Source organism: Alligator mississippiensis, chromosome 2 (genome assembly GCF_030867095.1).
Source record: "Alligator mississippiensis isolate rAllMis1 chromosome 2, rAllMis1, whole genome shotgun sequence".
In the NCBI taxonomy this organism is placed as follows: Eukaryota; Metazoa; Chordata; order Crocodylia; family Alligatoridae; genus Alligator; species Alligator mississippiensis.
The window spans coordinates 29,038,501-29,326,858 of record NC_081825.1 but is presented as its reverse complement, the minus strand read 5'-3'; the positions used below and the strand labels follow the sequence as shown (position 1 = coordinate 29,326,858).

The window sequence follows — 288,358 nt, the reverse complement described above, 5'->3', positions numbered from 1 at the left end:
CCCTCCACCTATGGGTGCAGGTGGGGTGGGTGGTAGAGGGGCTTTGTGGGGAGGAGGTGCTCGGTGGCTCAGGGGAGAGGGTGTTTGGGGTCTGGTGTGGGGAAGGGAGGGGAAGTCTGTGTTTGTGAAGGGGAATAATGTGCTTTTATGAGAACTGTCTGCTGTGAATGTGATACTGGAGGTGCATGGTGGGGTGGGGGTATGTGGGCAAATGTTCAGGTGGGCTACAGAGGGAAGTGCAGGAGGAGGTGGTTGGCCAGCGCCTCTTGCACCCGGTACCCTGGCCCCCGCTGCCAGGTAAGTGGCTAGCCTGGGGCTTCTGTGGTGGGGCCTGCTACTGTTACTATCACTGCAGCTGGCACTTCCAGTGCCAGGTGTCCTCTGTCTGCTGGGCCTCCTCCACCCAGGCCTAGTGAAACAGTTTCCCCGGGCCTCACAGATGTTACTCAGCATACCGGGATGGTGGCCTCAGTGACCTTGAGCTGGGAGGTTAAGGTGTGCCAGGGTCTCTTCAGAGGGTCATGCAACCAGAGCACGGTGTGGCCCAGCACATCTTGGAAGGCTCTGTACACCTCCAGGACAGCCTCCCTGGTGATTGCCTTGCCCATGCCAAAGGCATGGCTGATGTAGCACAGTCTGGTATGCATGGCCAGCTGGAGCAGGGCAGTGGCCACTGGGTGCCTGTGGGGAGGGGTGGCTGCATGGTGGTGGCCTGCCAAGTCAGGTACAGGCAGAGCTGGTTAAGAAGCTCCGGAACAACTCCAGCCACTGCTCATAGTCCCAGGTGGTCTGGATGATGTGCAGCCACCAGTCTTGACTGGCCTGGATGACCCACAGGAGGAGGGGCTGGAGGCCCAGAAGCATGTGGGTGGCATCCAGGAGCAGGTCATCAGCATCCCTGCCAGGGTCTGGGCAGCAGCATTGCAGGGGCAGGAGACCTGGGATGGCGTCCAAAGCTAGGCCAGGCAACTGTACCACACACGGGGTGCCAGGGCTGAGACTGACCTAGACCAGGTGGCAGTCACTACAGCAGGTTAGCACAGTGAGCAGGAGCCCAGGGTAGTGGATGTTGCTCTTGTGGTCTGGGGGTGGATCAGCCATAGCACGGTGAGCAGAAGCTCTGGCAACAGACCTGCAGCGTGCTGCCACTGCATTCTGCAAGCTGGTCCAGGCCAGCAAGGCAGGTGACCAGGGAGCAGGGCTGCCTTTTAAAGATGGCCACCATCTTCAGGCAGCTGCAGCTGGAGCCTCCAGGTCCTGCAGGGCTGCTGCAGGGGGCAGGTACAGGGCCAGAGAGGGCAGGACCAGCAAATCTTCTCCCACATCCCCGTACGTATAGATGCCTGCCCAGGGTGGGTTTACTTTAGAGTAATGGCCCAACCTAGCACAGGCTGCCAAGCATGGCCAGCTTGAGCAGGGTAATGGCCAGCTGGGTGTCCATGGGGAGCAGCGGCTGCATGGCAATGGCCTGCTGATTCAGGTGCAGGCAGAGCTGGTTAAGGAGCTCCTGGAAGGTGATCTGGGTCATCTGGAATGACTCTAGAGTAAACCCACCCTGCAGTATTTGCATATGTAGACACACCCACTGAGCAGTGCAGAGCTATGGGGTGGGTCACCATACAGCTCAGCAAACATCTTAAGTATCAAGGCAATTATCATCCAACATAAACTTTGCTGGGCTGGCCACATCATCCAGATGTCCAACTCCAGAATCCGGAAGCAAGTTTTATTCTCCCAGCTCAGTTAAGGTATGCACTCAAGAGGATGGCAAAGAAAGTATTTCAAGGATGTCCTCAAGGCCAACTTGAAAAACTGCAACATTGACATCAACTCCTGGGACACTGTCACTCAGGACTGCCCCAAATGAAGGAAGAGTCTGCTGCAAGGATCTCAGTACTTTGAAACCTTATGATGACAACAGGGCTAGGGACAGAAATTACTCACAACCTGGTATATGTGATTTTAGTGCACATCAGCTGCTTTCAAAATGGCCAAAACAGGTTTACGATAAATTTGAATGGATGTAGTATCAGACTTAACTGATTAAGATTAAATCCGTTTATTGAATTTCTGTCCCAGATCCTCATCAAATTCAAGTTACCTCACAGTCCCTCAGCATCCCAGGACCCTTTGCATCTCCCCCTGGCAGGGTGGGTGGGCTAGCCTTAGCCCAAGCTGTCTGCTCCAGCTGAACAAGGGGCCATGCCTTATTGCCCCACAACTTCTGCCCTGGGCTACTGCAGCCATGTGGCTGCATTTCCAGAATCAAAAGTGAACATCTTTTCACTTGCCAGGAGACAGAACAGCAGAAGTGGTAGAAACAGCATGTCATGAACCAAAACAAGAATCTAGAGCTACCCACCCTGCACAGAAACATATGTCTGTGCTGCAGCAAAGTCTTTTGATCCCAGATTGGCCTCATCAGCTATCTTTGGACCCACAGATAAGACAATCCTGGAAGAAAATCATCCTCAACTGTGAGGGATTGCCAACAAAGAATAGGGTTCACATAACAGCACTTTCATATTTGAGCCTTTGGCATTCTGGTCCCAGATGTGGCTAGGAGAAATATATGCACATAACTCATGTGAAAGAATGGTGAGTTGGATTCTGTTTCTCAGCTGGAACCTCATATTTGGAAAGATCACATGCAACAGTCAACTATATTGGCTCTACTTCATTTCTCCCTGGGAGAAGTAAAGCAAATAATTAATCATTTCATTGCTCTAAGTGCCTTATCAGCTTCTCAGATATTCCAGGGGGGGAGGAGTTACTGGCTATTCTTTTACAGAAGGCTTCTAGTATGAGCCATTATACCCAAATTCTCACAGCACCTTTAGTGAAGAGTAGACGTGATCTGCCCTGTCTCTATTGCCTTCTTCAAATTACAAAGTTAAGAAGGTGAACTTCCTACTTACATGCTGCTAACTTCTGACTATATTTAGTGGTACAGATGGCACAAAAGCATTAGTGTGTGGGTGCTGCCCATCCTGGGAGTTCCCAACCTACCAAGAATAATAACTTGTATTTATCGATACATTTCTCAATAACACCTGAGAATGTTATGGAATTATCAGCAATTATAAAACAAATTAGTAATTAAGAATAGGTACATTTCTAATAAACGTATTTCTTTGGCCAAGTCTGATTAAGCATCTTCAGTGACAATAGGAAGTGAATTCCATGAACAAGGCACGTATTCAGAAAACGCCCTGATTTCTACCTCTTGAAGTGTACAAATGGGGCAAAGCAAATTATCATCTATGAAGCCTGACTAATACTTGGTTATGAGCATAACATTTTCAGCAGGACTAAATGGACTAGAGCTATTTAGGACCTGGAATGCATGTGAAGGCTGCTGTAAGTATATAACAAGTCAAAATGAGGATATTAACACAGTTTTTGAACAGTGCCAGAAGTGCTAGAAAAAGATATGAATGGCTTTTTGAACAAAATGCCTTCTAATTGTCAACAAGGGCTTCTGAAAGCAGAGAACTGAAACTATTCATAGGCAAGTATGCATAAGTAGCTTGGCACTGGAATCACTTTGCCCAATTCTGATGTTAGGTTTTTTTTTCACTTCTACTTCCCTACTATGGGGAAGCATAGACACATCATAGCTTCATATTGCCTGCACCATGCAGATCTCTGAAGAAGTGTCCATTTATCACCTATTCGTGAATGAAAGGGAATGGATACCTGACTTCAAAGGAAGTGAGCTGCAAGGGAGTAGTCTAAGGCAATGCAACCTTCTTGAAGATACCTAAGATAAGGGAAACTAAGGGCTTGAAGACAGAAGGTAGTGAATTTTCTTTGAGATTTGGATTTGTATAAATCCCAAGCCTTCAGGTGAAACTGCCCAGACTGATGCATTTCCAAAAGGACTAAGAGGTCATGTGACCCACATTAATAAGATCTGACAAGAGTTTGAACAGATTCACAATCCATGGCCTGGTCTCAGAACATAGTATTAATGCTATCCTGGGCATTTCAGTGACACCCCAGGAGGCAGTGCTACTCTGTTACAAATGCTAGCTTTTCCATTAAATGAAGCATTAACTCCTGGTGCCAATGTTAGGTGACTGATTCTAACATTATGAAAAGTGAAATCTCAAGATGCTCACTGAATAGTAGTGAGGGCTAACCCTGGTATCCTTCCAATAATTCCCGTCTCAGTAGAAAATTATTTCAATGTGCAAAGCTATCTGTAAATCATGCCATACTCCTAAATTTTGTGGGATCTGCGCCTCATATTTTGGAAACCCTGTGTCTTATATTCTGTGAAACCCTGCACCTCAAGCTTTGTTGTTGATTTGCCTCTGCTAGATGTATATGTGTACCTAACCTTTACCGAATCCCCTCTTGCTCCCCTGGTTCCCCTCCCCACCTGGGTACACACAGGACTGTACCCCTATTATCCAGGATCCCCCATACTCTCCTGCACATGTCATACCCCAACCCGGTTCTTCCCTTATTAAATTATATGTGGTTAAGTTCCAACTGGTGTGTCGGCTCTATAGGGAATAGGAGGACAGCTGGTCTCCATAAGTTGCTACACCTCCCATAGTGCACTAGCACCTGCTAAATCCCTTCAGTTGGAGAGGGGGTACCTTGTCTGAGTACCACCTAAGCTACACTTGTCTCTGAGTTCTTACTTCGGGACACTCTGATTAGGCCTACATATGCTATTAAGGCAAAGCAATAAACTCTGGTGCTTATTGCACCAGAGTTTATTGCTCTTGGATGCTGCATTTACACATGCACCTGGGACTGCAGCATGTTGAGCTGGGTTGGAACAGCCCCAGCTGATGGAGGTGGGGGGGAGCAGCTTGCCAGTCTGGGGCTGCTTTGACCCAGCTCAACATGTTGCAAGGGGCTGGATGTGGCACAAGGGTGCCCCAGTTTGGGGCTAGCTGGCAGGCAGTCCCTGGACTCAAGCACTCTTATGCCCCAGCTAGCCGCATCAGCTTGTACATGTGCAGTGCTGCAAAATAAAAAATTCCACAACAGGATAGTACTTATATTTACAGGTACTATCCTTAGGATTTGTACTTACAAGTACTGCCCTGTTGCAGAGTTAATTCATTTCCTGCGACCTAATAGAGCCTGTTTTTAGTGGTGCTGAACAACCATGAACTTAAACTTCACTTGGACATTTTGGAGCTCAGCATCTCTGGAAAAAGAGGTGTTCCAAATCTGAGATTTAACCTGGCTATAACTCAGTTTCTCTGGCTGTAAAATGAGGATGATGATAAAGCTCACCTGATTGACATGAGTAATGCCATGTTTAAAAGGACACATGGTGTCAGTGGTGTAATATATAACCTCACACTTTCCATCATGATTGAGGCTTTGTGAGCCTATACAGCCCATCAAGAACCATTAATAGGAATGTGCAAGGGGTTCATCTGAAGGGGAACAAAACGGAGTCAATCGCCATTATGTGTAAGCGAGCAAATCACATACACAGCTTAGGCTATGAGGAAGTCAAAGGGCATGGCCCCAAACTGCTAGGCTAAGCACAAACTGGAACAATTCTAGTTTAGTAAAAACAGGATACTAGTATAGAAAGAGTGTGGCTATTAATGGATTGATGTATCTGTTACTATGCATATGATGTCATACTTCCTATATCATACTTGCTATATAATCAAGCTGAGCATGAAGTAGAACAACAGACAGTTTCCTCTCGGGGCAGTTGTCTGTTCAGAATGCATTCTTTAATAAATCAAGTCTTTAAACTTATGTTGTTGTTCGTCTGAGCTTCTGCCTAACGAACCCAGGGACAAGTTTTCCCCAACACATCCCTTGAACAGATGGAAATGTTTATACCTTGAAATGGTCTGCAGGTTTACCAGGTGGCCAGCCATTGAGTGAAGAGCAGAAGGACACGGCAGGTGAACTGTAGGGGTGGCACTGAGGTTCCTGAACATTAAGAAACTCCTGAACAGTAAGGAGGAGAAAAAAGAAGTTCTTTAGACTAGTGTACACTAGCCCGGATGGGAAAGGTGCTAAAATATTTGAGAAGGGGGAAAGACATTGGGGAGAGCTAGATGTGTTATACCAAAGGAAGGACTGATACCAGGAAGCATGGAGTAGTCAAGGCATACATGGAGATACTGGGGAGCCAGAATAGTATAAATAAAAACAGCTAGAAAGTATATATATCTTGGGGGCCAGGAGTCTAATACCAGGCCAGAGGGAGGCTAAGGGTATAGCCGCTCAGCAAGGAACCTGTCATTTTTGGATTTGAAGTAAATGGTGAGAGTTAACTCAATATACTGAGGAAGGGAGGGGCAGGGTTTAAGAAATGGCTCATTTTGTAGACACACAATCTGTCAGTACCCACCTATGTAGGGTTGTGCTACTGTCATTTTATTTAAAAAGAGTATAAGAAACAGATAACAGAAGGGAAGTGGTTTTTGGAGGTGCTTGAGACTTTCTGGTGGCTTTTCACTTTAAAGGGGCTTTTGTATCTTGAGAATGAAGGGCAGGTGGGGATATTGGCTACAACTTCCTGATATCATCCTCCACTAAAAAATGATTGTGAGGAAGGAGTTGCTGAATGATGATCTCTAATAAAACAGATGCCTCTCTAATGTAGCTTGAGGGGATCCTCCTCTGAAAATGGTTCATGTGAAAACTAGAGACAAGGAAGTGAAAAGCAACACATTCCTGACAGAAAAGCAGCAAGGCAATTTCCTCTGACTGAGACAGCATACATCAATCCTTGCACTGTGCCCTAGGAGAGAAGAGCATTTTACATGCACAGTTTTGAGTAAAGTGTCTGGGAGTTCCTTCCCCGTGACTGAAGTATTATGCTGTCTCGGTCAGTTAGGAGGCCAAGGGATTGGACCGTGTCAGTTAGTTTTGGGGGGGAAATTGTACTGAGGAAAGAAGATTATGCCAATTGTTTTTAGAAAACAGGCAGATCTTGGGAACTTGGGCTTATGATGACTGGTGTGAAAAAGCAAAGGAAGGGGGAAAGACCAGAGATGGAAGGAAAGAAATAGAGCTGCTTTTATGGTGTTAGTGGTAGTAAGAATACACCCAACAGGCACGTCCAGACTTGCAGGCATGTCAGTTTGTGGCATCACAAACTGCACACGTTGCATATTAAATCATACATGGTGCTGCTAATTTGCAGCACAGGGGGCAACATTTGAAGCACGGGGGCAAAAAGCCTAAAAAAGTGTCACAAAGCACATAAAAATGCTAGGACAAATGCTGAGATGGGGGAGCAGGCAGCCCAGAGCTTTCTGCTCCCCTATCTCTGTGTGCCGTGAAGCCCCTGCTCCGAGGTACAGTGTGCCTCAAGACAGGGGAGCAGGCAGCCATGGGTTCATGCTCCCATCTCTGCTTTCCCTCTGCATCTCTCGCGGAGCCCCTGTGCGTGGAGACAGGGAAGCACCAGCCCAGGGCTGCCTGCTTCCCCATCTCAAGGCACACCATGCCCCAGCCAGCCACCCTGCAGCTGGCTGGGGCACCACGTGCCTCAGTGCAGGGGTTGCCCCATCTCCACGTGCAACAGAGAGGAGGCAGAGTCCCTGTGCTGAGGCCCATAGAGACAGGGAAGCACCAGTCTAGGGCTGCCTGACCCCCAATCTCGAGGTGCCCTGCGATCCACAGCTGGCTGTGGCACAGTGCACCTCGGCATGGGGGCTCCCCTGTCTCCACATGCCGCTCAGCGGCTGGCCAGGGCATGGTGTGCTCAGCCCGGAGGCTGCCTGCCAGCTATCCCCAGGCTGAGGCACCCTGTGCCCCAACCAGCCCCCACTTCCTCAGCACATAGGGACCAACTGGGACTACTATTTCTGCCACTGCTATTTGTGCCGCTCGTCTGGACGCGACCAGAGGGGTAAAAATCCCTAGATGAGGAATATGGGATATTCCAAACCAACAGAAAGTTCTGGGATAAAGAATAGGTTTATTTTAGGGTGGAAATTATTTTTGAGTTCCTTTCTGTTTGCTGCCTTTATTCACTATTACGTCTAATTGGCCACACATTCAAAATAATCTCTAAATTAAAAGCTGCCAATCATACAATATTGGAATTTTAACCCCACCGCAACCTGAAGTTCAATGTTTAAGCTCAAATAAACCACATTTCTAAACTATTTCAATAACATACTTATAGCTACAGAATAGTCAGGGTCTAAAAGGAAGCAAAAAATCTCTGACTGAAGGTTGTACAGTTCACATGTCATTTAAGATTTATCACAAAGTTCTCAAACACTATAAACCTATTACAGGTGCATCTCTTTTAGATCTCTGAACAATACATTATGTGGCCAAAGCTCTCAAATCTTCAGCCACAGAAGCATCTTGGAATTATGGGTTTTAACCTTGCATGATAAACAGATACTCATGTCTTCTAAAGTAGTAGAAGGTAATGCATAACCTCAAAGACTCCTAATTCCCTACATGCTTAAACCTGCATATTTTAGAGAGGTCTCCTGTTTAAAAAATCATTTAGGTCTAGGAACTTTTCAAGAACCATTTAGATTTATTTAAGTGGTAAGTTTTGCTATTAGCCTGGGACACATTGAATTAATTTTCATCTTATTCCTACTACCTTACAAATATCTAGGCTTAACTGAAAAAGCAGATTAAGCAGAGGAACAACTTGGAAGACATTGAGTCTAAATCTATTATATCAAAAAATATTTTAAAAATTATAATGCTTCTCTTGAACACAGGGGGTGTGTCCAGACAAGTGCACACATCCGTTTTCTCGGGGACAAATAGCAGTGGCACATAGTTATACTGCTTCTACTTGTCCCTAGGGAATGCCCATGCCCGCATGCTCTGGCATGCAGCAAGTTGCCTCAGGCTGGCTCTAGCAGTCTTTCCTGGGGTCCTGGGTGACTCCTGGGGCTCCAGTAGTGGTGATCTGGCAGCAGGGAGCCTGCCGGCATCCAGAGCATGGCTCCAGCTTCCCAGGCTCTGGTCTCAGGCAGCACATGCTGCAGCCACATCCACCACCCTGCTTTTTTCAAGTGCAGGTTTTTTGACACCAGGTTTTTCTGGTGTCAAAACTGCCCGTCCTCCCCCCACACCCTGAAGCTACAAATTAGCAGTGCAGAGTACACCTGCATGTGCAGTGTGCAGATACCATAGGTGTGCATTCATCTTGATGCGCCCAGGATGTATAAAGACTATATCTGATTTGGGGGCATATGTAAGCTCCTTTTGGAACAAATTGATTTTTCATATATTTGTATAGTGGCATGTACAATAAGGCTCTTGTCCACGACTTACCTCCTTTGGGCCCCCTAAATCAAAAATATAAATATACTGACCAAAGGAATGAAACAGCAGGATATCTGGAAGATGCTGAGTGTCTGAAAAGTCCTACAGCCATAAATGCATCCTTTTAGTTGATGAACATCTGATTAATTGTACCTTGTACATCATGGGTGCATCTACACATGCTATGAAGGTGACATGATAAACTCTGGCACAGTTTGTGCTGGAGTCAGCTGCTCCCGCATGCAACAGCTACACGTGTCTGGGACTGCAGCACTTTGAGCTGGGGCAGAGCAGCCTTGGGCTGGCAGGGGTCACAGAAGGAATCAGCCGAGGGCTCCGGATGGTACCACTGAGCAGTAGAGAGGCTGAGTGGGGCATGGTGCTAAACAGTGGGGGAAGGCAGCAGAAAGCCCCCACACTTTAGCATCTTAGTGCCCCAGCCAGCCTCTGTCACCATCAACACATGCATATTGGCAGAGTTAAGTACTCTGCCATAAGATCGTACTGTCCCTGACAGTACGATCTTACAGTGGGATTAACTAATTTACTGCACCCTAATACCAGCGCGTGTGTAAATGGTGGCACTTTACTGATGAGCTAATTAGTCCATCCTGCAGTAAAGCATGTGTAGATGTACCCCATGCATTGCAGTTTTAACCCGTCCTGCCAGTTTTTATTTGTGTACTTAATTTTGCACATTGTATGTGCTTTCTCTGAATTCACCAGAACCATCACAGTGCATAAAATTAAAATGCATTAAATCTTTGCAGGATCACAGACTTAAGAAGGATCTGAAGCTGTCTCAGAACTTTAGAAAAAAATTTAGTATCTGTACATATACTGCTTAAAAGTAACAACATACATACAAGATGGGTGTTACTAGGCCCATGCTAGAAACTTTTATCAGTACAGTAATAAGGGGTAGAGGGGTCATTGTTTTTGTTTTGTTTTGCTTTTTCAATTGTTGTTTTTAACAACATTACTATCTAGCAAAAGCCCAGCTATAGAGGCAGTTATGCCAGATAAAATATCTTTTACCAATGTAGCTTGTTTCATTTGGGAAAACATTATATAGTATAATAGCAAACACTGCATCTACTTAGTGAGGGATATTTTTACTATTTTCTTTTCAATTTTGAAATTTGTCAAATAGAAGTGATAGCATGGCTTTTTTTTTTTTACTCCTCCAAACTAATGGTCAGACTTTACATAAAGAATTAATTCTAAATGATTAAACTCTTATTCAGTAAAAGATCCTACAGCAGGCTGATTCTTCCATAGTCTCCAAACAGAATCTCTCTCTAATACATAAGAGTTTAAGGGTCTGATCCTATATCCCAAATGCAGTCAGAATCTAAATAATTTTGAAGACCTGAGCTACCAGTGTTAGCAATGCTGGTAAATTTTGTCCAGAATAGACTAGAGCAAAATTTAAAAAGTGTTTGGTTCTGAAAATGTTTGGTTGTGGCTAAAATCTGTTTCCACTGAAATCAGTGTGTACTTTTAGATTGATTTTAGATGGAGCAGCGTGAAGGAAGAAGCAAGGAGGAAGTCCCGGGGATAGCAAGCACCTCATACTTAAGTGCAGGTGAGAGAAGAAGCCCAGTTAGTGCCAGGAGTGCCCTGCTGTGTTTTTGCAGTGAGTGCTCTTTCCCAAATGGCAACAAGGAAACTTGAAGCAGTACTTCTGGCCCTGAAGAGGGGCAGCCAAGGAAGGACAGTACTGCCCACAGAGGGAGGACACCAGAGGAGTTTCCAGTTTGCACTGGTCTGAGGCAATCTGCAGGGGAAAGGCACAAGACAGCAGGTTTGAGTGGCTGGAGGACCACCAATGAACAGCAGGACCCTCAGAGACAGGATGCTGGTTTGGCCTACAGGGACAAGAACTGAACCCCGGGCCAAAGTATGTACCTGATGAGATGGGTTGATGTGAGGTAGTGAAGCCTGAGCCCACAGTGAGCTGGGGCAGTGGAGCCAGCCAGGTATGGATTGACTTTTTTTTTTACTTGATTGACCCCTTTGATTGTTGCTGAGCTGCCTGATCAAATTGCTTTAAGATGATTTGTCTCTGCAGCCTGAATTGATGAAGGGTGTGGATCCTGAATGAACAAAGTGATTTGAGTCCCCTAATGAACTGATGGAAAGGGGATAAACCCTGAATGAAGGATCTGATATAAGTTGATGGGCTTCTGAGACTATTAATGAGTTGATGGAAGGGGATGAACGAAGAAGTAATGAATAGATCTAAGAAGATGGATTCATTCACTTGAATTCATTGAAGTGCAGCTTTAATTAATTGATTTCAACTTGAGCCAAGGTGGTGACCCTCAACAAAGGGATTTGAGTGAATTAGTCCAGGGGATCTCAACATATGAACTTGAGTGACCCTTTAGGGAATTGAGCCATTGACAGTCTCCTGATGAATTAGTTAGAAAGGCCTGACTGAGAACACCGTGGTATATGAAGGACTGCTCTACTCATTACAAGGTAGTTTACAGACTGGCTGTGAGCTGTGGTTAAGAGTCCCTATGATGTCTTCTAGGACCATACCATAGTAACTATCTGAATAAGTTTAAAAAAAATCATGACATGAGAAAGATAACACGGGAGAGCAGATGTGGTAGTGCATAATGAATAGGTATTGACAGTCCTTTTTATAAGTATCTAATTTTACATACACATGCCATTATGAGTGTTTAGTTTTTGACTGTAAAGTACCATGGGAGTATATTGTGGCTTATGCTGAAGTATCATGGACTTCTGGCTCCGGCATCCCTTTTTACTTTCAGCACTGAAAAGAATTCTCATTTTATTATGAAGGACACTCGGGGTATGTCTACACAAGATGTTTACTGCAGAGCTGACTAATTAGCTCTGCAGTAAAACGTCACTGTCTACATTTGTGGTGCTATTAGAATGGAGTAAACTAATTAAATCTGCTGTAGGATAGTACTGCCAGATACAAGTACTGCCTAATGGCAGAGTTATTTTTATTCCACCACAATGCACATTTAAACAGTGATGGAGCTGGTTCAGGCATGAGGGTGCTTCAGTGTGGGGGCTGCCTGCTGGCTAACCCCACACTGAAGCACCCTCATGCCCCAGGCAGCCCTTCTGCAGCACGTTGAGCTGAGTCAGAGCAACCCCAGGCTGTCAGGCTGACCCCCCAGGCTCCCTGCCAGCTGGGGCTATTCCACCCCGGTTCAATGTGCTGTGGTCCCAGGTGCACATGCAAAGGCAGTGCCCAGGATCAATACATTCAGATGCAAATTGTACCAGAGTTTATTCAGCCACATTAACTGCACATGTAGATGAACCCTTAGTTATGCAAAGGAATAAGAGCATCATGTAGAGATAATATGAATTGCTTCCAATGAAAATGGAGGCAAGGATGAATTCTGGACCACTAGCTGATTCTCATGGGTCAGTTGGAAAGCACCTTCCCTTCATTAGGAATACATGGACTGAGGGAATGCACCTTCCTCCCTTTCCAGGAATTCATGGACTGAGGGAATGCAGCTAGGTTACATTGCTCAACTAGTCAGGTTATCTAAGCATATGATGGACTTGAAGACCTGTATAAAACAGGCTTGGCATCTCTCAGATGGGGAAACTAAAGAACATTTTGGCAGAGCTTACAAAGGAATAAGCAGCAGCCTGAGAAAAGATCTTGGTAAATATGAAACAGGGTCTAATCAGATTATTTTCTGTTATTTTCCTTCTTAATCTATAGATGTACTCTGACTCTGAATTATAACATTTTAACTAACGAGTAAGTAAATGGAAACTAAGAGAACAGGAAGAAAAGAGCTTATGGTGATGGTTGTTTCCACAGTTCAGTGATCTACCACAGATTCGAGGCAGCATATTTCAGTTGACAGGAATGTGAATGGGAGTTGGGTGACGACCCAAATTCTAAAGCTTAGCCCCCTACTTATCATGTTGACTACTATTGCTTCTTAGTACTCCTTGTTTGTCTGCATCTATTTGATGTCTCTTGTCTTATATACCTAAGGGCAGGAACTGTATTTCTTTTGTTCTGTGTTTGTAAAGAATAAGGCTCAATAGTAAGCATCCTGATCCATATCAAGCTTCAGCTACTTCTCTGCCAGTAGAAGTCCTTGTGTAATCTTCCCACCTGACTTACAGTATATATCCAGAGTGCAAACCATTCAGGAAAGGAACCAGGACTTATTTTGATTTTGCAAAGCATTTGTGTGAATTAATGTTATAAAAAGGTATTTAATAATAGCGTTAAAGTTGTTTAAAAGTACCTTCATGCTCCCAATGCCATGCCAAAGTTTTGACAGCCTGCAGCAGTCTCTAGGAAAGTCTCTCTTCCCCCACTCCCCCCAACTCTAGGGCTCTGTGAACTGACAGTACGCCTGTGCGCTTCAGCCATGAGTTGTGTCCTTTGGCAGATGCACTCACTTGAAACATCTTTATTAAAAAAATGTCATGCTTACCACAACCCCTTTCCACCCCAAAGATTAACACTCCTCATGGAAGAGTTAGGTCATCATCTGATAACAATGAATAAAACATAATATTCACTGGCTGTCATCTTATTAGTATTTCTAAGACAAACACCTCCAAAACTATGTCTTTCTTTCTGGCAACCAGGAAATGAATGTTCTGGTCAGGAAGTTCAACATAAGACTGACAAGCCTCTTTGTTTTAGATTTATCTTTAGTCAGAATATTTGAACTGGCTTAAAAGAAATAAATAGGTGTTGCTAATACTAACACAAAGGAACGGCTATCTATGCCTTTCTGCTAGTTTATTTTTGTATTGTGAAATCCTAAATGGAATTCACTAATAATTTAAAACACACCCTAACCCTCTGACCAGAACAGGGGTGGGCAAAATGCGGCCCACCAGGCCATTCTATTCGGCCAGTGGGACCCCTAAAAAATTTAGAAAAAATGTATCTGCTCCTGGCTGCCTGTCAAAGACAACAGAAGTGAGGGACAGGAGGACCCAGGGGGAACCAGCAACAGGAGGCAGGACCCCAGCCTCACCCTACCCCACCCCCACTCATTTCTCTACTTTCCTGCCCCTGCATTGCTCCAGCACCATGTGGCTCCTGGCTGCATTGTGTCTGTGTGTATGTTCATAGGGCAAGTCCCACATGCACACCCCACCCACCATACACGTACACCCACACCCCACATATCCACCCCCCTTGAACTGCCATACACACAGACTCACACACATTCACACACACACCTATATGCTCCCTCATGCCATACCCACACCCTCTCCCACACCTGACATACCTATACCCCCCCCAATATACAACAGTAAGACTTCATTTTAAGCTATTATATACAAACACCTCTATGTACACTACACAAACGCATGTAAATCAGGGCAAAAATACTTTTTGAAATCTAATTAATGAATGTTTTAGATGTTTGCTTTTCAGAATATAATTTGGTATTTCTCTGGTTCCAAGATGGCAAAACCCCTTGCTGAAAAGAGTAGTTCCAGGGGCAAGAAGAGGGACTTCTGGTGGCAAAGGTCAGGGGCTATGGGGTGGGACTTCCATAAGAGCTCCAGGAGTTGGAAGGCCTGGCTTCCAGGCCCTTCTTAGCCTAAAAGATCCAACAGAGGACTTAAGTGATCTAACTGGTGGTCAACTTCAAAATAACCTAGTGATTGAGTTACTCTCCTCTGAAAAGAGCCTAGAACCTATATTTCCCACTTTCTGAACAAGTGTCCTAACTACTAGACTATTTAAAAGATAAACAACAGTGGCATGAATGTAACATTTTCAAGAAAACAGTAAACCCTGTGTTCTTTCTTCAGTACTTAACTTTAAAATGCCTATGTCCTTTTTTGGACATTTTCATTTGGAGAAAATTCTTTAGAACTTATTTATGTAACTAGAAACTTTGCTGAGGAAGAGTTAATGTGAATATTAAGACATGAAAAAGAACTGATGGTTTCTGTAAATATTAAACACTGTCGTTTGCATAGTAGCAGTTGACAGCATGGAGATAAGGCAGAAATAACTGCAATTAAAAAAGAGGCTAATTCAATATTAAAACCAGGATCCAGAAACTTCAGGGATGTCCATAAATTGTAGCATGCTACTAGCGGTTCCCAATCTGTGGTACAGGTACCACCAGTGGTATGCAGAAAACCTGTAAGTGGTATGTGTTAACAGACTTATTATAATTATATGACAAAAATTTGCTGGTGGTGCTTAAGGTTGTATCATTTTTAATTGGTGGTGCACAAGATGTCAGAGTTTGGGAACTACTGTTAAAACAACCATCATATAGGCTAAGTATAGATGTTCAAAAAGTCTGGGGTGGAAGCACTCTATTGCATCTTACTTAAGGGGCTCTAAATTAGAGCAGGAGTGAACATAACAGACGTCTGCAGTTCAGTGGTGTGTGTGGGGGTGTGGAGCAGAGGGTGGGCTTGGGGCCTGCCTGAACTGGCAGAGGTTAGCAGGACAGGGGTGGTGTTAAAGCGGCCCCTCTTCCCACTCCTGCCCTCCCCCCCCCCCCCCCCACAACCTGTAATTGTCAGAAGGGAGTCTCCCCACAATTTGCTGGCTGGAATCTCGTAGGGAGGGCAGGGCCAGGTTCACACATTAAGGGGTTCCCTTCCCCCTCTCCCTCCCCTTTGCCAGCCACAGCCAGCAGCTGCAGCACAGGGCTGCCAGGTCAGCTTTTTGCTGCGCTGGGAACTGTGTCCAGGGGAAAAAGGAGCCTCTTTGTCTCACAGACTCAGCCTGGAACCCTAGATCCCAGCCAACAAGCTGTGTCGGGGGAGAAGAGGTTTCATGGTGGGGGGGGGGCTCCTTTCTCTCACACCCCCTCCCCACCTGAGCCTCCTGACAAAGGCAGCTGGTAATTGCAGCATGGTGCTGCATGACCAGCTTTTCATCACACCAGGAGCTGGGTCTGGGGAAGAAGTGTTTTATATATACAGTCTGTTCTGTTATGGCTGTAAAGTTTTTTTTCTGCGTGCTTGAAGTTGAGTAAGTGTAACATCTGCATCTAGCTTAAATCATCAGCACAAACTCTCTAGGACCTATCTATGATCGTGAAGGTCAAAATAGCTGCTTATCACTTTCTGAAAGATACCTGGTATCCACAGGGTAGGAAAAGATATTTTTTTTGGACCTATCAGAGTGAGCCTTTCCAGTGACAAACCACTGGGAAACATTGCTTTGTTACATAGGTGCACTATGTGACCATACTTCGTTAACTTTGTCCTATTGCCCTACTTTTTTGTCATAATTATCTGTCTCTTCTCAACTTGGTTATGAATTTCTGTGGATAAGAATTTTGAGTACGTACAGCCATTACATTTAGATCGACCTAATTCTAGTCTATGTTTCTGGTCTATGTTCACACAGGTTAAAGCAAACTGCATAAATGTAGACCAGGTATAGTGAATGGCTATACACACCCTTTGTCTTTCCCTGTATTTGTACATCATGTAGTGCACTGGGGCACCAGACCTGACTGATTCTTTGGCATTACAACAATGTAAATAATAGATACAAATAATAATGATGCATGGGGAAATTAGACATGTCACCTAATGTTACCAGAACTGCTATTAAGATCCCTGGGATTCAAGCCAGAAGAACTGGAAGATGTTGGAAGCAGTATGCACATTAAGAAAGGCATTGATGTATGCTCCACACTATATTCTCAACCAATTAGAGTATCCATTAGCCCTTTTGGCTAGATAGTATTTTCTCAGTGGGAAATGGCTGGAAAGTTGTGAATCTAGGAATGAATCCAAGTAAAGTTCCTGTGGAGGAGGGGACATGAGGGATTTGAAATGATCTCTGACAGTCAAAAAAGCAGAAAGAACCAATCAGGAGTGATTCATTCCTTGACTTCAATTTTATTAGTAACAGCCATGTGATTGGAATTATGAAAGGCAGGGTTTTGCAGACAGTATTTGTTCTTGAAGAGTTATTTGGTTCATACTTTGGCTCCTGTCCTTTATGAGGTAAGAATATTTTGCAGTTAAAAAGAAGTCTCTGAATATAAAGACAAAACAGAGCATTTTCTTTGAAGACAAGTGTGAACTTGAAAACATTTCAATATGCTAGTCTCATAAACTATGCCTGTCCAGAATCTTCCTGCCTCTTTGTGCAGTCATGTTGATTTTTACAATTTAATTTTGCCACTGTGGCATCTTTTTTATCTTAAGAGACCAGAATGCTTAAGATAGGAAGTAAACACAGAAAAAAACTGAGTTTTTTTCACTAATCCTATTCAGCTTTCTTACTCGCCTCTTAGATATTGTCCTCTTGTTACTTGTAACTTTGGAAGTTGCTGTAATTTTTTTAGTTCCTTTTTAAACCTTTATCTTGCTGTCTGGTTTTAGTTTCATCTACCAAATGTTTTAACAAAGTATCACTCATTCTATCACTCATTATTACTTATCATACTCTAAAATCTAGAGTTAAATCGAGCATATTCGTTGCGGGAAGATTCCTCTTGGCAGACCAAGTTATGTTCTGTGCAGCACATTTTGCTTCTCTGTGCAAGTGTGGTAAGAGCCTCTAAAGTTCCCTTCCCAGGCAACTCGTGGAAACTCATTCATGAGAGATTTTCAAGAAGTATTTGTCTGGGATAGCATAGGAAAAACACACTTTGTATTCATGGCAGAAGTTGAACTAGATGACCACTGAGGTTCCTACCCAACCCTGTGATTTTAGTGATTGCTAATCGGCTGCATAAGACACGCCTCCTCACCCATAAGCAATGTGCTGATTTAAATTTGGCTTGCAGTGCTTGCTCTTGGTTGTCTTTCCTAGTGCTCTCTTGAGTGCCATCTGTTCTTCTGCTTGATTGACAGTGAGAGGGTCCCCATTTCTCATCTCTGTGTGCCAGCATACCAGAGGATTTTACTCATACACTACAACTGCCCTGCTATTCACTGATCTACAAAAGGTTTGTCTTGTTTATAAGAAAATTATGACCTGGAGAAGTGTCTGTGCTTATAAAAACCCACTGCTTTTCTCTTGAACTATTCTGTTATCCACGTGTTCTGTAGAGATGCACTGTATTCTACAATACTTTATTTGAGGAACATAAGGACAAATTAACAGTATCACTGGGTGAGTACTCATGTGTTGCCTTGGCAAGCAGCTTCTTTCAAATTTGTGGCTGAATATAGAGTTATTACATAGATCTGCCATGTGCTTAGTGTTTATAAGGGGGGGAAATGTGAAGTAGAAAAGGGCACAAACTCCTTTCCATGATAAACTTAGCCTATATTTTAAAACTATTTTCTCTTCCCCTGCTGTAGACAAAGCATTCAATCATGTCCTAAATGCATGTTTAAATATTCTGAAAACTGGCTCATTTCTTGACACATGATTTTCTTTTGCCTTAGCTGGAAGGCAAGCAAATAAATTAGTAACCATCAGGTTTGTTGGAGAGTTTTTTACAAATTTATTTGTACACGTTATATATAAGTGGTAAGAGATCCCTATGTACTAGCTTTTGTACTATGAAGGTTGCTTATTTGCATTTCAGCCATTTGCTTATAAAGGAAAGATTCTGCTCTACATTAAAAAGCTTTTGGGAGAAAAAGACAATAAAAGTACTAATTTAAAATGACTGCGTCAAGTAATTTAGAGTTAAACTTCCATTTAAACTCTCATGTTTTTGGCAAACATTTTAAAGGATTCTCTTGAATCCTAAAATAGAAGGAAAACAAGAAGGACAAAGTGTAAGCAGAATCTTCTCCAGTCATAAAAACGTGAGTGAAAAGCAAAGAAAATAAACCACTTTAATGGTAGACTGGATTTCCAAAAATAACTTCTTCCTACTAATATGATGTCAAATGATCTGCGTTACATTGCTTCTAGAGTTATTTTGCTTAATACCTAGGACTTTGTGGTACAGTATTTAGGAATTCTTTCTCTCCATGGGCACTGTTACAGGAATTGGTCATTTTCCTAAGATAATTCTAATTAGATGTGGAAACAATAAGTTTGATTTCTAATAGTTGTCAATTGATTTCCAAGAAGGGTAGAGAGACAACTTGATTTCTTGCCTTGTTTCAGAACATTTAATTGCACTTTTATTCCCCAAATTACCTTGGGTATTGGACAGAACTATATCTATTTTATGACACAAAGTTCATTAAAAGAATAATCTTACAGTCAGAGGCTTAGAAAATGCTTGAGTTAAGATTCCCTGTACAGCCTTAATTCATCCCTCTTGAGATCCCAATGCAGGATATCCAGATAGCTCTATATTAAACCTAAAGACTTCAGTTAGATTAAAGAACTGAAATCCTTTGGAGATTAAGATATTCTGTACCTCTGGCACAGACCAGGAGAAACCTAGTGCCCAAAGCCCTTGTGACAACAAGGAGTTGATTTTAATTGAGAGATACCAGGATGATCGTAGGAGGTAAACTGCATGCTTTTTTGCAGAAGAAAGCAACCCCAGCACCCTACTCCAAGAGCTGATCTTCCCAGCAAGTCCTAACTTTTTTTTTTTTTAATTCTCACGACCTCCAGTCTAAATTTCACCAGTCTTCTTGTACCCCTCAAATTTTTTCCGCTTGGTGTGACATTTGTCCCTGATTTTTTTTTCCCTTCATACTGAGTTGCTGAGAGCACATATGGTGATGGACAGATAAAGTTTGCTCAGCGATAATATTTTTTCCTATCCATCTTTTTTGGATATCTGATATGTTCTACTAAAATTTAAAAAGTGGAAGAAGCTTAAGTTTAACAACTGGCATGGAAAACTTCAGATCAAAGGATTAAAGTTTGTAAATAATAATGACCTTTATCCTGGGAAATGTTGGGAAACACTAATAATAGGTCAGGGCATGGACAGATAAAACCATAATAACATTTTTTTAGAGGGCAGGGGACCATGATGCATCTGATCTAGTTTTGTCTATCCATTACTAACCCACACTGAGTGAAGCTAAACTCCAGTAATCTACTTCCTGTGTCGTTCATAGACAAATTACTTCCTTTTAAATACTCTTGCCACAACTGAGGAGCAGACAGATAAAACTAACACCACACCAGCTGTCATGCACACTCATGAGAAGTAAATCCCTTCTCACCTTTAAAATGTTGTAATGTGTCCATGCCCTGAGGCTGGACATGCCCTCGATGCTTAGAAGCATGTCCATGTCCTTGATGCTTATAAGCAGGGATCCTGGTTTTCTCTGATTTAAAAACTGCAAATTCTCTGGTTAAAAACCCAAAATCTATGATAAAAATTAAAGGCCCCTCACAGCCCCTCCCAGTGCTGCTGGTACCCTGCACTCCCCCCAGCAGTGTCAACAGCCCTCCTGATGCCCCTCACAACAGCCCCCCAGACCACAGACATGCAGACACAGATGCTGACACCCATCCCAGCAGGTAAGTGTGTGGGGGGGGGAGGGGCAGGGGAAAGGGAAGGTGCTGGAGGGATAGATCAAGAAGGGGGGAGTGTGCCCCTGTGCCCACTCCCAAGAGCAGGGCTGGGGGGTGAGATCAGGAGTGCCACTTAGTGGGCCACACACATGCCAGCCAGCCTGACGGGAGGTTTGCACACGGAGGCCACCACCACAACTCTACCACTGCGCCCTGTGCTACCATCCCACGGCCACCTGAATGGCTTTGTGGGCAAGTGGCGCAGGGCGCGGAGGCAGCAGTGCGGTGGCAACCACCGTGTGCGGGCCACATATGTGCCACCTGGTTGGGGGGTGAAATGGGGGACTTGCATGCCGCGGTATGCCCCACAACCAGCTGCATGGCTCCACAGCAGTGTGGGGTGGTGGCAGCTATATGCAGGGTTGGGGGAGGGCTTTGTGGATGAGCACTGCCACCACGGAGCCATGCCCTTCACCCTGGATCCTAGAGGTAAGTGGGGCTTGGGGGCTGTGGGGCAGGGCTGGGGAAAATGGTTAGGGGCTGACGGAGTGGGGGGTGCTGCCAGCCCCAGGCGACACATCGCAGCTGGAAGTAGGGCCAGGGGGTGAGGGCAGGGGTGCCACTCTGCGGGGGCCTTTGCATGCAAGTGATACGGGGGAGGCAGTGTGGTGGTGGCCGGGCAGCACGCAACCATCCCCACCACCACCCCGCTCTGCGCTGCTGCCGCCAACCGTACAGCTCCAAGCATGGCTCCACGGCAGCAGCGGGAGGTTGTAGAGGCAGTGGCAGTCACCGCTGGCACGGGCAGCCGCTGCTGCTTGCCTGTGGGGCTGCCCGTGCCAGCAGTGACAGCCACTGTGTACAAAACCTCCCGCTGCCACTGCGGAGCCATGCTCAGAGCTGTGTGGCCAGCAGCAGCAGCACAACACGGGGTGGTGGTGGCCAGGTGGCACACAGCCATTTCCAGCCCCACCACTCCGCGCCGCTGCTGCCAGCCACACAGCTTTGAGCATGGCTCCGTGGCAGCAGTGGGAGGTTTTGGAGGCAGCGACTGTGACCACCATAATGGACCTCCAGATAAGCAGCAGTGCCGCATGCAAGCCCAAGCCCCTGCCCACCCCACTCCCCGCGCCCCCATCCCTCACCCTGGCTGCAGTGTCAGCCACGGAGCTGTGCTCTGGCTGCATGCCAGCCTCCCTCTCCCCCTCCCCTGGGCAGGTGGCTGGGTGACATGTGTGGCCTGCACATGGCGGGCACCACCACACTGCTCCCGGCATCATTTTCCCACAAAGCCCCCACAGAGGGCTGGCCCTGCTCCCAGGTGCAATGTGCCACCTGGGGCCAGGAGCACCCCCAACTATCTTCCCCAGCCTGCCCCACAGCCCCACTTACCTCCATGGCCTGGGGGCGAAGGGCGAGTCTGAACCTGAGCTGGCCTTGGCTGCCTCAGAGGTGCAGGCCCCCCTCGCCCCCCTCTCCCTCCTCCTTCAGTCAGGGCTGGGGGTTTCCTGCCCTTTTTGCAATCGGCTCTTGCAGGCTGGAGCTGTGCCAGCCTGCAGTGCCACATTGGGCAGCAGCAGTAACTGCTGCTCCCATGTGTGGCAGCTCGCCTAGGTGCCTGGCTGCATTTTTATACCTCCACTCAGTGTTGTCCCCAGTTTGTGTGGTCTGTGTAGTTCTCTGTGTGCACACCCACCGTCAGAGTGCTGTCTCTGCTGCTGTTGCTGCAGGCAGCGTGCGTTCCCTGAAGACCTCAGTCTTATAAAAGGTCAGTGTTGAAAGCTCAGTCAGGTTTATCTACAAGATATGGTATTAACATGCCCTCACCGACAGAGTGTTGTCACATGTATGCTTGCAACAAGGTATTAGTGCAGGACTACATCCCCTAGGCCAATACAAGATTACAAGTTTCCCAGGCCAGCTTTTATACAGATCAATCCACATTGCTAAGCAAAACATGTTGATTAAAAGCAGCTGTTTATTACACGTTAGTGGTAGCTCAAATCATCCTGTATCGGGTACCAGGCATGCATCCTGATTTATGTTCTTTTTCTATCTTTATCATAAAAGCATTGCACCATCAGTGCTGATATGCTCTTTGCTACCATACCCTTTCTGGGTAGTGCTGCACATCTTGTATCATTCCACATTATCTCGTGTGTTCTAAATGATCCAGTTATCAGCTTTATCAACTAACCTTGTGATAAATCTGAACAACTTAACTATATGCATGTTGCAGCTGAACCCTGTGTAAGGAGTTCATTTATCTATCACAGCTCTAGTGAAGACTCCAGTGGTCAATGCTTGAACAAAACTCAAGCAGTGCTCCAGTGTGGCCTACAAGATGAAGCACACGGCTTCAAAAGAAGGGGTTTGTAGACTTATGTAGGGAGAAGCTCAACTGTTGAGAAGTTAATGAAGGCACAGCTAGTTTTTTTTCTCAAGCTGCCGAACTGGTCATGGAACCAAAATTCAGCCGTCAGTCCCAAGTGAGGTTCCAGATGTGTGGCCCAGAAGTCCAGCTGTGGTCAAAATACAACTGGTTTCTCCAAAAGATAGCAGGGTGATGGGAACTGACTACAGTGTCCTCCAGGGTAACAGCACCCAGGCAGCTGTCAAGACCCAACTCCCTACCTCAAGAAGAACAGAAGCTGGGGTGTAGGGAAAACTGCAGTTGATGGAACAGCATACTACAGAAGTGCACAGGGCATGAGGACTAAAGGCTCGTAGCCCCTGCTAGCAATATCCCCTCCTCCCCCTCCTTATGTGCATACTTTACTACATTTCCAGGGAAAATGTGGACTTGAAAATGAAAAGCTGATAAACAAAAGGTTTGAGGCAAGTAGAGAAAAAGCACAAGATGCCAACTCTGTAGAGTGCACAAATGCTAAATTACTATCCTGGCTTAAGGAGGATGTAATTGTTGCTTCCTATCCTTCCTTTGTTAAACCATTAATCAGATGCATGCTACAGCTGGGCTCGATCTTGGTCCTCTACTGGGTCCAAAATGCAGAATTTCAGAGTCAAGTCCATGGTACTGATGCAGAGTTACAGACAGACTAGCTAGATACCAAGAGGACACAACGTATTGGGCACTTTCTTCTGCTTCTATTGATTCTGTCTCAGTGTGGCCAAGCCAAAATTAAGGTTTATATGTGCTGTATTACAATTGACTAATGAAAGCTGCCTTTTTTTAGAAAGGCAGCCTGCATCACTGTAATACTTCTGGCTTCACTACTTCCATATAAGGGTAAGTCCCTATCAGGAATGGAGATAACATGGACTCTGATGAAGAGACAGACAGAAGGAGATGTAGTAACCCAAAGGCCCAGTTGCTAAGCTGATGGACTTGTGGAGTCCATCCTTATAAAAAAAAAAAAAGCTATGGTGTTTGACAGCATTGCTACTGAGGGTGCTGAAACTGCTTTTTATAACTCTGGATCTACATGATCAATTATAGAGGACTGTTGGGTTGAAATCAATCTTATGATTGGCCCTCAAATTCCAAGATAACAACTAATTTTTCTCAGCTGATAAAATGTGTGACAACAGAATGTGGGCTTGATTTAAGAATAGCTAATTACCAATTGAAGCTACTTTGACTGAATACATTTAATGATGGTCGGTCCTAAGTGTGGAAAATTATGGGGCTGCTTTTGAAGATTTTGGCCATACCTCAGATTATGTCTTGAGTAGGAAATATTAAAAATAGGATGATCATCTCCTCTTCTTTTTCTCTCTGCAGAAACAAAAAAGAAAATAAAATTGTCAGCATATCAAGGGAATTATTAAAATAAGGAAAATGTCCTTTCTAGTATTATTGATTTTAAAACAACCCTATATGTCAAGTTTTATTTCTCCTGTACAGCCAAACTATTATATAACCTTGTGTCTGACATAATTTTTATTTCCATAGTTAAGTCTACACTACCATAATCCCCCCACCCATCTTGTTCCTTAAAGCAAATATATAAAAAGATGCACTGATCTTTTCCCATCAAGTTCCTTCCCTCCCAGCATTGTTATTTATTAACTCACTTAAGAGCTACAAACCAGCGTGGATTCCAGCACCTCTCCCATGAGAAATGCAGGGCATGCTGCTGTGACCTCACATTTACTGAGATAAATGCATAAAGACTAAGCCAAAACATTTCAATGCATACATCAGCATTTCAAATGGGGGAGAGAATGAAAGTGAGAGAGAACCACACATGAGAAATGCTAGTCCTATTGCTTAATGGACTAATGAACTGTGCTCCTGGAAAGAGCAGTATAAAAATCTTTATCGATTACAACATAATATACTATCAAAGGTTAATCTAAGGTTATCCAAAGTTAAGATTTGATTAATATTATGAATTCAATTCCCCTCCATCAGCAGAAAAAAAATAGAAAAGCATTTAAGTGCATACTAAAATATTTGACATAACTGTGTATAAGTAATTCTTAAGGCCCTAATTCAGTATAGTAATTGTATGTGGCCTTGAGCACCTCCTACAAGGCATAGAGTGCTCTTGATTTCACTGATGCCAGTGGAAGTTGAAGGCATTATTAGCATTTTCTTCAACTGGACAAAGAGTGGCTAATGCACCCCAACTGTGAAATACTTTAAGGGGCCAAGGGCCATGTGCCCCACTGGGTCACACTAGTGCGGGGGGGGGGAGGGGGAGGGAGGGAAGTATCACTAGCAGGGGCCACAAGCCCCGAGTCGCATGCCCTGTGCACTTATGTCCAGGTGGCTGTTTCTTCCCCACCAGTGCATCACACATGTATGTGGGCACTCCTCCACCCTGCTAAACCCACAGGCAGGCACTCGCTCATGTGGCACAGCACCCTGCCTCAGCTTCAGCCTCCTGCAGACTCCCTCATGGCATCATGCAGCGTGGACACTCTGGGATACTGGCTCCCGCAGAACTGTGGGCTGTCTACAGTGTGCCATCCCCTGCTGCCCCACTCCCCGCATTGGCAGCACAATGTGGGAGAGGGAGGGAGAGCTCAGAGACTCCAATTGCTGCTTCCACCAGAGCAGCAGGGCAATGGTGGCTAGGTGGCAGGCCAGGGTCTATATGTTAACCCCTCATAGTCCACATTTGGCCTTTGGCTGCCAGTTGGACAGACCGGCTCTAGCAAATTACTGTGCCCTTCTATATGAGCATTAGAGCTGGGATGAGCCCACGAGACTGTAACCCTGGTTCAGTGTATGTCAGAGGCTAATACTCCATGACACCACCTAATACAGTGAAGGGCCAACCTCTTTGGCAGGCATTTCACAGTTAGCCCCGTTCTCTCCCAGATTGTCACACTGATCCCTTTTACTCTACCCAATCTGCTCCCTGTCCTATGCTCCTTATCCAATTTCCTGGTCTGCTCTCTAATTCCTCCCCTATCTGCACTGTGATGCCTATCTGCCCAAATCTGCCGCATGCCACACAGATCCTGCCATCTACACTGCAGGTTAGCTATCCCCACCCTAATATGGACTGTTCTGCCCCTGTTCTGTGGATTCTGTGGATTGCTCTGTCCCTGATACCACTCTGCTGGCAACTTAGGAGTTATGTATACTATCTGAGAACTGCATTAAAGACCTGAAGTGTTGCACAACATTATACCCTCCAAGGATATAATGTAATTGCCCTCTGTTGGTACATGCTAATAAAAACATCCACGGTATAGTTTTGGTGTGCATTTATCTCTATATTTGGGACACCTTTATTACATCCTTTTGAGATAGAGCAGTCATGCCATGCTTCATTGCAGTACCTTCTTCTGATGATGTGGACATCTTAATGTTCTTGAGTAAATTTAGTTTTCTGTCCTATTCCTTGGACTACTAGCAGAATGAGATAGAATACGGTTTGTAGAAAAAAAAGGCACAAGGTTTATAATTGAATATAATTAAGTTATGGTCATGTGCTCCTAGGGAAGTCGGCACTAAAATTTGTGACAAGATTAAAAAGATGTGGTTAACTGGCTGATTCTCTTATGTTCCAAGAACAGACAGAAGTCTTTTAACCTAAAAATCTTGTCAGAATGACTGCACTGTCATGTAGATATTTAATAATGGCAATTTTGCTACTTTTTAATTACTTGCTTCCTTTACAGAGTATCAGCACTTTATTTCTTGATTTTTGTTTAGCATAATAACTTATACTATGAATCCACTGTAGATGTTCAGGCTTTAAACAAATTCAATATTATGTTCAATAGCGAGTGTGGGACAAAGATTAACTACAGAAGTTTTTATTTAAATATTAAGCCTATGCTTATAAGACCCAGAGAAAGAAGAATATAGAAAAGATGTCACCAGGAGAAGCTAGTATTATTGAGTTTTGAGATTATTTCAAAGGCTTCACAATTATTAACTATACAGTTTTTTAGAAAAATGCCATTTAGACCATATGCTCTAAAATGGCATTGATTCTCAGTAGCATTCAATATTGGAGGGGGGGGTCCCCCTGGTTAATAATGTGGAAATGTTTCTATGACATTTTGTGGCGCACACATGCCAAACTGGCCGCTCTCACGATTGATATCTTTGCTTTATCCTCACTATTGTTAGCTTCCTCCTTTCCCCCTCCTCCTCACCCACAGACACCAACCATCGTACTTTTAGTTTTGCTCTGAAAGAACCAACCCTTAGAGATTAATGGTTCTGCCTCCAAACACCTTCAGTCATTAGCATTTCTGGTGAAACACATTATTTGAAGTAGGGACAAAACTGGAAATATGGCTCAATATTCTTGCCAGATTGAAATTTTGCTTTGAAGCTGAGACAGACTTTTGCCAATCATATACATTGGTATTGTCAATCACGTACAACTCTATGCCAGACCAGACACCCAGAGAAGCTAAAATTCAGGCAATGTGGAGGGCAGCTGGAAAATATTTGATCACGTGGAGCAGAAGAGATAGGAGGTAGCTTTTGACAGGGAGCTGAGAGGTAACCTGTTTGTTCTCCTGAAGTATCAATGTCAAAGGGATAAGTTTTAAATAAACTGGGGAATCACAGGCTGTTAGAGGGCCTTCTGTAGATCCCAAAGAACTGTTTTGTCTGTCTTTGTCTTGCTTCCTAAGAAGTTGTACTGAATTGCTTGGGCAGGAGTAGGGCAGACAGCTTATTTGAAAAAACTGTCCCTAGCAAAAGTTCTCATGTGGCAGTGACAGCAAATGAACACTAGTCTGCTCTGGGTGTAGGGACGCTCCCTGAAACAGAACCACACACTCTTGCTTTGGGCCTTAGATGTGCACAGTGCATTGCTGCATGCTAACACTGCATCTTGCACTGCTGCTTGCACTAAATGGTCTTTTCAATAATCTTGGGATAGCTGTTTGAATAGACAATTTTTTAAGCATGGACAGAAAATCATGTATCATCTGTGTCTGAAGGTAATGGAAACTAAACAATAACAACATTACAGTGGGACCCTGGTGCCTCACTGCAGTTTCTCAGTGCTACTGAGAATAATGAGTAAACAACTTTTCCTGGTGAACTGGGTTTGAATTGGTGAATAAGTCATCCTTGAATACCATATGCCTCTCCTGTTCATGTCCTTTATGGCTTTAGGGCTTGACCCATACTCTGTTTCTCCTCTAGGATGGTTAGCTCCTGTTGGATTTAGCACTGAATTCCCTTGAAATCTTGCAAGAGGAGTTCTGTATTGCTTGTAGAGTTAGGCCATGTATGTAGCTAATGCTGTATAGTTGTCGAGGGTGTGGGGGAGGATGCCTGGCAAGGAGAGTTGTTTGTCTGATACAAATTATAACATGGTTTCTCACTACAAAACAATAATCATATTTGAGTCATATTCCTACCTTGGTTACACCAAATTCACCTCCACAAATTTTGCTCCATGCCAATTCTCAATGAAAACATTTCTCTTGATCACACCACTGTGAAGACAGAAATTAATTTTTTGCTTTAAAAGGAAATAGTGCACTCCTTTCTGACATGCTTTTTTTGCAACTTCAGTACTATTTTGGAATCTTTATGGATAATTGTTCTGTTACGTCATCATTTCTAATATTAAAATATACAAAATCAAATAATATTAGTTACCCTTCTGAGCAAAGGCTGACATTTGTGTGAACATACTGTTAGATCTGGGGAAGAAATTATTTAGTTCAGTATCCAGAGCAAAGCCAATTTATTTTTCATGGAGAATTCAAGTCCTTTTGCTATGGCTACTGTGACAACACAACAGTTTTTTTTTATCTAAGCAGCCTTAGTGGTATATTGATGAAAGTGTTTTGCTAACTCTTCATTATGACTATCAGATATGATCTGAGCTAACATAAGTCTGGGTTTCCTGAACAGAAATCAGGTAAACTTTGCATACTGGCTTCTAGTCTATTCTGTCCATCCAGAAAGAGCACAAAGCAACTTCAGACACTTCCTGAGCCTGAAGAAGTGTGTTTATACCTGAAAGCTTGGAAAGAAGAATTTTCTAACTATTTTAGTTGGTCTAATAAAAGATATCAGGTTTACTCAAAGAACCTTTTCTTTACAATAGGAATTGTAATGGTTACTCCCTTCTTTGAAGTGCTTTTGAGACCTATGGAATACAGAGTTTGTAATATAAGATCTTTGCTCCATCAGTGGAAAGTGGTATGGAAGTCATGGCCACATACTAACTATTAGTGCTTACAGCTCTGGGCCCACTGAATGGCTTGTTAGAAAGTGCTGGATTTATTCAAGCCATTCCTGACAACACTTTGTCACTGGGTATAGTGATGAGTTGACTTATTGTCGTCAGAGTAATTAGGCAAGGCTACATCACATAGTGGACCACCCTAGCAATAGCTATCTAAGCTAATGTATAGTACTCATCCCCTTTCATCCAAGAGTTGAATTCCTGCTGGGACAAGCTTATTTCATTTACTCTTGGCTGCCTGTTTGTAAAGCTTTTCCAAATGTTGGTGTTTTCTGCTGAGCAGTCAACCATAGTGATGAGATGCGACTGATCCCCTGGCTCTGCTAGTATCAAAGCAGAGGACCTGCTAGGAGGGCATCAAAGCAGAGGGGTCAGGACACCACGAGTCAAGAAAATGTTTGGAAATTAGAATTACAGGAAACAACGACAAGGTGTGTGAAGTATTTGGACCCCCTGTTTTCTTCCAAAACCTGTATGAAGAAATCAATAAATACACTGAAGAGAAAAACAGTAATAATTAACAGATTTTGACCGCGAGCCCTTTTAAAATGCAAAGCAGGTGCTTTTTCCGTTAGTCTTTTACTGTAATTCAATATCCATGGAAATCTAAGAAAGTTTCGCTTATTCCATTCATGTCATCGAAACCTACAGAGTGTGACTAAACAATCACTGTAAAACCTTTAAAGCCTTTAAGAAGGTCTTTGCATTTATAGAAACTGGTATGAACATTATATTCAAATTGCAGGATAAATAAAATTCACTCTGGATTTTACTGATTTTTCCAGAAATCAGTTTCTTTCAGAAATGAGGGAAAACATATATATGTGATTTATCACATATTCTCTGTGCTTTACATTTATATAGAAAAGCATGCATATGATCAACACAAAAATGTAACCTTTGTCAACCATAATCACATGCAGATACTCTTACTCTACATAAAGAGGAATCATTTTGTGATCTGAGATACTACTGAGAGATTTGCTGATGGCAAATGCTGAAGTTTAAATGGCATCTTCCAGCAAACGTGACATTGGAATTAATAAATCTATTATATAAAACAGGATTTTCCTTTGGGGTGCCTCCCCTTCCCCTATACAATCTGCCATGCAGTTGTGTTTACATCTTAGGTAATCACACAGCACAGTTCTGCAGGATCTGGTAGATCTAGATTCTGCACTTTGGGTTCCAACCACTTTTAGGGAGCATAGTTTGAAACTGTTTGGGAGACACGTAAAGTGAAAGTGTTGTGCTTGTTTTGTGTGTTCCTTAGCCTTACATTTTCCCCTTTGTTTTAAAAGATATAAATAGCTGAAGCTCCTAGAGTTTAGGATCAGAAGAGACTATTAGATTAAGTAGTCCATACCGTTGTGTAATACACACTGTCAAACCTTAGTTACTCTTGTATTGAAATCAGTGACTTGTAGTTGGCCAAAGCAGAACTTCCAGTATTGATCTGAAAGAGAAAAGATAGAAAGAAATTCTGCATAAATGCTTTAAAACCAATAAATGAATAATATAAAACTTTTTGAATAGATAAGCCAATTCTCATGATCTAGAAAAAAAATCAAACAAAACTTCTATGTTCTAATCTGTTCCTATAACAGAATTCTCTTATTCAAACATCACACAATATTAGCAATTAACCATTATTTAATGTTTATCCTTAGCATCCTGCTGAAGGGTGAGAATAAAGACACTGAGCATCTAGATAGACTCTGCTATGAAGGGTTTTTCTTTGCATGGCTTTCCCCTTAGAATCATAGAACTACAGAAAATTAGGGTTGGAAGGAACCTCGGGAGGTCATCCAATCCAACCCCCGCTTAAAGCTAGAACCTCCCCAACTATAATATACCAGCCAAGGCTTTGTCTAGCCCCATCTTCAAAACCTCCAAAGATGAAGATTCTATAACCTCCCTAGGTAACCCGTTCCAGTGCTTACTACCTTCTTTGTGAGAGAGTTTTTCCTAATATCCAACCTAAATTTCCCTTGCTGCAACTTGAGACTATTTCTCCTTGTTCTGTCATCTGCTACCACTGAGAACAGTCAAGCTCTATCTTCCTTGGATCCCCATTCAGTCTTCTCTTCTTCACACTAAATAACCCCAGTTTCCTCAGCCTCTCCTCATAAGTCATGTCCCCCAGACCCCCAACCATTTTTGTTGCCCTCCACTGGGTTCTCTCCATTTTGTCTACATCCTTTCTGTAGTAGGGGACCCAAAACTGGACACAGTACTCCAGATGTGGTCTGAACAGGGCTGAATAGAGGGAAAGAATCACTTCCCTCGTTCTGTTGGCAACACTCCTACTAATGCAGGAGTATGCTGTTAGCCTTCTTCACAAGGGCACACTGCTGGCTCATATTTAGCTTATTGTCCACTGTAACCCACAGGTACTTTTCTGCAGAGCTGCTACTTAGCCAGTCAGTCTCCAGCCTGTACTGGTACATAGGATTGTTCTGTCCTAAGTGAAGAACTTGGACTCATCCTTATTGGACCTCCAATCCTCTGAATCCTAGCCCTAGTCTCCAGAAGCATATCTACTACTCCCCCCAGCTTGGTGTCATCTGAAAACCTGCTGAGGTATACTACATACCATCTTCTAGATTGCTGATGAAGATACTGAACAAAGTCAGCCCCAGGACCAACCCCTGGGGCACTCCACTTGATACCAGCTGCCAACTAGACATTGAGCTATTGATTGCTACTCTTTGAGCCTGAAGATCTAGTCAATTTTCTATCCACCTTATAGTCCATTCATCCAACCCATATTCCTTAGTTTGCCTGCAAGAATGCTGTGTGAGACCTTATCAAAAGCCTTGCTAAAGTCAAGGTATATCACATCCACTGCTCTCCCTGCATCCACAGAGCCCACCAAGCACTCAGCAAGCCAAACACACAGGCAGCCCTGGCTCACTTTCCTTCCTGCACCAGGATCTGGTGTTTGATGCCTGGCTCTTCTTCCTTTTCTCCTTCTTCCTCTTGTTCCCAGCAAACTCCTTGCCAATTGCTCTGTTTGCTGCCCCCATTAGCAAAGCATCTAAAATGTGTGATAAAGTTCTTTGCAGAACTGGGGACCCAGCACTCAGCAGCTTCTAGGATCAAGCTGTATATTCCCCATCTTGCAACTATTCTACTCCTGTGTGTGCTCTTTTCTACTAAGGGTTGCGTTCAGGATGATTCCTTATAGTAAAGGAACTATGCCTAGAAGCAACTGTTTGCAGAATCAGGCCATCTAAGTTAGACCAAAACTGATTAAAAAAAAATTAACTCTTGCACAAGGAGAAATGTTTTACTCAAAGCAGCAAGGATCCTTATTTCATGTAAGAGTCTCTGTAGCTTTCTCTTTCACTGTTATTATTTTGGTGAAACAATGGGACACAACAAACATAATAATCATCAGTGGTCACAGGAGCCTTCGTGTTTATATGGCTTTAAAATAACAGAATTGACTTCCCAGGTCAGAGTTTTCACAGAATCAGGCACTTTGTGGCATAAATGTGTCGAGCAAAGGAGCCAGATTCTAACTATAACTGGCTGATAGCTCCCATGGTGGATGGCACATGATCCTTAGGAACTACATGATAGGAACAGAAATTGGATAAGCAGCTAAATTGCTGTATTTTATGTTTTATAGTTGTTAGGGGCTGGAAGGGACCCTTCAGATCATTGGGTCCAGCCCCCCAGCACTTGAATAGGATCAGATGACCCCAGCAAGATGGGTGTCAAGATGTTTTTTGAAGATTGCCAGGGTGCATGACTGTACTGCCTCTGGGGGGAGCCTATTCCAAACCCTCAGCACTCAACTTGTAAAGAAGTTTTTCCTTATATCTAGCCTGAAGCGATCTTCAATCAGTTTGTACCCATTATTTCTTGTCCTTCCCTGGGGGACCTTAGTGAATAGATGCACCTCCAAGCCCTGGTGTATGCCCCTGATATACTTACAGCCTGCCACCAATTCCCCTCTGAGTCTTTTCTTCTCCAAACTGAACAGTTCCAAGTATTTTGGCCTTTCCTTGTATGACCTGGTCTCTAGGTCTCTAATCCTGTGTATGGCCCTCATTTGCACTCTCTCGAGTTTCTCCACATCCTTCTTCAAGCGTGGTGCCCAGAAATGGATGCAGTACTCCAGTTGCGGTCTCACCAAGGCTGAGTAGAACAGGAGGATGACATCCTTTGCCTTGCTCAAGATGCCTCTGTAGATGCATGCTAATGTTTGATTAGCTTTGCCAGCTACGGCATTGCATTGGTGGCTCATGTTAATTTTGTTGTCACTCATGACACCCAGGTCTCGTTTAGTTGTGGTGCTGGCAAGCATAGCACTGCCGAGCCTGTAAGTGTGTTGTGGATTATCTCTCCCTAGATGGAGCACTTTACATTTCTCTGTTTTAAATGACATCAGGTTGAGGTCTGCCCACCTCACAAGCCTGTCCAGGTTGGCCTATATTGCCAGCCTGTCTTTGAACATGACCACACTCCCCCATAGTTTCCTGTCATCAGCAAACTTTGCCAGTTCACTTTTAATACCCAAATCCAAATCATTGATGAACATGTTGTAGAGCACTGGTCCAAGTACTGAACCCTGAGAGATGCTACTGGTCACCTTCTGCCATGACAACTCAGTTCCATCAATCAGTACCCTTTGGGTCCTACCACAGAGCCAGTTACCAAGCCACCAGACTGTAAAGTAGTCAAGGCTGCATTTTCCCAATTTAACCATGAGGACATCATGGGAGGCCAGGTCAAAGGCCTTTTTGAAGTCCAAGTATATGACATCAACCTCATTTCCCCTGTCTAGGTGGTGACTTACTTGATCATAGAAGGAAATGAGGTTGATCTGACATGACCTGCCCGTAACGAAGCCCTGTTGGCTATCCTTCAGAATACTGCCTTCAGTTAGCCTGTGTATGATGGATTCTTTGATAATTTTCTCCAGGATTTTACCAGGGATTAAAGTCAAACTGGTTGGCCTGTAATTTCCTGGGTCCTTCCTTCTCCCCTTCTTAAAGGTAGGTTCCACATTGGCCTTTTTTCAGTGGTCTGGGACCTCTCCCGAGTGCCACAAGTCTTCAAATAACTTTGCCATCAGTCACGTGATGATGTTGGCCAGTTCTTTTAGCACTCTCAGGTGTAGTTCATTTGGTCCTGCTGACATGTAGATATTTAGCCTTTGTAGGTGTTCCTTCACAAGATCCGTGCTAACTATAGGAAGGTGGTCACCCCCACCATTATCATCCTGTATTGTGTCAAACAGGCTAACACCCTTAGGCTGATGTAATACCAATGTGAAGTATTCATTCAGGAGTTTGGTTTTGTCCTGAGTATCAGTTTTCAGCCATCCCATTTCATTTATCCGAGGCCTCATGCTTCCCTTGTTCTTTTTTTTACTTCCTACATATCTAAAGAAGGACTTTTTGTTGTCCTGATCTGGTCCCTACGGGTGCGGGCTGTTGCTGAATACTCCTGTTTGGCAGTTATTCCTGACTTCTATCCCTTGTAGTCCTCTCACTTTAATTTCAGGAGATCCATGACTTTCCTGTTGAGCCAAGGAGGTCTCCCAGCTCTTTTGCTGCCTTTCTTGCAAAAGGGAATGGACTTTTTTGAGCTTTTAGGATCACTTCCTTAAGGAGCAACCACTCTTCTTGTATTCCCTTCCTCATTGGACTGTGGTCCTGCAGGGCCTCACCAACCAATCTCCTGAGTTTGTAGAAATCAGCTTTCCTAAAATCAGGGACTTCTACCCTGCTGGCCAATTTCCCTGACTTAAGTGGATGGAAAAAGCAATCATCTCATGGTCGCTGTTGCCCAGTTTCCCTGTGATCCTCAGGTTGCTCACTAGATCATCCCCTTTGGCCAGAACCAAGTCTAGGAGCACCTTGCCCCTGGTTGGCCCGTAGACTTCTTGAGTTAGATAGAGCTCCTCAATACAAGTTAAGAAGTTTTGTGAGCGATGGGGTCTAGCTAAGTGCTAGTGTCATGGTAAACTGGCCATCAATATCTATAATCCATTTCTGTGCAAAGAAAATCTGAGACCAAGGAAAAATCTTCCCCACAAGAGCTTTTTGCACCAAATCTGTCTTCTGTTTAGAGTCAGCAGAGATCCCTCAGATGATAATGTTCTCCCAGGAAATACTTAAGCCTCTTCTAGTTAGACAAAAATAAGTTGTTTGCATCCTTGAAAAACGAACATGGAGGAATAGCTATTGCGACTCTTTGTCCTGTAAGAATTCCCGCAGCTTAATATCTGGTGAATAAAACAGTACTTGGGATTTAGATGTTAAATTGATTTAACTGGAAATGAATACTACTGTTCCTGTCAAAAAAAGCTTGTCACAGTTACTGTAGCCCTCAGGCATATAGTCTCTTTTATCTGCACTAAGAGGTAATGCATTAGGGAATTCTTCTAGCATTGCAGTCATAGCATTATATTGGCAGTTGCTAAGATTTTCCTAGACAATGACACACCACTTTTGCATGTATGGAAAATGGTTAAAACAACAGTAATAGTCAAGGTAGAGAAGAATGATTAACCATCATTGTTTGGAGGAGGAAATGTTCTGAAACATAAGGTATTCTGCAATCTCTTTCAGAGCAGCCAGACAGTTCCTGGATCTGAGAAACATTATTTGGCTGTCATCATTGTTACAACTGCTCAAAAATATCAGTATGAATCAGACATGGTTTTGAAACCATCTGCAATTCCGTTTATTTTCTGATTAGCTTCTTTCTATGTATAATGAATGCAGGAATGTGCTAAACGCAAAAAGCATGGGAAAGCACAAATACTGCTGAAGTTAATCAGTTAAGATTTCCAGGATTGAGTCTATTTGTAATATGACAAGAGACGCAGAAGTAGTGAATACATGGTTCAGTGCTGAATCATGCTGGATTGATGCATGAATGTCTCGGTTATATGCAATTCAGTTGCCTTTTCTACAACTGTATTTTTAAATTATGTTTGCATTTGATTTAATGGATCTTGCATCCACATTATGGCAATTTACAAACAAAATACTATTTCACAAAATATGCTAAACTATGGTTTCAAGGCTTGATGTTCCAGCAAAGTATCAAGAATGTAGTTAGCTTCAGAAATCAATGGGATTCACTGCATAATCAAATTAAACCATGCTTGGTGTTTTGCTGGATCATAACCAGAGTGCTCTATACTTTGCATGACTGATCCCTGAAACCATGACATACCTTTTCTTTTTTTGTAATTTTCAGCAAGCAAACAGTCCTGTTGACCGGGACTAGTACTAGCATGCTTAAATGCTTTGTGGACTCAAAATGAACACTCTTAGCACCTTGGAATATTGATAAATCAGATGCTATGGTTGAGTTTTTCAAAGGGACCTAACTACACAGACAACAACACAATTTTCATGTTGTAAACAAGTACTGGCATGTGGCCACAGATACTTTGCTTTCCAACAGTTTTACTTCTGCTTCTAAAATTTCCTCTGTGTTCCTATAAAAAACAATGGCAAAAACTTTTACTTATTTCAGTTGTGCAGGATCAGCAGTGAAATAGGTAAATAAAGTCTGTTATTTACTTATTACATCCCTTGTTAATTTACTTCTGTGTGCTTCTCTCTAGACCTTGCATATCTTTTGGGTGGCTTAAGTAATTCTCCCCAAGAGTTTAAGATAGAATATCAAGGAACTTTTCAAATATAGAGACATCCAGCTATCACTGAAAGTCAATGAATTCCTAAGAGTTCAACCAGAATTTGTTTGTACAAGGTATTTTTTTTCTCCTTCTATCTTATAGTAGGTCCCCCAAAAAGTTAGTATTGTTCTGTTTTGTTCATTGGAAACCATTATGCTAAGCAGTCCATGAAAATCTTTGGAGGTTAAGAAAGCCTGCTTTATAGCATTCTGGCTGTCATTTGTGATAATGGTCATTCCCTTTAAAAAAAGGGATGAACCTTTTATGAACTTAGCTTCTCTCAAAATAAAATACAAGGAAAGAATATAGGCAATAAATCAATAATATTACAGTGAAATTATTATATAACTATCAGGATAGAAGGCAGAGCTGGACTTAGAGGTGGGCAATGTGGGCAACTGCCCAGGATGCCGTGGTCAGGGGGATTCCATGCACATGTGTGAGCTGCCTGTGCTTGCAGCAGCGCTCTCCCCCTGCCCTGCCCTGCCCCAGCTGATCCCAGGCAGGAGACACAGTCCAACCCTCTCCCCCACCTCCAGCTGTTGCTCATAAAGAGCCGGGTTGTGCAGTGCGTGCAGCAGCAGCGGTGCCTGTCCACCCACCTGCCTGGTGCACCATGTCGTTCCACCTCTCTGCCAGGCTGTGCCCTGTGGACCCCTTCCTGCTTGCCTCTGCCTGCAGCATTGCCACTGACTTGGGGGAACACCAAAATACAAGCTCGTCCAGGGCGCCATTTTACTTAAGGCTGGCTCTGACAGGAGGCCAAATTTCATAGATTTCATAGATTTCATAGACATTAGGGCTGGAAGGGACCTCGGAAGATCATCGAGTCCAGCCCCCCGCCCAAAGGGCAGGAAGTCAGCTGGGGTCATAGGATCCCAGCAAGATAAGCATCCAGTTTCATCTTGAAGGTGTTCAATGAAGACACTTGAACAACCTCCGGTGGCAGGCTGTTCCAGACCTTGGGGGCTCGGACAGTAAAGAAATTCTTCCTTATGTCCAGCCTGAAATGATCTTGTAGTAGTTTGTGACCATTTGACCTCATCATCCCTTGGGGCGCTCTGGTGAACAAACGTTCCCCCAGATACTGGTGGTCACCCCTGATAAACTTGTAGGTGGCCATCAGATCATCCCTGAGCCTGTGCTTTTCCAGGCTAAAGAGCCCCAGGGCTCTCAGCCTGTCATCGTAGGGTCTGCTTTCCTGACCTCTGATCATGCTCGTGGCTCTTCTCTGGACTCTCTCAAGCTTCTCCACATCCTTTTTGAATTGTGGAGCCCAAAACTGGACGCAGTACTCCAGCTGCAGCCTCACTAAGGCCGAGTACAGGGGGAGAATGACGTCCCGGGATTTGCTTGAGAAGCATCTATGGATGCAAGCCAGCGTTTTGGTCGCTTTACTACCCGCAGCATCGCATTGCAGGCTCATGTTCATCTTGTGGTCAATGATGACCCCCAAGTCTCTTTCTTCCATAGTGCTAGCCAACATAGCACTGCCGAGCCTATAAGAATGCTGCGGGGTTTTTTTCCCAAGGTGGAGAACCTTGCATTTATCGGCATTGAACACCATCAGATTCTCGTCTGCCCACTTGCTGAGCCTGTCCAGGTCACCCTGGATCATCCGCCTGTCTTCTGGCGTGGATGCTTTGCCCCAAAGTTTGGTGTCATCGGCGAACTTGGCCAGTCCGCTTCTGACTCCAGTGTCCACAACATTAATGAAGATGTTGAACAGTATGGGTCCAAGGACAGAGCCCTGGGGGACCCCACTGGTCACCCGACACCACGATGAGTGACTTCCATCAATTACTACCCTCTGGGTCCGACCCCGGAGCCAATTTTCCAGCCAGTGGATCGTGGAGGACCCAAGGCGACAATTGGCCAGTTTCTCCAAGAGACGATCATGGGACACCAGATAGAAGGCTTTTTTGAAGTCAAGATATATGACATCAATCTCTTCTCCCTTGTCCAGGTGCTAGGTCACCTGGTCGTAGAAGGAAATGAGATTGGTCAAGCAAGACCTACCCGCAACAAACCCGTGCTGGCTATCCCTTAAGATGTTGGCGTCGGCCAGTCCATTAAGGATGGCCTCCTTAATAAACTTTTCTAAGATCTTCCCCGGGATAGAAGTCAGGCTGATGGGCCTATAGTTAGCCGGATCCACTTTCCTCCCTTTCTTGAAGATAGGCACCACGTTGGCCCTCTTCCAGTCTTCGGGCACTACACCAGAGCACCAAGAGTTTTCAAAGATCCACGCTAGAGGCTGGGCTATGATGCTCGCCAGCTCCTTGAGTACCCTGGGGTGAAGATTGTCAGGACTGGCTGACTTGAAGGTATCCAGCTTCTTAAGATGTTCCTTCATGAAGTCAGCATTAATGGAGGGCAGGGGATCACCCTTACCCGGTCTTCCTGGCCCTGTAGCGGGCATGGGCGTCCCATGGGGCTGATGAAAGGCCGACGCAAAGTACCTATTTAATAGGTTGGCTTTTTCCTGGGCGTCAGTTGTCAGTTGCCCCATCTGGTTCAGCAGGGATCCAATGTTGCCCCTGCTTTTCCTCCGGCTCCCCACGTATCTGAAAAAGGACTTTTTATTAACCTTGATGCTCAAAGCTAGCTGGAGTTCAGTTGCAGCCTTGGCTTTCCTGGTCAGCTCCCTACAGGACCGGACCAGTGCAGAATAATCCTCCTTGGAGGTGACTCCCATCCTCCATCCTTTGTAGGCCTTTCTTTTTAGCCTCAGGAGGTCTGCTAGGTCCCTGGAGAGCCAGGGGGGCTGCTGTGCCCTCTTGCTGCCTTTCCTCCGAGATGGAATAGACTTAGTTTGTGCATTGAGGATCGCTCCCTTGAGGAGCAACCACTCTTCTTGAACTCCCCTCTCCCTGTGGTCACAGTCCCTTAGGGCCTCACTGACAAGCCTCCTGAGCTTGTCAAAGTAGGCTTTCCTGAAGTCAAGGACTTCCGTGTTGCTGACCAACTTGCCAGCTTTTCGGCGGATGGTGAAGGTGATCAGCTCGTGGTCGCTGTCACCCAGCTTCCCATCGATCACTAGGTCACCGACTAGGTCATCCCCAGTAGCCAGTACCAGGTCGAGCAGCGCTTTGCCTCTCGTTGGCCCATAGACTTCTTGAGTCAGGTAGAGGTCATCCACGCACGAAAGGAAGCTCTGTGACCGCTCAGATTTTGCTGAGCGATCCTCCCACGAGATGTCCGGGTAATTGAAGTCACCCATGACAACCATGGTCCTGGAGCAAGCTGCCTCAGCCAGTTCCTGGGCAAACTCCTGGTCAAGCTCAGAACTTTGGGTGGGAGGTCTGTAATAGACTCCCACCATTGTGTCCCCTGTGCCATGTTCCCCACGGATTTTAACCCAGAGGGTCTCCAGCCGTCCACCCTGGTCGCCAATATTGGCTTGCAGGGACGCGTATCTTTCCTTGACATAGAGAGCTACACCCCCGCCCCTTTTCTCTACACGATCCCTCCTGTACAGGGTATAGCCAACTATCCCCGTGGTCCAGTCATGGGTGGAGTCCCACCAGGTCTCTGTTATCCCTATGACATCGTAATTGTTTGCACTGAGCAGGAGGATGAGTTCCTTTCTGAGGTGTGAGTTTATCTACTGTTCAACAGCAGCATATATTTCCATGCCAGAGCCAATTCTTCAGACAAAAATTCTTAACTTTTTAATTTTAGCAAGTTATGCAGAAATAACCAGTTGAAGGACATCAAGTGTCTTGGGAAATTTGAACTGATTAAAGGACATGCTTGATAACATTCAGAAGAATAAGTTAAGCCTTTTTGTCTTTTGAATGGTTCAGAAGGCAACACTTTCTCATTTCACATTAGTTTAAAAGTTGCTATGGTGCCTTTACTTTTTTGTACCTGAGGTAGCTTAATGATGAAGAGAAGCAACACAAGTTTGAGGGATTACAAAAGACTAGTCAGTTTTTAGGAGTTATATTTGCAATCTACATTGAAATCTTCAGACTCCCCATTACTAGAGCCTTAACTTCTCTTTTGGAGGACTACAGGAATAGAAACCTGAATATTTTCTTTTGGAGGAATAGAAAATTGCAGCGGTTACTGCAATTTGTGAGGAACCAAATTGTGTTTCTGTTTTGAGCGTGCTCTGAGAGTGCTTGCCAGATTGCACTCCTTGAGAGTTAAGCAGAAGTACACCTTGTTTCTGAATCCCATTTGGGTTTGGATATGAACCAGTTGCTGAGCTGCACAGCCTATTCAAGACAGAGACAATTTTTGGCATAGGCAGCAGAGGAGTAACTGAACACTTGAACACCACGGGCAGGAGCAGAGCATTGTCAGTGGCTGTACATTTGAACACCATGGGCAGTGTCAGTGGCTGAATCAGTAACCTATTTTTGTGCCTCCCCCCCCAGCATTGACTCCTGGTGCTGATGGGTATTCTTCCCACTACCCAGCACTTTTCATTATGCTTCCTGTTGGCTCTGGATTTAGGACCCTGACCTTTCCATTCAATAATAGGCAAATTTATCAATACATAGTGATAACAGATATGAAACAATACAAACAATCAAACAATTCTATATATCTACCAAATCCTAGGGCTGTCATCAAAGTACATCTGGCTAGGACGCAGGCTTCACTCTGAGGCTCTTTCTCTTATGTGTCAGCAGTCCGCAGGTGAGATACCAAGGCCCACCAGTGCACTCCCTCCAGTGGAGTCCATGAGATGGGCTGATAGTATGCCCTCTGTCCATGGTGGCTTCCGGGACCCTTTTCAGGGCACGGAGATGAGGATGGGGACCCTTCTTGGGGAGGAGGAGGAGGAGGAGGAGGAGGAGGAGGAGGAGGGGTCCCTCCCCCCCACCCAGCTCTAGGGCCTTGTTAGCTGGTGTCACTTTCTCTCATGTTATGGGCAGTATGGTACATACTCCCTTGGTTCCCAGACTGTTTGTATCCATTGGCCTTGTTGTTTTAGACAGCCTGTCTGCTTCCAGGGCCATGAGAAACTTTGTGTGAGAGATCCAGGCTTCTTAGAAATCAATTAACCCCTGCTGCCCATCTTGAATCATTATAATACCTATACCTATAAGCCATTTCCCCAAAACAAACCTTTAAATACCATTTCTAAGCCACCACTTCCAATAGGCAGACACAATTCTAGACACTTACAACCTTTAAGCTAAAAAAAAATAAAGTACCTACAAAGTTTAGCAATTCAGCAGATGTTTTCTGACTCAGATCTAGATTCCTAAATTCTGCATATCACACAAACACGCGCGTGCACACACACACATATGTACACACATGCATGCACGCGTTGGTCATACAGCACAGAATGAAATCAGGGCACCTGAATTCCAAGCTAATGTTCTAATCACTACATCACTCTTCTTCTTAACAAGTGATGTGTCCTCTAATTTAACAAAATGCTTCATTCAGTGCTTTCCCTTTTCTATTTCTAATTTTTTTTTCAGGTAAACCTCACTATTTAGAGGCCAGGTGAGGGTACAAGGAGAAAAGATTTCTGCCTTCCAATTTGTGGCCCTTTCCTATAAATCCCATGCTTAAATTATGCAAAGAACAGGTTTTCTTAATATTTTTGTAAATAGAATTGCTTTTAATTCACATCCAGTGACACAGACCAGACTGAACACTTTGAATTACAGCGTTCAGTCTATCTGGTATTACATAAAACACGGACAGATGGACTGCGTACTTCCCTACCCTAATTAAACTTATTCACTCTAACTTGCACAATAGGAACATCTAGTGATAAGAGAAATACTGCCTCCTTCCATGACATTGCCAGTGCTTAAATAACGGTGGCACTGGAACAAGGACATAACCGTACACTAAAAAAATACTGTATTAACTCAAATCAAAGATGACCCTGAATTTAAGATGACCTACCTCCCCTGCAATTAGAATCTATACATGGAAAAAAATATAAATTTGTTATAATTTTCACATATAGAATCTAATTGTTGGAGGGTCATCTTTAATTAAGCTGCCCGCACAACTGCAGGGAGGCAGGAAGTTGATCCCCTCCTCCCGTTGTATTTGATTCTAAGATGAGGGCTTCCCCCTCCCCACCCCCCATTTTAAATGATGAGTAAATATAGTAGATCAAAATTGCTAGTTAATTTTGTCATGATACATAGGTAACAGATTACAAGTAGTAGGGCATTATTTATTCAGATTTAATTAAGGATTGAATAGAAAAGTTCCCAAGACACATCTCTGACTACTACAAAGTATCTGGGCTAGCAATAACAGAAAGTAGTCATATGAAAATGATATCTTTAACACCTTGGAGTACAACCAAATTAACTGATCAACCAAAACTATGTAGAGTTTGATAGAAAAAGTTTAGTAGTTAGTCCTACAAATAATCAAATGTCCAACATTGTAGAATGATACAATGTGGTTTTAAGAGGCATTGTGAAATACTCAGACCTCACACTACCTGCAGATATCTGAAGTCTGCCTACTAACAAATCTCAATTTCTTATTGTCAGAACTTTGTGAGCTTGCATAATTATTTTAAATCTCAATGAAGAAGTGATTTTGGTATTCTGGATACTTATTGTAGAAATATTATTTTAATAAGGATAGAGGATATTCCGCTCTGATCCAAACATACCATAACTCTGGGGATATCTAGTCTAACTGCAGCAGTTGGGGAAAGTTTGATGTTTGTGTGGTGAGCCAAGAGGCTATATATTTACCTAAAATCCACATAGCAATGAACTCCTTAGGAAGATAAGGAAATAAGTGTGTAATCCATAATCATTATTACCTTGCTGTACTGTATTAAAATATGTAATAATTAATACAAAACATTTGGATGTTTTTGACATTTGTATTGAAAGGCCCCATGATAGCTTAACAAAGACTAACTTAAAGAAGTGGGGGAAATCTGTATGCTCCACAGCAGTGGTGCCCAACCTTCTGTCCCCATGGGTTGATGAATGGTCTATGGGTGTAAAACTAATCCAGAACATTAGTTTTACTCTGCGCTTCTGGATGTGGCCACATGCTGCCTTGCCCCTGTGCATCTCTATCTGGCCACACCCTGGTGCATATAGCCATGTTCTCCACCCCACAGGGCTCCTCATGGGTCTAGAAATTTGGCAGCAGGGGACTGGCAATTAATCCTACCACCAATCCCCCCACCAAATTCCTAGATGACTGGGAAGTTCCGTGGGTTGGATGACACAGCTCTGAAGGCTGCATCTGGCCCGGGGGTTGAGTACCCCTGCTCTACAGAGTTGCCATAATTTAAATTTAATATTACTTCTAATACTTGTAAAGAATAAAACCCAGAGTTAACCAAGAAAGACCCTTTTATACCAAACCATCTTCAGATTAAACTGGTGATTGGCACAGTTTTGGGAGCTTTTTTCCCTTAAAGGTGCAATTCTGCCATCTTTGCTCCTAAATAATAGTTACTGATAAGGTATAATGAAATTTAAAGTAATTTGTTTGTTAACAAAGAAACTATCTTGAAATCTAGGTCAGAGGTCCCCAACCACCGGGCCACAGCCATGGCCGTGGTACCATGCCACAAAGTGTTGGCTGCCAGGTTGTGGCATGAGCCCCCTGCTCGGACCTCTGTCTGTCCACCCGGGTGAGTGGCTTCCACCGTCAGCAGTCATATGTGGGGTTAAAGCTGGGCAGCAGGGTAGGCCCAGGATGGAAGCAGCCAGCTCTGTGCACCCCGTCCCACTCCTGTGTCGGTCCACAGTATAAAAAAGGTTGGGAATCACTGATCTAGGGTCTTGACTTTCAGGGGCTTGAGCACCCAGCATTGTAGGTGAAATTACAGTAACTGCAAATATTCAGCATCTCTGGAAATCAGGCCCCTTGCATTTAGAAAAACCCATAGAGAGTGGTTACAGGCTCTGAAATTCTTGAAGGATAATGTTAATGGGCACCTATACATGTGCAGCAAGGCTGCTCTGACACACTGGAATTACAGCATGTTGGAGCAGGTTCCAGCGTCTCATGTATCAGCGTCACTGAGATGAAAAATGGTGGCAGGGGCACTTTAACTAAAGGTCATTTGACAAGCTTTAGTTAAAGCACCTCTGCCACTATTTCTCAGTGTGGGGATGCTGATACATGAGAAGCTCCAGGCGCTTTGATTAGAGCACCTCCTCCTCTGCCCCTGCTCCACTCCTGGAGCACAGGTATAAATGCCCAATGAGCTTAATTTGGCAGAGGAAAGGTATATGGCAGAGAAAAGAGGCATAGAAGAGTAAGTATCCCCTAGTGTAGGGATGGTCAATTATTTGGGCCCAAAGGCTACATAGGGAGTTTTGAAGAACTGTCATGGGCTGAGATCCATTGCCTGTATGCCCTGCCCTGTGAGCAGGGGGTGCATGGGGGTGTGTGGAGGGGGCAAGTGCACGTGTGTGGGGGTGCTGCCTTGGAGCCAGCCAGGGGTGAAGGGAGAGAGGAGAGGTTGGGGGTGCATGCAGCAGAGCTCTCCCAGTCTCTGGCTTCCCCTCTGGTGCTCCGCATGGGGCCAAGCCCTGCTTGGGGCAGCTTGTGCCAGGCTCCTGCACACACCCGCTGGTGCTGGCTCCAGCCCAGGCCCCAGCCAGTGTGCAACTTCTACAGTGTGCAGGGCTATTCCCAATGTGGCTGCAGCCAGCTGGGTGCTGCTCTGCTCCCCTTGCCTGCAGCTGTGGCTGTGGCTGTTGATCCTGCTCCTGTCCCTGCTGTGCCACTCTGGGCAGACAGGGAGAAGCTTCAGCCGGGCATCTTCTGCTCCACCACATGGAGCTCCAGCTCCCAGCTGCCTTCCATCCACTCTGCCCACCCAACACGATGAGCAGCTGTCTGTGGGTGGGTGGAACAGGTGGCAGGAGGCTGGAAGCCAGAGCCAAAGCCCCACGCGCTGGGATAGGAGACAACTTGCTGAAGTTTCCCCCCTGCCCACCCACCCAGAGTGGCGCAGCAGGGGCAGGAACAGAAGCAGGAGCAAGAACAGGAGCAGGAGTTGTGGCTGGAGGTGATGAGAGGAGAACAGCCCCACCAGCCCGCACAGCTTCCAACGGGGCTGTTTCCCCTGTGGCTGCTGCTCTGCTCCCCTTCCCTCCAGCAGCGGCTCCTTCTCCCACTCCTGCCCCTGCTGTGCCACTCCAGGCCGGCAGCCGGGTGGCTCCTGCTGGAGGTGGGGGGAGCAGGAGCACACTGCGGGCTGCCTTGGAGGGATCAGGTGGGGCTCGGCCCCAAGTGGAGCACTGTAGGCTGGATACAGTCAGCTGGCAGGTCAAATCCAGCCCACAAACCATGTTTTGCCTAGCTCTACCCTAGTATATTCTGTTACCCTGATACTGAGTTAAAAATTTACCCTTTTCAGTGGAGGAACTTCACTAAAGGAAAGGCAGGGCTCTTCCAGTTTTGTCCTCATCCATAGCTTGTTTGGCATAAGCTATAAATAGTGGCTTGTAATCCTCTCTTATTAGACAACCAATTCATCAGGTGTGAGCCAGCATTCTTTTAAGGTTTCTGGGGCTATTGCATTCATTTATGATACCATCTGATGTGTGTCCGGTCTATGAATTTAGAAAACAGTAGAAAAAATATCTCAACCAAAATACTGTGTTTTTCTTATAGTCTGTTAAGGTTTAGGGGTGTCACTGGTTCTCATACAATGCAACCCATTTCGAGTAGAATTCTTAAAGGAAAGGAACCATGGACGCTCATACTACTGAAAATGAGACAATGCGAATTTAGGTATCAAAGCATGGATTTTAAGTGCTTCAATGTAGGTACCCAAATTTGAATATGCATTGTCTTAAATGTAGGAAGGGATGATTCCAAGCTGTGCAACAAATAGCAAAAGCAAAACTGCTGAGAAAATGTAAATATTGGGGAAGCCAAGTAATGTTTCAGCTATTTTAGACTGGACAATAGACATTTGTTTTGCGTGATGTTTGCTAGCCAGTAGTTGCAAAAATGAATAGACTTTATTACTGTTAATGATTTATTGCTTATCAATGGGTGGAGAGTTTAGTGGTGGGATTAGTCAGTTTAATGATTGAACTGCCATGTCTTAGCAGAGAATGCTGCACCTGCAATGCAATATATATTTTTTTTTTTGTAGCAGAAGTGTATTTAAGAGGGGCAAAATTTCATGTGGCATTGTCAGTGAAGAACACCTTGGATAAGTGGTAAGTAACGTTCTGAGTTTTTGGCTTGTGGTATTCATTCATTTGTATCTGGTGTTTCATTTTAGGAAATGTAAGGATGATATTAAGATTAAACACTTTTTACCCCCCAGGGAGTTAAAAATGTTTATTTTTATATAGGAAAAACTATCTTATGAAATTCTAAATTGAATGAGCTCTCAGCACCCATGGAACACCAACTCATGTGCAAACAATACTGAACTCTGCTATTTTTACGTAGTCTCTCTCTCTTCTAACTAATGTACATGTCTATATTAACTCATATTTTCCCTCTGGATTGGAATTCATGGCTTTCTGTTACATGGGGGAAAACAAGAAAAACTTTGAAGATAGTAAGAAAGAAAATGTGGTCTGGACAGTACTAAAATATCTTCTCTCACAATAAAATTCAGATAAATAAATTGATTTGGCTGATTTTGAGACATAAAAACAAAGATCTCTTTTATATTATTTACTAACTGCTACTGAAGATGTTTCCTTTTTGAAGCTGTATGCTTATTTGTGTTGTGTTGATACTAGAATTTCCATACTGGCACATACCGTAGAAGTATGCAATGCCAAATTAAACATTTATGTCCCGATTCAAACAGAGGTAGTTAATAGTAGAGATTGGCATTTTTTTACTAAAAGTCCGTTCACCCCTTCCCCTCCCCCTGCTGCCCCTGCCACTGGAAAGCACGAATTAGTCAAAATTTGAAATTTTCCACAAGAATTTATCAATAAAAATTTAAGTGGGGAAAGTTTCTCAGAACTTCTGGTCAGAGGAAGAGACTCAAAAATAGTCTAATGGCAGGCAAGGTTCTTTGAGTAGAAGTGATATCTTTATTAGACCAACTGAGTAGCTGGAAAACAGTTCTTAGCAAGCTTTCGGGCGCTATCACCCTTCTTTAGGCAGAGGGAGTCTCTGCTGTTCTGAGACTCCAAGGAATAAGGGTCTAAAGGTTATGGATTCAACTGGCATAAAGGAGAGACACAAATTCAAGTCCCTGGTCTAAAGCAGGTGTAGCAACAGTTAACAACTGGGTCTCCCATGTGCCAGTGGAGTACCCTAACCACCAGGCTATTGTTTTGTTTGAGAAGGGTGTTTCTGTTTTTCTTTTTGGAAAAAGTTTTTTAAAGTCTTAATTTTGTTCTGTCATAGACAAATTCCAAATTTTTGCCCACAAGGGATTACAATTATTTTTTATATTAAAAACAATGGCATACGAGCTAAATAGGACTTAAAGCAGCAGAAGAGTTGTTAGTACATAACACTGCATTGCTAGGTAATAGGACTAAAAACTGGAATAGCCTGGAGACTGACTTCAAAGGAGGTTTCATCTGACTTCAGGCGCCTTCCCTAGACAGCACAGGAGAAGTTTGCATGGTTTTTGTCTGTGCTGTACCTTTTGTATTGGATCCTGCTGAACAGATACATAGAACTATTAATTTAACCACCTTCATAAGCATGGGATTATACTAATGAAGAAACAAAATCAACATCCAGTTGTCACTGTTTGGAGCACTGCATGCATGATGAGAGCTAACTTAACCAAGATTCAGAATGAGGTGGAGTGGGGGCTCTTGCAATCATTGTATTCGATCAGGACACTCTGGGGGCTGTACTTTTGGATCTGCTTTATTGAAACAAACATTTTTTTTTCTGAATTCTTGTCACGAGTAAGTATATTTTTTGTAGGGAGGATGGTAGGGAGAGAATTCTCAGGTAGACTGTATTTTTCATTTTCACTAAAAATTTACTGGTATTTAGTCAGGTTTTCTTCAAGGACAAATTGTACATTTAAAAGCACACACAATTGGAGTCAACAGGTGCCTAAATTCCACCTAAACTCCATTTTAGGACCCTAAGGCCAAGACTGTAGTCTTGAACACCAGAGCTTGCATTGCTGCTTAATACTGCAGGCACCTAAGTTTTGTGGATGCTTCAGTTCATGACCTTAACGTTCTTCAGGCACGTAAAAAACTGTTTCTACCTCAATTTTGACAAGGTTTGACAGCTCACCTTGCTCCTGCAGAAGACCATTCAAGAGTCTCTGTCAGTCTCCTATCCAGTAGGCATGTTCTGAAGATACCTGCTAGATCATGCTTCCTTCAAAATGCATGGGGGATTTTAAAATAATGAAGATAATGCCCACTCACTTATTGTATGATCCCTGAGTGCTTAGAGCATTCACTCAGTTGAGCTACCCAGGTTCACTTCCTTTTTGCCCAAGGGGATTCAAGCCCACATCTCCCAGGAGAGTACCCTAAACACCAGACCATAATCTGCTCTGGAGTGAGGAAACACTCCACTTTGCAGAAAAGAATGAATGATTCTTTGTGCATCTCTGCATGTGAGGGGAATGCTGCAAAAAGTGAGCACGATTCAGTATCCCAGTGGTTAGGGCACTTTCTCTTGTGTGGGCAGATTTCTGAGCTTCAGTTCCTGCTCCAAGGGCTGTTCATTATCTTTATCTTTGTCCAATGGCTGTTTTACTGTAGGTCTCCCATGTCTTGGATGCATGCTTGAAAGGGGGGCCGCTACAACTGCTTTTGGAAGAAAAGCTCCTCCCCTATTCGCTTTTTGAAAGAAAGGGCTTTTAGACATTGCCCTTTAGAAAAGGGTTCTACGCTGTGAATTCTGAGTAAAGAGAGGCCCCACTCACCAGCTCAGAGCAAGTTGCCTAAGCTGCTAGAGAGCTATGGGATGTCAGATGAATTTCTCTCCTCAGTCTTTCCCTGTTACCAAGTGTACATGGTTCACAGCTCTTTGTGTTGTTCAGTGCAAATCCTATTCTAAGGCACCGATCCACACCCCCAGGCAATGTTTAGGGAGCTATTCCTAATTCAAGGTTTTGGCCATCAACAGTTTGAGGGTTGGGGTCTAAGAGCTGGGTATTAAAATGCTCAGTGTTGCAGAGACTAAGGCTGCTGACAAACATTCATTTACAGGCACGATGGGATCTGATCCCTGATCCCAACAGTCACATTTCTGCCATGTCACATGTGCATGGCAGGATACGCAATTTGGAGATCAGGAATCAGATCCCAATTGTTCCTGACTGGCCAGTACAGGGGAAGCCTGGATCATTATCGCATGCCAGCAAGTTGAAAGCTGGGTGACCAAACAGTTGATTGTCAGCTGGCTCCTCAACTGCACCAGTGTTTGAACAGGCCCTGGTGCAGTCCCCATACCCAGCTGACAATCAGGTGATGGTTGGCTGGCAGGGACCACAGCAGGACCGGTTTGACTCTTTGTGTGGTCTTAACCCTACCACACATTCAATTTAAGGCAAGATGGAAATTAGCTACAAAAATATTAATTTTTGTGTAATATTTTTGTGGATGGTATCCCTTTTATGTTACCATTTAATCCCCTAAACTTGTGTCTGGGTTAGTATTTAAGTGTAATGTCTGCCATGGGCCTAAATGATCCAACACACAGGGTATTTATATACATACTCTGGGAGGTGGGGGGATGGGGGACACACACACTTTAATTAAATTGGCTCTTGCAGCCTGTGTAATTAAAGCACCCAGAACATCACGTGTATTGGCATCCCCACGCTGAAAAATGGCAGTGGGGGCACTTTAGCTAAAGTTCATTGAATGAGCTTTAGTTAAAGCACCCCCACCACCATTTTCAGTGCAGGGACACTGATACATGTGACGCTGGAGTTATCTGGAGTGCAGTAATTACCACTATCCAGCAGATTCAATTAATTGAGTCTGCTGTGACACATTGTAATTAGAGCGCACTGGAACAGCCTCAGCATACAAGTGCCCACGAATTACAGAACTGTGAACATCATCTCAAGTGCTTTTTATTCCTTCCCCCCCCTGCTGGAACACCTCAAAGTTGTCTCCTACGAAGTGAGTGAATGCCAATACTGCATGCCATCATCTAGTCTTTTCCTGTTCTGAAAAGCAGAAGCATTTCAGCTGTGATAAAACAGCTGTATTTGTTTTGTGGCCCTGGACAGCTCACCAAAGCTCATTAAGTGGCCCTGCAGCCAAAATAAGTGCCCACCCTGATCTATTAGGACCTTTTGCTCCAGCATTAATGTGTTTTTGAAGAAGTTCAGTGATTCACAGTCTGTTTGAACTCTGGCTCTATTAGTGATCTGATTTAAAAGGATTAAAGTTACTACATTTTATAAGCAAAGGGATCAGCCTAAGGCATTGGTTCTCAACCTCATTAGACACCCTCAGAACTAGCTAGCTCTTAGCTTTAATTTTTTTTTAAATTATTATATAAAAATAATAGAACAATTCTTTTGTTGAGTTAGAAAATAGCAGGGAAAGGAGAGATTCATAGTTATACCCAGCTATAACTATGAACTTCTCTCCCTGCTATTTTCTAATTCAACCTCATAGGGCACAATAATGTGCTTTTACATTATACATTATAACCAGGTTAAAATTAACTCCTTACTGGGTATTTTCACAGAACCATTAAAACTGTGTTCCTCAGCTAATAAATGAGAAAATGAAAACCCTTTTCATGGATCATATCACAATAATTATTTACTGGTTGGGGCTAGGGGGTATGATCTTTTGATATGATAAAGTACAAAACCTAATTAAATTATCTTAATTGGCATAAAGTATTAAAATCTTCTTTTAAAATGACATTTATCAAGTGTTAGAGAGTGATTAAACTGTATCTAAGAATGGTACCTTGATGAATGAAATGGTTAACAATAGCAGAAATACAAATCCCAGACTTTAATTTCCTTCACACAGACTCACATAAAATATTTTGACAAAGGGTGAGTTCTCGAGGTCCTATTTCTATGTGCTTTAATCATATAAGTACCCCAATGCCCCATCCAAGTCAACTAGATTAGCCAGCATGTGATAATTTTGGGAAGCTATATAGTTTATGAGTTCTGCTGAAGGTTGCTAGAAATACAGAATTGCTGGCTCTTACATGTCTCTGAATGAGTCTACCCACCCTTGCTGATAGGCTGTATCAATCAATCCCAGTTCAGACACAGCAGTCACTGAACTGTAATAATCAGCTATTCAGATACCAATACCTTTTGAATCACAAATTAGCTATAGCTCAGAGTGGCTCCAACTCTTTCTTCAGGAACTGTAATTTTATGATTGGAAATTCCCAAATGAGGGAAGGAAGGGGGGAAGCTCTGCAGAGCAACACAGGAAGCTTTGGGCAGAACAGAAGAGATGGACAGGCTTTCATAGGTAGCCCAGCTGATTTTCTTCTAATTACCTAACAATAAAACATTTTTTTTTTAAATGGCAGTATTTCTACATCAGTGGTGTCAATGCTTCTTGTCATGTAAATCATGCAATTCCAGCTTGGTGTCGTTTATTTTGCTTCGCATTTTATCTCTAGTTTAACACTTCTCCATATTCCGGTATTTATTTATTTATTTGATATCTTAAGTCAGAATTGAAATCTCAGTGGTAATTACATTTATATGAAACATACTGATAAGAATCTTGGCTTATTAAACAGCATACTTTTTATTATGTTGTAAATGCTACAATGAAACATGAGACTTCAGGTTCCTTTTTTTTTTTTTTTTTTACTATGTGCTTGTAAATGTAGCAAAGTGCAGTTGAATTAGACCTTTGACACTGAGCACATAAATGCCTTTATTGATTTCATATTTGTCCTTCAATGAAGGCCACTCCAGTTCTTCCTTTAAAACACTTTTCATAATAGCTACTGAAGAAGTGTTTACTATGGAAACCTGCAACAATGAAATGAAGGTGATACACACATGGACTTCAGTAAGGCCAAGATTTCACTCTTGAAGCAAAACTCTGCTCCGTGTACTGACTTTTGCCTGCTTTCTACCCTAATTTGGAAATCAGCTCAGATATGCTTAAGTAAATATACAATAATATGTACTATATTTAGTAAGAAGCTTAGTAGTGTTACATTTTTTGTAGCTCTGTATTGGTTTTAATGTTTGCAACAGTGGGGTTGGGAACTGTATTTTTCTTGGGAGCTTAAACGGTACCTGAGCACTGCAAGTTTTTAATGGTTTTTTCTTTGTGAACTAGGGAAGTACTAATACTCTATTTTATAGATGAGGAACTGAAGCACACAAAGGTTAAGGATTTTGCCTAGGTCAAATGAGAAGTCTGTGGCAAAGCACATTACCAAAACTTCTCTTGTGGGACTTAACCACTAGATTATCCATCCTCTATGAATTCCAACTAGCAATTCTTCATCTAATAAACTGTGGCCAACATACACTGGGTATTAAATGATGTTCATGCCTCTGTGTTGGTCCTGATGATATTCCCTGACCTGGTATAAAGAAGACACTATGCCAAGGGTGCTCAACCCCCAGCCCACAGGCCAAATCCAGCCCCCAGAGCCAGAGCTGTCTCTAGGGGTGTGCAGGGCCCAGGGCATATCAGCCTGTGCAGGGCCTGGGGGGGAGGGTGGTGAGGGGCCAGAGCCGTCAGCACTCAGCGGCACAGCAGAGTCTGCAGTGCACAGCAGCATGTGGAGGCCGCAGTGGGACCTGTACGGCACTGTAGGGCCTCCCAAAGTGTGGGGCCTGGGGTGGTCGTCCTGATTTACACATACCCCTCCCTCTCCGGGATGGCCCTGCCCAGAGCTGTCATCCAAGCCGTGGGACTCCACATGGACATGAAAATTTGGCAGCAGCAGAATAGTTACCACTCCCCTACTGTTAAATTTCTGGACCTATGGGGAGCCCTGTGGGTGTTGCCCTGTGTGCTAGATTGGGCATGCAGGCCAGCAAGGGGCCAGATTCCAGCAGATGGGGTTAGGTAGGGGTGTAGGCCTGAAGACCAACACCATGCTACTCATCTGGCCTGTGGCTCATCTGGTACTCGACCTTGAACTACAAGGTTGGGCACCACTGTGCTATGCAGTTCAAAGTACTGTTTCCCTGAGGAGATGGATAATAGAAATCTAACAACCAGCTATGGCAGGGGTGGGCAAAATATGGCCCGCAGGATGAATCTGGCCCACAAGGCCATTCTATCCAGCCTGCGGGGCCCCTAAAAAATTTAGAAAATTAATATTTATCTGCCCTTGGTTCCCATCAAAAATGACAGGAGCCAGGGGCAGTAGGACCCAGGGGAAGCCCTCGTGGGCTCCTGCAACATCAGGGCCTCCATGGCCCTGCCCTGCCCGGGTCAGAAGCCACAGCAGGGGCTTCTGGCCTGGGACCATGCAGCTGCATCGTGCCATAAACTCAGGCAAGGAGGGGAGGGAAGGGCAGCTGAGGACCCTGGGCAGGGAAGGAGCCCGGGGAAAAGCTGAGCATGGGGAAAAGTGGCCCCCTGCCCACCCCATGGCTGGCACTCCCTGCTGCAGCCGCTTGCAGCCTGTGCAGGGCTGTCCTGAGCAGGCACAGCCAGCCCCACGTGGGCTGCGAGCAACTGCAGCACGGAGAGCCAGCCACGGGGCAGGGGAGGGGCCACTTTTCCCCATGCTCAGCACCAGCTCATTTCCTGCTGGTGAGCAGGGGGTCGGGGCTGCACACTGCCCCCTGCCTGTACCACGGAACTGGGGGGTACTGGGAGTGAGTGGGCAGGGAGCCAGTGGGAGCACAGGGCCTGCACCAGTGTCCTGGGGCCAGCGCCAGCAAGGCTCAGAGCAGGGAGGCAGAGGTACAGGGTCTTGGCTGTCAGGGGCTCTATGGAGCTGGCCCAGCTCCTCCCTCTCCCTGCTGGTGCAGCCCAGCCCGGCTCCACAGACCCCTGCCAGCCTGTGCCCTGCTCTGGGCCCCACCGGTGCTGACCCTGGGACATTGGTCCCAAGACATTGGGACTTTGGTCCCAAGATGGTGACCAGGGGGCAGGGCACCTGTCAAGGGGCAGGGCTACCCATGCGGCCCTCGACAGCTTGCCAAAACTGAGTAAGCAACCCTCTGCCCAAAATAATTGCCTGCCCCTGAGCTATGAGTTATTAACCTCTGTGTCTTAGTCACGTGAGAACATTAGTACTGTAATTCCATCTACCTGACTTCCTCCCTCCTATGGTTTTAATAGAAATGGTGCTCTCCTCATGTATGGTACTTTACTATGCAATGCTGAGCAAACTGCTGCATTCTACACTAGGGGAATATACTGGGAGCAGACAGTGCCATTCATAGAAGGGCCTGACCCAGCTAGTCTTTATTTGTATAAAAATTAATGTCTATGAGCACCAAATGGGTCACATCCCCATTGTGCTAGGTGTGACATAAACATATTAGAACATACCATTTTAAACAAAACAGGTCCTGATTCCAGAAAGCACTTTAGCATAGTAAAAATAAGCATGTGTTCTTAAGTCCCTTTTGACATTGGGCAATTCATCGTTGTCTTAATGAACACCTTACTGAATCAGAACTGAGATGAGTAGCCTAAGTCAATAGAACTTTGGACTCGATGATCTTCCGAGGTCCCTTCCAGCCCTAATGTCTATGAAATCTATGAAATCTATGAACAAATTATGGATTTTTTTTAAATGCCTACTGAATTTGGCTCTTAATTTGTGAAACACGACTTCAGATGAAAGCTTTTACTATCTATGAATGTAAGATCAGTAATTTAAAAACTGTTCTTTTTCTCCCCTTCCCCATCACTAACAGACTAGCAAGAAGATAACAGGATGGAAAATAAAGAGAAAAATGGTGAAATTAAAGAAAACCAGGTGGTGAAAAAGAAATTGGTGAGTGTGGGGGTTTTTTCTTTTGTTTGTTTGTACCTCCCACTCTGTCATGCCTTTTCCAGTTTCCATCTTTTATCAAAATTAAACATTCACTATCAGTTTGGGAGTAAAGACACAGAAAATAGCCATGAGATACTCAGAACCATGAGATCCCAACCTTTAAGTATTGGCAGATTCAGATTCTGAGTTCCTCTGCAAATGAAGAAGTAATGATATTTCCCTTCAGCTCCTGTTGGCTTCATCCCTTTAGATAGTAAGCTTGTGGAGCAGGGGCCATCTTTACCGTGCATCTGCACAGTGGAGCCTATTATATAGATAATGACTCTTGAACAGACAGAATGTGGTTTTGGTCAAATTAACTGGTGATTAAACTGCAACAAGCAATCTCCATTTCCTGGGGGGTGCTACTCCAGTTGAAGTGAATGATGGCACTCAGTTGGAGGTCCATTGGTTATAAATGGAGCTCCAGATAGATCAAAACTGAGAGTCCTTCACAAGAAATATATGGCCTATCTTAGCCTGGATTTCTTACTTCCAGAAGTGTTGCATAACACTTCTCTTCTTTCAGGCATTTAAGAAAAGAGTAAACTGAGTTTTTCTTGAACAGGGACCTGGAGAGTTGTGTGAGAGCTATAAGCAGTGCCAGTTGGTTGGTTGACTTGTTTGTTGTGTTTTTACAAAGAACATAAGCCCTGTGAATAAAGTGGATCAGACAAAAAGCATCTGGGTGCTTGCTCACGTATTTATTTTTCTCTCTCCCCCCAAAAAAGGAGGGACAGGAGGGATTAAGCAATTCCAGAGGCTGGATTCCTCACTGGTTTGAATCTTGTATCACTGTTTACACCTGATCAGATCACTGTAAATTTCTACTCAAACATAAAAAAATGATTTTTCTGAGGTATAAATGAGGTTTGTGGCAGAGCAAAAAATCAATCAATCAATAAATAAAATCAAATCAGACCAAACAAATCCAAACACTACCTGGCCTGTTTTGAAGCTAACACATCCACAAGCTGCCCATCATGGCTCATTTCACTCTCACCATATTTTATTGACACAAAATGCTACACACTTCATGTACGTTATAAAAGACAGGAATTCACAGTTCTGTAACAGTACTGTTTCCACTGCTGACATACTAATAGCAGTAATAAATGTAGTGACTAGGAACTTTTCCAAAATATACTCAGATCTGTATTGCCATATTTTCTCACATACCACATGCACATAAAGAAGACACATTCCTTGTTTTGGGGACAGGGCACTGAAGAGAGATGGGGGAAGTGGAAGATTTTTCTAGAGTCCTGGCTGAATCCTGACTGTTGATGCTCAGACCAAGAGAAACACCCTACTGTTTTGCCAGCAGTTTTTGGCAGCTAATTTAGCAGTGACTGTGAAAGAAGAACTATAATACTGAAAACTGCACTCTGCCCCTCTCTCTCTGGCTGGGAGAGAAGGATAGTCTCAGCACCATAACAGAATTCATATGCTTCAATTCTGGCATATAAACTAATTTTCCCACTTAAGACTACAAAACCTAATTTTGGAGGGCTGTTTTTTGGGAAAAGGGTGCCTGTGGCATGAGGGTAAATAAGCTATAGACGCTTCCCAGATTCATGATCCATTGTTTCCCGTGAACAAACAGCTGTACTCAAAAGATTTTGTTGTTTGCTTAACCCAGCTGATTACATATCTAATAATCACTATCTGTTATAGAATAATAGCATGGGTATATCAAGACTGTTTTGACTGTAGGACTGTAAAAACATCCAGCTATAGTGTGGCTATTATATCAGTGTTCCCTATATATTGAAATCTGTTATGTATCACTTGCTGGTTAGGACAGTTAGTGCACTTGGGTAAAATCTTGTAGACATTACCTTGGCATAATTCCTTCTGCATTCAGACTCTAGGCCAAGTTCAAAGAGGTGTTTCACGTTCAACTTAACACTCAGTGGGCACGTCCAGATGAGCGTGCACGTGCCTCTTGCTCTGTCTCAAACCCCTCTGAAGCGAGGCAAGAGGTAAGTGTGGGAATGAAAAAACGTTCCCCGCGCTGCAAACTTGCAGCACAGGGAGAAAATTAGACCCTTGGATATTCAGGGGTCTAAAAAAAACAAAGTTTAAAAAAGGGGGGCAGGGCATAGTCCCAGACCATGCCCTGAGGCAACTGGAGGCTGGGTCATCCACAGAGACGCTCTGGCTGCCAGAGCATCTCTATGGTTGGACCCTCACCCTAGTGCTGAAACATACGGGCTGCCAGACAGTGTGCTCAGCAAGAGGGCTCCAGTGCTGTAAGTAAGGGCTCGGGGAGACTGGAGCAGGGGGGAGGGGACCATGGGAGGGGCCCTGTTGGCCCCACCCACTCCCCTAGCCCCCCCATCACTTCCCTGACCAGTGCTCCCCTGCCTGCCCCCCCGAGCCACCCGATCCCTCCCCCCCACCCCCCCAGCATCCCCATACTTTAAAAAAATAAAGTAAAATCCAGCACTTACCGGCAGTTGGAGCTACTGCCTGTATCACTGGGGTCCTCCCCCTGCGGTGAGGGGTAGAGGGACAGCCCCAGCAGCCCCAGTCCAGGCCCTCCTGCCCCCCACTGCCCTGTGCTGCCCAGGGGGGGCTCTGCCAGGAGGCCCCAAAGCCCCCCACCCCTGCTCCAGAGGGGCTGGGGGGCCAGCCATGGGGGCCTGGGGGTGCAAGTGGGGGCTGAGGCTGGGCGGGGCAGCCATTGGAGGGTCTGGGGGAGCAGGGGGTGGGACGGGGGGGCTGCAGCAGCTGGTGGGGGATGGGGCCAGGTGGGGCAGCAATCAGGGGGCTGGGGTGGGGCATGTGGGCCTTGCAGGGGGGTGGTAGTCCCTGTGGGGGCCATATGGCCCCTGTTTGGGGGGCTGTAGCCCCTGTTGGGGGGCTGTAACCCCTGTGTGGGGGCTGTAACCCCTGTTGGGGGCTATAGCCCTTGTGTGGGGGTTGAACCCCCCATTGGGGGGGCTGTAACCCATGTTGGGGGGCCATAGCTCCTGTGTGGGGGCCATATTCCCTGTTGGGGGGGTGTACCCCCTATCTGGCAGGCCACATGTTCAGCATCAGGGTGAGGGGCCAACCATAGAGATGCTCTGGCAGCCAGAGCATCTCGCTGGAGGACCCAGCTCGTTCAGTGAGCTTTAGTTAAAGCGCCCCTGCTGCCAGTTTGAAACCCGGGGCCACTGATATACGAGATGCTATGGGCACCTTAGAGTGTCTCTAAGAGCCACTCTAAAGCACTCCCCCCACCAGCCCTGGAGCACATGTAAAAACGCCCTATATTCCCACAATATACAACTGTTGCAAGTGATACTGTGACCCTTATAAGAACATATGGTCAGGAGGACTACACTCAGCAGGGATATACTAGGGACAATCTGTCGCGCTGCATCAAACATAGAATCATAGAGAAGTAGGTCTGGAAGAGACCTCCACAAGTCATCTAGTCCAGCCCCTGCCTGAGGCAGGATTATCCCTATCCAAACCATCCTATACACTCTATAATCTAAACCAGGGGTGGGCAAAATGCAGCCTACTAGGCCATTCTATCCAGCCCGCAGGTCCCCTAAAAAAATTAGAAAATTAATATTTATCTGCCCCTGGCTGCCTGTCATGCAGCCCTTGATGGCTTGCCAAAACTCAGGAAGCAGCTCTCAACCCGAAATAATTGCCTGCCCCTGATCCAAACTCTGCATAAGACTACCATCAACCCAACACTGACCTAACACCCTTCAGGGGTGGGGAATTATTTCTGCTGGAGGGCCGCTTAATGAGTTTTGGTGAGCTGTCGAGGGCCACATGGGTAGCCCTGCCCCAGATCACCATATTGAGGCCAGAAGTCCCACCCTCTAACCCTTGACCTTTGCCACCCTTGCCCCCGGGAAATACTCCTTTTGGGAGGAGAGGGTTGCCAGCTTGGAACCAGAAAAAAACCAAATCATACACTAAAAGTCAAACGCCTACTATAACATACTTTAATTTTCTTAGAAAAAATATTTGTCATGTTTTGTGTTTGCATACTATATCTAGATTGCATAATAACTCAAAAATAAAGTCTTACTGTTCTATATTTTGTGTAGGGGATGTGGTTGGGGGTGGGAGGTGTCCCCCACATGCTGTGCAGCCCCCTCTGTGGGTAGCAGCAACAGGCAGGAGTGTTTGGGGCGTTTATGCCCCATGCAGGCTCTGGCATCCAGTGGCATGCAGCTCCAGTCAGTGCTGCATGTGGGGAAGCAGCCTGCCCAAGCTGCCTCTATCATGTGGGCTCTGCACAGTGCACCTGCAGCTCCAACACTCGTGTGGCACCAGGAAAACCCCCATGCACAGGAGCCAGCTGCCTTCCCTGCCCCCTGCCATGCAGGTCCCAGGACTCTGCTGCAAGTGGAGAGGAGCCCTGGCTCTGCTTCCCCACAGCGCCCTGGGACCTGTGCAGCAGGGGGCAGGGAAGGCAGCCCAATCCAGTGCATAGGGCTTTCCCTGGTGCTGAGCAGGTACAGAAGCTGCAGGCACACCGTGCAGAGCCTCTGCGATTGAAGCGGAACGGACAGGCTGTGCTTCTCGCCCCTATGTGTAGCACTGGCCGGAGCTGCACACCGCCAGCATCTGCACAGGGCACAAGCTGTGTGAGCCCCCCTGCCTGCTGCTGCTGCTCACAGCAGTGGCTCTATGACATGTTGGGGAGTGTGTGGGGGTCCCTACACACGCACCCCCTTTCACAGCCACACCCTGTCCAGCCGAGCTTCACTCTCTCACTCCCCAAAGCATGCGGGCTCTATACTGCCGCCAGCCCCAGCCCTATGCTCCCTGCTCCCACCTAGCTGCTTCCCTACCTGCTGCCTGGAGTGAGTGGAATGCCAGGGAAGCCAAGCAGGTCCTCCTGGGGCAGCTGCATAGTGGCAGCAGCATCCCTGCCTGGAAGCTGCTGCTGGTTGGGCCAGCCCTTCTGCCCAGGAGGGTGGGAGCAAGGTGCAATAGGGTATGGTGGGGGAGGGTGTATACGTGGGCGCCTCGCTCCCACCCTCATGGGTGGAAGGGCTGGGTGTGGTTATGATTCATTGGTGAGTGCCCATGGGCCAAATGAAAGGGCCTGCTGGGCTGGATTCAGCCCATGGGCCGTATTTTCCTGCCCCTGCCCTAACCTGATACAGGTAAAGCAGGGGAAACTCAGCAGCCAACATCCTGCTTTTATGAAATGTTGTCAATACATCCTCAAGAGATCCCAGGGGTAGAGGGCCATGCCCCTATCCTACAGAGAAAGACAAAAAAACCCTATAGTCAGTACTAATCTGTTATGGGACAAAATTCCTTTCTGACCTTAAATATGGTAATCTGTCTGACCCTGAGCAGAGGGGCAAGATCCTCTAGCTAGGGGCAAGGGTCTAGGAGGGGTAAGACCCTTTAGCTGGGACCCTTGGTCCCAACAGGAGTACTGGCACACCTATCAAAATTCCCAGCCTCGGCTGTAGCCAAAACTCAAGTCCCTTGAGAAAGGCTTAAAAACACCCTGACACAGTAGCAGAGAAAGCTAGCCACTCCAAAGCCATTCTCTTGTTAACTCAAGATGGTGCTGCATATTGGAATGTGAAGACAAGCAAATGTGAACGTTGCGCAAATCTGAATACTTGGGAGTGGCAGTTCCACTATGCTTGGATAGATGTGTAATATGCAAATACCTGCTGAGAAGGTCATAATCTCATATTAATACCCCCTTACCCTGTAAAAGGGATCTGAATGTGCCTTCAAAAAAAACCAAAACTTGCAACTAGAAGTATGCGTACAAAGGACTACCAATGAGTCGCTTACATGTGCCATTGCTCACTTGTTAGTGCAATCACTGTAACTGGGTGTGCAGTAGCTTAACATACTTCTTGTAAATCATTTCAGGTTCTGACGATAAAAACTAGAGAATGATGTGTGAACGCCTGTTCACCAGAGCATCCCAAGGGATGACCAGGTAAAATGGTCACAAACTCCTCCAAGACCATTTTGGGCTGGACATAAGGAAAAACTTCTTTACTGTCCGAGCCCCCAAGGCCTAGAATAGACTGCCTCCAGAGGTGGTGAAAGCACCTACTCTGGACTCCTTTAAGAAACATTTGGATGGTTATCTTGCTGGGATCCTTTGACCCCAGCTGACTTCCTGCCCCTGGGGCAGGGGGCTGGACTTGATGATCTTCCAAGGTCCCTTCTAGCCCTAATGTCTATGAAGTATATGAAGTAAAATATATCCTCAGCAGCCATGGAAAGTCTTCATTTGCACAGAGAAAAAAAAAACCCCACTCATACATAAAGGCACAAGTATTATCACCCCAAATTCAGATTCTAATTCCTCACCTAAGCCTGCTGATCACCTGCATAGACCTGGCTGTTAGCAGCTGTTCAAGGAGTGAACCTGCTTCTAACCCCTTAAAAAGGGAGAAGTGGTGTATCATTATTGTCAGGACCCACGGTCAGGCAGCAGCTGAATATTTTGCCAGGGAAGTCCAGATCCATAGGAGATGCATTGATGCAGGAGATTCAATGTTTTGGCATTCTTGACCTGCATGAATATGGGTGTGTGTGTGTGTGTGTGTGTGTGTGTGTGTAGATACATATGTATGCATGTATATGCATGTGCACACACACACTTTTAAATGTTTGTTTCAGTCTACTATTTTTATTTCTTTTTCTCCACCTGGCTGTGCTGGGAGCTGCACAGCCTGGGGAACAGAATCAGGAGTAGGATTAGCCAAGAGGTGGGTGTAGAGCAGTGGTTCTCAACCTTTTTTGTACCAGGACCCATCTGTAAACATGAATGGCCAATTCTGACCCTCACTCCCAACCCCCCAGTGTATGGGGCAGGGTGTGGGTGTCCCAAGCAGCCCCTTGAAGCCTGGACCTCTGCCAGCCTGCAGGGGAAAACCCCCAGTTTCCCCTGTTTTTCTTTTTTAAAGGAGAATCCATTTTTGAAGTTGGCTCATGCCCCTTTCACATATTCTTGCAGCCAACAGGTTGAGAACCGCTGATGTAGATGGATTAGAGCATGAGGCGCTTCTGCTGGGTCTGAGGACCCAGCTATTACCAGATTTGCCCATTACTTTGGGGTGCTCTCATTTATTAGGGGTATGTTTCTGGGGTCTTTGTAATTCTATCAATGTGCTGCTTGTGTTACCTGTGTTTCTATACTGAGCGTATCTCTCCCTTCTGCAAGTCCTCACCCAGAATGGAGCTATCTTTCAGGACTCAGTTTCAATGAGGCTGGGTTTCTCCAGCCACCAAATCTGTCAAATACATACACACCCACACAGATTAATGTGACATGCCTGACCTGGCTGGGTTGATCAGCATGTACAGGTTGACACCCTCATATGCCAGCAATCAGTTCATTAAGGTAACAATAAAATGCAGTCAGACACAAGCACACAGGTGAACAGAATACCTCTGAATCAGGCTGGGTGTCCAGCTGACACCCTCATGGGCCAACATTCAGTTCGTTAGGGCATGTCTGAGTCAAACTGGGTCAATCAGCCTGTACAAGCTGATCCCCTTATGTGTCTCAAACTCAGCACATCCCAATCTTTTGCCTTTACTGTCCTAGTAGTGGTAGCCTCTTGATGAGCGGATCCCACAGTATTTCTGGGCTTCACAGGGATCTTTGGCTTAGGTAAAAGAAGTGCTGCTGCAGAGCAAGCAGGGAAGGGGAAGTAGAGAAGGAAAAATACATCCGATAACCACCAATTTGACTATAAATGTTATTTATTGCTAAATATATGGAATTTATGATGAGACTAGTAATAGACATGTAAGGAAAAAAACAAACAAAAACAATTACAATATTACCTTGGCTCAGTTGAGTATTTAGGGAAACCTAGCTCAAGCTTAAATTATAAAATTCAGGTTCAGAAAGCTATGCGTAGAGAGAGAGAGAGAGAAGAAGAAATAGACAGAGACGGAGAGCGAGAGCTGGGATCTCACCATTCCAAAGAGATGATTTGCTTCTTGAGAACAACAGCAGATTGTGTCAGAGAAATTTCTCCCTCTTGAAGCATGCTGTTTGCTGCTTTACAGCTTTCTTATACCCTTAGTCCAGCCTCTTCAAAGCATTCTATTAATTATGTAAATCAAGAGGGTCCCAAGCTGTAATTGACAGGAAAAATCCTGTTTTATAAACAGTTTCAATTTAAATGAATTACCTTTTTCGGTGACAAGGGTTTATCTGGTTTGGAATATCTCAAGAAACTGATTAACAACCAGGAAAAACATAAAGTTTTAAGGAGTAACCAGACACCTAGAAGCCAGCTTCGAATTATTATGAATATAGAAGTGTTACCCTGTGCTCTCAGGATCTCAATATTACACTGTTAGACAGGAGGGTGTGACACAATTGCACATATACAAACACAAATCAATTAGGTGCATACACACACACAAACAATTCAGGCACATACACATCCAAACCAGCCTAGGCACATGCATACCTATCACCAATACAAGCACATACACACTACACACCAAAAATTAGACAACAATCAGTCCATATACATACACGGATCCAACACATTGCATACACATACATGGATCACTAATTCGTATATCACACACACGATGACATATACATGTGTGCATATTCACCAGTTCACACCCTTACCAGTCACCTACACATACACACAGGTGAGTTCCTAACTTGGATGGTATGGTGTGTGTGTGTGTGTGTGTGTGTGTGTGTGTTTGGGGTACTTGGGATACCTGGGGGAAGGTTAAGATGAGAGAGAAAGTGTAAGGAGTAAAAGTTGCCAGAACTGGGATTAGAACTGGTAGACTAGAGAGAAACTGGCTGAGGAACTGAGGCTTGGGGTTACTTAAAGTCAAGTGGCCCCAGGGTTACTCAAGGTCACTGGTGCAAGGAAAAAAGCCTGGTGGCAAGGAGGAGGCAGCCAGGAAAGAGAGAGAGGCAGAAGCCTGGGAGCTTGGGGCTGGAAACTGAGGCAGACAGCTGAGAGATTGGGGCTAGAATCTGAGGCAGACAGCTGAGAGATTGAGGGGGGGCAGATAAGTGGTGGCAAGAAGGAAACAGTCAGGAAACAGACAAAAACCCAACTCAGGGTTTCAAAATAACAGGTCTATTACACAGACAACACACCATACAGCCCCACAAAGTTATTGGTGTACACACACACGCGTACGTACGCACGCACACACTCACAATGGCAGCAGGAGAAAGAGACTCAGTGGAAGGGTTGGAGTCCAGGTAGGGAAGAGAAACAGAGTTGGTGTGGGGGGGCGGAATAGCTACCTATCCAGGCTGGAAAAGAGTCTTTGTCCAGCAGATGTTGTCCAGAGGAGGGTCACTGGCAGGGCCTCTGGGTGGATACGTGGTGGGGGCATGGTGCTGGTCCAGATGGAGAGGGCATCCCAAGGAGTCAGTCTTCACTACCCCTTTTTATGGGGCAGACTACTTCTGATCTCCTATGGGGAAGGCATGTCCAGGTAAGGTCAGTCCTGTTCCAGAGGGCTTCAGGTGTTTTTACTGAGCATGTGCAGCCTTGGCACAATGGTGGGTTGCTTCATCTTTTTTGAATGTGGAGGGTGGTTCCAAGGGCTGGGTCATTAGTCCAGGTATTGGTGTTGATGGTTCAGGCATTCAGAGGGAGCTATTTTTAGACCTACTGCCATTGTCTCTCAAGCACCTGCATTCATCCCCATTCATCCAGGAACCAATTTATATAGGAGGGGTAGGTATGAGTCAGGTTACAACATCAGGGGACACAAGATGGAGGCTTGACATTACAAGGTGAAAACTTGACATGACTTATGCTAACTTACATATGTAGGCCTAAAACAGTAATCACACATATAAAAGCAGTAAAAACTTAATACAAACATAATAATTATCACTTATAAAACAGTGGATATCTATATCAAAATAGCAGAGCACTTATTTGCAAAGAGGGGAGAGAAAAATAAAACTTACTACCTAAAATAAAATGTTAAAGCTTATCCTATGAGTAGGAGATCAATTTGCTGTTGATCTCCCCTGATGAGTTTGCCTACCAACTCATCAGGGGAGATCAACAGCAAACAGGTGAAGGCAATATTTTACAGTTAGGGTGGTCAAAATCTGAAACCAACTTCCCAGGGAAGTGGTCCTCACCCCTACCTTGAGCAAATTCAAGACGAGGTTGGATGATCACCTGTCTGGGGTCTTGTGAAGCCAGCATTCATTCCTGCCTGTGGCAGGGGGTCAGGCTAGATGATCTGTTCAGGTCCCTCCTGACTCTAGCTACTATGAAACTACATCTTAGCTTACTTATGATTATCTATAGGGAATAGAGATGGAGAGGAAAAGTCAGAAATACTTGGGGAAGGGGAGGGAATGCATTTTAAAATAAAAAAAACAAAACAAAACTGGGGGGTTTGCTTCGTATTATGTACTGGAAGGGATACCACATTGTTTTTTCTCAGATGGCCTAGCTATGCTTGCACTGTGAAGTCAGCATCAGTGTTTTGTATTTTACCTGTTGTGAATAAGCCTCAGTTTAGCATGACTTTTGGATCTTACTGTAGTCTTTTAACAGACTTAAGGGGATTACTTGGAGTGTTCATAAACTTTGTGGGGAGGACTTCCACCAGTCATCCTGGGAAAAGTATGACAGCATTTGTGGTCAGGCTCCAATGGGCTGGACGCTGCAATGAACCCTTTACCATTGTTCAAATGTTCCCCAAAGCCCCTCTGACTCGGTTTCTTGCCTCAGCATTCCCTAACCCGGCAACTGAGTTTTAGTCAATCAAGTTTAAATAGGCCTCCCATACTGGAACCGGGGAACGTATGGTCCAAGATGCCTGTTAAACTTTTCTTCTGCTTAGTTCTGATTAGATGAGGTTTGTGTGGAGGGAAATAGAAAAAGTTCTTTGTAAGTCCAGCAAGCTGGGTGCCAGGGCTCCCTCAGGAACACAGAGCTGACAGGTAACACCACGGCCTAGATTCCCAGACGCTGAAAGAGGACATGGGCCGGGCCAGGCCAGGCCAGCTAAAATCTGCAGCTCCCTGACTGGAGCAGAGACCTGCAGGAGGCCGCATTCATTTGCCCACCCTTTAAGGAGGCAGATGCTGCAAAGGGAAAGCCAGGCAAGTAGAAGAAGGCTTCACAAGATATAAGTGCTCTAAACCAGTGTTTCCCAACCGATGTGCCATTGCACAAAAGTGTGCTGTCGGAAATGAACAGGCATGCTGCAGAATTTTGTCATGGCAATAAGCATGAACCCCACGTACCCCTGGAGACTGGGGGGCATGGTGAGCTCCTGCAGGTGGCTGTGGCAGCGCTGTCGGGGGTGGGAGTGTGGCAGCAGCAAGCAGCGAGCTCCTGCATGTGGCCACAGTGCTGTTGGCAGAGGGGGTGGTCGGCAGCAGCAGCAACCGCCAGTAGCAACTGGGGACTGCCTGCAGACAGTGGTTGGGGTGGGAGGGGGATGGCGAACAGCGACCGCCTGCAAGTGCCACTGGCAGTGTCATGCACCCCCCACACATCATCAATAGTAATGAGTGACAATAGGTATGAGGATGGGAGATGCAGTAACAGGTGTGATGGGCAAAAATTATGATTATTAATTATTATATACAAAATTATTATTCATGTAAGTGTGCCTTGGTCTAGAAAAGGCTGGAAAACACAGCCCTCAACCAGGCAGGGGACCTCCTGGCACCTTGCAAGGTCTGGCCAAGAAGCCAGAAGCCGGCCGGCTCGCGCCTCTGCGGGGACGGGGCCGCGAGCCAGACGCGCCCGGGGCAAAACGCCGCTGCAGTTCAGCCCCGCCGGGCGCGGGGCAGCGAGGGAGGCAGGGGCTCCCGGCGGCGCTGCCGGGGCAGGAGGGCGGCGCGGACTCCGGCGCCCCGCGCTGCGCACGTGCACTGGCGGGCGGCCGAGCGCCCGCCGCCCGGGGGGCACGGCACCACCCAAACTGCTCCTAACATGGCCAACTTGGAGGCCCTGCTGGAGACTAACAGCAAGAGGGAGAGAAACGTGAGTTTCGCCAGGAGGCAGCGGGGGTGCCTAAGGCCGGGGGGGCTTCGCGGCAGCGCGGCCCCCGGGCGGCATTGTGCCGTGCAGGGGAGGGAAGGGCTGTTTTCCTCGCGGCCCGGGGAAGCGGAGCGGCTCCAGGCCACGGGCAGCACTCGCCCTTCCTTCGCCTGCACCCAGGGGAAAGCCCGTCCCCAGCCCGGTGGGGAGAGGCAGCTGGACAGACAGCTGGAGATGGCCGAGTTAAAAATACGCCTGTTGCCGGACGACCACGAGGTGCGCGACCCAGAGGGCCACGTGGGAGAGCCGCCGAGACCCACCCGGGGCAGGGCCAGCGCTGCCGGCTCCGCGACTGCACGCGGGACGAGGGGACAGGAGGGGCTTTTTCCAAGAGCAGGGTGAGGAGAAAGAAAAAATCCTGCTGCTTCAGCATGTCTGTCCAAGTGCTCCTGTATCAGCAATACGCTGGGGAGAGCAAGGAGAGAAGAGCAGAGAGAGGGGGCTGGGCTTTCCCTGTCTGTGAAGTTCCTGAAGAGCAAATGAGTCTGGTGACTGATGAGCCACCCTGGAGTCAAGGCTTTCGCAAGCGACTCTCATTTGGAGTGTCTCAGTCTTGGGATGTCTGGCCTGAAAAGCCCTGATCCTTTTGTTTTTCCTGGGAGGCTGTGTGCCCAGTACAAGATTACTTTAGACCCTTTTTTATGTAACTCAAGTTGGCATAAACATTGTTGTTAAACAAGCTTGGCAGTTTCTGACTTAAGTCTCGCAGGTAATGACGAAACAGCACTCATGAATAGTTGCCGGCTTTCTCTTCCTCAGAGAAGGGGGCTGCAATTGTGAAGAACCAGAAGTTTTAGTCCAGCTTTAAAGAACAAAGCTCCAAGTGTTGCCTTTTCAAAACAAAAGTCTTAATTCAAGGGTTGGATTAGGTCATGGATAAATCTGTTAAATTGTGAAAATAATACACACTAGGAGGAAAATCATTGCTGAAGGATATAGGGATGGTACAGACTTGGGACCACGCTCTGAGACTTGTGATGATGAGGAAGGACATCTGGTTACTTGCTTTTAGACCGTCCACCTCTGGAGTATTCGGAGATCTTTGTTTTGAACTGACTGTAACTACTGAAAGAGGAACTCTTTGCTGCATGATAGACACGCCTACCTCTCACTGGTTTCAGCAGTAAACTGTAGAAGAAAACTGTACTGTACGTAGTATATGCTACAGCACAGCAACCGTTAATGTGTGAAAGGCTTGAAAGAGCTTTTAAAGCTCTTGAATCACTTTAGAGAGTTCATATATATTTTTTCAAAGCATTTGGGTGTAAGTCCTTATCTAAGTCTGCTTTCATTTGTCTCTTGCGTTCCTTAAATTTGAACAAACATTTTAAAATACCAAGAGAGGAGAGGTCACAACAGAAGTGAAAGCTGCAATTTAAATATTCAAAACACTTAAGAGCTCTTGTGCTAACAGGTTTCAGTTCTGTCTGGCTGGGTGTAATCCCGCTCCAGGTGACGTTTCCTGGCTCTCAAATTGATCTTTAAAGTATGATCAAAAGGGCTGTTGCAGTAAGGGTGAGATGAGGTTGCAGCTCCGTATTCTTGTTTGGCAGCAGTTCTGAAACTGATGTCACCTGTTTTCCGCTCACATTTTAACCCCATAGACATAAGTATCTTGTTTGTTAGGGCTGCAGAGCTGAATCGCTCTAGTTTCAGAACACGTGGAGGGCCTGTCCGTGACTGTGGCATGCCAGTGCTGTTCACCTTCAACAGGCTGCAAACTGAGGCTTTTTGAAGGAAATCTCAGATCAGGATTACTTGAGGGGAAAGAATAACTGAAAGTCTAAAGGACTTTGATGCAAGATGTCATTAGTAAAGGACCTAAATTTGCCACATTTTCAATATTGCCACTAGTCACTAGCAAAACTGAATGATGCAATGTTTTTATGTTTGGTTGCTTCCATCTAGACAATTGGCTGATCATAATACAGCATAATGGACTGAGCTCAGTGTGATTTCTCACACAAGGTATTTTCAGAGTTCTCTGGCTTGGATGCGAATACCATGGTTAAGGAGCTGTGCAATTCTTACAAAATTTACCACAGCATGCAGAAATTTAAACATCTAAGCTCTTCAGCTCACTACATGCTTGTGAGCTCCCAAGGGCTTCAAATACAGGACAGGATTGACCCCTGCACACACTACATTCATACAGCAGCCTCTGCTCTGACCCATGAATATCCTGCAACTTGTCAATAAACCCAAGCAAGCTCCCAGTGACAATGCAAAGGGAAAGGAATACTTCACAGCCTCTTTAGATTATGCCTACATAGCAAAATAAAGTGCGAGTGTAGTGTACTATCTTAATCTATCTAGTACAGGTAATTGTAGCGTTGAATATGTGGTAACAATTGCTAGCAATTAGAATAAGCATCCAGAAGGCCTACGCTCTGGTTGATAGCATGTGCTAAAGCTCATACTGCCTCATGTCATCTGCTGACATAGGTAACAAAGGTATACAAGCATCTGCTAGAATCATGCCTTTCCTTTACTCTGAAGCCATGCGACTTGTCATTTGCAGTAGACTGCCGTGATAGTATGTGGATCCACTCAACCCTTCTAGGAAGGAAACTATACGTTCCGAGCAACCACCGAAAGTAGATTTAAAGGGGATTTGCTCCTGTGAGGAGAATGGAAGCCATGAGATTGTTCATAGAAGAAATCATATGGGGACTGACTTACCTGCTAGGGACTAATTCAAGAATTCCAGATACAGGATAAAACTTTCACCAGTTCCTAAAATCCCCATTTTCAAAAGGACATCTCAGAGCCATTGGCTCTCAATGATCACAACTAGTAAAGACAAATTTATGGGGTCCCCAGTGCCTTCCACCAAGTCAGCTACCAGGCTGTATATTTCTTTAAGGAATTTTTTGGAGTACTGAATTGTGGATGGTACCGCTCACTTGTTTGTTTTATACTAAGCTGAGCATTGTTTCATTCCCTTTCCTCCTCCATTGTCATAGAAAGGGGACAAAAGAAATCCCGAGGAATTGGGACCAACATTTAAATCTCAAATCTAGCAGCACCCACAAAAAGGAGACCTTTTTTTTTAAAACTGAGTAAAAAACTGAGTGAAATGGCTGAGCTCTCTGTAGCTTCTGTCTGAAAGGAAGAGAGTTGTGAATTTTGGAAACAGAGTAAGATGAATGTGTCTTTAGATGTGGCTTATGTGCTGGAGTACAAGGCTAAGTGACAAACTGCCACAGCTGGGTGGTTTTACTCTCTACTCTGCAGTAAATATGGAAATTTTGAAACAAAGTATTAGACAAGGGAACACAGCTGGTGAGGTTTGAAGAGAAATATAAAATGGGATGAAAACTAACAGTTATTGGTAGTACTGCACAGGATTTCCGGATGACACCAACAACATCACATCAGTATTTTGGGGATTGCAAATATGGAACATCACAAAATGTTTTTGGTGTCTGAGAATTCAGTCTTTCAGCCTTTCAGCTAAGACAATTCTATTCATAGATTTCATAGATTTCATAGACATTAGGGCTGGAAGGGACCTTGGCAGATCATCAAGTCCAGCCCCCTGCCCAAAGGGCAGGAAGTCAGCTGGGTTCATAGGATCCCAGCAAGATAAGCATCCAGTTTGCTCTTGAAGGTGTTCAACGTAGGAGCTTGAACCACCTCCAGTGGTTCAAATCCCTGTAACATCAAGTGCCAACATCAAATCCTAGGGTCTTCCATAAGCGTAATTAGCTGTAGATTTCTGCTGAGATTGTCTATGATTTATGGTCCATATTTCTGTAGAAGCCTGCTACCTGGTGTGTTTGTTACATTAACAAAGTACTTAATAACATCCCAAATTACTGCCATTTATATGTTGCCAGAGGGAAAGTCTGCAAGACTAAAGGAAGGTATGTAGGCGGTGAAAGTACAGGCATTGTCTGCTGCATCTATGGATAGGTTTATCTCCTGGATCTGGGTTAGGTTCTCTGGGTAGGGAGCTGCCAATTTCCACCCCTGTATTCATCACGTGAGGGGTTGAAGTTTCGGTTAAATACCATTCAAATTTTTTTGAATGTTTAACCTCTGCTCTCAGTACTGTCATAGCAAGTGTGTTGCCTTCTTTGAATCATTAATTTGATTTAGCCTAATTCAAATATGTATGACTTCAACCTTCATTTCTGCTGAATTCCAAGAAAGGCATGTTTTTAAGATACTACCTTCTGGCCTGAACATTTATTTGATCACCTGCAAGTACCTATAATAATTCAAGCTCATTTGAGAAAGTAAATTGACAATGTCTACATTTTCTTTTTTAGGACTGGTCTGGGAGTCTTATTGTGGCTGCTTTAGCTGGAGCTTTTGGATCTTCCTTTCTTTATGGATACAATCTCTCTGTAGTGAACGCTCCAACAGTGGTAAGTGGCCTAGAGCATTTTGTATTGAATTTCAGTAGAGGGCAATGTTGTAAAAAAATTGCATGTCTTTAAAATACTTGTTCGTAAGATTTTCTATACGTGTGATACTGTTTAACTTCTGAGAGGCTTTTGTTTACCATAACTAGGTTTATATATTTGTTTCTGTCTACCTGTAGTCATTGTCTTTTACTCAGATATTTGTCATGAAAACAGACTGTTTCTGCTGAGCTGAGTAGGTTAATTTTAATGATGTTGTACTGTGTGGTAAGGTAATTATAGTAGCTCACCTTTTTAGGTACTGAGTATATATATGCACATGCAGCAATTGACTATTTATCAGCTTTTGGCCGGTTTTTCCCTCCTCCTCAAAAGCTGTGCAGCATTCTCTTCCCAGTTGAATAATTTAAGTGTCTCTCTGTTCTTTAAAATAATGAGCCTATTCTCCTGAATTTCATGTTGGTACCTTGCCATGTTTTGAAATTGCTATATTGCTGTATTGACCATTTATCACCTACAACGTGTTGGGTACTGATGAGATGAGTGAAATACTATGAAACTATGTAGTACCTATGTAGTACTCTTTGAGTTTTATACCATATTTTATACCTTATTTATAATTATTGAACAAAGTATGGAAAACTTTAATTGTATTATATTATGTATACATATTTAGGGGTCTGTGTAAATTGAGGAGATTTTGCAGGGAGATTATGGATCCAGCCACCATATACACAGGCTGACTGCAGCAGGGCCTCCCCATGCCTCTGATTGGGCCATAGTAGCCCTACCCCTTGCCACTGATTGACTGTGAGAGCTGTCCATCATGCGACCCTGCCCCTCACTGCTGATTGGTGGCAAGGGGCAGGGCCACATGACAGGCAGCTCTCTCAGGCAGTCAGGAGAGAAGAGTGGGTGTGGCAACCATCCTGGGCTGCCCTTTGGGCAGGCTGCTCCCTTTCCCTCCAGCTGGGCTGCAGTGCTGTGGGCCAGTGTTGTGAAGAGTGCTGGCACCCTGTGGGGAGCCAGCATTTTATTTTTAGTAAGTTTCTTCTTTTTTTCCACAGACTTTGCAGAGTTCGCAAAATCACAATTTTGGTAGGTCCCTATAGACAATATATTTACTATATTATATTAATATTATATATATTACATTATACATTATATATAATCATATTAATATTTTATACACACACACACTATATATAGAGAGATTAAAAATAGTGGCTCCAGCTAATATATGTATTAGTTGGAGCTACTATTTTGAAATCTATTAAAACATAAGAACAAAGGCACATTCATTGAAAATGAAGATGTCAAAACTGATAAAAAGAACTAACTTGTAGAATAATTGCCAACAGAGATCACTGACACTAAGAGTGAACTCCGTGGGTTGGGCTGGGATTTCACCCCAAGAGCTTACACGTATAAGAAGAAAGTCCGTTGTTATACAGTAGAACTCCGATGTACACAAGTATTGCATTCCGGAGGAATTTCGTGTAAGTCTAATTCACGTAAATTGGGACAACTTTCCGCATAGGAAATAATAGAATAGTGAGGGGTAGTGTAACCCAGACATACCTTAGTCCTAGCTTTTTTTCCCCTTTTCTCAGCGGAATCGCTTTTAGGAGGCGCGTCTAGCATCTCACCTATGCATCTTGAGATGCCCCTACCACAATGGTGGCACAGCTCCACTTGATTCTGCCTGCAAATCTTGTGAGACGTTCGCATATATGTGCAAATCTCGCAAGCATTTGCATATATACGCGAATGACGCACATCACGAGGGGCATTTTCTAGTCCGGACCCTAATAAAAGAATCGCATAAACGCGAGACATGTGTAGGTCAGAATTGCGTAAATTGGGGGTCTATTGTACTGCAAAGGATAAAAAATTAGGTATATAAAGCCTCATGCTTCATGGCATAAACTGACCCCTAACTGAAAAGATTAGGATGAAATTTTTTGTATATGAAGCTTATTCTATAAATTGTTTGCTAAAAAGCTTTTAAGAGCTTCCTCTGATGCAGCTAGTATTGTCACTTGTCAGGGAATATTAGACTACCTGGACTACATGTCTGATCCATTTTGAAAGTTTCTGTGTACTATGTCAGCTTATGATTTGGCTCTATATAAACCAGGTTGGAAATGACCATTACCCAACAAACTGTGGTGCTGCAAGTACCCTTGGTGGTGATTCAGCTGGTGACTATTTTTTTCACCCTCTGAATCAGCATTGTTCTAATAGAGCCATGCTGCTCAACCTCTTGGCCCCATGGGCTGGGCGAACGGCATGGGGCCAGTCCATGGGCTGGATCCCACCTGGGGATGGTGCACAGGGTTAGGTCCCATGTACCTAGATCGTGCCCCACGCCATCCCAGGCTCACACACTTGGATCAGCTCCTGTTCTGCCCCAGCCCGTGCACCCTATCTAACAAGCAGGGCCACGTTATCTGGCCTGTAGAGTTTCCCATGGGTACAGAAATTTGGCATTAGGGGAGTGGTTATTAACACTGGCACTGCTCCCCCGCCACCAAATTTTCAGACCTGTGGAGCACCCCACAGGCTGCATGGGCCTTGGGCTACATCTGGCTTGTGGCCCAGGGGTTGAGAGCCCCTGGAATAAAGCATTAGAGGCCAGTCTGATCTTACAAGTGTCAGCTTTCCTATGAGACTTAAAACGGACATAATTAAAGATGGTATGATGTTTTTGACAAAAACAAAAGTAAGAATGGAAGTGGGAAGAGTGTGATAGCTGCACGCTCAGCAAGATGAGAATGTTGGAATTAGTCATGTTTGGAGTTGTACTTATCATGTCCCTTTGACCTTGCACTCTCCTCATCAGTACAGCCTATTACGTGGTTCAGAAGCTTGTCTTGTACATATTACGGGGTATTCTGCTTGTAATTATTACTAGAATTGCTCCTTTTTTTTTTTTTTTTTGCACTAAGACATTGACATGCCATTGCCATATTCCTGGCATTGGTTTCACTGAAGCACTTCAGGAAGAAGACTGCATGAAGGTTGTTGTCTTCCACTCTAATTGCCAATTTTACTTATTTAGAATGAAATAGAGCCATCTTCATCCATGCTCAGTCCTACCTCAGCCTGGGTTAGCCAGTGTCTCTTTTTATCATGGTCCCTGAAAATAGCAATAATTAGTGTGCTGCCCAAGAACAGAATCACAACTTGGTTTCTGGTTCCCCTCTCACTCCAAGTACTAGGGAGAGAATAAACTGAAGGGGGTCAAGGGATGTACTGGCTTAACACAAGCCCCTTTTTTTTCTAGTCCAACTCAGCTGCAAAGACAAGGGTGCTGAGAAGTGTGGGGAGTGCTAACTTGATTGACTGACTCTTTCCCTGCCATTTTGTATTTGGCCTGCCTGCATGATACAAGGGTGACAGCTTTGCAGAACCTTGTGCTCTTCCACTCATCACAGGAGAATGAAGAAGGTGCCTCATGCCTCATTGCATCATGTGACTATGTAGTATAGGTCACAATCTTGCCCTGTGTGAGCACACCTGTTGGAAGACTTTTGCAGTGTAAGGGAGGAGCCCTAAACAAAGAGGATGTAATTGTTAATAATCATGACCTTTTTATCAGGTCATGTCTTGCAAGTGCTGCAAAACACTTGCCCATAATGATAAACCAGGTGCTGAATTAGTCAACTTGTCTGAGCAACTGAACTGCTTTGATCATTCACAGCCTAGCCTTCAGCACTGCTGAGCCCATCCCATGAGATGTTGAGCACTTTTAGCTCCAGGTTCACTTGAAAGCAATTACCATCAATGTCCAACCTTGCACAGGATCAGGCCCCTCCATCCTCAAGGAGTTACTATTATTGGAACTGAGAGCTAAAAAAAGCCTGGTCAATACAGCTGTTGCTGAAAAGGTGAGGGTTAGGAAATGGATGAGTACAGGTCAGTATGCTCATTGAGCTCTGCATGGGGAGATGATTCAAGGTTGATTTAAAGCAACTGGCTATCAGATCTTCCCAGGTGAACCTTGCAGAACTGATTATTGTTATTTTCAGAATTTACCAGTATAGTTATTGATCAGTGTTCCAGGACATACCACCTCTTCAAACAAAAGGAAAAGCCTGAAGGGCCCCATAGCAAAATTACCTCATGCCAGTGAGCATCAGCAGAAGAAATCATATTGGGAGTAAGTTAGTGTAACTTCTCCTTTGCTGCAAGGAAGGAAATAAAATTGCACTAGCCTTTTTGTTGGAGCAGCTTGCATCACCCTCCATGCTGATTCTTAGGTACGCTAGTGGGTATAGCATGTTAAATCTAGAGCTGCGCCCATTTTTCTACTTCTTGTCTACCCACCTGTATTTATGAAGGAACAGAAGCCAAGTAACAGCTTGTCTCCTTGTATGAGTAGAACCACAGAGGAGAAGAAGCAGGCTCCTTGTTCTTCTTGCTTGCTCCCCTGTGTGGGTCCTCAGCAGGGCTTATGACAGAGCCGGTGGGGTGGCATTGGCAGAACTCCCTCCAGAAATAATTAGGAAGCCTGACAAATCTTGAGATACTCAGTTTGAAAGGGTATGAATCAAAGTTCTGTTCTTTCAGGGTTCTTTTTGTTCAGTACATCGGAGAATGATGCAATGGTCCACTTCACTTTTAATGGTAAAAGTAACAGTTGTGCCATTTTTTTGTTACCATGCATAGTTTGCTTTCTTCCTGCAAGTAGTCATATTTGTACATTGGACTGATATTTAGGAGTGGAATTTAATACCAAGTATATTAGAACTGCTTAGAGAGCTAAAGACTGAGATAACTTAGAAGTACTAGTCAGGCATACTCACCATAAGCTCTAGGTGGCCTATAGTATTAAAAATCAGGTCACTGCTTTCTGTTAAAGAACTCTCCTGTCTTCCTGTAGTTTCAGTTTCATAGTTGGTAGGGTCGGAAGGGACCTGAGCAGATCATCAAGTCTGACTCCATGCCATGGCAGGAAAGAGTACTGGGGTCAAACGACCCCGGCCAGGTGTTTATCCAGCCTCCTTTTAAAGACCCCCAGGGTAGGAGCCAGCACCACTTCTTTTGGAAGTTGGTTCCAGATCCTAGCCTCCCTGACAGTAAAGTAGCACCTCCTGATGTCTAGTCTGAATCTACCCTCTGCCTGCTTGTGACCATTATTTCTAGTCACTCCTGGTAGTGCTCGGGGGAACAGGGACTCTCCCATTGCCTGCTGGTCCCCCCTGACTAATTTGTAAATGGCCACTAGATTCCCCCTCAGCCTTCTCTTGTGGAGGCTGAACAGGTTCAGGTTCCTCAGCCTCTCCTCGTAGGGCCTGCCCTGCTGCCCCCTGATCATGCGGGTGGCCCTACTCTGGACCCTCTCCATGCTGTCCACATCCCTCCTGAAGTGCGGTGCCCAGAACTGGACGCAGTACTCCAGCTGCGGCCTAACCGCAGTTTAAAGTTTAAGGTGATTGCTTGTAGTCTTGGGTCAGGGAAGTACAACAGCAGAGTGTAAATGATCTTGATAACAGAAAAAAAGCTAAAAATTCTGCATAAGTTTTCATGGGAGAAAAATATTCCTTAAAATATGTTCCTACTGTTTACCTTTTCTCAGGAGTCTGCAGAAGGTTGTGTAGTTTCTGAAAAATTGTCTAAATCTATGCCAACTGTGTAGCTAGTCCAGTAAAAGTTATTAGGTATAAAAATCCTTGCCTCTTGCATGTTTATTACATCATCAGAGCTACCCCATCACTCTGTTCCTCCGATTTGCCAGTCTGATGCATAGACCATTGAAGTCAGTGGGAGTCATTCTATTGATTTCAGTACACTTGAAGTAATTGAGTAGGCCTTTACTAGAATTCAGTTGATAAAATCTGAATCTCTCTTGCATTAATAATTCTCTAAAAAATAATTCAGCCTACAGGCGAAATCCAGCGTAAGGGGCTGTATCATTGAGCCCATGGGCCTCCCCACAGGCCCTGAAATTTGGTGGTGAAGAAGTGTTGGCACTGTTAATTGCCACAGCTCTGGAGACCGCAACAATTAATGTTGCTACTGTTCCCCACTGTTAAATTTCCAAACCCATGGTGGGGGACCCACAGACTGGATGACATGGTCCTGCATGCCAGGTTGCATTGATGCTGCTGCATGGCTGGTCTAAAACCTTTTTAAAGGCAATATGTTTGTAATATTTTCCCATTTTTGATGGGCTTCCTTTCCAGTGAGATGTAATGTACAAATACCAGGGGGCAATTTAATTATGGTGATTATTTTGAGCTGGACTTTTCCTCTTGATTATTTTCAGATACTTTGTATGCCCTTGCAAACAGTGGAGCTACAGCAAATTACTTTACATGAAAATTAGCTATAATGTGATAAATAATTTGCATACCACTTTTAGTAATCAACACTTGCGAGAAATGCTAATATAAAGCCTTATAAAAATGCCTCTTCTGTGAAGATTCATATTGGTATCAAAATAATCTTCAGAGTAACAGAATGTGTGTCTTCCAGTCACTCACTTGGCAGCACATAGACATAAAAGAAATGACAAGCGACCTTGTCTAATGGCAGATTCGTTTTGGGGGCTTAATTTTCAAGGACTTGAATGGGTGCTATTTTGGGACTTGACTAAGAGCCCTAAATTAGCTGTTAATTTTTTTTCTTGCATGTATAAATATGCTTAACACAACTACCTGAATGCATGCACATTATTTAAAAAATAGTAATTGCTTAAATAAGCTAACAGGCAAGCTGATTCATTTTCAGCTAAATGATGTAAATCCCCTGCAAAGCAACAGTATCGGGCCCTTCCAAAACAGGATTACAACAAATGGTTAATATTTTTGTTTCCTGTCCCTCACAACTTCATTATCTTCTGACACTCACCTTGCATTACTTTACAACTTTGTCTACTAATTTTTTGCCCACTACCCCATTTCACTTTTTCCCCCCAAGTGTGGTACAGGAGAAATTTAAGGGCAGTAGCTTTATTGCTTTTTTCCCCTTGATTCAAATAAACAAACACCTTTGTCAGCAGGGTCAGACTCAAGATTTTTCTGCTCTGCAGGATCTGAGTTTTCAAGTCATCTTCTCTAAAGGGACTTTCTGTAAGAAAATGTTTGGAAAGTTGAAATTAAGAAAGGTTGTATCAGTTGATCAACCTACCAAATGAATCATTGCCTTTGAACACACGCCTTCACTGTTGGTTGCTCCTACCCACTCTAGGTTAACTTTGTTTAAACCACAATAGGCATTTCCTTGTGTGGCTTGCACCACCACTTTCCCTGTCCTCTCCCCCCCTTCCCAGCCAAAAGGTGATGGAAAATGCTTTGAGACATTTCCACCTTAAATCTAGATTTTAGGCAGAGTCAGTCTGAGTGGAGGATTTGAAGGTACATTGTTTTTTTCCCACTGTACATGATACCCTTCCCTCTTCCCCATACTATGTAGGTCTAAGCTGCAAACACAATTTCAGTTTATGTTCATTTTATGTGGACCTCCTAGTCTCTTCCCCTACCAGATCACTGCTAAGGACTGACTTCAATTCTTTCTCTCGGTCTGAATAAAAACAGTGACACCTCCACTCTACTTGCCTTTAGCAGGTGTTAGCTGCTTCTGTTGCCCATGGGCTGCAATTTGTTCTATTAAGGAGGATCAAACCAAATGTGTTGGATGTTTACATGAAAAAAACATCCTCCACTCTTTCAATCACATTGCTCACTATTCTTTTCATATGAAATCAATAATAACAATCCATTCTATCCACCAACCCACTTGCCTGAAAACACCATATCTCATTTTAGGAACATACCCAGTATCTTTTCTGTTTTGTTGTGTTTCTTATTTTTAAGTAGTGCCAGGCACTGAACTGCTGTACATAATATTCAGACACTCCAAAGTATGTTTATACAATCTGATAGTTGTCTTTTATAGAACTAGCTTAAAAACTTTTTAATGCTTATCTTCAGGACTCATTTTTTATGAGTGCCTGCTCATTTTGTAAAATGATATAAACCTAGCTCTGGTTACATCAACCATGAACTCAGTAGTCACCTTCATTACTAAAAAAAAAAAGAAACTGCTTGCTTCATTCAGACCTCCTGAACCTAATTCATAAAGCAGTTTTCACACGTTGATCTTGGCTGTGAAGCAAATATGTTGTGACTCATTCGTAATAAAGATAAATGCGTGTTGTTGTTGTTGGGTTTTTTTAACATTAAGTCCAACCAAGAGGGAGGTTGGGACACAAAACTTTAACCAGTGGTTGCAGACTTCTGTCCTACAGTTTGAATCTGATTTTTCTTGCATAGTAAATTTTTTGGGGCCAAGGACTGTGCTTAATTCTGTTTGTACAATGTCCAGAAAAATTTGGACCTGATTGTGTTTGGAGTCTAGGGGCTATAGTACATTAAATATTACTAACATATTCCCAAACCCCTAGTGCTGTTAACATTTTATTAGAGGATAGTAATGGGAAAAGCTACTGGTTTTGCCACAGAGCGCTTTGGGAAAAGGTACATTTTTTGTTTAATCCCAAATGCATATCTCCATTGTTTCTGCAAAATATTTTTTGTCCTGTTTTATTTAGCTAGTACATCTTGTAATAGCTTTACGAAGAACAGAGCTGGTCTATAGATTCACCCAGTCTATAGATTTACCTCGTCGTGAGCAGGAGTGATAGATATTTTTTACTATTCTTCAGAAGGCCCCCAATTTTTTTTTCAGTGAGTTATCTTCATCCTCCTCCATTGGGTTCTGTAATGGGATATACAAATTCCATATTGGTCATGAAAGGGCTAATGAACCACTCTAAGCATGATGCTAAGTATGTAAGCCTCGCTATACATACATTTACATGGGTAAATGATGATGACTGTCCTGGAATTGTGCAGTCTTTCATTTCTCAGAAGGAAAAGATGGTTTTCCTTTCTCTTTGCTGGGCGGGAAGAAGAAATCGCAAGTGTCAGAAAGTGAATGGAAAATTGCAAAAGTTATGACTACCAAGGCCAAACAGCCCTAAAAATAAGGGACATGAGTTGACGGGCACTCATATTCAGTTTCAGTCTTCACCTAATATGTAATGGCACAACAGATAGATAATTCTGATGCTTATCATCAGAGTATCTTCAACTCATTGCATAGATTTGTGTTATAAAAAAATGTTGTTGCATGTTAAAGAGAATGACATCTAGTAACTCTGCTTAAACTGTTTGTTCTCATTTCCATTTAAAACCCATGTATTTGAAGAGCATGTAGCCTGGGCACTCTCCTTTCTATCAGACTGAAACCTGATAGCAGATTTCAGCAGAGGAAGGAAGTTATCCTATTCTCCAGCTGTAAAATGGAGATAAAGCCTTATCCTACCTCACAGACAAGTATGAGGATCAAATCCATTAATGACTGAGAGATTGGGGTGTTATGATTGTATCCACATGAGTATACAGACAAATGCATAGATAGGCATAGATATGGAGCTAAAGATGATCAGTACCTTAGGTCTCCAATATTAGATGTTTTCTCAAATGGTAACATTTAGGAAGTCTGGATTTACCCCTGGTAATTGGACAATAACATCTATTTGCCTGGTTTATAGTATCACATTTTCTGTGATGTTGAGACGTCTCATCTTTCTAGGTAAAAATCAGTAGGCTTTGTATCAGACATTTCAAAAGGGCATTCATGAATTTGGTGCCCAGCTCTCATTGAATCATTGATATTCTTGCATTTTAACTCCTTTAAATGCTTTGAGAATTTCAAACTGGACTATTATTAGAGGTGCACCGATACATCAGTCCATATCTTATTGGCACCAATAAAAGGAAAATTGATATCATCAGCAATTAGCTTTTTTTTGGCTGATGTGGCCAATATTGTTGCCAGTAAATGCTGCGTGCATGTGCAGCTGCAGCATGCATTTGGCCAGCCCAGCAGCTTGGAGAGCAGCTGGTAAGCCTGTTGGGGGAGAGAGGGAAGGGGCAGAGGAAGGGAAGGGGATGGGGGTGCAGATTGAGGGCCCTGCAGTGAGGGAGAGAGTGGGGCTGGGGCTGGGTACAGGATGGAACTGCGAGAGGCTCATCTCGGGGGGATATGTGGGAAACAGCTCCTACCACTGCACTCACCCTTGGGGAAGCCGTGGCGGGGGGGCCCAGATCTGTGCACAGGGCAAGGGCAGGCTGCCGCTGTGGGCTGCGGGCAGCACTGGGATCTTCCTGGGGGTGGTGGCAGTGGTGGTGCTGGGAGGGGGGGATACCACCCTGTAGCCCCCTCCCAGCACCGCTGGCACCTGGCCCAAGCACAGCCCTGTCCCTACCACTGCTGGGAGGAGCCCAGTGCTGCCTCTGGCCCCAGTCCTCAGCGGCAGCCCATCTTTGCTCCACCCATGGGTGGACAGCACACAGGTCTAGGGGGCACACAGCCTGCCATGGCTCCCCTGGGGGTGCATGTAGCAGTGGGAGCCGTCCCTCCTCTGCCACCCCCTGTGCACCCTGGACAAGCTGCTCATGGCTCTGTCCCATGCCCAGCCCCAGCTGCGCTCCCTCCCTCCCTCCCTGCAGGGGCCTCAATATGCTTCCCCCAGCTCCCTTTCCCCCCCAGACTTACCAGCCAGATGCTGCTCTCCAAGCTGCTGGGCTGCATATTGGCTGTTTGATCAGTATCAGCCAATATGGCTCATTAATAATCAGCCATCAGTATCAGCCCAAAAAATGTTTATCGGTGCACCCCTAATTATTATGTGCCTGGGGGAAAGCCCAGTTATCTGGAGGACTCCAATTGACTTCAGCCAACTTTCTGTCAAACACTAACACTTATAGGCGTGTGAGTTGTAAAATTTTATCCTTTAAAAAAACAAAACAATATGTCAGATAATAACATAAGTTGTTTGTAGAGAAGTTCATGAACAGCTATTGAAGCCTAAATTGCAAAATGGCATTGCTGTAACAATTTACTATACCTCTTATTGAGCTGAGTTTAGGCCTTCACTTTAACATACAAACAACAGACAAACTGTTGTATTAACAGTGTCACTTGCACATTGAGAGATGCTTGTGAGGCCTGACTTGGAATATTGAGTCCAGTTTGGGGCCCCAAACTTCAAGAAGGATGTGGCCAGTTTGAAAAGAGTCCAGCACAGAGCAACAAAAATGATAAAGGGTCTTGGAAGCAAAACTTACAAGGAAAGGCTGAAAGCTCTGGTGTTACTTAGTCTGGAGAACAGATTATTGAGGGAGGATTTGATGTCTTCAAATACCTGACAAGCAGTTATAGACAGGATGGAGACAGTCTTTCTTTTGTAACCAGAATGATTTTGCAGTGGCCAGGGCTACTTGTATATTGCCCCTTTATATACTCTTTGGAAATTAGACTGGGGGGAAGAAAGGTATTTACAGCTGGATCTCAACAATAAATGGTGATCCTCCTTGACTAGACCCAGGACCGAAAAGATGCCTATAGCTGTTTTGGCTGGACGTAGACTTTCCATTCCAAGGACTAGAAGATGTTGCCTGGCTGGAAGACACTATACCTTATGCTTTAGAATGTTCTTTATATAATGACATCAGGAGAAAGTATTTATCACCATTCTTACATAAATTGATATACTTTCTTTGTGACCATAGGGGACAGGACTAGGAGGCATGGCCTCAAGCTTCAGCAGAGGAAGTTTAGGTTGGAGATTAGGAGGAACTTTCTGAATCTGAATGGGGTCAAGCAATGGAACAGGCGACCTAGAGAAACTGTGGAATCTCCCTCTTTGGAAGTTTTCAAGACTAGGTTGGACAGACACTTGACTGGGCCAGTTTAGTCAGGAATTATCCTGGCGTGAGCAAAGACTGGACTAGATGACCTTGTGAAATCCCTTCCAGTTCTACTTTCCTATTCCTATGTTCCTTTCTATTTCTCTAACATATATAGTCTCTTTTTATAAAATCTGCCTCAGAATTATTTTAAGTCTGTGTGAGTCAGAGTGGAACACTGAAATGGTAAAAATGCCACAAGGTAATTCAGTTCCAGCTGTGTAGCAATTTCCTGGTGTCCTTTTGAAAATACAGCCTTACAGCCATGGGAATGACACAATTAGCTTTGCTAAAAATAGAAAGCAAATTCCATACACGTTCTCTTTGTATGAGAGTTGAGACTTGGTTAATTTTTAGGCATTTATGTGCTATCAGATGGAACAGAGGTTTAAACACTTTTGTAAACTGTAAATTTGTTGCATAATTGTTGCCTCACTTCTGAATATCTTTCTAATGAATCAGAAATACATTCTAGCTGTGCTTACAGCTAATGTGTGTTAGTCCTCCTGCTATCATTATGCAGATTCAGAGCTGCACACTTCCCTGTACTTACAATAAATAGGGCACGTCTACTTGTGCAGTTAATGCACATGAATAAACTCTGAAGCTTATTGTGCTGGAGTTTATTGCTCCTGGGTGTGCTGTTTGAATGTGCCTTGTCCCAGCCAGCCTCTTCACAGCATGTTGAGCCAGGTCAGAGCATCCCCATCTGGCAGTGGGTCCAGAGGGTCAGCCTGCCAGCCAAGGGCTGCTCCCCCCAGATCATTGTGCTGCAGAGGGGCTGGCTGGGACATGAAAGTGCTTCAGTGTAGGGCTAGCTGGCAGGCATCATTGTCACAGAAGCACCCTCATGCGATAGACAGCAAGAACAGTGTCTACATGTTCACTGTTGCAGAGTAAAAAACTCCACAGCAGGATAGTACTTGCATTTACAAGTACTATCCTGCTGTAGAGTAAATTAGTTTACTCAAGCCTAATAAGAGCATACATGTAGATATGTAACTTTTTTAGTGTACAGCTATTTAATCTACTGTGCAGTAAACATCTTGTGTAGTGTAGATGTGCCCATAATGCTCTTAAATAGTGCACCTCTTCAATTAATGCCACTTTCTTATCTCTCTCCTTTTCTTCTCATGTTGGCAGAATAATCACTGTTATCTCTGCAATAACTGATAGTTATTAATAACATGTTATTAATAACATAGTTGGTAGGGTCGGAAAGGACCTGAGCAGATCATCAAGTCCGACCCCCTGCCATGGGCAGGAAAGGATGCTGAGGTCAAACGACCCCGGCTAGGTGATTGTCTAGCCTCCTTTTGAAGACCCCCAGGGTAGGACCGAGCACCACTTCCCTTGGAAGTGGTTCCAGATCCTAGCTACCCTGACTGTGAAGTAGTGCCTCCTGATATCTAGCCCGAATCTACTCTCCATCTAGTTATGGCCATTATTCCTCATTACTCTCAGTAGTGCTCGGGGGAACGGGGACTGTCCCATAGCCTGCTGGTCCTCCTTGGCCCCTTCTCTTGTGGAGGCTGAACAGGTTTAGGTCTTGTAACCTCTGCAACTGTCTGACATCTGTCTGGCAACTGTCACCTATACTGTGTCAAAGTTGATTAAATCTAACCTTTATTAATCCGATATTAAAGACCGTTTCAATTTGTTCCACAGTCAGAAAATCTGAGCCAAAGTCTCTCACATCTATGCAAAAATTTCTGATCATTGGGTTCTGAATGAGTTTCAAAATGCGGTTCAAATTATTTTAATATAGACCCATAACATATTAAACAAAATACTATTCTTTTTGTGAAACAATGTGAATAGTACAATACAAAATTGACTCAAGTTTGCAGTGAATGCCTGGATTGTAAACATTTTATTTATGTACAATGTCTCATGCAGTGAGACTCTGGTGTCTAAGCACTACTGGGATAAATATAAGATAACTGGACCAGTCAAATCATAGACGAACATGTGTGCTCACACTCGATCTCTCATATACTCACAGACATTTATATTTATATTGGCTTTTATAAAATACGTAATACAAAACCATTTAAGATGGTGACTATTAACCTTTATGGACTTAGGGCACCCCTTGTTAGACTAAAGGCACTCCACAGAAATTGCCAGCTCTTAGTTTTCACTCACTTTTTGAGTACAGAAAAGTAATAGAAAAATTCTTTTGTTGCGGAGAACTTGGAAAGACCACAACAGGTCAGAATTGATTTAACTGTCTAGATTCCTATTTGAAATCCTTGGGTTTACCTTGTGAATTATGTTTGTACACCTGACAGTACTGTTGTGTACCTAACAGTACTAACAGTGCCCCTTTGAAAGGATCTCAAGGCACCTTAGATTGCTATGGCACCTTGGTTGAGAATCACCAATTTAAGGTAAGGATGAAAAATCAAGGAAAAATTCTAACCAAGAAACTTCTTTACAGTAAGCTACTCTCTCTTTTATGATTTTTATTCACCACTATTTAATATCTTCTTATGCCTCAAATAAGCCTGTTTGCATACTTACTGTCACTGTCTCTTTATTTTCAGTATATCAAGAAATTTTACAATGCAACTTGGGAAAGAAGATACAGCTCCTCAATAGATGAAGGAACTCTTACACTCCTCTGGTCTATAACAGTGTCAATTTTCTCTATTGGTGGACTGGTGGGTGCTATTATTGTCACCCCAATTGTGAAGTTCTTTGGACGGTAAGTTTGTTATAAAGCTTTTACTTTTCTTTCTTTCTTTCTTTAGCCTTTTTCTCGCATCAAGAAAAATACCTTCCTATATCATAGTGGATCTGTATTTCAGTTTAAAGACTTTCAAGTTAGAAAGATTATACTGGATAACTTTAGGCGTGCACGATAAAGATTTTTTGAGCCAGTACTGATAACTGATTATTGACGAGCCATATCGGCCGATTCGGATCTGATTGCCGATTATGCGGCCCAGCAGCTTGGAGAGCAGCATCTAGCTGGTAAGTCTGTTGTGGGAAAGGAGTGTGGGGGAAGGCAGATTGAGGCCCATGCAACGAGGTAGGGAATGGGGCTGGGACTGGGGCAGGGGCAGGGTGGGGTGCCAGATGGAGCTGGCAGCTCATCTGGGGGTCACAGCTCCAGCTGCTGTATGCACCCCTAGACAGGCATGAGGGGCATGTGCTGAGGGATATGTGGGTAGGGCTAGGGTGGGCTGCGACTGCATGCTTGGGGCCAGGCTTGCACTGGGCCAGGCAGGGCAGGTGGCAGTGATGCTGGGGCAGGTGGGGCCACAGTGAATTTTGGGATGGCTACAGCCCCCCATAACTTTCCCTCCCACCACCACCACTGCCTGCTCCACCTCTGCCCTGCCCAAGTGCAGCTGCCAGGAAGAGTCCGGCGCAGCCCCTGGCACTGAGAGCACAGCAGCGGCCCACCCTTGCTCCAAGCACAAATCAGGGGGCACATGCCCCCATGCCTCTCTGGACTTGTGCGCAGCAGCTACAGTGCTGCCCCTCTCCCTCTACATCTCCAGATGAGCCACCAATTCTGTCCTGCCCTGCCCAGGCAGCACCTACTCCTGCTGCAGCTCACTTCCTCCATCACCGTAGGGGCCTCAATCTGCACACCCCTCTCTTCCCCCCCACACAGACTTACCGGTCAGATGCTGCTCTCCAAGCTGCCAGGATGCACTCCTGGCTGCCCATGCATACTCCATTTATTGGTGAGATTATCAGCCACATCAGCCAAAAAAAGCCGATTGCCAGTAATGTCAATTTTCCTTTTATTGGTGCTGATATGATATGGACCGATTCCTAGATGCTAGAGTCAGAAAGGACCTCAACAGATCATCGAGTCCAACCCCCTGCCTAGGCAGGAAGAAGTGCTGGGGTCAGATGACCCCAGCCAGATGTCTATCCAGCCTTCCCTTAAAGACCCCCAAGGAAGGGGAGAGCACCACCTCCCTTGGAAGCCCATTCCAAATTTTCGCCACCCTTACTGTGAAGAAGTTTTTCCTGATATCTAGCCTAAATCTGCTGTCCGTCAGTTTGTGACCGTTGTTCTTTGTTACCCCAAGAGGCGCCCTGGTGAACAGAGCATCTCTGATGTATTGGTGTACCTCAAAATTCTTTCTAGAACAGTGATTTACACTTCATTCTGCTTTTAAATGTGTAACTTGTCATGGTGGTATTCTACTATAGCCACATGAGGAAATCTATCATTGCTGTCATTCTGTGACCTCAGGATTCATGACATTCACTACAGGCCTGCCTTTTTTGCTGAAGTCCAATCAGAATGAACTCCACAGAAACCATGGCCTGTTTGGCCCTGGGTGAGCAATAACCAAATATAATAGATGCACTCCTGAACTTCATTGCTACTTTAAATTAAAATACATCATACTTGTTAGGCATACATGAGGGAAATAATGGGGGCATATATCGCAAAGCATTAGTGTTAGTTCAGACAAAAAATTTTGACATTCCTAGTTCAATCTTTGGCACATGCGGGTTTTAACAAGATGTAACTTAGAGGGAGATATGGATATCTCTTGGTCTTGAAGCCAAAGTGCCCAAGTATCCAGGAGTTTAGGAACATTTATTTTGTTGGACTTGGCTCTACTGGCTCAAACCACATACTGGCTCACACACTGTATTTTTATGCCTTTGTTGTTTTTCTCATTTGTGAGGGCTTTTGTGCCATGTTATTTTTTAACTTGATACAAGAGAAAAACATGTAAAGAAGCAGACTAAAATGGAAAAATCTTGTTTATTCCTTCCATACACATATTTTCTTCTCTTTCTTTATATTCAAGATCATATGTTGTTCACATGCATTAGTGGCACCATCCACACTTAGCCAAGTAGAGAACTGTAAAGCTCTAAGAGCTTCACACAGTAAATAAAGACTTTTGGCAGGATTTGGAAGCTGTTCTTCCCAAAAAAGAGAATTTTGAGTTCCAGTTAAATTTCCAGCATTCAAGGTCTTAAATATTTCAAAACTACTTTTAAAAATGTTTTTTAAAAGAAAACTTACTGAGCATTTATCTTAAATCCTTTACTTTAATGACATACTTCACAAATTATGTTCTTTTGAATCATTAACAAGTGTCATCCCAGAAGTGCAAATACATGAATCTGACATAGCCCCCTAATACATGTTGCATTTAAGACTTGATTAGTACATTGAATATATCTTGAACCCAGCCACACATTAAAAAAGTGTATGTGAGGCATAATACAATTAACACAATAGCCACAAAGCTGTTCCACATATAATGTTTATATCACTCCTTAGTTTGTATCCTGCCTTAAATTGAACGTGTGACTGGTTGGGGCTGGCTCATGATAGATCCTGATACTCAGCTGAGTGTCAGGACTGAGGATAGGACAGCCCCAGGGCCTGAGGCACAGCTGTGCCAGCAGCCTGATCTTGGTGTCCCTGTGTGCCTGAACCTTTAAAACCCCATGTACTGCTCAGCTGGTTTGAATACAAAGTTTTAACTCTGCCATGACTTGCAGGGACCCCAGGATCGGGCTGCTGTAGCCCGGTCCAGGGGTTACCATGCCTGGGGCAGAGTTAAAACTCCAGGTCCAGTTTTGATAATCATTCGATTGTTGGGTGGGGCTTAGGATTTGACTGGGACTCATTTCAGATCCTGGTTCTTTCCCCAGCCTCAACATGCAATCAACTGATTATCGGCACCTGGGTTTTAACGTCCTGTCATAGGGGGAGCCCAGGTTATGATCCTTATCACACCTGCACTCCTGGGCTCCCCCTGCATTGACAAATAAGGCACAATAGGGATCTAATGCTCTATCGTTAAATTGCATCTCTAACCATTCATGTGTGACATGGGAGGAGGCATGATTGTTGAGATCACGGCTTAGATCCCATGGCACCTTAAACTGAACCCCTGTAAGAGGCCTAAAAATATCTCTGCTACTGACAAAGTAGCATTTTATGAAGTAGGCTGTGGCCTACAGAAGCTTATATATTTCTGAATGAATTAAACTCTAAGGTATCACCCCGTTCTGCCTTCTGCCTGGCTTTAGACCAGGGCTGGGCAATTATTTGGGCCCGAGGGCCACATGGAGGGTTTTGATAAGCTGTTGCAGGCCAGGTCAGTACCTCCCGCACCCCAAACAAATCACCAAAAATTCCTTTGGGCCTGCGAGCAGTGGGGAGTAGGAGGGGTGGGCAAGGCTGGAATGATGGAGCTGGGTCACAGGGTGGTGACAGCTCAGGGCAGGGGCTTCTTCCCTGCATGCCCCTCTGGGGTGTGTGGAGTGTATGTGAGGAAGGGCTTGGGGGGGCATGTGTGTGAGGGGCTGCCTGGGCACTAGGTTCTGGGAGCCCACGGGGGTGGGGGAGTGGGGTCATGTACAACAGAGCTTGCCCAGGCAGTGCAGTCTGCAGCTCCACATGGGGCCAAGACCGCCTTGCTCACACTGGGGCAGCCCGTGTCATGCTTCCACCAGCACCCGCAGCCGAGCCCTGGTCAACACTGCCTGAGTGCTGCTCTGCTCCCCCTGCCTCCAGCAGTGGCTCCTCCTGCTGCTCCTGCCCCTGCTGTGCTGCTCCAGGCGGGCAGGTGAGCAGCTTCACCTGGGCAGCTTCTGTCCTAGTGCACTCTGGCCACCTTCCAGTGCAAGAGGGCCAGGAGTGGGACCTGAAACCCTGCCTGCTGGGGTAGGAGCTGCCTGGCTGAAGCTGCCCAACTGGCCAGAGTGGCACAGGAGCAGCTTCTGGGAGGGCTCTTCCTGGTGCGGCTGCAGCTAGCTGGAAGCTGCTGTGCTCCCCCCACATCAAGCAGTAGCTCCTGCTTCTGCTGCACTATGCGGCTTTGGCAGGAGCTACCACTGGAGGTGAAGGGAGCAGAACCGCACAAAGCCAGCTGCAGCCATACTAGAAAAGCTCTGCTGGGAGCTGTGCATGTGGGCTTGGCCTGGGCCGTGGGTAACAGCAGAAGTGTGACATGGGCTACCCTGACATGAGCGAGTGGGGCTTGGCCCCATGTGAAGCACCATATGGGCAGACACAGGCCAGATCCAGTCACTTGGCAGGCCGGATCTGATCCGTGCGCCATATTTTATCCACCCCTGCTTTAGACTAACAGAGACTAACTATCTCTCACTATCATTGCTGCTGTACCACTTCCTCTTTCTCTTTTGTTTATTCTCCCAATTATTTTTTCTTGATTTGAACTTTCTCCCATCTGTCACTCAAACCCATACTCTCCTAAATCTAATTGTCACTTTCCTTGGGTATTTCCTGTCTTCCACACTTTCCCCCTTTTTCTTCACACAATCAAATTTTTTCTTTTTTTTGTCTTTTTTTACTTTTTTCACCTTATGCAGTACTGTTTCTGGTTCTGTCTTCCCATGCATACCTGGCAAAAATCTGTCCTCTTGTCTTCCGAATCCTTCATTCACCATTCCTTTCCCCCCCATGTCCTGTAATTAATCAGTTCATGCCACCTTCTCCCCAGTTCACTAGTCTATTCAGTTCTCAACATCCTTTCCCCAGTCCCTCCCTTCACAGCCTCTACTCCAACTAATCAATTCAGCTTTCACACACTTCCTAAGTACATTAAATTATCCATCCTCTTCATTAATTACCTGATTCATAAAGTACCACTGAATGCTGTCTGCTTCATTGTAAAAAATGGAATCAAATATGAGAGTTCACCACAGTGCTTCTATTCATTTTTGCTGAGAAGAGGAAAGAAAGATACTTCTATGCAAGTTAAAGAAGAATACAGATTATTAAGTTTTATTAAGAAAGTGTAGTCCATACACTGGCGGTCATACAAAGTCCATTTTCATGGAAGCAGATAATATTCTTGGGCTATGAGGTTAGAACCTGATGATTTTGCTCCTTTTCCCATAAAGGATGGAAATATAAAATAATGAAAAAATGTTCCCTTACAGATAATATATGAGCGCTAGATAATAGTTTTAGGTAGAAGCAGCTGCACCTTCAACATCTGATGAGGATTAAAAGTGCTTATCAGAATGAAATATTTTAGGAGTATAATTCACACTCCAGTTTTGGATAATTGAATGTCTTGATGCAATGACAGGTAGGAAACTAATCTAGGCAAGGAGCATAACTGAGGAGTCCACCAAAACTGACAGAAAATTAAAATGCTATTACTCTATAATGCTTTGGATATGGGCTTGGTAGGTGGTGTGTGTAATGAAATTGAGTTTAATTTACACTTCTATAAAATTAGTAAAATAGAAGAGACTAGAAGTATTAGTCAGAAATGATGTCTGTACTTTAAAAACATCATGCACTGATTATTTATTTGTCACTAGGTTAAAGATTACACTTTCAAAATGATTTAGGTACTTGGGAGCTTAAGTTCTATTGACTTCCGAGATAAAATGTTTAAAAACATCCTTACACCCATAGGCATAAGTCCATTGTCAAAAGCAATTTAGACACTCGCAGTAGTCCAAGTCCTGTTGTTCCAGTGAAATGTAGATGCCCAAAACTTTGCCTGCCGCCTTGTATTCCCTTGAGAGCCTATGAAGACAGTAGAGAAACTTGAATAGATGATAACATTAATGTTACACTTTTGTTCTAAAGAAATTAGCTGTTTGTAGAATTGGTGGCCAAGAATTGATCCAGTAATTGACCTTACTTTTATTTTAGTTTACATTTATTTAAGCATTTAAATTTCTAAAGAAACTAATTGGATAGGATACCTTAATGAAAAGTTGTTCTGTGCCTTGCTAAGCTGAAAACCAAATTTCAATGACCTTATCTTGTTTTGCAGATCAACAGTACAAGCAAGTTAAATGTTATAGCTTAAGGGTTATTGTGCTTACTAGATGAAAACTATGTTTATTAAAGGAGACATTTTATTTTTATTTAAGGTCTATCTTTCTATATTTGCCTGTACCAAAATTTGAAATTCATGAGGACTTCACAGCAATATGTTGTCTGAGCAACAGCATGTAACATTTCTACTCATCCCCTATCACAAAATTCAGGAAACTGGAAATTTTAATAATCTGTCTAACCACTAATCAGCAAAACCATTAATTTGTCTAATAAAATATATTTAGGCCATGCATGCTAGGTTAGTGAGAATAATCTGCTCACAATGGAATACCCCATTAGCCTACCAGCAGATGATAGCTATGAAGAAGCAGTAGCTTCACTTCAGGTTTTCCCTGAACCTTTAAAAATGGAAGTCGTTGAAGTTTTGGTCTGTGACTCTAGTTAATGATGGTAGTGTCTGAAACAAGATGCTGATAAAAACAGTTTTATTTTTTTAAAAATACTGTTTCTTAAGGAGGGCGTCTTGTGCCATTATTGGTCCATTTTGGTTGCTTCCAAAGCAGAGGAGACAGCAAGTCTCAAAATGAAGCAAACTTTAAAATTAGGTTGTTAGATTTCCTTTGTCAAACATAAATTGTATATGTGCATGTGTGGCTGCTTGCCACAAGCTCTCTGCATTCAGTTACTTATACATTTCTGAAGGAATTTTCTTTTGGGCTGAAATTACCTAAGCTTGGCCTCCACAATGATATGATGATGATGATGATGATTTATGTGAGTAGTTTGAGTTGGGTGAGGTTGAACAGAAAAGGTTATGTATTTCTTTAAAACATTTTAATCCTACACTTTTAGTGGTTGTTGGAGAAAAATGGCTTCTCCCTTTGTCAGGAATCCTAGAAAGGATCCTAGAAAGATCAAGTAGTCATATTTAGTCTTCTCCTCCTGAGCTCACCTCTGTGATAGGAGGAGTTAAAAAGGGAGAAATTTCAGCTTTTATAAATGCTGCTAGTAGAGAGGAGAAGAACATGTCAGAAAAAGGTACCATTCCTCTAATTCAGTACAATCAAGTAGATAAAGACTGGACTCAGGGAATTGAAATTAGGTCTCCCTGCTCTGACATGGGCCTGCTGAATAACTGTGGACAAATCTGACTTCCTTGGTAAAGTGCTTTCAAGATTAAGGGTAAGAGCTAAGTGATGTTACTAACAGCTCCCTGCCTGGGTTCAGATTAGGTGGTTTGGTTTCATCCCTGTAGCTACTGCAGAGGTGAACTGAGAGCCTTGTCCTGATCCCTCCAGCAGGCTTCAGTTAAATCCTTTACATTGGGGAATTAATTTTAGTTGTTTGTTTACAGAACCAAGAGTTGGCTACATCAAAGACCATTCTGTGTATCTCTTCTTTTCAGATACAGTTATCACAATATTTCCATGCTGGAATACAAAGTAATTTCAAGGAGGGGGCACATTTTGCTCTCTTTATATTTTCTTTTTAGAGCTCAGCTTCTGTGTTCTTCCTTTGTTTCACCTTACTCTCACTCCTCCCTTTCTCTCTCACTGTTCATTTTGGCAAGAGAAAGAGGAACAGCTGCAATAAGCTATCAAGACCCAGAATTTTCATTTTCAGTGAACGTTGTTAATATGGAAAACTGTATCCATTTGTTAAATAAACACTCACTGTTTTCAGTACTTCTTGCTGGTATAAACCACAACTTGAGAGAAGTACACTTGAGTGTAGTCCTGCTTTGTATTTGCCTGGGTCTAACCCAGTCACTGACCACCTGTTTTGTCCCAGTCTCCTCTTTTTAATGACTTAAACTAGCTGTGAGGTCCCTGGGACCATCCCATAGGTAGTTCCAGTACTTCAAAACCCCATTAGAAGAGGTGGGATAAAGTCAGTCAAAGAAAGTGTTTGCCCCTTTCTGACTTTCATTTGTTAGGGTTGATCCAGTCCATGGGGTCAGTTTTATTGACAAGGGATGTTGAAAAATGTTATCAGTTAACCTGTATCCACTCTGTAAAGTTAACTTTTACTCTCAAAAACTTTAAAAGCCTACAAGCCCTAAGAATATAAGAGAGACTGACTTGCTCCTTACCAGGAGCAGATCCAGGGGTGCAGTCATAGACTGCTTTGATTCCCGATCCACTGCAAGTTTAAAACAAACTGCACAGCAGGGACAGCCTCATCTCTATTTAGGTGGAGATGTGGGAGTCAGTTAACTTCATGACTCGTTATTATCTACTTGGTTTCTGCTAATCTCTTCATACCATAGGTGTTAGCAACCCTTGATCTTACTTTAATCAAGCTAGCACAGTTATCTGATGTCTACTCCTGGTAATATTTCTTTGCTCACCCCCCAGCGCATCCATTAAAGGTGTGCTGCTGCCTAGGGATCTGCATTGGTGGCTTTGTTCCTTGGGAATTTGAGCCTCCAAATCAGGAGCAGGGCCAAAAACAGACTGAGTTGTGCAGTGGTGAAGGAGAAATAGGAAGGAGTTGCAAAGATGAGGTGAAGAGGTAAGTTACTGTATTTACCCTATGCTAGGTTATTTAGATGACGGAGGCTGTAGTAGGCTGAACCAGGAGTGCAGCCAGAGCAACAAAAAGCTAGGCATGGATGAATGTGTGTGGATGGTTGCCCCAAATAGCGGTGCTGCCACCAGCTGAAGCAAGTCCTGCCATGACTGTTTCTAGTGGGTTTTACGGAATTGAGAGAGGTCCCACACAATCTATTGGTTCAAATTAGTACGCTGGTGGGGGTGAGGTTGAGCCTTGTGTGTTCTCACAATGACCACGATTTTGATTCCTTTTAAGATATTTATTAAAACTCCTTACTATGCATATAACACTGCTTAGCTTTAAGAAGTACCACAAACATTAAAAACACAATAACTACATATATCAGAAGCAATGCTCCAACTGCACTTCCTTCTCAAACAATGCTATAAGAATTAGTATTGCAAAAACAGTTACAATTACAACTAAAGGTTAAATTTGAATCACTGCTATTATTTCTCATGCTGTACTTACAATCCTAGAATTCCGAGAAGACAAACACCTAAATATGGTTTCATTCCTCAGTAGCACGGTTCAATGGGCTGGCCTCAGCAGTGATAGGAACAAGTCCCCTTCCTTCAGTCACGCTCGGGTGCTCCGTGGCTTCAGCGTGAATGGGGATTCTTGTTCACAGAGAGGGTGGTTCAGGTGATCAGTCTGATCCGGCCTACACTAGTGATTCTTCCTTCAGTGTTCTGCAAGTGAGGTTACCTCCAAATTGGGGCTGTAGGTTACAGTTTTTATTGGGTGAGTTGCCGTCTTGGGCCCCTCCTACCCAAACCTGTCACTAATCCCAAATTTGGGCTCAGATCTTACTCAACAGGTTTTTTGCTAGGTGGTCAGTTTGTCTTCCGCAATGAAATTTGTCCGCTGACTATTTAGTTTATCTTAAATTTTGCTTTGGGAGATTTTCCATACCATTGCGGTGACCTTTCTTTTACAACCCCCTTTCAAAAGACTCCTAGGGTTTGCTCTCTCGGAATGTTTGCTTAAGGGTCGTTTTTCTTGTCCTTAGGTTAACTTGTTAAAGGCCTCTAGAGATAAGATCGAGGAGCCAAGACTTTAAGCATGTTCATTGCAAGGCCAAACAAAACAAGCAGCGAACCTAGATAAGAAGATGAACCTTGCCATTTGTCTAAACTGTCTAATGGGCAGCTATTACAAGCATTCAAACTATTACATTCAGTATGACAATGACCTCAGCTGTTTGCTGCTATGGGCATGCGGTGAAGAAGGGGAGCAGTGAGGATGCAGTTACAGTTCAGCCCTCACCTGCCTCATGGTTGCAGGCTGTGAGGAGTGAGGGGAAACTGTTTAGGAGAGGTTTTGAGTGGAAAAGGATGGGGTCATGGGCACCAAGGGGCTTTTGGGGGAGAGGGCCTATGGGGAAGAGGGGTATGGGGTAAGAAGGGGCTGGGGAGGCATGAATAAGAGACAGGGTTTGGGGTTGAGAGGTGTGGTGGGGTCTGTAGTAGTGAAACGTGTTATGGGAAGGATTAGGAGCAAGAGGGTGTGTGGATGACGGGGGGCACTGAGTTCTGAATGTTCAGAGGGGAATGGGAGGGCTCTGTGGGGTGTTAGGGCCACGGTCAGGAATCAGAGGGTCTGGGACACGATGGGGATGAGCGTGCAGGGTGCATTGGATTCATGAGGCAATGAGGGGGATTGTGGGGTCTTGTGAGGTTGGGCTGAGCATAGGATAGTGGGGGACAGTGTGAAGCCATGGGGCATTGAGGTGGCAAGGGCAATACATAAAGGGCAGTTAGGGGCCATTGTTGAGTGTCTGTCTTGGTAGAAAACAGATTTAAGGTGGCACAAATTCAGAGCAGATAGACATCATTACCCTTTATTGCGGCACATGACAGAAAAAATTGTGGTACAACAAAAGGTAGTAATAGACCCTGCCACTTTATTGCTGCAGACGTCTAGTACCTTGTGGCACTTCCCCTGCTTACCTAGCCCCCCGGGGCTGGCTGGCTGGGGAAAACAGTGATTTCCCTAGTGCTTTGTTCCTTGTGCCATGGGTTTGGGACTGTAGGGAAAAGTGGTTCACTGCTTAGCCAGCCCCATGGCTGGGTGGAGGAAATCCTAGTTTCCCCTGCTGCCCCAGACCCATAGCATGGGTCTAGGGCAGTGGGGCAAGTGAGGAGATCATATGAGGAGCTTCCACCATGAAGGGTGGGACAAGGGGTGACTTGTTTCTCCCAGTGAAGTGAATCAGTTATGTGGCACATCATGGCACAGCTGAATCGTTCCACTAGACAATGTCTATTTCTGGCCTCTATGACCAGGCTGAAGAGTAACAGCTGTATCCCTATCCAGCTTTGGGTGCCTGTCCCACCCTGGACTTGGTAGTCTGCACCCCACAGTTTCAGTTATAAAATTAATAATATATCTCTAGCCCCCTAGCATATTATTAAAGCTTCTAGTTCCTTTTTAATCGGAGAAAAATAGGCGTTGTGTTATAAGTTGATGCACCACACCACCTGCACCCCCTTTTTAAAATACTGTGGCCAGTCATTGCAAATAAGCACTTTTATGGGTGAAATGCTTCTGTATTTGAGTGCCTTGCAGTTTTTAAATGCAGTCTCATTGAACATCCTGAAAAGCTCATTCTTTTACTTTGACATCTGAACATGCAGGTAGGAAAATTCTACAGGAAAGTGAGGAATTAAGGGCTTCTTGAGCTTTTGAGTGTCCTGGTTTACTGACAGTGGATTGAATAGAGAATTGCTCTGGTAAAGTTAAGTTATGTTTGGATATGAAAGTAGTTGTGTACTGTCAAATGCGTTAGATCCAGTGGCTGGGCACTTTCTAGCAGTGAGGCTCAACCCTTTCGCCCAGTGGGCTGGATGGGCAGTACCTGGTCTGTTTGTGAACATGACTGATGGAACCAATCCAGCACCCGAGGACAGCAGAGTGAGGCCTCATCCAGCTGCAGGGAGCGGGGCGGGAGCAGAAGCAGCCTGACCCTGATCCAGCTGTGTGGGTAGAGGGGACTTGACCTGGCCTCATCTGGGGGAAGGGGCATGGCCTGTCCCAATCCAACCACATGGTAAAAGGTATGCTTGACTTGACCCCAGCCCAGCCCTGCAGTGGGAGGGGGAACACAGCCTAGCTGCTCAAGGGGAAGAGAGCATGGCCTGGCCCCAGCCCAGCCATGTGAGAGGAAGAGAGCATGGCTGAGCCCTGACATGTCACAGGGAGCTTGGAAATTTGGTAGCAGGGAGGGGTGGCAGAATTAATTGCTACTGCCCCCTCTCTGCCAATTTTCCTGACCTGGGGGGAGCTTCCTGGGCTGGATACCAGAGCTCCATGGGCTGGATTTAGCCCATGGGCTGGGGGTTAAGCATCCCTTCTTTATAGTTTTTTATAAAAATGGAAGTGAATACAAATTTGTAAATGTTTAGAAAGTTCTAGAAAGCATCTCCTTTAGGAGACCAGTCTAAAATAGATTTCTCTGTTACATCTTTCTGTGCTGCAGCCTAGGAAAGTCCTCACAGAACAGACTGGTAGAAGAGATACTTGAAGCTCCTGGTGACAGTACTAGTAGTATTTGTCCTAGAAAGGACATAATGTACTATTTAGGCAATTGTTCTATTAGTTTGCGACATTCTGGAATGTCAAAAATGTTATTGAGCAGATAAGCAAGGTTAAGGATATTCTTCCCCATGGGTAAGTTAATGGAGTTTGCATTTAGATCCTAAAGTTAAAATGAGCACACTGATTTGACTAGATGGATGTGGAATAGCCTGCAGTATCTGTCACAACGTTTCCTTAAGTGTGGCAACTCTAATAAAAGTAATGCTGATCTATCTTTTAATCATTTTTCTGTACCCTTGTTTCCAGAAGAGCATGGCCTCTTTAGTATTGTAGCAATTCTGTGGGTGATATTACATGTTACACTTAGACCATACTAAATCTGTGGAATGTTAATCAGTGTTAAAATTAGAGCATGCTCTGAACAGTTGCACATTAAGGTTTAATACCATTTCTTGCCTGCATAGCTCTGACTTGCCATTAGAGGACTGGTGAGCAGGGTGTGCCTAGGTGTCAGGACACCTGAGCCCTATCCCTGGTTTGGGGGTGGGGGAGAGGCAGCTGGGAGCAGAGCATCCTGGGATGCTGGAGGACTATAATGTTTTCATTTTACCTCTGGAGCAGCCTGGAAGTTAGCCTAACATGAGCTAGGTAGCATGACCCAGAGTTAACCCTCACCTGAAATGGCATAACTTTGAGATGCTCAGAGGGCATGTAGCATGAGTTAACAGTCTGTGATGGGCAGATGCTCATGTTTTAAACGCACCTAGTATTGTCAAGTGTAACATAGAACTTCACCCTATGTATAAAATAAATGAGTTGGAAGGGTGTATTTTTTAGTAGGTGCTTTTCTGAGAACGTGTGTGTACTGTTGTTGCTTTTTGAGCAAATTTGAAGTTTTTGCTAAAATACGGCTTTCAGCGTGTTGCAGATTTTCATGCCAGATTTCACTTATTAACCTTAAAATGATTTTGGCATATACTCCTGTGATTTTTATATTGGTTAATGAGGTCTGATTTTGTGTTTGTTGTTGTATTACTTCCTGTAGCCCTATTTATCTGAGAAATAGGGAACACTGTTGTGTTCCCTACCCCTACCCACATTTCCCTGCCAAGAGTTGTGTTCCCTACCCCTACACACATTTCCCTGCCAAGAGTATTGGGAATACTTACTCTCTGGTGATTCCTGATTAATTCTTGTAGGCGAGGATGGTCCTGCCTCAAGGCAATTGAAGCATAAAACAAGAGAAAAATCTGGAGATACAGCATATGGGCTTGTAGCACAAGTAGCCCATCGACAGTAGTTAGTGGCATGATCAGAGTTGACTAGCTGTCTAATTGTGAGGATTTCTGTAGCAAAGATGGTGTTTAGGAAGATCAGTAAGGCAGCTTTTTATAGATGTTTTTAGGGCGTTTTTGTAATGGTTCATAATGTTTTTTTAAAAAAATGTTTAAATACCATATCTAGTTTGTGGAGCATACCTGAAACTTTAGAACATAAACTATGTGTGCGTTTGCTCCTACATTTTGTTCAGACCTTTTCCCATGTATAGAAGCTAATCTTTGTGGTTTAAATGGATCAAATTCTGCACTGATAAACTATTATCCACTCACACTCTTCACAAGTATGTTTTGTTTTCAGGGTCTGTAATAGTTTGGCTTCATTTCATGCTAAACACAGTAAATAAAGTGTTTCAATAATGTTCTATCTGTTCAGGGTGCTATAGGGTACTGCACAATACTAGGTATGTTAGGTATGCAAGCATTAGTGCACTTTTTCATAAAGACAAGAAAAATCCCAAAGTGATTTTTTCACTGAAATTTCCAGAAAGTGTGGGGAAGCATATTTCCTAACCAACTATATAATTGAGTATTACACACTATTAAATTGCACGCTGAAATTCAAATACGCAGGTGTCTGGACAAGAAAGCTAAAACATAATCTGAGATTAACAGTTCTTTCCATTTAAGGCACAAATTGTCTGATCAAGAGCTCAGTTCATAGGAATCTTCCTTTGAGCTTTAAAAAGGCCTGGAAGTCAATAAGGTCTACATCTAACACAGGTGCCTAGCGTACTACTTATATTGTTCTCCCTTTTCCATCCTAAGAAATACCCCTATCATTCATTGGTTTACAAAAAATAGGCCTTTTCTGACTCAGCCCATGAATCTGGCATTCTTTTACACACACTCCAATAGGAGCAGTGCTCCCATTCTAGCCTCAGATCTAGGTGGTTTAGAAGAAGTTAGTGCCATTTTCAGATTCAAGACACCCCTCAGACTCAAAATTATCTCTCAAAAAATGTCTGCTTTTAGCTTTCACTTGTTTTTCTGACTATGGAAAATAATAAAGCATTTTTTCTGTTGTAAAGATCTCAGACTACAACAAGTTAAATAATATTTTTGAATCTATGGATTTCTATTTGAAGTCTATGGGTTTATCTTGTGAATCATGTGTAGGTGTTTGCATACTTAACACACCTAACATTGTGCAGCACCCTGAAAAGGAATTTATGGCACCCCGGGTGTGTTTTAATAGACACAATTGAACTAGCCTACCATGCCCAAAGGATGTTTGATTTGCATAATTTCAGGAAGCAATTTCACTTGGGAATCCCAGTATCAAAGAGACACCTAATTTAGGGATGCTGTTAAGTGCCAAAGCGTGGGACAGAAGTGAGATTTGTTTGGCACACCCACTTAAGTGTTTCCTATGGCCAATTTACGTTCTTCTCTACTCAGTATGCTGGCTATTGTGAATCTCATTCTGAAATGCATAATTCTTCCCATGCACTGTATAGGGAACTCCAGTGTCTAATTTGGGCTTGAGCATTTTGCTTCTGGAACCAGAAGCCTAAAAGTTGGCATGGGAGCATGAAGCATTCTGTGCCTACTTATGGGAACCTGGCTCTTGACAATCTCCAAGCCCAGTTAAAGCATTGAATTTCTTTCTCTGTATTTTTATATGGAAAGGCTTATGCACCTAGGATTGTAATTCAGTATTTAGCATCCTGAGTAGGCAATGTTTAAACCAGCCAATAGAAACTGGCAAAATCCCTCCTTTCTCCTGGATTCTGGTGCCTCCTTGGAGCCCTGAATTAGGTAACTATGTGAGTCTGGGATTCCAGAACATCTACCTAGACTTAAGAGTCTGAAATTTCCCTTTGTGTACAGGCAGCTGGCCTACTCTTCTCTTTCAACACGAGACAAGATGTTTTTTGGAGGGGGTGCATCTTTTATTGGAGGATATGTTGGACAAGATTTCAGGTACAAAGTGAGAACTGAAGAAGGGCACTGTCACAGGATGGGGGTCCCCAGGGATGGCCATGATGCCCCTAGGGCTCTGTGACCATGCCAGTCTTGCCCAACAGGCACCCTTTTCCTCACCTGCCACATCTTGCTGGTAATTATAATATAGGAAGACTGCCCTCAAGTTTGTTCCTGGACACAGTCTTGATGGACCCCACTGAACGCTGTGGGTGCTTTGGACCCCTTTTGGGTCCCACTTAAAATGGTTGCCTCACGGGGCACCCTTAGCTTTATGGGCTAGGTGCGTGGCTCCAAAACTACCCCTTTACCATGCCCCAAGCCTCTCAGATGGTATTTACACATTGTCTCTCTGAGGCCCTGCTATCACTCAGCCTCCTGTCATCACTGGGCTCTCTGCAGCCCTGTCTCAGTGCCCACACTGGTGCTGGCGTCTGCTTGCCCCCTTAGTCGCCACACTCCTGGCAATGGGGTCGCCACACTGTAGTGGGCCCCCCAGTGAGGTCTCCTCCTTCCCTAATAGCCTCAGCCCAACCCACCAGTCTATCAGCAGTAACCAAAATATGAGCCCCTGGGCTATAACATAATATAAGCAGTTTAGAGAGTGCTCTGTCCCTTTAAAAGAGTCACACTTCCCCCCAGCACTAAATGCCTTGTAGGCCAGGGTACTGGAGCCCCTTAATCCTGCCAGAAGCAAAACAGGCAGTCAAGCAGCTCTGGTTAGTTTTCTCCCTGAGAGCTCCTTCCCCCTTGGCTGCTGACCGAGAACTGACCCTCGAGGCCCAGCCCTGGGGCCTATATGTACCCAGGGCCCTACTCTTCCTGTCAGCTGACTGGGTGCGGGTGCAGGCTAATTCCCTCATTAGCTTGCAGCCACAGTAACCTGCACCTGTGGGGTTCCTGCCTGGCTGGTAGGGCCCGCTCCCTAGGCAGTTTCTGCCCTTAAAGGAGCTGGCACCTTAGTGCCCTGCGACAGGCACTTTGTTCTGGAAAACTTGTTCAACATCTCTCCCAGATGTACATGTGGTCCAATAAAAGATATCACAAAAAACTGTACCATTTGTACATGTCCAGGACCATCACAGCTACAGCAAAGCTCCTTTCTCTTTAAAGACATTGGTGGTTATAGTGGTGCTGCTGTTAACATTTATACTACTATGCATAATATACTAGTTAGAAAGCACTAGCCCAGGATGTGGGAGACCTGAGTTACAGGTCCTGCTCAGATGGAGAGATTTCAAGACCACATCTCCCATCTCACAACAGATTGTCCTGATCACCAGGCTATTGGCCAGGGGTCGGCAACCCCTGACATGCGTGTCAAAGATGTCATGCAAAGCCATTTTGCTTGGCATGCCACAACCAGCCCCGGCTCCAGGTAGCTGCTGCCAGCGACGGAGCCCAGGCTGCTCCCAGAAGGGTTTGCAGTGTCCCAGCTGCCTGCTGGGAGCAGCCTGAGCTCCCGGCTGGCAGCAGCTCCCCAGAGCTGGGAGGCTCCAAACAGCTGTGCCGGGCTCCAGCATCAGCTCAGCACCAGCGTGTGCACCATGCATCAGAGCAGGCGGTGGGGGAGGGGCCTGAAGCAGCGCAGCCCTGGTCTCTCCCCCACTTCCAGCACAGAGGTGATAGCAGGGTTCTGGAGCCTGGCGCAGCTATTTGTAGCCAGCCCAGGCTCTGGGCAGCTGCAGCAAGCAGCAGGCAGGCTGCAAACAGCTGCACTGGGCTGTACAGCTCTGGCATCAGGTCCATGCTGGCGGCAACTGCATGGGCACCTCGGGGCAGGCTGCGCTGCCCCACTGTCAGTAGGCCTGGGGGGCAGGGGCTTTGGGTGGGTGGCAGGGGTGGGGGTTAGGGACTTTGGGTGAAGGGCAAGGGGCACAAGCAGGCTATCCTGCCATGTACCCCTTGCCCTCATTTTGTTTTTCTGCCATGCCGGCACTCCGGCACCTTCCGAGAGAGTGTTTTTCGGCACTCTGGGTTTTTTTCCATGGGTTTTTTGACTCCTGGATTATCTCCGAGGAACCAAATGTCTATGCACGTCTGAACACACCCTGTCAGTCACTATCCATAGTCCAAAGCTAGTGTTAATGAGGGCCTCAACTCACTGTCAGTCATCATCACCTTTCTGTGTTATTGAACACCATTTGCAGCCACTTTCTTTGAGAGTAACTGAGAGTAGTGATTGTCAGCCGTGGGAGCACTTTATCTTTAATCCTTCAGTGAAGAGTGATTTCTGTAAAGCTATTAATTTCATATCTTTAACCACTCTTGTTTCATGTACTCAGCAAAATCTGACCTTGTGAGCTGCAGTGAAGTGCATGAAGTAGATTCTTCAGGCAACCTCTTTTATAGCCTCTCTTTTGTATGAGTGTCCTGATTCACAACTGAGACAGCAAAAAGAAAGAACATGGATAGAAAAAAAAGAGTAGGGATAAAATAGCTGCATTTTTCATTGTCTAACTACAGTTGTTATAGTGCTAGGGGCACAGCACAGACAACTTTGTTGTTCTTTGTGGGGTTTTTAAATTGATCTGGAAAGGTAGACAGATATATTGTGTCTTAATAGAGCAGGAAAAGAGCTGAATTTTCCATTTTGCAAAAAATTCTGCTGTTTGGAATTTTGCTTTTGTTCTAAATTGAAAAAGAATACAATTTTCACCCTCTCAGCTAAGTGAATTCTGAAAAAAATAATTTAGGGTCAAATAAGAAATTTTATTAACAAAACATTTTTTTCCAAATTTGGCCTTTAAAGCTTATTAGATTATTTTGGTAAACAAAGAACAACAACAAACCCAGAAAAAAGATGAGAAATTTAAATGAACAAATGAAAATGTCAAAATGCATCAGTAGACAAGGTTCTTTGGGTAAATCTGATATCTTTTATTAGACCAACTCAAATAGTTGGAAAAATTCTTCTTTGCAAGCTTTCAGGTATAAATACCCTTCATCAGGCTGAGGAAGCATCTGCAGAGCACAAACCAACTGCAGATGTGTCAAGTAGAAATTCATATTGTGAGAAAAACATTCTGACCTGCTATGGTTTTTCCAAGTTCTTTGTAACAGAAAAAAAATGTTCTGTCATTTTTCTGTACTCAAAAAGCGGGCAAAAACTAAGAGTTGGCATTTTCTGAGGAAGACTTTGAGTTTTATGATGTGTGCCCTGAGACTAAAAAGGTTGAAAACCACTAGTCTAAATCACAGAATCATAGAACCAAAAGGGACCTGTAAGATTGTCAAGTCTGGTCCTTACCGTGGCTCTGCTCAGCTGCTCTCATCCTATCTAGTGATCATCCGCCATGGGCCCCACTCTATCTCCCAGCTCCATGCTGGGGGTCAGGCTCGGGGTCCACTGGAGGGTCTGCCAGGGTCCTTGACTCACGAGGACACAATGGGCTTCCACTCATGCATCTCACTCTGGAGCCGGGCTCAACTGCTCCGGAGCCGGGTCCAACTCAGTTACAAGTGTAAATCTGGTAACTTCACTGGAATTTTGTTTGCTTGATTGTGTATCTAGAAACCTACTGAAGTTTTTCAAACAGTAATCTATTTGAAACTTTGCACATTGCATTCAAGCCTCTACTAATTACTTCAACTTTTTAATATTTGAATTATAACTTGATACTTCCATAATTCAAAAGAGTTATGAATAGATATGTCCAGTTATACAAAAGATGCTAGTCTCAGATGTCTTGCTGTTGGACACTGTAAGTAAATTTGAGATTTGGACCTTTATTTATGGCTATGGTTGTATTTGCTCCCCAGGTAATATCTCTTTGGCTGCATTATTTTGAATTGCTTTCTGAAAACCTAACTCAGTATATGTATGACCCTGTATATAATAGACACTTTAAACCATTTCTGGCTTTATACGCAATATAGTTAGCCTAATCATTATGTGACTAGTTAAAAAATCTTATTCCATAATATTTTTTTTTTCCTTTCAGAAAATATACTTTGATGCTTAATAATATATTTGCAGTCATAGCTGCACTGTTGATGGGATTCTCTTCCCTAGCGGGATCATTTGAAATGCTTATATTGGGCCGTATTATAATGGGAATTGATGCAGGTAAGCTTTATACTTTGCAGTTCATACATGTGTAGTTCATGCTGTGAATAATCTGCTGTTTTATGTATTAAGGAATAATTTGCATGAATGGTCACTCTGATTTCAGTGGGACTAATCAGAATGAATTAGGATGGCAAAATCTGATAATTATTGAAGAAGACTAAATGGAAATAAATTATGAGAGCATCTCTTTTTTACCCTTTTGTACAGGTTGTCTGTCTTCACAAAATACTTCTCTAGGAGTACGTGGTCTGTTACACCTGCTTACTATTTTGCCATCAGGAGCTGTTGAATATCATATTGATACCAATGGGATTATACTGAAGGCTTAGTAAATTGCTATTCATTTGTAACAAATGGTTTCCAAGCTTTAAAATGCCTTATGGAACCATTGCTTCCATCAGAATAATTTAAAATGCCCAATAGATTCTCACAGTCTTTTTGTGCATCTAAAAATACCTAACAGAAGGTGACGAAAGACCCTTTTATGCAGTGAAAAATATTTTTACCTTCTCAATGGATTTCTGATTGTGGAATATTTTAGAATATATGTGCTTTGACTTTTAAATAACTAAACCCATCTTTTTCAAAGCATTGACTGTCTTATATTTAAGAGCTAATTAGAATAGTTTGAGGACCTGTGTGTCATTCACATATAATTATTTACAGACTGCAAATTTCTGAGCATGCTGGCTGGTGATTTTAACACTAACCTGCCAAGCTCATTACTCTAATTTCAGTCAGAAATTTTTATTTCCTCACTTTTTTTAAATACAGTTCTTTCCCTTGCTAGCCCTCCTCCCTCTTGGCAGTACATCTTCCTCTTGAATTCAAGCATACTGTTAAAATTTTTCCAGAATTGTAAGCAGGTATTGATAAGAACATATATCTGTGAGCTGATACAACAGCAATATTCTATAGTGTACAAATGGTGCATTTAATGGCATCTAGCTGCCATATTAATGCTGTTTTGCTAATCAAGTTGGCAGTGCATTTATTTTTTATCTGGGTCCATGTTGTTGTGAAATAACAAGGGACTTTCAGTGTCTGGTATACTTTCCTCCTTCCCTCTCGTGCCAGGCTGGTGGTGGGTATTTTCTGGTGGTGAACAGTACAGATTCTAATGGCTAGATTTCAGTACCAGAAGCTCTAATAATTTTCACTGCAGCAATATCATTAGCAGCAGAATAGCAATAAAATAGCAAGAGTTGTTATGACAAAGGGTTCTGTGCGGTTCCTCAAGGAAATCTAGGACTTAAGGTTTGCTTTCATTGTTTCTAAACTGCTTGCATGACTCCTCTCAGATTGTATGTATTGCAAAAGCAAGTGTGTGAAGGAGTGTAAAATCAGTGCTGTAACAGCATCCTCTTCCTTACTGTCCTTTGGTAAGGAGCAGAAGATTACTGGACACCTGAAGGCAAGGCAGGGTGGACCTTAAAGGCAAATATGTTCAGAGAGGCATACACTTTCATACGAAGTAATTTGTTACCAGTGAATTTTATGCCTCTCCAAACGAGTTTTTCTAAGATACCACACTGCCCTGCCTTGTACCTGATTGTAGACGAACATGGCTAACTACCTCTCTGACACCTATGCTGCTTGCAGACATGGGGGAAAAAAACCCACATTGCTTTAATTTAAACTTGGTGTGCTTCTGCACCAAGCTCAGCACTTGCACAGAAGTGGCATCATGTCAGCTGCACCCGGCTTTCTCAACATCTGTATAGATCAAATCTTTAGTGGCACTTTTTTGGCGCCTTTATCTAATAGCTGATTGAATCAGCTTTAAATAAAAGCTCCCAAAAGCCCCACTGAAGCACCTGATTTATACAGATGCTGCAGAGCCTTGTTGAAAGAACATGTTGCTGCTTCCAGTAAAATGCCATTTTTGTTTTTTGTTTTTTTAGCACCTGCCCCCCCAATCAGTCAGTGCCCCTAGAATGTAATCGGGGGCAAAAAACTCAGGTCAGATGGCATCCCAGCATTGGATTCCTATGCCTGTAGCCTTTCTGGAAGAAGGCTCTGTAATTTTTTTTTCCTAATTCAGTCCTCAGCATATACAAGTGCCCCATCAATAGATGATTTTCTCTCCTTGTATTAATTTCTTCTAAAGGGCAGCCAAGTGGACTGTTTCCTCAACCTGTATTTTTGGGATAGTTAAAATTAAAAAAAAAGAAAAAGGAAGAGACTTAAGCTTTCAGAGGCTAAGGAGCCCTTGCTACTCCTCCCCATCCTACTGCAGTGGAGTGCTTACATTTCTGCATCCTGTCAGATGGACCCTAACTACCAGGTCCTTTGGGTCCTGTACACGTGAAGAAATTGCCCCTTTTAGTGGCTTAATTGCCCTTTTAATTATTTAATTGCATAACAGTATACATGCTTAGTGGCACGTTATGATTAAATTTTGTAACAGTTTACATGTTTGGCAGCGTATTTCAGTGTAAATGACTTTTTACATAGCAAACTAAAATACTGATAAATAACCACAGAATGAGTAAAACTGCCTCTCCATGGATTGGATTCTCCTGTTTTGTCATTGAGTGTTATACCTCTTTTATCACCTTGGTTTCAAGAACATTTTGCAAGTTTGCTTGTTTCTTTCTTTTCCCTGAATACATTCTGGTTCACTTATTGATTTTTTTTTAAATTGAAAATCAGTTATAATTTTACTGTCTCTTTTCCTCTTCACAGGTGTTTCTCTCAGTGCTCTTCCCATGTATTTGAGTGAAATCTCACCAAAGGAAATACGTGGTTCTTTGGGGCAGGTCACAGCAATCTTCATTTGTATTGGCGTTTTTACTGGTCAAGTTTTGGGACTCCCAGAAATATTTGGAAAAGTAAGTATTACTTTATTCTTTCCCGTATGAAAACAGGAAACAGAGCTACTCTGTGGTATATGAAACCAGCTTGGAAAACAGTTTTTTCCACATCTTTGGAGACATTTTGGTTGTGTGTATTCGTAATTAACATGAGAGAAGTACGTGTGGCTATCATGGGATCTGTTTATTACTGTCACACTTGTGGTCAGCAACGTCAGTTTGCAAAAAACAATCTTCTGTCGATTGAAGAGAGTTGTACATGTGCATTTTGAAGTAATGCAGGGGTGGAGAAGTGGTTTTTGTAGGTAACTGGCTAACAGAGTTCCTGTTGCAATGATTTACTTCATTGTTGGGGGATTATTTTATATTACCAATGTTATTGTAGGTCACCCGGACCTCAGTGTAATCATGTTTTTATTATCTGAGTGTACATAATAAATAATATCCTCTGAACAGCTAACACAGAGGAAAAAGCATCCAGGAAATGCCTGTACAATTCCACAAATATCTCAGTCTTGACTTGGACAGGCCTGCATTTAAAGTAGTTACTAATTAATTAGAATGAAGCAGTAGTCACTTTGGAAACAGAAGAGACACTGAAGCAATAAAAGAATAGAATTACCCAGTCTTATGACATTAGCTGATAAAGCTGTCCAATCTATGGTAATTTTTCCTTCCTCCTTCTTCTTGATGGGAAAAATGGCTGAGCTTTTCCCTTGAATTATTTACGTAATTTTCTTCTACTTAAGAAATAACAAATCGGCACAGAGCTTTTGTCTCATCAGTTTTTATGTGATTTCTAAAAACAATATAAAGCTTGTAAGTTCTGTAACTGTAAGATACCTGTAAGTGATGTTGGCACTAGATATCCTTGTACTGGATGATTTTAATGTTGCTTTTAATATAACTACACTTGTTGTAGACTACAAGATGAAAAGGCATCTTTAATCCTGTAAATTGATGACATGAGAATATCCTTCCCAATGTATGAAGTTACCCTGGTTATTGTGGCTGACATTAGCCTAGTGGCCACTGGATGTCACCATTACTCTGAACAAATGAAGCTGACACTCATCTTATTTGGTACTTGGCAAAGCTTTTCATCCAGAGATTAATTTTCAAAGTGACAAAGTGCTGTGTAGGAAGTACATACAGCAATCCTGTTCCAGGAAAACCTGAGCTGAGATCCTTCATTAACAGACAACCCCACAGTGATAAGCAGATAAGAAGACCGTGAGCTTCCCTGCTTGCCAAAATGTCATGTCATCTATAAATGCCTATCTTACTTGTATACAGGGTGCATGCATTGCTTGCCTTTGTGGTAACACCTTTGAACAGCACTCTTACTGCTCTCTCCCTAGTTTTGTCTTAAATTATCATTTAAATTCCCCCTAAAGCTTATGTATGATTCAGCTTGCCTTTCCATTAAAGAACAGTTTTATGAGGTAATACATTTTGGATGTGATTTCAAAACTAATTTCACACTCCTTGATCATGTTGTAGCAGGTCCAGTGCTGGGGTGGCCAAGTCACCCCTGGTAGCTGCCTGGGTCCTACCCTTTCTGGCCTTGCAGTGTCCCACCCTGTTGTCTTGTCTGCCATGCCTTGATGTTATGCGTGGACAGGGAGTTTGTCCCTAGAGGGCAAGGGGGGTTTGCTTCAGGTCTTAGGCCCTTGTCTGGGCTGAAGCCCATTGCCTTGGCCCACTTTACTCTAGCTGGGTCCCTCTGCCTGAGGCCTACTATACCAGAACCCTAGGCTTTCAGGCCCAACTTCAGCCATACCTGCTGCAGGCACCAGGCCCTCTCAGCTTCTGGTTTTACCCTCTGTGGACTCCAGGTTTGTGCCCCCAGTCTTTGCTGTCTGACACCAGAATCCTTCTGCCAACTGGAGCAATCCCCCCTTTCAAAGAGTCTAGGACCTGGGATGCTCTTGGCACTTTCTTGGTGGTCTGCTTTGCCCCTACAGCTATAATCCGGTCCTCTGGTATTTATACAAATGGCAAAATATGAGCTGCTTTCACAAAGTCTTCCCCCAATCCTGGATCAGAACTACACCATGGCAGCACTACAACACAGGGTCAAAATTGTATATGTTCCACTGTCTGGTGGTGCAGGGGCTTCCTCTCAGCTTCCCTACAGCCTGGAGTCCTTCCTCTTTGGCTAGTTAGGCCTCTCTCCTTCCTGAAGCTCTGCTCCCTGCAGCATTCAGGGCCAGACTGCCTTGCCTCAGGCCCTGGGCTTATATGCCCCTCTCTGCGTCACCTGACCCACTACTTCTGTCCCAGGCATGTCAATCAGCTGCACTATGCTGGCCACATCTGGGCTAGGGAGTCATTTTATTAAAGGGCCTTCTACCCCTACCAGTTCCTCCAGAGGCTGGAGCTAGTCAGCTGCTCCCTGGCTCTCTCTCATCCCCAGTAATGGTGTAGGGTCCCTATTACACATGTGGCCTGTCAAGTGTCTCTTGGCCTGCTCTGAAAGCCAGTTTGTTGTATACAAGGATATTAGTTCTTCAGTGGTTGATTCAGCTGATAGATTATATTTGCTTCTCTGATAGATACTCATCTGCTCTTCTGTACTGTGTCCTATCCACTGAAAAGAAATCTCGTGGTTCAGCAAGGACAAGTGCAAAATCCTGCACTTAGGATGGAATAATCCCATGCACAAGTACAGGCTGAGGGGTGACTGACTGGGAAGCAGCTCTGCAGAAAAGGACCCAGGGGTTACAGTGGACATCAGCTGAATATGAGTCAGCAGTGTGCCCTAGCTGCCAAGCAAGCTAATGGCATACTGGGTTGCATTGGTAGGTGTGTTGCCAGCAGGTCAAGGGAAGTGATTATTCCCTTCTCTTCAGCACTAGTGAGGCCACATCTCAAGTACTGTGTTCAGTTTTGGGCCCCCCACTACAGAAAGGATGTGGACAAATTGGAGAAATTCCAGCGGAGGGCAACAAAACTGGTAAGAGGGCTTGGTGACATTACTTATGAGGACAGACTGAGGGAACTGGGCTTATTTAGTCTAGAGAAGAGGAGTTTGAGAGGGTACTTAATAGCAGCCTTCAACTACCTGAAGGGTGGTCCAAAAGAGGATGGAGCTAGACTGATCTCAGTGGTGGCAGATGACAGAACTAGGAGCAATGGTCTCAAGTTGCAGCAAGGGAGGTTTAGGTTAGATATTAGGAAGAATGTTCTCACTAGGAGGGTAGCAAAACACTGGAACAGGTTACCCAGAGAGGTGGTGGAAGCTCCATCCTTGGGGGTTTTCAAAACTCGGCTAGAAAAAGCTTAGGCTGGGATGATCTAGTTGAAACTGGTCCTGCTTTGAGCATGGGGTCACTAGATGACCTCCTGAGGTCCCTTCCAACCCTAACTTCTATGATTCCATAACCTTCTGCCTTTACCTCATAATTTCCATTTCTTTCAGTGCCTATGTTGTGTTCCTCTTAAGATTTCTTTCTCCTAAGTATCTCTATAGCTGTTATATATATCTAAAATTATAGACCTTGAAACATGCAAAATGTGCATATTACTATTTTGATCATGTTGCCTTTCAAAAGCAGGTACAGACACTTACAAACCTATGATAGTTTCAAAACATCCTAATTATGACTTCTGTTCATTAATGAGATATATTCTAGAAAATGGTTGCCTGCCTACCTTACTTTTACTCTCTTTTTTATTGTGGGATATTTCACCTTGCATTCAAAATGGGTACAATCTTTCCCAATTACTGGCTGTGTCTACACAAGACACTGACTACCCAGTTGTTACTGGGCAGTCATTTAGTACTTGCATAACCAAGCTGCATAACCAGCTGTAACTGTGCAGTAGCACCCTGCCATGGTTGTGTAGTGATGTTGCCTGCGCAGTAGTAATGAGATCCTGTGCAAAAAATGTCTCATGTAGACGTGACCACTGTGTATTATATTTTGGAGAAGATTATACATTTTGATTACTAGTGGCTTTTTACTGTAACTGCAAAGCAAAATCTGCTACCTGCAAATATCTGAATTTCCTTTCCTAATTTACGGTGTCACTGGATGTAAAATGTGGTGAATTGCTATAGCTTTGGCAGAACTCATGGCGAGATGGCACCTTAGAAACCAACTGGTTCAGTGAGACATAAACTTTTGTAGATGACAGCCTGCTTTTTCAAATGGAATATATAAGGCCATGTGAATTTACCATGCCTTACAGCAGTACCTTCAGGCACACTGCTGCATCAGGTGTCCTTCCTCCAAAATGAAATAAGCTGAGCTGAATTTTTTTAGCATCTCTAGCAATCTAAATAGTGAGAGCATCACGCCACGAGTGTGCATGTGCTTTTCTCAGGGACAAATAGCAGCAGCATATAGTTATGCCACTGTTACTTGGCCTGGGGAATGCCCCTGCATGTGTGCTCTGGTGTGCAGCAGTTTGTTCTGACAGGGGTAAGGGAGGCACCAGGCCTGGACCCAGCAGCCTTACCTGGGCCTGGGGGTCTCCCGGGCCTGCAGTAGTGGTAATCCAGGAGCAAGCAGCCTGGCTGGCAGTCAGGGCATGGCTCTGGCCATCCAGGGCTCTGGTTTTGGGTGGTGAAGACCCTGCTTTTTTTTGGTCACTTTTTGGGGGGTCACTTTTGTTGTCCCCCCCTTTTTTTTTAGATACCAGGATTTTCCAGTATCTAATTTTGGCACAGTGCAACAAACCTTTTCACATGCACTGTGTACTTTTTGCAGTGCCTCAAAAGCCTTTGAGGCGCCACGAAGTACACGTTCCCACTTGTGGCCCTTGTTTGCAATAGCGCACTGTGACTGAGACCACCAATGCCAAGAGCACTGAGCTTAGCATGCCAACATGCCATAAAAACTGAGCTGGGACAAAATGAAGATCTGGAGCTACTCCCAGTAGGAGTAAGGGGGCAAAAAGCCTTACTGTTTTTAAGATGGCATTTCAGGGTTATGAATGGGTTAACATGATATTGTTGCCTGCAGTAGCAGGGCATTGGAGTCAGTGAGGTGGATTGTCCCTTCCAATCCTGTGATCCCAACTTCATGGGTGTCTTTTCCATAGATGTTTTGGGCTTTTGAATAAGGCTTTATAAACTTTGACTAATCTCTGTAGCTGAGCATAGCAGTCTCCATCTAAGCGTGGATGTGATGAGGGAAATAAAAATAATGTAGCTGCAATGTCTATTAAATGGGGCAGTTCTGGAACTGTATTTTGCCCTTTGTGCTTAAAACATTAAGCAACTCCAAATGTGATTTAAGTGCTCTGGTTTTAATAAGACTGGGCTGTATGTTTTTTTATTTTTACGTGTTCTTAAATCTTGTGGTTTCAGGGTGTTTTTGTATGCAAAAGATTGTTTCAAAATGCAAAATATCCTAATTCAGCTATTTGAGCCACTCTGCCTACATGCTAATTGAATAGCCAGAGGCTGAGTTCTATTCAGAGGAGTCTTAAATACTTTGATGTGCTTTAAGATTTATCAGAACTCAACTGTTATGATTTGAAAGGATCCACTCAACTGGAAAGATGTTCATGACTAATGTAGCTATTATAGGCTCTCTGAATTCTGTGAGTTGAGTGAAGTTCTGGTTCCACTGAAGCCCAGGGAAATGTTATTATTGACTTCAGTGGGACCAGGACTTGATCCATGTTCTCAAATCAGGTAGATAAAAGTATAGTGGAGTATCTCATATGTGAAACATTTGAACCAATTTAATCATTTGATAGTTAGCCATTTCAGTAATAGAGACTGTTACCATTTCCTCCCCTTTTGTTTCTTTAATGTTTGTTCCTTTCTCTCAGAAGAATCAGTAAATGTTTAAGCACTTAAAAGAGGAAAGAATATCTGTGATCTACCTTCCATCACCTGATCAAAGTGTTAGTTAAAGTTTCGCTATTATTGTCTCTGAAGAAATTCAAGTTGAATAGGCAGCAAATAGATAATGAGAGAGAAAGTAAAGGAAAATAAAAATATGGAGACTTAAAATTGGAGCAACCGAGAGGAATAAGAAAATGCTGAAAAAAAATGAAGAAAGAGCCAAGTGCATCTTAATTTTAGTAAATAGACTACAAAAGAAAAATACCAAGAAGACAAAATATCACCATAATTAAAGCCAGGTGGTTAAATTAAGAAAAACAATTTAAATGAAAAATTTAAAGAAAACATATTTTGTGCAAAATAGAAAGACACAATAACAGGAAGGAAAAGTAAAGGGTTGTTCCTTGCATAAGAAAAAACATTTAAAGGACATTGAAATAATGAATAAATGTAGTGCTTTACGTATTATACAAGAGAGAAATCCTTCAGTGATTTGAATCTGTATAGATAAGGTTACATGGTTGCATTTGAATGTGAACTGTTGTATATGTGGTAGAACTTGTGTAAAGATTCTGTACAAAAATGATCTTGGAAAAATATTAAGGTTGCAATGTTAAACACTCAAAAATAGTTTTAGAATTGAGGTGTCTGTGCAATTTTAATTCTTTCAGGGTGTACATGTGCATTATATGGCATACTCTTTACTTTTATGATTGTATCCATTATGTTTCTAAAGGACCAGGTCTAGTTCAGTGTGCTAGATGGGAAGTGCTTACTTCATATGAATACAGTCAATTTTTTGTTACATCCTCATTGTTCATAGGAACAGGGGGTATGCAAAGTCTTTCTACATTGTTCACAGGAACACAGGGGTACCTCAAGTCTAAAAAGGTTGAGAACCATTGGGCTAATGCAGGGGTGGGCAAAATGCGGCCTGCGGGCCGGATGTGGCCTGCCAGGCCATTCTATCTGGCCTGCCGGGCCCCTAAAAAATTTAGAAAATTAAGATTTATCTGCCCCTGGCTGCCTGTCATGCTGCCCTCAATGGCTTGCCAAAACTCAGTAAGCGGCCCCCTGCCTGAAATAATTGTCCACCCCTGGTGCTAAGGGAAAGAATCCTTGTCTGGTTTCACATAGAGCACATGCCATGTAATGATATTCCATGTTTAAGGACCAGTATCCAACCATAACAGATACAGTTGGACAAGTGCATTCATCTTGCTATCAGGGTATAAACAAATGTTGCCAAGTGAAGCATATCAGCTGATCCGTGCCATTGCGTGAAACACAAATTGCCTGTTGCCCGCATTGGGCAAGGGTCTAATCCTGTGGGACAACAGGCGACCTGTTTCCCACTTACAAAGACATGCCTATGAGATTCCCCAGCTAGGGGCCAGATTCTGTGCATCGAAGGGAAAGCTGGGCAGATACTCTAGGGTTTGAGGGGCCTGATCACGTGCAGAAATTCCTGGGGCACCTAGGATCAGGTCACAAAAGCCCTAGGAGTGCCTGCCCAGGGTGGCTGGAGAGTGCAGGCAGCTTTGGGCTGCCCATGTTCTCATACCATAAAACAAACAGATCTCTGGTGCAGGAAAGTGGCAGAAACTATTACTATCTTTGTTGTAGCCACAAATTACTTGATTTTTATGGCAGCACAAATGCAATGTCTGTTTCCACCCTCAAACAATTGTTTGTTTTTTGGGGGGTTTTTTGTTTTTACCATGGTCAATTTGAATAATTTGTCCAGTCTGCAGCAATGCATATAAACCATTCTGGCAGTTCATGAGCTAGCACAGAAAATGTGCACAGAAGGTGAGTGAAAGCTAAACAAGAGATTGAAAGGGACATCATGGGTTATGAATTCCAGTTTTCTCCTGTTGCAGGAAACCATATTGTATACCTTTACTCATAAATTGATTGATTTTTCCAGGGTTATTTTAAAATACAGTGACTTTGGCCCCAAGTCTTCTCCTTGGAAGGCTTATCCAGGAACATTTTAATTTCCAGTCCAAATTAATTCATAGCCAGCTTACATCCATTTGTTCTTATGTCAGTTTTGTCCTTTAACTTAATTCAGCTCTTTCTTCTTGCTAGTAATTACTCCACTGACATACTTACAGACAAATCCTATCATTTCTCAACCTTCATATTGTTACACTAGATAAGCCATGCTCTTTGTCTCAACCCATAAGAAAGGCCATCCATTCCCTTGATCTTCCTAGCAGCTTTCTCTGCTCCTGTTTCAGTTGCATTTTATTCTGTTTTTAACAGGGGTGACCAGAATCATACACGCTACTCCATTGTCTGTACAGTAGCATAAATACTTCCCTAGCTATAGTTGAAATATTTTGTCTGATACTTAGATTCACATTTACCTGTTAACATCCATATCACAGTGGTGAGTCATAGACATTCTAGGATTGACCGACATCCTTCTCTTTCACAGTTGTTTCCTACTGATGACCCCCAGGTTTTAGGACAAATTCTTATTAGTTCCTAGTGTCTGACCTTGCTTCTTGTATTATTGAATTTCAGCCTACTCCATTACATGAATCCTCAAGATCATCTAGTTTCTACTGTGATATCCTGATCCTCCTTTGCACTGACTCCTAACTTTGTATTATCAGCAACTTTTAATTCATTTTTAGTCTTTCTGCCAAGGTCATTAATAAAAATAATCAATGATGGATCATAAGTCCTGTCATAGTCACTCTATTACTCCCGCTTTTCCAGTAAAATAGTTTTTCTTCAGCTAATTCTTTACCAACCTAAAATTCTTGTATTAATTCCCATCTTCCCCAGAATAAACTAAGCATTATAACACAGAAATCAAACACCCTACTGAAGTTTGTTTAAATTAGATATAGTGCATTTCCTTTGTCTAGAACAGGGCAGTCCAACTTCTAAGTGGTCCAGGGCTGCATCTCTGTGGGCCTCACCAGTGGGGGCTACATGTTCCAGGGTCCACACTACTGTGAGCCATAGGCTTTCAGGCTGCAACATACCCCTCTTCACACACACCCCCCCCCCCACACCTACAACATGCATGCAGGTGGCAGCCCTCCATTTCTATTGCTGTACCATGCTGCAGTGCTCTTCTCTGTCTCCTGCAATGGGAGCAAGAAGTAAAAGCTTAAGGAGGGAGGGGGAGCCTGGATGTCCGGCTGCAGCAGCAGCCAGAGCAATAGGAGTGGTGGTGGCTGGGTAGAAGCTTGGGAACCACATATTAACCCCTCGTGGGCTGCTTCTGGCCCATGGGACACCAATTGGATAGCCCTGATCCAAAAAAAAATCATTTTTCCTATCAAAGAAATCTATCCTGTTTATCATGATTGGTACTACTCAAGGTGAAAGTTACATTTTATCCCATTTTCCATTTATGTTCATGTCTCTAAGATTTGATGTCAATGGTATATAGGGCTTTGGAACCAAAGAAAGATGACTCTAATAACAAAGATCACTTCACCATGTAGAAGATATTTAGGATTGTAAATCCAAGAAAAAAGATGACAAAGTCGATTACTACATTTGCTCTCTTCCAATCATATAAAAACCCATCTAGATTCTATATTAAAAATCTTTGTTACTAGACCTGCAATTTCTTGCATTTTTTATTTCAGAAATTCTCAGATTCCTCTGAATTGTATGTATTGAAGCTCTTTTGAAGTTAGTTTTTACCTCCATTGTGGCAGTTTCCGTTCCTGTCCTCACATTCCCATTAGCCATCCTGTCTTTGTTCTCATGTTCAGCATTGAATAGTTTGCCTCAGCTTTCAGTAAGGATAACATTTATTTTGGGCCATTCCTAGGATATCTTTCAACTCTGTCCTCACTTCAGAGCTGCTCCATTTCTTTCCACATTTTCTTTTCATCTATATTCCTGGAGAACCTTTTGATATTTATTCTAACATTCTATGCAAGATCTAACTCAGTATGACTAAGTTTGGCAAGTCTCCCTTTATCTCTACACTTACGAGCTTTGAGACATAGCCCTCAGTTCCTTTTTGTTCTTTGCAGGTTCTCTGCTTATTCATATGTCAAGATAGTTATTTATTTAGTTCATTATATGTGTTGAGGTGGTTATTCATTTAGCTGTTTCTGAAGCCCTTCCCTACAAGATTTTTTGGGGGTTGTCATTATTATTGTTGTTTGTTTTATTTGTGTGCTAGTTTACTTATTTATTTTGTTCTCCTGGCCTGGGGATGCAGTCCCAAAGTAGTTTGCACTTTAGAATTAAAAAAATATATAAATGAAAATAGGCCACTTAAGCAAGCCAGTTCTGGCTCCTCATTCTAGGTCAGTTTCCTTAATTTTTTAGTGTTTACCATTTTGAAATAAAAAATTTTAGCTACTGCTTTATTTTCATGTATCCTTCAGGTCCTTTTACACTAAATGAACTTGTACTGAGTCATTTCAAAATTATTTTCTATAGCCAGATGTTCAATAATGTCCTTACTGCTTACCAAAGGAAGTCTAAAATGGCATCACCTTTGTTTGTTCAGTGGAGGGGTTTTGATGGAGAAATCTGTTTGCTATCCCATGCACAAATAACTTGGCTCTATCTTAATTAGTAGCAGTAATTTTCCAGGCCAACATCTCATCTTTTGAGAGAGAGTAGCAGGGCCTACCCATACAACACTTGTATATTGGTATTGTGCTGGGGGGAGGGCATGCAGCTGTAGCTGGATGTACTTGCCATACTTCAAAGAATTTAGTTGAGTCACTTGTGGAATTCTGAATTGTCCTGGCCACAGGCTGTGCTCCATTTCTGCTAATTTTGTCTGTTAAATAGGATGAAAAATTGATATATTCTTCATATATTTTAATCATCGGAGAAACATTCTTAGGCTATGAACAAGCATAACTGCTAACTATTATATAAAAGGTGCTGCATATTTACTGTTAAACTGTAACTAATAAGTCTGCATGATCTTGTAGTGATAAAAATAAACTAAGTCACAAGAACTTTAATCCCGAATGAAGTGGATTAAGGATAGTTTTGTTACTCTTGTATCCCTACAGAAGCAGCTGATGTAATGCATTTTAACAGTTTATATTGGTACTATTTAATATCAATACATTTTTTATATCTATCTATAGTCATAGGTATTCCTCCTTCTTATAAATGCAGATGTCCCCACTGTACTAAAATTAGATTTTCAGCAAGTGATACATTAGAGCAAATGCAAAAGCGATTATGACAATAGATAGTTGAGATTAAATTAGATATTTTTAGATCCTGAATGGATGGGCTTTTGTTGCATTTGACTCTAAAGCTAGTTACATTGGAATATTGAATTTATAGATGGTATACCTTTTGGGTACAATCTCTTTAACAAGACCCATTATTCAAGTTAGTCATGCTGCTGGTTGTCTACTAGACCTGCTGTGAGGATATTTTTCCCCCATAATTTTGGATAACTGCCATTTTGAACTCATGATTCTGATCTCTGATTCTGGGTCTGATTCTGATCTTTCATATACATAAAAGTAAATAATATCTACTGTAACTTCACTAAGACTAATATGGTACCGATACAGAGTTTTAAGACGAAAATCAGAATTTCATTTACATTTACAAAAAACCTCAGCAGAACAACAACAACTACAAACCCCGTCCCCCAGTGTTTTGCTTCTGTATCTATTGCAGCTGTTATGACACAATATGCTAATTTTCTCACCATCTTGTAGCAGACTTCTGTAACTTGAAGCTAACAATTATTCAGGAAACCATAGCAACTGCAATTGATAACTTGTGCTGCCCCACAAAAATGTAATTGGGTTATCTTTAGTAAGGTGGGATATAAAATATCACCCTGGACTTCAAGATAATTACTTCATATTAGATGTTGTACATGCTACAAATCCAAGAATGCCTAGAATAAAGTGAAAATAAGGCTGTCCTACATAGGACAGAATGTTCCAACACCCATCACCACTTAAATCACTGCCTTTCTGCTCTTCTCATCCTTTAGCTTCTATGATTCCAGTGCAGCCCCCTGCTCAAGTCAGGATTGTCCAAGTATCCACTTACCCTGCTCTTGAAAATTTTCCACGGGGGGGGGGGGAGATTCCACAGCTTCTCTAGGTAGCCTGTTCCAGTCTGTGTATGTGCATGCAGTTATTCCAACCCCAATTGCAACCATCCTGATCGAATGACATTGCATTTGTCCTTGTTGAATTTTATCTGATTGATTATGGACCATTTCTCCAGTCTATCCAAGTCCATCTGGATGCTAGCCCTATTCTCCAGAGTGTTTGCAAGTCCATCCACCTTGATGTTATCTTCAAATTTGCTAAGTGTGAATTTAATCCTATCAATCAAATCATTTATGAAGATATTGTACAGTTTGTAACTTAGGACAGACCCCTGGAGACCCTGACTTCATGCCTTCTCCCAACTAGACATTGAGCCATTGATAACTTCTTTTAGAGCACAGTGATCCCAACAGTTATGTATCCACTTTACAGTACTTTTTTCTAGTCTGTATTTCCTTAGTTTGTTTGTGCCACAGTTTGAGAGTGTCATGGGAAGCATTGCTAAATTCAAGGTACATCGCATCTACTGCTCTCCACCCATCCACAGAGCTGGTCACCATATAAAAGGAAATCAGATTGGTCAGGCATGACTTGTTCTTGGTGACTCCTTGCTGGCTGTTGCTGATCAGTTTGTTCTCCTCTGAATCTTTCATAACAGATTCCTTGAGTACCTGCTTCAGGTACTGAGGTCAGGCTGACTGATCTCTAATGTCCCAGATCCTTCTTCTTCCCTTCCTTAAAGATGAGCACTATATTTGCCCTTTTCCAGTCATCTAGGACCTCATCCAGCTTCTGAGTTCTCAAAAAGCATAGCCAATGAGTCATAAATTACCTCAGCCAATTCGTTCAATACCCTGGGGTTCATCCCATCTGGTCCTGCCAACTTGAAAACATCTAGTTTGCTAAGTAATCCCTAACCTGTTCTGACGCTACTCTAGGCTATCTGATGCCCTCCCTGTCTTTGCTGCCAACTATACTCATCATCTGATAGCTGTCCTTATTTGTGAAGACTGAAGTAAAAGAAAACATTGAAAACTTCAGCCCCTTTGTATCATCTGTAACTACATTGCCTTCCTTATTTCATATGCAACCTATGGTTTCTTTGGTCTTCCACTTATTCTTGACATACTTGTAGAATCCCTTTTTATTGCCTTTTATGCCCCTTGCCAGTTGCATCTCAAATCATGCCTTGGCCTTTCTGATTGGCCTCTTCCCTGGTACTATGACCAAGTTTCCAGTTTTTGTAGAATTCTTTTTTTGAGTTGAAAAAGAACTCATTGAAGAGATTGTTGTCGAGCAAGGCTGGTCTCCTGTTGCATTTCCTATTCTTCAGATGCACTGGAATAACTTACTCCTCCACACTTAAAAGAGCCTTCTTAAAGTTGAGCCAGCTTTCCTGGTCTCCTTTTCCCCTCAGACTTGTCTTCCAGGGGATTCTTCCCACCAGTTCCTTAAGTTTGTTAAATTCTGCTTTTCTGAAACCCAGAATCTTTATTCTGCTGCTGCTCTTCCTTCCTCCCCTTAGGATCATGGTCACCCAAGTTTATCTTTCACTTTCACATTCTCAACCCTGTTTGTGAGCTGCAAGTCCAGAAGAGCTTTCTCTCCTAGTTGGCTTCTCTACCATCTGTTTCAAAAAGTTATCCTTAACATGCTCCAAGAATTGCTGGATTGCTTGTGCACTGCTGTGTTTTCCTCCCAGCAGATGTTCTGATAATTAAGTCCCCCATGAGAACTGGGGAAGCTACCATTCCTATCTGTGACTGTATTCCAGTCATATAAAATATACCACCACATCTCCATAACCCCAATTACATCATAGTACTTCATTTGTACTAGGACCTCCAATTCCTTCTGCTTATTCCCATGCTTCTCACATTGGTATATAGTCATTTTGGGTATTTAATTGTTTGTCTTGTTTTCCCCCTGAGAAATTATTAAGTCTACTACTGTTCCTTACCAAGTTTTTATCCATGTCTCCTGGCTCTTCATTTATCTCTGGGATTTTGTCTCCATCCCCCAGTGAACCTAGTTTAAAGCCCGCATCACTAGGTTAGCAGGCCTATACACGAAGACACTGCGTCCTCTCTTCATCAAGTGTACCCCACCTCATCCCAGTAGTTCTTCTTGGAACACCACCCCGTGGTCAAAGAAGGCAAAGAGTCGTAAGTGATACCATCTGCACAGCTCCATGTTGATCTCCAGGATTCATCTGCTCCTAGCCCAGCCTTTACCCTTGACTGGAAGGATCAAGGAGAACACCTGGGAGAGAAGACCTGTACCCCTGACTGTTGCACCCAGAGATGTTGACTCTTCTATGAACAGAGCACTGTTGATCCGCTCAAGGTTGCCTCTGACAGTCTCATTAGTGCTCATCTGGATGAGCAGCATGGCTGAATGAGGTAGATGGCCAAATGAGTCCTGACAACCTTTCTGTGACATATCAGATGTGTGCTTCTGGTGGGCAGCAGACCTCTTGCGTCTGGCAGAAGGTCAACTTGGCAGGAGGATGCCTCCATGCCCTGCAGGAGGGAGTCACTAATCTCTACCAGCTGTCACTGCCTCTTGGCAGCGGTGGTCTCAGCCTCTCACTCCTAGGATGCATGGCTTAAATTCATACTTTTGCTCCTAGATAATAACCTTATGTTCTATACCAGTGATTCTCAATCTTTCTGGACTCAAGACACCTTTTGTTGGATTTGAGGCACCTTTCATTAGACCTGCCAGAAAACGCCAGGTCTTAGTTTTTCACTCATTTTTTGATTATGGAAAAATAATAGAGCTGTTTTTCTGGTGCAAAGAACTTGGAAAGGTCACTACAGGGAATAGTGTTTTTTAACACTGTGGATTTCTATTTTGAAGTCTCTGAGCACATCCAGATGAGTGCACACATGCAGTATGTGGTGCCGCAGACCCATCTGTGGCGCCGTACACATCGCACGTGCAGGCTTTTCCTGTGCTGCTAATTTGCAACAAGGGGGGAGGTTTTTGATACTGGGAGATCCCAGTGCCAAAAAAACCTGTAGCAGAAAAAAGCAGGGCAGCACACATGGCAGCAGCATGCAGTGCCCAAAATCAGAGTCTGACTGGACAGAGCCACACTCCAGGTGCTGGGCAGACTCCCTGCTTCCAGACCATTGCCAAGAGAACCCCAGTAGGCCCCCAGGATCACAGGTAAGGCTGCTGGCCTTACCAAGTGCTGGCCCCAGCCTCCACTACTCCACCCGGGACAACCTGCTGCACACCACAGTTTTTAGGGACTGAAAAGGACCTTACAGATCATTGCGTCCAGCCATCCCCCCTGCACTTGGGCTGGAAAGACTGCTGGGGTCATCTGACTTCAGCAAGATGGGCATCAAGACGCTTTCTGAAGATCACCAGAGTGTGCATGAATGGGCATTCCCTGGGGACAAGTAGCAGCAGCACATATTGTGCCACTGCTGTTTGTCCCTGTTGAAACGCATATGCCTGCATGTCTGGATCCAGCCTCTAGGTTTATCTTGTAAATCACATACTGGTCGCCTACTAGTGCTAACATTACATAGCACCCTGGGGCAACCTTGAAAGGATCTCGAGGCACCCTGAATAAGAATTTACACTAAACATATTTTTCTCCTTCTGTAACATTAACACATCTAAATATTTTTGGATATTATGTTCCCTCTCCTATCTCTTCTACTGTTGCTTATAGATGTATAAATTCTGAATCTTTCTTTTTGTGTTGGAAGATTTAATTTATGAACACAAATTTCTCTTGTTTGCGTAGGCATGATATAGTATGTCTTTTGTATAAGGCTGTGTATATACATGCAGTTACAGACAGTGCTGATAGCTCCACAGATTATTATTTTCAGCACTTATCATGTTTTCAGTTGCTTATAACTTTGGCAAACTGTAACTGTTTGAGCTGAAGTGTTGCATGGTGTTTTTCTGCCTCAGGCTGATCTTTTCATTTTTCTCTCTTACCTCTTTCCTTAAATTCTGGCCAAAATGGGTCAGTTATTTCCAAAAATGAGTTAGGGAGAAATACACTATTTTGTCTATGCTAACAAATTCTGGCAGCCTTTTCTTTTTTGGAGGGTTCTTATGCTTTGGAACCAAGATTTGGAATTTGGCATTGGGTGGCCTTTTGTTCTTGTGGAAATATGCTCATATTTGGCCAAGTTCAAGAACTGTGAAAAATCACAGTCTTTACAGGCTTGGGATGTACCTGCAATTTGACTTTTACATATGGGAGATACAATGCTCCAGAAATGCATTAGCCAACTGTATTTAAATCAGTGGCTATAGGGGGACAATTTAGGGAGAAAGTCCTCTCCCCAGCATCTTCTCCTGTGGTTCATAGACTAGTTGAAGCTTACTAGCTAAAATAATTGAAGAATCCATCCTGTGAGCAGATGCAGACCTACCAAATCTCCGTTCTGATCATACTGCTTATATACCATCCTTAAAGAGTATCAAAGTATAGCCTCCTCTCCCACAAACTCAGGGCTAGATGGATGAAGCCAGATTTTTCCTTTAGTGTGTTGGAAAGACCATCCTTTTTGGCAGGCATGCTACAAATGAGTCCTGCAGCCTTCCTGAGTGCCACTTTAATCCCTTTCCCTTACCCAGTTTGCTACTCGGCTTTCTGTTCCCTTCCCCGGGCTTCCGGACTAAGCTGTTGCTCTGCTCCCTGCTTCTTGTCTTGTGCTTCCTGCCTGATCTGCTGCTCTGCTCTCTGCTCCATGCCCCATCTGCCATGGTGCTGCCTGTCACCTCCCCAGTCTGCTGCATGGACAGCCTGTCCATGTCACTTGTGGCATCTGTGCCACAGGCTGGCCACCCCTACCATAGTGTTTGATCTGGGTCAGGGTGCAGCTGGACACTTGAACTAAGAACAAGTGGGGTCTTTCTCCTGTTTACTCTGATTTGTTTGCTGGCACCCAGGTAGCATGAAAAAGGAATCCATTTAACTTAAGTGTAGAGTAGATAAAAGCCAGATTGAGGAGGGGAAAACAGAGAAGGGACTAGATTGTGATGCAGTGTTGGTGAGATTAGAAGCAAAGAAGGTGAAAAAAATGATGACTGGGACTGTTTGTCAAGGAGACTGGGACTTGTGACCAGGTGTAGGCAGGGAGAAAGACGGGCTCAGTGATCTGGGATTTGGAGACTAGGATTGGCTGGGCAGTCATCTTATTCCAGTCCCAGTCTCCAGCTGCAGGGCTCACTGTGCCCTGGCACCTTAACATCCCTTACGCAAGGTCAGGCAGCCAACTGGCTGAACTTGTTTGTCCCCAGCTGGGCTGCCAGGCTCCCCAGCAGGGGAGAGCTCCTAATGCTTCCTAGATGGGAACTTTGCTAACTCCAATTGCTGCCATTGGGATCAGTACCTAACCCCAACAGTAGTGGGTCCTGCCATGCATACGTGCGTGATAGGATGTATGGTTGTTGGGATCAGGGATCAGATCCTTTCATGTCATTATCTTAATATATGCCAGGGGCCTATATTATAGCTACATCCTACATAGAAAACCCTTGTAATATAAACTGTGCCTTTATGACAGGTCAAAATTGTTTTATATTGAATAAGCTTTAAATTAACTTAATTTAACTTGGCCTTATATTCAAAATGTTTGTAGCTCCCTTTCCAAATTCCATTTTCCTTTAATACTCTCAGTGGAATGACATATTTGATATAATGGGGTTACTGTGGTTTTTAGAAAAGTTCAGACATGAATCTTTCGTGTTTTCCTGGTTTCCATGTCTAACACTTCTAAGTGTTGCTTAAGTCATGCTGAAATAGGTTATAGTACATTATAAAGTAGCTAGTTGCACACAATCAAAGGCTTCCAGGAAAGCTAAATCACATTGCTTCTCAAAGCCTCATTGTATGTTTGGTTTACTTTTAAAACTGATAATCTATTAAGGCTTTCTATTTGATTCAGACTCAAAGGTTTTTTTAGTAGCTTACTGATATTTTATAAATTAGAAGGGAAATTTATAAAGAATTGCTCCAGGGCTTCCAAACTGCAATAAATGAGAAATGATGTAGATTCAACATTGGGGGGGGGCTTCTACATGTGATGCTAAGTTGCCATAGCAATGGACTAGGGCAATGTAGTGTCAACTAACAAGAACTGTGATGCCACAGCTATGTTGCCCTAGCAATTCACTCCCTCGTTATAGCTCATTGCTATGGTGACATAACAGCTAAAAATAAGCATGCACTGCGCGTACAGCGCGGTATGGTTTGTTACTGCACGGTCATTTAGTACTTCCAGAAGGAAGTACTAAATGACCGCGCAGTAACAAAGGCACCATAGGGGCACATGTAGACATGCCCTGTGTCTATGTAAAAGTTAGGGCCTTGTTACATAGTAAGTTTAGGAGACTTCTGAAACTCTTAACCCCTGGATTGGCTGCAGGCTAACACCTTTAAGTATCTTAAAGTACTTGTTATTTACCTTTAAAGTTATGTCACTCTAGGGCAGGATTATCTCTAATCCACCTAATTTTCTTCTGGTTCCATTAAGGAATGGCCATTCCCTCAACTTTTCTGCCCAAATTGAAGTCCTCCAGCATCCCAGGATGCAGTGACCCCTCTTGAGTCATAGCAAGCGGAGACTCTGGGGCATGGTGGGGCCAGGCACCTTGCCCCCCATGGACATTGGGCAGAGTGAGGGCTGCAGCCCCGAAGCTCCTGGTGGCTGTGGTGCCTTTCACTGCTGCCTGGACCGGCTTGCTGCTCCCATCAGCAGCAACACAGGGAGTGGTGAGCTCTGAAAAAAAAATGATCATGACCCTTGGAGCTCAGGCAGCACCCAGCTGGTCAGCAGCCTTGCCTGTGACAGAACAGGGGGGAGAAAGGGGGTTGCCAGAGGAAAAAAAGTATTGGCCCCTCAGAGCTCAAGCAGCGAGCCAGTCCAGCATTATCATCCAGAGAAAACTTTCAGTATCATCCAGAGAAAACTTTTTCATTCTCTTATGATCTCAAATCTGCTTCCTCCTCTTCCATGACAGATTAAAAAAGAAACACACAAAACATGAGGAGGTTGTGGCTGACAGAACTGACTTTGTTTGCACTAAGAAACATTTTACATAGGCTTCTCATCATGCTCCTGCTCTCCAAGCCTCTAGTAGCAAGTACCAGCTGTGCAGGTGAAGGACAGTCAGAGACTGTTTTTTACCTTAAGCTGTGACTGCTCTACTAAACCAAACAGCACTAAGCCAATTAACATTTGTGCGGTTTACAGTGTAAGGGGTAACAAGGCCCTTTAGATGTTTGTGTAGAAAGGAGAGGGTTGATGCATCCACTTACAGTGAGAAGTAATAGTGTAACAAAGGGTGGGTGTGAATGGCAGGTTCCCCGGGGCATCCATGGTGCTGCAGCAGCCCTGCAGTGTAGCTGTAACTGCTAAGCAAGGCCTCAGGAAAATAACATTGTCAAGGAAGGGCAGTCCTAAATACATGCTTAATTTTTAATCTGCGTTTCAGTGCATCCTTGAATAGATTTGGATTTCAGCACGTGCTTTTCTGATTTAGGTGCCATACTTTGTGTATGTGTCTACATCGCACGGCAATTTGATTGTGCTCTTACTAATGGTACACCAAAGACTGTCATTTCCATCTGACTGAGTTGGATGAAAGGTTATGATTATTACAGTGCCGTCTTTTCTGAGGTATGCCCCGGCTTTTTCATTTGTATCAAGCTGCAAGCAATGTGATATACCTCTTTGCAGTGGCACATAAAACACAAGATGCAGTTTAAGTTGAGCAATTTTCTTGTCATACAGCTGTGCGTGTCCATGTAATTACAAGCTGTGAGCTGCTGATCAGGAGCTTAGAGGGCACCCTGTCCAATAAGTGAAGCAGCCACATGGAACCATTTTACAGCCACCAGACTTGCTGTGCATGACCTTGGAAGCATTGTGAACCATGTTGGATCTCTGCCAGGAGCTTGAGGGTTATTGCATATTTGCATGGGATTTTAACAAAGGAGCCATGTACATTTCTTTCTTTGTTAAATTTATTTTCACAGCAGTGTAATTGCACATGTGATTTTCCAAAATCTGCTTCAGGAACAGAAGTGCCAAAAGCAAGATGAGCATTACCCCTTCACAACCTACCCATTTGATTGCTGGCTTCCTTTGTACTAGTCACAGATATTAAGAAATTAATTGTGATGCTTTGTTTAGTCTCACTGGTCTTTTCATAAATATATATATAAATAAAATATTCTCTAGGGATTAGAAGTTAACATTATAATTTTTTTTTAATTGGTAAGATTCTAGTTTATTCAGAATTCTTTCTGTATTTTCTTGTCTGTTGTCCTATACAGAGCTCATCAATCAATTAATCAAACACAGTTGCAATATCATGTCTCCACATTTGCAGTAAAATCTCATTTTAAATATATATACATACATTATACATTATGATCAATGAGCCATGAACTACTCCTGAAATCTTATTATATAAATTATATTATACAAATAATATAATAAGATTTCAGGAGTAGTTCATGGCTCACTGATCCTTTATAACAATTGCTTAACTTGAAGTCCCACTCCTGAAAATTTCAAGCTTCAGGCTGGAGTTGATGATTTAACTGTGTGGGAACTGAGGTTTTTTTAATACAGTGTGATTAAGAATTATGTAGGCCCTGTACTTCTTTCTCCTGTTGCAAGTGAGAAGGAAAAGTTCAGATATTAACTAGTCTGTCTCCTTGGTGTCCCAGCACCTGGCAATGTTTATAACTCCCATTTTAAACAATAGGTTTTATAAGTATTTTTATCTGTGACTTCCTTTGTTTCCTTTTTTAATCCCATTTTAAATGGAAGAAAGCCATTTGAATTGTTCAGCCACCACCTAATTGCTCAGCAAGCCTGATAGTAGTCCAATCTCAGTTGTGAAGACAAGTAGCAGCTTTCCCTGATGTTATCTTTTTCATACTGTGTTATAATATTACATCTCCCTTTTCATACTGTGTAATTAAATTACAATAAATGTGGCCAAGCAGTACAGAATAGCATACAGGCATTTTGTTGAATGATAGCATATATTTTTTGCAAGATTTTTGACTTGCTAAAAATACACTTTTGAAGTTGTTCTGTGAAATCAGCAGAAATTCACAAAAGATTTTGGAGAAGGAAGGTTTGCTTGGTTCTTATTGAACCAGCAGTAAGCTGGGGCAGATGTTAGACTCTCTTTTGAACACTTTTCATGTCTGGGAAAGAAGCAGATGGATGTTTTATCTGGTATTTAGCTTAGGTGCTTCTTTTCCAGACCTCATTTTTTGAATGCCCAGCTTCAGAAACTTGTAGTCTGAAATGTACAGAGGTGTTGAGTGCTGAGAGCTTCAATCAAAATCAGTGGGGGCTGCATTTTCAACATATGAAGTGCTATAAAATGTGGGCATTTCTTGTGGGCATTTTGATCTTTAACCCCTTTGCATGTTACTTCCCCATCTGTGGAAAGGACATAATTATGCTGTTTTGTATCAGAAAGATTGTTTGAGAAGTGCTTAAAGGCTGAGTGATGAATGTCACTGTGAAACTCAAAAGGAGATGAATCAGAAAAGTTAGCATTTAGAGCAAAATTTGAACCATGTGCCATATGCATAAGCAGCAGCACCACACATTTAATTATAAGGATTAAAACAAAATATTAAATATCTTCTCCCTTGAGAATGTCCTGTGCTGTGCACTAAATGAGAAAAATATGCAACTATTTTCTTTAATATAGATATTTTTTAAATGCCTCTATTCCTTGCTTCTCCTGATGTTATTCAGCTCTCTGTCCCAGTCTTCCCATTTGCCTTTGATATCACAATTGGAAGCTACCAAGCCCATCCAACCCTGCGCCCCAGTCCCTTATCCTCAACTACTTTGGCTTTTCATCTCTCCTCCTGTCTTGTTCACCCTCTTGTGTTCCATTCAGTCTGCCTTCTTCTCTTTACTGCCTGAGCCCCAGCAGGAGAAGCACAAAAAGCACAGGAGACCGTCTAGCTCTTCTGAGTTCCTGTGCCCCACAGTACTTGAACTGTCAGTCATCAGAAACAGTTGCGTGAAATTCCTGCTCATTCCTGGCACCCCTGAGCTGGAGGATTCTAAATATAAGCAGAATATATTGAGCATTTTAGCTATATGTTTTCTTACGAATATGTGTGAACTGAGGTTCTTATATAACTTGGCAAATTTGAGTAAGTTTTTACAGAAAGAACAGAAGGTAGATCCATAGCAGTAGACTAACCCCTGCTACAAAGCATGGCGGTGCTAGAGCTTCTCAACAAAATGATTGTGAAAACTCTCTAATAGGTGCAAAGCAATGTGTTTTTCCCCTATCTTGAGATGAGAAATGACTGAACCATGTTTACATTTTTCTTCCAAAAAACATCAGCCTCAAACAGATATCCACTGGGAAAATTTGGTGAAATCAACGATTAGTTTTTGCAACGTTTCAAGCAACTGAAAACAATGGTGTATAATAGAAACACAGAGTAGCCACATTCTGCTGCCATGCTAGGCAGGTGCTCTGACAGCTTGAGGGTCCAAATCCTGCAGACGTTGGGTAGAATCAGGCCCCTCAAGCCCCCAGATTACCTGTCTGGTATTCATCATTTAGAGATATGCCCAGGGTGCACCCCTGTAAGCAGAGAAAGCCTGCATAGGTCCCAGCATGGAGGCACAGGATCCAGGGAATCTTGAGTGCCGCACGCCTCCGTGCCAGGACCCACACTGATCCAGGCCTCATAAGGGTCAGCATGGGTCCTAGTGGTGGGGGGAGCACAATGGCTAGGTAATCCCTGGTGCCCTGTGCCTCTGGCACCTCAGAGACGGCCACCCAGACGGAGCCCCTGGTTCCGGGCTCCACACAGACGGAGCCCCTGGCTCTCAGCTGCGGGGGCTGCCTGTCCCTTTTTCAGGCTCTGGGGCCTGGGAGCATGGCGACCTCCCCTTGCGGGGTCTGCTCCCTTTTGGGGTCTTTGGCACGCCAGCTGGAGGAGCTCCAGGCCACAGTCCACAGACTGCGTGCCATCAGGGACTGCGAGCAGGAGATAGACTCCTACTGCCAGGCCCTTCTCCCCCGGGAGGCAGAGAGTAGATCACAGTCTCCCTCCAGGCCAGAGGAGGACTCTGGGACATCCTGCTGTGTCCAGCCAGGGGCATGGACCAAGGTGGTCAAGGGCCCTAAGGCCCGCCGCACCAAGGCCCCACCCCCGCCACAACTGAGCAACAGGTATGCACCTCTTGCTGCCCCAGCAGAGCCTGCTGAGTTGCCGGCCCCCACAGGCAACATGGGCCCAACTGCAACTCCCGCCCCTGCTCTCCCGAAGACAAAACGTAAGGTGTTTGTTGTGGGAGACCCCCTCCTGAGGGGGACGGAGGGGCCAATCTGCCACCCTGACCCCTTAGCCCAGCAAGTCTGCTGCTTCCCAGGGGCCCGCATCCGGGACATTGCAGAGAGGATCCCCAAGCTCCTCAAACCCACAGACCGCTATCCCGTGCTCCTTATTCATGTGGGCACCAATGACACGGCTCGAAGCACTCCCAGCCAGGTCATGAGGCGCTACAGGGATTTGGGAGCAGGGCTTAAGGGTCTGGGGGCACAGGTGGTGTTCTCCTCGATCCTCCCAGTCTCAGGCTATGGGCTGAGAAGGGACAGGAGGATCTATGTGGTCAACCAAAGACTGCGGCGCTGGTGTCGTCAGGAAGGCTTTGGCTTTCATGACCACAGCCCGCTCTTTGGCGAGAGAGGCAGCGAGCTGCTGGGAAGAGATGGTCTCCACCTCTCTCCCCTAGGGAGGAGGCTCTTCTCAGGCAGACTGGCTGACCTGCTCCACCGGGCTTTAAACTAAGCCCGCTGGGGGACGGGGGGATGACCGCCACTGCTGGCCCGCTGAACAATCCTTGCAAAGCCAGCGGATCATGGCACTCAAGGGAGCCCGCCCCAGCCCCAGCCCTGGTAAAATCTGTGGGCAAGGAAGGAGCCCCCCAGGGGGCACTTGCCTGCCTGTACACAAATGCCAGGAGCTTGGGGAATAAGCAGGAGGAGCTCATCCTCCTGCTCAGTGCAAACAATTACGATGTCATAGGGATCACGGAGACCTGGTGGGACTCCACCCATGACTGGACCACGGGGATAGATGGCTATACCCTGTACAGGAGGGATCGTGTAGAGAAAAGGGGCGGGGGTGTAGCTCTCTATGTTAAGGAAAGCTACGTGTCCCTGCAAGCCGATATTGGCGACCAGGGTGGATGGCTGGAGACCCTCTGGGTTAAAATCCGTGGGGAACACGGCACAGGGGACACAATGGTGGGAGTCTATTACAGACCTCCCACCCAAAGTCCTGAGCTAGACCAGGAGTTTGCCCAGGAACTGGCTGAGGCAGCTTGCTCCAGGACCATGGTTGTCATGGGTGACTTCAATTACCCAGACATCTCGTGGGAGGATCGCTCAGCAAAATCTGAGCAGTCGCAGAGCTTCCTCTCGTGTGTGGATGACCTCTACCTGACTCAAGAAGTCTATGGGCCAACGAGAGGCAAAGCGCTGCTCGACCTGGTGCTGGCTACTGGGGAGGACCTAGTCGGCGACCTAGTGATCGATGGGAAGCTGGGTGACAGCGACCACGAGCTGATCACCTTCACCATCCGCCGAAAAGCTGGCAAGTAGGTCAGCAACACGCAAGTCCTTGACTTCAGGAAAGCCGACTTTGACAAGCTCAGGAGGCTTGTCAGTGAGGCCCTAAGGGACTGTGACCGCAGGGAGAGGGGAGTTCAAGAAGAGTGGTCGCTCCTCAAGGGAGCGATCCTCAATGCACAAACTAAGTCTATTCCATCTCGGAGGAAAGGCAGCAAGAGGGCACAGCAGCCCCCCTGGCTCTCCAGGGACCTAGCAGACCTCCTGAGGCTAAAAAGAAAGGCCTACAAAGGATGGAGGATGGGAGTCACCTCCAAGGAGGATTATTCTGCACTGGTCCGGTCCTGTAGGGAGCAGACCAGGAAAGCCAAGGCTGCAACTGAACTCCAGCTAGCTTTGAGCATCAAGGACAATAAAAAGTCCTTTTTCAGATATGTGGGGAGCCGGAGCAAAAGCAGGGGCAACGTTGGACCCCTGCTGAACCAGATGGGGCAACTGACAACTGACGCCCAGGAAAAAGCCAACCTATTAAATAGGTACTTTGCGTCGGTCTTTCATCAGCCCCATGGGACACCTGTGCCTGCTACAGGGCCGGGAAGTCCGGGTGAGGGTGATCCCCTGCCCTCCATTAATGCTGACTTTGTGAAGGAACATCTTGAGATCTGGATACCTTCAAGTCAGCTGGCCCTGACAATCTTCACCCCAGGGTACTCAAGGAGCTGGCGAGCATCATAGCCCAGCCTCTAGCGCGGATCTTTGAAAACTCTTGGCGCTCTGGTGTAGTACCCGAAGACTGGAAGAAGGCCAACGTGGTGCCTATCTTCAAGAAAGGGAGGAAAGTGGATCCGGCTAACTATAGGCCCATCAGCCTGACTTCTATCCCGGGGAAGATCTTAGAAAAGTTTATTAAGGAGGCCATCCTTAATGGACTGGCCAACGCCAACATCTTAAGGGATAGCCAGCACGGGTTTGTTGCGGGTAGGTCTTGCTTGACCAATCTCATTTCCTTCTACGACCAGGTGACCTATCACCTGGACAAGGGAGATGAGCTTGATGTCATATATCTTGACTTCAAAAAAGCCTTCGATCTGGTGTCCCATGATCGTCTCTTGGAGAAACTGGCCAATTGTCGCCTTGGGTCCCCCACGATCCACTGGCTGGAAAATTGGCTCCGGGGTCGGACCCAGAGGGTAGTAATTGATGGAAGTCACTCATCGTGGTGTCGGGTGACCAGTGGGGTCCCCCAGGGCTCTGTCCTTGGACCCATACTGTTCAACATCTTCATTAACGATGTGGACACTGGAGTCAGAAGCGGACTGGCCAAGTTCGCCGATGACACCAAACTTTGGGGCAAAGCATCCACGCCAGAAGACAGGCGGGTGATCCCGGCTGACCTGGACAGGCTCAGCAAGTGGGCGGATGAGAATCTGATGGTGTTCAATGCCGATAAATGCAAGGTTCTCCACCTTGGGGAAAAAAAACCCGCAGCATCCTTATAGGCTCGGCAGTGCTATGTTGGTTAGCACTATGGAAGAAAGAGACTTGGGGGTCATCATTGACCACAAGATGAACATGAGCCTGCAATGCGATGCTGCGGCTAGTAAAGCGACCAAAACGCTGGCTTGCATCCATAGATGCTTCTCAAGCAAATCTCGGGACGTCATTCTCCCCCTGTACTCGGCCTTAGTGAGGCCGCAGCTGGAGTACTGCGTCCAGTTTTGGGCTCCACAATTCAAAAAGGATGTGGAGAAGCTTGAGAGAGTCCAGAGAAGAGCCACGCGCATGATCAGGGGTCAGGGAAGCAGACCCTACGATGACAGGCTGAGAGCCCTGGGGCTCTTTAGCCTGGAAAAGCGCAGGCTCAGGGGTGATCTGATGGCCACCTACAAGTTTATCAGGGGTGATCACCAGTATCTAGGGGAACGTTTGTTCACCAGAGCGCCCCAAGGGACGACGAGGACGAATGGTCACAAACTACTATAAGATCGTTTCAGGCTGGACATAAGGAAGAATTTCTTTACTGTCCGAGCCCCCAAGGTCTGGAACAGCCTGCCGCCGGAGGTTGTTCAAGCGCCTTCATTGAACACCTTCAAGATGAAACTGGATGCTTATCTTGCTGGGATCCTATGACCCCAGCTGACGTCCTGCCCTTTGGGCGGGGGGCTGGACTCGATGATCTTCCGAGGTCCCTTCCAGCCCTAATGTCTATGAAATCTATGAAATCCACATTGGGACTTGCACTAACCTATGTCTTCATATGAAGCGTAGGTCGGCACAGGTTTTCCTGAACAGGGACCAGGATATCCCACCTACCAGAAGTAGGGACAGTTTTGGGGATAGCTCTATCAAGCCTTCAATCAGTGCAGATGTAGTTAGGGATCTTCTGGAAGGGCTAGACATTTTTAAATCTGCAGGTCCAGATGCCCTCCACCCAAGGGTGTTGAGGGAGCTGGCAGGGGTCATCGTGGAGCCTTTGGCCCCGCTGTATGAGCATTCGTGGTCATCTGGCCAGGTGCCGGGGGATTGGAAACTGGCTAATGTGGTCCCTATTTTTAAGAAGGGGAGGAAGGAGGACCCAAGTAATTATAGGCCTGTAAGCCTCACCTCGGTGCTTGGGAAGCTCTTGGAGAGGATCATCAAGGAGCATATCTGTGGAGGGCCTGCAGGGGAGATCATGTTCAGGGGCAATCAGCATGGCTTCACCAAAGGCAGGTCCTGCCAGACCAACCCGGTTGCCTTTTACGACCAAGTAACTAAATCCTTGGATGATGGTGTCGCTGTGGACATAGTCTTTCTAGACTTTAAGAAGGCCTTTGACACTGTCTCTCACCCCATCCTCATCAGTAAATTCAGTGACTGCGGCATTGATGCCTGCACAGTTGGATGGATAAAAAATTGGCTGATGAGGCGCACCCAGAGAGTACTGGTGGACGGGTTGTACTCAGCCTGGTGAGATGTGAGCAGTGGGGTACCCCAGGGCTCGGTCCTCGGGCTTGCACTATTTAACATCTTCATCAGCGACTTGGACAAGGGGGTGGAAAGCACGCTGTCCAAGTTTACTGATGCCACTAAGATGTGGGGCGAGGTGGACACACTTGAAGGGAGAGAGAGGCTGCAACTAGATTTAGACAGACTACAAAAGTGGGCAGACAAGAATAGGATGGGGTTCAACATAGACAAATGCAGGGTGCTGCACCTTGGGAGAAGGAACCCACAGCATACAGACAGGCTGGGGAGTTCCCTTCTTGAAAGCACAGAGGCGGAAAGGGATCTCGGAGTCGTTATTGACTCCAAGATGAACATGAGCCGCCAATGCCAGATGCAGCCAGCAAGGCCAGCCATACCTTGTCATACATCCAAAGGTGCATCTCAAGCCAGTCCAGAGAGGTGATACTCCCCCCTCTATGCGACTTTGGTCAGGCCGCAGTTGGAGTACTGCATCCAGTACTGGGCACCGCACTTCAAAAGGGATGTGGCCAGCCTGGAGAGGGTTCAGAGGAGGGCCACCTGCTTGGTGAGAGGGCAGCAGGACAGGCCCTACGAGGAGAGACTGAGGGACCTGAACCTATTCAGCCTCAGCAAGAGGAGGCTGAGGGGGGACCTGGTGGCTGCCTACAAACTCATCAGGGGGGATCAACAGCAAATAGGCAGAGCTCTTTTCTCCCCAGCACCACCTGGGGTGACGAGGAACAATGGTCATAAACTGATGGAGAATAGGTTTAGGTTGAAGACCACAAGGCAATATTTTACAGTTAGGGTGCCCAAAATCTGGAACCAACTTCCCAGGGAAGTGGTTCTTGCCCCTACCTTGGGCATATTCAAGAGGAGGTTGGACGATCACCTGTCTGGCGTCTTGTGAACCCAGCATTCATTCCTGCCTGTGGCAGGGGGTCAGGATAGATGTTCTGTTCAGGTCCCTCCTGACCCTAGCTACTATGAAACAGGTCCCAGCAGGAAGGCACAAGGTGCTGAGGATTCCCTGGCTCCCTCCAGTGCCAGCTCCTGTACCACCCCATGCTTCTGTGCTGCTCCAAATTGGGACCTTCACTGACCCATGCCTCCTCCACTGACCTGACAGAGCCCATCAAGGGACTCGGGGAATCCCTTGGCAAAGCAACACATTGCCCTGTATCCTGCATCAGGCAGGGGTCCTGATTACATTACCATACAAAGGGTAATGTGTCTGTTGCCCAGTAAAGTAGATTATGTCCCACCACAGCTGATCAACTTTTGTGTGGTGATGTCTGTTTCTGCCCTAAAGTGCTACCCTGCCCTGCCTTCTGCCTTATTTCAAACTAACGCTACCTCTGTTTAGCTTATGTGCAACTAGTCCAGAACCTTACTCTTCTGATGGTTAGAAACCACTTAATTTATAGCTACATTTATTTATGGACAGTTTTGTACGATACCTTAATGTTTCTGTGCCAATATTTTCCTTCAGCTTAAATAAACCTTTCCTCTTTGCAGCTTATTCACCTGATGTACTTTGGGAAAGCATATGATTGCTCTCTATACTGTTTAATTTGCTAGGTTAAACGAGGCAAGCTCTTTTAGTCTCCTCTCGTAAGATAGGCTATCCATTTCCATGATAATCATAGCAACCTTTCTTGCCACCAGCTTTGGTTTAAATTCAACTTCCTTGAGCACAGGTTATCAGAATTGCACACAGTGTTCCAGATTAGATCTCACTAGATACCTGTGCAGTGGTCTTAGTACCTCATGTTTTTGGATTCCTATGTGAAATCTGTGGGTTAAACTTGTGAATTGTGTGCAAGTGTTTGCATATCTAACAATGATAGTATTGTATGGCACCCTTAAAAGGATCTTGTGGAACCCTGTTTGAGAAACTCTTCCCTAGATGTGTACTCTTGCTTTGCATGCTATTAAAATTTTTCTGACATCTGTTACTTTGATCCTTGAGGTCATCTGTCCCCTGTATGACATTTCAATCCTCTTGTATATTGATATGTCTCCTGGCTTTCAGCCACATACCCCCACTTTTTCTGTCAGGTCATGTAATGCAAATTTGTGCTGAGTCCCCAGACTGACCTTTCAGGACCTTCCTATCATCTTACTTCAATTTAGTAGTTCCCTTTTCAGCACCACTCACTGGGCACGTCTACACAAGACACTTAACTGTGCATTATCATAGTTTACTGCAACGTAAACATGTGCATCTACACATCCACATGCTTACTGCACAGTAACCCACCCTAATCCAAAGTAAATTTGCCACCTGCAAATGCAAGTAGCAAACTTACTCAAATTAGTAATATCACAGTAGCACTCATGTAAACGCCTGGCCAGGAGTAAAATCTGCTCCCAGCCAGCCATCTGTCCGGGGGTGGGAGATGGCTCCCTACCCCCAGGAGTTGCCTGCTTCTGGGGCAGGCTCTGCCACGGGAGCCTGAGTGGGTACTATGTCCTCCTGCCCCAGCAGCAGAGAGCTTCACGCTCCTCACTCTGCCATCATTATCAGGGAGTTGGGGGCTGGGAGATCCTTATCTCCCAGCGCCAGCTCCATGACTGTGGGGCCAGCACTAGAAGATAAGGATCTCCCAGCACCAGCCCCATGGTCGCAGAGCTGGTGCTGAGAGCTCCCTGCTGGCATGGACAGGGGAGTCTGTTCCCTGCCCTGCTTTGCAAGCATTAGCAGCAAGCTACCAGCTGCCTCACTGGTGGATCAAGACAGGGGGCCTAGGACCTGCCTCTCCCTGCATCTCTTTCCAAGCCCCCTGTCCCTGATAGGGGAGCCAGGGCCAGGAGTTCCCTGCTACCAGGGCACGGGGACATTGGCACGGGGACATTGGCACTCCTGGTAGCAGGAGTTCCCTGCTACCAAGGCACGGGGGCAGCAGGCAACCCCCTGGGGCCAGGAGATAGCTGTCTCTTGGCCTGGTGCTCCCTGCCAGCTCCTGGGCTAGCACCCAGGGAAAGCCTCAAGCTCCCTCCAGTGTAAGCAGGGGCCAATTGCAGGGCTGCAGGAAACAGTGCAGAGAACAGCAAATCTGCTCCCTAATCCCTGCGTGTGTAGATGCCTGCCCAATAATGGTTACTCCAGAGTAGTTTACACCAGAGTAAATTTAGGTCAGATCAAATGTATGTGTAGATGTGCCTCTGTGATCTCCTTCTTAGTTAGTTCTTTGGCTATTTTATGATTCCTGTACTGTGCCCCATGTTAATAATTCTCATGTTGCTTTGCATCAGCCACTTTACTGATGTTCAGATATATGAAGTTTTCTTGTCTATAAATTCAGTGTGAACTGAGGTTTTTTTATATAACTTGGCACATTTCAGTAAATTTACTCAATGTTAAAGAAAGGTATTAAGACAAGATAGCACAGTCTACTTTTGGTAATCCTATATTGCATCTTACGCTTTTTTCTTTCAGGTCTTTAATTTTGCTTTCCTTAGTTTTTTTTCAAAAGCCTTGTACACTATTGAGGTCAAGTTAACAAGACTATAGCTGCTCAGATAACTTTCTTCTTTCTTTACTGCAGGTACTTAGTTTGCTATTTTCTTGGAATATAACACCTTTCCCAGGTTGATAGATTTATTAACAATCTTTGCTACTAGACTTGTAAATGTCATGTACCTGTTTTCTTAGTATACTGGGCTAGAGATTATTTCATCCTTCACAATTTAAATGTAGTAAGATTTTTGAGTTTTACTTTTACTTCAGATGTGGTAATTTCTGTTTCTCTGCACTTGTTCTCCCACTCCTGTCTCTGTTTTACCTTGTCTTCATTGTTTAAAATGAAAACGGTATGCAAAGGCCAAAGATGAAATGAATAAATTATTTTTAGTTTTAACCCTCTTCTCACTGCAAAGAGGTCCCACTTCTTTTCTAATTTTATTTATATGGCTAAAACTTTTGTGTTGCTTGTTTTAATTTCTTTTACAAGGTCTAACTTAGTTTCTTACTTTCTCTCTTCACTTTCTGGCCTCCAAATGTAGTTTTCTGAGCTGATCTCTTTTTTCCATCTGTTAGGCTCTCTGTTGCTGGGGTGGTGCAGGCAATAAAGTACACAGTTGATAGCTGATAAATCACAAGTTCAAGGCCACAACAGAGATTCTTATGGCATGGGCCTGTCAGATCTCAATGGAATCTGTGAATTCTGCTAAAAGTCTTGTCACAAAGACACAAAAAAGGGAGGAAGGCTCCCTGCTTATTCCTGTTTAGAGGCAAGGAACCTAAAAATCTGGAGAGAAGCAAGCAGGAACACAAGTAATTTTGCAGCATTTCAAAATCTAATCCAGAGTCTGCTGAAATCATAGAATAATAGAAAACGAGGGTTGGAAGGGACCTCAGGAGGTCATCTAGAGCAACCCCCAGCTCAAAGCAGAACCGTGCCCAACTAGATCATTCCAGCCAGAGCTTTCTGGAGCCTTAAAAACCTCCAAGGATGGAGATTTCACCACCTGTCTAGGTAACATGTTCCAGTGCGTCACCACCTTTCCAGTGAGAGAGTTTTTCCTAATACCCAACTTAAACCTCTCTTGCTGCAGCTTGATTCTGTTGCTCCTTGTTCTGTCATCTGCCACCACTGAGAACAGTCCAGGTCCATTCTCTTTGGAACCCCCTTCAGGTAGTTCAGTGCTGCCCAACAAATCCCCTAGGTCTTCTCTTTTGCAGACTAAATAAACCCAGTCCCCTCAGCCTCTCCTCAGAAGTCAACAGAAAGGTTCTCATTCCTAGGGCAGCTAGGATCTGGAACCAACTTCCAAGAGAAGTGGTGCTGGATCCTCTCGTGGGAGACCTTTAAAAGGAGGCTGGATGAACACCTTACTAAGGTTGTTTGACCTCTTCCTGCCATGGCAGGGGGTTGGACTTGATGATCTGCTCAGGTCCCTTCCAGCCCTACCAAATATGAAACTGTGACTTCAATGAGTATTGATTAGGCCGTCAGTACCAAGGACAAATCTTAACGTACACTTTTTGAAGAGGAACAAAATATAATTTTGGGGGTCAGACTCGATGATCTATTGAGGTCCCTTCCAACCCTAACATCTATGAATCTATGAATAATTGTTTCAAGTTGCCTGTAGAAAAGGCCAAAGTCTTTAGTCTAAAGGGAAAACAATAGACTGGGCAGGTTTCTACGAACTATAAAAGTCATATGCATTAAAATTCACTGATGGAAGGTGAGGGTATCTTTATTATTGCCTTAGATGAGAAGTTTCACTGAAGTCTTTTTTTCCTCCCTTCTCTAAGTTGTAGTAATAAAATGTAGAATAATTCCTCTGTAGAGGAAACATAGGAAGATCAGTGTTTTGTATGGTAAGATCAATTTTTTTTCTATAATTCTGTCATGGTATGATATTTACTGTAAAGACTGTGTTGGCTTTTTGGAGGGGAAAAAAGGTAAATTTCAAATCCTCAAGAGTATGGGAAGTTTAGTAAAGAGCAAAGGTCTATTGTAGATAGACTCTCTAAACTGGTAGAACATTAATAATAATAATGGACTAAAACAATTATTTTTTTTCCTTTGCACACGTGTCCTTGCTGTTAAGGGAAAAAAAGTAAAAGAAATGCAAGGTGCCAATCAAAAATAAGATTTTATTTTAGATACTTCTAGTACAGGCTAAATGAAATTAGGAAGCGTTTTAGGGAACTGTTATTTTTTCAATATTTTGGGAAACTAATGGACATACTGTTTACTAACACCAATACATTTTTGATGATTCAGAATAAAGGAAACACGTTTCTGCCCAAAGAGCTAGACAACCAGTCACAAGGGCTGTTTTTAATATATTCTTTTGTCTTATAAACAATTTCATTGCATTAGCAGATGCTGTTCTGTACTCACGGTTTCCTTACAGCAATTAAAATGACAGTCCCATTTCATTTTCCACTTTAGCAACTAGACTATTGCCCTTCTACCAGAGACTGATGGCTAGGATCTCCTGATGCTCCTCATAAAAATTAGACCCTCTTTTCAAATTGCTCTCTGCCTAAATGCTTCCGAGAAAAAAAAATGGACCTTGCCACACTTATAGCACTTATCAGGTTGAAAATAATGGACAGAGAGAGAAAGAAGGTAGATGCTTTGGAAAACCCTGCTCCCACTCCCTTCCTTCAATGGAAGACTGAAAAAAAATCGTTTAGAAATGATACTCTGGTTCCTTATGAGAATTCCTTGCATGGAAGCCTCATGTTTTCATTTTCTTCCATAAAAGTGATGACTGGATAATATTTCTTGTGATGCTCTTCAGTCTCCCTTATTAGTAATCCCGTCACAGTAGTGCACCATGAGAGATGTATTCCTGTGGCCCATAGAGGAATATGACCCATTGAGGAAAATAAAGGCATAAAATTCTGAATAGAAATTATTTGAGTTTTGGCTGAAAACCAAGAAGTTTTCAGGTTTTAGATGTTCAAGTTTTCCTCAAAAATTCAAAATGTTCCTTGTACAGCAGTCAAATGTCATGAAAAATATGTTCCATCAGAAAGTTGATTTTTCATAGCAAAAAATGGTTTTGAGAATACTTTCAGTGAGCCTTACTGAGAGATGGTGAGTTGGTCATGACCCATCTTGATGGAAAAGTAAATCCCATAGCATAGTGTGGTGCCTTTAGGACGTAACCATGCAAGATGCCAAATGTTCTATCCTGTTCAGTGCTTTAAGTAAAGCACTTTAAAAATATTTGACATTTGAGCATGAGATTAGCAATCTGTTCACACCTTTCTGAGTCATGTCTCAAATTTGAAATGAAATGGACTTGCCAGTGATGGGACAGTGTTGAAGTGCTGACGTGTGAGAGCTACTAAGATTTTTCTCTCTAGCTTTAATGAAAAATTTGGAAATAAGATATTTTAGGCATAGAAAGAGAGCAGACTTGGCTGTGTTGCAAATTATTTTCTTGCTTTTTTTCGCCATATACCTAAATAGTTTAGAATCATAGGACATGTCTACACATGTATTTATGCATGCCTAAACTTATTGTGCCTTTTCTTAAGGTGCATTAAGGCAATTAGATGCATGTGGACACACTAATGCACATTGAGGCACATTAAATTTAGGCATGAATAGCTAAGTCACGTTAGTGCACGTGTAGATGCACTATGCGCATTAACACATCTACATGTGCACTAATGTGACTTGGCTATTTAGGCTCACATAGCCTTAAATAGCCATTTTTTTAAGCACATTAAGGGTGCGCACATGTAGACACATGCACTTAACACACCTTAAAAATGGTAATTTTAGACTAAGCCTGCTTAAAAGAGGCACGTGTAGACACTCCCTGAGAGAAGTAGGGCTTGAAGGGACTTCTGTAGGTTATCTAGTCCAACCCTCTGCCTGAGGCAGGATCATCCCTATCCAAACCATCCCATACTAATCCATTATCTAACACCTTAGCAAAATTATAGAGTCAACCCTGACACAACACAAGACATAACACCTTAATCTCCCACAGGTAAAGCAGGGGAGCCATGGCAACCAATGTCCTGCTGCTGCGAAGATTGTTAAAAATATGCTCAAGAGGTCCCAGGGAGAGGATCATGGCCCCTGCTACAGAGGAAAGCAAAAAACCCCATGGTCTATACTAATCTGATGATAGGATAAAATTCCTTCCCTATGAAAGGAATTCCTTCCCCAAATTTGGCAAAATTCCTTCCCAAAATATTGCAATCAGACTGACCCTGAATAGAGGGCAAAGACCCTATAGCCAAGAACCTCTTGTTTTAAGTCGCAGCAGAAGCATTGGCACGCCCCAGTCAAAATCTCCAGTCTTGTCTGCAGCCAACACCCAATGCCTCTGAGGAAGGGTTAAGAAAAACAAGCCTAATACACATAGCAGCAGGAGGGTAAAAGTCTCCTCCCAGCCCCATATGGAAATCAGCAGTGCCCAGAAACATGGGGAAGAACGTAGTAGAACATAGGCATAGCTATGCCTAGATCATCCCTAACCAGTGGCTGTCCAGCCTCCCCTTGAACACCTCCAATGATGGAGATGTAAAAACTTCCCTAACTTGTCTGTTCACTTGCCTCATTGTTTAAACCGTGAAGAATTTTTTCTTGATATCCAGTCTAAGCCTACATTGCTGCAACTTCCAGACAAGTCTGTGTCCTGCTCTCTGCAGCAAGTGAGAAAAGATGTTTTACTACTTCTTTATGGCAACTTTCAAGTATTTGAAGACATGCTGTCATGTCCTCTCTTAAGCACCTTTTTCACAAGCTGAACATGATCACCTCCTTCAACCTATCCTCATATAACTTACCTTGCAAGCACTTTGTCATTTTTGTCACCCACCTCCGGACCCTCTCTAATGTTTCCATTTTCTTTTTAAAATGTAGAGCCTAAAACAGCACTGAATACTCTAAATGAGGCCCGACAAATGCTGAGTAGAGAGACACTATCACCTCCTGTCTCTTTCCTCAGAGGCAACCTCAAATTTTCCTGTTACACTTTCTGTAAACTATTCATGAAATAGTATTTTCCCCAGGTTTGCTGTCTCTTTCTAGGTTTAAACAATAAACATATTGACTGTTATGACCAAAGTTAATCAAATATCAAAGATAATGATGAAAGTAAATTTAAATCTCATATCCAGATATGTATGCTAGCTCTCATAATATGGATGCAGATTATGCATGAAAGAACTGGGTTTCCCTTAGAGTGAATGCACCCACAACACACATAATGTGTCTACAAAGATATGATATTAGTACAAAAGAACTGGGGTTGGTGAACAACATTTCCACTTTGCTCTGATATTATACTTCTGGTATTTTTTTTATAAGTAGCAGCATGAATTTTTGGTTGAATTGCATGAATTCCTAATATTGATAGAAATTAGGTCTTTCTAGGTCAAACTGCTTATCTCTCTGCCAGTATAAAACATCTTCCATATAGCAGCCTCTGTGCAGATTGTTCTTCTAAATGCTTTGTCATGTTGAATTTTAAGTGATTCAACTTATGGGACACTTCTCCTGTAACACTATTCCAATCTAACAGATTTCACTCTTAGGATATATTTTTCCTTGATAGCCACCTTACATTTTCTGTTGCTAAAATTCAGTCTGTTATTACTAAATTATAGACCACAAACCTTATATGGCCTTCTATACTTCTGCTCTTACATCAGTATCAAGAGAAAAACAGAGATTATAACACTGGATCAAATATCAGTCCATCTAATACAGTGTTCTGTCTCTGACGGAGGCCAGAAACTTCAGAAGGAGATGTATGAAACCCATAGTAAGCAGATGTGGAATACATTGCCCTCATAGAAGGTCTCATCCTGCTTTCCAGTAGTTAAAGTTTGGCTTATGTCCTGATGAACTACAGTTTAATATCCCTTCCATAATTTTAACATTAATTACGATAACTGATTAATCCAGGGATTTTCAACCTTTTTAAAGAAATGTACCCCTTCTGGTGGTGGCGGCCGGAGGGGGGGGGGAGGGGGAGGGCATGCACACTGCCACCGCCACTGCGCTCTGATTTCCCACAGCCGGTTGCACGTGCAGCTCTACAGGCAGCTGGTAGGCCTTGCACCCGGCCAATCACGCACTGCCCATCAGCAACCCACAGAGCTGCATGTGCAACCAGCCACGGGAAAGCGGAGGTGTCCGGCTGGCTGGGTGGCACCTGTGTGGCCCTCAAAGGGGCAATGCAGCCCTTGTACTCCCCCCTGCCCTTTTCCCAGCCCTGTTCCTGGGAGGTGGTGGCACGGGGTGGTGGGTGGTGGCACTCCATCCCTGCCTGCCCACGTGTATTCTCTAGGACAGGGGTGAGCAATTATTTTGGGTGGAGGGCCGCTTATTGAGTTTTGGCAAGCCATCAAGGACTGGATGACAGGCAGCCCAAGGCAGATAAGTACTTATTATTTACATTTTTTAGGGGCCCTGTGGGCCAGATAGAATGGCCTGGTGGGCTGCATCTGGCCCACAGGCTGCATTTTGCCCATCCCTGCTCTAGGACCTTTCCAAGTACCTCTAGGGGTATGCATACCCCTGGTTGACAACCCATGGATTAATCCTTGAAATATCCAGCTTTCGTTCTTTCAATCTGTCTGTCTGTCTGTCTCTCTTTTTCTTTCTCTCACTCTTTTTCTCTTTCTCGAGAGTTAGCTAAATTCTTGGCCTTGGTGATTTCCTGTAGCCAAGATCTCAGTGTATAGCATGAAGATGCTCAGAAGCTACTGCAATGGAAGGAAAATGTTAATATATTTGTATTATTTTAGTTTTTGTTTTCAACTGCAATTTAATAGAAGACTTCATTCTGGTATATTATTGTTCTTGTTTGCTTTAGGGGAATCTTTAATGAAATTCACTGAAACCTTTGTAAAAATGTCTTAAAGTAACCAATTTATATTTGTTATTTGATTGTAACAATTATACTTTAATAATTACAACTGTTTAATGCTCTTAGACTGTCAGTTCATAGTCATCTGTGTAGCATCCTATGTCATTATGAGTCTTATTGCTAAGGAAAGTCCACGTTAAAATAGTATACAATAGCTTTTCAAACTCCTGGTGAAAATAATGCATGCATAATGCAGTGTACATATTTCAATAAAATCAGTCTTAGAATTAAGGCACTTTTCTAATCCACTCTTCCAAAAAGTTATAAATAAACAAGGAAATGGAGTGTAGATGTAAAATGTTCAGTTAAATTTCTGTGAGGAGAAAAATGGTGTTTGAGAGACAAAAGAAAGAAAAACATAATCCTTAATCCATTTTAAAGTTTTAAAAATAAAAGTAAGGCACCTATTGAAAAATCAGAATAAGTTATTTCATAGGCAGGGATATGGTAATTTTACTAATTATTTCTCCCTTTAATGCTTTGAGATCAAAAAACAAATAATAATAGTATTATACATGTACTATTTGAACCACTTATTTTAGAAAGGAATTATTTTTAGAGTAAATTTATCTACACTGTTAATTTTAAGAATAATATCCTGTATTTATATTTTTTAATTAAAAATAATCTAACGCCTTAGTCCTAGTGTATCATTTTGCCCCAGCTTTCTGTTTATATGGAGTGATCCCAAAATGTGACACTGAGGCAGGTGAAGAGAAGGGCAAGCATTATAAATGGGGAAGGCTGGAATGTCAAGATGTTTTTTTCCCCAAAAAATCTTATTTGTTGAAATTGAAATATTCATAGATTCATAGATGTTAGGGTCGGAAGGGACCTCAATAGATCATCGAGTCCGACCCCCTGCATAAGCAGGAAAGAGTGCTGGGTCTAGATGACCCCAGCTAGATACTCATCTAACCTCCTCTTGAAGACCCCCAGGGTAGGGGAGAGTACCACCTCCCTTGGGAGCCCATTCCAGACCTTGGCCACTTGAACTGTGAAGAAGTTCTTCCTAATGTCCAATCTAAATCTGCTCTCTGCTAGCTTGTGGCCATTGTTTCTTGTAACCCCCGGGGGCACCTTGGTGAATAAATCCTCACCAATTCTCTTCTGTGCCCCCGTGATGAACTTATAGGCAGCCACAAGGTCGCCTCTCAACCTTCTCTTGCGGAGGCTGAAAAGGTCCAGTTTCTCTAGTCTCTCCTCGTAGGGCTTGGTCTGCAGGCCCTCAACCATACGAGTGGCCCTTCTCTGGACCCTCTCCAGGTTATCCACATCCTTCTTGAAGTGTGGCGCCCAGAATTGCACGCAGTACTCCAACTGCGGTCTGACCAGCGCCATATAGAGGGGAAGTATCACCTCCTTGGACCTATTCGTCATGCATCTGCTGATGCACGATAAAGTGCCATTGGCTTTTTTGATGGCTTCGTCACACTGCCGGCTCATGTTCATCTTGGAGTCCACTAGGACTCCAAGATCCCTTTCCACCTCTGTGCCACCCAGCAGATCATTTCCTAGGCCGTAGGTGTGCTGGACATTTTTCCTCCCTAGGTGCAGCACTTTGCATTTTTCCTTCTTGAACTGCATTCTGTTGTTTTCTGCCCACTTGTCCAACCTGTCCAGGTCTGCCTGCAGCTGTTCCCTGCCCTCCAGCGTGTCCACATCTCCCCATAGCTTTGTGTCATCTGCAAACTTGGACAGAGTACATTTGACTCCCTCGTCCAAGTCACTGATGAAGACATTAAAGAGTATCGGTCCAAGGACCGAGCCCTGCGGGACCCCACTGCCCACACCCTTCCAGGTCGAAACCAACCCATCTACCACGACTCTCTGGGTGCGACCCTCCAGCCAATTTGCCACCCACCGGACTGTGTAGTCATCCAAGTCACAGCCTCTTAACTTGTTCATCAGTATGGGGTGGGATACAGTATCGAAGGCCTTCCTGAAGTCTAAGTATACGACATCCACCCCTCCTCCTGTGTTCAGGCATTTCGTAACCTGGTCATAAAAAGAGATTAGATTGGTCAGGCACGATCTGCCTGCCACGAACCCGTGCTGGTTTCCCCTCAGCATAATTTGTCCTGCTGGGCTCTCACAAATGTGAGCATTGATAATTTTTTCAAAGACTTTGCCAAGGATGGAGGTGAGAGTGACTGGCTTATAGTTGCCCGGGTCCTCCTTCCTCCCCTTTTTGAAAATGGGGACCACGTTGGCCTTTTTCCAGTCCTCTGGGACTCGGCCCGTGCGCCACAAGCATTCGAATATTCCCACCAGTGGCTCTGCAATGATGTCAGCCAGTGCCTTCAGCATCCTCGGATGGAGCTCATCCGGGCCTGCCGACTTAAAGGCATCCAGTTCTTCCAAGTGACTCTGCACCATCTCAGGATCTACGCATGGAAGTCTGGCGCCTTGCTGCTGTTTCTCTACAACCCCAGTGAGAGACTTGTCGTGTCCCTCACTTAGGAACACTGAGGCAAAGAACTCGTTGAGGAGTTCAGCCTTGTCCCCCCTGTCTGTCACCAATTGCTTCTGCCCATTTAGCAGGGGTCCTATTCCTCCCTGGGCCTTCCTTTTACACCTTATATATCTAAAAAACAATTTCTTGTTGTCCTTTACTTGGGTTGCCATCCTCAGCTCCATGGTAGCTTTGGCCCGTCTAACTGCCTCCCTACAAGCACGAGCAGAGGAGGTATATTCGTCTTTGGTGATCTCTCCCTGTTTCCACTTTTTATGTGCTCCCCTTTTGGCCCTTAGGCTGCCCTGGATTTCTCTGGTCAGCCAGGGAAGCCTCCTGGCCCCTTTCCCTCTTTTGCCTCGCTCGGGGATCGGCTTGCTTTGTGCCCAAAGGATCGTTTCCTTTAGGCACAGCCACCCTTCTTGGGCACCCATCCCTTCAAAACTCCTACTCTGCAGTGCGTCCTTGACTAATCGCCTGAGTTCATTGAAATCAGCTTTCCTAAAGTCTAGCACTTTCACCCTACTAGTTACCTTACCCACTCGACGTTTTATGTTGAATTCTATTATTAGGTGATCACTGTCCCCCAGATGGCTACCGATCTGGAGGTCCCCTACCATGTCATCCCCCATTGCCAATACCAGATCCAGTATGGCATTCCCCCTAATGGGACCGTGTACCTCCTGAGTCAGGTGGAGGTCCTGTACACAGGTTAGAAACCTTCGTGAGCGGTGGGACTTTGCTGTCTGTGACTCCCAGCAGATGTCCGGGTAGTTTAGGTCCCCCATGACTACCGCCTCTTTAGCTTTTATGGTCTCCGAGAGTTGCCTCAGGAGCCCCGAATCTCTTTCTTCCCCTTGATGTGGGGGTCTGTAGCAGACCCCTACCACCAAATCCCTTCCTCCTTGCCCCCCATGTAGCCTAACCCACAATCCTTCTACTTCCTCATCCTTGGATTCTGTCTTGATGAGGGTTGATGTATATTGCTTACTGACATAGAGCACAACCCCTCCCCCTTTCTTCCCCACCCTGTCCTTTCTGTACAATCTATAGCCCTCAATATGTACTGGCCAGTCGTGGGATGAATCCCAACATATTAGTTGAAATGTGCTAGTTTCAGCAAAATTTTCAGCATACATCTGTGCTGAAATATATAAAATAAATTAAATAATACATATTTTATAAATAATATATTACACTTTATATATAAATAATGTTTTTATAAATAATATATAAAATATATTAATATCAAATATTAATACATTAGTGTTGATGTAGTGGTATTTGAATATATTATATAGTTGATTATGTGGTATTGATATATTAATATTAAGTGTATAATATATATAATTTCAGTTAGAAACCAGACAGAAACCTACTCCAGAATCACCAGTAGCCCTGTGATTAAGGCATATATACTTGGGGTATGGGAGACCCAGTTCATATTTGGGTTCTGTCTAATTCAGGTCAGGCAGCAGAACTCCCTCATTGCTCTAGCCACCAGCTGATTGACTGTTATGTTTTGGTTTCTTCCATCTCTCTTTTCTGAAAAAAATTTAATATTTTCTCTTTGCAAAACAGGAAAGCTTTCAAAATCATGAGCGTTTTGACAGGCAGGGGAAATAATTTCCCACTTACCTCTAATGATCAATTATGTTTTTGCTCTCTACTGGGTGGAATTGGGACTGCTAAATTGTATTATAGGGCTTGTACCGCAAAGGCGATGTATTTTTTAGTTAAAGCAGTAGAGGTTAGGGTGAAATCTGAAGTCTACTGAAGTCAAAACTCCTGATGTTTTGAGAAAGGAAAATCTGAGTTTCATATATACTGTCAGTGAATTTCTGAGTCATTACTGTATGCCTCATAGTGGCAAGCATGAAATCCTAATCAGCCACAGATTTGCTCTAGTTAGTATTATCTTAATTTTACATGTGGTATAGAAGTGATGTGATTGAGACCATTGTCATGACTCCAGTACAGAAATGTCCTATTGCCTGTCTCAGGTTTGATTATTAGAAGTATAGAAAATATGCTTTAAAATGTTTTTCCCAAATATAATTTTTATAATTTTCTGAGGTGTGAAGTGTATTAGTTGGTCCAAAATATTTTTTAAAAGAATTGGATGTGACTGATATACAATGAGCAGCCATTGAAGTATTGCATAGCCACTATGATTGTACTTATTTCTAAAACTAATGAGTGGCATTGTGATTGGGTCTGTTTGTGGCCCATTTAATTCAATATTAAGAGGCCATCTAACAATCCATGATGATGCTGAACAGGAAGAAATATTAAACTGTCTACTTAACCTATTTAGATCAGAAGAGACAGCTTTTGCCTCAAAGCTGTTTTTCTTCTTTGTTTCACGATGGGAAAACTTTACTAACTATCATATTTGCATCTGTTTGTAGGAATCTCTGTGGCCTTACTTATTTGGAGTGATTATTGTTCCTTCAGTGATCCAACTTGTGATTTTGCCTTTCCTTCCTGAAAGTCCTCGCTATCTCTTACTTGAAAAGCATGACATACACAGAGCAGAAAAAGGTATGGTTTATATATTTTTCTCCCTAAAGCATTTATTTTTATATGAGATGGGCATACACTGGCAATGAATACATGCTTTTCCATAGCCTAATTGATAAATATTATGACAGCAAACAGTTCTTTTATGCTTATTCTCTCTTCCCATTATCTTTTTATGCAGTGAATTGGCTGCCAGCTTGCTTTATAAGTGAAATTCCTTAGTTTTCTATGGAATAAGTACATCATGGTCAGTGGTGTTAAAATTTTCCCAAACTATCCTGCTGTTGCGTCTCAGTCTTTACCTGGCAGGATTTATCTAGAGGGATGAAAGTTCAGTTCATTTTCCATAGACACTCATTATATACATGCTCAGCCTCACTGCTAAAGAGGTCACCAAATGTGCAGCTGTTCTGTAGTAACTGGATTAAACCTATATGCTTATGTAATTGAATAGGCTTTAGATGGTAAGCCCACTTTAAATTTAGGCCACATTAATTTAGGATAAGAAGCTCCAATACACCTTTATCTTCCTGAGCCATCCATCCATAGACTGCAGCCATTCTTGATATCTGTTGGCTGTGCAGGACAGTTTCATTGCTGCATTCCCAGGTTCGGCATGTGCACGTGGAAGCAGGTTGGTGTGACATGCCTGAGAATATTCCCTCCTGAAACAGTGGGCATGGCCCTAATTGATTATTAATTTCAGTTAAAGCTGTGGAGTGTCTAAGTATTGGCATGAGAGCCTGATTTTTAGGTTCCTGTGCCTGAAGCCTTGGTCAGGATCTCTGAGGGTGCATATAAATGTTACGTTTTTACAAGCAGAATTGCAGTTCCCCCAGGAAAAGCCTTAGGTGTACCACACATTTTCTACTGGAACAAAAAGGGCAGGTTCCATAAAAAAAAATCAGCCAACTCCAGTGAGGGAGAAGTACCCCGGTAGAGTTTCTACTGGGAAAATGAATGCTTACACACGTACCAATAGGAGCCACCATGCTGCCCTCCATTATCCCAGCATGCTTTGCTCTGTCCGTCCCTCCCCTCCAGGGAGACAGTCCATCACTCAGGCTGGATTCCACTGTTCCAGCCAAGCATAAAGCAAACTACTCTCCCTGACTCCTTTGGGGCCAAAAACCCTCGCCTCTTTCACCAGACCTGCACTGTACTCCAGAGGTGCAGGGAGATGATGTTGAGGCAACTGTGTGCCTGTAGCAAGTTTAGGGCCCCAGGGTTCCCTTTTTCCTGGCTTGCCATACCTTGATGTAATTAGTTAATTTGTAAAACGGGAGGCTGCCCTAGAGTCCCAGAGAAAACCCTTGTCTGTCCATCAGCCAACAGGTCCCTCCAGACTCTGCTGGTCCCAGTCCTGCCCCTCAAGCACTAGGTGGGCCTTCCTGGCTGTCCATGTCCTCCAGGGCACCTGTTGCCTTAAGGGCTATTTGTGGCTTCCTTCTGCCCCTATAGCCACATCCATGCTTCACAGATGTCCCCAGTTATCATTTTGAGGCAAAATCTGTCTCTTGTTGGGCCCCTCTCAGCCTAGGTTTCCTGTGCCAGACTGGGTTTCCAGGCTTCAGCCCCTGTCTTGCCTCCCTTCTGCTTGGGCTGTGAGTCCCTGACCAAGATCTCACTCCTCTTGGGCTGTGGGCCCCTGGCCCTGGTTTAACACCTTTTGGGCTGTGAGCCCGTAGCCCAGGTCCCATCCCTCTCTGGCCGTGGACTCCTGGCCATGATTTCACTTCTCTTGGCTCTGCGCCTTTGGCCCTTGTTTTTTCTCTTGTCTCCTTTGAGAACTCCATCGGTAGTTGCACCCCCCTCCCCTGCCCAGGTCTGCGTTGCATGCTGATAGGTCCACACTGACAGGGTTCAGCTGGACCCTGATTAAAAAACTGTTCCCAGTGGCTGAGACCAGCTAGTCAACCCCATGAACATGCATCCCTCTAACTGCCAAAAACTAATAAAGGCTTTATTTCATCAGAATGCAAAGGCTACCTAGCAGAGACTGGCATTAGGATTCCTTTTACCATGTCCCACTATGAGGGTGGGAGGCAGATAGGAAGGTTTGGTTGGAGATGCGTGAAGAGACATAGTTACAGGAAGTGCTGGCTCAGTATACGGCGCTAGTTCAGCAACCATCTCCTTGAACGTGCCCTGGCACATGTGCAAGTTCTGCAGCCATTGCTTATCATCCCAGCTGCCCAGGACAGTCAGCTCCCACCAGTCCCTGCTCATCTCATAGAACCCGGAGTGCTAATCAGTGATCAGGAATTGATCCCAGAGCATCCCAGACTGCATGGTTTTTAGTTGGGCCTCATTTTCCTTGGTCTCATAAAGTGATCGGCCAGGTCTATAAGGCTTGGTCATACACACCAGTAAGGAGCCTTGTGCAGGAGTGCATGCCCTGGAGCCTTGCAAAGGAAGTAGCATCCCTTGGGTCACCTGAAGACAGACACGACAAATCTTCTTAAGTTTCCAGTGAGCGGGAATAAAAGAGGACAAGGAGGTAGCAGGCAGCACCGCTCCTGGGTCCTTCAGCTCTTGTGAGAGAAGTTAGTTCTACTAAGAACTAACCAGAGAGAGGCTTTTATCTTGAAGTCTCACAGCAGAAAGCGTGGGAGGGGGAGACTGTGAACAGGAGTTTGCCAGAGGAGCATGCACATGCCTGCCAATCAGGGCTGCCCTGTGCACTCAGCTGCTCTTGGCAGTTTCAGGAGCCAGAGGAGCCCACAAAGCACAATGGGATGCATGCACAGGAGCCCTTTGGCTGTGGCCCATTGCCAGGGCGGGTTGTTTGTGCAGCACTCACTAAACCCTCAAATGCTTGTACAGTGCTCTACTGGATGAGTTTTCCAACCAGGGAAACAAAACCACTAGACTTCCAGTGGCTCATTAGAATGGTTGTACATACCCTGAACCAAGCTGGAATAGTTCTGCGGAGAGTTTTAAAACAAGCATAAAGTTTTAAATAAGGTCTAAAAAAAGAACTTGACAAGTTAATTATGGATTAGGATGTTGTAGTACCTTTCAAAACTGCATTATAAAACATTGTTTTGAAAATGAATCATGTTTAATGGCTATTTTCTTCTGCAGATGAGTATAAGAACTATATTGGAAAAAATGTGTTACATGTGCGCTTTGCGTTGTTGTTAATCCGTGACTTAAAGAGCTGATTATTTCACAGTTATTACATTCCTATTTCTATGGTAATTAAAATAGAATTTTGTGGCTATCATCATTTGAGTTTCAAAGGGAAGAACCCTTGGCTTTCTGCTCAAGACTGTAGGTTTGCAGTTTTTAAACACATTGGTTCATTTGTAAAATACCTGCACATGGATTCTTGCATTCCTTTTAGCTGGGTTGAGCTCTCGTACCAAATCATCACATTTTAGAATTAACAGATCACATGACTATCTGGAGATATCATCTAAATGTAGTAATTAATTTACAACCAACTCAAGAACTAATTTTTTTTCTGGCATGAATACTATTCTATACATTGTTTTCCTTTTTATGTATGATAGCCTCATGCTGTCACTATAGTAATATTTTCCATCAGTGCATTTAATGATGTGACTAACAACTGTCATGAATGGTTAATCCTCTCTTTCATCTTCTTCCTAGGGACAGAAGTGTTTATGTGCAGAGGACAGTGTATTGTTTTGATAGCGTTCTGGATTTGGATGTTTTTAGTATACGTGCAGCTAAGTAAATACAGGCGACCCTTGCCATTCACAGGCAATACAGTCTCGTATCGCCCGTGAATGGTAAAATCTGCGAATAAGGTACTGCATTCATGAACGCCATTTGTGTTCATGAACTCAATGCCCCTGGCAGTTTTGGGGGGGGGGGGGAGGGGGGGGGTTGGCACGGCTGAGCTGGTGGTGGCAGGAGCCTGACGGCAGCAAGCACACAACTCCCAAGGAGCTCCTTTAAATGTATTTAAGAAGCAGGTTCGGCATTCGTGAATATTTGAAACTGCGAATGCCAAATCCGTGAATAGTGAGGGTGTCCTGTATTTAGAATACCTTCAGATGTTATGGTAGAAGTTTGTGTTGTATCACACTGTTAGACCTGGGCAAAACTCTCTGCATTTTCTTCTATGCAGTTTTATGAGTAGTAAACAGAGAAAGTGAGCACACAAAACAATGCAAACCAAACCGGGCCATTCCTTGGCCTGGCTTTTGATGAGAATGATTTCCCAGAGCTGAAATTCACTGCTTCATAGAGGGTGAATTAAGACCTATGCATCTGATTGAAGCAGTTAAATGATGCCTAGACCCATGCTGGTACTCTGTCCAGATTCTGACCAAAAAGTCTGACATCTGATCACTTCCCAGTTGTTAGTTGCACTTTGGAGCTGCCTCTGCCTTCATATTAATACCTAAAAATATAAAAATATAATTCATCATCTAGCTTGGCAGGCTCTGTCCTTTAGGACTCTACTGAATGCCACAGACACTTAAGGCTATATTGCAGACTGTTCCAAAAGACCTGTGTGACCCATCATGTTTGTAAGATGTTCATAGTGACTGTGTTTTCTCATGTAGAACAAGGATTGAATTTGGTAATTCTGCTGCTTTAAAAGGAAAACAAAACTGTAGATTCCCAAGACCAGAACATACTAGACAAAATTTGATGCAAATTTAACAGAAAAAGATTCTTTAACAAGCTGGCATAAAGTTTGGGCTTTATTTAATTTCAATGGTCAGTGCTTATAATGGCTCATCAGCACTTTTTAAATACGTATTCTAAGAACAAGTTTATTGGTAATCTGGCAGTACAGGAGATGATTGGCAAAATAAAGGAAGATTGTGAAGTAGAAAGCAAACCTGTCATCATAAAAGCAGTGATATCAACACCCAGTTGCCAGTGATTTAGTAGTTGAAATAAGTTTTAGTAACCAACTTACTGGAAATAGCTTTCCTGGGTCAAAAAAGTGATAAAGATGGGCAGCCAAAGAGACTACACTTTTAAATTTAGAAGCTTTTCTAACGCAGGAGTCTTATACCATTAAATCTTATAAAATGGAGAATATCATTATTCCCATTTATAAATCCATGGTGTGTCTGCACCAACAAAGATGATAGTGTTGTTGGGGGACTTCCATATGAAGCCATCCAAAGAGGCTAGGTCTGTTCAGTTTAGAAAAGAGATTCTTGAGGAGGACATGATAAGAGTTTACAAAATACTTATGGTGAAGAGAATGTCATTAAGGATTTAGTATTTACTGTTTCTCACAATATAAGAATTAGGGGTCACAACATGAACCTAGTAGGTAGGAAGTTTAAAACTAACAAAAGGAAGTTCTTTTTCACGCAGTGTGCAATTTAAGTCTGGAACTCACTGCCAAAAGATGTTGTGGTTGCTGACAGTTTAGCCAGATTCAAAAAGGGATTGGACAAATTCTTGGTAGAATAGTGCATCAGTAACTATTGAGCTTGGAAATTAGAGGTACAGACTCTGAATCAGAATTTCCTAGACCTTAAATGCTGGAGACTGCAAGTGAGAGAGGAACAGTGGAAAAAACCCTGGTTGTACCCTGTTGACTCTGCTTTTCAGCATCCTCTCTCTGCCACTGTGTGATGTTTCACATGCAAGATGGACCAATGGCCTGACCCAGTAAATGGAAGTTCTTAGGTTCTTATCTTCACAGAATATATTAACATCAGAAATGTTTGTCTAAATCCTTTTTCCTACTAAATTAAGTCATCCTATATAATGTTATTAGTTTTGCTGTGGATTTTGTCTCATCATAGAATTCTACAAAAGCTGGTCTGTGAAAGAGCTGAAGTATTTAAGACATTTGAATGCATAAGTCTTTGGAAAATACATTTTAAAAGGCTATTTTAAAACTTATAACAAGGAGAAGGATAAAGTGAATCTTCCAAATTATTTTACAGTAGCATAAATCCAAAAGGATAATGTAGACAATGGGATCAACTTGTTCTACCCCCACCTCTTTATGCCTTTCCTTCTACCCTTTCTTTTTATGCTGTTGTGAACCAATAAACACATAAGGACAATTGGTCCAATTCCCTTCCCTGACGTCAGTATAAATGTAAAGTGACATTTCTGAGTATAGCAGGACAGTTCAAATGCAGGCTAGATAACAGGATATGTATGGAAGGGAAGACTGGAAAGATCTGACCAATAGATATCAAGGAAAAATAGAAAAGAGTAGAACAATAAGATATTGTGTGCACATAGAAGCCAGACCAGAAAAGTGAGCCATAAAAAAGCATAAACTTAATACAAAATATAAGCTACTGGTTTGATTTCTCTTCATAACAGTCAGATATTATAACAGAGGTGGGCAATTATTTCAGCTGGATGGCTGCTTAATGAGTTTTGGTGACCTGTCAAGGGCTACATGAGTAGTCCTGCCCCTTAACAGTTGCCCCACCCCCCTGATCGCCATCTAGGGACCAGAAGTCCCACCCCTAACCCCTGACCTTTGCCACTGGAAGTCCCTCCCCTTGCCCCCTGGAAATACTCCTTTTGGGAGGGAGGGTTGCCATCTTAGAACCAGAAAAAAAACCAGATGATACACTAAAAGTCAAACATATATTTTAATTTTATTACAGAAAATATTTTGTCATGATTTGTGTTTACATAGTTATATAGAGGTGATTTCATAATAATTCAAAAATAAATTCTTAGTTTTGTATATGGTGTGGTATGTGCATGGTGGGGTGTGGGTGTGTTTGTGGTAGGATGTGGATGTGTGGGGGGGCATAGGGTATGTTGGGGGTTGTGTATATGTGGGGGGTTGTGGTGGCAGGGTGTGGGTGTGCAAGGGAAGGTGCAGGGGTGTGGGAACCCCCTGTACTGCCTCCATGGTGCATCAGCAGACACAGTGCTCAGTGCACAGGTGCCCAGTGGGGCACAGCTCTGGCCAGCACTGCACTTCGCAATGAGGTGTGAAATCTCCCCCAGGCTGCCTGTATCACCGGCCCTCCCTGCCACTTGTGCGCAGCCCCTGCGTTTGCAGGACACAGGAAGGAAGCCTCACATGCTAGAGCCAGCTGGCTTCCCTGCTGGGACTGCCCAGCACAGGAGAGAAACTTCAGGCACTGAAACCTGCTGCCTTCCCCGCAAAAGCTGTGCTGCAGGGGAAGGAAGTCCCAGGCTTGGAAGGCCTTATTGTGGAGCCAGCTGCATGAATTCAGCTTGGCCTGGGGACTTGGCACTCACCAGCCCCCTTATGCTCCCCCAACCCTGGCCAGGATGGGAATGCATAGCCTCCAATGTCTCAGCAGCCCCCCTACTATCTTCCATGATCCCAGCTTCCCCCTCACCCAGCCTTCCCCAATAGACTCATTAGAGCAGGCAAGCATAGGGCCATTTGCCTAGGGTTGGCTAGGGAGCTCCCTGTGTTCTCCTACAACCCACAGTTCGTTAACAGATGAGGGAGTCTTTTCTTTTCTTTTCTTTTATTTTATTTAATTTAAAATAAAAATGCTTTAAATTAACCTTGACATAAAAATGTTGTACATTGCCATACAGGATTTTAAAAGAAACCAAGGAGGCCTGTGGAGGGAGGCCACAGCCTCCATACTTCTCTGCCTCCCATCTCAGTGCTGCTTCATGCTGCCAACCCCCTCTCTCCCACCTGTTCACTGAGACTAGGAAAAAAGCCTATAGGTGCATACACATGTCTTAAGTCTACTTAAAATAAGTCAAGTTAACTAAATCGACTTAAGCTACATCAGAGCATAGATATGTACAGCTCCTTGACATAGTGGCAGCCTCAAAGATGTATTATCTTGCACTGCATTTAAGTAGACTCTGCTGCACATATGTGTGTACTCTCTGACAGTTAAGTCAACTTTAAATAATTAAGTTGACTTAACTGTTAGAAAGTTAGTACATGTGTACACACCCAATGTGTTTTAGCTCCTAGCCTGCTCACCAGACCTCTACTGTCAAATCAGAGCTGTGCAGGCAAGAAACAGTATTAACCCTCAACTTGTGACTGCTCACAGCACGTTCTAACTTTAATCCTGTTTAACATTCCACAAATTTATTATGGTCTAAGTGTAATGGGTAATTTCACTGTAAATGTTAATATGAAAGTATGATACGTCCCTAAGTATGCTTTCACAAATTGGAAAAAAGAAGGCCTTGGCAAATCATGATTTTTTGATACAGCTGTAAGAGTATATCATATAATGAGTAAAGGAATTAAATGGGCATCCCAGCTTGCAAAAGAAAAATAATATTGCTGCATGTTAAATGTCAAATAACTTTCTGTATCATGTCACAATAGCATCTGCTGGTAACATATGAAACCTGATTCTCTAATAGTATCAGTCATACATTAAAACACCCACAGTTATCAAAGGAGCATTACAAGCAAGAACTTTCAGAGTAGAACAGAAATTCTTCCATGCTTTAGCCTGCTCAGTATGCTTTGTAAGAGTTATAACAATAAGTGGATTTTCTAATGTTTAAAAGGAGGATTTTGAGCCGATTTTGTTTAATATGCTGAAGAAACTTTGATGGCAGAAATCTTTAAGCCAAATTATATGCTGAGAAATGGCTGCAAATCAACTGACATAAATGTTGTTACAATTTGCTATGGGTTTAGGCAGTATTATTTGTTACCTTTTTTGTTTGCTTGTGCTTCATCATATTTCACTGAATACTTTCTAAATTTGTGTTACTATAAAATAAAGTATTTTTGTATGGCTGTTGTTTAGAGTTGTATATGGAAACTTCTTAATGAAACTAGTAAACCATATTGGCTGGGGCTGCAAACATGGAAGCATGAGGCCATGTTTGTCTGTGTGTGTGGGAGGAGCATTGAATGACTCAGCTCTCTTAGTTTTCACCGTAAGGATAGTTAGTAAATCCAAATAAAAAATCTCAAATTTATTTTTAATCCTTGCCCAGTTTTGCTGTGTATTAATTATGCTGTGCTCCTTCAACTGATTAATCTCTTGCTACAAGTTTAATAGTTATGTAAATCTAATTTAACAAAGTTTGTCCAAATTATTCTTTTGGTTACTGGTTAATCCTAACAAAATCAGTAATGTCTGAAAATGCTAATTTTCAGTTTACCAAATATGTGTGTGTGTGTGTGTGCGCGCATTTGCAGAGCTGAGATTATTGTAAGAATCACATAACTGCAGTGGGATGGAATGACATCATTACATTCCAGATTCAAAAGCTGTGAAATTGGATGAATTTCTGTGGAATTTGCTGTATAGTCAGAGTCCTTAATGAACACATAATGATGAATCCTGTATGTCTGCTATCACATTTAAGAGGAACAAAGTGTTAAACAAAATGTACTTAAGAATAATTCATATAGATTTTGCACAAAGCACCTTCCCTCCAAGAGGTACAGAATATTCTAATATTATAAAAGCTGTAGTTGTCTGCCCATAGCGCTTTATTTGCACTCTGATTGGCGGATGGAAACAACCAATCAGAGTGCAAATACAGCATTCAGACAGAAGGCATGGTGGAGCACCGCCATAATGGTGGGGACACAGAGGACCCTGCCCTGCTCCCTGGAGGTTGCCCCCCATCATTCACAGGGAAGGGAGGCAGGTGTATGCGGGCCAGGCAGACAGAAGAAGAAGCAGGCCTGGCCCCAAAACAGCAGCCGGGGGGGGGGGGGGGGGGGGGCGCAGGGCCCAGCCCCACAACGGTGCGGGGGCGGGCCCTGTCAAAATGGCAACAAGTGGGAGGGGGCCGCTGGGCCTGGCCCTGCCCTGCAATGGCGGAGGGGTGGGGCGTGGACACAGCCCTGAAGTTGAGCAGGGGAGAGAGGGCCAGACACAGGCCTCTGTCCCTGCCCACCCCACCACCCCCATCTTTCTTGACGGCCATTTGGCTAGTTTCACAAATACCAACGAAATAAAACTAGTCAGACAATAATAAACACTTGGGCACTCATTATCATTTGAAGATCTGAGCTTGTATCATCTGTACTGTTACCTCTGTTTCCCATTTCTTATTATGTTCCTTTTGTTTCTCCCTCAAAACTCTCTGCACTGTCTCCCATCTGCTGTGCTGCACAACAGCATTCTCCTTCTCTAAAGTAATGGCTCTCTTCTCCATAACTGGGGAAATGTTTACAGCCAAGGTTTTCAAAACTATTTAGCAATTTTGGTTATCTCTGTTTCTGAGTGCCCAATCTGAACTGCCTCAATGGGGTATGTTTTTAAGAACTTGATTTGGGGTTCTGGTTCATTGCACACAGGCCACTGATGCTATATCAAAAACTTTAAATTCTAGACAGCTGATTCTAATGAATTTAATTCAGTGAAGAAAAAAAGTTTTTGATATGGAAAAAGTTTCCATATGCTGTCACCTAATCATTAGAGCTTTCCATTTCTTCTGAATGACTGACATATCAGCATTTTGTGAGAAGCATCTCTGGCAAATTATTATTAAAGAGAGGTAAGAGACCCAGAGAAACTAAATAAGAGATGAGAGACTCCCTTTTCAGCCATTATCCCCAACAGGAAACTGACCTGTAAATAAAATGTTTCATAGAGACCTGACCAGTCACAGATGGAAAAGAAACTGTTCCAGTAAAGGGTAAGAGTCAAATGACTTATCCTGCCTTTGAGAACAAAAATTATTGCTACACTTGTGCCAGCAGCACAAATTAAAAAATAAAGTTAATAAAATCAGACATAACATACATAATTGGTTGGGTAGTACACTCTCTCTGCTAGTTCAGGATCTATTGCCTACCTTGCTGAGTTTAAATAATGCAAGTATCAGAGCTTCCTACCACAGCTCCTGGAAGAGTCCTCCTGTCTCGTCCTTATTCAACCGAACTTGAGAAACCCTAACAAGTCATGCTGATATGTAAAATTATATTTCTTATGATATAGAAAGAGAAGGAAATTGGAAATGCAAGGATAAGCATTGAGTACCAAGAAAATTATTTTATGCTTTCCAAAACATTTAGTGTAGCTGGCTATGAACTGTGCATTAAAACAATTTGTTATAATGCAATGATCTGTTGAAACTTCAGGTGTTTATGAAGTTATCCTATTGGCAATTGTATCTCTAATTGTCATGGCAGGAGGGAAAGAAAAAAATGGATAATTTTTATCTACTTTGTAATTATCATTTTTGTACTGGCATTTTTTACCTCATCCTAGAAATATGGCACATCTCCATATGTAGATTGGGCTGATTGTTTAATTTTCACTTGAGTGCAACTGAATTTTTGACTGTGCACCCTGCAGGGATGTTGAACATTCTGAGGACAGGAAAAATAAAGAAAATTGTGCATTGACCTGATTTACACTGATAAAACAGATGCTTAAAACATTGGGACTTTTTAAAAGTGAAGCTCTTTGCTGTATCATAGATTATTATTTTCTTTACTTGTTCTTCATAACTAATCTTCCTAATAATGAAGAAGATAGTATAAAAATGGTAGCTAAATCTATCCATATTATATTTATATGGTAGATGTTAGAATTTGTCATACATATGTACCTCAAGTTCTACAAAGAAAAGTATTTAGAATGTCATTAATAGTAATTAAATGTTGACACAGGACAAAAACTCACCTGCTTGGCCTCAGTCACAAATTAGCTGGAACTCTGAGAAATCATTTACTTGAATGAATTGTGGTAGAAATGTGTGTTTAAACAAAAAACTGGTCTGCGCTAAGGCAAGGGAAAAGCTGAGTTCCCCAGTAAATGATCTTCTATTTGTAAGGCCTGGTAACCAGCCTCCTTTCTTCCAAATGGCACTTTAAGACATTATCTCTTGTGTAAACCAGTTGTCAAAGCAATTAAGGATTTCAAATCATAGGGCTGGAAAGACCTTAGTGGTCATCCAGTCCAGCTCCCCTGCACTGAAACAGGTTTTGCTTGATAGATCAAACTATTCCTGACAGATGCCTATCCAGCCTTTTCTTAAAATCCTCCAGTGAAGGAGAATCTATAATTTCCCAAGGCAGTTTGTTCTTCTATCTAGCTGCTCTGATATTTAGGAAGCTTTTTGTGAGGTTTTAATATCAATCTGCCTTTGAAAACCATTGTTTCTCATTCTATCGTAAGCAGCTGGGGAGAATCTGCTCCAGAGCTCTTTATGGCAATATTTTAGACCTATAATCATGTCATCCCTCAATCTGCTTTTTCTCCTGATGAAGCAATTCAAGCTCCTTTAACCTTGCTTGATATGGTTTGCTTTTCAAACTCCTCTTCAGCTTTGTTGCTCTTTTGTATTTTCTCCAGTTCAGATCCTTCTCAAAATGTGGCTACAAAAACTGAACGCAGTACTTCAGTTCAGCTCCACACCCTAAAGTGACCAAAATTTTAAGAAGTGACTAATGATTTCAGGAGCCACCATCTTAAGGTTCCTGACCTGAATAGCTTTATCTTCAACCACCCCTGAAAATCAGGCCTATTAAAGGTGTTTGCAATTAGGGTATGCAAAAATGAATTGCTAGTTGGGTCTATAAAGTTTGGCTTATAACTTTAATACCACTGATAATGTAATTGGTAGTCACTATAGATCTTGGATCATTGATATTATTTAGTACTCTTTTTTGCTTCTCACCTAGTTCTTTTTTTTCTTTGGTGTGCTAACATGTCTCTATGCCACCATTTGGCGTATTTATTTACTAATAATGCTACAGTTCAGGAACGTCAGGCCTTAATGGATTTATGCCATTTGAAGAGCCATTGGAGAGTATCCAGTCCATTGCTTCATTAAGCAATGAGTACTATCTGTGGTATAAAAGATAGGCTGTGAATGCTGAACATTTTTAGATAATACTGGACACAGCTGTGGGTAAGCCAAAAATACTCTGGGCTTTTTAGTAAAATTAAAGCAGTTTTAGCACTTTTCTTCTCAATAAAAAATAACCACTATTATTTCCTTGAAAAGGAGTAATTTTAAGAGGCCCACTGAATAAAAAACTGTTTCTGAGACAGGCATCCCACAGAGTACACGAGTGCCTGGTTGTAGGAACTTGCATAATGCATTTGTTTCTCTGTAGCAGAAAAATTCTAAGATTCTGAACATTTAAATACCAGTTATGAGGCCAAGCCCCAGGATGTGTCCTTCAGATTTTAATGAAAATATCAGCAATTTATACCATGTTCATTTTAGAAGTATGAGTTCTTTGAAAAGTGACTAACAGCTACTAGCAATGGTGTGAGAGCATGTTTACAGTGAAAAGGTAGTGCAATAAATCCTCTACTTGCACTTACATAAGGAAAGTGGTGTGTATCTGATATCCAGCACTCTGTTCATGAGAATTAGGAAAATACTGCTTGTTTTGGATAATTCTGTATGATAGTGACTAGCAATCTTTACAGGCCATGGGCTGGAACAACCTGGCTCTAGTCTGTCATGGGTGAGTAGCTTCAGCCAACACATCAGTGGCAGGAGGAGGCACGTGTTCCCAGGCCAGGAAGCTGGGAGCTGTGCTTGTACTGCCATCACTTTCTTCACTCTGTGGAATGGCACGGGCACAGCTTCCACCCGGTGGGGAACTGAGCTTGGGCCAGAAATTCAGAAGCCGTGTCTGCATTGCCAAGTTGAGTTCAGAATCACCTCTGAAGCCCTGGTTACATTCCCACCCAGTTAGCACCCTCCACTGTTTTTGCACTATTGTAGCTGCGTGTAGCATATTTTGGTGGGGATTTTATATGAAACACTAAATAGGGCAGAAGGCAGGACAGAGTGGTACCTTATAGCCCAACTCATTCAAAAGGATAATCTGAACAATGGGATTTATAAGTTCTACCTTTTCATTTTTATGCCTTTATTTCTAGCCTTTCCTCTTACGCTGTTGTGAGGCATGAGTTTCCATAGGCTACACTCTAGTTTGTCAGACGCTATAAATGAGCATCTGACACATGAGGTAGAATTGCTGAGAGATGCAAAGGTGGGTAGAAGAGAACAAAAGTGATAAACAAACTGACTCTTAAACATGCCACCTAGCTTATTCATTTCTTAGACACCACTGTGAAACTTTGCAGTGGTCACAGCACCATCACAGTGTACTGGAACCAACCACTGTAGCTACCTGTATACCACCAGTTTTATCCATAAAATCCATTGTCTACAGCAGTAGAGCTCAACCTCCAGTCTATGGGGCGAATCTGGCTTGCTGAGCCATGTCATTCAGCCTGCAACATTCCCCATTGGTTCAGAAATTTAGTGATGAAGGAGTAGTGGCAGTAATAATTGCCAGTTTCCTGCTCCCATGGGGAGCCCCATGGTCTGGATAACATGTCCCTGTGCACTAGATTGTGCCAGTACACAGTTGGGTCAACACACAGGGTCACTTTGCAGCCAGACCAGGAATGCAGCATTGGGCCAGCAAATGGCCAGAACCAGCACGAGGGATCAGGCCAGCATGTGGTTGGATTTGGTATACAGGGCAGGCTGGTGTGCTAAATCACACCACAGACCAACTTCATACACTGACTCCATGAGAATCCAGCCTACAGACTGACCCCAAACCACTTGTCAGCCCTATGGTGCCAAAAGGTTGAGTATTACTGGTCTACAGCCAAACTCTGTTACAGCCATATCTGCCTGTAAAGCTTTTTTTGTTTTGCATATGCTGTTAAATGGATTGCTAATGCACATGACTATATATTTGCAGCATTTCGAACCTTCCTTGGAAAAGCCGATGTGTCTTATGAGGTAGAAGAAGTATTAGCGGAAAGTCAAATACACAGAAACGTTCAGTTAGCATCCATCCTGCAGCTTCTGAGAAACCGCTCTGTGCGCTGGCAGATCATTACTGTGGTCGTCACCATGGGCTGCTACCAGCTATGTGGGCTTAATGCTGTAAGTTTACCTTCTCCATACACAGCCTGCTAATGAGTTAATCAGTATTCTTATTATACAGCCTCCTATTTTAACAATCTTTGCAATGTTTCATTTTTCTGCTGTTCCTAATTTTTAATTATTTTGGTGCGCTAGTGCTGAAGAGCCCCAACAGAGACCAAGCTTCCACCACACTGGATACTAGAGACTGTCTGGTTACATTAAATTCAATGGAGTAAATGATCCTGGGGGGAAGGGGGCAAGGATATGAACATGATCCTGTCTCTGTACAACAGGAAAACATGTTTGGCATTTTGAGTACAGAGACCTCAGCCTGTGCTACCACAAAAATGTTTTTCATTAAAGATAGAGGCAAAGAAGAAAAATAATTAAAATATTTGAAATTTACGGTATTAAATAAGCCTTTTGTTTTCCTTCAATTTTTTTTTTTTTTTTTTTTTTTTTTTTTTTTGAAGAAAATTCCCTGTTTGGCAGCCTTTTTGCAATAACTGTTTTCAATGGGGAAAAGGACGTTAGTTGAAAAGGGCTGGTGTGGTGATTGTTCTTGTTGAGGAAATCTAATCCAGCTTCATTGAAGACAAAACAAGACAGACCCACAGAAGGAGAAAGGAAAGAACATCAAAAACAAAAAGTACAGCTTCTGCTTCTGGTGCTGGCTCTTACAGCCTTGCTGCTAGACAAAGACAGGCTGAGCACTTGGTCTTGTTAACCACTGGGAGACTTGGCAAACTTGTACCCTAAGTAGGGTAATTATTACACTGTTTTCAGCTGCCTTTTCTGGCTCTGAGCCATATTGCAAAAGATACAGTCTTGGCTGGCTAGCCAGATACTTTATTTAAACAGAAGGCAAAACAGAGACACAGAAGGAAGAACTAAGGTGGTAAGGAAATGAAAATGTGGGAGGAGATGACTGAAGGACACACCTTTTATGATATACCTGGTTCAAAGCTTTCCTGAAGTCAGTGGAGGGACTGTTATAATCTAGGTCAGCGGTTCTGAACCGGGGGTATACGTGCCTCCAGGGGCTACGTGAAGCCTCGTCAGGGGGTTCATGAGATGTATTTCGTACATTGTCTAACATAGGTCAAAGGGCCTAAAAAAATAATTTCCCATTGAAAGGGGGTACGTGAAGTATCACTCTGAGACCAAGGGCTACGTTGTCTGAAAAAGGTTCAGAACCGCTGATCTAGGTCTACCCCAGCGTGCAATCTGGTCAGATTATCAGCCTGATCCATGATAAAGGCCCAGAGGCACCAGAATGGATCATGAGGTATGACAGTGATGTTGGTAAATCTTAGCAAGCTTTACCAACATGACTGTCATATCTCATGATCCATTCTGGTGCCTCTTTTACTAGACTCTTTTACTGGTGCCTCTTTTACTAGCCTCCTGGTGTGTGTAAAATTATGAACCCCTCCAAAAGAGACTTAAGGATACCTTAATTTGTTCTCACATTTTTTTCCACCAAGTAGGCCTAATTTACAATATATCCATTTTGACTAATTAATTTCTAGCCTTAAGTGCTTCTTGTTTACCAGACATGATCCTAACAGTTACTCCTTGAGTTGTTCTGTCTTGACTTGCAAATAGTTATAAATGATAGTAAAAGTTATGGTAACAGGTCACTTTGGACATGTTATTTGGATAGTTTCAAGTGTATGCTTCTACAGTACACAATAACCCCCTCCTGAAAGAGTTAATCTAACAAAGGTGGAAGAGGAAACACAAGTACACAAGAGGTAATATTTTAAAGAGTGATATAGGCATTTAGGAGCATAACTCCTTTGTGGCTTTTGGATATCATAGTACTATTTTCAAAAATGACTTAGGTCCTTAGGTGACTTAGATGAAAATTTTACCTGAAGTAACTTGTCCAAAATAATACAGAGGCGACAGAGGCTTAATGACAGTGCTGGACATAGAATTTGGGAGCGTTTGTGCACATGACGATGTCATGATGTGCATGTGACAATATCCCTTTGTGTGGCTTAATGACATTACACATTCCATGTACGCAAGTTTGGGGAGTTTTAAATGAGTTTGCATTGTTGCAAATTAAGCTACATCCCAGTGTAGTTTAGTTTGCAACATTGCAGCTTGGAAAATTGCAGCCATTAGTCAGCTTGCCCCCTGGCTGCAGGAGAGGGCCCCTTACCATTTCTGCCTTCAGCAGGCTCCTGTGGCTGGCAGGACACCTGGGACCACCTGGGAATGACCTGGCTTGCCCCTGGGGCAGTGCAGGGAAACAGCAGAAGGACAGCTGGGTGTGCTGGAGGCTGGAGAAGAAGGTGCGGATAGGGCATGGGGCTGCCCAGGTGGGCTACTAGCTTTCTTGAGTGCACCCGTGCTTCCAGTGCCCTGTGCACTGTCCACACCACCTTCTTCAGCTACCAGCACACCCAGCCGCCTTCCTGCCACCTTCCCACGCTGCCCCAGGGTCAAGTCAGCCCCTTCCCAGGCGGCCCCAGATGTCCTGCCAGCCACAGGAACCTGCTGAAGACAGAAGTGGCAAGGGGCCCGATTCATTTTTTTCTGCAAGCTTACCCACCTTTCCCATGGCTGGGGAGCGAGAGATTAAGCTGACAGATGAATGGACCCCAGCCGTGGGAGAGGCGTGCAGGCTCCTCCAAAAAAAAAAAAAAGGATTCGGCCCCTCGCCATTTCTGCTTTCTGCCTTCAAGCAGGCACCTGTGGCCACCAGGTCAATAACGTATATACAGTGACGAAAAATACCCACTGTTTCAATTAAAAGCTCACCATTTCAATTGAGGTGGCATAGAATGCAACCCTAAGGACTAAACCTACTTCATATGTATAAGGGCCCTGGGTGACAGAAGAACTCTTTAACAAATGGTAGGAAGAAGCCTAAAAGATTTGCTTCACATTTTTGTGAAAGTATAAAAGACTGAGCAAACAGATGTTGTTTTCTTTAAATTACAAGATTTCAGTGCTAATGACAGGCTATTTTATTCTTTGTTGTGGATACTTTGTTAAGAAAAGAAGTGAAATTATCTTGTCATCCATTCTTTCTTACAATTTATCCGCTAAAGGTATAAGTGAAATAAAATGACACCTACAGAAAGAAAGAGACTGTTCAAGTTATATACAGAAACTGCATAAAGAAACCCATAGATATACTTGTTTCAGGGAGAAAAGGAGAAAAATATATAACTGAAACTGACCAGCTCAAAGGAATCAAATCTTCTGATATAGGGTATACTTTTTTTTTAATATTAGGTAGAATTTTAAGTCATTAAAATTGGGTGCTTTAAAACCCATTTTTTATTTTGTATTTCCTCATTAAATTCTGCCAAGTATGCAAAATTTGTTTACATAAAATAGGTTTTAAATTGGGATTTAAAAATATTTCTGTGGTTGAATTATTGTAATCATGAACGATGTGTGCCGTCGGTGTTTGGGGGCACGGTGGCAGTGGCGGTGGCGGGATTGCGGCAGTGGTAAGCGGGGGAGCTCCCGCAGATTCCGCTGGCGCTGTTGGCATGGTGTTGGCATGTGCTGACCTGGGGTTGGCAACCACCTGCAGATCCCGCTGGCAGTGGTGGCCAGCAGGGATCGTGGACTGTCCATAGATGCCACCAGTTTGAAATTCACACTTTTCATTCATATTAACTTTCCCAACTATGTCACATATAGACAAGATATAGATGTCGGCACTCAGCTACTTAAATGAGTGGACCCTCAAATATTATTGAATCTCCACATGTAAGATTCTAGTCCTTCAGTCATATGTTTGAATTATATGTTGAAGACCTCTATGTCAAATCAGTGCAACTAATGAAGTGCTTGCTTCACATTGATACAGATCTGGTACTACACAAACAGCATCTTCAGCGCATCTGGGATCAACCATGATACCATCCCCTATGTTACCTTGAGCACTGGTGCTACTGAAACCTTGGCTGCTGTTTTTTCTGTAAGTTGCATTATAAAGATTCTTTATATATAAAACATTATGGCAATTGATCACTTTAAAATAATTTAATGCTGACATAAATGTTACTGATTAATTTTTCATGTTAAAATACTTTAGCAAAAATATTCAGTTGATTTCAATAGCTGGAAAATACCATAGTTAGATCCAGTACAAGTCCCAGCTACCTGGCTGTCTAGGTACCATCTACTTTGGGATGGTATTTAAACTTCAGAGCAGCTATATAGTAGGTTGATACATCCTGATAGAGAGCTGCGAAGCTGAAGAAAAATATTGGGAAGTTTATAATGTAATGTATGGCAAGAACCCTTGTATGGAAGATATAAAAACTGTAGCGTAGAAAGAAGAAAGGTTGAGAAGCTACCTTATGTGGCTGTTTTATGGGCAACTAGATCCCTGCTCCAGATCTAGTTCTGTACCTGCAGGGCAGAGAAAGGAATATGTCCTTTGGACTTCATAAATAGCAGCTTATCCCTTAAGCTATTAAGAAGTGATGTTATGACATTTATCCCACAGAAGTTAATTAGACAGAAGGTCTACATACAAATATTTGTAAACCAGCCTTTCATGTTAAATAGTAGAAGAAAATAGAGATGTAGTTAGTAGTGTTAGTCTGAAATTAGACACAAGGCAGGACAGGGTGGCACCTTATACATGAAAGGCAGAATAGATTTGCACTTTATAAACTAACTAAATCAGAGATCTATGTAGCACAGGGGTGCCAAACATACAGCCTATGGACCAGATACAGCCCACCGATCTAGATTATCCAGTCCACAGACTTTTGCCCCAAGTCTGACCTTCCTGTGGTGGTAATGTAGTGTCTGACTGAGATCCACACCACTGGAGCCTCAGCAGCACCGAGACTTGTTCCTGCAGTAGCAGTCAAGCACCTGCAGCACTGGGCATCTACCCATGGTAATTTGGGCTCCAGCACCACAGCTCTCACCCAGGCATTTGGCTGCTGCTGCAGGAAGAAGATGCAGGGCTGCTCCGACTCCTGTGCCATGCCTGTCACCAGCTTGGCTGTCAAGCACCTGAGCAAGAGTGGTGTTGGAGCCCCAGCAGCAACTCAGGAAAAAGATTGGGATTGTGGCTTGTTTCTATGGTAACAGCAGGATGCCAGGCCTCTTCTCACCAGTTCTGGGGACTTGTCAGAATTAGGACCACATGCAGTGGATCCAGCATGGGAGGGGATCTGTGGGCTTGATCCAGACCTCAAGGCTAGCCCTGTGCCCAGAGGTGACCCAAGCAGGGTGCGGTTCCCGGGACAAATCAGCCCATGTGGCCCGCCTGCCCCCCTTCCCCTCCAATCCCAGACCTGAAGAAGCTGCCGTTGTCAGCAGCGGGGGTGGGGACAGGAGGGTAGCAAGTGGCTGGACGCAGAGCCACCGCTCCACCCAGCTCCGCACTGCCACTGCTCCACCTGGCTCTGTGGGTCCTCCCAAAGCATGGGGCCCAGTGCGGTCACCCCGATTTGCCCCCTGCCCCCCAGATGGCCCTACCTGTTGCATTCATCCAGCATGTGGAACAGTTCTAAACTACTCATATGACCCATAGGACCAGATAAGTTTAATACCGATGATACAGCATAAGCTTTTGTGGGCCCAAGCTTACTTCATTGGATGATGGAGTCACAAAAGTTTATGCTATAAATGTCTCTGGTTTAGTCTATCAAATGCAAATCTACTCTGCCTTCTATCTGACTTCAGACTAACATGGCTGACTACCTCTCTCACCGTATAGTAAGATAACTGATTTAGAGTAGGTACAGCCTGCTTCATCAGATGCTTTGAATGAATTTGCAGAGAGCAGGATAAAGATAAACAAAAACAACAATAATGTGGATCCCACGTTCCATGCTGGCACTGCTTACCCCCAGTGGGTGCACCTACGCGTGCACTTTACTGCACAGTTGACTAGCTTTGCAGCAAAGTGTCACACTCTACATGTGGGCTGGTATTAGGGATTAGAGTTCTCTGCTCAGCCAAGCTGGTCTTCTGCCATACTTGCTAGTCGCTCTGCACATCGGAGTGGTCCATTCCTGTGCCCTCAGTAAGGTTTCTTTAAAATACAACCAGCTCTCCTGGACTCCTTTCCCCCACAGGCTGGCTTCCCAGGGGATGCTGCACATCAGTTCCCTGATTCAAAATCTGCTTTTCTGAAGTCCAGGGTCCCCTTCCTTCCTTACCTCAGGATCTTGATTCAATCAGTTTGTGGTCACTGCTGCCCAAGATGCCATCCACTTCTACATTCACTACCAATTTTGATATGTATTTGTCATGTTTTAAACACTAGATTTAGACACTAAAAGTACCCCCTGAAGCTTTAGATAGACGCACAATTTTGGGTTGTTTTCAAAACAGTGAAGTTAATTAGCCAGCATTAGGTAACAAACTGACAAATTAAAACTAAACCTCTTTCTGTAGTTAAACTGTTTTTTTGCATCTGCAGGTGTATTTTTCCATTCCATTATAATAAAGAATAATAAGTTTGGGGAATTAAATGTTGCAAAACAGATTTCATTTTCTTGATTTGTTACTTTTTTATTTGGCACTTATCTGTCTTATATTTCCTATTAACTGTATATACAGAGTCACATCTGTTTTTAAATATCAGAGGAATAGTTCTGGCAAAAATCCATTCTAGTGGGATAACAACAACTTTATGACCTCCTAAATATTGAGCTAAAACAGACTATCAAAACCATTTTTTTAATAAGCCAGGATATAAAGAATCTTAAAAGTCACAAAAATCTTCTTGATCATTTTACTTTTCCACCTGTATTTTTTAGCTCTGCAGAGATCTCAATTTTGACATATCACCACTCTGTCAAATAAAAGTGCATTATTTTAATATTGCTTTGTTTAAGATAAATGCATAAAAAGTAATTTGGCTACTATTTTATATTGGGAGGATGCTTATTTTTTTTCCTGGTAGGAACTACATATTGTAAACTTTTGTGTCATGAAACCATCTAAAAATAATATCCCTCATTTTTCAGTGGGTTTTTCCGATATCAGTATGTAGAATATATTCAGAGCACGTTGTTGCCACAGAATAGAAGGTTGATCTGTCTAGTTAGTTCCTGTTATCTTCACTTTATTCAGTAAGTTTCTCATGCCCCAGAGGTGTATTTGTAATTCCTTTAGTTTATATTCGGTCCATTTGCTATATCTACAGAAATATTGGTGTTTGGAAATTGCCAACCTTTCAAACTTGCTCTCTAGGATGCATTGAGCTGTTGTTTTGCAGACTAATTTGATTTCAGGAATCCTCTAGCACTTTTTTATTGCCCCTGTCCAGAGACACAAGCATTAAGTAACTGCTAAGATAACTGTAACCAGAAGAGAATGGGGCTGTGGAAGAGCTGTGTGTATGCGTGCACATATTTTTCACAGTTTATTTCTCATCTTCATTTGTCATCACACCATGTACAGTCAGTTTCATTGTTCTTTTGATGATCTACTGTATCATTCATGAACTGCTCATCTTATGGGGTGCTCTTAGTTATATTCCATTTAGGATCTAGAAGAAAGTGTTTATTTATAGCAACAAGGATATAAATGAAACCAAGCCATCATTAAGAATAGAATTTAGGATTTCCATCATCATAGGTAGTAAGTGGATTGCTGAGGTGGTAAATGGACCAGACAGTGGGTGGGTCGTGCATAATGCTCTTAGACATAATGTTATACAGACAGCAAAGAATTTGGTAGTAAAAGCAGCAAAAAATATAGCAAATATATTTTTGGTAAGGTATATAGACATATTTACTAGGCAGAATATCCTTAAAACAGTATCAGAAACTTCGGGTAGAAAGTGTCCCTATGATATGTCTCCTGGGAACGATTGACAAATAATACTACTAGTTGATGCAACCCTTGAAGAAAAACAAATATCAGTACTAATAACTTATGAGGTAAGAAAATCACCTTCCTTCAGTCAACATGCTCTATACAAGTATATAACAGCTCCCTGTAAAATATTTTAAGTGTTGGGTTCTCTTTCTCTAGAATATTTGTGGAAAGATTGCCAGCTTTTTAAAATGGTTACTTTTTGTTTCCTTTTTTCTTTTACATTTTTTGCTTTTGCTTAATAAAATTAGGCATGGTATAGAAAACTGATAATTTTATCTAGAGCAATATTTATGCAGAATATCATCCATAATTTTAGGCAGCCATAAGTAATTGTCCACATGAGCAAACATTTGGCATCCCAAAGTGACTGCCATGCTAAGTTGTTTATCCCACATAACAAATTTCATGGTATGAATTTTTAGATGATTAAATGTATTTCTCTTAATCTAATGAAAATGCTATCAACTATGCTTGGTAATTCAAAACTAAAGAACACTCAATGATTTATTCACTGCATAAAAGAACTATATTTTCTTGTACAGAGGAAAAGATTTACTAATTAATCATAAATTAAATACTTATTAAGCATACTTTCATCTTCATTTTGTACTTTTCAAATGTAAGTGAATATGATCTTTATGAAGTAAACTTATGAGCTGAACAATATGTAGATTTCTATCACCCTGCAAGGAAACACAACATCCAAAACTATTGTAGTGGCAGAAAAGAGCCACCACCCCAGGAAAGTTTAAAGAGCACTAAAATTTGGGAGTGGGAATAGTGATTCACTTTTACTGCAGGGAAAATCCAGCCCCTTAATTTGTGGGTTGATTGTAATTGGTTTAATCACATTGTCCCTTTTCAGTCTGGCTTCAAGTATGGAACACTAAATGTTTCTCTGCGGAACTTTTATTTTCCTGCTGAACAGTAAAATTCGCAAACCGGATTTTGGCACCAAAGTTCCCTATATTGTAAATGGAGAAGATGAGGTACCTAAGAATGGGGGATACAACATTCAGTATGCTGAGCAGGAAGATGCCTCATCCAGCCAGTAAGAGACATGGAGAGGGGTGTTTCTGAAATCCCACCACTCTCCCAAGCTGAGGTGTCTGCATGAAACTTGGATTCACAGGCTGAAACCCATGATTACACTTCGGCTTCAAAGTGTAGGCTCTTAAGTCATCTCTTTGAGTGGGATGAATGTCTCTCTGGTTTTCTTTTAAAGGAATGAGGGGAGAGTCTTTCACATAAAACTTAATCATTAAAGCACTCAGGAAGTAAGACCTGGTGTGAATTCCCTCCTCAACTTGAGGGGTCTCAAGAACACACCAGCCATTTTCCAGCATAGATGCTAAGTTGTGCTGAGCATACTGTCTGCCTTTCCCATTGTAATATGGCTACCATGTGGGGAGGAACCTGACACGTTACACTTACAACATGATTAACACAAAACACAAAATGTGGGTAATGACTTTGTCACTCTTTACTCCCATGCTTTTAATCAAACATTTGGTCATTGCTCCCAGCCTCCACTCCACACTCTTGTGTGCTGTGGAGGCTGGGAGCACTGGTCAGCTGATTGCAGGTCTCAGCTGAGTAAGCTTCCCCATCTGGGAGCCCTGGTCAGTTGCAAGCCCCATCAGTGTTCAGAGCTCTCAGGCATGGGGGTGCGCCATGTGTCCCTGTGGCTGGAAGCCCTGTCAGTGATTGGAGCTCCCAGCCTTAGAGGTGCACCATGCATGTCTGCAGATGGGAGCTTCATCAGCTGATGGGGCTCCCAGCCACAAGAGTGAAGACTGCCGGTGCAGGGGGAGCCTGGGACCAGGATTCCTCTGCACTGGCAATATGATGCGATGGGACCTGAAGCCCAGTCCCACAATCATAGCTTCCTGCCATGCATGTATGACGTGGCAGGAGGCACAATTGTTGGGACTGCACATCAAATCCCATCGCGCCTATTTTTAACATTGGTCAGTGGTCCTGTAATCATGGGACCAGAAAGTGCAAGTAAGAAGGAGCCCACATCCATCGCCAATGAGTAGGCACTTGTATAGGAGTTGAACCCCTGGGTCCCCGGCCCTGCTTCCAATGTTATTTGATGCATTTTATCCATTGGCTATTTAAAATAAAATATCAGCACATCCTGGGTTAGAGACTGGAATGCAGAACTCTTCTCTTACCCCAGTGAAGTGCCCTACTCACTGGCCTATAGACTTAACATCCCTTGTTTTCTCTCTGGCCCTGTGACTCTTGTTTTTCTTTCTGTGCAGTAGCTGTTGTGGGGAGTGGGGGCACCCTCAGTCCAGCCTAGCCCTAGACTCTAACCTGATGATCAGTGTTGAGAGCAGCTGGGTTAGCTAAGCGCAAGCCTCACCCCATTCAGCTTCATCCCTGGTTTGCTGCATCCATTAATATTAAGCTTAGAGAAACACAACAGTGGGCACATCTACACAAGACACTTTACTGCACATTAGGCTAATCTAATGCACAGTAAAGCATCAGCCTCTACATGTACACACCAATTACTGCTCAGCAGATTAATTTAAAGCACCATTTGCTAGTACCCACAGAAACAGGTACTAGAAAATGGCACTTTAAACTAATGTGCCAAAGTGCCCGTGTAGAGGCTGGCTTGGAGTAAATTGCTCCCAGTCACCCCAGGCAGCAGGGGACCACAACAGCTACCTGGCTAAGCCCCGAGCCCTGGAGAGTGAGGAGAGCTGTCCCAGCTCCGGGAATGAAAGCAAGAACCAGGACTGGTTCCCCCACCCTCTAGGGCTTCGTGCTGGCCCCAGTCTCCATGCGGCTGCAAGGGAGCTGCCTCTGGAGCCAAGACAGCTCCCCCTGCCCCCAAGGGCTCAGGCCAGCCCCGTTCACCACACGGCTGGGAGGGAGATACCCCCAGAGCCGGGATACCTCTCCCTCTGCCTCCTGGAGGCCCCCAGAGCTCCCTGCCAGCCCATGGCTGTCACCCAGGAGAGCCTGGGGCTCTCCCTGGCTGCTTCAGGAGGGCAGAGCAGGGCAGAGACAGCCCTGGACAAGATTGTTCCTGTCAAGTTCAGTTTGCTCCTGAAAGAGAAGCATGTGCAGACACATGCCCTATGCACCTGAATCTTCTGCTCAGAAAATTCAGATACATTAATTTCATGTGTAGATATACCCAGTGAGTATAAGGACAGAACTTCTTATTGCTGTCAGCCATCTGCTTAGACTGGCTGTCAGAGGGAAGTGGACAAGGAGCTACATGTCCGAAGTGAGATAGAACAGTTACGTCACTGTAGTCTACACAACAAATAGGACATTGTCCGTGTGAATTTAAATGTGTTCCATTTTCTATTGCAAACTCTTGTATAAAGGGTCAGAATATCAGAGAGAGACATTCTTAAATGATCATAGGTAGAACAGCAAAAATAAATGCACCCCTTAAAAATAGCCAACAACCAGAATTTCAGCATTCCTCGAAAGGAATGTAGAATGGGATTAAATACTAGTTATTAAGAAACATTTCAGATCAGACCTGTTTTACAGTATATTGTTCTAGAATTTGTACAGGCTCCACGCTGCGAATTGCTCTTCTAGACCCTTATCAAAAGGCCCCACAACTCCACCTTTGCTGGATTACATCCAGATATGAAGATCTCCTTACATTGTGTCTACCTTGCTTGCTTTCCTATGTAGCAGGATTCTACCAACTTCTCTTGAAGAAGTACACGTTGTGCCTTTCTGAATATTCCCTGGGACACTTTGGATGCTTGTCTATCCATCAGAATCAAAGCACTGCAACTTTTAATCTGTCAGGCTAAATACGTACTTAAACTTTCATAGCTTTGGTTCAGCAAGACATATCGTTCCAGCAAAGCAATTAATAATAATGTATTTCTCTTGAAGCTTAAGGTTAAGTATGAGCTTAAGTGTTTTACTCACCTGAAGGCTAGTGCCTGAGTTAAAAGCATGCATTTCATGAAAATAAAGGGGTCTTAAGTCTGTTGTTAACATTTAAAAATTGCATTGTCAAATGACATATATACAACACTGACAAAGTTAGCACCATGTAGCTCAGAGAGATCTTGAGTTGGAAGTTCCTAGGACTCTTCATATTCTATTGATGCTGAAGTTTGCTGCTTATTATTGTCAAGAGGTTGCACAATTTCCTGTAGTTCTTTGACATCTATGGCTTGTCAGAGAAGAAATTGAACTGATAATTTTCTTCAAAGTACTGAACAAAACTAAGGTATAGTTTCTTGCTAGAGTCTTTCAGCACCAGGAATTGTATTTAGGGGTTCTTTGAGACAGGCAATCTGGTTATAAATAGGCTTCACCTAATGAAATGGATCAACTGTACAAGTATGTGTCCCTGCACAGCTGATCCACTTCATTGGGCGAAACATGCATTGCTCATTGTCCCACCCATTGGTCATGTGAGGTAACAGGTGATGTGTTCCTTGCTTATAGAGTTGTACTCCCAGGAATCTGGGGTGCATCTCTGTAAGCAGAGAAAGCCAGGGTTCCCCTCTTATACAAATGTGTCCTGGAGATTCCCAGGGACATGCCTTTATGCTGGGAAAGCTGGGCAGGTGCTCCCAGAGCTTGAGGGGCCCAGTTTTGCATGGGCATTCCTGGGGCATGCAGGAATGGTTCCCTCAAGCCCCAGGATCTCCTGCCTGGTGTGGATCCCAGCTCCAGGAAGCCCACATTCACCCTCCGTAGAGCAAATAGACATCCACAGTGGGAAAAAGCAACATAAATTATCGCTACCTTTTGGCATGGCCACAAAGGCGTTTGTGGCATGACAAAAAGCATGAATGCATATTTGTTTTCACTTTGTGCCTTCTGGTTATGGTAGCACAAAGGTAACGTGTTTCCAGCCTGTGTCTTTTTCTGTATTAAAATAGCACCTTGAAGTGAGTCTCTGATCCTGATCAGGACCTCTGGGTACTACTTTGCAATCAGTTTGGATAATAATGGGCATGTGTGGAAAAATGCACACCAGCTTGTGAAAAGTGAGACTTGATATAAGTTTTTTTCTGTCTTCCCTATAACTCTTTGAATAAACTTTGAGAAAAAATTAGGGAAGTCAAATGATATCTTAATGAGAAGAATGGTCATTTATACCATGCATCTCCACCCTGCTTGTAACACAGGAAATTATCTAAACCAGACCCATTTTCTAACTTTGGCTTTATTTCCATATTTTCTCACATACCACATGTCTCCAAATAAGATATGCACCTTGCCCTTTTGGAAACCAAACTGTAGGGGGAAAAAAATCCTAGTCATGTCCTATAGTTAGCTTTTTCACGGAGAGGCTGTGCTGCATAATGGGTGCCGCTCCTCTTGGGACAGAAAGCAGCAGGGGCAGAGTCCAGTGTTAACCCTTTTTCTGGCAATATGCAATTTGGACATGTGCCTGCTGTCTGGGCTAGCTTTACAAAAGGGTGAGGACTGGTAGAGTTTAAAGCGGTTATGACCCTAATGCCTCTTCCAAAACTGCTAGCAGAAGTGATTATGGAGGGAGCAACTGTTTGTCAGGAGTGTGACCAGTGCGCGGGGAGTGAGGGGTTGGAGCTTGACCCTGGAGGGATCAGGAACAGACAAGGTCTAGACTGGAGTCAAGAATCAGGGGATCAGTAAACAGCAGGGCAGGAGGCCAAATTAAGGGCTTGAAGCAGAGGCAGTCACCCTGGATAGCCATGAGCCAGGAACGGGAAGAAGGGATCTAGATTGTAGTCGCTAACAGCAGGTCCAGAATAGGCAGCTGTAGGTATGAAGAAATGGTACTTGGGAGATTAGAAAACCAAAGCCAGCTGTCAGAAGACAGGGCTCTAGACTGAAATCAGGAGTTAGGGGGAAGAGCGTGTCAGAAGCCAGCAGGTCGAGAGCAAAGGGGTTGAGTTGGGAACTGGGAACCAAAGGGAGACATCATTCCTGTTGAGGACCATGTTGAGCACTGTAAGAATCGCTGCTTATAAACTGGCAGCCCTGCTCATGTGAGCAAATAGGCCAGCTAGAAGTATGCTGCTGGCAGACAGGCCCACTCAGCTAACCAGAGCCAGCTGGTGGCAATTTAGCTAGCCTGCTGCCCTGACTCCTGACACCACTGCACAAGAGATTTCCTCTTCCTTCATGCCTAAAGGCTTCGTGCCTGCCAGTGGATCAGGGAGCATCCATGCCATCTGGCAATGCTAATAGAGTGAAGCTAGGATTTGTATCGCCTTCTGCTTGGGTGATGCTTGAAAACAGTCTTTTAGCCTAAAGTAATTATCTGCGTGGCAGACATTTAATTGGAAGCAGTTATTTGAAACATACTTCTTAGACTTCAAATAACTGTTTTATCCCTTCTGCACAAGAAAGTAATTGTAATTAGTAATTACAGTAATTATTGATAAGAATGACACACTAGATGTTCTTATCTATCTGATGCAAAATGTATATAATTTGTCTATTTAAAATACCTGAATCTAGGAAAATCTAATACTTTTTGTTTCAAGCCTTTTTAGGGCTTTCTTCATTCCTTTGTAGCAGAAAAATATCCTGATTTTTTTTAATAATGTGAAACTGTTGCAAAAATTGCTGTAATCTTACCCATAAAGTATACTCATTTTTATTAAGTTGTTATGTCAGAAGTTAAACACAATACTAACCATCCAGGAAGAGCACATACCAACTGCTGAAACTTCCTTAGCCTGACGAAGGGTTTTTGAACCCGAAAGCTTGCTTAATAACTTTTCTCCAACTATTTGGGTTGATCTAATAAAAGATATCAAATTCACCCAAGGAACCTTGTCTGCTTATGTCCTTAGACCAACACAGCTACAACCTAAACCCCTGCAATACTAAGTTATGCACTCACCATATTAATGGAAAAAAAACTATAACATTGTGCTTTAAAACAATCATTGTGAATTTTACCTTTTTTCATCTATAATTTCCTTATTGTTCTGTGAGGCGGAAAATCAGTTTATCCAAATGTTACAAATTAGCTCTGTCATGCAATATAACTAGGGGTGGGGGAGCAGGGTACCAGCTCTAGACACAAACTTAGAGGGGATGCCAGAATGGCAATTCCCTAGGGAGCCTGTGCCAAAGCAGCAACAGCAACAAGCTAGGGTGGGTAGACCATGCAGTGGCAACAGAAGCTGCCACCAGGCCAGGTAAGCCTGACCCACGTGCTCAGCATTCCCTGCTGCCACCCACCACGTAAACACATGCGCACACATGCATATTTCTATTGCTGCTCTCTACCAAGCATAAAAAGAGGTTAGTTACACCTGTGACTCTGTCTTCAGTTAACAGTGCTAAATATTTACTTACCTAGTTTTCAAAATAAATAAAGTTGGGCAGTTGGACTCTAATTACAAACAGATAGTAGATGAGAACTAAGAAAATAAAGTTAGGTGTTACTGTTTATACATTTTACATTGCACTCATTACACTAAAGTTATTCACCATAAGAATTTATTGTTATCAAAGCTGTATATTGGTTCTTCAGGGAAGTAAAATGTTATTTCTTCCTCCTCAGGGCTTAGTTATTGAACGACTTGGACGTAGACCTCTTCTCATCGGAGGTTTTGGTTTGATGGTTGTTTTCTTTGCTGTACTTACAACATCTTTGACTTTACAGGTACAGTATATTCACCACATAAATAGTCTCAATTTTTTTTTAAGTCACATGCTTATCACTACTTGGTTTCAGCTCATTTTCACAGGCCTCCACAATTTGTGATTAAATGACCTTTTATCCTGAAATGGGGATTTGAAGTTCTGTCTTCCGTTCAGTTCCAAGCCTTTTTTCAATGTGTGATTGCTAGTCGTCATAATTGGGCCTAAAAGGTTGTCTCATTCAGCTCTGACCAATGAGGTCCAGGCATTCAGGGAATCAAATACCTCTCTGAAGTTAACTTTACCCACTGTTTAGCAGGGCTATATTCCAGGGGTTGCCAGCCTGCAGCATACTTTCCACAAGTGGCACAGCAGCCTGTGTGTGTGGCATACATCAGACTGTGGAGGGGATAGGGCAAGGAACAGTAAACAGAGCAGCAGTGAAGCAGGGGTCATAGGACAGGGAGCAACGATCAAAATAGCAGATTGGGCAGGAGAAGGGGATCAGAGTGGCATGCAGGGAGGGCACAGGGCTAATTTGTGGTGTGCCTGCCAAAAAGGTTGGCCCACTTTGCTATATTCCATGCTTTATGCCTTTGTGCTTTTGTTCTTTTTGCAATTACTTTAATTCTGTCTGAGCCTTCTGTTCACTGGTGATGTTTTTGTTTCTTTTTCTGGAAACATGAAATGAGCAAAATTATAAGGAAAAAACCCAGGAGAGAAAACATTCCAGTACCACTGAAACTTTGAAATTCAATTCTGATATTTTTACTCATTATATGAACATTCATTATTTGTTGAATGGCAGAACCTGGCTTTGAGACATATTGTTAGCAATGACTTCACAAGTGACTATGTCAGAAAAAAATTATTAAACAAATCCTAGCACTTAGCTGAAGTCAGTTTAATGGCTGCCTTGTTTATCTTCCTGTGGATGAATAATCATGTACAGTTTTCTCTTGTTCTTGAAGCTTGTCAGGATTTTGACAAGTAGAGTTCTGACAGACTTCAGGCAATTTTTTTTTCTAAGTTGAGATATTTCTGTCTTTGCTAAAGTATCTAAAATGAGCCCCACTATTAATACAAGTTTTTAATTTTTGGTGAGGTTGAAGAGAGTTTATTTGCATGGTATGTAAATGCACTGTGTCATTTTATAGCCCCATTATTATAGTCAAGTTTGTGTCGTACCATAAAATGGTACTTTACAGACTTTGTTGTCATGGCAAACTTAAGACACCTAACTATGTAAGACTATAGCAAATGTTGTTATATATTGAAATATAGATTGAAAAGTTGTGTCTTCCAATTTCTTTACTATATATCGTGACTTTGATAATAATTAGGCTAGCTCTTATAAATCAGTGACATTCCTTTGCCTTTAAATTTGACCTGAACCATGACTCCAGGCTACAAGCAGACTTAAATTCAGAGGAAGTTAACCAGTTTGAATTTGAGCTCTTTTTTTCCTATAAAATGTGCTGAGGACTTTGGAATTGGACTAAGGTCCAAACTTCACAGTTTAGGTTCCTTTTTGCTGCCCTTGGCAGGCATTATATATAAACATGTGGTTAATGTGTTAATGGAGCAATAAACTGTCACATAATACGTGCTCAAAGAATTTATCACTTGATAACAAGCCACAAAAATGGTGATCCAAACTCAGAAATACTACTTATTAAATGTAGAATATCTTTGCAGCTTGTTTGTATTACTCTTTCATTTGAGTGTTTGGCATGTTACACACAGGGTGATAGTGTTTGGCCAAGTCTATTAAGAGCCAGGGTGTAGGCAGTTGGGAAAGGTCACCTGATATACAGGGGAAGTCCAAGAGCCAGGTTCCCAGGGAGCCAGAGAGCTGCAGCCGATGTCAGGATAAGCCAGGAGCCAGAATCAAGTTTGGACATGCCAGAGCCAGAGCTGTAGTTAGGATATGCCAAGATTCAGGGCTGGAGTCAGAGTATAACAGGAGTCAGGACTGGAATCAGGAGCCAAAGGCAGGTTAGAATAAACAAGAGTCAGGGCCCAAGATCCCAGAAATAAAGCAAGAAAGCAGTCAGGAGCTTTTGCCCAGACAGAGTACTGCAAGCTGGGCCTAGCTTTTAAGGCTGGAGTAGGTGGGGCCTGATGCCTATGGCCTGGGGGGATTGACCACCGAGATTGTCCTACTAAGACCAGCTGTGTTCAGGTGCACTGCAGGTGGTGCCCTTTTCCAGGAAGCCTCAGGGGATGAACTGCCCTGATCTTCTGATTGGGACTGGGTAGGCCAAGGTGGACTGTTCTCTCCACCACCATCCCCCTCCTGCCAGGGGTCACCCTTTGACTCATGCTGAACTCTGCTGCCCCAGAGCTTGCAGACACACTGGAGGACAGGGGCACAATTCAGAAAGTTCTTGACATATTGAAAAAGTGAGCTGGAGGTACCAGGATGAAGCTCAGTGCTGACAAATGCAAGGTGCTACATCTCAGGAAGAATAACGAAAAACACAAATACAAAATGGGTGAAACTTGGCTGGTTAGCAGCACTTTGGAGAAGGATCTGGGTGTCTTGGTGGATCACAAACTCAACATGAGTTTGCAATGCGACGTAGCTGTGCGAAAAGCTAATGCAGTTTAGAGCTGTATCAGAAGAAGCATTAGATGCAAGATATGGAAACTGATAGCTCATCTTTATGCAGTGCCTCTTAGGCCTCTTCTAGGGTATTGTGTGCAGTTTTAGGCTCCACATTTTAAAAGGGACATGGAGAAGATAAGATGCAGAGGCGGGTGACAAAAATAATAAAGGGCTTGGAAGGCAAATCACAGGAAGAGAGGTTGAAGGGAGCACACTCAGCTTGAAGAAAAGGTGCTTAAGTGGGAACACGATAGTAATCTTCAAATATCTGAAGGGCTGAGTGCTGCATTTGGGGTCAGGAACAGATTTTATCCCATGGTCAGGTTGGTACAGACCGTGAGGGTTTTTGCCTTTCTCTGTAGCAGGGATATAGTCCTTTTCCTTGGATCTCTTGAGTGTATTTTAACAGCCCTCACAGCAGAAGGGCAGTGTCCACCATGGTCCATCCCTCTGCCTTACATCTGACAGGTTAAGGTGTTATGTCTTACCAATGTGTCAGGATTAACCATGTAGTTTTACTAATAAGTTAGGAAATTAATATGTATAGGATGGCTTGGATAGGGGTGGACCTGCCTCAGGCAGGGGGTTGACTAGATGATCTCTGAAGGTCTCTTCCAGCCCTACTTTTATGATTCTAGGGTGCTTCTGCAGATTTCATGATGACTCACCACTCCTCGTCCCTTTCCCCAACCACCCTTCAAAGCTAGTTCTTCTTCCCAGTGCTAATCTGGGGAGGAGAGGGGGTGGGAATCAAGATGAGAGAGGAAAAAACACTTATAAGAAAGTACCATCCCCTTTGCGCTGGGCTTCCCTGCTCTGTTCAAGTTTTTGGGACGCAGCCCCTTCAGCCAGGGGGCTCAGCAGATGAGCCCACAGCTCACTTCTCATTAGCAGCAGAGCTGAGGGGGACAATGGGCAGGTTGGAAGGGTGACAGCCTCTGCCAGCAGCAATCTCCAGCTCCTCTTGATAGCAAGTGCTGACAGCAAGTTCCTAGAGCACTTCCTCTGTGGAAAACTTGGCCTGTGAATGTGAAGCAGATCACATGGTTGGACCCTTTCCACTGAGCAACATTAGTTGTTTCTTGATATAAATTACAGCTCTGTTGGTTCACATTAGTGCCATAACCCGTAACATTTTATCATATGCTCTGTGAGTTAGTGAACACAAATTTTAAAAATAAAAGGCTATGTGGCAAATGTATTTTATTCATGTTTATTGAAATGCATTATTTGTTTTAATACAGACAGGAATAGTATCCTTCAACAGTTCTTTGCATATAACACACTCATTGACTGCAGAGTCAGAGCAATTAAGTTGTTTTTCAGTGATATCAGGGTGTAGCTGAAAAACCCAACCTACTCAGCTAAAACCACCACACACTTTGTCAAGCTCAACAAACCCCAATATCTTTGGGAACCAAGCATCAATCCCTGATTATCATGCATTTACATTATGCCATCCTGTCATATTATACTTTGAAATTTAAAAAAAAAACAACCATGCTGACTTTCATGAACGTGGTAGCCGTGTCTCAGAATCTGTGCGGTGAAAGAGAACTCTCTTGCACATCTTAGCTGAATTTCTGTATAAGAAGAAGTTCAATATTTGTAGCTGCTGTAATACAGAAAACCTGGCACTGTACTGCATGGATACACATTTTAATACCAATTGTTCAATAAAATATTTTGGAAATGGTTGTTTCTAAGAAAAGCTTTTCTTAGATTATAGAAAGAATCATGGAAAGCATATTGTATTCTCATCATATTGACACAAGTAATATTGTGTTTTGCAGTATCATGTATCCTGGCTTCCTTTCCTCAGTATAGCTTGCATTCTTGCAATAATAGCATCATTTTGCATTGGACCAGGTAAGCCTTCTTCATATTTCTATATACTGTTTGTCTATGTGATCAAATTTAGAGCTGAGTTTCTTAATGCAACATTAAGCATTGGTGTCCCTGGATACATTGTGTTGTGTTGGACTGTACTTTAAAAGATCATCATAGAAGTTAGTCTCTTGTTCGTAATGCTTCTAGTTCTCCAGAAGCATGACTTAGCACGATTTTACCTTCAGTGAGTGTTTTCATTGTTCGTTAAAGACTTCAACTCACATCACAGCAAAGTTCTCTCACTCGTTCCTAATATACTGCCGTAGGTTCCAAAACAATTTAGGTTACTTTCTGATAAATAGATGCAACTTTATATGTAGTCCCTTATTCTTAGTTTGTAGATTTCTTGTACAATAAACTCTGCAACTCATTGCATTATACAGTTGGTTAATAATTTTTAATGACTATTGACAATAATAGGCCTGACGTGAATCTCAGTTACACTTAGTGCAATTACTAAACAACTTCATTCACTCAAATAACATTGCTCCAAAATCACATCCGTTGCACTGAGGCCAAAATTTGACTTTAATATTAACAATCCCCAAAATTTTTACACAATTTGTTTAAAGATTAAAGGAAGAACATAATCAGACCACAGTGCATGTACAAAATGATGTGTCACAAGCATGCTTCATTTTTTAAAAGCTGTTCTTTACAAAGGAGGAGAAAAAAAAATCAGCTTCTATAGTTTTTCTGTGTGCATGTCCCATCAGTTTTGTCACTTTTCCAGATAAATGTTTTTGTCCTTTCTTCCAATGGAAATTTAACAGGATTCTTGTTTGATCACCCTCATTGTCACTTAATTTAAGATAGTTTTGTCTTTGGTGGTCATCTAATTAGTTAATTGATGTTGCAAAGACAAATGGAAAAAGCAGCAAGCTACTTTTTATGAATGCTCTACTAAAAAAAGGGCTAGATTTGTAGGACTTACAAGCACCCCAGGAAATGCTACAATTCTTCCTAATGCTCCCAACCTCCTGGAGAAATAATCTGCTACTAACCCAGTGACAGTCAGTCCTGACTGACCTAGGAGCCATATCAGTCATTGGTCAAGCCACAACACATATACCCTGATGTATATTGTGACAAACACTACTATTCAAAAGAAAAGCCTACACTACCTTCATTAATAGTTACACAGGACTTTTGCAGGTTCAGACCCCTCACTGATCCAGGTTCCCCTGATTGCAGAAGTGTGCCTCAAGTACCTACATGGGAGACAATGGGCAAATATCTGTGTCACCCAGTGAAGTGGATCAGCTGTGCCAGGACACATCCCAACACAGCTGATTCTGCTTCAAGGATTCTACTTCAAGGGTGGTGGCATCTTTTTATACCCTATGGGGGAATTGGCAAAAAGTGTAAAGTCCTTCGTTGACTTCCCTTAAGACTTCTTTGCAATCTACTAGAGAAAAGCCTCTGATTTCTGAATACCACTTTTTAAAATCCAGCAGACCGTTGCTGAGATTTTTGTATTAAACAGGGGCTGAGACAGAATTGAATTTGCCCTAAAAATGACAAGGGGATTACAAAACCAACTGCTTTGCAAGAATTGGAGGCTAGGGATAGAAGCATTCTTCATAATGTTTAGGTTTCTTTAAATTCTTGCAGGGGTAGCCGTAAGGTGCACAGGATCAGGCCTCTGAAGCCCGGGGCATGTGGAGAGCTCAAGAAGCTCTGGGCTGCCCACACTTTCCCAGCATTAGCAAACTAGATGCCTACCATAAAAAGTGATACAAATTATTACCACAAAAAATTGCAGCCATGATTTTGGGCATTTGTGCTCTGACAAGTGGCATGGATGTCTGTTTGCTTGGGCTTTGTGACACAGTTTTTTAATGGCAGCACAAAGGCAACATCTGTTTTCAGCCAAAGTAGTTTATAGTAAGTATGGATGCTTATAACCTCTATATTTTTTTCTAATACAACCTTCATAGGAATAATTTTGAAAAGTAATTTGAAAAAAACCTTAAAATGGTTTTTAAAACTTTCAGGTTTTTTAAATCTTCAGAGGTACATTGCAGTTCAACACTTCTAATATCTTCAACCTTTTAAATAAATCCTTCTGGTTTTTTCACTTGTTTTTTCTTTGTTCCTTCTGATGGAGTCTATTTTTGTTCACTTTGCTTTTATCCCTTTATTGCTGCCAGTCAGGATTTTCTAATGTATTTTGCACATGTATTGAGGCAATATTTCTGCAGATATGCAAGACTGAATCTTCTGCTGTTCATTATTACAGACTGGTTCCTACAGAAATATTTAAATTTATAGCATTCTTTATGTTGCCTTTTCTATTATGCATATTATTTTTAAAGACATAAAGTATGATACTGTGTTTGTTCCACAGTTGACCCATCCACCTCTCTGGAAAATTAAATACTCCAATATTACTAATATTGTGATGATAGTCTCCATAATACTGAAAACTGCTTTGATTTTTATGAAAAACATGGTGATTGGCACTGTCATGTTCAAGGGGATGCTGAATTCAGAGATCAGTCGTATAGAACCATATTCTGATTCTGCTGCACTCAGTGACAACATTTCAGCTGACTTTAATTGGGATAGATTTGCCCATAGTAAAACTATTTCTCTTATCATTCATCCTTCCATCTGTTCAGAAGGGCTCAGAATTTATGCACTCAGTTGCCTCTGCAGGGACTGTTTCTCTTTCAGAATAAGAAAGTAGTTTCCATTATTAGCCACCTCCTGAAATTAATTAAAAGAACTTATATTTCCAACCTAGAGAAAAAAGAAACAAAAACACTGAAAAGTAGAGCATCCACATCTGTTAATGTCACCAGCCTAAGGCATCATTTTAACATTTTTAATACAATTATCATATCTATTTTGAGGAAGAGAAATGACACTGTAGTGTTTCTGTTCCAATGCCTTAGGACTAGACTGTACCACATGAAGTATAGTGCATTAGTTGCAGGATTGCTCAGACACCTGAGTGAAACAAAACGGCTCCCTACTTACTCTTTGTCTATTTGGGGACAATAATTTACTTCCGTTTTATGCCAGAAGTAAGTTGTGACACTTCTGCCCCAGGCTTACTGCTGGTTAATGCATTCTACCACCTGACTCTCTTTACCCACAGTACAGCTATGAATCCCTCTTCTTGCCCGCATATGAAGTCTGGGTAGCCCTTGCAGACAGACATTCTCCGTCCCATTACTTTCCTCCAGATCTGAGTAAGTCATGGAATCATAGAAAATTAGGGTTGGAAGGACCTAAGGGGGTCATCTAGTCCAACCCCCTGCTCCCAGGATGGAGATTCCACAAGCTCTCTGGGTAACCTGTTCCAGTGTTTTACTGCCCTCCTAGTGAGAAAATTCTTCTTAATATCTAACCTAAACTTCCCTTGTTGCAAATTGAGGCCATTACTCCCTGTTCTGTCCTCCGCTACCACTGAGAACATCATATCAAAATCTAGCCCATAATATTTTAAACCCAGGCCTACTTCATACTTAAATCATTCTCACTGGGCATGTCTACATGAGATGTTTTACTGCACACTAGACCAATTTAATGCTCAGTGAGCATCACTGTCTACATGTACACATGCTTACTGCACAGTAAATTGGTCTACTATCTGGTTAATTTGCTACCTGCTGGGTAGCAAATTAACTCTGGGCTCTCTGGGCTGTTCCCATTGGGAGCAAATCTGCTCCCAAGAGGGAACATGTGTAGATGTGCTCCCCAGTAGGTCTACTTCAAATTAACTATACATGTAAACATGGTTATTGTTAATGTGATTTGCATTAGCAGAGTGATGCATGCTGAAGTGAGGGCTGATGAAACTGGAATCACATAAGACACTGTATCCTATCACCCTTACATATACTGGTACCTAACTTTGGGAAATAACTTGAATTGAAAACAGCTGAATATTTGCAGGGTAAATAATTATTCCCTGGTTATGAGGGTGGTGCACACAGATTTCTTGCAACATTCATGTAAAAATGGTGCCAGCTATGTTCTGTAGTCTATCCACAGATGCAGGAAATTTCTACTCAACTTCTAAAGCTTAGAGCAGTTAAACAGCAGGACACTTTTTATACTAAAAATATTTGCTGAATCATGTGTCACAGTGCCCTGAGTTATTTGATCAAACAGCATAATGGATGAACCAACAGTAGGGTTCCTTTCTGTCATTTCTTATGCTATTGCACAAGAAAGGAAGGTTGAGGGGGAGAGAACTTCACACATAAGTAACAGTGTTTAAGTTTTAAAACAGGAGCTGAAATCAGAGGTATAGCTAGCTATTTTGGTGCCCTGGGCAGAGCCATTTGGGGGGCACCAAAATGTTGAGCATCAAAATGTGGGGGCTGGAGTTAGGTATTACCTGTCCTCACCATACTCTGGCAGCGGTGGAGGCCTGCTGTAGCAGCAGCACAGGCTCAGGCTGCTGTGGATTCAGAGTGGGACAAACTACTAGGATAATTCATTTAGGTGGGCATAGCAACTAAAGATGGTTAATCTACCCTAGCTCATATACCAGGCAAGAATGTTTAATATAGCAGACCAACAGAAGGGCCTTCTCGCTGTATGTGTACATTGACCCATCTAATTGAATCCTGCCTTGGGTGGCCACATTCTTGAAGTTTGTTCTGTTAACAGGGCAGGAAATGTTTGCTTCATAGGCCACATCCACTCGAGCTTAAATATCTGGTTCCCCAGGGACAAGTAGTGGCAGCGCACCTTGCACCACTGTGACTTGTCCCTGGGGAACACTCATACCACGCATGCTTTGGCACACACCAAGTTACTACGGGTAGGGTAGGGGAGGCTGGAGCCAACACTGTGCTGGCCCCAGCAGTCTTACCTAGGGCCCTGGGGGCCTCCTGGGCTGCAGTAGCAGCGATTCTGCCATGCACAGCCTAGCTAGCAGCCGCAGCACAGCTCCAGGAGGCCCAGCTCTGCTATTGAGTGGTGCACACTGCCTGTGCATGTGCTGCTCTGCTTATTTTTCCGCAGGTTTTTTTGACCCCTGGATGTCTAGCAGGGAGGTGAAGTGGGGGTCATGGTGGCAGCTGTTGTCAGGGCCAGGTGTCAGGGAAGGAAGGGAGGGAGGGAGGGCCATGGTGGTGACTCCTCTCCCCTCCCCCAACGGGCCAGTCCCAACATCAGCTGGCAGGGAGGGGAGGCAGCGAGGAAGTGGGGAAGGGAGAGGAGGCAGGGGAAAGCCCTGCTGTGTGGTGGAGGCTGGCCGGCCAAGGGAGCCTCCGTGCCAGAGGCTGGAGGAGTAAGCAGCAGTGGAGGGAGTCTTTACATGGCCGGCCCTGGATAGTGAGCGGCGGGCGAGAGAGGGCCTTCTAAACACTCCCCGAAATCCATCGTTCTTGACGGGCAATTAACTGATACACGTAATACAGATATAAGTGTAAGACTGAGGATTCCATTATGGAACAAGTAGGAGGAGCAGAAGTAGACCATTGGAAGAAACAGAAGCTCTTTCTATACTGTAGTCTATGTTCAGGGATAAATAATCAAAATAAAGTTAGTTAACAGAGTAAGGACTCATTAAAAAAGAAACTGATGCACAGTAATTATTGTGTACCCACAACTACTCCACAGTTAAAGTTAACTTGGGGTATCTTAGCCCTCCTTTATTCAGGATTTAGCTGCCCTATTTTAACTTGCATTTACCATGGTATAATTGCAAGCATTTGAATAGTTAGTTATTGTGCATTGCTATTCCTCAGGAAGTTGCCATTCTCTGTTAACTTGCTTTAATTTGATTGTTTGTATATACCTTAATTTTCCTTAAAAAAACAAAACAACAGCAACAAAAGAAAACAGAGTGAAAGAACCCAATAAGAGGTGGATACAGAACTGTCTTAAAAAATATTTTAACTATTTTCAGTTGAGGCCTGAGCAGATATTTAAATGTATAATACAAATAAGAGAAATCTCTTTCAGTTAAATTATAGTGTTTCTCTGTATTCTACCACAGACATCATTTCAGTCAAATGTATTCATCATATCACTTTTTTTCCTGCATAGGTAATCTTTACCAATGACCTCTTTCACATCTCTTTTCCTGCCTAGTGAGTAAGATAGTGTTTCATTTTCAGTTATTGGTTACTTGTGTACTGTTGCATGCCAAATTTCTTCAGTTCATTTTACGTGAACAGACAAGACACGTAATTACTTTACAGTGGAACAAAGAAATCAATGAATTGAGTTGGATTAAATTTTCATCTATCTAAAATACTTTATTAGATGAGTAGAGATGGGGCTCACAGGCAGGAAAAGCTCATTAACCGTGGGTCACATAGTAGCTAATTGATCTATGAAGACAAAGAACAAGCCATATGGTAAATCAGTCTAATCAGGATAGACCTAGCTGCAGTCACTTTTCTCCAATTGAGAGCAGTAGTACAATACAAAAGTGCTTCTTTGGAATATTCAGATAATGGAGGTAACAAATTCCCTGGGATTATTTTTGTGGTTTAGATAAGCATGATTTTATCAATACAAACTTCTCAGAGTTTCAAAGACTTTCAGGATCCAGTCCTTACTGACTGGAATTCATCTAGACAAGGTCCACATCTACATGAAATACTGACCGCACAGTTGTTACTGCACAGTTATTTAACACTTGCACAAAAGTATTAATGACTGTGCAGTAACCAGTGTTACTGCTCAGTAGCATCCCCGCATGGCTTCTTGGTGATGCTGACTGCGCAGTAGCTCATTACTACTGTGCAGAAGCATCATGATGCTACCGCGCAGTGGTAACAAGCTGCTGCACAGTCAGCATCTCCTAAAGATACGGCCAAGACATCCATTTGGCTTTAGTGTAACTACCTGTCCTGAATAAAGATGACTCATGTAAAGAAAGATTTACACAACCAAGTCTCTAATGAATTAGTATGACAAATTACATGACTATACTAAGCATCAAAGTGTTGTATTTAGTAAACGTGCTTTCTTAGGTTAACATTTTATACTACACTGGGGAAAATATACCAGGCCTTTTTAGATTAAGATAATTCACTAGTAACTTTCCATTGGATTATTCAGTGTTCTGTTCAGTTTTGAGCAAATTATTTTCTTATTTCCAGTGCAATCCTGCCAAAGTAGAATTGTGAATATGAGTCATAGTTTAAATCAATCAGGGAGCGTACTGTGATGATTGAAAATCAACTGGTGTTCACCTCAATTTATATTAATATTATGCTTTTAACTAGAATAATTGTTTAGGCTAGACCATGGTAAATATTTCTTAAACAATTTTTCCCAGTATTTCTGCCTCAAGAGAACTGTGGTTGTGTCCAAAACTTTGTTGGGTCCAAAAAAAATCTACATTTCTCATAAATCAGAAATCCTTTATTTCAACCAGTTCTACTCCAGTGTTTGCCTTCTGTACACAGAAGAAATGATTATAACTTCTAAGTGACACTAACAAAAGTGTTAGTCTCTGCTTGGCCTGGCCATGTTCTTGCTGCCATTTTATGAATTCTTTACACCTTTATTATGAAAGGCACCAATGTAGCACAAGTAGACAAGTGTGAAGCTTAAAAATAACTTTTCGGTCTCTTGTATATCTGAAGGATTTTTTTTTTCTCCAGGAAAATGATCAATGATATTGAAGCACAACTTTATACAATTGTATGTGATGCTCCGTGGTGGCCATGCATCCCGTACCCACCTCCAACTCTAGGGTGTCCTGCCCTCCTTACTTACCTACCACACTTCTGATGTTATTGTTTTATTGGGAGGGGGGCTGCCTAAAGGTCTGTGTGTAATCATATCTCATGTTAGGCCTCCACCTTTTTTCTCTTACTGAGCCCTCTAGCTCCAGTCCACTATACCAGACAAAGCTTCTGAGTCCCAGCTTCTTGTCTTGCCCTTTGGAGCCTCTGTCTCTGCTCCCTTTCAGGCTGCTGGGCTGCTGGCCCCAGTCTGTCCCCTCTTGGGTGCTGAGCCTCCCTGGGCTCTCAATATGGGCCCCCAGCCCTGTCTCTATCCTGCTCCAGGCACTGGCCCCTCTGGCCCCAAGCTCTGCCCTTCTCAGGCTCTGGGCCCTCTTCCCCCCAAATCTAGTCCTGCGCTGGACTCTGTGCCCACTGGACTCTGGACCTCCAAGTCTTGCCCTGCTGTGGACTCTGGGCCTTCTGAGGTATTTGGCAGTAAATAGGCCTAAGCTTATTTCTGCTTGTGGGAACAGAAGTTAATAAAAAAATTTAAAGTAACCCATACAAGAGTATGGAACTTCAGGAAATCATCTTCCTCGGCCCACACAAGACAGCTGGAGTATCTGAACTGTTCCATGTGAAAAAATTTCATCTGATAAAGCGTAAACAAAATGGGCCTGTACAGAAGTTACACTTACTGTGTGTTAAGTGCACAGAAAGCACTTTAAAGCCCTAACTGAGCAGATGTTCATGGCACATAAAGCGCTTTAAAATTTGCGGATCCCACTCTAAGTTAACTCTGGATACACGCGCTTTCAAACTAAATCGCTTTAGGTTATAGTGCTTTATCAAACACCTGTACCATATCTCATCTCAAATCAAGGTAGGTCACATTCCACTGGCATCTCAGGGGCCCTTCACTAGGCAGCTTGCTCAACCCAGCCGATGCTCCTTGGGCAAGCACTGGCCCAGCTCTGCCCCTGGGCTGTCACAGAGAGGAGACAGAAAAGGCTGTGTCTCCTCCCTGTGCAGGGAAGTGGAGAAACAGAGCCTCTCTGACACGCAGATGCCTCGCAAGCCTGCAGGCATGGGTCTTGGTGTGGACTAGGCTGGGTCCATGCAGCAGAGAGGTTCCACTCCCACAGCTGTGCCTTAAGACTGCTCTGGGAACTGTGCTCAAGGAGTGGGGGAGGAGGGGGAGATCTGGAGAGGAGCCCCTCTGCCACACAGACCTGGCCTGGACCCCAACCAAGACCTGTGCCCACAAACTTGGGGGGGGAGGGGTAGGGGAGGCAGGGGGGATCTATATGGCAGAGAGGCTCCATTTCCCAAGCTGCAGTCAGGAGCTACAGCTTGGGGCCACACAACTTTTCACCACACAGGGAACTGTTGCAAAGGGGTGGGGGTGGGAATGGAGCCTGTTTACTGTATAGCTCTCCCCCAAGTTTAAGGGCTCAAGTCTTGGTGAGCACTGGGCTGTATCTGCATGGCAGAGAAGCTTCATTCCCCTGTCCTTCAAACCTGGCTTGACCTGAGGAAGGGCACTCCTAACTAACAGTTCTCCGAACTATACAGTTGATCCAATAAAAGATGGCACCCAAACACCCTTGCTTGTTGTATATTTCCTGAACCAAAACTCCAACCCAACTGCAAGTATGTTGGGACACCTACTCGGGAGGGTGCATCTATACATGCAATTAATGCGACTGAATCTATTTTGGCTCAATTTGAACTAGAGTAAACTAATCCCGATGTCACCATCCAGATGTGCATTTAAGTGCAATAAATTACTGCGTTGCTAGATACCACTTGTACCTGATAGGACTATCCAGCAGCACAGTAAATTAGTCTACTGTGCCCTAATTGCTGCACACATGTAGATAGTGGTGCTTTACTGTGCAGCAAATTAGTCTGCTGCACAGTAAAGTATCCCATGTAGATGTTCCCAGACTGTGGGAGTCTAATTTTTCCAGGCAACTTTGAGAATCAACATGCATTCTTGAAACCACTGCAAGCATTATTTAGGCCAGTGGTTCTGGGCCCCACACAATGTGTTATGTGGTCCACACCCACACAACAATGCTGCCTGTATATCCATTTAAAAATGTTTTAACAGGATATCACATGGGCTGCAGCGGTGTGCTGATTGAGCTGCATGCGGGCCATGAGTTGAAATAAAAATATATTATTGAATTATTAATGTTTAGTACAGTAAAATTCAACACATGCACTTTTATTTATTTTGATTTAGTTTAGGGAGTCTGCTTTTCTGTCTCTAGTCACTTGTTCATCAGTTAAAAGAAACACAAATAATACAAATTGTGAAATACAAATATATGTAGTGACTGTAATCATTACAAATTACATCCACAATAAGTCACCCGCTAAACTCATTCTCCAATCACCCCAAGAGAAAAAAGATGGGGTTTGCAATATTCCAGTTATTTAAAAAATCCAGGCTTGTGTGCACTCGAAAGAATGTTCCAGAGCCCTTACAGATATTGTCTGCCGATTTTTTTTTCCTTCCTGGTTAATTTGAGAAACGGGGATTGTGCTGACCTTGAGTGTCTTTGTAGGTCATAGCTAAGGTTGCAACACTCTGGGGACCTGATCCAGCAAAGCTGTAAAATAAACCTTGGTTGAGGATCTGGTATTTCAATAAATGATTCTGTCTGAACCAGAACAGCAAAGCATTTAAGCACATCTAACTTTAAACAGGTAAGTTGTCCCTATCTGATGTCAATCATGTGCTTACATCTTTTGCTATCTTGTGGCCTGGGACTTTGCACAGGCCATTTGTCAAACAATTCTGAGTTCTATATCAGTCTAAAAGCACCTGCTTGCAATTGTGAAAGTACAACCATATTTTCAACTACATTTTTGTATTGCAACTACATGTTTATATTCTACATCCTGGCATTTCTAATGTTACAGTATCTTTGGTTTACCCCTCTCTGTCTGACATGCTAGGAATACTGGGTCCCTTTTTGTTTGTTTGTTGTTTGTGTACATTAAGAAACAGCTTCTACACAAGGAACTATATACATATTCCTCTCTCACCTCTAGTAATCTCAAAGACATCAGGCAATTTGTTTAACAGTAGTGTTGTACTACAGATACCCTTGCCAAGCACCAATGAAAAGCTGTTGACCACAGAAGTTGTGCTGGATCCGATCCTATGTTTGATGTTTGTCCATGCAATTAAAGAAAATAATTAGTAGGGGACTATACTGAATTAAACCAGAACATGGGGCCTCACCATAAATCTTTCCAAAGCCCCCCAAAAAGGACTGCAATATGTTGTGACCTTTGTGAATGGTTAACACTTTGCATAACACACATACACAGTGGCTAAGTACAGACAGTCAAAAAGCCCAAGGCTGAATCGATTCAATATTTGCATGTTAGTTTAAGATGTGTAGATTAAACTGATAAGCAAGTGAACAAATATTCACTTTTGATTCTGGAAATGCAGCTACATGCCTGCAATGGCCCAGGCCAGAAGCCATGGGGCACTAGAGCATGTCTCCCTACTTGACTGAAGCAGACAGCTTGGGCCAAGGCTAGCCCACCCATGCTGTAAGCGAGATGATTGTAGGGGAGTTCTGGGATGCTAAGGGACTGTGAGTTAAATTGAATCTTGAGGGGATGTGGGACAGAAGTTCAATAAATCAATTTAACCTAAACCAGTTAAGTCTGATACTACATCCATCCAGGTATATCTTAAACCACTTTGGCCATTTTGAAAGCAATTTATGTGCATTGAACTTCTGTTGTGTTACAGGTTTAAACGAATTTCCAATCACTTATATCAGTTTATGTGTAATTTCCATCTCCCTAGCCAGTGGGTGCAGATACACTTGAAATTAATGCAAAGTGATAAACTCCAGAGTACTTTGAGTTAGAGAACACTGCTCCCAGGTGCAGTGTCTACACATGCAACTGGGACAGCAGCACTTTGAGCTGGGGTGGAGCAGTCCCGGCCTGGCAGCAAGCTCAGGGTGTCAGCCCTGGACTCTGGGTGGCAGCCATTGGGCGGTGAAAGGCTGACTGGGGCATGAGAGTGCTGAATGTGTAGAGCCATGTGACTAGGTGGCAGGCAGGGGTTTGGCCCCTTGCTGCCTGGGTTGACCAGGTGTAATTTCCACCCCTGGTCACTGTCTACACATGCGTTTTGGCACAATTAAGTTCTCCATCATATGATAGTACTGTCCCTGACAGTACTATGCTATGCCAGAGTTAATTAGTTTACTGTGTCCTAATACCAGTGTACGTATAGATTGTGATATTTCACTGCAGAGCTAATTAGTTTACTCCGCAGTAAAGGGCACATGTAGAAGCACCCAGTATCTCAATTTTTCTACATTGTATAAACTTGATTCTTAACGTTGACTGTTCCAGTCAGTCTTAGAGCAGAAGCTTTTCCACTCTGTCTGTCCAATAGATAGTGCAAAATGCAGAAACCGCTGGGGAGCAGAAGCAGAGGAGAGAACTTAAGGCATCTTCCCTTGCAAGGGATTTAGAAATCTACTAAATCTAATTATTATATCCCTTTGAATATAAGACACTTTTTAAAATGAAATATTTCTTCTAAAAATGCCCTGTGTCTTAAATACAGATAGAAAAAGATAATAAATATATTTTATGTGCAGTATATCCCTGTAACTATGCCTTTATTTGATGGTTTGTTTTTTTTCTTACATTAAGAGTCAAAAAATTGTCTGCATCTTGAATTCAAGTGCATCTTACATTCTAAGAATATTATAGTTAATGTAGTTCCTCAGCTTCATCAGCTCATAAGGTAGTATGCAAAAAGTGTTGTGACTTTCAAATTTAGCTTCATAGATTTTTATGATCAAATTACAACTATAGCTAAGATCAGTTGCCAGGAAAAGAGCATAGATGAATTGTAAATGCAAGTTATCCATGGACAAAATGATAGCTCTGTTTGATAATTGGGCCATATATTTTTGCCTTGGCATAACTGTTTTCATTCAGCCTAAAGCAAGATTGAGGTATTTATTAATTGTATTACTTAGTGATGTTGGATGATTATTCCAGATAATTAAATATAGCAAGGTGTTTGTGAATTGGGTGTGTATGTATTTGCCTCTTGGAAGTAGGTTCACAAACAGTACATCTGGTTTTAGAAAGATTCTCCTCCCCACTCCTCACCCCAGAAAATTAGAGAAGTATTTTTAGAGCAGAATTTTGCAACTTTAGCTATTAGGGAAATAAAGCAAGCTTAAAGCACCAGACTAATTTTTTCATCTGAAATTAGCAACATTGACTTAAGAGCATGCTGTCTTGCAGTCAAAGGGAAAAAACACAACAGATGGTTACAAGCATATTGACAGTCATTTGACAACTGGACATTAAGGAAAAAGTGTGTGAACTGTTTATAAACAGAAATAGAGACATGCATTAGTATCCCATGTTCTGTAGAATGCTATAAAACAAAATTTGATACAGTGGGTGCATCTACACTGGAGGCTTTACTGTACAGTAGACTAATCTGAGCTGTCCCACAAGCTGAACAGCTCCCTGGGGATTCCTTACCCAACCAGGGGCTTGCCAGCAACTGCCCCACAAGCAGGACAGCTCCTGGGTGGAGAAGCCCTGCCGGACACCAGGCTGATGTGCACAGGTCCAGGAGACAGCTGCCACTGCAGCAGGCAAAGCTCTCCTGGCCCCATGTGCATCGGGACCGCCCCCCTGCCAGCCTCCACGGTAGCACCCCAGGTCAGCTTGGCGCTCCCCCTTGCTGCTAAAGGGGGGGCAGAGCGAGACAGGAGCAGCCCTTTACCAAGCTGCTCCCATTGGGAACAGAGTGCTCCCAACAGGGTGCATGTGTAGATGTGCCCAGCAGCAAGAAAAACTGTCTGCCCTCTGAATTAAGACTAGCAGGTAGTAATACTGGATGAACCTTCTGAGATCCAAAGTGTTGGCACTAGGTCTGTTGTTCGACAATGTTATCCCAACCCTCTTTGTTCTGGGAATTGTACTATTTTGATCTAGTTCAGCTCTGTTATTAATAACCAGGGATCTAGGTTTTCCATTTACCACAGAAAAATGCAGCTTTTCTTCTTTAAAGGAGAAAATCACAGATTAACCTCAGCAAACTACAAGTTTCCCCTTGCAAACTAGCAGAGTTCCGGCCTGCAAGGGGCTGCTTGGGGCTGAGGGAAGTATGATTCGGGGGACGGGGTAGCCACATGCATGCATGGTGCCTAACCCTTTCCACCCCACCCCCATGTGCCTGTGCTCACTCCCCCCCTTTCCCACCCTCTTCCTCATAAACTGGAGGGCTGGGGCCTGGGGAAGGGGGGCAGTGAGTTGGGAATGAGGGGCACTGGCAGGGCTGACGGGTCTGTGGGTCAGGAGTGAAGGGCACTAGCAGGGTAGGGGCGCTGTAGCTTGGGAGTGAGGGGCAACGGCATGGGCAAGGGACAGGTCAGTAGCGTTTCACGGCTGCTCAGTGCCACAAGGCAGCAGGAGGGACAGCAGCAGCTGGACCCACATCCTAATGAGTGAAAGAGCCAGGTGGAGGTCTGATTTTCCATGGTAAAAAAACCAAAATCAAATACCAAAATATATTGGTATTTAGAATTTATTTTATTATAATGATTGAGCCACTGGTGGGCTTCCAAATTGCTTTAAAATTGTAAATATATCAATAAAAAATTGTGTTCAACTGATACACACACTCACACACACACACACAAATACGTGTGTGTGGCATTTCATTTTAATCATGGAAAAAGGCGGGTTCGGGGTTTTTAAATCAGAGAAGTGCAATTTTAAATCAGAGAAATCCAAGCCCAAAGGGTGGCAATCCCAACACGGATCAAAGAAGGCAAGAGTGCTCAAAAGCCCCCATGGCTCACCAAAAGCATCCAGGAATGTCTCAAAGCTAAGAAGGAGGCATACACCCAATGGAAGGGAGGGGCCATCACCAGGGAGGACTATTCCTCCGTTGCTCGGGATTGTAGGGGGGCTGTTAGGAAGGCCAAGGCAGAAATGGAACTGGGACTAGCAGCCCAGATCAAGGATAACAAGAAATCCTTTTTTAAATACATAGGGAGTAAAAAGAAGGATCCGGGTAACATGGGGCCTCTGCAGGACACGCTTGGAAATCTGGTGGTCTCATCAGATGACAAAGCTAACCTATAACAATTTCTTTGCCTCCATTTTTCTGAGTAGGGACCAGGTCATCCCCCCCACTGAGATCCCTGATGGTCCCAGGGGAGGCACAGCCAGGCCCAGGGTCAGAGAGGATCTAGTCAGGGAACTTCTGGAGGGACTGGACATATTTAAATCAGCTGGTCCTGACGATCTCCACCCCAGAGTGCTGAGGGAATTAGAAGAGGTCATTGCGGGACCCCTGGCATGGCTTTACAAGCACTCATGGTGCTCTGGGGAGGTGCCAGAGGACTGGAAAAGGGCCAGTGTGGTCCCCATTTTCAAAAAAGGGAGGAAGGAGGATCCAGGAAATTATAGGCCTGTTAGTCTTACCTCGGTCCCGAGGAAGCTCTTTGAGAAAATTATCCAGGAGTACATCTGCAAGGGGCAAGCAGGGGAGTGAATGCTTAGGGGCAACCAACATGGGTTCATTAGAGGCAGGTCCTGTCAGACCAACCTGGTGGCCTTCTATGATCAGGTCACAAAATCCTTGGATCCAGGTGTCGCGATGGACGTAGTCTTTCTGGACTTTAGGAAGGCCTTCGACTGTCTCTCACCCCGTTCTTGTTAAAAAAAATTAGGAGATTGTGGTGTTGATGCCTACACATTCAGATGAGTCGCCAATTGGCTGGAGGGCCGCACCCAGGGAGTGGTGGTCGATGGGTCATTTTCCACCTGGAGGGATGTGGGCAGTGGGGTCCCCTAGGGCTCAGTCCTCGGGCCCGCACTGTTCAACATCTTCATCAGCAACTTGGACAAGGGGGTAAAAAGCACCCTGTTCAAATTTGCAGATGACACTAAGATGTGGGGAGAAGTGGGCACGCTAAAAGGGAGGGACAGGATGCAATTGGATCTGGACAGGTTACAGGCATGGGTAGATGAGAATAAGATGGATTCAATACTGACAAGTGCAAGGTACTGCACCTAGGGAGAAAGAACCAGCAGCATACCTACAGGCTGGGGAACTCCCTTCTCATCAGCACAGAGGCAGAAAAGGATCTTGAAGTCATTATTGATTCCAAGATGAACATGGCCTGCCAATGTAGGGACGCAGTCAGGAAGGCTAACTGCACCTTGTCATGCATCCACAGATGCATCACAGGCAGGTCCAAGCAGGTGATCCTCCCCCTCTATATGACATTCGTCAGGCCGCAGATGGAGTACTGCATCCAGTTCTGGGCGCCACACTTCAGGAGGGATGTGGACAACATGGAGAGGGTCCAGAGGAGGGCCACTTGCATGATCAGGGGGCAGCAGGGCAGGCCCTACGAGGAGAGGTTACAAGACCTGAACCTGTTCAGCCTCCACAAGAGAAGGTTGAGAGGGGATCTGGTGGCAGTCTATAAACTTGCCAAGGGAGACCAGCAGGCAATAGGAGAGTCCCTCTTCCCCCAAGCACTACTGGGAGTAACAAGGAATAATGGCCATAAGTTGACGGAGAGTAGATTCAGACTAGACATCAGGAGGCACCACTTCACTGTCAGGGCGGCTAGGAGCTGGAACCAACTTCCAAGGCAAGTGGTGCTGGCTTCTGCCCTGGGGGTCTTCAAAAGGAGGCTAGATAGACACCTTGCCAGGGTCATTTGACCCCAGCATCCTTTCCTGCCCATGGCAAGGGGTCAGACTTGATGATCTGCTCAGTTCCCTTCTGACCCTACCAACTTTGAAACTATGAATTTTTTATCAGAGAATTTGCAATTTTTAAACAGAAACCAGGATCCTGTTATTAGTTCAGTTCAACTCTCACTTTGCCTTTGAGAGTCTATTCTTGTCAAGTAGTAGGATACAGGTTTAATTACAAATAGTTGAAGAAAAAAATCTGCTAGAAGACTGAGATGAAGAAGCTAAAAATATTACTTGGTCAGAAAGAAAGCTTTGAATAAGAGATAGTTAAGAAAGAAACCATGGCTAATTGAGGAATAAAACAAGAGTGATATTTTATAACTGTCACAGGAAAATTATCCTTAGAGCTGTTTGTCTTTTTATCATTCCATTTCTTTTTTTAGTTATTTGTAGAGACTTACATAACTACTTTTATTTGAATGCTGTTTTTCATGCCCATCTTGCAGTCTTATGAACCTGACTCCCTACCTTGTGACATCATGTGAATAACCTGAGCTAAGGAGGAAACCCAGGTCTGAATGTTACAAGCAAAAAACGCTGCGACTCTTCAGCAGTCTTCTTCCTCTCCCAAGATACTTCCGTTAAAGTAGGAAAAATACCATGAGCCAGCTAGATCAGTGAGCTTTTCAGACCATGTCTGAAATACTTTGTACAGTTTTGATCATTCATGTTCAAGAAAAATGAACTCAAACTGGAACTGTTCCAAGAGCTCTAAGCATGAGGGAATGTAGATAGCCTAACATGAACAGAGACTAGAAGAGTTTGGCTTATTTAGTCTAGCAAAACTAAGGTTGAGAAGGGATATGATGGCTACCCATAAATACGTTGAGTGATAAACATGGAGAGAACCAAGCTTTTTTATCCAAAGGGTAGTGCTTAGAACAGAAAAAATAGGTATAATCTGGCCATGCAGAAATTTAGGCTGTAAATGAAAAGAGAGCTCCAGCTGTTAGAACTGTTATATCCTGTAACAGCCTTCAAAGCAGAGGAACCTTACTGCTTTTAAGATGGAGTTTAGTAAGCTTATGGAAGGGGTGTATGACAGGGTACCTGAGATAGCAAGGGACTGGACTCGATGGCCAGCACATCTCTGCCAGTTTTATGTTCTTCCTCTATCTTCATGAAATATTAGCTTCTCTTTCCCCATCTGTCATTAGACAACTCACAGTTCCTGGATAGTGTAGAGAGATCTCAGTCTGGTCATTGAATCCATTTATTTATCCAAAAGCTTCAGCCTTTACTCTGGTTGACTCCAAGTTCACTGAAGTCAGTGCCACTTCTCCTAAAACACTATTTGGAGCAGTGACCAAATCTCTAAACTAGTCTAATGGAGTAGTTTCAGTGTGTCTGATCCAACTACCCTTATACTTTTATGTGGTGGCTCTCATTTCAATGGCCCAGTTTTTGTTCATTATCTTTTTAGACTGAGGACCAGGTTTATCCAAAAATAATCCTATTAACTATAGTGGAATTTCTTATGAAGTAAAGCACCACTAAATGTGTGTGTATCTAGCAGAACCTGGCCTTATGAGAATCTGAAGGACAAAGATATTTATGTGAGGTCCAGAAGCTGTAATACAGCAGCCTTTGTGAATTGAAAATTTGATAGTGCAGAAAAAGAAAGCAGTTTAGAAAAAAAAGTTCAACATTTGAATTAAAAAAAAATTAATCCTAATGGCACCAGGATTAGCTTTTCCCAAGAGTTATGTTTAATGCTAACTGCATTCCTACACATAGCCAAGAAACACTAACAACCAGACGGTCTCAGTGGTTTCACTTAGTCTCTCTATTGTAGTTTGTTATAGTTCTTGCAATTTTACCATAACTAAGTTCCAAGATTTCCTGAAATTTACAGAAAGTGATTCATGTGTCCCCCAGTGGGTGTGAATTTGGATGTAAGGGATATAGTCATGACACATTCAGCATGTGTTAAATTGGTGGCATGATGTAGATAGTAGGAAATTCAGAGGAAATTACTGCTGTATGCTCATGCATGTCCAGGGAATCATAGCTTAAATCAGTCTATACTCATTCTGAATGTCAGCACACAGCTGTGTTGACACCAGAGCACTTATGGGAAAAAGAGTCTTGAAAATTATGAGTTCAATCTGAAAATTCTATTAGGAGAAAAAAAAAATCTTCTTATTTGGATCCATGAGATAGAAGAGGGTGTAGTTATATCATTCAGATTTCGTGTCTCTGTTTACATGCAGACAGATAAAAAGTATTGAAAGGAAAAGCGGTATCAGAATTACCACGTGAAATATACTCTGCTTCTTTAAATGTATGTTATTATTTCAGTTTTTCTACTTAGTGGGATACATGATTTTTCTTAAGTTTATCATCTCCCAAAGGTACTCTTTTATATATACCATGAGTAGATGTGTGATTCGAGCTTGCATGAAAATGCCTCCCTTTTCAACAGAAATGTGTATCCTCTGAACAAACTATGTGTTGCCTTTAATTGTAAAGCTTAAGATTTGAGAGTTTCTCTTTATTTTCAGTGTGGCTATAATACTGAAAGTTAGATGCTAATGTAATTCTTCCAGATAATAGAAATATTTGTATGATATTAAATAATCCCCTCTTTATGTAAAAGGAGCCACTGGACAGATTGAGCACTTTCTCAAGAAAGTAATCTTAAACTTTCTCAGAACTCAAAAAAGGGGTCAAGATAAATTTTACTCGTAATTCCAGTGCTTTTTTGTAGTTACAGCATCTAACATACAAATGTGCCGCCACTCAAGAAATATTCCGAGCGAGTCATAAATCAGTTTCAGGGATAATTCTTCATAATTGGGGGGGGAAAAAAAGAGTGGTTATTCAAACGTGAATTATGATCACCATAAAATTGTTGATGGACTTGTTTAAGAATCCCCTATCACTAAACATTACTTATTATTTATTGTAAAAGATAAATTGATTTTGTGTTTGGTGTGGCTGTGTCTTTGGTGGATCAATTGGGATGGTTTGTGCTCTGCAGAAACCAAACTAGATTTGTTTTAGATGTGGATTAATCTCAAAATTTTGGGATACTTAGATAAACTAACTCCTCATCACATAAAATCAGGACTTTTGGGGATTCATGCATTTTTAATTCTGCCTTGAATATATACTTAGGTCTTCATGAAACAAAATGGTATAAGCCTGTTGGTTTTAATGGAGGTCTGCTAAGAGAAAAGACCAGGTCTTGTGCAATCTTTGTACCTTTAAGGACAGAGATGAGCAATAATGTAAAGGTTAGAGCTGTCTATTTGTTGGTAAAGAGAATTAATACATGCCATTTGGAGACCTCCTGAGTAGGAAAACTTTGAACTTTTCCCTTTTAACAAAAGACTATATAAATAGTCCTGATTTCCAGTTAACATTGTAACATTCAAATTATGATTGCTTTGACACTTCAAAAAAGCATCAGCCTCACTTGAACTAGTATGTTTTTCCTGAACTATAGTTAATTACTTGCTAATGACTTGCAGCTCCAAGATTTTAAAATTCCACTGCTGGATAGCATGTAGCAGAGTGGATATGTTTTAGAATTTTACATATCCACTGCCTGAGCTTTTCAAAAGTTGCCTAAGAGATTTTGACACTGTATTCACATTAAAACTAGTGGGACTTGAATGTTTAAATCCCTTTTGTAGCTCTGAAAATCACAGCCTGAAATTGGCATGTGTATACTCAACAAATAGTTTTCTTAAATATTGCCACAGAATATTATTACTGGTCTAATTGACAGGCTAGAAATGAAATGTTTATCTACATACACCCTACAGACCAAAGGAAAGCCATTCGTTCTCTTTTTTCTAAAGATCAATGCTGATCTAAAGGACATAAAACTCTATCAATCCAAATAAAACTATCAAACCAATGGTTTAAGAGGCTGCAGTGATGTGATACTTCAGGTCACATACATTTCCATTTCCTGGTCAGGATAGTTTCTCTAGTATCAACGCTGGGACCACAGTGTTCAAGAAAGCTCTTGTTCCCCAGAGAGACAAGCATTTCTCATCCTCCTTCAGGTGAGGAGGCTGGAAGATTTCAGGACCACACGCACTGAATCACTAGGGACCTACAGTTGTCAGTAGACAGTACCTCCATCCATATTTTCTACAAATAAGCGGAGGGCCACAAGAAGCTTTGGCTCTGATGCCTACATCATGAGATCTGTCTTCCTGTGGTGCACCTTCTGGGTTTCAAATATACCATATCAGTTTGCCCCAGCAGAATCACATCCATCTTAGAATCATCAAGGACTCAAGCTCTCAGTCCTTCTTTACAGATGAGGGCTACTCAGAGATAGACCTCTTTGCAACCAAGGCCAACAAAAATGACTTATCTTCTGTTTGAGAGGAGGCATGAGCCCAGGCTCAGTGTCAGATCCTTTTCTAATCTCAGGGCCAGGAACTCTTGTGTACACTTTTGCACCTGTATTTCTGATTCACAAGTAATTCTCAAGATCTAACATGACTCAGCCTGTCTAATTCACCACCATATAGTCAAGACAGTTTGGGCACCAGATCTTGTACTCCTATCCAAGCTGAGCTACAGGTGCCTGTCCTTGTTGCTAGACTTGCTTATTCAGGGGAAGAAAAGTACTCTGACTAGATCTCAGAGCCCTCCATCTCACAGCCTGGTACTAGGTGGCTCTCACAGAGAGTGAAGGGCTGTTCTGTGTCAAATCAGGAACAAGATAGCTTCACCCACAGTAGAAAGGACTCCACCAGATTAATTTACATGACCAAGTACCTCATATTTTCCTGTTCATGCCACTCCAGACACCTTTCTTCAGCTAATTCCTCAATTTCAAACATCTGTGGCTATCTGTTAGAGGCAAATAATGCTGGTCAGTGTTCATTGCTGCACATCATCCCCTATTGATGGCCATCCTGTGTTTTTACTTCTCATATCTCTGAGATTTCTCAAGGGCCTAAACAAGGTGTTTAACTGTTATAAACTCTGATCCACAGTGAGCTCTGAACCTTTGGCCTCACAACTTTCATAGGCCCATCTTTTGAGTCTATGACACAACAGTTGCCCCTGCCACAAAGTTTGGCAATATCCAAGCCTTCATGGAGGGGGTACCCTTATACTATCTTCTTCCTTGGTGAGGTATTACTCAGGACCCAGACAAAATGCCCAAAATGCCTGCTGCTAAGTTGAACCATCAGGTCTCTCTACTACTTTTCTTCCTGAGACCATGTACTTCTAGAACCGAATACTCATTTTGTATACTCAGTGTTAAGAAGGCATTGAGCCTTCTTGTTAAGAAGGATATCTAGGGGTCAAAAAGAGGATATTCAGTCTTAAGAAGGATATCCAGGGGTCAAAAAGAGGATATTCAGTTTTAAGAAGGATATCCAGGGGTCAAAAAAAATGGAGCAGTGCATCCTGCTGAAAAGCGGAGCCAGGCTGCCCTGGCAGCTGCCAGCCAGGTTCCGCCTGGCAGGATTGCCGCAGCTGCAGCCGCAGGACCTCAAGTAAAGCTGTGTTGGGGCCAGCACAGTGCTGGCCACAGCTTTCCCTACCCCACCTGGGGTAACTTGCCAAGCACCAAAGCGTCCGTGGCACAGGCGTTCCCTGGGGACAAGCGCTGCTGCTACTCGTCTCTTAGGAACCAAACATCTGTTCATGCCTGGACACACCCATTGAGTTTGAAAACTATTTTAGATCCTGGATAGTTCACAACCAGCAGGGTTTCATGCTAATAGACTGTCATGAATTTTTGACAGGACGGTTTTGCCTGCACTGTATTTTGCCTTTCTCTTTGCATACATTAAGGCAAGTAGTAAGCCTAATTTATCTGGATTTTTTAAAATCCTGTGAAGCTATGTCTATAAGAATGTTGTTTTTACCCCAGAAGTAGTCTCTTTAGTAAGTTGCTGATTCAAGCGAAAATAATGGTACAGTAATGAACAAATGGAAAGAATCTAAATTTTATAATGTCCATTATATTTCCATCTGTATGCTAGATTATAAAATTTAGGTTCTTTCCATTTGTTCATTAGCAATTAAGTATTAGCTGAAATGTAATCAGGCTCTGAAGCTTAAAATCATTATAAAGGTCATTACAGAATAAAGATGCTTAGTTACATAATTGAATAAAAATTATTTGCTACATGTTTGAATAGAAGAATGGAAATTCACATTATAAATGGGGTTCTGGTATGGTGTAAAGAGATTGAAAATATGAATAGGTTGGTTCATGTACTATTTACATGTAGTACAAGAAAAGAGTGTACATCTCAATAATAACTTGTAGATATTAGTAGATGCACAAAATTGTAATAGTAAAGCAAAACAAAATACATCTCCATTTGATTACAGTGCCGAAACAAATAATTATCTAGATCCAGCTTTTCTGTGGGTTTTCTAAATCATTTTGAAGTTTGGTTTACAAGCATTTTATTGTGATGATGTAGAAACTACATGTTAATTTCTGGCTAGGCTGTTACCTATTTCTAAATCTTTCCAGTTTTAAAAAATAAAATCAGCCATGTACTTACGCATTTGTATTTTTAATATTCTTAGAACTGTTGAATGCCGGTGCATTATTATTGCTTTTAGGTGCTATCATAATATAAAAATAAATAATTATAGGTTGCTTTAAAAATAGTTATGGTTCTAAGGTCAAAAGTGGTCATTAGATTATCTAATCTGACTTTGTGTATATCATAGGCTATTGCATTTCACCCAAATAGCCTATTTCAAGCACAGAGATTTGGCATAGACCAAATCTTGCCATAATTAAGGCAAGTAGTAAACATAAGTTATCTGGAACTTATAGTCATCTAAAAATAATATGAGTTGGGTGCAGGGTGGAATGGGGCTGGAAGCAGGTAAGAAAGAAGGAATCTTGAAGCGTGTCACATGAGACGCTAACTGTGCAGTAGCTAGATGCTACGCAGTAGCATTGCATAGCAAAAACAGCGATGCGATGCTACTGCACAGTAGTATTAGGCTGGATATATACACCAAGGGCAAGTCATGCCGGACCAACCTGATTGCCTTCTATGATGAGATGACTGGCTGTGTGAATGCAGGGAAAGAAGTAGATGTGATATTCCTTGACTTTAGCAAGGATTTTGATACCATCTCCCAAAGAAAGTATGGGTTAGATGAATGGACTGTAAGGCAGGTAGAAAGCTGGCTAGATTGTTGGGATCAATGAATAGTAATCAGTGTGTTGGCTACAAATGTCCAACTCGGGATCCTTAAAATTCTGGTTTATTAGGCGGATTGAAACACTGTAATGAAGTTAAGTCATAAACCTTGGGGCTGGTCCCCACACACACACACATGCACACACACAGTAGCAAGCTACAAGAGTCAGGTATACCTATCCTACAAGCGCTGGAGTCTGCCGTCGATGGCCAGTCAAGGCTTCTTTCAGCGTGGTGTTATCCTCCAGAAGGGGGTCGGGTGCTGGTCCTTCTGGCTGGACAAGTCAGGTGCTGGTTGAGTTGGAGATCAAGAGGGCGCCACTGAGGGTCACTTTTCACTGCTTTTTATCTGTCCTTGGCAGACTTTGGTGACTCCCCAGTTTTCAGGTTTGCCCAATCCAGGGGTCATTGACCCTCGTGGGACTTCCCCCCTCAGTGGCTTCTGGATGGCATCTGTCAGCCCCAGGGGTCATCCGCATGTACGTGCAGGTTTGGGAGTCCATTGATGAATTTTGAATAGGGCTCTGAGAGCGGTCAGTCTGGAGATATTCAGCCCAAAAGTTGGTCCCTGGCTTTGATTAACTCAGGCCAGGGCTTCTAGCCCTTGATCAGTAACATTTAGAGATTTCCCAGTTGTTACATTGTCTTCTATTGAGTTCTTCCATTGGTTGATCTGCAGTTTCCTTAGGTGTTAATTGCTGCCTGCTACTGTGTTACACATTCAGTCACTGATTCACTTGCTCTTTCAGGGGCCAGCCTGATACAGGGAAGCGGCAGTTTGACTCCTGCCCTTGTTAACATTGTTACTAAACACATTTATAGTTGAAAGTTGAAAGGTGAGGAGTATAAAATATAAGCTACAAATGCCATGGCACACAAATAGATAAAAATACCAAAATACACAGGGAGATACAAAATGCGCACACACAAATTTTAAAACACAATTCCTTATCTTAAAGTGAAAGAAAGAGGAAGGAAGAAAAGGTAGAAGAGGAAAAACTTATTCAAAGAGGGGAGAGCAACTTCAGGCAAGAGGAAAAGGGGGCTTTCTGCTACAAATGGACAGTGTCTAGGTAGCAGCTATCAAATGCAGTAATCCAGGGGTTGGTCCTGGAGCCGGTTTTGTTCAATATCTTCATTAACAATCTGGAAGATGGAATGGATTGCGCCCTCAGCAAGTTTGCAGATGACACCAAGCTGTGGGGTGTAGTAGATATACTGGAGGGTAGAGCTAAAATTCAGTGTGACCTAAATGAATTGGAGGATTGGACCAAAAGAAATCTCATGAGGTTCAATAAGGACAAATGCAAAGTCCTGCATTTAGGACTGAACAGTCCCATGTACCACTATAGCCTGAGGACTGACTGGCTAAGCAGCAGTTCTGCAGAAAATGCCCTGGGGGCTACAGTGGACAATAAGCTGGATATGAGTCAACAGTGTACCCTTGTTGCAAAGAAGGTTAACAGCATACTGGGCTGTGTTAGTAAGAGCGTTGCCAGCAGATCAAGGGAAGTAATTATTCCTCTCTATTCTGCACTGGTGAAGCCACATCTGGAATACTGTGTCCAGTTTTGGCCACCCCACTACCAAAAGGATGTGGACAAGTTGGAAAAAGTCCAGCAGAGGGCAATGAAAATGGTTGGGGCTGAGGCACATGACTTTTGAGGAAAGGCTGAGGGAACTGGGTTTATTTAGCCTGCAAAAGAGAAGAGTGAGAAGGGTTTTGATAGCAAACCTTAACTACCTCAAGGGTGGTTCCTAAAAGAATGGAGGGTAAACTGTTCTCAGTGGTGACAGATGACAGAACAAAGAGCAGTGGTCTCAACTTGCAGCAAGGGAGGTTTATGTTGGATATTAGGAAAAACTTTCTCACTAGGAATATAATAAAACACTGGAACAGGTTACCTAGAGAGGTGGTGGAATCTCCATCCTTCGAGGTTTTTAAGGCCTGGCTTAACAAAGCCCTGGCTGGTATGATCTAGTTAGGGGTGGTTCTGCTTTCAGGAAGGGGTTGGATTAAACTGTGCAGGGGTTGGACTAAATGACCTCCTGAGGTCCTTTCCAACCCAAATTGTTTCATAGTTTCATAGTAGCTAGGGTCAGGAGGGACCTGAACAGATCATCTAGCCTGACCGCCTGCCACAGGCAGGAATGAATGCTGGGTTCACAAGACGCCAGACAGGTGATCGTCCAACTTCCTCTTGAATTTGTCTGAGGTAGGGGTGAGGGCCACTTCCCTGGGAAGTTGGTTCCAGATTTTGGCCACCCTAACTGTAAAATCTTGCCTTCTGATCTCTAACCTAAACCTATTCTCCATCAGCTTATTACCATTGTTCCTTGTCACCCCAGGTGGTGCTGGGGAGAAAAGGGCTCTACTTAATTGCTGTTGATCTCCCCTGATAAGTTTGTAGGCAGCCACCAGGTCCCTCTTCAGCCTCTTCTTGCTGAGGCTGAACAGGTTCAGGTCCCTCAGTCTCTCCTCATAGGGCCTGTCCTGCTGCCCTCTCACCAAGCGGGTGGCCCTCCTCTGAACCCTCTCCAGGCTGGCCACATCCCTCCTGAAGTGTGGTGCCCAGTACTGGACACAGTACTCCAACTGCGGCCTGACCAAAGTCTACTGCATAGTAGTGTCACAAAAAAAGGCATTCACCAGCATTACTATGCAGTAATTCGGGTTACAGAGTTACTCAGATTATCGCAGTAACCACTGCACAGTAGGGTCTCATGTAGACACAGCCAATGAGAACAAAAGAGATCAGAGCTCCAAGACCCATGCAGTGGCCATTAGGTAAGATATGCTCAGAAGATGTCATATGAACCATGTTCTATACCAAAAAGGGAAGTGAAAAAGCCCAAGGTCCCAAATAAACTGACATGGGAAAAACTCTTTTCTGATCCAGGTATGGTGATCAGTTTGTCCCCTGAGCATTTGGGCAACCCAGGAAGCTGAGAGTGTTTGTGGTTTCCCTTCAGAATAGTAACCCACCCTGCTTAGCATTTCCAGCTATGGCCAGGCTTTCATACTTCAGAAAAGGTGTTGTGAAGAATGGGAACAAAAGCCAAATTTTTTCAATGGGAGGGAAAAAAAATCCCTGCATATTATTATTCTCCTAAACTCTGCTTACATTCCAGGACTCTCTTCATGCGTCAAAGAGCTAATCCCATGGCAGTTACTCACTCAAAATTCGAGCAAGAGTCACCTGGCATTTTGTTGCCTGTTGTATACTAGTTTTAATATTGTCCCTAATTTTTTTTAAGTAATCCTGTCCCCATAACAAAAATCAACACATTTTAATCTGTTTGACAGGAAGAGATTTCCAAGGAAAAAACAGCTTGCTTTTCTGATCACATTCACCTTAGCTGCAGGCCTACAAAGTATGAAGAGCTTGATCTGAACTCTGAAGTCAAGGGAGAGATTCTAACTGACTTCAATTTAGGAGCTGATTTGACCCTAACATTCTGAAATGTGTCATCTTAACACGTACTGGATCTTATGTAAAATCTAGGTTGTATTAGTCAAAGTCTGTCTTTTTCTTGATTATAACTAAATCCTTGTCTAAAGTGCAATGAAATCCTTTCCAATATATTTACAGTAGCCAATTACCCATCAAGGATGATGGCGGGGAGGGGCAGTTACAGAGAGAGACAGCAGGGACACTGCCACCATGACAACGGGGATATAGGGGCGAAGTGGGAGGGCGAGGTCAGTAGCACTGGGTTTGCCCCCCTGCTGTGGCCTGGGTCCTTGGAGGCAGAGGGGAACAGTGGCATGGCACTGGCATGACAATGGGGACTGAGGGGCCGGGGGGAGGTGCAGGCCTCATCCCCCTCCACCACAGCTGCTCAGTCCCTACTGTCATGGCAGCACTGTCCCTGCCATCCCCCTCTGTCTCTGTGTCTGTTCCCAACCCCACTTCTCGTCCAGCCCCATTCTCCCCTGCTCTCGTGTTCTCCCCCACTGCATCGGATCTGGGCCCATTCCCCGTCACACCTCCATCTCCCTCTGCCTCCAAGGAGCAGGGCCAGGAAGGGGGGCAAGGCCAATGCTGCTGTCCTTAACCTCCCGCTCTAGCCCTGCTGGGGGGCGGCGCTGCCATGACAGCAGGGGCAGGGATTGGGCAAGGCCAGCGCCTCATCTCCCTGCTCCGGCCCGTCAGTCCCCGCTGTCGTGGTGGCGCTTCTGTCTGTGCAGAGCACTCTGATTCATTCTTTCAGTAAGCATTATGATTGGCTGCCAAGACAACCAATCAGAGTATGAATAAAGCGTTACAGACAGACAGCCAAACAGATATTCCATGTCGCTATGCATCAGTTCTGAAATACTGTTTACCTTTTGACTGTCACTGCATTAGATCTGTTAAGAAATTGTATTTCAAGTCATCAGCTTGAAATAGTTGTCAGCAGCAATTTGTTAAAGGAAGATGGGTAACTCAGGAAGGAGCAGACAAGCAAGGGGTATTGAGGTGAGGACGAGTTAGAATTTGATGCAAAGGTAAAGGTGGGGCCAATAGACTGAGCAAAGACAAGAAGGGTAGGAAGACTGATATGGTTGACAAGGAAGATGTTCTTAACAGTTATATTTAAATTAAATAGAGGTGACAAGTAGTTCGCAAGACTGGAGAGAAAGAAGTATCAGTACTTAAACAGGAAATGATGATGACTTGGCTAAAAGTTTTAACTCTATTGATAGAAGAGAATTGAACCTACAGATAGCTAGGAAAAAGACCTGTAGCAAAATGTGGATGTGGCATGGAAGTGTGAGGTGACATAGGGGATATCAAGAATGCCCTGTCCCCCAAAGTTACAGGCCAGGGGAACTGTGAAGATGATAATATTAATCAAAAGTGAAAGAAGATGAGAAAAAGCATAGAATGTTGAGGTAGAAACATCAGAGACCGTGTTGCATTTAAAATATCTAGAAGGTTGTTATATTTAAAAGGAAGATTCTAACTCCCCAAAAGGTGAAATGCTAATGAGGCTGAAATTATTGGGGTCCTTTTGTTCCAGATTGCACTTTGTTTTCATGAAATAAATAGAGAGAAAAACACAGTCAGTAAATTGCTGCTGTAGAAGTTCTGCTAAATAGCATTGCTTTGTGGAAGTGAATGTACATCAAAACACGCTCATTAGTACTCAAGGAAGGAAGAACTTCATAATTCATTGAAGAAGGAATGATCAGATGATTCAGATCAATGGTATTCTTAAGGTTTTGTAAATTAAAAGTACAGGGAATATGTACTGTTTCTAAAAAAAAAAAAAATGCCTAATGGGCATAACAAGATTGTTCTACATTTAACCATTAGGTAATAGTTTTGTTGCTGTACTTATACACTTGAACCATTTAGGAGTAAATTGCATGAAAATTAAAGGCCCATAATATAACGGGATAGAGTTACTTTGTAATATGTCAATGCATACTTTTGTTTTGTATCATTGCTTAGTTTGTTTACTCTGAGGTAAGCTGCTCATGTGGGTCATTATGCCCTGACAGTATTAATTATGCTCTCAATACTTTTTCTTGCTACATGCTGCTAATTAAATGCATTTCCTGTGTACCAAATCTAAATATTTTTGGTAGCATATCAAAATAAAATTCTATTTAAAAGCAGGCCTTCAAAAATTCAGACTAGTAGAGCAAAATCATTAATTTTAGCAGGTTTAACTATATTTTTCTTTTCCATGATATAGGTCTCTCATTGGCTAGTAGTTTGTAGGTGCTTTGGAATGTTTGGTATCATTATTCCATGAACTTATAGCACTTGAAATGGTTCATGATTATATGGTGGGGACATATCCTCCACTAATATAAACTATAGTAACCCATAGAGCAATGTACCTTACCTGGGGATCTGGCCCTATGCCTTTATTGTTTGAGTCTGATGATGAGCTGAAATGCCTATTTGCTTAATGGTGCAGTGGTAGAGGGAGGATGGTGTGAATGTGGAACTCAGTTGTCTCACCCCTCTTGCAGATTTCTTGAACTGAAAAGCTTCCTTATTCTCCTAGCTGTTGGAGGAAAGAGGTTGGTGGGATGGTGGTAAAGCCTTAAAAGGGTCTTTATTTTTAATAATATTGGTTTCTAATTGTTGTTTGCACTTGCTACCAGTATGGCATGTTATATCAAAGCCCACAATGAGCACAGCTGAGTCAGAGATATAAATGTCAGATAGTGAAGGCTTGTGTTTTCAGTGTTTAAATTCTTTAATTTAATCCATACAAATAATCTCAGAGTCCATATGCATGAAGCCAAGAATCATTGCATCCATGTCGCATATTCTGCTCCTAATTCCCTAAACAAGATTACCCTTTTGCATTGTAATATGCCACATTATTTGTTTTTTCATTATTCTGTCAAATGGAATTTATACTTTAAGAAAATATTTTGTAACCTGTCAGATTATTTCAAATCTCTTGTTAAATATTTTGCAGATTTCTTGTTCCATGTATAGATTCATAAAAATCAGACACAGAAAATATATATTTGGTCATTCAGTCCTTCCACTGTCTAAAATATCTAGATTTGAGGATTTTTTTGGAATCAAAGGCAGTTTCCCATAGCGTTCTACCTACAATCATAGTAGGTACTAAGCACCTCGCTGTTACCTGAGTCTGTAGGTCTGAGGTTGTCAGCATTGCCAGTGCTTCTGAATATCCCGAGGAGCCACAACATAATCAGAACTTTCAGGACTTCCTGATTTCCTGTTGTGGATCCAGGATTGAGAGCCTGGAAGTCCTGGGTCAAAGTTCAAGTATCTGTAGCACTAGGGATACCCTGAGCCACAGATCTTGGAACTACCAGGCTCTGCAGCCTGGGTACAAGCCAAGACTTCTAGGTCCCCTGCTTTAAAGACAGGAGCGCCAGGCTCAGCTTTAACTGGGGCTGGGTGCCCAAGTCCTGGATAGGGAATCTAGGAGCCCCAAAATCAGGGGCTCCCAGGTTTCCAGGCTCACTACAACTAAGCGGTGACTTGGAGTCTGGAAGTCCTGGGATGGGTTCCCAGGTCTGTGGCTTCCAGGCAGCCCTGTCGTGTGGACTGTTGCAGACTGGGGACCCCAGGGCTTATAGACTCCTGACTTAGGAGCCTGCAGATAGAGGCTAAAAAAGCTCAAGACAAAGTCTGTGAATATTCACTGTACACACTGTAACTTTTAGGTCAAGGAATGACATTTTTTGGTGATTCGTATGGACAAAGTATCTACTTCTTCCCTTAGAAGCAAACTTACAAACACAATAAATCTCCTCAGTAGTCAATTAAATAGCCCTTTTGTTAATTCAGTCTCATAAATTCTACTTATATCATACTGGCTTTAATTCCTGATTAAGTGAAAAACAGAATATGGTTTTTAGGAGTTCATTTGTCATGCTTTCCATAATCAGAAACTTACTTCTGATTTTAGAGGTCTCTGAAGGAGAGGTTTTGGTTTACATTATTTTCAGTGCTTAAAAGCAGCATTTATTTGAAAATGACCATTTAGCAGAACAATAAAGACATATGTAATAGTAAATGTCCAAAAATTTATGCTTTCACACGTGCATAATTCAGGTGCACTCAAATGTATAAGATGTGTGTGCAGTTACATTATTTCTATCTTATCATACCAGTTACACATACAAATGATTTTTGGATGAGTATCGTGGCATTTGCAAAAAAATTATATTAATTGTAGGTTTGACTATATTAATTATAGATACAATTGAAGAATACAGATAAATATGCAAACATTTTTATCTACCAAATTCAATGTATGTGTATTTTTTTAATCTGGCCTTAATATATCACAGCTGAAATAAACTATTTGTAAATTCTGAGGGTGGTATCAAGCTAGCAGGTGTAGTAGTCTTTTATTAAAGCATCACAATGTGTTAAGATGCTTCTGTTATGTTCATTGCAACTTGAAAAGGACGGAGCAATAGAAATGAGTCACCATAGTACAGTAATTATGGTTGCTGCGTTAGTTCTTCAAATCTGTGTTCAGAAGCTTCCTTGCCAGAAACCTCCCACAGAAAGAGCTTCCAATGTACATTTTCCTTTTTTTGTGATTGTTACCAAAATATAGCTGTTTTACCTTAAAAAATGTGTACTTGTCATCTTCACACATGACCCAGTCTCAGCAGGAAAGAACAGAGGAAGAGGTCCTAGTACAATCACAGAATTATGATGTAATTGAAATTATGGAGATGTGATGAGAGAGTTCACATGATTAGAGTACAATTATACACTTGTTCAGGAAAGATAGGCAGGGGGGAAAAGGAGGAGTTTTCCCTACATATAAAGGTGATGTACACGTGTTTCAAGTTGCAGCATGGAATGCAATGTAGGCCTGTTGAAAGTTTCTGGGTAAAGATCAGACAGGAGAGCAGTAGCAAGGGTGTCATCATGGGCTTCCACATTGGAAGACTTGGTTCTTAGGAAGGACTTTACTTGACAGGGCATCTGCTGGGAGAGAAACACAGCAGTGCACAAGCAGTCCAACAAGTTCCTGGAGGTGTTGGGGGTAACTTTTTGATTCAGATCAAGAGGTCAACAAGGGGGGGCAGCTTCTCTCAAATTACTGTTCAAAAATGGAGAAATTGGTTGAGACTGTTAAGGTGGAAAGTAACTTGGCTGACAATTGCTGAATCTACATGAGATGCTGATTGCACAGTAGCCTGTGACTAGTTGAGGTTCAGTTGAGGTCCCAGATGACTGGAAAAAGGCAAATCCAGTGATCATCTTTAAGAATGGGAAGAAAAATTAGAGCATGACTGAGAAGGTGTTGCCAGAAGGGCTTTGGCTTCTTCAAGTATGGGATGTCGTTCCAAGAAGGATTACTAGGAAGAGACAGGATCCACCTGATGAAGAGAGGGAAGAGCATCTTCGCAGATAAGCTCGCTAACCTAGTAAGGAGGGCTTTAACTAGGTTCACCAGGGGATGAAGACCAAAGCCCCAAGGTAAGTGGGGAAGTGGATGACCTGGAGGAAACACAAGCAGCAGGGGACAATACAGGAGGCCTTCTCAATTCTTCTGGACAAAGTAGGGCAATTGGCTAGTTACCTCAGGTGTCTGTACATGAACTGGAAGAACTGGAAGAGCAGGAAAAACTGGAAGTCCTCACAGAATCACAGAACTATGACGTGATTGGTATAACAGAGACTTAGTGAGATAGCTCACATATCTGGATCACTGTCCTGGCTGGACATAAACTGTTCAGGAAGGAAAGATGGAGGGAAGAAGAAAATCTCTTTATGTAGAAGAACTGTATGAGTGCTCAGAGCTGCAGTGTAAAACTGGAGACAGGCCTGTTGAAAATATCTGGGTAAGGGTCAAATGGGAGAGCAACAAGGCTGATTTTGTGGTGGGTGTCTGCAATAGATGACCAGACCAGGAGGATGAATTGGATGAGGCTTTCTTCAAACAGCTAGCAGAAATTTCCTGATCATAGACCCTGATTCTCAAGGGGGACTTCAGTCACTCTGACATCTCCTGTGAGGGTAATATAGGAATGCACAGACAATCCAGAAAGTTTTTGGAGAGTGTTGGGGGGAACTTTGTGGTGCAAGTGTGGGAGAGGCCAGCTAGAGGAAGTGCTCTTCTTGACCTATTCTTGAAAAATTGGTGTGGAATGTAGTAGTGGATGGCAACTTGGGCAGCAGCGACCACAAGATGAAGGAAGGAGAGCAGCAGAGTACAGACCCTGGACTTCAGAAAAGCAGACTTAGATTCCCTCAGGACAGATGGGCAGGATCCCCTGGGAGGCCAATCTGAGAGCAAAAGGAGTCCAAGAGATCTGGCTGTATTTTAAAGAAACCTTACTGAGGGTGCAGAAACCATCCTGATGTGCAGAAAGAGTAGCAGGTGTGGCAGAAGACCAGCTTGGCTTAGCAGGGAACTCTTAAGTGAGCTAAAACATGAACAGGAAGCTTACAAGAAGGGAAAACTTGGACAAACAACTAGGGAGGAGTATAAGAGTATTGCTTGGACATGCAGGGATAAAAACAGGTAGGCCAAGGCAGCTGGAGTTGCAGCTAGCAAGGAATATGAAAGGTAACAAGAAGGGTTTCTACAAGTACGTCAGCACCAAGAAGATGATCAGGGAAAGTGTGGGTCCTTTACTAAATGGGGAAGGCGACCTAGTGACAAACGATGCAAGAAAGGCTGAAGTACTCAGTGCCTTTTTCACCTCAGTCTTCACAGGCAAGGTCAGCTCCCAGACTACTGCATCTGACAGCACAGTTTGGGGAGAAGTTGAGACGCCAACAGTGGCAAAAGAACATGGTAGGGGATATTTAGGAAAGTTGGGCATGTACAAGCCCCTGGGACCAGATGGGATGCACTGAAGGGTACTGAAGGAGTTGGCTGATGTGATTGCAAAGCCACTGGTCATCATCCTTGAAAACTCGTTGTGGTTGAAAACATCTTTAAAAAAAGAGGAAAAGGATGATCTGGGAAACTACAGACCGGTCAGGCTTACCTCTGTCCCTGGAAAAATCATGTAGCATGTCCTCAAGGAATCCATTTCTAAGCACTTGGAGGAGAACGTGATTAGGAACAGTCAGCCTGGATTCACCAAGGGCCAGTCCTTCCTGACCAACCTGATTGCCTTCTATGGTAAGCTGACTGGCTCTGTGGATACGGGGAGAGCAGTGGACATGATTGATATACCTTGACTTTAACAACGGTTTTGATATTTTCTCCCACAACATTCTCACAAGCAAGCTGAGGAAGTATGGGTTGGATGAATGATCTGTAAGATGGAAAGAAAACTGGCTGGATCATTGGTCCAGTCAGTCGCTCAACGTCTAGTTAGCAGTCAGGATTAAGTGGAGTGCCCCAGAGGTTCATCCTGGGGCCAGTTTTGTTCAATGTTTTCATCAATGACCTGGAAGATGAGAATAAGTGCACCCTCAGCAAATTTGTGGATGACACCAAGCCTGGGGGACTAGTAGATAGGCTGGAAGGCAGGGCTGGGATTCAGACAGATCTTGGCAAATTGGAGGATTGGACCAAAAGAAACTTCATGAGGTTCAATAAGGACAAGTGCAAAGTCCTGCACTTAGGATGAAACAATTCCATGTACCTGTACAGGCTGGGGACTGACTGGATAAGCAGCAGCTCTGCAGAAAAGGACCTGGGGGTTACAGTGGACAATAACCTGAATATGAACCAACACTGTACCCTTATGAAGAAGACTAATGGCATACAGGGCTGCATTAGTAGGAATGTTGCCAGCAGATTGAGTGAAGTGATTCTTCCCTTCTATTCAGCACTGGTGAGGCCACATCTGGAATACTGTGTCCAGTTTTGGGCCCCCTCACTACAGAGAGGACATGGACAAATTGGAGAATCCAGCAGCAGGGAACAAAAATGGTTAGGAGGCTGGGGCTCATGGCTTCTGAGGAGAGGCTGATGGAACTGGGCTTATTTAGTCTGCAGAAGAGAAGACTGAGGGGGGGCATTAATAGCAGCCTTCAGCTACTTTAAGTTTCGTTCCAAAGAGGATGAAACAAGATTGTTCTCAGTGGTGGCAGGTAATATAGAGCAATGGTCTCAAATTGCAGCAAGGGACGTATAGGTTAGATATTAGGAAATTTTTTCTCATGCGGATGGTAGCACATGAACAGGCTACCCAGAGAGGTTGTGGACTCTCCATCCTTGAAGGTTTTTAAGACCCGGCTAGACAAAGCATTGGCTGGGATGATTTCATTGGGGCTGGTCCTGCTTTGAGCAATGGTGGGACTAGATGACCTCCTGAGGTCCCATCAAACCCAAATTTTCTATGATTCTATGAAAGAGGATCCAGGGAACTACAGACCAGACAGCCAGACCTCTATACCTGGAAAAATCATGAAGCAAGTCATCAAGGCATCCCTTGTGAAGCACCTAGAGGAGACCAGGGTGCTCAGGAACAGTCAGCATGGGTTCACCAACAGCAAGCCATGCCTTACCAACCACATTTCCTTCTAGGATAAAGGGGGACACTCTGGGTGGAGCGAGCAATGGATATGGTATTGATATACCTTGATTTTAGAAAGGCATTTGACACTGTCTCCCATGATATTCTCATTAATAAGCAAAGGGAATAGAAACTAGACAAAAGTACTCTAAGGTGGATACAGAACTGTACACAGTGAGTAGTCCTCAGTTGCTCAATGTCTAGTTGGGAGGTAACAAGTGGGGTTGTCCAGGGGTCTGTCCCAAATCTGGTATTGTCCAACATCTTCATTAGTGATTTGGGTTGAGTACACACTTAGCAAAATTTTACATGACACCAAGTTGGACACCCCAGAGGGCAGGGCTAGGATCCAGAATGACTGGATAGACTAGAAAAATGGTCTGCAATCAATGAGATGAGATTCATGAAGGAAAAGGGCAAAATCCTGCACTTCAGTTGGAATAACCATACAAATACACACTGGGGAATGACTGACTGGGCTGTAGTACTATAAAGAAGGGCATGTACTACAAGCTGAATACAAGCCAACAGTTTGTTCTTGTTGCAAAAAAAGCCAACGACATCCTGGATTGTATGAACAGGACTGTCACCTGCAAATCAAGGGAAGTGGTCCTTCCACTCTATTCAGCACCAGTGAGGCTTCACTGTGTCCAGTTTTGGGCCCTACAGTTCACAAAGACTGTAGACAGATTGGGAAGGGTCCAGTGCAGGGCAGCAAAAATGATTAGGGGCCTTGGAGACAAGATTTATGAGGAAAGGCTGAAGCATTAGGGTAGTTTAGCCTGGAGAAAAGGAGACTGAGGGGTGATTTGATAACAGTTTTAAAATACCTGAAGAGTGATTATAGAGAGGATGCAGAGGACTATAGAGGGGGTATTGTTACATGGACTTTTCTCTGTGGCTATAGGGGGCAGAATTAGGACCAGTGGCCTCAAATTAGGGGAAATTTTGGATGCAGATAAGGAGGAACTTTCCAACAATAAGAGTGGTCAGACTACCTAGAGAAGTTGTGAAATCTCTACGCTTGGAAACGTTGAAAAGCAGGTCAGACAGACACTTCGCTGGGATGGTTTAGTCTGGAATATTCCTTCCTTGAGCAGGGGGCTGGACTAAATGACCTTGTGAGGTCCCTTCCAGCCTTACCTTCCTGTACTCCTAATTGTATGGTGTATATTAATGCTCATGTACATAAAACTATACTGTGGGAGCTACAATAGCACTACAACAGTGTATGTCAGGAAAAATGTGGCTATTCTGTGAACTGGTCAGGTCAGCTCCTTTTAAATGTGATCATTTGTTTTTGATAAGAAAAAAAAACCTATATTTGAACATAAGCCTTAATGTGCCTGTTTACATGAGTAATTGTGGAGGGGACACTGGAATAATACTGTTGATCTAATTGTATGGCATAGCTGATGAACAGACAATTTATGACAGCAGCACAAGGAACTTCTAAAACTTAAAACAGAGTCATAGGAGCTATAAAAAGGAGAAAAGAAGGGAACATATTGCTACATATACTGCTATTTTACACTTTCCTTCCACTGATGCCCCTACACAAACTTTTGGAAAGGTTCAAGTATCCTCCACCTGCCTTTTCTTGATTTCTAGAAAACACTCTGACTCTTCCTTAAATATGTTACAGTTCTTTTAAAATTAAATTACAGAGCTTTGTGATGACAGTGACTAATATAGAGCACAGTCTTACTGGTGATGAATATCTATCCAAAACGCATGTATTTCAAAAAAGCATTTTTCTCATATTACAGATTCATTTTTATTTCTATAACATGTTTTACTATTTTTTTTTCCTTCTGCTTCTGGCCTTTTTCGTATCTTGTACAATATGTATTTTCCCAAATAGGTCTAAAACAATTCTTTTATAATGCTGACAAGAAAAGTAACACCACTGTAAACTGTCCTACAGCAAAGGCATAACAGGATAAATGATGATAAATATATCATTATTCCACCATTTCTATGTATCCAGTCTTTTAGCTTCTTTTCCCAAGGGCAACTGCTCTGGCAGATGTCCTTCTGTTATTGGCATTTAGAGATCTGAGATAAATGCTGTTGTTGTGTCATACCTAGATGTTGTCCCAGGTCCCAAGGGTACAAAGATTTCCCTTAGAATTAAGACACTATGCATTGTTTCTGTTTTATAAAGCTCATGTTAAGCTACTTATACCCATACTTTATTGTATAATTCAAAGAGCACGGTGCACTCTAAATATTTCTGGTTTATTTTTCTTGTGTAATATGGACAAAATTAAAAGCCTTGTATCTCAGGCTCAGATCACTTAGGCCTTTCCTATACTACCTCACTGCTTAGCTTAGGACCTCCAGCAAGAAACAAAGCCTGCCATTTGTTCTTCTTCCATTTACAGCCAAGCATAGCAATTCAGCACTATAGACAGATTAAATGGGTCTTGAAGTGGGCAGGGAGGCACTATAGACATGGTTTTAATCTTTCTCCAGATGTAAAATGGGGATAACAGAACTTTTGTGTCTATTTATTTTGTCATTTAGATTGTTAGCTGCCTGAGGCAAGGCTGTCTTTTACTATATGTGGGTGCATCTACACGTGCAGTTAATGCAATTCAATAAAACTCTGACACAGTTTACACCGAAGTCAGCTACTCCTGGGCATGGCGTTTACATGTGCACCCAGGGCTGCAGCACATTGAGCTGAAGCTAGGATGACCACCTCTTCCTAACTGGGCAGGACAGTCCCAAAATGCAAACATTAAGTCCCGGTTCCGGGGTGAATGACTGGGACAACATTTGTCCCAGATTCCCCTCAACACAGTCAAACCACAGCAACTGTTGTACCAGTATCATGTGCAGGTATCTGGTTTTTCTGTTCACCACAGAAAAACATGTAAAAATGCAGATTTTCTCCTTTGAAGGAGAAAAATACAAGGAACTGTCAGTGGTAGGTTTCCAGCCTGCAAGGGCCTGCTTGGGGCTGGAAGGAGCAGGACATGGGGTGTCATTTGCATGTGTGCATGTGCACACAGGTACATGGCCAACCAGGCAGCAATGGGAAGCAGCTCCCTCAGCTGCCTGTGGGTAAATCTATGAGGAGGAGGGAGGGGGCATAGGCAATATGAGGGATGTAGGGGGGCAGATTAAGGCCTCCACAGTGAGCAAGGGAATGGGACAGTGTTGGCAGCTGGGACTGGGTGGTGCATGAGGCCCAGGGCTGGGGTGGGAATGCACAACTGTGGGGCCTGGCCAGGGAGCTGGATGGAGCCACTGGTGGCTTGTCTGTGGAGCAGTGGGTGGGCGGGGTGCTCTGGGGCTGGCACTGGCCCCGTCCCCTGTGAGTGGTGCTGCGGCCACTGCATTCACCCCCAGGCAGAGGGAAAGGGCAAGACGTGCTCCTCCACATTTGTACACACAGAAGGGGTGGATGCAGGCTGCCCACTGTGGGCTCAGGGCTCCCCACCCTGAGGCCTACCCAGCTCAGCAGGTGGAACGCAGTGTGGGAGGGCAGAACAAGGTGCGGAGGCTCAGTATCCCACTTTCACAGTTTGAAAAGGTGGTCACCTTAGCCAGGCAGAGCAGCCCTGGGCTGGCAAGGAACTGGGAGGTCAGTCCTGAGCTCTGGGTTGGTGGCAGCAGCCAGTGGAGGGGTTGGTGCACAAGGTGGCTGCATTGTGAGGCTAGCTGGCAGACAACCCCTGCACTTTAGCATCCTTGTGCCCCAGCCAGCCCCTGTCACACTCTACATGTGTGTTTGATCACATGTAATTACTCTGCTGTAAAATAGTGCTGTCACTGACAGTACTATCTGACAGCAGAGTTAATTAATCTATTGCACTCTAATATCGGGGCACGTGTAGACTGTGGTGCTTTACTGTGGAACTAATTACTTTATTCTATAGTAAAGCGCGCATGTAGATGCACCCTGTATGTGCTACATCTGGCACAATAGGGCCCAGATTTCAGTTGGGGTCTCTAAGCACTAGATAAAAATAAATGATAGTGGTTGATATGGTGCATACTTTGCTTAACCAATTGATCACGTTTGTTCATTGTGAACATCTTTTGACGCAGTTGTGTCTTCCTCCTATATGTTGATAAGACATATATCCTTATATATTCTCCATGTCCCTTGGTGTGTCTTCAAATTGTGATCCTGTGATGCTCATAGGCCTGTTGATATAATATGTATTTTAGTGTGGTACAGGTAAGCACTGGCTACTATATTATAATATGTTGATATATACATAAACTAATGTATTCAGTGCTACAAAAAAACAAATAAAGACATAGTTCCCATCCCACAAAGCTGTCGGTCCAACCCCAAGGATATGTATAGCATAAATGGGTTGTCCTCTAAATGTATGATTTTATATAACAAGTGGAGTTGTAAAAGGTATTAAAAAACGATTTCTATGAATAATACGTATATATTTATTAAATAAATAACAATAAACCCTATTAACTTGCATAGAGTTTACCATTTCCTTTCCAACTTTTGTTTTCAGAGTAGATAATTATCCCAGAAATACTGCTTAATATTTTTCTGAACCTCCGATCACAAAATATTCCTCAGTGTTGCAGCATTTCAAAGATTTTAACAAGAACAGTGATTAAGCTATTACCATTTGTATCAATGGTATGTTCAATTGGGCAGTACTTTGGACTGGATACTCCATTCTGTTACCAGTGTCCCATCGCTGTAGTTACCCAAAGGATTTGCAATTCTGGAGAACTGGTGTAATGGAGCAGAAGGTCAATCTCTCATAAAGTAGTTGCAATAAATTATGTAGCAAAATAAATCCCAGAAGAATCCTACTTTTCTAGTTTGGCAAGATGATCAATGCACTGGGCATTGATTACTGTGGGTATTTTGCAAGTTCACATTCTTTACTGAACACGCTAAAGAATTTATTAAATCATTGTCCTCTTGGCTGTTGTATTTCAGGTGGGATTCCATTTGTTCTAACTGGAGAGTTTTTCGAGCAGTCTCAAAGGCCAGCTGCATTTATGATAGCTGGAACAGTCAACTGGCTTTGTAATTTCGCAGTTGGACTACTTTTCCCTTTCATTCAGGTACTCATGATGTATTATTATATGTATGGAATCTGAATTAATAGTAATCATTTTATGTCCCAAAGGGAATAAATGTCAGGCTTGACTCAGTAGCCATTAAAGTCAATACCAAGGTTTCCCTTGACTTCACTTAGGATTTTGGATTAATCCTTTAGTCCACCTTGATTGCTCTAAACTTACTGCAGGGCTTCTCCTTCTGACCTATACAGTAATGTCTTCACAAACTCTGCCTTTTATTTTTTTAGCTTAATGGAAACTGCCATATTAGTCCACCAGCTTAGTTTATCACTGATATCAATATTTCAGTCATTGTTCTCTGGGATATTTGTTCACTGTCCAGAGACAAACACAACCTATGTCAATCAAAGCAGGTATACCAGGTCCTGCTGGCTGGCCTGTGCTAAAGCTACTGTTTCACAAGACTTCAGTTGACCCCTACACCCAGGTTATGTGGTAAACCTCTACCTACCAGGTTCCTTTCTCTGGACCAGGATCTCCTGTGCAGCCATCTTTAGCCCTGCAGCTCTCCCTGTACATGAAGTGCTTATTTACCTTACCATCTAAAAGACAGTTGATGCATCCAAGGCAGGAACTAGGCTCAGCCATCTCTCTCTCTGACATGATGAGAGCAAGGTTCACGCTTCTGAGGCCAAAGTAGTAACTCCAGAGTCACTGGTGATCCTCTTAAGCATGCACACATGCAAAATGTTCTAGCTAGACAGGGAAAAAAAGCTTCTAGTTAAGTGATTTTTTTTTCATTTCTAGTTACTGTCCAAGGAAGAATTATTTTTAAAATGTTGAGGCTACTGTATTTCACAGTGTATATATCGCACCTTTTAAATTTACCTTGACTTATACACCGTATCAATACTTTTGACCCCCAGCCCAGCCCTGGCTGAACCCTGGCTCAGCCCTGAACCGACCTGACTTTCTTCACTTCACAGTGTCCCTTTTACTGGAGGCCATGGGGCGTGGGCCCAGCCCGAGCACAGCCTGTGGGCCTTGCTGTCACTATGGAGATGCTGCTCAGCCAGGCGCCAAGTCAAGCCCCGTCCCCTGCGAGCAGTGCTGCCTGGGTCACACCAGCCGAGCACAGAGCTTGGTGCCATTCCCTGCGAGTGGCGCCAGGTTTGGCAGCACCATTCGCAGGGGATGGGGCCAGGCTCAGCGTTCAACTGCTGGTTGCTGTGTGGGCCGTGCCAGGCAAGCGCCAAGCCTAGCACCACACACGTGAGCAGCATCTCCATAGTGACAGCAAGCCCCACAGACTGGGGTTTGCAGGAGCTGGCAGCCTGTGGGCCTTGCTGTCACCATAGAGATGCCACTCGGCTGGGCGCCAAGTCTGGCCCCAGCCCCGGTCCCTGCAAGCAGCGCTGGTCTCAGCTGGCACGGCCCAGGCAGCACCATTCACAGGGGATGGGGCCATGCCAGCTGAATGCCAAACCCAGCCCCATTTCTTGGAAGCGGTGCTGCCTGGACCATGTCAGCTCAGTGCTGAGCCTGGCTTCGCCCCCTGCAAGTAGTGCTGCAGCACATGTCCACCCCCACCCCCACCAGGTGCCCGTCTCACAGTGAGGGCATGCAGGGGCCAGTATAAATTGACCCCATATTTCTGATCCAAAAAAATAGGATTTTCATAGATCTGGTGTATAAGTCAACCTAAATTTTTGGATCAGAAAAATGAGGTCAACTTGTATACCCTGTCAACTTGTACACCATGAAATATGGTAATCGTGCAAGTTATTTCTGATCAATGTGATTTTGAAGATGTGGGTGTGTTTTATTTTTTTTAATTTCTTTTTCTGTCTTTCCACAATTAATAAATGTCCTGATATAAAACTTTATACTATCTTTTAAATATTAATCTGCAGCTGGCACCTAGAACTATTTTTACTGTGTAGTAGTTGTTGAATTTATCAAAATGACTTATAATTTATGTGAGCGATCTGGATACTTACATATTAACCTACATAATCTGACATTTGATGTAAAAGGAAAGAAAAAGTGTTTAGTCCTTTTGATTACCAAGATCAACTTCAGAGGTAAACAGAATACTTCTCAGTCCTTTTGCTACCACTTCCTACAATTTCAGTCAGATTGCTCACAATTGAAGCCTACCTGACAGTATGACATATAATGCTCAATAAAATCAGTGGGTGTCTTCTGATTGACCTTAATGGGTGTCAGTTCAGTCCCCAAAGAAAAGAAAGACTTTCCAAAATTGGATACCCAAAGGTGAGTTTTTCAAAAGCACTTGGCACTGCTGCAGTTCTGCTTCTGTCATGAGAGATGTTTTTCATAGAGGTATGAATTCATTCAGATATTTTAGGAATACTCAAATCCCCCAGAGTTACACTCTTGTTTCTACATCCTGTCCAAAAATCCTTTTGAGCCTCCTAACAATAATTTGTGCTTCTTGAAGTCGGATCTGAATTTTTTGGGGCTGAGCCTCAGCTCTCGTTTAATGTAATCTATACCTGTTATCCTGGCAAGCATATATTATGTGCATCGTATATATTCTCATAGTCTGTCAATATAAGTCATATCCTGAGGGCCAACCTTTTAGAAAGGTACTTAGTCAGTTCCTTCAAACTAAAGAGGGAGTTAAATTCTTTATTTTTTCAATAATGTAAAAAGAAATCCCTAGTGCCTTAGAAATGTGTGTGTTTCAAATTTGATGTTGCCTGAGAAATGCGTTATTTTACTTCAAGAAAAATTCTACTTTGTAATGACAAAAATCCAGGTTAGTTATGATAAAGATGAAGTGAGTTAGTTTTTATAAGAGGCTTCATAAAAGTTTGCACTTAAATGTATATATAAGAATGCAGAATTACTCAGACTTCGATTTTCTTTGGAACTGTCTCACAAAATTGACCTAGGGGCTAAGTACAGGCATTCCAAAAGCCCATGCCTGAATTGATTCAGTCTTTGCAGGTTAGTTCAACTTTGCAAGTGAATAGACATTCACTTTTGATTCTAGAAGTGCAGGCACATGCCTGCAGTGGCTCAGGCTAGAAGCCAGGGAGGACTAGAGAGAGCCCTCTGCTGCAGGGCATCTCTGCTGAGTGTGGGGCGTAGCCAGGCCCCAGAAGACTGAGTATTACTGGGGAGGGGTTTAAACCCACCCTGGCCTTCAGGGACTCCAGAAGGAGTATGCCTGGAGGGAAAATGAGGAAGCAACCCCTGCCAGGAATTCCCCACCCCCTCCCTTGCCACTCAAGCAGTGGGGAGTGTAGCCAACCCCAGCAGCAGTGTGAAGCGAGCAGAGATAGGGGGTTTAATTCCCTCCGTCCCCTGTCCCACTGGCAGGACCTGCGCCAGGTTCTGCCTGGCCAGGGAACAGCAGTCCGTGTCCGGTTCCTCCCTCTCCCCTCATGCCCCCCCACTGCTGCAGGGGCGGGGGTGTGGCCAGAGGCCAGCCAGCATGGCCCCCTAAGGTGAAGGGCGCAGGGAGCGGATTTATTCCCCCCTCCCTCCCATCTCACCCCAGGTGACCACAGCCAGAGTCTGCCAGCCCCAGCCGCTGCCTCCACCACTCACCCCCAGCCAGGCAGACCCCAGCTGGGGTTCCCTGGGTTAGAGGGGAGGGAATGGGGAATAAACCCCTTCCCTACCCACCTTGCCTCAAGGGGCCATACTGGCCGGACTCTGGCCATGCATTCATCCCTGCCACTGGACCAGCAAGGTGGAGAGGGACCCTAACAAGGCAGCAGTCCACAGGGAGCATAAGCCTCTCCCCAGTGTGGGGCTGTGCTGCAGCCTGGAGCGAGGAGGGCAGAGCTGCCGCAACCTGCACAGAGCAAGCAGCGGTGCTAAGCAGACCTTGGGGGGCTATGACCACCTCAGAAATTGGTTTAGCCCTGGTAGCCGCCCCTCCAAGCCCTGCTGCCACTGCTGCTCACCCCACGCTGGCTGCAGCACCTCTGGCCACCCTGCTCCCCCCGCAGTGCAGCCCCCACATTGGGGGATGCTGGGGGACTCTGGAGGCTTGAGCTCCCCATCACAGAGGCTGCTGCCTCATCAGGGTCCCTACCCTAGTTACTGGTCCAGAGGTGGGAGTGTGGCTAGATGTTGGCCAGCATGGCTCCCTGAGGCAAAGGGGAGCAAGTTTATTTCACCCTCTGTCCCCTCTTCCCTTGGGGAACTCCAGTTGGGGTCTGCCTGGCCCGAGGCAAGCAGTGGAGGCAGCGGCCCGAGCTGGCAGCCCCTGGCTGTGGTCTCCTGGAAGGAGAGGGGAGGGAAGGAGGAATAAACCCCTCCCTGCCCCCTTTGCCCCAGGGGGCCATGCCAGCCGGACTCTGGCTCAGGTCCTGCCAGTCAGACAGGGGACAGAGGGTGAAATTAAACCTCCTCTCTCCCCCATTTTCTTGAGGCTACTGCCAGGGCTGGCCATGCCCCCTGCTGCTCCGGGGGGGGGAATGTCTGATAGGGGCTGCACTGTTAACCCCTCTCCCTGCCCCCTTCTCCTCAGGGGGCCATGCTGGGCTGGCACCTGGCAATGCCCCCACCCCTACTGCTGCAAGGTGGGGGGGCAGGACCTTGACACAGGTCACTCTGCCCTGGCCAGGCAGACTCTAGCTCGGGTCCATGCCAGTGGGACAGGGGACAGAGAGGGGAATTAAACCCCCATCTATTCTCACTTCACGCTGCTGCCAGAGCTGGCCACGCCCCCCACTGCTTGAGCGGCAAGCAGGGCAAAATGCCTGACAGGGGCTGCTGCGCCCCTGCCTGGCAGACCCCGGCTGGGGTCAGTGCTGGTGGGAACAGGGAGGGAGTGGAGAATAAACCCCTTCCCTGCCCCTTCACCTTAAGGGGCCAGTGTCTGGCCATACCCCGGCCTTGCTCCATCTAGGGAACAGAGGGGGGCCAGCCCTGCTCTGCCAGAGCAGACAGCCCAGCCCAGGGCTGAAAAGCATGCTGAGATGCTGGGGGACTTTGATTTAACTTAAATGAGGAAGGGGTCTGAGGCAGAGGTGACATAAACCAGTTTGACCCAAATCAGTTATGTCTGATACTACATTCAACCAGGTTTGTCTCAGACTGGTTTCAGCCATTTTGAAATTGGTTTGTGTGCACTGATATTCTGTTCTGTTACAGGTTTAAGCCAGTTTCTGATCACTTAAACTGGCTTATTGTGTAACTTCTGTCCCTAACCATAATGTTTCCCTCATTCTTAACCCTCTTTGCTTCAAACTTCTTCTGTCAGCCTTATACTCTAAATTATAGCATCTGAGTCGCATATTTCATAATAAAGAAGCAATAATCTTTCCTTGACTACAGTTGTTTTTTCAAGCTGCTAGAAATATCTTGAAGTACTTTTACAAAATAGAAGGAATTATTGATTTTGTGTATTCAGTTTCAGTCTAATTGTTCTGTGCATTATTTGGCTGTCTTTTCTTTTTCTTAAGAATTTGGCTTACATAGCAGTAAGGAGAGATGTTTACTATGTATATTTTATACTTTTCACAATCATTTTTCACTAAGTTTTGGAAAATAAGTTAAAAAAAATAAACCAGAAGTTATTTCTACAAAATATCACCACGCAATGTGTTTGAATGTCAAGATTTTGCCAGATCAACCATTTGTAAATAAAGGTAATGAAGCAAGATACTAACCCATGCAGTAACATCTAGGGCTAGAAATGGAGAATAAATATATAATTTAAAATGCGCCAGCTTGCTCATTTTTCCCAACCTCATGTCAGAATATTACATCTAGAATCATTTGTTTGCCTTGATATTTTTTATAAACCGAAAACATTCTTTGAAAGTTAGGAAGGGTAAAATTAAGATTAAAGTGAAAACAAGTACATTAATATTAAATCTGCAGAGAATATTTGATGTGGTTGTCTGAGAAGTACATTATAAACATACAATCACAATGCAAAAGAAAGTTAACTCCAAGTTTATTGTTTGGGTCTCTCTCTTTTTAGCTCTTTGAAGTTTATTATATCCAGACATTGTGAATTACTAACCCATTTTTAAATATCATGAGCTATGGACCTGTTCAAGCTTTTTTCTCTGACTGGGTTCTGCTAGGATGAATAACTGAATTCAGACTCCTTACTCTTTACTGGAGGAGTCTACAACTTGATATCTTTGCGTATCTTTTTTTTCTAAATGATAGTGGTAAAATTTTGTTTTTATCTACCAAGATTTTTGTCTTCAGGACCAGCTGCTCAATTCAAACCATTATGGTTAAAGTGCATAAAATATTTACACTCAGAATATCAAGGAAAATAGTCATATCTTAGTAAAATATAGTCATCAGTGGCAGACATTAAAAAAAACTTTCAGTTCACCGCATTGTTTGTTAATTTAAAATGTATTAATTGTAACATCTGTGTTTCGTGTCACTTTGCTAGAAACACATGATAAAAATTATTTCTCAGTCTGAAGACATTTCAAATACCTATTCTACACTAAGGATTTGATCACAAGAAATGAAAAATGCCGAAGTTTTCAATGCTGGCTATCTTCATTGTTTTTCTGGGCATAAAGGGTACTCAGAGACTCATAATATTGGGCTCTGAGAGACACTGACTGACATTGATAGAGGTGATTAGAACAAATGCCCCAAACTGCTAACCATGATATTGTGGCCTATTTTCCAACATGGTCCAATGCTTCTCTGTTTGCTAGCATTGTAACATTGTTAATGATCTAAGCTTTGAAGGCTATATTCAAGTCCTTTCTTAAGAAAAATGCCCATTGTTGAATGTTTGGACTGAGTAACAACTTTAAGGACTGGTCCTGTTCCCAAACATAAACATAACCCCCTTCCCACATGTAAGTTTGGTTGAGTGAATACACCCTACAATGCAGTGGTAAACTCTGACAATGTTTGCAGAACTGACTGTATAATACTTGTAAATTTGTATTTCTCTTTTTGAGGAAATATACCTACAGCTGTGGAAGATTTTTTAAAGCTTTGTTTCTATATTAAGATACCTTGTTCAGTGTCATGACAAAAAAACTTTGAATATGCAGGTAAAAAAAAATCTTGGTTTATATTAAATGTTCATATCTTAGGTGAGTGGCAGTAGTGTTTTATTTCTTAGAATTAATACAGCAAGATTCAGGAATTGCATGAAGAGCATCAACCTTTATTCATTACATTATGCCTAAAGAAAATAATCAAATCCAAACTCAGGTGATCAAGCTGCTGTCCCACCGTAGAATTTTGAATCCATCCCTGATTCTATTTTGTACTTGAATGTAGGCGCACCAAGGCTGGAATAGTCCATCATCTCATTGTTGGGAAAATCTTATTTAAATATCTTGTGGTATGGAGAATATGGAAGGTTTGTGACATTCTGGCCTTAAGCATCAGTCTTTAAAGTAACATATGAAATTATTTGCCAAAGTAAAAAAAGGAACCAAACTAATTCTTGCAGAAGCTTGTAATTCTCCTGGGTCTTCTGTATAAATGCATTGGTGAACTGATCTTACCAAGATTTAAAGTAAGTGTCTCATATCTGAGGCTTGTGTAAGTTGTCAGGTCATCAGACATGTCATGTTCATCTCTGCTCATTGCTCAAAAGCATCAGGATCAGGCTAGTATTGGTAGCACAAATGTCATTGCCAGTTGCCTTACAAATAATTAGTCAGGGTTCTTGCGAATAGACGTTGGGTATGTTCCATAATAATAAGATAGCTTTATTCATTTTAAATAAGGCATGTTGACAGAAATGGGATTTTTAGTATGCACATGAAATAGATCTTAGTTCATTTTAAGAAATCTCTCATGTGGGCATATCAAGCTCAAATGCATCAGTTTTCCTCTTGCTGTGTTCCAAGTCTAAATATAGTTTGTTAACGGTTCTGCTTTGTCAGTGTGTAAAACAAGAAAAAGTTTAGCTTTAGGTTTTGTTTTCTGAATAAATAATGAGTCAGATAGTAATATTAAGAGTTGAATGAAGTCTACAAAAGTTGCTACACACATTTGCTCAAATTTTGGAACACAATAGTGTTTGTGTCTTTTGTGTTCTTGCACAAATATTTATACAGCTACTTTAGCTTTAATTACTGTTTACTGACAGCGTATTTAAAATGGTTACATGCCATACTCATTCAAATCACATTTTAAAAGCTATATATGTGATCCTTTCATGATTCCTATGTAATTAGCCCAGTCCTGTGAACGTGGCTACACTACTTCCAGTTTAGAGGTAGCTTATCCAGAGCAGTGCAACCTCTTTGAGAATGCCACCACTGGGGACCATAAGATAACTATATTGATATAAAGAAGGGTCTGCAGGCTAGATCCAGCCCACAAAGAGATTTCATTAAATTATATCACTGCAGGATCATACAGGCATAAGAGTTGAATTATAACTTCTGTCATGTGCTCCTGAGCAGCAACTCCTCTTTCTCTTTATAACCACTAACATGCAGAATGTGGCACTGTAGTTAGTGAGTGCTGTGGTAAGCACACTCTTGTGAACAGTACCTAAAACTTAACAGATAATCTACATCTTCATTTTTCCTCTCTCATTCAAGCACATTTGAACCTTCATTCTCCTCCATCCTATATCTGCTGAGCTTTGTGCTGTCTACTGACATGACAGCACAAAAGACTAACATGTTTGAATGCTACCAGTCAAGTTCTTTTACTTCAGTGGAGATACACCATCACAATAATTGACCCCATAATTTATTTTAGGCAATGAAGTCTTCAGGGGAAAAGATTTAAGTAAGCAAGCTGCTAAAACTACCGAAATCATTCTAAGTCTAAGTGTGCACATCTACACAAGACATTTACTGTGCAGTTGATTATCTAGTGGCAACATGTAGGTGGTGCACAGGGATGCACTTGCACCCCCTGAGAGCGCTGGCTGGGGAGTGCGCCAGGAGAAGCAGTCCCCACGCAGCTTATCCCACTGACCCAGAAGTGCCAGCAGCACACCCAGAAGTGCTGCTCACTGCTGCCAGTTGTGAGTCGTCAGCATTGGCCACGGGCAACCCCTCCCCCTACTCATCAGGATTGGCTGTGGGCGACCCCACCCCCTGACGGGCATGATCAGCTGCAGGGGATCCCGCGCTCCCCAACCTGCAGGATCGGCCGCAGGGGAACATAGTCTTTGGATTAAGTGCTTAACTGGTCTTGGATTAAGCCATATCAGAGCCCAGGTCTCTGCTGTCCTGTCTCAAACCACTAAATATGCTAACTACTGACCTATAGAACCATGTTCACTTGTACCCCATCTTGGTCCAATGACTCTTGTTTTTTGTTTCCTAAAAAGTAGCACAGCTTCAGGGTTGGATAATGCTGAATGTATGTATAGCTAGGTAGTGAGGGTGCTGTCCTGGGAAGTGAGAGATATGGGTTTAAACTTCCTTAGGAGAAGGTGGAACTAGGATCCAAGTCTCCTAGAATTATAGAAAGGTATGGCTGGAGGGGACCACTGGAAGTCATCTAGTCCAGCTTCATGCTCAAGGTAGGATCATCCCTATCCAAACATCCCTCACAAGATCTAAGTGACAATTATTAAGAAGCCTTATACCAGGGATGGGCAATTATTTCAGCTGGAGGACCACTCAGTGGGTTTTGGTGAGCTGTCGAGGGTCGCAAGGGTGGCTGCACCCCTGCCCCTTGGTCACCATTTTAGGACCAGAAGTCCTGCCCCCTAACCCTTGACCTTTGCCACTGGAAGACCCTCCCTTTGCTCCCAGAAGTATCCCTTTGGGGAAGTGGGTTTGCCACCTTGGAACTGGAAAAAAACCAAACAAATTATATACTAAAAATCAATCACCCACAATAACATATTTTAATTTTTTTTTAATTTTGTCCTGACATTGTGTGTGTTTGTTTGCATTATGTATATAGAGATGATTGCATAATAACTCAAAATGAAGTCTTATTCTTGTATATTTCAGCAGGGGTGTGCAGGGTTGTGGGGGTATGAGTGAGTGTGGGTAGGTGTGGGGTTTGTGTGTGTGTGTGTGTGTGTGTGCATGATTGTGTATGTGAGGTGTTGGGGTATGTATGGATGTAGGTGAGTGGGTATAGAGTTTGTGGGGAGGGGGTGGGTGGCTGGAGGCATGTGTGTGGGTGCATGTGTGTGGTGGGGTGTGTGCACATAGCAGTGAGCGGGGCTGTCCCTCCCAGGGGCACGTGGGTGTGTGTGTGGGGGGGGGTTGGGTTTGTGGGAGGATTTGGGGGAGGGTGTGGGTGGGTGCAGTGTTTATGGAGTGTGTAATTGTGTGTGGGGGAGAGTGTGGTTGTAGGGTTTGTGGGGGAGGGTTTGAGGGCATGATGGGGTGTGCATGGGAGCCCCCCTATGCGCACCCCCCTAAGCCAGTCAGCACCCACCCCCACTCCCACCCTGCAACAGCCCAGAGCCCACACACCCTGTGGCGTCTCCCCGTCACCACCAACAGCACACAGCCCCAGGTCGCCCCATGCCCGCTCTGCACTGTCCAGCCATGGCACGTCCTGCTGCCCCCCAGGCTGGACTGACTTTCTAGGCAGCCCAGGCAGCAGCAGCTGTTGCCGGCCCCAGCCCCGTGATACCAGCAGGGATTTGCACACGCAGCCCCGACCCTGGCTCACCCCGTGCCTGCTCTGGACTCATCAGTTCCGGACTGTTGCTTGGTGTGGGAGGAAGGCAGATCCCCCTTCTCACCACTACCAGGCAGTTCTTGCTGAAGCCACCTGGAACCCGTGCCATGCCGGGCTGCCCTGCATCTCTGTCACCATCACCACCACCTCTGGCTGCCCTGCAGCTGCTTTGCACTGTCACCACTGCCACACTGGGCAGCCCAGAGTTGGCAGTGACAGTGACAGAGATGCAGGGCAGCCCAGCATGGCACGGGCTTTGGACAACTGCAGCCAGAACTGCCTGTTAGTGGCAAGAGGGAGGGGCCGCTTTTCCCCCATGCCGAGCAACACTTTCTGCCCCTGCTGCTGCTGCTCAGCCTGCATGGGTGAGTCCAGTGCTGGCACGGGGTGCGCTGCGTGCACAGGTCCCTTCCAGTACCCCACTGCTGGGGCTAGTGGCAGCAGCAACCTGAAGGAGCCACCACCTCCTGGGCTACCTAGAAAGGCAGTCCAGCTGTGGAGCCACCTCAGCCCCACTGCGCACCCAGGGGGTGGCAGGATGCACCATGGCTGGGAGGTGCCTTGGCCAGGCAGGGCTAACAGACTCACAGTGAGCCAGACAAAGTCCCTCCATAGACCAAATCTAGCCCACAAGCCATATTTTGCCCACCCCACCTTACACCCTATTCATACTCCTATGATCAGTTTGGTACTAGACATGGAGATTTTGGTTTAGGATCTGATCCCACAGTCTGATACACAATCGCTTGCATCCATGCTGAACCCCTTGTCTTCAGTAGGACTGTACAGAGCATCACACTTACATGTACATAATCCTACTGAAATCAATGGAACTCTGCACCACAACCACGCTGCAAGTCAGAACGCAGGATCAAGTTGTTGCATCTGATCAGAATCAAAGTTTCTGTTTCTCACAGACTTTGCTAAGTATAGTTATTGAGGTGTATGCTATTTCCTGACACTTAACAATTGGCTAAAAGGAAATTATATTGCCTGATGGAATCCAGAGCCATTAATATCCACATGGTGTTAAGGTCATTGCAGTTGTTCAGAAACTGAATGTGGAATGAATACCTTCGAGGTCTGTGTGAGGGGTTTTTTGTTTTGTTTTTTAATTCTGTCATTGGAAAAAAAATAATGTCCTGTGCCAACAGCCAGTCGGATTACTGAATTTCTCCTGCAGAATTTCATTCATATTCATTATAGTTTCAAAACAAAACACACAACCTGAAATTCAGGCACAATTTTTTAAATGCCATGCTTGATTAGCTGTGTTGAACACTGTTGTGGCCTCACCTAGATACAGGAAAGTGCATATAACAAAAACCAGAGGGTCAGAAACAGCACTTGGATTCTTTGTAGCTTTCAGAAGGTTGCAAACATTGTTTTCTAAAGCTTGAAAATCCTTCTTCCCTGGCTCTGAATTAGGGTATTTCTAAAGGAATACTATTGTTCAGAAGAAAAATTACATGAATCTCAGAAGCCTGTTACCAGTGATAGATTAGCTTGGAAAATATTATTGTGGTGTAATGGAATGGAACAGTTTAAGCTCTTTACTTAAGAATATGAGAGCCGCTCATGTTTCTTTAGCTACTATGTTGTAAAGATGGATGATGTTCATTATCAGAAAAGCTAAGCTGCAGAGGAATATTTGAATAAGAGTTCATTTTAGTGTTTTAGTGGATATTTCATTTTCTTACCTTCCTACTTTCTCTGGGAAATATGGCATCACACCCCATAGGACCCTGTTACCAGATCAAGTTCATCAAAACCATCTATTCCCCAATGATTATGTAGACAAAAACTGAGTCTCAGTTATGTTTGCAAACATGAGTGGGCCAGACTCACAATTTCAAATGTAGGCTTCACATAACTGTTTTCAGATATTGTGCTAGCAACTCAGATTTCCACACACACCACCACTCCTTAATGCTGAAAATTAATTTTCCTGTCATATTTTTAAATTAAATCACAGTGTGTTACAAGATTTTTTTCAAAGAAAGCTCAAAAATTAAATATGGCAAAATAGAAACAAACATGAAATAGTGTATTGTTTTCTATGTACATAGGTTGAGTGGAGTGATTTCTTGCGCAGATTAACTAAAGGATTTGAGTTCCTCTAAACCTTGGCCTTAAAACTGACTAAATTATGAGAGGATTTAGTGAGCCATGGTCTGGCTGCTACTTAATTTAGCCATCATCATGACACACTGGGCACATCTAAACATGCTATTAATGCACCTGAATAAATTATAGATCAGTTCATGCTGGAGTCTGCTGCTTTCCACGCGCAGCATCTTCATGTGTGGGACCACAGCAATTTAAGCTGGGGCAGAGCAGCCCTGCCTGGCAGTGGCCTGGGGTTGGGTGGGGTCAGCCTGCCAGCCTGGGGCTGCTCCCCCCAGCTCAGCGTACTGTGGAAGGGCTGATTGGGGCACAAGGGTGCTACAGTGCAGAGCTAGGTGGCAGGCAGCTCCTGCACTGTAGCATCCTCATGCCCCAGCCAGCCCCAGTCACAGTCTACACATGAATTGAGTGCATGTAATTACTCCGCTGTAGGATAATATTTGTCCTGGACAATACTATCCTACAGTGGAGTTAATCAGTTTATTGCGCCCTAATAAGGGCACATGTGTAGACTGTGATGTTTTGCTGAGGAGCTAATAAAGCTCATGTGTACATGCACCCACTGACTCTGAATCTTTTTTTCCACTGACAGACTTACAAGCCATTCATAATATCCTGAATGTCTAAGCCCAGTCTCCTTTGCTGCATTTAGGTCTTCCCATTTGGCTGAAAGAAACTGTTCCTTTACCAAGTGTGATCCTGTTTAAGCATATTATTCATTTATGACACATACTTTTTTCAGTAGTATTTCCAGTTTTCCAATATTATTTTCCAATATTCCAAAAATTTCAAGTATTTCCAGTAGTATTACCAGCTGCTGAATTAATCATGAGTGGATGTTACTTAACACTATTCAAAATCAGATCCTTCTTGCCTACCCCACATTTCCCCTGGCTTCACTTGGATCTCTGACTACACAATGAAAGGAAGATCAGGCCCAAGTGTGTTCCTCAGTGGAGCAATCATAGGATCAGAGTAATGTGTGTTATGCCCACTGTAATGGTTGTCCAGACAAATATCTTGGGAACACATGTATATTCTAAAGCATTGGGTTTCAAACATCCTAAAGTCACAGAATCCTTTCATATAATTTCTTCTGCCATAGAACCCCTAGCCCTATCTGCAAAGCCCGACAACACAGCCCAGCAGTGGCAGGACACTGCCTCCTGGCCCGCTGTGCCATTACCCCCGTCTCTTTGCGAACCTGCCTGATTACTTATCACGGAACCGCGGGGTTCCATGGAATGCAGTTGGAGAGCCACTAAAGCAGGGGAGTCAAAATTATGACCAGCAGACTGAGTCTGGCCCAAGGAGCCATGTCACAAAGCCTGCAGGGCTGGTAAAGGCACTGGGAATTTGTGAACCAGGCAACTGGGGCCAACTAGGATTGCTCTGAACCAGCTTAATGTGCTGTGGTCACAGACACGTGTGTGCAGTGCCCAAGAGCAATAAACTCTAGCATGATACGTGCCAGAGTTTATTGCTGTGTGCTAATCGCATATGTAGTTGTGCCCCTGTGTACCAAAGCAGAGATTAAAGCTAATGGACAAGGAGCAGTATTGTGGGCATTTTTAGATGAGCTTTAAATATTTGCAAATATGAATGATAGATAAACAAAGTGTCGTTCATGGATTATCTATCTCAGCTGCTTTTTCCATCTGTAGCTTTTTATCTTTAACACTTTAAAAGGTACCTGAAATACCACAAGAAAAGGCTTTCCCTCCAAATGCACCAAGTAAAGAACACTGCTTTTATGAGAAATATGGTACATGTTGATTGTCTTTTTATGTCTCGATTTGCACAGTGCCTTGTCTGTTTTATACAATCCAAATGGATTTTAGCACAGTAAGAACAACTGATAACACAAAGTTGCTAGTCATTTGCTTTAGACAGCTTGCTATTAATATACAATGAATTTGATGTGTATTTTTTTTTTCCTTTTTCCCTTTTTCAGCCCAAGCCCCTTTTCACTTCTCTCTAGGAATTGGTACTTTCACATCATTATAAATTTCATTAGCATCCTTCAAGCACCTCCATGTTGTTCCTGCTTTATTTCTATGCTTGAGGTTTCCCATTTTTTATCCAGTGAGATGCATTTACCCAGTAGGATTCCTTCTTGATTTTTGTTTTTATTATTTCTCTGGATATGTAAATGTTCATTTTCTTTTCTTCCATTATGTTACACAGTACTTTTGACAATGAAGATGCTCTACAGAAACATGGGCATCAAATATCATATTTTCATGCATATAGCACACACCTTCCCCTCCCCCCCCCCCCAATTGGGCGGGGGTGTATTAATCAAGGAAGCTACGCTGCTTTGATTTCTGCTCCACAGTGCAGCAGCCATGGTATTCTTCAAGCAGCTGAGAGAGTCAGTAGCCCATTAATGGTCCACTGACTTAATGGACCATTGTTCTTTCACTTCACAGGTGTTAAAGATCATCTCTCCTTTGTAATGTTTTTGATGGCCAACTAATACTTTCTTAAGGGAATTTTGCTGTCTGCTGGAGCTTCTGGTCTCTTTTTCTGTTTCATAGCCATTTAGCTCTTTTCAAGATCAGAAGACACCCAGGGAAAAGAGTCTCTAGCAGCAGCTAGGGTTTTAGTTGAGCAGGAAAGGGAGGGTGAGTCAACTGAAGTTTAGACTCTGTCCCTGGTCTCTGCAGCCATAACTCAGGGCGGGGAGCAGGAATTCGTCATAATGCCATTCAAAAATAAGGTGTGCATTATATTTGAGGGTCTGTTATATGTGAGAAAATACAGTATTTTGTTCTACAGTCCTGGTATCTCAATTAACTTGGGTTTTTTTGCTTTTGCCAAGTATATCTAATGTTTAAAGTTGTTACTGTATGTCTCTGCTTCAGAAAATAACTGAAATCCCTTACAAGTATAAACATTGTTTCTTTTTTTACTTACCTGAAGACCTACTAGCTCATTGGATATTATCCATTTCAAATGCAGAATGAAAAAATATGCTGGTTTTTAAGGAGAGAGGAATGAATGGGGTGTTCATCTAACTGCAGTTAGTGTCTTTGAATATCTACCTTTCCCCCTTCTTCAATAAGCAATTGTTCTGTTTTGCTACGTAAAATTAGTGTTCCTTCCTGGAACTGGTGCCTAATGTGTAATGGGGCAAGGAACTCACAAAGCACTTGTGCATGGATGCATCATCTCAGGGGGTTGTGGCATATGACATGCAGTGATTTCTTTTTAGCAACTTCTAACAAGCAGACCGACATCATTGGTACAAAAACATTTGTGACACTGAAAACTGAAAATTTAGGAGCAGAGTAAGCTAATCCAATTTGAATGTCTGAATAAATAACACAAGAAATGCTGCAATAGTGGGGTCAGTCACTTTCCTGGTTCATTCAATGAAACCTTCATCATTTAATCAGCCTGAAGCTGTTGAGAAGGTTGCTGTATGCCTCACTACCATCTTGTGGAAACTAGGTGGCCACATCACAAACTTTGTGGGTCATTTGTTACAGAAATCATAAGGCCTTGATTACGTGCCTTGTAAAATTCTGACTACACTTAGTGGGGAGCTCAGTCAGTAATAGGGAACCACTGTTATATCCAGACTGTAAATTGGGTACAAATAAAATAAAAGGAATAAATATTATTAGTTGTTGTTTAGGTCATATTTCTGTAGGAGCAAGATAGCTTACCAGAGGCTTGTCAAGCTATTAAAAAGCATGAAGTCAAAATTACAAACCAAGATCACTCAAATTTCTTTCTCAGGCTTTTAAAATCAGAGGTTTGTAAAACTTATCCCTAGAATTCATTCACCATTCATTCCTTCTCTTGTGTCTTTCTCAGACTATCTGTTGCCAGGTGGTAGTATTATCCTGTTTGTAATGATCATATTACTATTAAATAATTGCTGAGAGGTCTGAACTCAACTAATTCCATCATTTTACGAATTATGGAATTTATTCAGTGTAACCTGTTAAACTAAGCAGTCATGGGCTTTCAACAGGTGGGCTTGCAACTTTCAAAAACCAGTGGGAAGAAGCAAGTTAAAAAAAACCCACTTTGTTGAAATATAAGAATCTCAGCATAATTCATTTTAATATCGGCTCTTTTATTTTTTAACTGATTTCCTTGAAACAAAAATCAGTACTCTGTTGGATTTTATAGAAGGCTTTTTTTCTGCTTTCAAAAATCCAATACTCAGTTCTTCTTTTAAGTATTTTCTTCAGTGGAGGAGAAGGGAAATGCTTATACATTGTCATGATATACACAGTAACACTATTTTGGCATGGAACATATTTGTATCTTTTATGTTTTGAAAAGTTGTGACTGCCCTAGATTTTTCATTCAAATGAATGCAAATTATGCAGCTGAAAATCAGCATCCAAATCACAGTTGACTACTTAGCATATTTCAGACGGGATCCTGGGATGTGTGAGCACCTTCCTTCCCATTCTCATCAGTGGGAGTCAAGCTCTGAGAGTAGTCAGCTGGTTATGTCTACTCATGATGATAAATTGATATTTTGTTTTCTTGCACATGCAAAGTTCTTTTTTAGTTACAGGAAATTGAGAAGAAAATAAACCTGTTTGATGCAAAATTCCAGGAGCTGGATGAAAAAGAACTGTCAAAACTTTCCATAGAAAAGCAAGTTTTTCCATGGGAAATTGTTGCCTCTTTTTTTTTTCCTTTCTTTTTTGACCAAATAAAACTTTTGGCAGAAATTATCTCTTTTCCTTTAAATGTTTTTATCTTTTCCCTTGAAACTAAAAAATCTAAAAGATGCAGTTATTCAGCCAGAAACTTGAAGCTGTTTTTGTTTGTTTTCCTGCATCCCCCCTCCCCCATACCCACAAAGCATCAAATGGATTTCTAGAGAAAAGTAAAAAATTTCCAGAGGGAAATAAAATAATTAACAACTGTTTTTAACACAGTGCTGCATACAGTTAAGCCAGTATCTTCTGCAGTTGGTTAAAATAATGACATCAAGTCCACAAACGTATTTCATTGTTCTTTTCCAATTTTAAATGAACGAACACACACAAAGGGGTTTTCTGAGTCAGCATCTGCCATTGTTAAACTTTCAGCAAGTCTGCAAAGCCTTTATTTTGCACATAATCTTTATACATGTGAGTCAGTGAGAGTACAGAAGTGAATTCAATTTTTCAGAATTGAGTCCAGAGCTAAGAAAGTGAGAGGTGATGCAAATCTGAAGTTACCATGACATCAGAGAAGCCAAAAAAGGACCATGTTCAGTTTTTACTTGGGCAGGTCCCCATGTAGGTCAAACCAAGCAGTCTTGACTCCTAGATAGCGGTAGCTACACAGTGGTCCTGATTTTGGATCATACCCATCAAGTTGCCAGTGAACAAGAGGGAGGGAGACATCAGAAAATGCATTCTAGACCTGTGTTTCATGTCCATAAACAGCACATAGACATTATACAAGTAAGAAACTATACATGTAATTTAAATAGGATAAAGACCCAGGCATATCATCCTGTTGCATCTCTTTTAAAGTCTGTTTTATTACAGCATCATTCTAGTAGTTGAGCTCTTATACAAATGATCTCCCGTTACAGTTTGCTTCTTAGGCACGTAATAGTTTCTGTGCTTGATCAGTTAATTCTTCCGTGAAGTCCAGTATCTTGCCTATGGCACCAGTCAGAACCTAGTGCTTCAGACATAGCTACAAATAAATTAAACCATTAGAGCCACTTAATACTGAAGTCCCCACTGAGAGTTTTCCTGACTAAGTATTCAAGATTTGACCCTTTACATTGTGCAATATTGTGTGTGAAATGTATTCTTCCATCTGTTCTCTGTGTGAGTTTGCACTGTATGTAGATGGTTTCATGCTTTAGATGAGCCATAACACATTGTATAATGGACACAGTTCCATGTGGTATGCTTTCATGTTAGGTGTAGCTTCTGGCAGTATCAAGAAACCTTTCAATAATTGTTTGGGATGTTTCAACAAGAACACATTTTTGAGTACCAAGCTGTTGCAGGGCATTTTCAGTGCTCAGAAGTAATACCTCCTTACTGTGATATCTTCCATATTTCATAAATTATCTGCTACTTTCAAAGAAATACTACAAATAAAAAAGGGACTGTGAGGAGAGTGCACTTTGATGTTGCACAAGTGTTCCCACTTCAGGATCCCCATTATATTAGGATTTCTGCAGACCAGTAGCACAAAGCAAGTATCTTCTCCTGAGAGATCACTACTTAGACCAGTGATTTTCAACCAGGGTGCCATGGCACCCTGGAGTGCCTTAAGATCCATTCAATATTTGCACAGCTGGGTGTGCAAACATGATTCACAAGATAAACACAGAGATTCCAAATAGCAGTAAGGTGTAGCATGAAGAAAACTCTGACCTGCTGTGTGCTCTTTCTGAGTTCTTTGCAACAGAAGAATTACTGTTATTTTTTTGTAGTCAAAAAAAGTGAAAGCTAGCATTTTCTCAGGGGTGCCTCAAGTCTAAAAAGGTTGAGAACCACTGAGTTAGACAATACACAACAGGAAGTGCATAAACACATGAGAGTATGAAGACAAAATAGCAAGTGGCACATTTCTCTAAAATAGACATAAGCAGTTAGTTGCCATGTAAGTCCGTATTAATTTGTAGGCAGAGACATTATTAAATGATGGATTTAAAGGAATAAGGTGACAAGTGTGCAAACACAAAACTGAAACCTTATTAAACTTCTTCAAATGTAGAAAGCTCTGGTGCAAATTCTGGTTGTTAAGCTGACAGGAGAATTTATGAACACACCAAGAAGTTATTTCCATATCTATTAAATCTTTTTGCTTTTGCCTGTTTTTAAGCTTGATGATAGATTATCCATGGTAACATTGTGGCTTAATACATTAGTAATTCAGCTGCAATATTAGAACAATGAGAGTGAGGGAATTTCTTTTTTGTCTTCACCAGTTAAGTACGTGAATATGTAGCTTATGCAAGATTGGATAACCGAATGGGACATATATAATACTGCTAGGCATTGTACAGACAAACACACATCGACAGTCTGCAAAACAAGAACAAAGGTGTAAACAGTCCGCAGTGTAGGCATGGGAATACAAATCAGAATGAAAATATAAGTTTGAGGGAAATCAGGGTTACATAATGACTGTTTTGGTGTGTAAACGTGACACTTTAATTAGTTCATTTCTCTTAGGATTATGCAGAACAAAAATTTAGGAAGAAACTAAATGAGAGACAACAGAGGTTTTATGCATGAGTTTTGGAAGGGGACTAGGTAGAAGGCCAGCTTTGAGGAAGACACAGAGATGCCTGAGGGACATGGGGAAGAGGGTTTCTCAGAACTGGTTTCCTTGATGGAGTTTCTTCAGCTATTTTTCAACTATTTGTGTTTAAATGATGTACTCTCTTGAGCCCTTCACTTCACGACTTCTGTATGACTTGCCCTACAGTAACCTCTGACTTAGAACATGTGCTTTTGTCTGTGTTGGAAATGTTCATTTTTTTCCTTGTATTCTCTACTTATGACCTCATACAACGCATCATGGAAAGACTTCCGTATTTTTGTAGTTCCAGAAAAGGCTTTTTGTTTAATTTTGCGCTACTAATAATAGTAAGTCAAAGGTTTGGGCTCTATACAGATGGCGTAAGTGAATACGGTTTCATAAATACAGGGAAGAAGGCGATGTTTACTTCAGTTGAAAACTTGGCCCTGTAGAGCCAATGAGAGTTTTTGCCTTTGACTTCAGTGCGTCACAATTTGCATTTGCAATTTAAAGAATATGTAGTTTCCAGTACTGTTACTGAAATGCTATAGAATATTTTGAAAAAAAACATTACTGAGACTAACGTACCCAAGAGTCACTAACATAGAACTTTACCTAGCAACCACCTGCACAGAAAGGCTCACCAGAATAGTTACTGGTAAAGAAATACACAGAGCCAACTCCAAGTCCAGCTTTAGATGGGCAAGTAGCATTTATACAGACACTGGATTCTACTCTCTGCCAGGAAGGGGGTCACTCAGAAATGATGACAATAGCAGAGAGGGCCGTCCCACCTTTTAGCCCAGTAGCGTGATGGTAAGGGTACTTGGCCAAAGAATGTGAAATCTGGGTTCTTAGCTCCACATACCCAGAGAGGGGGCATACCCACATTTAACACTTTACAAAAAAGTTCCTTAACAAGCAGGCCAGGAGCCATGTAAGTTTTTCCAAGAACACCCTCATCTCCTGTTGAAGCTGATCCACTGCACAGCTAAGAGGGGAAACTATGTGGGGCCATAAGGAGAGTAAACCAGTATAAAAATGGTTCAATGAAATGGAAGGGTGGGAATCCTGGGTTCTGGCTTGTATTCCCACCCACAGTAATATTTCTTCATTTTGTATTTAATGCCCATTGGACAAAATGGACAGAGAACAGTATGAACAGCTTGTGCCCATTTGCAATAAGTTCTAATTACTTACCTGAGAAGGGTATCTTTTTGAGAAGTATTTACTGTATATCCCTTAAAAACTGAGTCCCTCAGTCTCAGAATCTGTGATTACTTATTATAATGCATCTCACACCTGGGTATGACAAATTCCTACTGTTGTATTACTTGCATAGAAATGGGTGCTACTAGCAGGGCTGTCCCTAGGGGGGGAATCAGAGTGACCACCCCAGGCACCGTGCTTTGGGGGGGCCCGCGGAGCTGGGTGGAGCAGCAGCAGCTTCATGTCCAGCTGCTTGTGACCCCCTCCCCGCCACTGCTGCTGCCAATGGTAGCAGCAACTTCTTTGGGTCCAGGATCAGAGTGGCGACAGGGCCCTGCATGGGCTGATTTGCCCCGGGCCCCGCACCCTACTTGGGTTGCCTCTGGCTACTAGTAATGTAAACCAACTTTTTCCAACCCAGAGGTTTAAATCCTTAGTTTAGGCACGTAAATCAGAACTAGCTTGGTGTTCAGAGGTGCTGACCAAAGCCAGGCCGTATTTCAATTGTGTGAGTGAGGGAATGGAGCTATGGTTGCATTTCTTCCTTCCCCATTTGCTTTGGATTGCCCTAGCAGAATCTTGCTTCCATCTTCGTGATTTCCTTTTTTTTTAAGGCCAACCCAGATGTGATGGCCCATTGAATGAATATAGAGGGAACTTCCTTCTATCTTCTCTTTCTAAACTAGTTTAAAAATTAGTCATTACCAGTACTTTTTATGCAACTTCTAAGAGCTAATGGCTTGTGCTCCGACTTGCTTTTATTACTGTATGCTGTATTTCTGTATTATTACTGTATGCTGTCAGAAATCGTTTCAAGTCTCCCAATAAAAATTCAGTTCCATGCACTTGCTTTTTTTCCAAATGATTCCTAGACATTGATTTTTGTTCTTATGATATTTGCCCCTTTAAGACTGATTTCCTTTCTTTTCTATTCACAGAGTGGCTTGCAGACATACTGTTTCCTGGTGTTTGCTGTCATCTGCCTTACTGGAGCTACGTATCTGTTTTTTGTCCTACCTGAAACAAAAAATAAGACTCTTCATGAAATCAGCCAGGCATTTGCCAAAAGGAATAAGGTGACTTTAGAAGTTCAGGAAATGGACCAATATTCAGCAGAAAGGAAATCGAGCGCAGAACAAGAATCTAACTTCTCTCCTACCAAGGACAATGGAGAAGCTGAATGCAGAATTGTCTAACATCTGACTGTTGTCTGTAGAGATAGGAAAAAAGCTCCCAGTGTGCTCCTTTAGTTTGGAAGATACTGGATATTTTTAACAGTGAAGCATTTGTGGTGTTAATGCCATTAACCCCCCCCCCAATTCCTGAATTCATTTTTAAGGGTTCAAGGAGGGTGGGTATGGGTGACATTAATGTCAGCTGGAGAGATTCTAGGAGAGAATAGGAAATAAGGGTAGTGATCACTAATAGAAACAGAAGCCAGTTTCCAGGGTACCTGTGAAGTGCATATCAGGGGAGAGGGGGAGAGATGGCACAAGAACTGACATTAGCATTGAGAACTTAGACAATCTTTTTTTTTTATCTTAGTCCCTACTGATGCTTATAAGAACCTCTCCAGTGCCCTTTTAACTGACACTACGATTTCCAGAATTTCTCATGAACTTTCCTTCCTTCATCGTTTGAAAACTGACAGAATTGCTATGGGACTTCTCACAGTTTCTGAATTGTTATTGCTGCTTGTTTATTTTTTTAAGAATATCCATGAAACAGTACTATGAAAATAGAAACTCCACCCATGCATGATATGGACTCTGGAGACGGGTACAGAGTAGGAAAAATAATGCTACCTTGGGCCTGCTGTTCCTTTACAGTGAATAATATTTTAAAAAGCAACTATAACTTATTTACAAAAGTGACTTAGATGCCTATATCTCACTGAAAGGCCTTGAAAACAATACCAGGTTTCTGGGTTTTGGTGTTTATGTTTTCTGATTTTTAGAGTTTTTAAGCAGGTTATAGCTCTTTTTAGTATTTTGTAATTGTTTTCCTTGAATTATCTAGGTACCTAGATACTCTAGTGATAGTAAGCACTCTTGTAATAAAGTATATAGTTTTATATTAAAATAATAACCTGGAGCCTTAAGTCATCCTGGGGATGACCCCCCTAATAAGCTTGTACACTCTTTGAGTGAGTTCCCTTCATGGCCTATGTTCAATACTGTGGCAGGTGTACGTTTGGGGTGTTTATTTTTGAAACGCCTGCTCTTAGACGCTTGCTTTTGGAAAGACTCACTCAGGTTGGAAGTCCTATAGATTCATAGATTATAGAGTTGGAAGGGACCCAATGGATCATCATGTCCGACCCCCTCCCCCGGCAAGAAGAGGACCGAGGTCAGACAACCCCAGCCAAGTGATTGTCAAGCCTCCTCTTGAAGACCTCCAAGTTAGGTGACAGCACCACCTCTCTTGGAAGCCCATTCCAGACTGTGGCCACCCTTATTGTAAAAAATTTCTTCCTAATGTCTAACCTAAATCTACTCTCCACTAGTTTGCACCCATTATTCCTAGTTACTCCCTGAGGCACTCTGGAAAACAGTGCATCCCTAATTCCCTGCTGTCCTCCCCTGATAAATGTATAGGTGGCCACAAGGTCACCCCTCAGCCATCTTTTGTATAGGCTGAAGAGATCCAGATCTCTCAACCTCTCCTCGTAGGGTCTTTCATGGAGACCACTAATCATGTGGGTGGACCTCCTCTGAACCCTTTCCAGATCCTCCGTGTCCCCCTTGAAGTGCGGCATCCAAAACTGGAAACAGTACTCCAACTGCAGCCTGACTAGTGCTGCATAGAGGGGGAGCATCACCTCCCTTGATCTGTTGGTCATGCACCTGCTAATACATGACAAGGTGCAGTTGGCTTTGTTGAAGGCCTCGTTGCACTGCCAGCTCGGTTCATTTTGGAGTCATCTATGACTCCAAGATCTCTCTCAGCCTCTGAGCTGCTGAGGAGGACATCCCCCAACCTGTAGGTGTGCTGGGGATTCCTCCTTCCTAGGTGGAGCACCTTACATTTATCTTCATTGAATTGCATCCTATTACATTCTGCCCATTGATCTAACCTGTCCAGGTTGGCCTGTAACTGCTCCCTGCCCTCTGGTGTATTAACTTTGCCCCATAATTTGGTATCATCTGCGACAAGGGTCATAAACCCTTGTAAAACCACCATTTCGTGTGACAGAGCTGGGGCTTCTGTTTGATGGGTTTTTTCTCCTTTGAGCACAGGATCAGATACCGTATTAACATAAATGATGAAGTTCCCCAACTACATCCTATTGGTACTGCATACAGGTAGCATCAGTGCACACAGGCAGAAGCACTAGCATAGACTAAGCACAGATGTTTTACAATCGTGCCATCAAGCACTTGACAATTGCTAAAGCAGTGGTGGAAAGCTCTTTCAAAAATAAGCAGTGTTGGGACTTCAAAATAATCATAGCACTAGGCTACTGAAACTCATCTATTGTTTTAAAGTGTATACATCTAAAGCAGAATACTTCGAAGTTACAAGCCAGAGGGCTCGGGAGAAATTAATACCAAATTTTCTGGGTACATAGCCCTGCTGGGCATGCATTTCAGTAGTAGCTGGGCAAATGACAGCTCCTTTCATCCCAGGGGCTCCCTGAGCAAAACACAGCCCTGTTCAGTTCTGATCTGACTCAGGGGGGAACAAGTGTGTGCACCACCCCACAGCATTGCTTTTGTCAATAAGTATTTTGACCCAATAAATGTAGTACCTTCTGTATTGTATAATCAGGCTAATACTGGATTCTACAAGCAAAGTTAGACAGTAACCGCATCTTATTCATGACATTCAAATTGTTCTCTCTCAGCCATATTTAAAAGGCAAGTAAAAATCTTCTGGTCTCCATACAGTGCCTGACATCACACACTGATACACGCCTGAAATAAACAGGCATAATCTCAGTTACACTGTACGACCTACAAAGAAAGGCAAAATGTTTCAGGGGTTACATTGAAAAGTTACCTTTTTAAGTTTCTGGTATCTTTCTTCTGGTGTGTCAAAGCCATTGGTTAATGCACTAACAGATGGCCCATCACTGATGCCTAAAAATTTGGGGAATAGTTTTATTTTACTGACCCCCCCTTAAAGAGAGTGAGAAAAGCACTGAAAGCTGGATTAAGCAAGTTACCTCTACTTAAGGTGCAGAACATCATATCACAGCAGAAAGTTCCCGTTCTGTTAAAAGCACCTTTCCATCAGGGATGAACACGCATCTTGAAAACACACCCACTACTTAACTGCTGTCATTCAAAACTCAGTGAACTCCCAACAGACAGTGAAGCGATGTGTTCAGAGAGTACCTGGGAAGGCCGTGCTCTGCCCTACGCTTGCAGTGTATGCAAGGCCAACATAGCAACGTGCGAGACTGGCAACACAGTGCCGACGAGCCCTTGCGTTGCTGAAACCAGGGGGCAAGGAGATGAGTGAAGAGGGCTGTGCTGCCAAGTGACTGCTGGCCATGTTTGGGCATTTCCTTGACCCATCTACGTCTCCTGCTCTGAGGCAGCCGGTGCTTTCTCTCTCTTCCCCCAAGACCCCTGCAGCCAGGGAAGTCCGTGCAGCAGGGGCAGGTGCCCACAGCCCCGGGCCATACCATCACTACCTGAGAACTCCCCATCAATGGCCAGGAAGTCTGCTTCCTCCACAGCATCATACGCTTTATTCAGTGTATCCTTAAAATCTGCGGGGAGACAAGGACCGCGTGCCTGAGTCCAACGCCCGCCCCAGGAGAGGCCGGCCGGCGCAGGGTGCCCAGCACCCTCCTGCTTCAGGGCAGCGACAGCGGCTGCAGTGCTGAGGACACAGGTTGGGGCCAGGCCTTAGGGGCCGCCTGCCAGGCCCCGAGCAAAGGTGAGGAAGATGCAGGCCCACACCCTGGCCAGGCCCCATGCCCATGCGCCGCCATCACTCACTGCTTCGGATCACCTCCATGCCCACGGCCCCCGGGCCCGGCCACACCTGCAACCAGCTATATGTTTTCAAATATAATACAAAATATTGCCAGATGATCTCCTTTGTTGACTGTGATTGGATTCATATTCATAGATGTTAGGGTCAGAAGGGACCTCAATAGATCATCGAGTCCGACCCCCTGCATAAGCAGGAAAGAGTGCTGGGTCTAGATGACCCCAGCTAGATGCTCATCTAACCTCCTCTTGAAGACCCCCAGGGTAGGGGAGAGCACCACCTCCCTTGGGAGCCCGTTCCAGACCCTGGCCACTCGAACTGTGAAGAAGTTCCTCCTAATGTCCAATCTAAATCTGCTCTCTGCTAGCTTGTGGCCATTATTTCTTGTAACCCCCGGGGGCGCCTTGGTGAATAAATACTCACCAATTCCCTTCTGTGCCCCCGTGATGAACTTATAGGCAGCCACAAGGTCGCCTCTCAACCTTCTCTTGCGGAGGCTGAAAAGATCCAGTTTCTCTAGTCTCTCCTCGTAGGGCTTGGTCTGCAGAACCTTAACCGTACGAGTGGCCCTTCTCTGGACCCTCTCCAGGTTATCCGCATCCCTCTTGAATTGCGGCACCCAGAATTGCACGCAGTACTCCAACTGCGGTCTGACCAGCGCCCGATAGAGGGGAAGTATCACCTCCTTGGACCTATTCTTCATGCATCTGCTGATGCATGATAAAGTGCCATTGGCTTTTTTGACGGCTTCGTCACACTGCCGACTCATGTTCATCTTGGAGTCCACTAGGACTCCAAGATCCCTTTTCACTTCCGTGCCACCCAGCAGATCATTCCCTAGGCTGTAGGTGTGCTGGACATTCTTCCTCCCTAGGTGCAGCACTTTGCATTTCTCCTTGTTGAATTGTATTCTGTTGTTTTCTGCCCACTTGTCCAACCTGTCCAGATCTGCTTGTAGTTGTTCCCTGCCCTCCGGCATGTCCACATCTCCCCATAGCTTTGTGTCATCTGCAAACTTGGACAGAGTACATTTCACTCCCTCGTCCAAGTCACTAATGAAGACATTAAAGAGTATCGGTCCAAGGACCGAGCCCTGCGGGACCCCACTGCCCACACCCTTCTAGGTCGAAACCGATCCATCCACCACGACTCTCTGGGTGCGACCCTCCAGCCAATTCGCCACCCACTGGACTGTGTAGTCATCCAAGTCACAGCCTCTTAACTTGTTCACCAGTATGGGGTGGGATACCGTATCGAAGGCCTTCCTGAAGTCTAAGTATACGACATCCACCCCTCCTCCTGTGTCCAGGCGTTTCGTAACCTGGTCATAAAAAGAAACTAGATTGGTCAGGCACGATCTGCCTGCCACGAACCCGTGCTGATTTCCCCTCAGCATAATTTGTCCTGCCGGGCTCTCACAAATGTGACCCTTGATAATTTTTTCAAAGACTTTGCCAAGGATGGAGGTGAGACTGACAGGTCTATAGTTGCCCGGGTCCTCCTTCCTCCCCTTTTTGAAAATGGGGACCACGTTGGCCCTTTTCCAGTCCTACGGGACTTGACCCGTGCGCCATGAGCTTTCAAATATTCCTGTCAGTGGCTCTGCAATGATGTCGGCCAGTGCCTTCAGCACCCTCGGATGGAGCTCATCCGGGCCTGCCGACTTAAAGGCATCCAGTTCTTCCAAATGACTCTGCACCATCTCAGGGTCTACGCGTGGAAGTCTGGCGCCTTGCTGCTGCCTCTCTACAACCCCAGTGAGAGACTTGTCGTGCCCCTCACATAGGAATACTAAGGCAAAGAACTCGTTGAGGAGTTCAGCCTTGTCCCCCCTGTCTGTCACCAATTGTTTCAGCCCATTTAGCAGGGGTCCTATTCCTCCCTGGGCCTTCCTTTTACTCCCTATATATCTAAAAAACCAATTTCTTGTTGTCTTTTACTTGGGTTGCCATCCTCAGCTCCATGGTAGCTTTGGCCCGTCTAACTGCCTCCCTACAAGCACGAGCAGAGGAGGTATATTCATCTTTGGTGATCTCTCCCTGTTTCTACTTTTTATGTGCTCCCCTTTTGGCCCTTAGGCTGCTCTGGATTTCTCTGGTCAGCCAGGGAAGCCTCCTGGCCTCTTTCCCTCTTTTGCCTTGCTCGGGGATCGTCTTGCTTTGTGCCCAAAGGATCGTTTCCTTAAGGCACAGCCACCCTTCTTGGGCTTCCATCTCTTCAAATCTCCTACTCTGCAGTGCGTCCTTGACTAATCGCCTGAGTTCATTGAAATCAGCTTTCCTAAAGTCTAGCACTTTCACCCTACTAGTTACCTTACCCACTCACTGTCTTATGGTGAATTCTATTATTAGGTGATCACTGTCCCCCAGATGGCTACCGATCTGGAGGTCCGCTACCATGTCATCTCCCGTTGCCAATACCAGATCCAGTATGGCATTCCCCCTAGTGGGACCGTGTACCTCCTGAGTCAGGTGGAGGTCCTGTACACAGGTTAGAAACCTGCATGAGCGATGGGACCTTGCTGTCTGCGTCTCCCAGCAGATGTCCGGGTAGTTTAGGTCCCCCATGACTACCGCCTCTTTAGCTTTTATGGTCTCCGAGATTTGCCTCAGGAGCCCCGAATCTCTTTCTTCCCCTTGATGTGGGGGTCTGTAGCAGAACCCTACCACCAAATCCCTTTCTCCTTGCCCCCCATGTAGCCTAACCCATAATCTTTCTACTTCCTCATCCTTGGATTCCGTCTTGATGAGGGTTGACGTATATTGCTCACTGGCATAGAGCACAACCCCTCCCCCTTTCATCCCCACCCTGTCCTTTCTGTACAATCTATAGCCCTCAATATGTACCGCCCAGTCATGGGATGAATCCCACCAGGTTTCCGTTAGCCCCACTAAGTCATAGGTGTTTAGTGCAAGCAGGAGCGCTAGTTCATCCTGCTTGTTCCCCATGCTCCTAGCATTAGTATATAGGCACTTGAGGCCTGCGACTGGTGCCTTTGCTGCCCCCCCCGCTCCGAGTCCCAAGGGGCGCTTTGGTTCTTACCTTCTCGTTTCTTACCTGTGCTGTAGTGCTGGCCTCCCCATGGCTTTCAGGTTCCCAATGCTCTCTTTCTTCAGGCTGGGCTGTCCTTGTGGGTGCCACATGGTTTGGTGGTCCACAGCTTTCCCCGCCCTCATCTTCCCCTCCCCCCGACGAGCCTAGTTTAAAGCCCGCCGGAGGAGATCTGCCAACCTAGAAGAAAACACACGCTTACCTTTGGGGGACAGGTGAAGCCCATCCCAGCTGAGCATGTCCCTCGTCGTTATGTGCGGGTCGTTGTCCAGGAAGCCAAAGCCTGCCTTGAGACACCACTGCCGAAGCCGCCAGTTGGTCTCTCGGATGCAGTTCTCATGCTGTCTTCCGCGACCGTTCACTGGTAGGATGGAAGAGAATACCACCTGTGCACCGAACTCCTTCAGCACGCTGCCCAGAGCACTGTAGTCCGCCATCAGGTGATTGGGGGTTCTCCTGGCCGCATCATTAGTACCCACATGGACTAGGACCATGGGGTAGTAATCGGTGGGCTTGATCCTGGCCTGGATTACCTCCATCACATCCTGAATCTTTGCTCCAGGGAGGCAGCATACCTCTCGTGCCGAGGGGTCCTGGCGACAGATGGGCCCTCAGGATGGAGTCGCCTATGACGAGCACTCGTCGCCTCCTCCTCCTGTTTTCACCACATCTATCTATGAATGTGAATTACCCAAAAGAGCAATTTCATTGCTGTGTAACAGTCTGACTCTCCATCCCATGTTTTACCTTACTGTAAACTTACCTGTTTTGAGCAGTTAGACCAACATACTATCTATGTAAGATAAGCAGATCCACAATGTTGATGCTGCTGGAGAAAAATGTAATGATTATGTCAATGGATAACTATAAAGAAAAGTTAATCATTTTTTTTTTAGGGAAAAACTGAAGATATGAAGTTTTCCTCGAGAAACTACTGGGGACTGCAGAGCTTTCGTGTGCAATATCTTTGTGTGGCTATAGTTGCCTATTTCTTGGGGAGTTTTGGTATTTCTTGTTGCATGGGTCCTTCATGTTAAAACCAGCAGTAAAACCAGACCGCCTGTTGCTAGCCTGGTCAATGATGATTACAATCCCAGTTCAAGGAGAAAGACTTTTCTATCTGATAAATGCTTACAAGGTCCACTCCACTTATTTTAGAGTGGTGGAATTGGATTCTTAATAGTAATTATAATAACTTAATTAAGAATTATTTAGCACTTAGTGCTGTTCATGTTTAATGCACGTTATAGGCATTAATTCGTAATTATGCTGACTATTAATACATTAAAAACCACATAAGCCTTCTAATGTTAGTTTTCAGGATCTTTTACATCAAAGTAAAAATCCTATCATTGAATACAGCCTCTGGCAGGCTCATGTGGAGCTCAGCTATGAAGCTTCCAAAGGGATTGGGAGGATGTTCCCTTCACTACTCAGGGACTTTTGCATACTCTATGGGGATACCAAGAGCTATCATTTCATTGGCTCCTCACTAGCCACATCTTAGGTACATATACATATATACATACTATGCAGAAAGGGGCACCATAGATCATGTCACCACAGAACATACAGCTTGCAAAGTCCCCTTGTCCCTACCTCACAATTAATCACATACATTTCACTATGATCTGCTTGGTTTGTAGAGCATGGGCTTGCATTTGGAATGGTGAGAGGTGTTAGTATGCTTCCCTTTAGTACTCTTAGTGGTTTGTTCCAAGTATTTCTGTAAAAGAATGGTCCAAACTGAAGGTAAGCTAAGCATCCAAAGGTGTTCATTCTGATACTTGACTTCTTGTCTTGGGAGTCAGTTACAGTATATTCAGTCCTGAGTTCTGGAGAATTCTGGGTATAACCAGGATCTGCAGTACCTAAAGAACTTCCTCATTTCTGACCCTACCAAGGATTTTGAATTGTTCTCAGATGTGTCCTAGTGATTTTTTCCTCTTTTCATGCTGCTATAAGTTCTTCAATAATTAATGAATTACAATTATCCTGTTTTCTTCTTGAATGTATTAACTTGTCTACAGCCAATATACTTGTTAACAAATGTTTTGGTTGTGTCGTGTTCTGTTTCACTAAATTCTGAACTTAGAATGGGGTTTCTCTGGACTATGTTTCTTTGTCTGAATATCAAAAAAGAACTTACATGTGAGTGATTACGCAGTGATTTCCATGCATCGAGATTGCTAAATAAAGTGCAAGAGTTAACCTAATATCTATTTTGTTTGTTTCATTTTGGACATACTGTAAAAGTTATCCAGATATGAATGTGAAGGCCAGCTACATAGCTTTCATTTCACTAACTGTTCCTGGGCTATTTGTGTGACCCATTAAAAACGATTTAGAGTATCTACTTGAACAAAGTTGAGTATATTAAACTCAATAGCTGGTTGGTTTGGAGCTCTTGGGAAAACATAAATCATGCCTACATTTGTTTGTGTTCTGAATAATTTGCTATAATATGCATCTCAAACTACAATGGTGGAGGATTTCAGAAATATTTCTCTCAATAGATATGTTTGGATTAATATAAAACCTGTGTGTGTATCTATATTTAATATAAAACCTATATCTATAAAACAATTGTAGATAAGTACTCAAAATGGACTACTAACTTTAAATTGAACTGGAAGTTGTTTCAGCTTTCACCATGACTGCTACCATCTTTACAAAAACATGTGCTTTTTCATACAGGAAATTGTTTTTCAGCCTGGCTAAATGCCACAGTCCTCAGCACTCCGTGCAGTAGGGGAAAAAAACCCAAATGTGCAGCTTTCACTTCACAGAAATGTTTAGATGTGAGGTTCTGAACCCTTCTCTAATCTTTGTGAGGAATGCCACAGGACATTTGGGTATAATTTCAAAGACATTCTTCTCTGAAGTGAAAGCAAAGTAAGACTAAGGGAAGTAGATACAGCCAGTAGCAAATTACTGGAGACTTTCAACCAAGGCTCTGGACAAAGCCCCACAGAAGTTATTGGGTACAAACCCAGATGTATGGGTTCAAACTTTGTTCTGGACTTTTGCCAAAGGTTGCCCACAGCTGACTTACAATTGACTCAGTTGTGAATGGGTACTGGGTCATTCAGGCTGGCAAGTCAAAAATGACTGGATGTGATAGTAACCACATCACTCTTTCTTTGTTCCTTTCACCATGGAAATGGATGTGCCTTAACCATGTTACACTGGAGTGGATCTTTGACCTACATCCACTACTCCCTGAAATCAGTTTGAATCTTTCTGTGACTTGCGTCCAAGTGACACTCAGGTGTTTACATGTAATATTTTTCCAATAAAAGTTCCTGAAAAACCATTGTCTACCATTGTGACATGCCTTTATCTTAGCTTACAACTAAGTCAAAAAAGTGGTAAAAATGTCATCCTCACCTCTTGTGTTAATAGTTATTCAGGGACTGTCATAGGATTTCATAAAGATATCTGAGTACCACAAAAAGTGGAATAAGATCTAGCCAAAAATGTCTTAATAAATCCACATAAAGCTATTTGAAGTCTCTCCACTAAAAATAAGCTGAAAAAAACGCAGTGGCATGAATTGAAGGAAGGAAGGAAGGAAGAGTAAGGGTAGTAGTTAGAAGGAAGGGTAAAGGTAGTAGTTTGTGCAAGGCATCATCTGATGAACACTTCTTAAGTGTTATCTAGGGTTTATTCTGCTTTGTAATTAAAGCTGATAAGTCACCAACAGTGAGGATGGAATAGGGGTAAAACAAGGTATAGGCCTGGCACTCAGAACCAGAAAGGAGCTTCCCAGTGTAAAATATGTCCTACAGCATTGTCCCAGTAATATCCTCTTTAGATAGTAAATAATTATTTTCTTTCCCGAGTTAAATAAGATAAAGGTGCATTTTGTCTGAGAGTACAAAGGAAGAACAAGCTAACAAGCATTGCTTCCAGTCATTACCAAAAAAAACTTGAAAAACATTACAAACTAAGCTAGCTGTGCTTGAGAAAACACACAGCAGGAAGATCTTGGGAGACCTTGTGCAAGTCTCAAAAAGGTGAAAACTAAAAAATGCAATCCTGTCAGGTCAAACTGACAATGCTTCACAGTGTGTCAGAACAATATTGTTATGATAAGCAGAACTGAAAACTCACCTGCTGTGCTCTAAGTTGCCATTTACCTTGAAAGATCTCTTTGAAAAGATCAGCCTGACAAAGTGCAATCTTTACCTCCCCAAATTCATTCCACCTTTTTCCAGTTTTATAAATAGCTTTCATTCTGGATTTCAAGTAGTTACCTAAAGGAAACAAACCTAAGAACTGTTGTAGAAATGGAAAAGTGGAAGCCAATCTAATACTTGTCCATCTAATACTTGAACATCTAAAAAAGATGAGTTCTTGGAAGTGATTAAATCTTTGCAAAGCCAGACATTTTATGACTCCTTGTGAAAGGTAGATGTAGAACAAAGATGGAATTCTTAACTCCCTTTCAGATGTGAAGAGGCTGCCTGATGTTAGGTAAAAAGCAGGAGATATCGTGACCCCCAAACCAGAGAGAAATCTATCAGTTTGCTCTTAAGAGGCAGTTCCCTTGAAGAATCTTGATATTCAAATTATAGCCAGAGAAGTAGTTTTCTGTGAATCAAACAGAATGAACTGGGCAGAGTTTATAAATGGAAGTTTGAGCTCTATTTTTTTTTCTTCTGTGCTGGGCAGGATTTCTTCAGGCAACAAAAAGGGGAAACCTTCAGATCCATTCTTGAGTCCCCAGCCTGACAACTTAGTGGTGAACAATTCTCAGTACTGCACAGCATTTTAAGATAGGCACTCAAAAATTGAAACATGACTAGTTATACTTGTCTTGTTTAAAGACCCTGAGGCCTCCACCAAAGAAAACTCAGCATTAAAATAAAATAATAATTAAATTATATGAACAGCTTGGGAAAATCAAATTTGAAAGGGTCTTCTAGGGCCCTACATTTCCAAGTAACCATTACTCAGGGATTCCCCAAAATTACCATTTGAAACCATCATGCACAACAACAAAGCACAACACCAGAAGCATCCTACAAAAAGCCATAAGTGGAGAGAATGAGGGCTCTCCCAAAACCCTGAATTTAAATAGACAGTCCTCTCTGTTTTCCACAAAGTAAAGAAACTTCAGCTAGAAACTCCAGTTTCCCAGGCCAAACCTAAGCACAAAGGCAATGCCACACTGGTAAAAAAAGGGGAAGAGGAGGAAGAGTGCATTGGCATCAGCCTGATACACAAAGGTCATGTCTACACATGAATTTATGCGCTCCTTACCTTAATGCACCATAGCCTCAGGTGCATTAAGGCGATTTATGTGCACGTCTACATGTGCATGCCTCAAGGCGCCTTAATGTGGCTCACTGAGCGAGCACGTTTGCAGCCTGCCCTGGGCAGCACCCTGGACATTTCCCCGAAGCCCGGGGCAGCATAGCTAGGTGGTGCAACTCAGCACCAGCCAAGGGGTTGAGAGCTGGCTTTCCAAAAATACACACCTCCAGTCCCCCAGACATGATTGACCCAGCCGCAGTTCTAACCCCCTCCCTGTGTTCCTGCCTCCCCAGTGTCGGTAGAGACTGCACACAGGGACACAATGCCTGCCTCTGCCTCTGCCCAATGCAGGGAGCACATGAAGCTGCCACTCCTCCCCAGTCTGCCCATGCATGTGCCAGGGCCTGGGTTGTTTTTGTGCCCCCATACCTAGTCATCACTTGGCACACCAACAGGTACTGCTGCTCCCAGAACTGCCACTCCAGCTCCAGCCTGGAGCTGCTCTGGCCAGCTCAACATGCTGCATTCCTGGGCTTATGTATAAACTCTGCATCCAGGAGAAATAAACTCTGGCACGAACTACACCAGAGTTTATTGCTCCACACTAATTGCATATGTAGCTTTTTTGCATTTTTCCTTAGCCAACATGGGCAGCTATGCATTTTTATGGAGCCAACATAGGCAGCTATAATTTGATTAAAGTTTCAGATCTTTTTTTTTTAAACAGTGTCAAAGGTTGTTTCAGACCATGCTGTTAAGTGAGGTCAGCATTGCAAAATAATTAGAAAGGCACTCCAGGCAAGAAAAGGTTGTTCAATCTGAACAGAGTAGATAGTGAGGGGGAAATGATCAACATGGAATACAAAATTGCTAACAATTTTCAGACAATATTCTTTCAGTTTGAGAGAGAAATATTGCAACACATCCTTGATGGCCATTAAGATACTCATAAATTCAAGTGATTTCTTCTGAGGCAAATATAAGTATAATACTATTTTTCTGTACAAAATGCTAGCTAACAACATTTCTAACCTAAAGCTATATGCAATCAAAACTAGACCTGATTTCCACAGTATAGAGAACCCTCCAAAACCTGGCCTTGTATAAACAATGCGTTTTGAAAATTGGATGTTGAGTCCATCTTTAGGTCATGTACATTCAGTGTTTCCTGGGAAAAAGTCACTGCTCTCCCAGGAGAAAGCACGAGTATACAGATACTCAGGATTTTTCTCCCATAGCAAAATGGCCACTTCAGGAGAACAATAAGCTAGAATAACCAGGGTTAAATTACTTCTAAGAGTGTTTCTTCTGAAACAGCAAACATCAGTATACATACTCTTCTTGGAGAAACCACAGCACAGTCTTCCAGCATCTCAGGATCCTTTGCTCTTTCCTCCTTCCTCTCCCAAGAGAGGTAGTCTGGGTCAGTCAATCAAGGTTTCCCTGTGCACTGCTACCATCCATCACTAGGTAGACTAGGGAGCCTGCAGAGCATGCTGAGATGTGTTGATATGGGCCCCGTGGCTGCACAGTGTAGGGGCAGCTATGCGGGGAAGGCTGTGCGGTCTCTCCTGTGCTCTCCCTGAGCCACATGTATGAGTCTCTCCCCTTCCTACCCCCAACCCACAGTCTTCCCCAATCTTCCTCACCTGTGATCCCCATCCCCCACCAAATGAGCCATCCTGGCTCAGGGCAGGTAGTAGCTCAGCTTTGACTTCAGCTTTGAGCCCAGAGCCAAAGCTGGAGATAAGCTGCTTGACAGCCCTGGAATCCAGAAGGCTTATTTTTCCACATTCTGTTGGGGTGGAACCTTATCTTGGATTTGAGGAAATATGGTAATTAACACCTCAAAATAAAATTAAATCAAACTCTACCACTGCTTTTGTGCTTTGAGAAAGGCACTCTGTAGGAATCAATATAAGGGTAGGATTTGCTTAATGCATTTGTATGTAGTGTTCCTTTTCTTTAATGTTCTGATTAGCTTCACTATGACCTACATACAAAATGCAAATACATAATGTGCTCTCCTCAGTAACCAATTAGATTAAATTTTATCTCTGCATGTTGTCACTGCTGGCAGCGGATTCCTTCAGTGACTTTGACACTTTCATTCTCCTTTCGCTTAAGTGAAATTGTCACTTTATCCTTTACTATTTATTTTTGCTTAAGGCCAGTACATTAAAACAAAAGCCCATTACCCAAGCTGGTATAAAGCTATTTAAGATGCTACATGTTCTTTAAGTCCTCTTAAACCCCTTTAAAGTTTTGTAGCCACCTTCTTCAAGGCTCCCGTGAGCTTGCCCATTGTCTGTAAAGTGCTATATACACTCTTATTAATAAGAACAGATCTTTTGATGAACAGCAAGCTTCGTTTGCATAATGGTAATACAAATAATAATCCTATCTTACGTGTTTTGTAGGGTCTTCCATCCCAATGGCTCCCAAAATGTAATACCAAATATTACACCAATGCCCCCATTCAATCCCACTTCATTTTTTCCTAAATATCTCCCCTCAGTACAATGTACTGTAGATGGAATGAGTTAGCTGGGTACCCAAAGCAATCTAGTTATGTTAGCACTTCTCAGAGTTACCCTTCTCAACAGAGTAAAGTAGCTCAAGCAGAGGTCTTCACTCCTGTAGCTTTACTGAGGCCTTATTCTAAGGTACTGTGAGAAAATCTACATGCATGTAATTGTGCAGATAAGACAAAATCCTCTTTCACTTAGGCCCATATTTAACCACATATTTATGTGAGAGTGGATGTGTCTACATGTGTACTAATGCATTTTTGCTACAGCGCATTAAATGTAGTACCTCTAGTGCTCTTGCTAGTGCACATTGGGGCAGCCTATAAACAAACTGAGATTTGCCTTGGATGATTATACAGCAGACTGGGTAGCAAGCTGGCTCAAGGGTCGCACTGACAGTGGTGGTGTCAACCTGGAAAGATGTGTGCAGTGGAGTCCCTCAGGGCTCAGTTCTGAGGCTGGTGCTGTTCAACATCTTCATCAGTGATCTAGATAAAGGGGTGGGAAGCACCCTGTCAAAATTCGTGGATGACACAAAAATATGGGGTGAAGCTAACACCCTGGAGAAGAGGAACCAGATCCAGGCTGACCTAGACAGGTTGGGGAAGTGGGCAGAGAGCTACAAGATGCAATAAGGACAAGTACAAGGCGCTGCATCTAGGGAGAAAGAACTGCCATCATACCTGTAGGCTGAGGGGCAACATTCTCAGCACCACCGAGGCAGAAAGAAATCTTGGAATCACTGTTGACTCCAGGACGAACATGAGTCATTGATGTGACGAAGTAGTCAGCAGAGCCAATCACACCTTGTCATGCATCCGTAGGTGCTTCACAAACAGGTCCAGGGAGGTGATCCTCCCTCCCTACGTGGCACTGGTCAGGCCGCAGCTGGAGTACTGTGTCCAGTTCTGGATGCCACAGTTCAAGAGGGATGCAGACAACCTGGAGAGGGTCCAAAAAAGAGCCACTCGTCTGATTGGAGGCCTGCAGAGAAGGCCCTATGAGGAAAGGCTAAGGGACCTTAACCTCTTCAGCCTCTCTAAGAGAAGGCTGAGAGGGGACCTTGTGACAGCATACAAATTCATAAGGGGAGAACAACATGAAGTAGGCGGCAATCTGTTTACCAGGGCACCCCCTGGAACAATAAGGAACAATGGCCATAAGCTACTGGAGAGTAGGTTTAGACTGGACATTAGATTCATAGATATTGGGGCTGGAAGGGACCTCGGAAGATCATCGAGTCCAGCCCCCTGCCCAAAGGGCAGGAAGTCAGCAGGGGTCATAGGATCCCAGCAAGATAAACATCCAAATGTCTCTTGAAGGCGTTCAAAGTAGGTGCTTGAACTACCTCCAGCGGCAGTCTATTCCAAAGCTTGGGGGCTCGGACAGTAAAGAAGTTCTTCCTTATGTCCAGCCTGAAATGATCATGGAGGAGTTTGTGACCATTCGATCTTGTCATCCCTTGGGGCGCTCTGGTGAACAGAAGTTCCCCCAGATCCTGATGATCATCCCTGATAAACTTATATGTGGCCACTAGATCACCCCTGAGCCAGGCTGAAGAGTCCCATAGCTCTCAGTCTCTCATCATAAGGTCTGTTTTCTTGACCTCTTATCATGCATATGGCTAAAAAGTAGAAAAAAATTAGAAAAGTTCTTCACAGTCAGGGTTGCCAGGATCTGGAATGGGCTTCCAAGGGAGGTGGTGCTCATCCCATCCTTGGGGGTCTTCAAGAGGAGACTGGACAGGCACCTGGCTGGGATCATATGATCCCAGGTTTGGTGACCCTTTTCTTGCCTGCCAGGGGTGGGGGGTCAGGCTAAATGGCCCACAGAGGTCCCTTCTGACCCTAGAATCTATGGATCTATGAATCTATGGCCTTGAACCTTTTGCTCTTTAGATTTTTTTTAATAAAATAGAAATTATTTTGCTATGTTTAAATATTTATATGTTATAATAGAATTTCTCCAGAAGTGAGTGTTCAACAGTACTATTACATTTCAATAAAACAAATATTAAATTGTCCCTCTTTGCACTTGTAGTTCAATGAGTTAGTAAACTCTGCATGATGTTCTTTTATTCAGGGTTGCTTTCCAACAATGTATAGCAAATAGCAAACTCATCACTGTAAATATCTGTAGCTTGCCCTAAGCAACCTTGATGTATTATACAGCCTAGACACAGCATGGAAATTATCCAAAAGCCTTGATCATGTGACAAAGGCTCTAATGGGAAAGGAAGGAAAGGATTCTGTGTTGAATTTATTCTCCTACACACATAATATACATGTTCCTCTGACAGCCAAATGCAATATAATAGAGAAACCTGAGGAGTCCCTAGTTCTACCGCTGTTCTCCCCAACAAAGTCTGAGTATCCTAAACTTCCATTCAGCTGAAGCCCAAGGGCGTGGCTTTTTAGTGACGCTAACTGTGCAGTAGTCTACTACTACTGTGCAGTAGCATATTAGCATGGTTTTTGCCATGCATGCTACTGTGCAGTAGAATTAGACTACTGAGCAGTTACCGTCTCATGTTGACGCACCCACTGATTTCCATATTTGCTCTGTTTGCAAGTAAAACACTGATTACATGCCACCTTGATATGAGGTTAACACCACTGATTTCAGTGGGGTTCCTCCTGGTTTGCACTGAGGTAAGTAAAAGAAGAAATAGGGCTAACATTTTTATTTCTATCCAACCCTACACCTTAATTCTGTCCTCTGACAATAAAATTGGGTCCCTCCTATGTTTATTTGTTACAAAAATAAAGGCATATCAGCTCTATAGGTAGAATCCTGTTTCTTTTGACCAAGTGAGATTTGTGCAGTCCTGGTCGAGGTAATTAAGTTTGTTTTCAGATATGTCTTACATCATATACAGAAGTAATCAAGTAAAACAGGAGTGACCATCCCGCAGCACAAGTGGTATGGGCAGCCTCCATGTGCAGCACACAGTAGATCAGAGGGGGAGCAAGGAACACTGTAGGTAGGGCAGGAAGCTGAAAGCAGAGCAGCAGCAGATGTGGGAGAAGGACATCAGAATGACATTCAGGAAGGGGCAGGGCTGATTTGTGTGCCCCAAAGAATTAATATATGGATATGTGTTTGACATAAAACAGCTTGTAATAGGGTTAGTGGTGCATATCAATAAGTAATTATATGTGCAGTGAACGATATCCAAAAACTACTCAATGCACAAAAAATAGCCAGTCATGTTGTCCCACAAAAATCTTGGAAATTGTTTGCAAGCTAAGAACATAATTACATACAAGTCTTGAGCATGCAACTGCAGATATATATCTTTTTAAACTGCAGCCCTAAGTGTTCTACCAGTTCCTAAAGTAGTCAAAATAAGTTCAAAGATCCATTTAAGTCTAAAAACCCATTGGGCTAGTATGTTTAAAACACATGAGTTTTAGTGACCTACAGTACACAAGGCAATGATATAGCTTGCAAAACATCAACACCTTTGACTGTTGCCTGCATGAACATGTACCTGTTTATAGACTGGGAGCCGGCTTTTGGTATGAGTAGGAAGAAAATCAGCTTATATTTCCAGAGCCATACCAAGATACCTGAACTATTCTGCCACTGTGCTCCATTAAAAAGTGGAGTGTCATAGACTAACAGCAATAGATCTTAATGCCCAATACATCATGTCCTCTTTCACTTACGTTGTCAGACATTAAGTTATTATTTAAATTCATAAGCTGATACACTTTCTCTATCCTACCTTAGACTTCTTAAAATTGAATAATTCATGTATATGTAAAGCAATACATGTTTCTTTCTTCTCAGTTAATTTATTTCTGTGAAATAAAAATGTGAGAGTACTGGGTTGAGGAAGGGAATTCTGTAGCTCAGTTCCCTGGTGATTTTGATTGGTTTTTATACTTTAGGTTCCAGTGATGGAGGCAAAAGGCTATGCAATCAACATCAATATGTATCATAATTTCCACTGTCTGAGAGCACAATTTGCACAAATCTAGGGTCATATAGCAATAAGCCTGAAATGTTGGCTTTTGCAAAATTTAGAGCACCATTTAAAAAAAAAAAAAAATCACTGGAAAGAACTCTATATGAGTTATTTTATCTTATCATACATACCATAGATTATTATATATTAAACACATTCAAATATCACCACAGAACTTCACAATCAGCTTTGAACGGCTCATTAATTTTTATAGTCTCATCAGTATTTAAGTGATATAGCCCTTTATGGTTCTTGCTGGTTTATTCTGACAGTGGAATGAAATCAAATTCTCATCTATTAAATCCCACACTTATTTTGTACATGCTAGCAAGCACTTAATGTAAAGACCTGTATATTAAAAGTAGGACCCCTCCCCCCCCCCCCCCCCCGGCAGAGACTATATTGGAACTGTGCTGCTGCTGCTAACTAGGTTTCTAAATCTGTAAACAATTAGATGGCACAAGTACAGTATAGGATTTGTAATCTAGTCTTCCTAAGCAAAAGTCTTTTACTTACAGATCAGAAATGGTTTCCATGTCTGTAATGACCAAAACTCATTACTGCTTCTTTTATACTAAATAAAAGTCCCTTGCTGAATAAAGTAATGTGGAAAGGGTAGAATTGTATCTGTTGTCCTTTATGGGTTTTACTCTTATGTGTTGTATCCAGCTATTTCATAGATTTCATAGACATTAGGGCTGGAAGGGACCTCGGAAGATCATCGAGTCCAGCCCCCCGCCCGAAGGGCAGGAAGTCAGCTGGGGTCATAGGATCCCAGCAAGATAAGCATCCAGTTTCATCTTGAAGGTGTTCAATGAAGGTGCTTGAACCACCTCCGGTGGCAGGCTGTTCCAGACCTTGGGGGCTCGGACAGTAAAGAAATTCTTCCTTATGTCCAGCCTGAAACGATCTTGTAGTAGTTTGTGACCATTCGACCTCGTCATCCCTTGGGGCGCTCTGGTGAACAAACGTTCCCCCAGATACTGGTGGTCACCCCTGATAAACTTGTAGGTGGCCATCAGATCACCCCTGAGCCTGCGCTTTTCCAGGCTAAAGAGCCCCAGGGCTCTCAGCCTGTCATCGTAGGGTCTGCTTCCCTGACCTCTGATCATGCACGTGGCTCTTCTCTGGACTCTCTCAAGCTTCTCCACATCCTTTTTGAATTGTGGAGCCCAAAACTGGACGCAGTACTCCAGCTGCGGCCTCACTAAGGCCGAGTACAAGGGGAGAATGACGTCCCGGGATTTGCTTGAGAAGCATCTATGGATGCAAACCAGCGTTTTGGTCGCTTTACTAGCTGCAGCATCGCATTGCAGGCTCATGTTCATCTTGTGGTCAATGATGACCCCCAAGTCTCTTTCTTCCATAGTGCTAGCCAACATAGCACTGCCGAGCCTATGAGGATGCTGCAGGTTTTTTCCCCAAGGTGGAGAACCTTGCATTTATCGGCGTTGAACACCATCAGATTCTCATCCGCCCACTTGCTGAGCCTGTCCAGGTCAGCCTGGATCATCCGCCTGTCTTCTGGTGTGGATGCTTTGCCCCAAAGTTTGGTGTCATCTGTGAACTTGGCCAGTCCGCTTCTGACTCCAGTGTCCACATCATTAATGAAGATGTTGAACAGTATGGGTCCAAGGACAGAGCCCTGGGGGACCCCACTGGTCACCGGACACCACGATGAGTGACTTCCATCAATTACTACCCTCTGGGTCCGGCCCTGGAGCCAATTTTCCAGCCAGTGGATCGTGGAGGGCCCAAGGCAACAATTGGCCAGTTTCTCCAAGAGACGATCATGGGACACCAGATCGAAGGCTTTCATTTTAAGCATTTCAGGATAGAGTCAGATTCTGTTCTCTGTTTATGTTCTGCTTATTTCAGTGGTGCTCTGATCCCAGATTATTATTTGTATTCTACATAAAAAAAACAATGATTTACATTTTTTCAATCTGATGAGATCTGAGGCAAGAGTCATGTGGTAATGACAAATCTGTGTTCTTATTAAAAGGCTGTTTAACAAATGTTATTGTTCAAACAAAATAAATTGACGTTTTAGGTCCATACTGAAAAACGGGTATTATAGTTTCATTCTAGTCCTTGTATTTGTGCCCATAACAAAAAAAAAAAAAAAAAGCATTCAATGACGTCAAATGATGACTAACAAGGATTGTATAAATCTTCAAAGCTTCAGCTCATGCTGGCTGTAACTGAAGTAGAGCTTTGTAGGATACTTTGAACTCTCTGGCAGACAAGGTTCTTTGGGTAAATGTGATATCTTTTATTTTAAGCAAACTTTCTATGGCCCAAAGCATACTAAATGGATCCAGACTATGCCAGAACAAGAAATGTAAAACCTGCCAACATATCTCCAACACTCCCACAAAAACTACACCCCATAACAGAACCATCACCTTTCCTGGATCTTATACCTGGACCTCCAGAAATGTAATCTCTCTCATCCAGTGCATTAAATGCCCTGATGGAAAATACATAGGAGAAACCAAACAACAACTGCATGTTAGAATGAATGCACACTGAAAATCTATGGAAGACAAAAATACCCAATTACCTGTGGGTGCCCACTTCTTACAAGACAACTACTCTCTCCAATCTCTCAATTCTAATCCTCAAAGGGAATTTACAAAACAGCTTTTGTAGGTAAGCCTACAGACTTCACTTCATAAGTATACTGGATACAAAAAGTCATGGACTAAATACATACATTGGATTTATGGCACATTATAACCTGCCTCCCATCTGATAGCCCCAGGTACCTGTCTGCATTTTACCAGCTACACTCTATCATGAGTTCTACATTCCCCTCTCCACCCCCCACCAACTCCTCACCTGTCTCACCCCTCTTGTCCTCCAATCCCTCTGATCCTCACTGCCACACATTTGCGTTTTCACAGACCCGTATTTTGCATATTGACTTCTCTTCCACCATGAAGAACACAGTAGACTCTCCCTATGCCTGAAGACGTGTGTTTGTGCCCGAAAGCTTGCAAAGAACAATTTTTCCAACTAATAAAAGAGATCACATTTACCCAAAGAACCTTGTCTGCCTATGTCCTTAGACCAACACGGGTACAGCCAACAACCCTTTGAACTCTCTGGGCACTTTTACCAGATAAAATGTACCCAAATTAAGAAGCACTGTAGTATTTTAGATAAAGAGCTGAACTGCCTGTCATGAGACCTTGGCTTTGCCACTGGCTTGCACAAGGCATTTCATTGTTTATAATGGGCACAATGTAAATAAATTGAGATCTATGGGTGAAATGTGCAATACAAGTGAAAAAATATTGTGTGTTTATTGTGCAAAGGTTTGATTGTGCTGCGTTTGTCCTGTTTCTGGTTATGGTTTGTAAACTCTTGAGTATAATATTACATAGTAATGGTTTAGCACACACAAAAACTCTGCACTAAGTAAATCCTCGGCCATTTACCCCTAGGTGTAGATTATCCTTAGGTGTAGATTATAATGCCAGGATAAAAACTGACTCCGTAACATAGACAAGTGAACAGCCAGGGATTCTGCATCAAGCAGTGGCCAAGGCATGCATATAGCAGGGATAGAAGACAGGGTTGCTCCAGGCAGCCATTTTCTGAATATCCCCCTTCCACAGGACACCCCCTGGCTTGAATAGCAGCCACATGAAGATTTTACATTTTATCATACCACTACAGAAACCTCTCTATGCCCTTGAGCTATGGATCGTTTTCTGTGTTTCTTTGAAGTGCCCCTGAATCCCAGTGGCCCCATGATTTCAAACAAAGAAAAATGTCCAGCTACAAACTAAACACAAGTTTGCAAACATTGAGCTCCTTCAGTTTTTCATGCCTTTTCCCCACGCTAATCAAGACCTTGCAGTTTTCTCTGCTGACAGAATGGAACAGAAAATTACTGCATATTTTAATGACTTCATCCACTGAATCATCCTCTCTTCTAATAATCATTTTTTCCCCCCATCTTCTACAAAATGAAGCAGCAGGAAGCATTGTCTCTACAGCACACTGATGGTTATTTTTATATAGATTTCCCTTGACACACCAAGTAAGGAAAGCAGAAAAACTGCATTAGTGGTGTTTACTTATATTTTGCACTGTATGAAGCATGGATTCATGGACTGGCTCACTCCACAGTGATAGGGCACAACTGAGCTCCTGCTGACCTCAATGGAAAAAATAAACAACGGAAATCAATTGGAATAGACTCAGACCTTTAATTGCATCTGCAATTTAAAAAGCTAAACCTATTGATGTGGAAACTCCACCAGTAATTGCATGTAAAAACTACTGTGCATCAGTGAAAGTGAAGACTTTGCCTGCAGTATTAAGCCATGTAGTAAAAAGAGTCCCTAAATTAACTTCTTCCACTCAACTTTAATGGCAGGAATGATCCTTGTTTATGTTCTAGAGCAGATAAATGCAGTCCCTTTCACATGGATTGGACCACTGGGTACTGTAAAACTGTTCCTCATTAGGACAACATGGTAAAATGAATGAGCAAAATCTAGCCACAAACCATTGAGAACCATTGGAGTATCATACTGTGTGATAGACACAAATTTAATCTTCCTAAACAAATCATAATAACATAGATTTAGGCAACAAATGCCACACTAAAACAGGCATGCTGTGAGCTCTGTTCCTTAGACACATTCCAAATTGTATCATCTGCTTCATGATAAGCATATACTGCACATACTTTCACAAGCCAAAGCAGTACTCATCCCTGAAGAATCCTACACCTACTTCCATTAGTGAAGCATCTCCTGCCATAAATACGTGTGAAGTGCTGATACGTATAAAGTGCTGATAATCTGCCACACAGCACAGTATGATTTAAGAAAAAGTAACTCAGAAATCTGTTTATATTGATTTAATTATATAACAACTCCTGCCACCCAGCAAAACAAACCAGACTGCTGCAAAGTGGTGCAGAAACACGTTAAATAATGTACCTACTACTGAAGGTATACCAGGTGTATAACTAGGAATGGAATCAAGATTGTCCATAAAGGAATCTGTTCTTGTCTATAACATGCTTTAACTTTTGTTAGTTATAGGATTTTTTGCCACCTTCTTTTCCCTTGTCCCTTGGTTTGGTTTTTGGTGTGTTGTCTTCTACTGCTGCTGTTTGTATAATGGCAGTACCTAGAGACCTTAATTAAGATTGAAGCTCCATTGTGGTATGTAACCATCCCTGGCCAACCCACACCCCTCCTTTAAATCAGATCCACAGAGAGATGTAGACACTAAAACCCACATTTTTAGGTCCCTGGCCTTCATAGAGGAATCCACAACCCCGAGATTGGTCCCTAGGTTCCCTAGAAAACATATGTGAAGGCTTAGGCACTTCAGAATCAGATTCATAAAGTCAGCATGAGGGAGAGGTGTACCTAAGAAAGCCAATTTGAAATACTGAAAAGTCGTGTGAGTTTCTCAGGCATATAAATACCTAATCCAGTGCTTCAGAGAGGCACTTGTCAGACCAAGATGCACAGCCCCAACCCCTCTTTTGAATTCAGGTGCCCAAGTCATTAATTTTCAGAAATGGAGCAGGGATCAGTCTTTTTTTTAATAGCACACTTCTAAGAGGAAGTAGATATGCTGTTGCACCAGCCACCTTTTCTCAAATCAAAGTAATTTCAGCACTCACTCAGGAAGTGGAGACCTGAGGTTAATGGGCTCTAAAACCTGAGGAGGTTCAAATCCATATACCTCCCCTCCCAGAAGAAGGCTCCCAGATCAGGACTTAGAGCAGTTAGAATTTCTTAAGCTCTAGGCAGAGCCCCGCTCAATATGCAGGTGTGTTTAGATCACTTTACTGAAGCACCTAAAGCACAGTTTAAGGACTAGGTGCCAAACTCTGAGTTCTGGATTCTAGGCACTGCCACACCTATCTTGTAGGTACCCATTTTTTTTCTTGACAGTCCTTGCTTCCTCCCAAATCTAAACAGCATCTGAGTATAATCTAAAAAGCAGATGAACATAAACACATTGCAGCAGAAGACTCACGGAGCAGGTCTCAAACATTACCAGGTTTATCCCTGTTAAAGGCTTTGGAAACTACTATGACTAACCTGAAGTCAATCTGTTACTTATATACAGAAGACAAAATACAACTACTATGATCATGATATTACAAGTCATAGAGATTAGTCTTGGAGAACTTGTTAACGCTGCTCCATTTTGAGCAAGCTGTGGGGGAAGAAGTGTCCGAATGCAATAGTTTCTGGGAAGGTGATCATACTGGCCTTGTAGATACATGGGCATGCATTGCTGATACAAGGTTTCCACTGGATACTTAAAAGTACAGCTGATGCAAATAACTGAACTGAATAAAACTTTTACAGTGTTTCGTACTAAGGAGTTTCCTTGGAAAGGACATAGTTAAAAGTCCTGCCAAGTTTATCGGCTGGCTCACTATTACATCTTACCAAGTGTGCAGGCCGGGGGCGAGCCGGGCCCATCTTTGCGCACACGGGCTGTGGCCAGCAGCCCGGGCACGCGGGGTCAGAGGAGACCGTGCGGGGGCAAGGCACGCACGGGCTAGAATTAGTCACAGAGGCGTAATGGTTGATTGAAAGATTATTTACTTACACCCAAGATGGTCGTGGTGTAGGCTGGACAGTTTCCAGGTGCAGGTCTGCTTAAATCCTCGTTGGAGGATTACGACAAATTCGGTTCTTTGGCCCCGGAGTTGTTAAGGCTCCGCGGGTTTGGCAATTTCTTTCCCATGGAGTTGTCGAAGCTCCATGGGCTCTGTTCAGTTCTCAGGCCCCAGAGTTGTTAAATCTCCGTGGGTTCGAAAATTGAGTATATAGGAAAGGGATACGTCTAGGATTGCGCTCGGCGACGGGGAGAGCCCAGAGGCTGTTTAGACCTCTGTTGCCTGCTTAAGAAATGCGTTGGGTCCGTGAGGATCCGCAGCGCTTAGAGATCTTCATGCTCTTTAAGTGATTTCTCTCCAAGTGATTTCTCTCCAACTTGGGCGGAAGCCACCCAAGCACTTTATACGGCTAGCAAGCCAATCGCTAGCCGTTACGTGTGCATATATTAGGGTTGGCCAATAATGTGGCACGAACTCCCATACGAATGGCGGGAACTCCTTTGCACTGTGCATCTCTGAGATGCAAAAGAAACGCACCATGCAAAGAAGGCTACAAATTTAGCGGGAAATTCCCCGTTGCACCAGAGTTCTCTTCCGCAGCAGAGAACTCCGCCGTGCAAGGAAGCTGTAATTTTAGCAGGAACATAATTTAGCGTTGCCGAAGTGCACACAAACAAAAACTCACAACTTTGGGTTGTGACACCAAGCAGGGTTATGGGGGACAAGCTCATATCCTCAGTTGAATGATCATTTGTGAAAGACTGAAATTTGGCCCCTCAGACCACAGTAATAGATAAGGGGGTTCTATCGGATTAAAACAAGTTACCTAGGACCAGAATACAGAGCACCAAACTCAAGTTGCCATTGTATAAATCTGTCTGTACAAAGCCCCTTGTTTTCCATACCACACAAATGCAAATGTCTTGAGCTTTGGTGGGCTCTCAAATCACTGCAACACTGAGGGCATGGACAGCTAAGATGTTTACACTGACGTAATTGGCATTACACCAGCACAATAAACACCCAGACTGGCATAGCTACCAAGTTCAGTGGAGAACTATGAATACAACTCTATCAGTATAAGTTAAGCCAGTTTAGGTTTTGTCTGTCCAGGCTCATCCAAGGGTAGCCATTTCCTAAATGACTATTGCATATATTGCTGCTGCTTACCAGCAAGGCACAAAAATAGATGTCTACTTTGTGAGCTACCCCAGGATAGCTGCGTATCTGTCCATTCCTCATCCCAGTGTCATTTACACCTGTATGCAAAACTGGTATAAATTATACTGGGGTATCTGTACAACTGTCCAGGTCCTGAGCCTGTGACAATGGCAAAGCATCCCCACTGCTTATTAAACCTATTCTATTTTCCTGTGATATTTTGAGTAAGGGGGTAGTTTTTCAATATCTACTCAAATAGGTGTCTGGACACCATCTAACACTTAGAAAACACTCAGGAATCAGGGTAGTTGGGAAGAAACTACCCTGGATGACTTTATTAGCTGCACAGGTGAATCTGGTATAGTTCAGGGTCCTGGAAATATGTGGCTTACATAGACCATATTAGCGGCATCACATGTTACTGTATCCCCATCCATTACATCATCTTAACTGTAAAACAATTACCCTGCTGCTTCTGCTTTCAAATCTTCACCTGGGATTTTCATAGTACTTTCAATCTTCTCAGTCACAATAAAATATCTTAATAAAATATTATCAATACCTCTCATGTTAGTGAATACAAAGAAAAACATGATTTATTTTTAGCTACTTGAAGCACTTTGCAATATGCTGCAGCACTTGGGACAGAAGGATTATCCTAGGAAATCTGGGAAGAAGCTAAACCAAATGGTTTTAACTGTATAAAATTCAAGTTCTTGAAATATAGCCATGGAAACTAGGCACAACTCTGAGTGCTGCTGTTCATATTTTTCAGTTGTGTTGTGTTAAGTCTTCTGCTGACAGACAACTGGACAGAGTTCATATCAGTAAAATGGGGACTATTTTAATACTTTTTCCTACCCCTGGGTACACAAGTATTGAGGTCAACTTATTTGCTATTCAAATTGAGTGCAATTACTTGCCATGAAAAAAGGATTATTTTAATCTTTAAAAGGTTTCATGTTAAAGGACAGATTCTCAAAGAACTTGGCTCTCATTAAACACCAAAAGAGATGGATTTTTTAAAAGAACTCAGCACGACACATACCTGTTGGGGGCTGATTTCCAGTGCAGAGCACTTTTAAAACTCTGGCTCTTCTGTAGGAATCTAAATAGAAGCTGAGCACTTTGGAAAAAATGCGGCTCCCAGCTGTGTGAGCGGAGCATTTTGGAATCTGTTCCTGGGCTCTTCTGAAAATCTGGCCATATACTATTATTAGCTCTCTTTTTGTTTTGTTTTCATTTTTAGGAACCAAGGTAAACACAGTTCTTTTCATGGTAAATGCACTGAGATCACAACTTCATGCCTAGTACCACCCAAAGGTTCAGTACTACACTAATATTACCTTTTTTGCATTGTACGATGTAAGAAATTAATTTTAAATAGAAAGTTGTAACATGCAAATAAAGACAGAACCCCTTAATTATCTAAATCATTTTCTCCTTCTCTCCTGACATTGCTCCCTTGTCATAAATACCAAGATTGCCAGACTCACTGTTATCAACCAAGGTCTGTTTGTATAGTTAAAATTTCTTAGGAGACTGAAAAGATACTCAGATACCAAGGGGCTAAAAAAGACAGTTATCTAAAGATGCCTGTTCCTATTTGTGCTGGGTACTCAAACAGTTAATTGATTCTTAGGCCGAAGATTGTCTGCCATGAAACTTCAGTTAAACAACTTGGAAAAATGACTTGGTGTTGTGCCCTGGAACAGAGACTTAACTCCATTATCCTGACATACTTGTGGATACAGTTATTCTGGGTATATACCCATATCATGGAAGTAAGAATCTAGTCAGTTATAATTCATAAAATGAAATGTAAATTCGACATCAAAGGAAGGTCTAAAGTAAAGAAACTTGGCAAAAACTGAATGCTAATGGTGAAGATACCTATAGGAGGAGTTTATGAGGACTTGTCTATCCAGGCTTTGGACTGAATTAACTACGGAGTTTCAAATCATTTTTAATTAAAACAGTGCGACTCTAGTGTGCAGGGTAGTTGGTTGTAGCCATGTTGGTCTACGGGCATAGGCAGGCAAGATGCTTTGGGTAGATGTGATATCTTTTATTAGAACAACTAAATTGTTGGGAGAAAGTTCTTTTTAAGTTTTCAGGCACAAACACCCTTCATCCGGCGTTGGGAGACTGCTGGTGTTACGTGCTCTTCAAGGTAGAAAAGGAGCTTGGAGACTTCAGAACAGCAGTAGAGTCTCCCAATCCCTGACGAAGGGTGTTTGTGACCCAAAACTTGCAAATAACCTTTTCCAGCTGTTTTGTTGGTCTAATAAAAGATATCACATCTACCTAGAGAATCTTGCCACTCTAGTGTGCATGCAGTTATTTTAGTTTTAAAGACATTTATAACTTTCTGTAGAGTTATGGAAATAAGCTATAGCTATGATCACAGCATGGCCCTTGAAGGGGCTTGGCACCACTGTGACAAGTTCAGCCAACCTTGCCTGCGTGAAGGGGATGAGATGCACACAGAAGCCTAAGCGGGGGGGAAGGAGCTCCCTGAACTAGCCAGTAGGAAATGCCAGAGAGAATGGTGGGACCTAAACCCCACTCCTTTCAGTGATTCAGGCGCCTCACTCCAGGCTGGCCATTAACCCTCTCTTGGAGTGAGGTGCCCGAGCCATCCTTTCTCACAAAATTCAGTGGAGTGAAGGGCCTGTTTTATCCAACCCCTAATCTAGGCCCTTCCTAGTTACAGCATTAATCTCAGGCATGAGAGATGTGATTTCAAACCCCTCTTCTGCCTGACAAGACTTAAATCTCCTGTATAAAGTCTCTCTCTCTGACCCAATGAACATTTAATTAGTCTGACACTGTTGACAGGAAATCCTGAAAGAGCTCTCACCCCTCAAAGATTACCAAATTGCCTAGTGATTATGGCACTCACCTGAAAAGTAAGAGATGAGGGTTAACATTTTATCAGGTAGAGAAGAGGTTTAAACCCAAGATTCTCACACTGAGTGCTTGAAGCAGAAGTGCAACATGTGGAGGCTGGAGGGCCCTGGCCCCCTCAGGGAGAAGTGGTAAAACTTTCCATATGTCCATCATCTTAGGCCATGGCCCCCACTCTTGGCAAAAATAAGTCAGTGCCTAGGGCTTGACGTACAAGAGTTGGGAAAAAAGACCAAGGGGTGGCTCCTTCTATGTTTTGTGTGAGTACCAATCTGGTAGACATGTTCTCAGAAAGCCTACTAAATAATGTCCTCTAGGTAGGGGCACTTAAGTTTATGAATTCAATAGGCTTTAGTATGAGACAAGTGGCCAGCATCACAGCACTTTCAAGACTTAGGTTGCTGTGGACATGCCCAACAGCTTACTTTTAGACACCTAACAAATTTAGGGACAAAAAACTAGACACCTATGGGGTTAAACATAAAACAAGCAGAGAGCTTTTAAAGATCCAAATTTTGGACTTACACAAAAGGATTTGGTCATCCATCTAGCCTGGAAATTTTGCAGTTAGTGGGTGCATCTACAAATGCACTGTACTGCAAAGCTGACTAATTTCCTCCGCGGTAAAGCATCACTGTCTACACATGCACTGGTATTAGGGTACAGTAAATTAATTAACTCTGCTGTAGGATAGTACTGATGGGGACAGTACTATCCTATAGCAAAGTAATTTACTACTGAAACGTGAAGATGGTGTCTGGTGCTGGGTTGGGCATGAAGGGCTCAGATAGAGACCATGATTCATGCACTGCAACTGTGTGTCTGTTTGCACGAGCAGGATTTCCCAACACTTTAAAAGTCTTTCTTGTGCATTAAATTATAACTCCTCAGACATAGTTTAGTTTGGCTCTGTGGCGAAAATACCATCTCCGTCTCTCCCCAAACTCTGCTAACTGACAATTTGGTTCCCATGGTCAGTATAGAGGACAGATTCCTCTGGCCCCATCTGCTTCAGGTAACCCTGAGTTGTGACCTGAGCTAGATACATTCCTCTGCCTATGTGGCTTGGGTGGCTGCCATGCATACTTGGGTGGGGGCTTAAACTCCCTATTGTTCTAAGCAAAGTCATCACGACTAGGAGGAGGCTAGAGACTCTGGCAGTCTACCCGGCAACCAGTGATGCATTTCAAATTAGTTGGCAGGCAGCCAACAGTTGCTGACCTTCATTGGATTAAGTAAATGAGGTCATAAGGGCTATATAAGTGAAGGACTGCCCAGGAGGAGGGGGAGTAGCCATGATGAAAACTCCCAGAGAAGCTAGACCATCTGAAACTCTCTCTCTTGAAACTCATGGTCAAGGAACTGGTTGTCTCCAGTTGGGGAAATCTCCATCTGCTGCTGGATGGTACTTGTGAGTAAGCTGCTTGAGATCTAACTACATACATAGCTTGCAGTAACACAGATGTGTAATCAAAGGCTACCATGCCACTGTTTGCTCCAAGGTATTTCTCTGATATTGCTCTACCCTGTGCCCTATTCCAAACCTACTCCCTGTAACCAATAAAGGTCTCCTTTGTACCTAGCATGGGAGACTTATTGGGAGAGGGTCTAGATTATGCCCTGAGGTCCCCTTGGTTTGGCTACGGGAGAATACTATTTGTGCTTCAGACCGAGGGAACCACGCCAAGTTCTTGCAATGGGTCAAACACCCTCAAGGACTACTAGGCCTGTGTTTCCCAGATGGCACAGGTCCCAGATCAGTCCAGACTCAGTGGTGGTGGTGTTATACCCAGGCTTGCGGGACGGGGGTCAGCCAGACATGAGGTGCCCTCAGGGAGGCACTTGGAGCCTGGAAGGTGCTCGAGCGCAGCGAATTAGGTGGCTCAGTGCAAGAGCACCCCCTACTGGTCCACCACAGGCTCACCAAGAATTAAAGCGTCACATCCATGGATTCATTGTGTACAAACACAATGGCACTCAAAGATGTGTAATGAGCCTCTTTGCCCACCAGATGGCGCTGCAACTTTTTAGTAGTTTACCCCTTCGAATTGCTTCCACTTTTTTTTCTTGTGTGGCTTTTTGTTTTGTTTTTTCTTGTTTGCCAGCTCCCTGCTTCTACAGCTGAATGGCAGGTCAAGGGCACGGGGTGGGTGAGGGACCCCAGACTGGGGGGAGGCAGCGCTGGACTGTCCCACTTTCCTGTAGCACCGGCCAGGGATCCAGCTTAATTTGTATGGAAACCTAGTGTATGTAAACACAGATGTGATGGTCCAAAATAAACAAGTTTAAATTTTATAAACCTATTTAATTTAATGAGGATTTAAATCCATGGTGTGTACATGTGCCCCAGCGTGCTAAAGTGTGGGGGCTGCCTACTGCCTAGCACTCACTATAGCACCCTCATGCCCCAGCCAGCCCATCCACCACTCAACGCTTCCATCTGGAGCCTGGGGCTGACAGTTGGCACCCCTCTGCCAGTCCGGAGCTGCTCTGCTCCAACTCAAAGTGTTGTGATCCCAAATGCATGCGTAAATGCTGTGCCCAGGAGCAGCTGACTCAGGCACAACCTGTACCAGAGTTTATTGCATGACACAAATAGCACACACAGATTCACCCAGTGAGAGTATTATTTGGTACAGTGACTGATGAGCTAGTACCCTGACTTATATAAGTGTCTTTATCCTAATACAATTGCATCCACATGTCAGAAGGTACATTGATGTAATTTAAAAAAAGATATGTTTAAGGCAGCCCTAATGGTCAACACCCCTTTCTAAATAGCACAAAATCAGATCAAATCCTCCTATGTCTGAATCCACTTTTTTCCACAGATCTGGTTTTGGGAGGTCTTTTCTAGTTCTTTGGCCTCATATGCATGGTCTGAGTTCAGTCAATAATTAACTCCACAAGAAGAGCTAGATTGTGGCAATTTCAGCCCAAGGTTCCTTTTTCAGATAAAAACATTCTCTGCTCTCATTTGAAAACTTGCATTTATTTTGTAAGCGCTTGTAAGGCCCATCACAATGATATCTAAGTAATAACTAGAGACCCTTTAAAGGAACGTTATACATCCGTAGAATGGGGTCCATTGATCCAATTTAGCCAATTACAATGATCAACATTATTTTCTAAAAATGCCCAAAACACTGGAGAGTATTTATTAAGTTAGATATTAAGGAAGCTTAGTAGACTCATACTAGAAAACCTGACTAAAGATTAGCCCTAAGATGCCAAGCACTCCTATAAAGCATGTAGTTAATATCTTGTCCTATGCACAACCACGTAACCATGTATAACCAAGCACTCATGTATTTCTGTATCAAATTCCAAAGCTAAGGTCTTTGCTAATGAGACTGCTCTGCCCAGAACTTTCTAGTATCACGCTGTGGCTAATTAATAAAATGTTTCTCTAAGCATAACTACTAGTGTGAACTACCATAATGAAGAAATCAAGGGCACAATCCCATGCTTTTCCTTCAGGCAGCTCACATTTATTAGCATTTTGAGAATAACTAGAGATACTGCATAGATTCCAAGGCTTATTATTATGCATAGCATGCTCTCAATCCCCATGCACAAGTTTCCTCTGATGTTAATGGGAGTTTTGTATAAATTTCCAAATAGACTACACCTTATGTCTTGAAAGTCATTTTGTGCATTTGTAAAGCATCTAGAGATCCTTCTAGATGGAAAACACAAGATAAATATACAGGGATCCTGGCTTTCTGTGTTTAAAAATCACAAATTCTCTGTTTAAAAAAATATAAATTCTCCGATTTAAAAACCCCAAATCCACAATTAAAATGAAATGCCACTATATATATACAGGTATCAATTGAACACAATATTTCATTGATATATTTACAATTTTAAAGAAATTTGGAAGCCTACCAGTGCTACACTCACTATAATAAAATAAATTCTAAGTACCTATAAATTTTGGTATTTGATTTCGGGTTTATCATGGAAAATCAGAGCTCCCCACTGCCTCCTTAGCTTACCAAGATGTGGGTCCAAGTCCCTCACTCCCCACCCACAGCCCCCCAGCCCTGCTGGTGCCCCTCACCCGCAACCCACAGCCCCCCCACTCCCAGCCCTGCCCCTCACTTACTACCCACTGCACGCCCGGCCCTGGCAGTACCACCCCCCTACCCCTCATCCCTGCCAGAGAGGGCCCCCAGCTGCCAGGGCTATGAGGCCAAGGACCCAGGTGCCCCCCGCAGCAGCACCCAAGCCCTGGGAGAGGGCAGCTGCTATGGTGTGCAGTGTGGAGCATAGCTACCCTTCCCCTGCGGGTAGCACGGCTGGAGTGGAACCCGTGGGGGGCAGGGTGCAGGCTGCCCACTGTGGGCTCAGACTCCTTGCCCTACTACCCTCTGCCTGGGGCTTCCGTGGCCCAGCAGGCAAAACCTGGCATGGCAGGACAGAGTGGGGCCAGGTGGGGCCACCACTGGGAGCTCTGAGCCACCATGTCAAGGTACCCCTGCGACCCAGCAGTGGTGAGGGGCAAAACTCCATCCTACAAGCCCCACTGCTGCCAGGTGGACAGGGGGCACCTTGCGAGGGTGGGATGGGTGGCTTACAGCAGCAAAGAAGTTCCCCATCTGGCCCCGGTCTGTCCTGCTGCACTGGGTCTTGCCTGCTGGGCTGCAGATTAAGGCAGCAGGGCAGGGAGCCCAAGCTTATAGCAGGCCCGAGCCTGCAGTGGGCAGCCTGCACCCACCCCCCACCGCATGCACAGATTTGGGAGACATGGCCCCTGTGCCACCCTGGGAATCAAACAGTGGCAGGGAGCCAGCCTCCCCCCCAAGCTACCTGCAGCTCTGTTCCGGCCTCTGCCAGGGCCCTGAGGCTGCACATTCTGGCCCCAGGCCTCAAGCCCCATGCACCACCCCAGCTGGGCAGCATCCCCAGCCCAATTTCCTCCCTCCTTCCTATGGGGGCCTCAATCCCCCCTCCCCCCCTGCCAGACTTACCTGTGGGAGCTGCTCTCCAGACTGACTGGTGGCCATGTGCATGTGTGTGTGCACACATGCACATGGCACCCCCTGCCTGACTGCCCGCCTCCAACTCCCCCAGCCACTTGCAGGCTGGAACTCCGCCAGCCTGCAGAGAGCTCTTTACAAAAGTGGAAAATCCACGTGTTTCTCCATTAAAATGAAAAATCCATGCTTTTCTCAGTTAAAAGGGGAAATCCGTATTTTTTTTCCCATTTTCCTGTGGGAAACAGAAAACCTGGAACTCTGATGATAAGAGGTTTAAAAAACATGACCTATGAAAACATCTTGGATACAAAAAGATGTTGGGGTATAAACTGACACAGCTCCATATATTTCAAAGTCTAAGGATCCTTTTATTATCCTGCCTGAGAATTTAGGATGAACTTGCTGTCTAACATCTTACCACTGCACTAGAAAAACAAATATTGTTGAAAAGAAGCCTTTTACACCTTGCTGTGTAATACTACAGGTGGAAACAGATGTCATCTGAAATTTCAGATGTCATCTGCTCCTTAATTTTTTTTTATGGCAGCACAAATGCTGAGCAAATAGATGTTTTTACCTTTGTTTGCATCACATGAAAGGAAAATAAGTGGTGTAACAGAAGGTGGTAATAGACTCTGCTGCTTTTTTGCTGTGGATGTTTATTAGCTCTGTGATGCTTTCCCTGCTCAGCCAGACCTGTGCTCTGGGTCTGGTTAAGTAAAAGTGCTTCCCTGCTCAGCCAGTGGGTTTGGTTGGGTGGGAGAAAACCCCACTGCCCTGATAAACCAGTCCTCCTAGAGGAATTTCCCTACCTGTATCTGCAAATGTGGAGGGCAGGACCCCTGTTCAAGTCCCCTCCCTCCACACTTGTAGGCACATGCAGGGAAATCCCCCCTCCCCCACCCTGAAAATTTTCCCCTGCTTACAGGTGTGCCATAAGTAGGGATGCGGCACTGGGGATGTCTACATTCCTGGAGAATGATCAGCTGTATTGCAACATGTTGTGGCACAGCTGATCATGCTTCACTGAAGACATCTCTTTCTAGGTTATGCACACTCTAGTCATGTAACTTCTCATCTACAAATGAGATAAGTTTATTTCCCAAAATATGTACATTTCCAGTCTAGGAAACCATTTGTCTCAAACTTGGAAACACAGCGTATTTCTAGAAGGTACAGGAAGGAATCTGAAAACAGAAAAAAGGGAAAGGAAAAATATAAGTGTAGAGAGTGAAAGAAAAAAAAAGGATCAACTTTGTAATCTCTCTAATAATCCGAGAGATGTCAGTGTGACTGAAGTAATGGGAGACCTTTTCACAGGCCATCTACTCCACAAAACTGACATATTTGTCAGTTGCACAAGAAATAACAGGTATGAAAGAGACAAGGATTTTAATCTCTCTGAGCAGCTGGCACAATCTGGAAAGTATATGTCTCTTTGGAAACACCATGCTCCAGTGTCTTCACAACAAAATCCTCTCTGAGTTCACTATTTGCAGGGAATTAAAAATGTTTGGGTTTGGCACAATTTGATCAAAACCACATTAAAAACAAAACAAAAAACAAACAAACAAACAAAAACACCTCCCCAAACTTCTCTGTGAAATGGCAAGCCTGGTTTTCAGCTCTACAGATGTGTCTCTGTTTGGTCTTAAGGGAGATTTTGCTTAAACGTTTACTTTCTTAAATCTGGTAGGCTCTGCTTGTAACTTATTGTCCAAGATTTTAGCCTTTAGCTAGGCTTTCCATAATTAGTCCAATGGTTGATATGCCCTCTTACGTTTAGCAAAGCTTTACCAAAACAACTCAGCAAAGTATACTCCTTTGTTTAAATCAGCATCTCTTACTTTTGTTTTCCATAGTGGAAATTCTTACAAGCTACAATACAATCAGTTGATTGATTTCTAGAAGAGGACCAGTTGCAGTAAAATAAAAGCCTCTTTGCATTGTTTGAAGACCTACATGCCTATTAGAACTGTTTGAATTTTTTTAGGTGGGAGTTTCACTAAGGCTAGGCAGTAGGTACTTCAAGCAGGGACATACGAGGAACCAAGCACACATTTATTGTGAGAAATATGATCAACTTCCACAGAGTCTCCAAACGGTATCCAAAACTTTCAACCACATTTTCATCTTGCCACTAGATATAATCCAAAGTATCTGTCTGTTTTGTGCTAAGAATGGCCCTGGCTGCTGTTACAGATATTATCTCACTCTATAACACTTGCTGTCAGTCCTCTGATTAGTTCAGCTGACAGTAAACATGGGTCACTTGTGTCCTTTAACAGGTACAAGTTTCACTCAATTCACATTCTCTCTTTTCTCATTAAAGAGTACGGTGATGATCTAACACAGTTACAACCGAGTTCTCTCACATTTTGATACTACCCTATTTGGCAAAATATTGCTTGCTGGGATATTGCCAGTCAGGCTGCATCTAGATGTAAGTACTTTGTCTATTCCTCAGTAACATGTTAGTATAAGGAGTTGAATAGTACTTCTTTAAATCTATAGCAGAAGGCATAGAAGCAGGGTAGGAAATGTAATGATCATTGTGTTTGAACACAAGCATGCATGAATGAGAAGAACTACAAACTTTAATTGTGAAGCAGGAGGCAACCTTTTCAGACCCTTTGTCTGTCTCTAAGGGCCATGTCACATGGGACACTTAGCATGTGTTAAATGCACCCAAAATGCATTCTAAGTACACTCCTATTATATCATATCATTGCAGAGTATCACCTTTTCCGTTGAGGAGTACCTCCAGATTGTATTAAGTAATGTGTTGAGCTAGTGTTGAACTGCACCAAGTGGGATAATACAATCAATAGCAGTCCAGGAGCTGGGACCCACAATCCATGGATTTTCAGTCATCCCTGGGACCACACTGGAACTGGTAGGAAACTCTGGTGTAGTTCTCAGGCCAGTAATGACAATCAGCTGACTTTTAGTCACAGCCTGGAGACTAGGCCTGTGCGAAGCAGCAAGTAGCAGCAAGTATTCGCTTCAGATTCAGCCAATTTGGAGGGACAGTGATTTGATTCAAAGATTCAAAACACTGTCCCAATTCGATTTGGCTGAATAGGATCTGAAGGTTCGGTGCCACTTTGGAGATTCGGCCATAGACTAAGCAGGCAACAGTCCTCAGCATGCTGGACACAGCTGCCTCCAGCTGGTAAGTCTATGTGGTGGGTGGAAGAGGGAGGGAAGGGGCAGTTCTTACTCAGTGTTTTTAGTTTGGTAACATGCTGATACATACTTTCTTCTGTTGTTTGTTTGCACATAAAAAAAGTCTGTCTTTCAAGAGTCTCATTCTTTTTTTGGCATGCAGGACTACTCAAATTTGGATAGTATTACACCTAACTGCATATTTTGACCTTTTTTGAACATAAAGATATTATAAACAGCCAGGGCTTCTTCCCCTACAAAATGTAAGATAGATGATTTGACTTTGTCAGTTTTCTCTTCTGCCCCTGTGGCTGTTGAGTACTACTCAAACCTTGGCCTGAATGCCCTCTGAATATAGTTCTCTACTATATTGCCTGACATCAGAAGTGCAGGTGGAGATTGCAAAACTTCCAAGACTAACTGTACATTTTCTTAGATTATAACTATGTAGAAAAATCACTTCAAGTGCCTCCTGTACTTCCACATGGCTGCAATGTTCTCCTTGCCCTCAGGTTCCAACTTATTCTTAAGTTGGATCTCAAATTTTTTCAGGTTCTCTCATTCACCATTTAGTGTTCATTGGGTCTAATAGACAGAGGAATATATGAATTAGAATACAAACTTTAATTGTGGAGCAACAGGCAACTTCTGCAGATCCTTTGTCTCTAACTAACCCCTCCTAAGGGACCATTTCCCAATTCCCAACTTCTCTAGTCTTCTAAGTAAGGGAGCATCTCTAAATTATAACTTATATCATTACAGAAAAGCTTCTATATGAAGCTAAAAATGATGAGTAAGAGCCAAAGTAGCTTTTGGGTTAATGATTTTTTTCTTATAATAAATAATAAAGCACTTTGCTCACCATGAGAAGAAAACAACTTTCTGTATTGCTGCAGTTGTTACATCACAGTGTGTCAGAAGGGCATTTATTTTGAGACAGTGAAAATAAGTAGAAAAGAAAATGCCAAAGTTCAACGTTCCAAAAGTTTAATATGCCTGAATGCAAAGAGCACTTTACCAGATTCTGAATTCAAAGCCCAGGTCAGCAATATTTGAGCAATAGAAAGGAAAATAGAGTAGCAATAGAAGTGGAAAATATTTACAAATTGTTTACCTTCACTTAAGAAGGAAACTGGATCCACTCTGACATCACTTTTAAAAGCTTAATGAGGATTTTATTCCTAAAATGAATGCAAGACATGTGGATGTGATTTTAGCAGAGAGTGCAGGAGCCTAAAAGGTTCTAGAAGGCATCATTAGGACCTGTGAGTGAATAACCAGAGCACTGTGATGTGCTATGGTTAAGGAAGATCCCAATGAGTTTCTCCAATGCACAACTCAATTATTCCAGCTTTTATTAGAGACAGATTTTTCCCTAAACATGGAGGTCTTGTAATCAGTCACTCTAAAGAGAATCTCAAATGGCATACAAATCTGAAAGCTCAAAGGAAAAGCCTATGAGCTTCTATTGTGTATCCCTCTCTCAGATAACTGTCCTGCATAGTTAAAGGAATGTAGCACAATTA

The 288,358-nt window shown here is 43.4% G+C and overlaps 1 protein-coding gene across 3 annotated transcripts; it reads left to right on the top strand.

Annotated features, from left to right (window-relative positions):
• Nucleotides 1-47,034: 47,034 nt before the first annotated feature.
• On the top strand, nt 47,035-258,442 carry SLC2A9 (solute carrier family 2 member 9). Of its 3 annotated transcripts, XM_019479664.2 has the most exons (13): nt 47,035-47,112; nt 55,704-55,783; nt 72,135-72,233; nt 86,545-86,705; nt 106,072-106,196; nt 108,888-109,033; nt 151,664-151,796; nt 166,378-166,565; nt 170,389-170,499; nt 181,897-181,998; nt 186,381-186,456; nt 226,966-227,093; nt 249,167-258,442. In XM_019479664.2, exons 2-13 carry the CDS (start codon nt 55,724-55,726, stop codon nt 249,422-249,424), a joined length of 1,587 nt encoding a protein of 528 aa, XP_019335209.1. In that variant the 5' UTR covers nt 47,035-47,112; nt 55,704-55,723; the 3' UTR covers nt 249,425-258,442. The 3 variants fall into 3 exon arrangements, with proteins under 3 accessions (XP_019335209.1, XP_019335231.2, XP_019335226.1); XM_019479686.2 differs by lacking the exon at nt 226,966-227,093 and having other exon boundaries at nt 249,167-249,346; XM_019479681.2 differs by lacking the exons at nt 47,035-47,112; nt 55,704-55,783 and adding an exon at nt 67,634-67,800.
• The last annotated feature ends 29,916 nt before the right edge of the window (nt 258,443-288,358 follow it).

Bases quoted from the DNA above. Each gene is read 5' to 3' on its own strand.
- SLC2A9 (XM_019479664.2), top strand. From the start codon at position 55,724: ATGGAAAATAAAGAGAAAAATGGTGAAATTAAAGAAAACCAGGTGGTG. The intron at 72,234-86,544 runs GTAAGTGGCCTA...CTTTATTTTCAG, and splicing joins TAGTGAACGCTCCAACAGTG to TATATCAAGAAATTTTACAA. The intron at 86,706-106,071 runs GTAAGTTTGTTA...TTTTCCTTTCAG, and splicing joins ATTGTGAAGTTCTTTGGACG to AAAATATACTTTGATGCTTA.